Source organism: Melanotaenia boesemani, chromosome 24, assembly GCF_017639745.1.
Source record: "Melanotaenia boesemani isolate fMelBoe1 chromosome 24, fMelBoe1.pri, whole genome shotgun sequence".
NCBI lineage: Eukaryota > Metazoa > Chordata > Actinopteri > Atheriniformes > Melanotaeniidae > Melanotaenia > Melanotaenia boesemani.
In genome coordinates this window covers 17,101,094-17,389,451 of record NC_055705.1, presented here as the reverse complement: position 1 = coordinate 17,389,451, position 288,358 = coordinate 17,101,094, and the positions used below count along the sequence as shown (strand labels likewise).

At 39.0% G+C, this 288,358-nt stretch overlaps 6 protein-coding genes and 1 long non-coding RNA gene across 29 annotated transcripts in view; 4 read left to right on the top strand and 3 right to left on the bottom strand.

The window, feature by feature from the left end:
- LOC121635881 (interleukin-1 receptor accessory protein-like 1) overlaps positions 1–69,525 on the top strand; it is a 393,288-nt gene extending 323,763 nt beyond the window's left edge. For 6 of the 7 annotated variants that reach the window (XM_041979267.1, XM_041979263.1, XM_041979269.1 and 3 more), the window contains exons 7-12: positions 24,080–24,212; positions 45,920–46,065; positions 50,633–50,779; positions 59,560–59,730; positions 63,271–63,315; positions 66,134–69,525. In XM_041979267.1, the coding sequence (XP_041835201.1) occupies positions 24,080–24,212; positions 45,920–46,065; positions 50,633–50,779; positions 59,560–59,730; positions 63,271–63,315; positions 66,134–66,861 (1,370 nt within the window). In that variant the 3' untranslated portion in view covers positions 66,862–69,525. The remainder of the gene's footprint in view (positions 1–24,079; positions 24,213–45,919; positions 46,066–50,632; positions 50,780–59,559; positions 59,731–63,270; positions 63,316–66,133) is intronic. The other variant, XM_041979264.1, reaches the window with a different exon arrangement.
- Positions 69,526–80,171: 10,646 nt separating this feature from the next.
- Positions 80,172–130,867, bottom strand: LOC121635879 (peripheral plasma membrane protein CASK-like). 13 transcript variants are annotated; one of them, XM_041979252.1, is made up of 28 exons: positions 129,884–130,867; positions 117,904–118,016; positions 112,197–112,302; positions 110,183–110,260; positions 110,023–110,095; positions 106,124–106,226; positions 102,537–102,712; positions 102,211–102,333; positions 102,001–102,084; positions 99,480–99,579; positions 97,594–97,610; positions 94,853–94,978; positions 94,594–94,671; positions 93,873–93,953; positions 92,074–92,262; positions 91,701–91,779; positions 91,384–91,469; positions 91,205–91,272; positions 91,050–91,125; positions 90,785–90,820; positions 89,465–89,503; positions 88,830–89,026; positions 87,201–87,316; positions 86,116–86,181; positions 85,720–85,800; positions 85,253–85,455; positions 82,791–82,874; positions 80,172–81,904 (listed from the first exon to the last, which is right to left on the bottom strand). In XM_041979252.1, the coding sequence occupies exons 1-28, from the start codon at positions 129,946–129,948 to the stop codon at positions 81,728–81,730; spliced, it is 2,820 nt and encodes a 939-aa protein (XP_041835186.1). In that variant the 5' UTR covers positions 129,949–130,867; the 3' UTR covers positions 80,172–81,727. The 13 variants fall into 13 exon arrangements, with proteins under 13 accessions (XP_041835186.1, XP_041835185.1, XP_041835184.1 ...); XM_041979251.1 differs by having other exon boundaries at positions 86,116–86,196; positions 91,050–91,118; positions 91,204–91,272; ... (1 more) ...; positions 97,593–97,610; positions 129,884–130,866; XM_041979250.1 differs by having other exon boundaries at positions 86,116–86,196; positions 91,050–91,118; positions 91,204–91,272; positions 129,884–130,866.
- Positions 106,242–109,714, top strand: LOC121635882 (probable G-protein coupled receptor 34). Of its 2 annotated transcripts, XR_006009560.1 has the most exons (3): positions 106,242–107,239; positions 107,751–109,203; positions 109,247–109,714. XR_006009560.1 is itself a non-coding variant. In XM_041979271.1 (2 exons), exon 2 carries the CDS (start codon positions 107,774–107,776, stop codon positions 109,028–109,030), a length of 1,257 nt encoding a protein of 418 aa, XP_041835205.1. In that variant the 5' UTR covers positions 106,242–107,239; positions 107,751–107,773; the 3' UTR covers positions 109,031–109,213. The 2 variants fall into 2 exon arrangements, 1 of the variants encoding a protein (XP_041835205.1); XM_041979271.1 differs by lacking the exon at positions 109,247–109,714 and having other exon boundaries at positions 107,751–109,213.
- Positions 130,868–134,204: 3,337 nt separating the features above from the next.
- On the top strand, positions 134,205–137,460 carry cenpl (centromere protein L). Of its 2 annotated transcripts, none has more exons than XM_041978306.1 (5): positions 134,205–134,283; positions 135,230–135,404; positions 135,514–135,762; positions 136,458–137,030; positions 137,108–137,460. In XM_041978306.1, exons 1-5 carry the CDS (start codon positions 134,264–134,266, stop codon positions 137,180–137,182), a joined length of 1,092 nt encoding a protein of 363 aa, XP_041834240.1. In that variant the 5' UTR covers positions 134,205–134,263; the 3' UTR covers positions 137,183–137,460. The 2 variants fall into 2 exon arrangements, with proteins under 2 accessions (XP_041834240.1, XP_041834239.1); XM_041978305.1 differs by having other exon boundaries at positions 135,508–135,762.
- A 2,519-nt stretch (positions 137,461–139,979) lies between these two features.
- LOC121635230 (FUN14 domain-containing protein 1) lies at positions 139,980–144,825 on the bottom strand. Of its 2 annotated transcripts, none has more exons than XM_041978327.1 (5): positions 144,614–144,825; positions 144,085–144,253; positions 142,226–142,301; positions 141,447–141,581; positions 139,980–141,147 (listed from the first exon to the last, which is right to left on the bottom strand). In XM_041978327.1, the coding sequence occupies exons 1-5, from the start codon at positions 144,636–144,638 to the stop codon at positions 141,070–141,072; spliced, it is 483 nt and encodes a 160-aa protein (XP_041834261.1). In that variant the 5' UTR covers positions 144,639–144,825; the 3' UTR covers positions 139,980–141,069. The 2 variants fall into 2 exon arrangements, with proteins under 2 accessions (XP_041834261.1, XP_041834262.1); XM_041978328.1 differs by having other exon boundaries at positions 141,453–141,581; positions 144,614–144,812.
- A 338-nt stretch (positions 144,826–145,163) lies between these two features.
- LOC121635229 (histone demethylase UTY-like) lies at positions 145,164–180,126 on the top strand. 2 transcript variants are annotated; one of them, XM_041978325.1, is made up of 29 exons: positions 145,164–145,659; positions 145,799–145,862; positions 154,010–154,118; positions 154,260–154,309; positions 155,955–156,013; positions 157,147–157,267; positions 158,460–158,514; positions 159,220–159,254; positions 159,866–159,959; positions 160,049–160,175; positions 160,759–160,857; positions 162,292–162,511; positions 164,397–164,534; positions 166,585–166,716; positions 166,817–166,888; positions 166,988–167,083; positions 171,015–171,404; positions 171,499–172,385; positions 173,749–173,878; positions 173,970–174,075; positions 174,150–174,355; positions 174,467–174,528; positions 174,611–174,685; positions 174,783–175,046; positions 175,154–175,341; positions 175,423–175,564; positions 175,647–175,773; positions 178,479–178,649; positions 178,895–180,126. In XM_041978325.1, exons 1-29 carry the CDS (start codon positions 145,481–145,483, stop codon positions 178,922–178,924), a joined length of 4,428 nt encoding a protein of 1,475 aa, XP_041834259.1. In that variant the 5' UTR covers positions 145,164–145,480; the 3' UTR covers positions 178,925–180,126. The 2 variants fall into 2 exon arrangements, with proteins under 2 accessions (XP_041834259.1, XP_041834260.1); XM_041978326.1 differs by lacking the exon at positions 164,397–164,534.
- LOC121635231 lies at positions 180,059–190,222 on the bottom strand. Its single transcript, XR_006009370.1, has 2 exons — positions 189,960–190,222; positions 180,059–181,350 (listed from the first exon to the last, which is right to left on the bottom strand). It is a non-coding gene; the product is annotated as an uncharacterized LOC121635231 (long non-coding RNA).
- Between the last annotated feature and the right edge of the window lie 98,136 nt (positions 190,223–288,358).

The following is a 288,358-nucleotide window of genomic DNA, read 5'->3' as shown; positions in this document are numbered from 1 at the left end:
GCCAGAATATAATTTTCAAATTTTTTTGTTTGTCTGAAAACTTAAAAACATATATACAAAAATACAAAAACATTGGTCCACTTTAATTTGCAGAAGAAAATACACCTTCCCTAATCAATTTAAAAGAAAGCCTTTAACATGGTGGAAAACATCTCGACAAAAACAACCTCTTCTATCCAGTTATTAAAGCAATTTAAAGTTTTTTTTTAGTTTTTTTAATAATGATTTCTACCCAGTTATGCTTTGAAGATGGGTTTAGATGTTGCCTTTAATTGTGTTTACCCCACGCTGGGCTCTAAATTTGTTCCCCCTAATTTTGACATCTTGTGTGCTGAATGTTTTGTCAGAGTGCCGGATGTATCGGCATGCATATACTCGACACCCCATAGAGAAGCAGAGAGTCAGAAGACGAAAACACAGGCGAGATGCATATGGGCCTTTTCTGTACGGAGTTTGAATGTTCTTCTGGTGTATGCATGAGTTCTCTGGGTTCCTTACACAATCCAAAGACATGCATGTTAGGTTAAATGGTCACTCTAAATTCTCCCAAGGAGTGAGTCTTAGTGTGAGTGGTTGTTTGTTTCTCTGTGTTGGCCCTGCGATAGACTAGCGACCTGTCCAGGGTGTACCCTGCCTCTCAACTGTTAACTGTTGTAATTGTAATTGTTAGCACCTGCATGCAGCATGTGGACACAGCATTGACTCCTTGTTTGTTTCCTCTTTTATAATTTTATATCACAATGATGAAAGAATCAGGCAGACTGCGTGGAGAGTGATATAACTATGAGACATTCACAGATGTAAAGTGATTTCTTGTGCCTTTTGTACTGCCTAACCTAATGAAGCCCATCATTTATGCAGTTGTCATCCGTCAGGACATGAGATGTTTAATTCTGTGTTGCAGAACTTACAAAACAGTAAGCAGTTCAAAATATCTGTTTATTTTGACCAAATTCAGAGGCTAAAACTTGATTTTGGTTAAGATTTTGCTGATATCTAACATCTGTAAATGTAGAGGATGAATACATGATCCACCCAAAGCTGTCATGTGTGCCATATTTATTGTTGTCTTTATTCTCACACAGATTGCAGGTCAAGATCAGGTGCTGTTGATTGAAATGCAGCATTTCTATAAGCTCCTCTGCCTCCCACCTTTACTCCTACCTGAACTGGCACAGCTCCTGCACGTTGTTCTTCATGTTTTGTTGAGCTCGTTTCCAGGCGTTCCTTTCCTCTGTAACATGAAGCATTTTGCAGAATCATAGAGAGACCTTATACATTCACATCTTGCACACACATTTTTTTGTTTGCTCTTAATGAAGCTCGTTTCAATTTTAAAGCTCAGCAAGATACAATAGTTAGCAATTAATCTCCAGCATGCCTCTGGCTGTAGCCTTTCCCACCAAGTAATGTTGAAGCAAGTCAGCAGGTCCTGATTATTATTCCAGAAATGCTCACACCTGGTTACCCCACTGCCAAACTGCTGCTTTTTTAACCTCCGTTTGACCATGAACTCTTTACAATTAGCTGCAACAATTATGTAGTTAATGTTCTCCGCATCATATTCACTGCTGGTCACCACTATATCCTTTACATACTAAACAGCAGAGAGCCTGTGGGCCTGGACGGAGTGAGTGTGAGAGAGGAAGATAGACAGTTTGTGCTTAGGTGCATGCACAGGGTGTTGCTGGGGGTTGCTTTGATGTGCACATGCATCCTGAGGGGGATAATGGTTGGTACAGATATGGCTGTTCCTGCACACATGCATGCAGACACACTCTCACTAAAAGGCTATGTTGTGTGGCAAAACAAAGCAGGGAAGCCGTGTTTGACCGCACAGCAGAAGTTCAAGAATACTTGGAGGCTAAAGTGCCTTTGAGCTGGACACTTAATCCCAGTGTTCAACTTTGACTTCTCATCTGGGAGGGCAAGTAAATGGGAAGCACAGCTATGGGGAGCAGTACAGTGCCATTTATATAGCAAACACATGGTGACACATATTCTTTTCTGAGCTGAGCCTGTATCCTCAACCAGTTAATGTGTGTTTGGGGGAGAATTGAAAGCAGGAGCGAGACGTACAGTTTCCTGACATATTAAGCAGCAAATTGTACATCTAGGCTAATAAAAGCGGAAGGGAAATAGCTGCCAGCAGATTCCCTCCAAATCTTCCCAGTAATTCCCCATGAGCCCTGGCATTACTTCCTGACTACCCAACTTCAGACTGACCCTGAGCGCGCCCCCCCTTACAGCAATGTAGTTTCACCATGCTACTCTAACTTCCTGATTTCATTTCTCTTATTATTGTCCTTTTGATATCTTCAAAGGGGTTCCTAAATGCAATTTGTTAGCTAGTAGCTTTGCAAGACTACAGCGAAGAACAAGTGCTGTAACATCCATCGAGTTGAATTTGAAGGTATTGTTGAGCAAAGGATTAGCAGCATAAATGCTAAATGTTTAGATAGCTGTATTTTATCAGCAGAGACACTCCTTCTATTGTGCATAGGGCACCAGTTGTCATGGTGGGGGGAGCCAAAAAGAATGTGGCTAATCATCAATTATGATCATGGCATATTTAGTTAGACATATAGTACCATTATTAATGGTGTATTAATTAATTTATTTAATGTTCGGTAGAATTGATAATCCAAAAGTAGCTTTGTTATTTTTATCAATATTTTACTTTCTAATTTTACAACTACACAGTGTGATTGGCTGATTCTGTTATTGTTGTGTTGCTGATATTTGGCTTTATTTATTATCACCAAGAGAACATTAAACCTTGTCCATCATTATAGACATTTTTTGTTTATTTAGGCAAATTTGTATCTCAACCTGGCCATCATTTTGGCTGTTAGTTCATATGGCACAAGTCTTTGTAAAAAGAACTCCCTTCACAAACTTTTAATTTAACAGTATTTTGTGAAGAGGCTTGTAAGAGAGCTAACTAAACATGCATAAAAATGACAGATTTTACCATTTGTCTAGAAAATGACATCTTAATGTTCTAAATTACGTATATATATTGTAACAGCTAGATTAAAAATTCTGGGTTTAGTGACTTAATTGGACATTTTTCCTAAAAATAATAATAATCTATATTTATAGAGCACTTTTTACAGAGTGCTTTACAAATCATAACAAAAAAATCATCAACAAAAGCTAAATCAACAGCAATGTAGTTGGTAGTTTTTCAAGATATTTATGCTGAAAGAAAAAAATGGAAAAATTTAATTCTGTAAGGGTTTCTCAGGGTTTTTTTAATGTGGACATTTTTGTCTGCAATGACTTCAGAGGGTAGCAAATGGAACTAACACATAAGAGTCAACAGTGAGAATTTACTGTGGAAATAAATTCAACTGCAAATATGGAAATCTTTATTTAAGGGGCCCTGGAAGTGGTGTGTTGGGGACCTGAATGGCTAGCAGTGGCCCTGCTTATCAGTTTTCTATTCATTATATCTGAATTTTTCCAGATCTAATGCTAGGAATACAGCAAGAGCAAGTTGTGCTGCATACACTTAGATTCTTCCTGCGCTCTCCACTTCACTGCCCTGACCTGCAGGTCAATCGACCCTGCTGCGTTTCACCTCAGAAAGCGTTTTGACCTCAACCTGGCATACAGCGCCGCACAGGCTGTTCTGCATTCAGAGCAACAGTTTGTCTGTCCATGCCTAGCGTAATTCCTAAGCAATCTCCAAGCTTCCAGAGCAGAAACTAGCAGGGCTTTCCCACCTATCTGCAAGTCAGTTATTACATAGCAAGTGAAATCTTGTTTGACCATTAAACAAGCCTAATCTATCATTGTCAACATATAAACACAACCTTGTGTCTTTGTAATGGGATTAGCAGGTAAAAATATTAGTGTAAAGACTGAAATATAAACATCTTTCTATTTTTCTTATGTGGCTTCAGACTTGGCCTTGCTCAGTTTGCCCTTTCATTTCATCCTACTTAGCCTGCTCTCAAAGTTCTGATATTCATCATCTCCAGGTTAATTTGGGAAATTGATTTAAGTGAGTTGTGCCAGTGAATCTGACAGTAGGACCATAAAGTATCGCCCCTTTCTTTAACCTCAGCAGGGCAAAGGGGGCATACACTCGTGTCTAGGCCTCTTTCAACAATGTAAAACAGCTCAGGTTCAATTTAATACTTTTTGGAAAAGGACATTTTTAAATTAGAAAACTGGAATAAAACTGAAACAGACTTGAATAAATAATAATAGTTAATATAGTATAGTATAAAATAATAGTTTTTTTAAAGGTGTTTGATTTTTGGCTGCAAACTTATTATTTTAGATGAGCAACTTTTCATTTAATCTTAGCCCGGCTGTGTAGAAACTCAGATTACCATAAACTTGGTATGTGTAGCAGTGTGTGTTTAAGCTGTCTGAGGAACTTACAGGTGCATCTGATGGGCATCCGATCGGCAAGACGACGTGCCCGGGCCATCAGGAATACTTAGTGTCACTCTGTGGAATAGCTGCTTGTTTACCTGTGCAGAGAGAAGCAGGGTAAAAGCAGGCCAACAGGCAAGACTGAGTGAATGATGAGCGAAGAGAAAGACAGAGAGAGAGGTTGTGTAATTTGATCCAAGTATGCTGGGAGCTCATCAGTATGCTATGAGCGTATGCCTTCACCCTGCTGCGCTGCACATACAAAGATATACACAAGTACACAAGTATGGCAGTCTGTTTGGACAAATAACAGCCTGATGCAATCATGTAAACACTCCATCACACTCATTGTCCGACAGATTCAGCATGTTCGGCCCAGACTCACTCACACAAAGTCATATTAATGTTGTAGCACTTGAGAAACGTTGACCCCTGTAAGCCTGGTGTTGTCTTATCTACTTGTATTTTAAGCTTCTGTATTACTTCATACCTGAATATTTAACTTTCTTATAACTGCTCACTTGAAAGTACACTGTAAAAACAAAAAAGTTAATATTACATCAGCTGAGGCACCAGAAGAATAATCCTTTTATTTATGCTTTTCATGTGGAAAAAAAAACCTAAAAAAAAAAATTGTAAAATGACAGTAAAGTTCCATAATAAAGAAAAATGTTATACCTTTACTTTTACATTGGACCTTTTGTTTTACTTTGGTTTCTTAATGTGGAATAATGAAAAAAAAATTTATGATTTTTTTCATGAAAAATAATTCAGTTTATAAATTCAACTAAATGCATTTGATCATACTTCTTTACATTGTTTTTATTGATGTTTTTCATGAAAGTGCTAAACAACAGTAAATAATCTGTTCTCAAAGTGAGTTACTATCCAGTTACCAGCTTTGTTAGGGTATTTACATCGACCAACCACCACCACATTTAGTTTTTACTTCAGTATATTGATTTATTTGAATTTCTCTCCTCATTTAGCTGCACTTTGTTCAGGCAGAAGCCATTTACATGATATGTCATGGAATAGTGTTTATGGGAAATGTAGTGATTTCCCTCTTTCATCATAGTAATAGTAGGCCGGCTCTTTTCAAAGATTTTTCTTCCTTATACAGCTTCCAAATGTTTCTTCTTTTAGTACTACTCTAAGTCATTATTTAATTTAATTTAGTTATTGTAAATGATAGTGTGTTGGTGAGCAATTTTTTTCTTCAATGTTTTCATAAAAGCCTAATTTTTATGCATTTTTTGTTCAAGAAAATACAGATACCATACTAAACTATTGAAACATGGATAAACATCAAATTTGATAAACATCAAAATTTTTTCATTCGCTTCAAAGACATTACTAATTCATCACCTTTAGATAGATAGATAGATAGATAGATAGATAGATAGATAGATAGATAGATAGATAGATAGATAGATAGATAGATATTAGACATGTAAAATTACATTTTGTTAATATGTTGGTATTTTTTAATATTGAAAAAGTACATAAATATGTAAAAATGACAGAAAAATTGTAATATTGTGCTTGTTTGTTTTTTTACAGTGTAACACAACAGTGTGTAGTCTTATGTACCCCTTCAACCATTTTCCATGTGGCTGATGTAGCACTTGAGAGATAAAGTAGGCACTGATCACACTGTGGATTACATTAGATCTTTGTATCAGAAAAGCTACCAGTCTAAAACTAGATGAAGCGAATCAGCCAGAAACATGCACGCTGGTTTACAGATTACAGCAGATGTTTATATGGTGAAATGAGCTGACTGCAAACACTGATAAAGGGTTTTTCTGACAACTGTGTATCACATCTCTTTGGTTTTGGTTAAAACCTGCCAATGGAAATGCATTCTCGCTGGATTTTTGCACTGCGAGGGAGCATTCCCTGTCACACCGCATCACATCTTCATCATTACTCTGAATTCATTCTGCTCATTGAGGAACAGTTGACATGGGTGTTGTGTGACTCCTCTATTTTAGGCCACATGTTAATGTCCTATCCATCATACATGCACATATTTCTATTTCTTCAGCACTTATAGCATAAAATATACTATGAAATATAGATGTAAACTTATACTCAGCCCCCAGTGTTTCACTAAGGGAGCAGATGACTGACAGATCAGCACTCGCACTCTTTGAATTTATGCACACATCCTGAAACCCCAGCTTTAAAGTGTTTTCTGGCTTAAGGTCATAATTTACCTTGCTTTCAGTTACTTCCTCTTCTCCAGCTCCCCCAATCTTGATAGCATTGCTTGTAATTTATTGTATTGTTTTTAATTAAATGGATGGCAAGAGGGGGGTTTATGTGCCCAGCAGTAACAAGATGTGCCATTTCTTATATGAATTCGAAATTCTGGGCACACCTTTGGTAAAGTGGGACTATAAAGTTGAATAGGTCCCAAACTGCGCTGCCGTGTGTTAGAGGGATTAAACAGTTAGACAAATGTCACCTCTAGAGGAGCAGAGCTGGGATAATAAAGTAGCATCTGGATGGTGGTGACTGGAAACATCACAGCGTGTTGGCTTCATGGTTCCAGCATCCTTAGCTTCTTTATAATTGAGGCCCTTAAATAAAATTAAATTAAGCCACACTCCTGAAGCAATATCTTTCCACATAATGCCTCATGATACATGGCAAATAAACAAATAAATACTCTAGAAGTTACTGAAAAAATAGCATGTTTATGACCTTACTGTCCGCCTACTTGCAGCACAAACCCTGCAAGGATATCAAGTCAAGAGAATTCTTAATAAAGAAAACTGAGTCATGGGTGAGAACAAGCCACTCGGTGTGAGTTTCTGTAATGTGAGCCGAGATGTGGACTCTTGAGGGTTTACTCTGTATATGACTAGCATTAAAAGCGATTCCTATTTATCAGGTCATTGGAGAGTTTGCCTCAAAGGTTGTTTGCTCTTGGTAGTTGTTCACAAGAATGAAATATTATTCCTGCTGTGATGTGACATTCAACGATCACAGCCGGGTGACCCCAGTGACCTTAAAACATAAGAATCCTTTAATTTGCAAATGCACCATTCAACCAGACATGTTGGCGCCCCCGAGGAGAATTCTTGTTGCTATTTATGCCGCAGATATTTCCTATCATGCTGACATTTTCTGCTCCCCAGATGCTTGTGTCAATCTTATGGAAATTAACCCGGATGGATCCGTGGAGGGTTTTTTTAAACACATTTTCCAGACATGCCGTGTTTGTCAAATGTACATTATCAGTTTTATACTGTGCCAGGATTTGGAGCATGACGGTTGTGGCCAAATGGAGCAAACATGCCCTCGTTCAGACATATTATGTAGTCCCAAATGTTCATACAAATTTGAAGGACATGAGCATATGTAACGTATATCCCTCCGATTGTACCACCTGTGCACTCGTTAAGATACAGACAAAGGCCAAGATCTCACAGTTAGCCTTTCCATGAACATGACGGACAAGGAGGAAGCAGCAGGATGCTGAGTGGATGATGCCTGCTCTCACCAGAGCTTTAACCTTTCCCTCAGCATCCCTCCTGCAGAGGTTTCCTTCTAGCCCCTCTCACAGACGGATTGTTTGTCCCTGTTCTGGTTCGGCACTCATTATGGAAACCTGTTTATGCACTAAGCTCTGCAAAGGCATGAACCAAGGCATGAGAGAGGGTGAAGAAAAGTGAGGTGAAAGACAAAAGAAAGGAGGTATATAAAATAGTATATAACATAAAATAAGATAAGATACATATGCCTATACTGGTGTTACTGCTGCTATGTTTAGGTTAAACATGGAAAAGAGATTCTAGTAATGCTGCCATTTCCCAAGTAGTTGAGCAGTTTGACGGTTCAGTTAGGCAGTTAGAGTGAGCACCTGAACCTGTAAATACCACTTTACCTTTTAAACGGTGCTGAAACTGCCTGTTCATTAAATGGTTTGTAAACCAAAAGGACATAAAATCAACCGAAACATCCAACTTTTTAAGATCTTAGTTATTAGTTGCAGTACTAAAAAAAAAAGAACTTTACAATATTTTATTTTTATTTTTTTATATTTTTTTATAATGATGCAAAATTAAGAAATGAAAAGAAATGAGGCAGATAGATGTACTCTGTGTGTGGGAACTTGGGTTTAAATCCATTATAAGGGCAGGAAAAGAGAAAAGATAATCAAATGTGCCAGATTAACAAATAACCAAGGTTCTAACATTGTACTGATCATAATAACATGCTCTTAATGATAATTAGAAGTTCATTCATCCATCCATTTTCTACCGCTTATTTGAGGTCGGGTTGCGGGGGCAGCTGCCTAAGCAGGAAAGCCCAGACTTCCCTCTCCTCAGCCACATTCACCAGCTCATCTGGGGGGATCCTGAGGTGTTCCCCGACCAGCTGAGAAATTTCCCTCCAGCATGTCCTGGGTCTTCCCCAGGGTCTCTCCTCTATGCCTGGAACACCTCACCATGGAGGCGTCCAGGAAGCATCCTGACCAGATGCCCGAGCCACCTCATCTGGTTCCTCTCGATTCAGAGGAGCAGCAGCTCTACTCTGAGTCCCTCCCGGATCACAGAGTTTCTCACCCTATCTCTAAGGGAGAGCCCGGCCACCCTGCAGATGAAACTCATTTCGGCCGCTTGTATTCAGGATCTCATTCGTTCAGTCACTTCCCACAGCTCGTGACCATAAAGGAGATCAGGAATGTAGATCGACAGGTAAATCAAGAGCTTTGCCTTTTGGCTCAGCTCCTTCTTTACCACGACAGACCGATGCAGAGTCCGCATCACTGCAGACGCCGCACCGATCCACCTGTCGAAGACATCATGCTTCCTTTTGCTGTTTTACTCCCACTAGAAATCTGAACCTGATCTATCTTTATAGATGTGTGCATGGCTGTCTGATGACTATATGATTTTACAGTTGTATCATAATTAAACTTTATTAATACTGAAAAATAATATAAAAGGCAGAGGGGGAGAGGAGGACGTGCAGACACAGAGGACCAGCGAAGACTAGAGCGGCAACGTTTTTGCGAAACTGCTGGAAATTTTTTTAAAAAAATGCAAGAAAAGTTTGGGTGTTGAACCCTCTCACCCGCAAAGGTTTGGGTGTTAAAACACCCTCATTCCCCACGAGTGTGACGTTCTAACAGTATTGTTTAATACTCAAATTTATTCATATAGCCAGCCAGCTCAATCTTGTTCCATCTTACCTCTAGATGTCTGTCGTAACAGAGAAATGACGAATGCATGGGTTAAATGCTTTAAAATGCTATTGCAGTTAATTACATAAATTAGTTACTGCCGTTAACATGTTATTTTTGGATGGATGGATTGGTGTAGTTCAATTGCTTAGTGTCTTGTGAAAAACAGCAGCTACCTTTTATGTATATTTGAAGTTAATTTTGTCTGATAAAACAATGCAGGCTGCAAACAGAAGAAAAAAATCAATGATGCTGAATTGATTCAGTAAATTTTTATTTGATCTGGAAGGCTTGAAGGAAGTGTGGAACATGTGAAGTGGAGCATCAACATCTCATTTCCACTTGTATTTCTAACTGAACATCTCAGTATACATGCAACACTACAGCTCCACTGTGACCCGGTTTTCCTTTCCCACCCCTTACAAGAGAAATGTGATGCAATCATTTCCACACCCACTAACACTTGTTCCCTCCATCTCTCCTTCTGCTGCTTGATTTGAGATGACAAATTACAGCAGCTTTTTCAACTGATGTCTCAGACCTGTTTCACTCATTCACTTCACATCACTGCTCCAGTTAAACCTCCTTGTTCATTCAGCCCATGTACACTGCAGATATCCAACAATGTGCCTACTGTAAGCCTGGGAAAAAAATCACCTACAGCCCCAACCACTCTGCTGTGTCCTATTTTCATTACATGGACTCCCCACAAGAGGGTAGGGAATGCAGCAGTGCTCCCTTGCTCTCCATTCTTTACCCTTTCTGTCTGTCTCTCTCTAAGCTGTTTTGATCTTTGCTGGGGAGTTTGCTCCACTGGACCATTTACAAACTAGATTTTTTTCCTGATGATTTCAGAGATAAGGGCTTCTCTGCTGCAGTAAGGTACAACTAATCAATGCCTCGGTGAAGCCCTGAACATGTGAACATACAATGAAGGATTTTATCATTTTAAGCTTCCATATTTTTCTGCATTAATCCAACCACAGTGTGTCTTTGGGGGCCCAACACATAATAGAAATATCATTCAATCTGTTTTCCCTGTTTGTACAATCTTTGCTCATGAGCATCACAATTTGGACTTTGCTCTGGCCTGTGGGTATATCATCAAAGCTAATGATAATGGCAACCACATTAACTATGCAATGTGTTCATCCACTGAGTCTTCAGCTCTTTGGATGTCTTCCATTAACAGAGATTATTTCATTCATTCACTTTAAAATTCTTTACACATTGTTTATCGAGGACAGGTCCTGATTGCAGGCAGGCCAGTCCAGCACCTGTACTGTCTTCTTCCTCTGCCATGTCTGCCATATGTGCAGACTGTGTTGTCTCAATGAAAGATGTATGACCATCCCTGGAAATAAAAAGTCTCTCTTTAAAGGCAGCATTTGGGGTGCTAAAATCTCTGTGTACGTAGAAGTGTAAATGAGGTTTTCCAACTGCACTAAACAACCGTATACATACCATCACAGAGCCATATGGACTATTTGATAACAGTCTGGGTGGTCCTGTGTGTCACTGCAATAGATACACTGTCTATTTCTTCCAACAAAGATCTTGAATACTAATTGGTCTGAGAACAATGTAGATATCCACCATGTGATGTTCCATCCCAGATGCCTTTGAACCCAGGGAAGTCAATGCCACATCTGGACAAGATTAATATAAGGCTTCTTTTTTGTACTGTAATGTTTTAAGTGGCATTTGTGAGTCCAACTCCAGTGAACAGGTAGGCTTTGGCCATACATGCACCAAAATTCCTCCAGATTTGCTTAACAATACTTTAAACTTCAAAGAAAATGCCTTAAGTAGCATTATGTGTGAAGCTTTTCCAGTGAGTTTCTCACACAACCAGTTCTCTATCGGGTTTGATGGTTAATGAAAATGAGCTAAATGAATACACGCTTAAACTTATATATATATATATATATATATATATATATATATATATATATATATATATATATATATATATATATATATATATATAATATGCATAAATGCATGACTCTAATAAAGTCTCTTAAGGGCTGGTCTCCTTAGTCTTGTGATTTGTTAATGGAACTTTGCAAACCAGATCTATTCTGTTATTTGTAGAGCAAAGAGCCTTTCTTCTGCAACCCTTCCAAACAAGCCATACTTGTTCATTCTTTTATCAGAAACTTTAACATTTCATATGCTAACTGAGGCCTGTAACGGCTGAAATGTATTTCATGGGCTTTCTTTGCAGTTTCTCTGAGCATTGCATGGTCTAAATTTTGAGTTAACATGCTAGGATGTCCACTCCTGGGAAGCTTGCGAGCTATCTTGAATATTTTCCACTGATAATTGTTCTTGCTGTAAAAAGATTCACTCCAAATAGTTTGGAGAAGTCCCTACAACCCTTCCCAGATTGATGTGCTGCAACAATACAGTCTCTTAGATAATTGCTGATGTCTTTCCTCCTTGGCACCTGAATGCTTCAGTTTATGTTCAAAAAATAGTCGCACATTGTCATAAGCAATTTACTACTGTTGATCTGAAGTTATATTTCAACTGCTTTAAAGCTCCTATTTCCAAACACCAATATCTGACCTTGCATGCTCTCGTGGCTAGAAGAGAACAAATCCCCACAAAGCTTTATCTAGGGTTCATGGACAAGCCTTTCTGTGAGATTGGGCACTGTTATTTCAGCAGATTAATGTCCAGCTTATAGAAACAGGAGCTGACAGTTACATATATGTGTAATATGCATCTACTCCTGAGATTATTCACTTTAGTATTTTCCACTTAAAAAAAGTCTTTTTCCCAGAACACATAGTACTTTAACTGTAAGCTAAATCTTAGCTAAATTACTTTGGGATTTTTATACAAATGTGATCAATTCTTGCCATCAGTATTGGTAAATCCCATCATAAACCTTGTTCTATAACTTCTGTCTTTGTAGTATATAAACTGTTATTGACTTGTTTAAACATGTGTATGAGTGAGGAACATAATACTACTCTGCTGTAATTTGTCAGGAAAGAGTCACACAAAGGCCAGAAAAAGTATTTAATAGATTCAGCAGCACCTGAAACTCAGCCATGCAACTGCCATGAGTCATAACATTTCATCTTTAACAAGCAAATCTGAGTTTACATCAGCAAGGCTGCATGGGGGCTGAGACTTTTCAAGCCAAAACCCTTTATTTTACAACAGTAGAAGTGGTTTTCAGCCATGCAGCACACCAGGGGGAAAAGTACCAGTAGTCTTGTCGAGACTGATGGCAAAGATCACTTCAGATGCCCTGGATAATAGTTTAAAAAAGCATTGAAACTTTCTTTAAGTGGGCCCAAGCCAGGCATTTGACAATAGGGAGCTTCAGCTGGAAAATAGGACTGTTGGGAGTGTGGGCATACTTCAAAGATGACCCTGCGAGACCTGCAGGAACCCACTATTTAGTTCCATGAGTCTCTTTGCTCTGTCATTGCGCATCATCCTCTTTTACTTTCCCCTCTGCCATATTTTTCCATGTTCTGTGGCTCTCTAGAGTCTCTAGACAGATTTTATGTCCTGCACCGAGTCCAACAGGAGTCTTTCCTCTGCCTGCATAGACCCACAGCAAAGCCCAAAGACCGTTCAGGATATCCACTTCCTCCATTCTCACAGTGAACCCCCCCCCAACAAACACACACACACACTTTTCTTTTTTTTTTAATTCTTTGCTAACAGCTACATCAGCATTTCAGACAAAGAATCAGGATGGTAGAGAAGACAGGGATTTTGACAAAGTTTCTTTTTTTTTCTTTTTGCTATTCTTTTTAAACATCATCCTTTTGAAAACTAGAAATGTTTTGTATGTCCAAGTCGAGGATATTTATTTGAATCAACAACAATAAGGATGAGGGAACTTACTGGAAACTGTAGCAAACCAAAGATAACCTGAAATACCTCAATAATGCTCAGCAGAAATAGTTCACAGCGTCTCACGTAACCATCAGCAACATGTGCTTTAAAGTTGACATGGCAACTGCTGTCGTGCTTCTCTAATTGTGCTGCAACCTTGTTTCCTCCATTCAGCATGACATTTCTTCTAATGTTTGAAGTACCTTTTAAGTGTTTTGCTAATGTCTAATGAGCTTTTCATTAGGAGAAATCAGCTGTGTCTTCCCAGGACAAGATTATGAGCATAACAGTGTTATAAGGTTTAACATTGGTAATGGTTTATTGCTGGATTGGACAGCAATAATAGGTGTTTCTTTTGTGCTGAAGAACACTGCATTATGAGAGCATCAATGCAGAGTGTGGGTGTTGATCGTTGCAAATGTCATGCTTTGTTCCACAAGGCTTGAATTGGACTTGGTATTAATTCAACCCCCAGCTTGTTTGTTTGCCACTGCCCTGTAATATTCAACGGTATTACCTTATTTAATTTTCAGACATGGTTTGCTCCCGGCAAAACTTACACAAGGCAGAGAAAATTGTAATTTCATAACACATCACTGAGCATTTTCTATTATGATTGCCATATGTGAAGATGCTGAAGTTCAGAAAACAGCATTAACATTATATTGTTTTTTAATATCTGCTTTACCTGCATTAATTAAGGGGAACAGCGGTAGCAGTTTGCCCGCTTACCAATAATGAGGTGCAGTGCCAACTATGAATAGCAGGAGATTGACCATACGAGACAGGGACGTAGCTAAATGACTACCCAACGAAGCACTGTCAATCGCTGCCTTAAAATGCATGATTGGAGAGGCTGGGGCTGTAATAAGCAAAACAAAGTGGAAGCTGAACAGAGAGACAATTAAACTGCCACATCTGGCAATGCCGCTGAGTGGGTATCCAGCCGCCACAATTAGAGTGCTTTGTCACTACTGTAACCCTTCATTGCCTGAGCAATAATAACGCTTTTATTGAGTCTGTGAAAAATTCTTTGGGATAACAGGAAGGGAGGGAAACTCCTGTTTCAGTCATCATTTATGGGCTCTTCCAGAAGCCATAGAATAACCTTTAAGTGAGTTCATGCAGAGCTCAGAATTTTGCATTTAAAGAAGAATTAATTAGAGCGCAGAAAGAAGGGATTGTCTTCATGCAATTCTGATATTATGTGCGGATATTTTTGTTGTGCTTTTTAAGCATATGCCGTTTGTCTTTCCCAAAGCAAATATGCTGAGGCTTTTTATAGTTACAGGAATATCTTTTATGATCCACAGTGGTATAGTGTGGAGTGCATGCTAATGGGTAACAGGTAAATGGAGAAACCAACAGTAGAAGAATGAGCTTTCAGAACAGCTTTGATTCTGCATTCTCTCATCTCTGGATTAGCAACCCTAACCCACAGTAAAATATTTTAGATTTTATTAAACAATGCTATATAACCTCAAACTTTCTTATGTTATTTTTAGTTTCTTTGGCACATGTCTTCTAAACCAGCAAGTCTATATTTGGAGACTGAAGGGGAGACGGTGGAATACTTCAGGAAGCAAGTTCAGTTACTTTAACTTTGAAAAGAGTGTTTCGGTGTTTGAGTCCTTGAAGAGAATGTTGCATTTTTCTTTATTTTTCTTTATTTATATTAGTAATAAAAAAAACACTTACAGTTTTTAGGTACAAATAATCCAATATTTCCTGTCAATTGTCATTGGACATTTCTTTGTTCATTGTTGCAGCAGAGCTGAAGTAGCCTCTGAATGAACACACTTTACTGTTTGACCACTGTACTATGTTGGGATTGTGCAGGGCTAGTGCAGCAACATACCATGAATGATCAGCTCCAAAAGCTGCATATTAGTCCCCAGCACAGAGCCAGCCTTCTTTGCTAGTTTGTTTAGCTCAGATGATGCTGCCTAAATAGATGGCTGAAAAGCAAATTGCATTCTTCACCAGACTAAAACACTTTTTTAAGAGATGAAGCCTAATTACTTTTCCTTGTAGATGGCTTCAGTGTGTCATTTCCACTTTAGTTTGTTGTAGGTAGATACCCAGCTATCTGTAGTCCTACACCAGTTCTTACCAGTTCCATTTGCTCAGCCCCTTGTCCATTACTGATACACCCCACAACTGCAGAGTCATCTGAATGGCACGACAGGATTCAGTTGTACTGAAAGGCTGAGCATGAAGAGAGACATTGAGATTACAATCCTATGTGGTGCTTCTTGGCTGCTGTACACCTTTTCAGGGACACAAGCTTTTTTTTTTTTTGTCGTGATTTTTTTTTGGGGGGGGGTGCATCTGATTGGTAAGTTTTAGGCACTAAAGCAGTTTGTATAAGCTAAGGCTAATGTCATGGTGTTGCATACGTTAATGTTTCAAAACTACATGTTCCTAACAAAGTGTAAGGATACAAATTAATCTTTGGATATGAAGATTATGCATGTCCATGAATTCTAGACATGTAAAACGGTTCTGTTTCATAATAACTTGTTTAGTTGTAAATGACTACTTCAACACTTAATTATGAAAATTTCTAAAAGTGTATAGTGAATGGCAACTGTGAAGGCCACGAATTATGACGACATTGTCATTCTCAACAAATGATTCAACGAGCCTTCCTGCCCTGTATTGAAACACATATTATGTTCTTTTCAGATTTTTACATTAGTCATGACTCATATGCATGTCACCTTGACCAGGGAGGAGAAATTACAGCAGTAGCATGCTTTTATTTTCAGGGCTTATATGATTTGTGGATTAATTTTTAACTGTTTTAGTGCACGAATCATAAAAAAAACCTACATTCTGCTATAGACCATGTGTTTTGGAGTTTTTTTGTGTTTTACACTTGTAAGTCTCAGGCTGGGAAAATACTTTCTTTTTAGTCTTGTATTAATGTAGACTGGCTCCATTGTGAACATAATTGTTCACATATTTTCTTGTATACAATGCTTGTTACTAGCGGATTTCAATAGGGGACACATTTGAGAAGTCAGACTGGACAGAGTTGCTGAATTTGTAGCATATAAACAAAACAAAAAACATGGTATCACCAGAGGAGGAGGTTAGTATTTGTTTCATTTTGAGATCATGGCAGAAGGAAACGACAGCAGTGGTTTCAAAGATGGTATGTAAGGCCCCTAAAACAAGTATGGCATGTCTTCAAAAATTGCCGTTTTTACTGGTGTCGGTCATGTGACTTGCATTTGGTCAAATTAGTCACTGCACTGCCCCTAGTGGTTACTTAGCTTGCAAACGCGTAGTATTAATTTCTGAGGATGTCCACAAACAACGCTTCAAACAAACACATAATGTGCAAAGCAGCAATGATAAACATGATGCATTATTAAAAGCAAGTGTATATTTGGCCTTAGGCACTAAAGACGTCTGTATAGGATTTGTGAAGAGTTCCAATCGGGTTTAAAATTCTGCCAAAGCACTAAGACAACACTTTTAAGAGTTTTAAAAGATTTTCTTTTAATTATTGACTTTGGTTGCTGTGCTATTTTGGTTCTTTTAGATTTAAATACTGCATTTGACACAATTGATAGGGATTTGGGGATGTCATTGGTCTTAAAGACAAATTTGACATGGTTAAAATCTTAGTGCTCTAGGAGATCTTTTAATATAACCATTGTAGGCTATTACTTATCCTCAGCCCTCATTTGTTCTGGTGTACCTCAAGGGTCTATTTTGGGCCCAATGTTGTTGGAATGCATTTTCAAGAAATAGATTTTCTTTCAAAGTTACAGTGAAGACATACTTTTTTTTTCTTTTTAAACCCGATTTCTTTGTCCCATTGCAGCCTCTGTTTAACTGTCTGAAAGATATCAAATACTGGTTAATGTAGAATTTTCTCAGTTATGATTAAAAAAAAAATTATTTCAATAACCTACGTTCGATTTCCAGTTTAACCTTAATTTCCAAATTCCTTGAAAAATCTGTTGCTTCTCAACTTCATAACCATCTTATCACTAATAATATTTATGAGCAGTTTTATTCCAGTTTCGTCCCATTCACAGTACTGAAACAGCGCTCCTCAAAATCTCCACTGACCTTCTTATAGCTTCAGATTCTGTTTTACTATCCATTCTCATCCTTCTTGACCTCACAGCAACATTTGACTCTTTCCCTGTCTCTGCTGGTGTGCCCCAAGGCTCTGTCCTGGGGCCTCTCTTTTTCATTATCTACATTCTTTCACTCTGTTATATTTTTGCTGACACAATATTCATTTTCATTGCTATGCGGACAACACCCAACTCTACCTCTCTACCAAACCATCCTCTTCACTTCCACCAACCTCCCTTACCACCTGTCTACAAGAAATTAATTCTTGGTTTTCATCCAACTTCCTCAAACATAACAGTTCTAAAACAGAGGTAGGCACGTCCCACACACTCTCCAAATCTATCAGTTTTCCCATTTCCATGACCAACTCAACTGTCCTTTCCTCCCCTCAGGTAAAGAGTCTGGGTGTCATCCTCGACAGCACACTCTCTTTTCACTCCCACATTAATGATATCACCCGATCTGCATACTTTAATTTGAGAAAAATTTCCCATCTCCGCCCCTCTCTCACCCCCCACACCACTGCCATCCTTATCCACAGCCTTGTTACCTCCTGGATTGACTACTGCAACTCACTTCTCTTTGGTCTCCCCAACCACTCCCTCCAGGAACTGCAGCTCCTCCAAAACTCTCCAGCACGTATCATTACACGGACCCCTACCACTCACCACATCACCCCCATCTTGCAATAACTTCACTGGCTCCCCATAAAACAAGAATTAACTTCAAAATTCTCCTCATTGCATTCAAAGCACTTGACAATATGACTCCACCATATACATCTGATCTCCTGCACATTGCTACTCCTGTCCGTTCACTCCGCATCTCCTTCTCTCTCCAGCTTATTGTCCCCCCTGCCCACCTCGTCACTATGGGGGACCGAACATTCAGCCGCTTGGCTCCCCACCTCTGGAACTCTCTTCCCCTTGATATCCATACCATAGACTTTCTTCCACTCTTCAAATCCCAACTCAAAACACATTTGTTCAGACAGTCCTACATCATCTAGTCACACTCACCATCTTAATCTTTTCCTCTGTTCTGTGTTTTTTTTGTGCTTATTGTTTTTAGTGGTTTTAAGGTTCTTCTGTACAGTGTCCTTGGGTGTTTTGAAAGGCACTTTTTAAATAAAATATATTATTATTTATTAAAAACAACCCTGAAGTTATTGTATTTGGTAATTGTTTCCCTTTGGTTAAGTAAACTAATATACTTAGTCATCTTTCTTCTCAGTGTTCCCAAAACTTAGAAATCTTGGAGTGAAGCAAATGATTGCAATAGTCAAGTCTACTTTTTATCAGTTAAAGCACATTTCTAAAGTAAAATCTTATCTTGCACCAAAAGACCTTCAGCAACTTATTAATGCCTTCAGCACCTCTAGATTGGACTTGTAGAGTTATTTATACCTTGGCCGTGAATATGCCTCATCTCCTGCAGTTAGTCGATTGATCTGAAGTTAAAACAAAAAAAAATCCAGAAAAGCAACCATCTAATCGTAAGGTTGTCCTTTTTAACATTTGCTTTATCTGTTAAATTTTTCCATATAGCAATATTGCTTCCAAACTTCTTTATTTGATTACTGGTTATCTAAAAAGTACGCTATTCGTGGGTCTTCAATTGCCAGCTCTAAGATGGCCTCCCACCCCACCAAAAACCTTATCGTTCTGTGTCTTCACCCTTCTGTTCTTAAACATGCCCTTCACAAAGCAAAACTCCTGAAAAGAAAGAGTGAGAAAGAAAGATGAGAAAGGTCTTTCCTATGCACTACTAGATGGTTTAGATCAGAGTGGGGAATAGTGATAAATTTACTCAGCATGGATGGTGCACACGCTGCTTGCAGATGTAGTGATCTGTAATCTATGTAATCTTCAGTACACAAGGACGATACAATGCTCTGCTCTCTCAGAGCTGGAAGCCTTTCAATTTGGCATGAAGAATGGTTTGTTCTATCCCATGTGTGCGATTCCTCTGTGTAGCTTTCCCTATTTTCTCTCTCTCATCTGTACAAACAAGCCCATGTGCTTTTTTTTTCCCCCTTGTGGAATACCGGTGTCACATGCACTCAGATGTAGAAATGCATCCATGACTGCTCTCTCTGACTCTGACCCTCTTTTCCTGTTTTCCACTTCTCTGTGGTCGTTTGAGTTTCATAGCTTTTGGTCTGACTGCTTAGCCACGGGAATCTTTGCTGACGTCTTCATCCCACGGCCACAGTGACTGAGAGAGATGCTCTAGAGGCGCAGTGAGATAAGAGAGAGGAGACAATCGCATTAAGACTCACTTTACTCCTCTGACCAAGACCAGAGGTTGGGATTTAAATGTTAGGATCTGAATGCTTAAATCCCTGCCTGGCTGTTTATGTATTTTCCAGACTGAGCACATTCCCTCTGCCTCTGCAGTCTTAGCTGCTCAGAGTTAAGCCAGTGCAAATTAATACAACATAGTTAAGCGAATAACAAGCAGCCATATGCACGGGGAATCCTATGTAATAAGACAATACAGCTAGTGTCAGATCAGCAGTGGATCCATCAATGCTGCAACCCAACATGCTGTTTAGATCCATGGGTGAAGCCTTCTGACATCAGAGGCGGCACACAAAAGGATCTATGTTTCCTTTTACTGTTGTCTGCACCTGTCAAAATATTGTGCTCAGGTTTGTTGTTGCGGTTGGTTTTAAGAGCTTTTCCTGCATTCTGGCTCTCATGCTTTGTAGCACCACAGAGACCCCTGGTGGAATTAAGAGGCTGAGCAGCTCTGTGAGTGTGTGTATGTGTGGTCCAGGACACGTATCCCAGCTTTCCCAAAACTCATTTTCTCCATCTGTTTCACTTTTACACTCATACAACACACACAGCCCTTATCTTTCAACTGTAGACAATATTTGTGCTGAGCCGTGAGACAAAAATGCAAAACTCTTCTCCAGTTCAGGGCTTCTCTGTATCTCCATACCAGATTTTCCCTGTTAACACTATAGCTATCATCTGAGTGTGCTAGACTGCACTAGAGGGCCAAATTAGAGCAGGCCTTGGTAAAATAAAATCCCTATTATCTTTGAACTAGCAAGTACCCAATTATACGCTGCGGTTATCTCCCATCTCACAGACTTCTGAGCTGTCACCACAGGGCCAATGAGCATGAAGCGATGCTGAATCACCTTTTTTGCCTTCCTGGACACAAGACTGGTAAAGCTTTTCTTGTGGATCTGTGTCAATCCCCAGCTTGCTCTCACTTGTCTCAGCACAGACCACACATTCACGGATGCACCAGTGGTTTCAGCATATGTGTCATAAGCATGAAAAAAAAAGTAAGATGTCTCTAATCCAAAGCAGAGAGAAAATGAGTTTAAAAGGGGGATTATCTGACTCCAGTCACAGAGGATGTGCATTGAAAATGAGCCAAACAAAGAGGAAACTCCTTCTGATGTGAACTGTTTCTGTGCATTTTTTTAACATTTATTTAGTGAGTCAATTGAGAACATGTTCTGATTTACAGTGATGACCTGGTCAAGAGGCAGCAGAAAAAGGCAACATTTCTCATATACATAATTGTGGTATCTTTCCTGTTTGGACATGAAAATATGTAAATAGTTAGCTAGGTCGTCTGTGCAACATGCTGGTCAATGTATGTGGCTCCACTGAGATACCGTTGTTAAAACTTTAGGGCTCTTTTGTCTCTGCACCTTTTCACACCCTTTCATGACATGCAGCCATTTTCTCACAGTGTAGAACAGGTTCACGAGTGTGTCGTATCATAAAAAAGAGGGGACTCACATTGCGATTCATTGCATCTCAAGAGTGAGGTCTCTCCACCATAGCAGGAACATCTTTCTGGCAAGTCTTATTGCAGCGCCTGTTAGCTTCTTCTGCATGAGGTGTGATGCAGACTATCTGAGAAAATGTTGGAGACCTTATGTTATTCTTAACTTTCTCTGTGGAAGAATATTCCACAAAAAGGTATTGCCAAAATCACTGCAAAGATAAAGTGAATGTGGATGGAAATTTTGCCTGTTAGCGAAGCTTGATTTTATCAGACCAGTGAATCCTTCTTAAAATAAAAAAATTCTCACCAAAAATGGGCACATTCTCTATTCAGGCACGGTTTGAGACTCTTTTTTACTGTTTGACATACATAGACAGAAAAGAAAATGTGGTGGAAAGAAAGCAGCTTTCTAGGAAATTCACCTGTATGAAGACACAAAATGTGAACACAGGAAAGCAAACTAATATAAAGTTGGTGATAAACACTTTGAATTTAAGGGTTGTGCACACTGATCAATATCATTTATTCACAACTGCATTAAATGCTATGAAAGGGGTTACTTGTAATGTCAAAGAAAATAGGAATGTTCACCCAATTTACAGCTTTACTCAGCTTGAAGCAAGGTTTTAGCATGTTTTAGCATCTTGTAGAGCATTTTCATAATTTTACAGCTCACACTTTACTGTTTTGATCAAGTTTTACCAATTTAATCAAAGTTTTTCTCAGAATGCACATGTTTTCAGCAAAATAGCTATAAAAATCCAACATAGCAATTATCTTCCTAGAACAGCAGCCACACAAACTAGAAAGTGAAAAAATCTGAGTTAGAGCTAGTTATGTAGTTAGAGCTCATGTACATGCACTTATACATGCAGAGGTTATAAGGAACATGATTAACTGGTAAAACTGGCTCAACAACTGCATGTTATCCCCTGCTCTCAGACCCCTTTCTTGTCCAACCACAGTTAAATAAAGGCCACTAGAACCCTTAAAAAACTATTGAAACTAGTTTGGTTTAGCTAGTTTACAACTGTAGCTGTTGCTTCTCTTCTACAATCAACTGCCGCTTAAGGCACAACAGCAGGCACACAAACTAGTAAGTAAAAAGAATCAAAGCTAGAGAGTTCAAATACAGCTACAGAGCTCATAAACTAGCAAAACCAGCTAGCTGTGGTTAGCTAGTTGTTTGCTAGTGCGAAACTAGCTAGCTTTGGCATTTGTGGAACCATAGATACAATAAAGGCTAGCTCTCTCAACCTCGCTGTTGGCCAACGAAGTCAACTGTCCGTGCTGGCGGCCATCTTGCCACAGTCACTCGCTCACTCATAACATTGTTTTAATGGTGTATGCCACCCCAGAAATGTAGCTATGACAATGCATACTTACAAATAATACTTATGAATAATGATAATGAATAATTATAGCCAAAGATTCTAGAGCAGAGCTTTAACCATGTACTTTCACATGAAAATAAACAAATAGGTGCAATACATATACACACGCACAAGGTATTTATGTTAAATCAATATTTAGGCTAATAAAACTCAGAGTACAGAATGACAACATGATTATGTATTATTTATATATTTATAATACATTATTCTCATTATTCAATTCAATGTCTGTAACATCTTGGACATACAAGTGAGGTTTATTTGCAATGCAAAATAGGTACAAGGTTTAAAAATATACATCAAGGACTGCAGCTTGTTGAAATCCCCACTCTGTACAGAGAACTAGACTCGTGTGGAGAGTTACACATGGAGGACAGCGATAAAAAAGAGTTGTGTTACAACCTTTGACTGTTATGAAATACTTATAGAACTATTCTCTTCTACAATTACCTTTTGCTTTGCTGACATGTCTGTCAGTAATTTGTTTGCATTTAATTTTTCCTCACCACTTCTTAAAACTTACTTTCACTCAGTTCTTTCTTTTTGAATATAAATAGAATTATTATTAGTTGTACATGCTCAAGCCATTGCACTGGTGCATTGACCTTAGCTGGTAATAATTAACATAATTTCTTTTCTAATCCACATCAAAGGCTGTGATGGATGTAGCAAGGGGAATAAGGGTCAACTTCATCAACACTCCAGTTCTGTAAATCCACAAGGGCAAACACCTCATCACAAGAATACCCAAAAAACTGAGTAGATCATGTGCAATTTAAACTCATAATTAGGATGTTCAGAAAAAAGTGGCGAGTATTGTGAGTTTTACAATAGCTATAAGGATTTTTGAAAAGTAAAAATCACAGCTTTTTGTGCTTTTTGGGTTGAAATTTTTCCAATGAACTCTCAGCAAAATGGAGTGATTGATATTTAAAAGCAGAATATGACAAAAAAAAAAGACAATGTAAGAGTATAATCTTTTATAGAGGCACAGAATTGTTATGAAGTTTGAGTGAAAGAGTGTTTTAAAGTTTGAGAGGAATTCAGAGGGTTTAAAAAAGGGTCTGAAATGGTATAAGAACGCATCTCTGGAGATCTAGTAAATGTTTAGAAAATTGATGGATTTAGAGAGGCTGCTATGAGGCTTGTGAAGTGTAGTCTGACAAGAGAATTAGTTTAATAGCTTTAAGTCAAGATGTTTAGAAGCAGAGATCAATTTATAGCACAGATGATTTGCTCATTGTGTGTGTTTGTTTAAACAGATGCATCTGTGTTTGTTTTCAGCTGCTGGACTGAATGTTGCAGACATTATGCTTGTATAATCTGAAAAAAGCTCCCTTCATATCCTGTCTTATGTCTCTCACAGGAAGTCCTGTCAACCTGACATGTAGAGCATTCTTTGGATACAGCGGAGACGTCAGTCCGCTCATCTACTGGATGAAGGGGGATAAGTTTATTGAAGATCTGGATGAGGAGCGTGTCCAAGAAAGCGACATCAAGTAAGATCTTTTAACATTTGGTCTGTTCTCGTTAACACTTCTTGGAGGATATAAAGGATTTAAGACACAAAGCCTTGACATTACCACTCATATTTGAGTTTTGAACCAAAGAATTTTGCTTTGCCGGGAGGAGTTTTATGAATATAAAGGAAATAAAGATTTTTAGATATAAGGGGAAAAAAGATAAAGTAACAAAATTTGGTTGATTTTCTTAAAAGAGAATTTAAAATGAAAGAAAAACATTCATTTATTTAATTTGTTGATATTGTTATGATTAAATTATTAATATTATATGGAATCTTGAACAAAATATAACAAATTCATGAGGCAGCTGAGCTGGTAAACATCTATTTAATCCCAGTTACCACAACCACACATCAGTACTCTTAAAACAATAAAGGGAACCTTGCATTATCGTGTCAGTATAAATTATATTCATGAATGTTTTATTTGGCTGTTTAATAATGCAGACATTCTTTATCATATACTATATATGCACAGTTCAGCCATTTACACATGCTATAACTCCTATCCATTCGGGTAACCTCCCTCTTTCTGCCTCGACTCATCAATAAAATCTGATGTCTTTTCACACCACAACCACATCTGAACCATATAAAGATTAGATAAACAACTAATTTAATCTTCTATTTTTTTATCTAGTCATGTTGCACAGAGTTGGCTGAACAACTTTTCTTCTGGTTGTCTGTTTTGGCTTCTATAATGTGCATCAGGGGAAATGTTCAATCACTGAAACATCAAAATCATCTGTAAATTAATTGCATTGAGAATTTGAAAATAACTATTTACTCACAACAGGAGGTCACACTTCCTTTTGACAGCTGATTATGTCAGTAGGTGCTCAAACTCTTAAGGTCCATTCATGGTCTCTTAAGTACGTAATTAGGGACATATGTTTTTCATAAGTTCTCATATGTCGCTGCTCTGAACTCATGACACTGGTTGTTGGTGGTGATGCACCACTGTAAAGTTGTCTGCAACCACCAACACACTCGCATAGCCAGTAGTGTGCATAGACAATAGGTGGTGCTAGAGCATTTGTCCATTGACCTCTGGACAGAGAAAGTACCCTTTTCAAAGTTATAACTTTTTTATTGTTGTATGTGGCCCACGTTGACGTGATCATTGATTATCTTAGTTAAAGATAGTTTAATAAATTATGATTAAAAGAATATGTTAAATTTAGTTCTAGAAAATCCGTCGGAGTGAGGATCCAGGTGTGTGAAATCTCTGACGCCCCCTGCAGCTCAGGTTGTAGATGGCTGTAGAGTAGCTGGCCGATACTGCAGATTTTGTTATACCAAGTAAATCAAGGGCAAGTATCACCTATACCGATACTTTTTACTCGATATTTTACAATTGTTAAATGAATTTGCCTTTAATTATCAATTATTATTATTATCATAATCAAACATGACAACGCGTAGAGAAGCACTAAGTACGGCCCTACATCACAAAACAAAAAAAATCTGCAGTCATGAGCCATTTTTTTACCCACAATATCCCGTTTTTTAAAGAAATGAAAAAATTACTAATTTTCTCAACAGTGTAATTGTGATTTTCATCACAATTAAGGAAAACTGTGTTGTTTACAGCATCTGGCGGAGATGTATAGGGCTAAAGAAGGACGTAGCTTTACTGTGTGAGTGTGCAGAGCAAAAAGTAAATGAACCAGACGGCATGACCTAGGACCCGGACAACTGTGTACCTCATTTCATTAATATAGACAGATAGTCACAACAGTGTAGGTGTACATTAGTCTACATAATTAACACATTGGCAGTAATTTATTTGCCAAATGTCAAGCAGAAAAAGTAGCCGTCTACCTCGTTGTAATGTCACCAAGCAGTTTTATTCATACCGTTGGTTTCTTTTCATTTACCAATTGTAGCATGCCTAGAAAGGAACGATTGAGGAGAGAAAAAGAAAGAAAAGAAACTAGAGCAGGCAGACCAACTCTCTGCTCTCCTGAATAAAGCAACCATCAAGCAGCAAGGAGGATTTTTTTTATTTATGAAGGTCCATGTACAATTTAAACATAAATGTTGCCATTTGATGCATTGTACCAGAGTTAGCCTTAGGCTAATTTACATTTTTACTCCTCTGGCAGGGCACACTAAAACCTATAATTACCATATATGGTTACACCCCCGATTCCACCTAGATACAAATACACATTCAGCACCAATGATGATGAGGAGGCAGGTGATGAAGAAGAAAGATCTCATACTGCTATAATAAGGCAGCTGGCGGTTCTACAAGCTGCACAAGGTGCCCTTATTTTTCACTGAGCACCTGCTCCCGAAATTGTCTGTGCACGCCACTGTGCAGAGCCTTTCTTCAAAAGCTCCCAACATCTCTACAGTTGTTGTCCTCATCGTCTTCTTCTGCTTCTCATTTTTCCTGTTCCGCTTCTTCTCTGGTTTGTTCCTTTTGTTGGTTGCATGTCAGCTGTACTGCTCAATACTGACCCCGAGATTTCCGTTCATATTGCTCCGTTTTACTGTGTCAAGCGACGGATCCGCAAGGTTCCAAAAACCGACCAAATTAATGCGTAAATGAGGCAGATGGACGGACATCTTACCGTCGGAGTGTTTGTCTTCTGCGCTGAGCATAAATGAGCTTTTATTTGCTTTGATTGGCAAGATTCTTAGACGTGTTGCTAGAACACTGTAAATTACACTGTAGGACCCACCAGAGTCAACAGCTGCCCACACAGGGCCTGACCATTATACATTTTAAGCAGGCTGACAGATTTAAGTTGATTATTTCAACACTTGATTTTTTTTTTAACTGATTAACACAGACAAGTTGTGGATATCACAGTGATGGCAGAATAGTTTACCTTCAGTTTATAGAAGGCCAGTTTTTAAAAAAAGTCATAGTTTTGCTGTTTGGTGAACTCTTTTTTTCTTTTCCTTACCCCGAGAAGATGATCTGATCTGCAGCCAGTAAAGGTTAACCAGTGGATAATCAGTCGGCTTCATGATTATCTCTGAAACAGGATACGCTCCTGTTGGCATCATAAAACAGTTTAACTATCTCTGATTAAACACAAGCAAGTAGTGTTTATTTAATAAATGTCACCTTTGTCTGCATAAATTGATAATGATCAAATTATAAGATGAGGTCTGAGCACAGCTTTGCCAAGAGACTTTGTGTGAGGGATAAGAGTAATATAAATCATTAAAAAGATAAGATCTTTAGAATAAATGATTTCCCATGGATCCAAGTAGGAAAGTTGATGTTTAAAAATGAACATTGACCACAGAATGTAATGATTTGCACAGAGGCGAGCTCACCGTCTCTCAGATGGACTGAAAAATGCAAACCACAAAGTAACTTTTGTGCTTCGACTGAAAGAAGAAACTCCTGATGCTAAAGAATGTGTTTTCAATGCTCTGCTGTTATCACCAGGGCATTGAGAAGATAAGGCTGAAGTCATGAAAGTATATCAATTTTAAAAAGTAAGGAAACAAAGTCGCAAGGAGCTGAGCTTTGTTCAGTCATACCCAGTGACGGATAGGTTCAGGCAGCTTTTGAAATATGAGCTTTGGGTTTAGATTCAAACCTGGAGTGACAACTTTTTCTTATTAATGAGCGATTGTTGCACCACAGCTCTTAGGAAGAGAGTTTACATCGTGCTGATTAGGCTTACAGGTTTCTCTGTTTAGTCTGCAAAAGTTTGTAATGATTTTTACTTACACTTACTTTTTGATTTTTATTTACAATTACAGATGGTTGTGGGTATATATATCTGCAGAATGCAGAAGGGATTAGAAGCCTGCTTTATACATCTTATCACATGTATATATCTAGTGTTTTTCTAGTCATTTTGACCACTCAAAGTGCTTTTACACTACAAGTCACATCCTTTGGAGGCTATTTGGGGTTCAGTTTCTTACCCAAGGATGCTTCGACATGTAGTCTGGGGAAGCCAGGATCAAACCAACAACCTTCCAATTAACAGACGACCACTTTAATTTAACTTTGTTTTCATGTTTAATCATTATTTTGTATTGTTTTACTGTTTTATTTTACAGCACTTTGTGGGGTTGTAAATGTAAATAAAACGGACGCTGACATTGACATTTAAACTCTGCTTCAGCGCTTGCTGAAAACGTGTTCCTGACATACTGCGCTCATTTACTACGAAAAAATGTAAAGCTAAAGAAGTGTTACAGCATTTATTTATTTTAAAGTTTTAAGTTTTAAAAGTCATTAAAAACTGATTATCTTCATGAGTCTTTTCTTTCAATGCAGATTTTATGTGAAAATGTGCTAATTTAAATAACTTTTGTGAATGTTAAACATGTCACCACCTTGTTAGTGATATGTCACAGCGATGAAACACGGCTGGAAATTCATCAGATATTGGTTCAAGGTTCAAGGAATCTTGATTACCTCATGTTTTTAGACATGTGTATTTGATTTTATTACATCAATGTTCAAGTTGAGATTTACAATATTTTACCTGCTACTCAAGGAAACTGCTGTTAAAAAGCAGTTTGTGAGGGTTTGCAAACCAAAAGTTACTACACTTTTGTTTTTAAAATATGCAATACAATACTTTTAAATTAATTATTTAATCTTGTTCATAATTACAGAAAATTGTATAATTTTCTACAATGAATTCTTGACCAGCACTAATCGTTACACCCACTACTTTTAAATCTAGATATAATAATGTAAAGCCATCAAATTATCAATATTCTACTGTGGTGAAAATCTAAATTAAAGATGTGAGCTGAAATTAGACTTTTAACCGATATTTATTAAAAACTGTGCAAAGAGATCAGAAGTCTGTATGTGTCTGATGCAGGAGAGTAGGGTCAGTTAGTATGCAAGTCCTTCAGGTTAAGAGATAACAGATTTTATGACATGTAGCTGGTTTGGGGAAGGATTAACCCCATCCATTAGCATGGAGCTATAAACACAAGTTACAAACAAAGCTTCCTGTAAATGCAATTCAAGTTATCTCAGTTATCTTAGTTATCTTACATGCAAATAAAAGATTATAAAGGCATTTGAATAACAATGAATAAGTCATTTTCTGCTACACTACATTAAGATGTACATTAAGAGCGTTTTCAGGATAACTTTTTGGTCAGACTCCTTTATTGCTATGCTTACTGAAAAAAAAAACACATCACACACCCTTTCATTTTCTGCCCCGCTGTAACCCTTTGACAGCCCACACACATGACTAGAAAAGCCCTGTTGTCGACAAACGCCGTCTAATGAAAAGGTTAACTGTAAGCAGCATGACGAGGCTGGGGGGAGAGTTAGCGGTCCAGTCAGTGACCTGGCATTTCGAGATGTCTCTATTAGCCTGCTAGCACGCTCCGTCCAGCTCTTAGTGCTGCTCTCTGTTGTGAAGGACATTGGGCCAATTAGAGACTACAGGATTTAAGGGGGTGTTGGTGGTGGTGGCGAGGGAGGGGTGGCAGGTGGCAGAACTGGGTAGGTGGTGTAATAAAAAATGTGAAGGAAGAATGCAGAAGAGAGAACCACATGTGGTTAGAAGCCTGCTTTCATATGATAGTCAAACGAAGTAACAAGCGAGGAAATCAAAAGTGTGACCCTGAGCTGCTTTAAAAGTGTGTGTTAATGTGTGTGTGTGCAGGCGTAGAAGTGAGGTTGCTTGCATATAGTGGGTACCCACGTTCAAACGTTTGAAACATATTTTTGTTTTGTGCCACTGCATGTTGCTGTCTCCCTCTGAGTGTTGTTATTTATTTTATTTTTTACTCACATTTGAATGTGCACCACTTCAAACCCTTTTCCCTGACATCATTCCATGAGCTTTTAGCTTTGAAATGGAAATTAATCACACAGGAGTATTCCCTGAAGGGCTGCCTGTAATACATGAAATGGAGCTTTTGGCACAACATTTCACTGCTCAGATTCTGGGTTGATACAAAATTTTGTGGTTGCAGAACAAGAGTTCATACATCTCTGAGCTGAAGTCACAACACAGAATACAGACTTGAAGGCCGCGTTGCTGAAGTTTTAAAATGGGGAGAAGTTTCGGTCCCGGGTAGCCGGTCATTGAGTGCCCTTTAAAGCAACAATTCAAATGTTAAATTAAAATTATTTTTCTAGCTCTTAATTATTGCACCTGCAGATATATGTGAGGGTGATGCCCCCTCAGTCTTAATGCTTTTCAGTACAGGTTGAAATTTGTGGCACAATAAAAGGCTGATGATAATGTTGAGTTGTGCTAATTTAATGGAGAAATTGTTGGTAGGATTTGATCAATATAAAATCTGAAGGAGGAGATGAGAGAAACACGGAGCTTGGCTCCGTCTTGCACTTTCCCCTCCCTAATCAAGGCAAAGGGCTCATTTGTCTCATTGTTAAATATGCATGCGAACAGAGCCTTCAGCCCATCCTCTGCATTCATTTCAAATGTAATTTAGTCCATTGTCAGAGAGCTTGCAGATACAAAATCATATGTCCAATGCTGGGCAGTATAGCTTACATACAATCAGCAAAAGGAAAAAAAATAAGAAGACTTAGCCGTGATGGATTAAATGGCTGCACAGACCACCTATTTTAGTCGTTTCTGAGGATGTGCATCAAATCTCCTCCACTGTCACCATGTTTGCCATTAAAACTAAGGTCATAAATCAGAAGTAAACTCTTCGGTTGGGTTTTAAAGGGTTAAAGTTAGAGACTTATTTATGGTTGTTTAATAGCAGTATGCAGCATGTTGAGTTTTGAAAGGATTAAATCAGGGCATGAGGCCTCAGAGGTTGAGGGGATAAACAGCTCACAGAACTTTACGCTATACACAAGCTAAGTTTACAGGTAAACTGTTCAGTTCAATTCAATTCAGCTTTATTTATATAGCACCAAATCACAACAGAGTCACCTCTAGGCATCTTAGGGGTGGGATATACTTGCTGTTAGCAACATATCCGTGTGTGTGTCATGGCTGCCTCGTGTTTCTACCATTCATTTGGCACGTAAGCTGCTCATGTTAACTCGGGGTAACGTATCGCAAGTTGCAGTATTGACTTGAACGCAAACAAGAGCTTGAACACGACAGGTCATAGGTAAGCACAATGGCAGATAGTTTTGAAGAGCATTTCTCAGATCTTGTCCATAACTATCGGCATCTGTATGATTTTTTTTTCTCCCCGTTGCACCATAGCAAACACTCATACCTGAACAGTTGGCAACAGACTGGAAGTGTTTTGGGGGGTGATGCCCCGGAAATACAATGTGACTGTTAGAATTATCCATAGTCAAATACATAGACACCTCATAGACTGACGCTGCTTATTGGAGCTGACGATCAACGTTGCCGCCATCTTGGATGGGTCTCCCATGCGCCTCCAAAGCATTTATTTCTAAGGTGTATGCCCAACTACAATTATTGGAACTCCACAAATTTTTACCTGAGTTTCTCACGACTTGGGTTGTTACAAACTGCCGAGATGTAGTTATGACATAGGTCACTGTTACACATTAAAAATACCTGCTTTCATGCTGAAATCATTTTTATTGTGCTCTTTAACAAAGACATATGGTAAAATATTAATAAATGTATTAATGAATTAATTTCACACTTTAGTAAACAAGTTTGACCCTTTGAATTTATCTCTGTTACACGCACACACACACAGGGAGCTAAAACCCTTGAAAAAGAACTGTTTTGCACAGCTCCTTGCTTGTGCTGGCATTATGTAACTTCAGGGTAGTTTTGCAATTTGGTGCAGCCTTACTTTGAGAAATACAGAGACAACAAAAGACAAAAGCATGAAATGTTGGTTCTCAATTCCAAATTGGGTTTCAGCAATGTGCTGTGGTCACATATGACTGCAGAAATGTTTGTAAATGGGGAGGGGAGCTCTTCCTCTACTATTAAAGCAGAGTAAATGTCCGCAGCTGATAGGGACACAGTCTCATCTTGCCTGACCCACTTGGTGTGACACCACAACGGACCATCAGATGGCGAAAAATGCCCTGGAACTGCCTCCTAAAAATAATAATAATAATATTAATAATAATAATAATAAAACCTTAACACATTTTGAAAGCTGTTTGAGGGGACAGTAAGAGTCATAAAATATATATCTTTTGAGGGTAAGTAGGAAACTGTATACCAATTTGTCCCCACAGGTAGGCTATAAAAGGTAAGTATTGTATTAAATTGTGCCGGTTAATGCAACCGTAGGCTTTACAAAATATGGGCATAGTTGCTGGTCCTGTCTTGATTCCGGTTGGTTCCAAAGCCAGCCTGGAATGTGGATACCCATCCAATATGGCGACAACGCTGCATCACGCTCCATGTCTATGGAATTATCTTTTTACTATTTCAAAGTCCAACTGCTGTGTACCAACCCATAGCGGTGACCTCCAGTATTGAGCGTTTTGGCAATGTCATACTTCTGTCTTAGCAGCAAGTAAACACAAACGTAGACGTGTACGCTTGCATTCACGGCAAGTATAACCCAGCCCTTACAGACCTGGTCCAATTTACTACAATTCACTGTAGTCCAATCTATAATAATTTTCTTCCTATAAGACAGTTAATAGAAATTATTACCTAGCTGAGGAAAGCAATGGATTACATTAAATCCAATTTAATAGGAAGGGAAACATCTAGTAGAACCATGTTCAGGAAGGGCGACCATCTGCCTCTACTGGTTGGGGATGGAAAGTATGTGAAAGAATAATCTAGATTTGTGAATGAATGGCATGAACAGCTGCCTGCATTCAGTGGGAATATAACATAAATCATTCATCATTGTATGCTGTGACACAGTCAACCATGCAATGTCCAAATAAGCAACACAGGTATTAAACTTGTCCTGCACAACTGATGCATGATTTCAAATTTTTTCTATTTAATATTTCAATCTCATACATCTGATTGACAAAGCACATTAAACAAGGAAAATATAGAGTACAATTCTTGATATAAACCTAGATTTTTACGACTTGTTAATCTGCAACCAATTTTTTTTATTATGAAACAAAAAATATGGACAGAAGCATTTGCTCTAATCAATTTCCAGATGATTGCCAATTCTCTGTCAAATAAATAGATTAAGTGAGGTTCATGTTCAGCCCTCAGCCTAACAACAGTAAAATGGGCTAGCTCCCTCTTTTGCACATGAGTGGATTAAACAAAGTTGTTATAATAACATGTTAATTAGTGAGATTTAGAGGTGTTAGTGTTGTATCGATCCCCTCGACTCCCTGCAAAATGTCAAACCAATCTTCCATAACAAAAAAGAGTAAACATCTCTCATCTCACTTTCATGGCATGATATGAAAAAATGGTGTGAAATTTAATTTGCAGCTGTTACCGATATGAAGGACAGAGATACCTTAAATAAAGTCTCTGTCACTTTATCTCACTTCTGTTACCGCTTATCACTTTCTGACCTTTACCTTGTCGGACACAAGGGTTTCTCTGCTTGCTTGCTTCTTTCCATATCTCCATTTTATTACAGGTCAGAGTCACTAAGCAACAGGGTTAGCACAGCAGCCTGTATTCTTCCTCAATCACTTCTCCCCACTTTAAAAAGGGTGTGTTCATCCGTTTCTAGGCCAGCAGACAGATATTCTTTATTTCCAGCAGTTCTCTGTCTGACATACTAGCAAAGTCCATTTAGACTGCATACATCTTTACCAGATATATCTCCATCAGACACCTCAAGAGAAGGCTTGCACATCTAAGTATGCACATGCACAATGAGATGCAGTTTCTTCTGTCCACACTGAATTTAAGGGCAGCAGTGATAGTTTTTTACCCGGCATCCTCTCATGTTTAGATAGTTTGAAAAGTGGAGCACCCCTACCACTAACTGATGCAACGGCACATGCACACTAGCTCCATGCTGATGCCTACTGGGGAATCTGTCGTTGTTTAAAATTTCATATTTCGAGTTGGCTCTGATCTGATTCAAATCAACCTTTGGCGTGCAGTCAGCAGAAGTGCAGACAGCAGGGGAAAAAGAAATGATCAAGCCAGCAGGCAGCAAGGCATTTAGACAAAAAGAACAGCATGAAAACATGGTGCAGCCCAGAAGTTGAGCTGTCACAGGAAGAGACTGCGATCAAGCAGAGATGTGTCAGTGTTTGGATATGATTACAGAACCAATATGAGTCTGCTGTCGCATCATCAAAGTATCGAGGTATCAAAGAAGAACTTCTTGTCTAATCAAAGGTTTAAAGCTAATATGTGTTCGCTCATGTTTAAAACGTATAATGGTGTATTAATCCGATGTGTGTTTACAGAGTGCTTTCGTATGATGGCATTGCAGTGTGCGTCGCCATTTTGTGGGTCAAGTGGTCAAATAGAACGATAGCCTAGGAGAGTGATCACCTGTGGATAGCACACTGTTGTATTCAGTTTATGATTAATGTTGACAATGTTGACAATGATGGGATGCTGCTCTGTCCCATCTGGAGCAGAATGGGAGTTATGTCTGGATGCTCTTCGTGGATTATAGTTGGGGCGTTTAACACCATCCTCCCCTGCAGACTGGTGGACAAACTTTGGGACTTTGGGCTTCCGGACTCCACCTGTATGGTCGATAAACACCTTTCTCCAAGGTCAACATACATCTACGGCCCTCAGTCTCAGTACCGGCTCCCCACAGGGCTGTGTGCTGAGCCCCCTACTCTACAATCTCTATACCTCTGACTGCATCCCCTCTCATCACAATAACACCGTAGTGAAATTTGCGGATGACACCACAGTGGTGGGGCTCATCTCTGGAGGGGATGAGTCGATGTATGGGGATGAAGTGGAGCAGCTGTTAGTGTGGTCTAAGGAGAATAACCTGCTCTTAAACACCACAAAGACCAAGGAACTGGTTATCGACTTCAGGAGGCACAAAATGGACATCTTACCACTTCACATCTGGGGGGACTGTGTGGAGAGGGTGGAGGACTTCCGATTCCTGGGGGTCCACATTAAGGAGGACCTCACCTGGAGCACAAACACTTTTGAGCTGCGGAAGAAGGCTCAGCAGAGACTCTACTTCCTCAGGGTACTGAGGAAGAACAATGTCAACCAGAGACTGCTGTTGTCATTCTACCGGTGCACCACAGAAAGCATTTTAACATACTGTATAGGTGTTTGGTTCCCCAGCTACACTGTGGCTCAAAGGACAGCGCTCCAGAAGGTCATAAACACGACCCAGAAGATAATTGGATGCCCTCTCCCCACATTGGAAGAGCTACACAGTTCCCATTGCCTCAGGAAAGTACAACTCAGTCTAAAGGACGCATCACATCCCGGACACTCCCTGTTTGAGCTGTTACCATAAGGACGGAGGTACAGATCAATCAGAGCCAGAACAAACAGATTAAAAAACAGCTTTTATCCTGTGGCTGTAACCACCATAAACAACCTCAAATAATTTCTTTTGCAGTCTGTTACACAGTACAATAAATATTACAGCTGTTTACATGCAAGATGTACAAGATAAGTATAAGGTCGACTGCGTGGAAGATTAGTTAGTTTTTTAACTTAGTTGTTTCTTTTTAATTCAAATCTTTTATTCTTTTAAAATTTTATGGTTGAATGTTAAATGTATGTTACTGCACTTTGACTCTTGGGCACTCTTAATTTCATTGTATATGTTACATGTTACAATGACAAATAAACGTCTATTCTATTCTATTCTATGTTTCACAGTTGTGTTTTGAACAGATGTAGTAGTTGTTCCAATGACCACGTGCAGCAAAAATTCCTGTCCATTCCAGTTGTACGCTTGACTGAGGGGTAGCAGACAGAAGAACTAAGCAGACAAAGACAAATGTTATGACCACAAAGATTTCCAGCCTTCTAAATACTCCCAGGTGTGCTGAGATCATTGCATTACAGGTACAATAACACATACTTCATGTAGAATTATGCATGAAAAACAAGTTTGCAACCCGACTGAATGGGTAACTCTACATCTACTTAATATTAGGAAATAATGGTCACAACTCCAATTAATTGTAAGCTTGAAGGAATTTGTAAGCTTTCAGTTTATTTCCTCTAGCATACGAACTTTTGCAAGTTACCAAATAGTCAAAGATTATAGGGAAAGAACGCAACTTTAGGGAAACTGTCTCGGTCTCTCGACCACTCACTTGTTGCAAAGTCATTGTCCAAGTTTAGTCTTTTCTTTAGATGTGACACCCAAACTGTCCCTGTACTTTCTTTTCCCTTTACCCCTGCAAAACGAGATTGTGTTGACAGATTAAAAACTCCACTGTGATAACTTTTCAACTTTCCTAGCGCAGAGACCCATATGTCACAGAGGTTACTCATATGTAACTTTATATAGTTATAAAGCATCTCATAGCTGTGTGAAACTGCATTCCTTCTAAACACAGAGGGACCAATAACTGATGAATTTCCAGTCGAGTTTTCCTGCTGGAACAGATTAGAGTCTCAGCATCTCTAGATTATGAGAAAAAAATCAGGTTATTAGTCATTTTTTCACCACTAATAGAGAGAATTTGGGGGCTTTACGCTTTCCATAGAGACTCATTGAAACATAGACTCCGTAAAACCAGCACAGTATATCTGGACCCCCCAACATTCAATGCTTTTTTTTACCCTGTGCCCTTTAAGCATCTGATGCACCTCCAGCTCCATTCAGCAACATGGCAATAGCTGACCAGAGTCCTTAACCTTAAAACACATCGCCTGCTACACACTAGGATGTTTGTGCAGTCCTCTGTTGTCTTTTCCAGGAACCTACATATTCCTCCACTCAAGACTTCCACTAACCTGTTTGATCGATGTGAGTCTTGTTGCAAAGATTTTTCCCCGTTTTCTCCTAGATAGTTTCAGCTCACTCTATGTTGAGTCACACATGGGTGCCAAAAAGCCATCAGCATGAATCTATCTCAGACTTGTGAAGCCCGTCTCTTTGCTTGACTGGCCATACCAATGAAGAACAATGGGCCCACATAAATTAAGAGCAAGACCTATATTAGTTTGGATACAGTGTTTACCACCTCCAACTCCATCAAGTAACCCCAGCAAAAGCTGCGATAAAGCACTACTTTATTAGTTTTATAAAGCAGCAAATTGCATGTTCTGTAATAGCTCTTCTTTGTGTGCAGTCAATAAAAGAGATTTCACTGTAGAGTGATATTTTCTGTAGTATACCAGTTATTAGCAACACTTTGTAAAGTTAATGTATGGTATTGCTACAGCAGCAGCGGTTGTATTATAGTTAGTCTTTATATTCCCAGCACCTCACAATCTGCTTTGTTTAGTTTGCGCATTGATCAGCGAGAATTAGATGAGTTTTCATATTCAAAAGCCCTGCAGCAGGCAGCGGATGAAAGCCCAAGTGGCCCCCACACCTTTTTGCACTATTAGCCCCATGCATCATTAAACAGGAGCTTAAAATAGCTGCGATTTTTGCAGCCTTAAAAAGATTATATGCTCATATACTGTCCCTGTTTTTTTACAGGCCAGCAGGCAAGATAGTTTTTTATGTACTTTTTCCCCCTTTTCATTGCTTTTTGTCATTTTCTTTGTGTTTTTCAGTGTTTAGGTTGTTTTAAGCACTACGGTTAATTGGTGGCTTAAGAAAGAAAAAGAGCCGGTAAGGCTTTGGGGAAATATCATTGTTTAAGCCTCTTCATATTTCAACTAACAGACTGAAAAATGACAACCACCACTTTTCTCTCTCAATTAAAGGTTTGACAAAAGGTGTCATGGAGGCTCAGACAGGGTTTATATCCATTTCAAAGTTAACTTACTGGTATTGTTTACTGGGGAAGACTGAATTTGTGACCAGGTTATGGGTTATTTTCAGATCCGCTTTTTTTACATCATAAATTTACACTTCTATTACAGTGACTCATCTCAGGGACTGGAGTTAATGGATCAATCCACCCCTATATTCTACATGATCTGCCTCTTTTGAGGTCATGTAGCACTCAATAACCCTTGAAACACATTATTACTGTATGACAGTCTAAAGAGTCCGAGAGCTCACACTATCACACACCAAAGTGACTGAAAAATACATGACCGGCAGCTTCAACCCTTTAGGTGTCAGAGTTTTTAAGATTTTAAATCATACTAAGCTGTCATCTCCCACATGGATGTCATTATTGATGGACGCGCCATGATGAAGCATCACTTTCACTGTTGCTAGATGACCAGTCGTCATCCTCAGGAGGCAAATAACCCCATTTTGCCTTCAGAACAGCTTTAATTCTTCATGGCATTGATTCAAAAAGGTATTGGAAACATTCCACATAGAATTTGCTCCATATTGACATGACAGCATCACACAGTTGTTGCAGAGACTTTTCTCTGTAAACCCTACAGATGGTTATGTGTGAAAATCTCAGTAAATCAGCAGTTTCTGAAATACTCAGACCAAAAACCATGCCATGTTTAAAGTCACCTAAATCTTTCTTCCTCTTCTCATCCTTGGTTTGAACTTCAGCAAGTCATCTTGACCATGTCTACGTGCCTGCATGAAGTTGCTGCCATGTGATTGGCTGATGATATTTATAAGAACAAGCTATTGAATAGGTGTACCTGATCAAGTGACCATAGAGTGAAGATGCTGATGAGAATTTGGTAATAGTAATGGAAAAAATAAACGACCAAAAGAGTTCAGCTTCCAACTTTTGAAGTACAGTGAATGCAACATGATTTCAGCTTGAAACTGGTTAGAAATAAAGATGAAGAGGCTGGATAAATCTACTCTGAAGACGCTCTGGTTAGACGCTCAAACATATGCTCTGAAGTTTAGATTAAAATCCAAATTATATATATATATATGCTTGCATGTGATACAAGAGGTTACAGCCATATAATCTGATTTTTGAAAAGAAACACAGCTTTAACCACAGATGATTAAATAACAGCCAGGATCATTTACAGAGGAGCTTATTTGAGAAATGCCTTGTTTGTATGAAATTAAAACTACAGCATGACTTCCTGAGGATTTGTCAATTCCTTCTTATTGTTAGTTAATACTGTCGCTGCTTCTTACGGAAGCGTGGAGCTGCCACCCAAATAAAAAAAAAATCGGACCTTATCACGTTATAACGTGATATGTTTATTGTAAAAACGTAAAACGTATCACGTTATAACGTGATACTTTATTGTAATAACGTGAAACCTTTATTGTAATAACGTGAAACGTATCACGTTATAACGTGATAAGTTTATTGTAATTACGTGAAACGTATCACGTTATAACGTGATAAGTTTATTGTAATAACGTGAAACGTATCACGTTATAACGTGATACTTTATTGTAATAACGTGAAACCTATCACGTTATAACGTGATACGTTTATTGTAAAAACGTGAAACCTATCACGTTATAACGTGGTAAGTTTATTATAAGAACATAGCCTGTACTGTATGCAGATGTTGTTACGACCTATATTGGAGCAAAATACATTTCATGGAAAATATACTCATCAAGCAGAAACTTTTCAGTTCTTTTTGACAATGATTAATTGTTCTACTCTGGTTTATTGCTGTACAGAAATGTGGGACAGTTATGAGAAACACGTAGGTCACCTGCCTGCGCACGGTGAGACGGTGCGTGCCTGTGTGTCTGAATTGCCACAGAGCAGGCATCCCCAACCTGGGACCTCTTGAGCCAGTGTCCTGCAGGTTTTCAGTGTGGTTTATTATTTCCAGAGAAATTCCTAATTTACTACATGGGATTAAGTTTTACTTCATTGGAGATATTTGATGAAGCTTGGAGGAAACTTGTTGACGTTGCACTCTTTAAGTAGACAGGACCACGTCTTTATGTCGGCAACTTATTTCTCCCAGTCCCAGCGGCGCATAAAGCCTTTATAATTTTCATTTTTATTGTCAGGAGACAACATATTATTAACTGAAAGCAGCGCACACACTCTATTGCCACTCAGACACATGCACGCACCGTCTCACTGCGTGCAGGCAGGTGACGCACCGTGTTGCTTATAACGGTCTTGTGTGCAAGAATAAGGTCTGCACTAGCCTCTTAACGACCCATTATTTGAGTCAGGTGTGCTGCAGTATGGACATACTGAAAACCTGCAGGACACTGGCTCAAGAGGTCCCAAGTTGGGGATGCCTGCTCTGTGGCAATTCAGACACACAGGCACCGTCTCACCGTGCGCAGGCAGGTGACCTACGTGTTTCTCATAACTGTCCCACATTTCTGTACAACAAAAAACCAGAGTAGAACAATTAATCATTGTCAAAAAGAACTGAAAAGTTTCTGCTTGATGAGTATATTTTCCATAAAATGTATTTTGCTCCAATATAGGTCGTAACAACATCTGCATACAGTACAGGCTATGTTCTTATAATAAACTTACCACGTTATAACGTGATAGGTTTCACGTTATTACAATAAACTTATCACGTTATAACGTGATACGTTTCACGTTATTACAATAAAATATCACGTTATAACGTGATACGTTTCACGTTATTACAATAAAGTATCACGTTATAACGTGATACGTTTCACGTTATTACAATAAAGTATCACGTTATAACGTGATACGTTTCACGTTATTACAATAAACTTATCACGTTATAACGTGATACGTTTCACGTTATTACAATAAAGTATCACGTTATAACGTGATACGTTTTACGTTTTTACAATAAACATATCACGTTATAACGTGATAAGGTCCGATTTTTTTTTAATTTGGGTGGCAGCTCCACGCTTCCGTAGCTTCTCACTGAATCCACTGGACAAAAGTATAACATTGTTCGTTCTCCTCATTTAAATGAGGAAGACCCAGATTATGAAGATAAGGATTTTAAAATCCTTTTTTTTGTTTGTTTGCTAATGAACATAACATCCTGCTGAAGCATTTATGTGTCATAGTGCTCTGCTTGTACAACACTTTTTTATTATTATTGTAATATATTTAAAATATTTCTTTTTGACAATCCAAACTTCAGAAGTCTCTTTTCTTTCATTAATCCACTTGGCAAAATGTTGTGTGATAGGTCAGCTCCTTGGCGTATCGTGACAGTCCTGCTATTATTCTCATACCAACGTGTCAAAACCAATCAACATCAAGAACCTCAGCGAGTCAATAGAGCTGCGCTTTTGGTGGGAGATTCATGTCATGACTCATATGGTGGCGGCCTCCTGTCAATCACAGACAGTTTGCGCCCACTTTTGTGTAGTTTTGTTTTATTGATGGAGTAAAGTGTTACCTTTGGAAAGTAAACGATGGCACAAAGGTCAGCAAATTATAGAGCTGGAATTAAACTTAGCCTCCATGTGGTGTAGTTACTTGCATATTTATGATGGAAAAAGATGGATGAGAAGGTGTAATATGGAGGTTGGAAGTGCATAGTTTTTCTATGATAACGTCTCAGAGCCCAGATGGAGGCTTATAATCCTAAGGTCAGAATTTAAAGATTTTAAGATGCAGACAACTAAACAATCCTTGAGGCAAACTTGTTTTTGTCTGAAAATACTCAGTGAATGATTCAGTATTTTTTACTTAGGACTTTTTGAACAAACTTTGTTTTTTTTTTTTTTCTTTTTTTAAATATATGAAACAGAATATTTGGAATCTGTCTTCCGAGCAGACCAGCAAACACTTGCATTACAAAACTGAAAGCAGAACTTCTGTCTTTATTTCAAATCAGACAGCAATGACCCAGAACTACAATATCAGCTCAGTCCCAGCAGGCAGTCTGTCTGCATCTAATGAGAGACACACCAAGGGAGCAGACAGTTCGTCCAGTGTATAACGCTGTAGCATTTAATACAAATTGTAATACATTATCTCTTCAGATAAAATTAAATATCTGCTCTATACGAGCATATTTTTTAGTCTGTAAATGAGCATCTTTGAGTTTCTGACCTGTTTGTAAACCTGATTAGTTGTGAGATTTTAACATGTAGCATCACATCATTTTTCATTCACTTGATTTTAGTGTTAATGGTATAAAATTCAGTCAGAGTGAGAGTTACAGAGATGTAGAGGCAGAGAGAGACAGATGAAGAGGTAAAAATGAGAGAAATATGCAGAGTTAGAGTCTGAACTAGATTGGTGTAGAGAGATATAGAGGTAGAGAGAGAGAGATGTACAGCTAGAGGTAGAAAGAGAAAAAGAGACAGAGTGGTAGCAAGATGCAGTAGATGGGCAAAGAAAAACAGAAAGGTAGAGCTAGAGGTATGGAGAGAGATGTAGAAGAGAGAAGGAAGAGAGAGAGAGATTAAGAACTACAGTTAGAGAGAGAGAGGTAAAGGTAGAGAGATATGTAGATATAGAGAGAGGTAGACAGGTAGAAATGGGGGTAGTGAGAAGAAGAAAAAAGCAGAAGTAGAAATAGATGTATAGGTAAAAAGATATGTAGAGGTAGAGAGGAACAAGAGATTAAAGCTAGAGGGTAAGAGAGATAAAGAAGTGAGAGAGGTGTAGATGCAGAGAGGAAGAGAGATGTAAAGCAAAGATGAAGAGGTAGAGGTCAAGGTGTTATGGGGACATTGGAGGAAGGATGGAGGGACATAGACCTATGAAAGGTTTTAGGGAAAAGGGAAGGATACGTAGGGCTCAATAATAGAAACGTCTCAGTATTAAAGGAAAGTTGGAAATGTATAGATGAAATAGGGAGGTTCATCAGACCAATGGAGGAAAGGATCTGAACATTTTATGAATAAGTCAGAAGGATATTCGAGGAAGGACAGAAGGGAACATACATAGGAAGGGTTACAGGAAAGGAGGAACGATGAATAAGGATCAAAACAGGAAAGTATGAGGAATACTGAAGCAAAGGTGAGTGAGGGATTTGTATGATGTATACAGGTGAGTTGTAGGAAAATACAAGGGAAGATTCTTCTGTGAGGTATAAAGACGCATCTATCGTTTCCAAGAATGTTAGGATATTTGAGGAAGTGTGTAAAGGAAAAGTTGGAAGAAGTGTCAGAGGATGAGAAGAGATCTGCTTCAAGATGCTCTGAGGGACATCCATGACAAGGTTGTGTCAGAAGAGATGTGAGTGATGGAGGACAGATGGAGGAGGATGGGGTTGAAATAGCATTATCAGCCCAATCATAAGGGAGGATGGAGATGTGACATGGAGGAACATTCAACATGAGCTTTTTTTTCTTCCTTCCTTACTTATTTTTATCTTTATTTTCCTGATTTGCTCCCCCTTTTAATTCACTCCCCCTTCAAATGCTTCCTATGTCTCTACTTTTTATTTAGATTTTTTACTGTTTAGTTGTCCTTCTCTTTTATATTCACTGTTTTAAGTTTTAACCAGACTTTCATGTTTTCTCCCATTTTTTTTTTCTTTTTCATCTTCAATTACCTTATTTTTTTAGGTTCTATCTTTTCTATCCCTGCCTTCTCTAAATCAGCCTTCATTTATGTCTTTTGTGCTTCGGTCCTCTTAAAGTTAAACATTTTCCTCTTGTGCTCTTCCAGCTGTTTGGCGTTCCAAAATTTTTTTTCCATCTTCCAGTTTTTTAAGGTAATATCTGAGCTGGTTGGCCTCTGTTGCATTTTGTTTGTCTGAACATGCTTTTTTTATTAAGCGACCTGTTCTTTGTTAGTTAAATTCCAAAGCAAAGTCTCAAAGTATCATTATAGCCCTTCACGCAGCAAGATCATCTAGTTTTCCATGTAGATGCAACCTGGAAGATTGTGTTTGAAAAAAAAAAGAAAAAATACTACAGGGTAAAAAAGACTGTTTACTACTAAAGTTAGATGTTTGTAGATCCACATTATACAGCAGCCACATCTGTATAATGTCTCTATGAGCTTGGTACATCAGCATATTCAGGGCTCTGAGCTAGCATTTTTAACATTTCCCCCTTAAACCACTCTAATGTTTCTTTAACACTATGTTTAGGGTCATTGTCCTGCTGGAAGGTGAAGCACCATCTATCATTCTCTCAATTCCAACCATTTTCCCAGTCCCAGTTGATTAAAAACTATCCCCATAACATGATAATACCACCGCTATGCTTCTATGTGGGAATGGTGGTGAGAGGTGTTGGATTTGCACCCGGCTGTGACATTTTCCTTCCTGGCTGAAAAGTTAATTTTTTTTTTTTTTTTTAATGTGACCGGAGTAACTTCATCCATAAGTTTAGTTTTTAGTTTAGTTTTTTCTTCTTCTTCTTCTTCTTTCTGGTCACTGCTCCATAAAGCCCAGCTCTTTGAAGTGTAGATAATAGTCTCTGCTGGGATGCTTTCCAGCTCCTTCAGGGTTACCTTTGGTCCCTGTTGCCTAAGATAAATGCCTTCATTGCCTGGGCAGTGAGTTACGGTACATGGCCATCTCTAGGCAGGTTTGTTGTAGTGCCACTTTGGGTATATGCAGCAGATATACATTAACACCTTTTGTACCTGATAAAATGGCTAAGGTCAAAGTTAAGTTATTTCTATTTTCTTTTTTACTTTTATAATTTATTAGATTTCTGCCTCTTTTGATTGATTTGTGTGAATTCCTAACAATGTAGACTTGGTGCATTGGAAATTATGTGTTATTAAAAATAAAAATCTGTCTAAATCTGTCACTTAAAAGTCATGTAATATCCCTGAAGAAATGAAAAGCATTTATTAGTTAGAGGGCATGCAGAACTAGAGAACAGTTATTTAATTACACATGTTATATACTGTTACTGATTTGCCCTGCTGTTTCTAACCAAACCTACAATAATGCTAACTGACTGAAAAAGCCAATGTGAGTATTAAGTTGGTCCATGTTTAGATAAATAGATGGATAGATAGATAGATAGACAGATAGATGGATGGATGGATGTACAGTAAAAGTAAAATCAAAGGTTCTGAGACCATTGAGTGCTTTAAAAGTAATCAATAAAATCTTAAAAAGTACTGGTAGCCAGTGACGATGACGATAAAATGGGTGTAAAATGCTTATATTTCCTTGTTCTATTTAAAATCCTGGCAACAGAGTTGTGATTTGTCTGTAATTTGTCCTGTGAGCTTGGCACATCAGTTTGGATGCAGACAAGTAAGAAGGATGTTACAATAATTCAGCCATGATGAAATAAAACACGTAAAATCATTTTTATATCTCTTTATATGTGCTTAATATCAGTTATTTATTTATTTACAATCAAGTAAAAAATGGTCATTTTTGTAACATACCTGGCGTTTCTGCAGCTCCCCTTATTTTTTCTATGTGTGCCTTTTGTCCTTTTTATATTTGTAAACCAGAGCTCTGAACCAGCACTGGAACTAGTACTGGTTCAGAACCAGTGCCCTAGAACCAGTTCTTTCTCTGGCTCTGACCCAATCACCATTTGCAGATGACTTTTGCAGCTTTGTTTATTAACATTGCCAGGTGCTTTAATGGAGTCAGTTGGCATTTATAAATCTTTATTCACAGAGGACTTTTTAAAACAAATGTCAAAAAATCCCATTTGCATGGCCGTATGTAACTACAGCTTAGTGTTTGGAAACACTGGAAGACTTTGGAGCATTCACACGTAGCAACCGTTGTTTAACACGGCCTTTAAAAACAAGACTGGTGATTTAAAGACATGGATTTGCAGTGAAAACAATAAAAACACAGTAATCTGTTTTAATGGGGAAAACAGTCCCCTGCCCGCTGGTTCAGATATTGACATAATGACTTGGTTCTGTGTCTTAGACCAACTTAAACCTGAATCTTGCACCAGCTCTAAACCAGTTCTTATTTCTCTGCTCTTTGCCACCCCCTGCAGGACAATCCGGGAGCACCTGGGGGAGCAAGAGGTTTCCATCTCCCTGATCATCGACTCTCTGGAAGAGGGCGATCTGGGCAACTACTCCTGCTTTGTGGAGAACGGCAACGGGCGGCGGCAGGCCAACATTCAACTTATCAAGAAAGGTGAGCCGAGCATTTGTGAAATTGTCATTTATGGCATCTGTGGTCTTTTACTGTAAATCTAAAAGATTAATAGGCAAGCCTTGTATCTAATTGATGGCATGTTTCAGCTTTGGAGGTGAAAACAATGATTTAACACCACAGATCTTCACTATGACAATACAGTGAATCTCCTTTAGCAGTTTACTGATACAAAGAAGAGCTACTAGCATGATTCTGGGAAATGACCACTTATTTTCTGCCGCAAGGAGGAAATAATGGGTCTGTATGGTATATTGTGCAAAAAGCCTATTCATCCACCTCAGCCTGAGGAAGCACTATTTTGCAGAGAAAGAAAAATGGCTTTCAAAAAGCGATTAGCCTTCAGTGCTATGACGCTGAAGGCTGAACATGTTGTTTGACTTCCTAGCAGTGACTTCCCCCCAACACACAAATCCTCCATTGATCACTGAACTCTCACCCAAGCAGTTTCTTTTATTCCAGCAAACATTGTCTCTGTGTTCTCGCCTCACAAAGGATGAATGTTTGAAAGTTGATTCCATTATGATTTAAAATAGAAATGTGCATTTTTTTAGTGTGGTTATGTAAGTGAGATCTTTTTTACTTTTTTTTAAAAGCTAGGTTGGTGGGGGAGTCTCTGCAGCCTTTAAGTTCTCAGTGTTGAATACATTTACATAGTAAGATATCTCTCCTCTCTTTAAAGCTTGAAGCCTTGGATCCAGCTTTGATGCCGGCCCAGTTCCCCTCCATTTGCTCTATTAAAGGGGTTTATGCTGCACAGTCAATTCTCAGAATAAACTAGTGACGATAAGCATGGTTCTCGCAGGATTGCACTACAAGAAATAGTGTTTTTCCCATGTTTTTTTTAGGGGGAAGGGTTTTCCTTTTTTCCCCTTCATATGTACTGTTGCTGCAGTGTAAGACAAGTCAATGTTTACGCTGCCTTTCAACATGCATCAGCTTCTTTGACTCTTCTCTTGAAGCTCAAAGTAAATTTGGTCGTTTCTGTGTGAGCACATTTTTTTTTACCGTTTCCCTGCTTTGCCTCCCTTTCTGTCCCACGCACACACATGCAGACACTGAATCGTGCAGCATCAATCAGAATGTGTCTTCACTTGGAGGCAGCCTATGAAGCACGAAAATCTGTCCTCATTTTCACTTTTTGTACAACTTCCTGTTGTCAAAAAGTTGTGATTCTCTAATTCCTCTTGACCAACTTTTTTTTTCCCCCCATATGTGAGTTTTTTTTTTCTTTTGTCTCACAAAACAGCAGCAACAACATTGACAGAGAACATTCCCAATTTTATTTTATAAGGTGTAATGTGCTGGCATTTGTTCTATGTTTTCATCCCCCCACACCCCTCGACAGTGAGGGGAAGGAGTGATGAATAGCCCGATTTTATGCAGGTCCATCAAATCCAGCCTTCCTGTCGTCAGAAGCTAATTTGTCTTAATCTGTCCCACAGCAGCGCCGCTGCAATATGGATGCCAGGCACAGAAGAATCGGCCTCCTCCACTGTAATCTTTGCAGCCTGAGAAGCAGCTGGCTTGTTATACTGTCCAGATATTGGAGCAGAGAAGCAGCGTGGACAAAGGGAGGGCAGAGTGGAGGTGCAGAGGACAGCGAGGGAGAAAAGTAGAGTTTTTAGGAGTGCTTGTTAGCTGCTTCTCTCCCGGAGAAGTCAGGAAACTGAGGATGTTTCCAGGGCTGAGAAGAGACAAACTGAGATAAGATGGGGGGTTGGGGAGTTTGTTTGCTCCTTTGTTTGTATACTTCCATTGCTGAGTTTGGCTGAAGGTCGCCGCCAGACAGGCGTGGCGAAGCAGCACGGACCGTGCTCGTTAGCTCTCTAGAACATCATCCCTCATCATGGGAGCTGTCAGCCTGATGGCCGCTGCAGCGGGGTGGGCATCGCACACTCCGACGAGGTTAAACGCACGTCAGTGATTGATAGCGATGCACGCGAGTCCTCTCCATCCGTGTTTATGCGCGTGTGCAGCACCGGAGTCAGTCCAGGCTTTTACTGCTGTCCATTAGTCAGCCAATGAAGGCTGACCACCCAGATTTTGTGAGGCGTAGCCAGGAGGAAATGTTGAACTGCAAAAGATGGAGAGACATCCGACAGGAAACTGTATAGCAAGAAAAAACAAAAGCCTTGAAAGGCAAACAAGATTGTCTAAAGACTAAGTAAATGACTTGGTTTTCAAGGCAAGTCATCAGACCATAGAGCCTAATGGTTGGGTCTGTTGTCCTAAAGGTGTAAAATATCACCTCCTGAGTGACACTGCTTTTTTAAATAACTCCCTTTAAGCTAATCTGGAGTAACACCAAATGATCAACATATGAAATCCAGCAGTTCCTGGAATTTGGCTTCTCCTGATCCCGTTTCATGTTTCCACAAGCGCCTGTCAGGCCACAGAAATGATGAACGCTGGGATCTGTCAGGTGGTTCAGCCACCAGCCGAGAGCTTTACAGCTCTGTAGCTGTACACCAAACCGTGTGGCAGCGCGATCCATCACATGCTATTGTCGCACCGGTTGCTTTAGTGTGAGTTTTTTATTATCTGAATCGAGCCAGGAGGCATTAAACGACAGGTATGGAAAAGCGGTTGTACTTTCATTCTGTTTTGAGATATGTGTCATCCGGATCCAATCAGCCTGGAATGAGCAGTGGGAAAAGATGGAGAGGGAAAACAAGAAACACTGACACAAATGTAGACTGAATGAATACAGCCGAGGGAGTTGTATAAAAGCCTTTCACAAACAAATGTGGCTCTACAGCAGTCATTTCACAACATGGAGTGTTTTAACATCAGCTCCTGCAGTTTGTGTTATGACTGTATCATGCTTGACCTTTTGATTGATAACAGAAATGTGTTCATGTGGGGAGCAAACCTGTAAGAGCAGAGAGAAACGGTTAGTTGAAGGAAACTGTAGGATCTAAAAGAAATTCAACCAATTCTCTGTAGAAAGACAAAAATATATGTAAATGCTTGATTGGTGTAATGCTGCAAGGTGACATCTTGCTATTAGTTATCTAACTTAGTGGTTCCCAACCTTTTTTACTTGGGGACCCCCTTCGTGGACCCCGTGCCCCACCCCATGCTGAAACCATGTTTTCAAAAGTGAGATTCTCACCACAAATTATTCTGGTTGAGCCCTGTCCCTCAATAAAGTCTAAATTTATTTGTAGTCTAATTTTTATTCTTATAATAGGGACAATATGTAGACAGTAATCACAATGGCTCTGAAAGTTGAAAGCCTCAGGAAACCCCTCTGCTCTTTAGGGAACCCTCTTTGGGGGTCCCAGACCCCAGGGTGGAAACCCCTGATCTAACTAATCACTCACCATTTAATGTAAAAACCTACTTCAAATTCTAAAATAGCAGTGGTGTGTTTCCTCCGATGTGCATTGTGCTGATTTAGAAAAATCTATGACCTACTGGGGAAAAATTCCCATAAAAATGAATGAAAGGAGCATAGCTGACAATTCAATACAGGGGGAAGCAAAAAAGAAAAAAAAAAGTTTAATCTATGATAGCTTACACAATTTTCTTCATCACAAAATGTGTAATCTTTCTTACAATGTAATGCTCTGCGTTAATGCTGGGTGATAAAACTATCTCAAAAATAGATTGAGATTAAGGTCATATTCACACCTTATAGTCTGCTAAACTCCCATTTCTCATTGCATTTAAGCCTCAATGATCCTCTCTTAACATACATAAATAGGTACACACTGTTAACGTTGACAAACATTACTGCCCACATACTCCCATGTTACACACTAGCACACTACTATTCACTATTTGGTGGTAATACACCTCTAAGCTGGTTTGATAACCACCAAAAAAAAAAAAAAGACAGATGAGAACACAAACTGCTGGATCTCTGCTATGCTTGTCCTTTGTTTTTTTCTTGGCTATAATTAAAGCTTATACCCTACCTACCAGGTAAGGGTACAGTTTTAAAAACGTGACGGAGATCAAGGTTTACAGTACGTAACTACATCAAACCGAACCAGACCTCTTGATGGAAACAAGGCTGTATTGTGACTATGGCCTACAACACTCCTGCTGTCATCTGGCTGCAAGGAGCATGTGTGTTATCTCACACTGTTAAAAAGATAGAGAAAAAACAAGATTTTTTTTTTCAAGCTCATCGGTACATTGAAGATATATATCCCTTTGCAAGACTTTTAGAGATGATTATCACCTCTCATTTAGATTATTGTAAATCTTTATATGCAGGTTTTGATCAAATGTAATTTTATCACTTTCAGGCTGAATAAAATCCAGCAGCTCATCTTCTAACAGGAGGAGAAATGGCATCATCACATCACAGCTGTACTGGCCTGTTTATGATAACTTCAAGTCCATTATAGGATCAAATTTATAATTCTATTATTTTTTGAGCGTATCAAAAGCATAGCGCCTCCCGATTTAGATACACACAGGAATTTTAATACATTTCTAGGTCTTCCTTCACATCTATACCCCTGTTTTTTATTTATTTCTCAACACATCTTTTTAATCTCTTTCCCTTCTCTCTTTGTCTTTGGAATATTAGCAGAGCTGATGTACACGGTGGAGCTGGCCGGTGGTCTGGGAGCCATCCTGCTGCTGCTTATCTGCCTCGTGACACTGTACAAGTGCTACAGAATTGAGCTCATGCTCTTCTACAGGAACCATTTTGGCAGCGAGGATATCGATGGAGGTAGGATAAGTTAAAACAAAAATATATTTCCTATACGTCACAGCATAATAGTATGTGATACTGAAGTCTTTGCTGTGCAATGGATTATTTCTAAAGCAACTCACATTGCGGTAAAAGCATCCTTTCTTTACCCAGAAGGAATTTATCCAAATCCTGAACAGTATTGGTGCAGCTCTGCATACAAATTTCCTTCTTTTATTTTTTGTTTTTCTTTACTTGAAAAACACCTGGGCCTTTTTTTCCATTTCTTAAAGCTGCAGGTGGCACAATTTTTATGCAAATGTAAACATATTTTTTATCAGTTTGAATGACAGAAAAGCCAGCCGTAATTTCTAACTCAAAAAATCCAGCTCTCAACCCACTTCCACCAAAAAAAGAAGCAAAAACAACAACAACAAAATGCAATATTCAGTAAAATATCCTCAATACAGCAGCAGACAACTTGCCAGTCTTTGATTGGTTCTGGTTCTTGTTCTTTGTAGTAATGGTCTGATTTTCCAGCAGTTCCCTGAGCAGTTTTCAGAGCCTCAACAAGCAAAGTATCAGTTTTAGCTTTAAAAAGACTTTTCGGCCTCAATCACTGGAAAATTGATGCTTCTGGCCCACATATTATTTCAGTATGCATTTAGCTGTTGTGTATTATTCTTAATAAGCCAAACACATATTGTCATTGGAATAAATCCTGGTTAGTGGGACTTACAGTATGAAGCACCAGTATGCTGTATATGTTCATCAACCTGTTAACAGCTGCATATCCTCTTAAAACAAGTGGGTTTTTTTAACTGATGCACCTGCTGCTCTTTAAGAAGACTCACTTGCACATTATGATGTGCACTCATATCAGTGTAGAGACTTCTCTTGGGAGCTGTTTGATGTATTTTTGTTGATTTGGATATTTTCCGGAGCAATTTAAAAGCTGCAAATCTTCTGATTTTTCAAGCCGCACCCGCTGAATCAAGCTGCAGTGGCTTCAATCAGTCATGTTCAGTTTGTGTAGCCAGATAGGATTTGAGAACTTGACATCTCTGACAATTTCTCACTGAGAGAATTTTTTTCTCTTTTTGCTTCCCGATTATTATTCTGCATGTAGGGTTTTAGTAATGAAACTTTTGAGTTTTAGTTTTATGTGTAATATTTAACTTGTCCTTTTTCCCCCTGTTTGTTTAGACAGGTTTGATAATGTGTTTCCTGGCTGAGCTTAATTAAACGGAAACCAAGTAAGGAGGATGTTTCACATTATTAAGCAATCTTCTTCTCGATCTTTCTTCAGATAAAAAGCATTTAATAGAGTAAGGCCTTGTAAATTGATTTAACATTGTCAGACTAATGCATTGTATCAAGGGAACAGCATGTAAGAATTACTGACATCTACTGGTAAAGATGAAAACAATCATTTCAAATTCAAAGCATAGTTATGAATGGATGGTGGCCATCAGTGGCCAAAATTCTTCCAGACATAGACACATTTTCATCTGTGAGTGGATTCAGTGGCCTCAAATGCGGCAATGACTGGACAATGACTAGGTTCTATGTGCCTTTTAAAACATTATCAGAAATGGTGCCCTAGCTCCTATCAAACAAAACCATCGCTCCAGTTTAGAAGCTGGGAGGGTTCTCATTTTGTCCATTCAAAGAAGAACAAAGTAAAAATGGTGGAAAAAATATGGCAGCTGCCATGTATGTTGACCAATGTCTAATAGATATAAATGGCTCATTCTAACAGAACAGAAACGCAGTAAAGTCATTAGATACCAATACAAAACATAGGGACGATGAAACCAATACCTTATGAAACACTGAATCACTTCGACACGCCTGCCATGAAACGACTCACTGCTTTGAAGTATTTGATACAGTCAAAGAGCTATTTCTGAGTGTGTGTGATGCAGTTGAGGAGAAGCATTGATAGAACCCTTAATCAATCATTACATCATTACTTCACAGCTGTTATGGGTCTCCTTGTCTCATCTTTTACTCAGTGTTTACTAATAAATTAAATGTTCTTAATAAATACTGTTTTCTTCTGTCATTAACCCCTTAAAAATCTTCCATTTTGCCTAGTTTTTATTGATAAGACTTGTCGTGGACCAACTATTTTACTGGACTACTTTTACTGGTCCTTTGGTGGTATAACAGGACCGTTTTCCTACGGGATGTCTGGTACCAACATGGTAATTTACAGGATCAAAGGGGCCGTGAGGTTACTTTGATCAAGAAAAAAAGACTATGAATATGGTTGAACTTAAAGTAACTCATCTCTTATAACTCATCTTTTATAAATCGCAGTGAAGCTTAGCACCTGTCTGAGATACACATGACTTAATGTGACCTTGGTTTGTGTGGTCACGTGACTTTTGGCATGCTGAAGCAACATATCAACTCAGTGGTTGCAACACTTCTGATTCATAAGGTTGATACAAAGTGCAGGAGACAGACTGAAACGTAACATCATTAAATTTTGTTACTTTTAAAGGAGAGTACCTTGGGGTGTTTTACATTCATCAGCCGTGTCCAAAGTCTGTCCTCAAGGGCTGCTGTCCTGCAGATTTTAGATGTTTCTGGTTGGCTGTGGAAACATAGATCAGGGCGTACAGATCCAAACCACATTAAACAGTCTAGACCCAAGTCAGACTCCTTGGTGGAAATGGGGCTTTACTCACCATTTCCTGCCATGGGATAGAAGGAAGAACCATGCTTTCTGCAGTAAAGACAACAAGTCATCCAATGCTGCAAAAAGTACCATTGAATCTTTGACTGCTATGGGCATAAATGGAGAAGAACTCTTAGGCATCCCCTGACCGCAACCTTGTTGAGAACCCTTGTTCTGTTATCCGCAAACAAAAGCAAGACATAAAATATGCATGGATGAGAGAATTACCCTAATATCATTGTTGCTGATTAAAAATTAAAATATAATTAAAAATATAATTATTATTACTTTTAGGCATTGCTAGTTTTGGATGAGAGAAGACATTTCTGCAGCTCTGTTGCTCTTGTAGTCAGAGGAGTTTTGTGTTTGTGCAGTGCTTGTGTGGGTTGTTAGTGCTTTCTCATGCCTTCACATGAGTGAGTGCATGAGTGGAAGGGTAATACATTCTGCTGAACTCTCTCCATAAAGCAAATCAAAACACATCCCCTGTGCCAGACAAAAACATTAACTCTGAGGCCTCATCAGCAGCTGTAAAAGGAAAAAAAAATGCCTTTGATTGGGCCTGGTGAGTGAGTCTTAGCTTGAGAATGCATCAAACTGAGAGAGGGAGCAAGTTTTAATTTGATTCCCCTGTAATGAGTCTCAAATAGCAACACTGCAATGAATTCAAGGGGAATGAGATTAGTTCAGAGAGGCTGAGGGGCTGTACAAAGTGGGAAGAGAGGCAGCTTGAGAGTTATGTTTGCTAAAAGGTAAAAAGTATTCTGGACCCCTCTGACGACTCTGCCTAACTGGAATAGCTGCTACATCAGACATTTCAATAAAAGTCATTACTGCCGCCTGTGAAACTTCTCCTTAATGGATGACCCAGAGGCAGTTGTGTTGAAAAGGGGGATGTTGGGCCTTGAACTTAAAGCCAAACAGCAAGTGTCTCATTTAATTGTGCAGCCAGAGTGAGTGCTGGGAGAGAGAAAGAGATTTTCAATTTGTTCCCCAGTATAAGGGGATCAGGTCCAATAAGACACAGCACACCGCCCGTAGAGCTCTCAGGAGACCCCTGATACTTTGCTCCATGCCGCAGTCGATTAGATCGCTTCACCACCAGCTCTGGTGCATAAGCGTGCCCACACTCACACCCCGAATCCTGGCAACTCATCTGAGTTCTAGTGACAGTGTACCGCAGATGAATGGAGGAGGATTAAATAGGAAGGCTTCCAGCTGAGTAGAGACAAAACAGTCGCTAAGCAATGGCAGGAGGTGGTTAACCGAGATCCTATCTCTATGGTAACTGCTGCTCTGACAAGACGAAATAGCCACGTGGAAGATAAAGTAGCACAAAGACGTTTTTCATCAATAAAGCCCTAAAGCCAATGTCTCACATTCACAGATATGTTTTTGTTTTGAATGTTTTTATTCTTCAGCATAACTCTCTACATACTGCAAAGAAAGCATTTCATCCGGCCACTCGGAGAACTAATTGAACACCTTCCTCCCTCCTCTGCCAGATGTAAAATTGTAAGCTGTACTCAACAATAGCACAGACTGTCGGCTATTTGTCAGAGGCACAATTTAGTTAAAGAGTGCTCACTTGTCACATTGTGTGGGTGTCAGTGGAATCAATAATAGGCTTCATGATGACAACAGCCGAGCAGGCTTGACAAAGAGGTGGGAATTCATCAACACTCTGCCATAAATACGAATGTCAGCGTTGTCAACGCAGCGTGGAATTACGAAGCTCTGTCTGTTCAGTGTAGTTTGGAGATACTGATTAGTTTTCACATCTTGGACACATTACATCTGTAATGCATCCTGTTTCATTTGCATATTCTGTCTGTGATGCATCAAACAAAAAGGACACCTTATTTTAAAACAAGTATTTAAATATGATTGACAGGTCTTAAAGCAGTTTGGATTCGCTGTCTTCAGCTTTGCTGTTAAATAACGACAGTAATTTAATATGTTAAGCCCTTTTAAGGTCTAGATTTTTTATGTTCTGATACCCAAAATCAAACTAATCAGAAATTTAAGAAATACTCAACTTTTTTTTTTTTTTTTACTCAGATGGTTATATATATGAAAAAGATTTTTAAAAAATTAATTACCCTGTGATATTTCCAATCCAGATTCAAATGCTTTAATTTAATCTAATTTAATTTTATTTTATTTTATTTTATTTTATTTTTGTCCTTAAGTAAGTGTTTGGCCTAAGCTTATGAATTTAACACGCAGGTTTAATTGAACTAAAACAGTTTATGTCTAAAGAAATCTTCACATTTTCAGTCTACCCCTGCAAATGAGACAATATCACATGGTAAACTGAGTAACCATGGTCCGAACTGAGAATATAGTTCTGTATGCAAGCCGGCAGCAAGGAGTAAAGTGCATTTTTATTTAAATTTCAATCACTGTATCTCAGCAGTCTGCTTTCTACTGTCTGATGCAATCCCATATTCTTCTAGTGAAATTGAATTATGGAAAACAAAACATTATGTTACGGAAAAAAGTACCCAGCCACTCATTAGCAGTCAACGCTGTGCATTTCTGAAGCTACGTACTTAAGTATGTTTGTTGCATTCCAATCTACTATTCATTAAATGTTATGGAGCCCGGAGATATCACAGAGATTACGCCTCCAACTCTCTTGGCATTCTCCACTGCAAGTTCAAGAGTTCACCATCTAACTGTGGGCTCTGTGTGCACACATGCACTGAACACATGCACATTCTTCACATGGAGCGCACGTGCTGGGTGTGATAGAAGCCGCTTACTTTGCAGTCAGCACGTAGGACGGCAGATGTAGCTTTTGTAGGTAGATGCCTCAACTGTCTCCTATACGGTGTGACTTCTGGAGACGCTGGAGGGAAGGGAGGAATCAGAGGGGGTCATTCCGCCTTCGTGATTCACCCCCTGCATCTTCCTTTCTCTCCTCTCTCTTTCTCACTACAGACGAGTGAATCATCTCCACTAAAATAGGCCTTGATCTGCCTACACAGCGTTCGTTTAAAAGCTGGAGAAAGACAGAGAGGGAGATTTATGCCACTGTGAAGCAGAATTTAAGCCTCAGAGTTAGTTATACTAAGTGAGGTTGCATTTCAATTATTTTTACATGTCCCTGATGTTGTAAAAGGAATTGCACGTTATAAAAACAAGATAGATTAATTACAAGGCATCAAATAAGAGTGGTGTTCACTCGCCAAATATCAAGATTACCTTCCAGGAAGAAAGTGAATCTTGTTGGCAGTCTCAGCCTCGGAGAGAGGTTGGTGTGTAAAATAGAAAAGATATTGAAAGAAGCAAAATTGGGATGGTGTTCTGACAGTTGATCTCCGTCAGAGCCATCCACTCACCCCCTTGTTTTAACCTAGCTTTCTAAACATTCGCCTCCCATCATCTAAAGTGTCCTAATACATTGAAGTCATCACATGGCTCTGGCAAACTATAAAGCAGAGGGACCGGAGTCCAATTAAAGCAGAAATTCAAAGCTCCAAACTCTGCTCGTGTCCTTAAAAAGTTTAGCTCAAAGGCTGCGGACTGCAGCTTGGAGTGTCCCAGTTCTCATGTTTTCTTCCTTTTGTGGCACTGATAGCTTGATTTAATAAATAAACACATGGAATCTAATATTTTTGTTTCTCATGAATATGACCCAAAATATGACAATGACTGCAGTTGCACTTCAATTACAAAACATGTGTTAAACCACATGGGCTCTGGCATGCAGATTCCCCTAAAGGTCAGTTTCCAACCTTATTAAATTAGGTTGAATTGGATGGGAAATGGGTAGATGTTTGTCTTTTTTCCCTGGCTTCACTCCATCAGCCTAATTTCAACCAAATCCCTAAAGACCCATGAAAATCATGTTTTCCATGTTGTTTACATGTCCATGTGGCATTTATCTGATGCTAGAGGACATATCTTGTGAAAATTTTGATCAAAATGGCTTTTCTGAGTATTTCTACTTTTAAATCATTGTGAATCAATGGCGGGCAGAAAAAAGCGAGCTCAGACAGACCTTCATTTTCACATCATAACCCCACAGGGCGAGGCCACAAGCTCCTGCCACGCCCTCTCCGCCAGTTCTGACTCTGTGGACAAAAAGATGGCAGATGTGTTCAGTAGCAGGTTGCTAATCACATTAGCTTTCAGTATTTACCAAAAAAGTTTGCTGTGAGAGAGCAATGGTTGAGGTTTCTCAGTCATCACAATATAACAAACGACACGCTGGTTAGCAGTCAAAACATCAAAGAAGACATGGGTCAACATAGCTCCTATGTTACATGCCTTTTATTTATTTATTTATTTATTCATTTATTTATTTATTTTGCACCACATAGCGACAGGAAGGCGGGTAGTTGGCATCAGGCGGGGCACTCTGACTCCGCCCACAACTTAGAGTCGAATGCGCTACTGGTTCTCTGCAAAAGCAGAATCCTGGAAAAGGGCAGAGGTTTTGTGCAAAAAAACTTCATAATCACAATTTAAAGACCACTGAGAACATTTTAAATAGTTCCAAATAAGCATTGGAGTGGGTCTTTAAGCTCTTTTCTTTTCAAGATTCTTAGGGCAAGCCAAAATAATCCTTGCGGCATTGTTCCGGCTGATCAAGAAAAGGGCTTTTCAGAAACTCCACAAGACCAAACTGCGCTATACTCAGTATCCAGAGCAACTATTGACTTAAGCAAAATCCATCATAAAGTACTAACCAACTATACTTAACCTTAAATGTCACAGGTGTTTAGGTGATATACTGTATATCCCGGATAAGCCCCCAATAATTATTAAACCTCGGCTCAGCTCAGGAAATGGGGGTGGCAACATTAAGCTGTTAAAGGTCAAATCATTTATTGGTGAAACCTAATAAAAAGAAAACACAATCTGATATCTGGTTTGTTTGTTGTATTTCTGTGTTCAGTTAATTTAAGATTTTATTAAAATTTTACATAGTAACTGCAAAAATAAGGCTTTAATGAAAAAACTAAATAAAATTTTGCTTGTTATCATACAAATCATAAATTCGGCTAAAGTAGAAGCTCTGAGTTATATTAAATCAAAAGCCATTTGTGAGCTAAAGGAGCCGAGTCTTTAAAAAGAGCTGGACTTTACAAAGTCATCCGTTGGCAAGTTGCACCAAAGCTCCGTCTACCACTGCTGCCCTGAATGAACGCCAGTAGCACAGTAGGATGTGAAGGTGACACTAGGATCAGCTGGATAGCAGACAACCCACCAACTGCAGACAAGGAATCACACAGTCGTACCATCCACCCAATCATCTGTTTTCAACCACATACAAAGTCTGACTATCTAAAACAAATATGCCTCAAACTGGGCTGTAAAATTCAGAGCACTGAGCTTTCTAGTTCATTCTTCCACACCAAACTAACCCCCAGTTCAAGATATGTGCCGGTTACTTGTTTTAGTCAAATAGAAGAAGAAATAGTTGTAAATTTCTACTTACTTTACTAATTTGATTCCTAAGATAGTTACTTGAGCAGCAGAGAGAAATGGGCCTTTATATCAGGAAGGCTTTTGCTAGAGGTCAGCCTTTCTACCTTAAGCTGTTTGACGAGTTTAACTGGTCAAATTTAAGAAATCTTTAGTTGTTCTGCTCATGAGCCAAAAGCCATTATTTTCTTCACTCATTTTACTGAAAAAGAAAAAAACACATGAAGTCCTCCATGACTTCTTGCTTTCCATCTCTCAGCTCAGTCCTTTCAAATCTGCCATCAATCTTTGCTTTCACATGGGTGATGGAGCAGCACCATGTGCTGGCCCGAGCAGGCGGCGTCAGGCGTTTAGCTCAGGCTGGAGAATAATTTGTTTTGCCTGTAGTGGGCAGAGTAGCTATCAAGGCAACATAATTTGTCAGTGTGGACGGAGCTGTAATGAAAAGCACTCAGATGGACAGAGGTGCCCAGAGGTCAGTGTAATGGAGGCGTCCTGTCTCGATGAAGTCCCCCAGTGAATGAATAGCTCATTCTGCACTGGTATGAAAATAGATTGTGAGCGTCTGGGATGTAACAGTGCATAACTTTGGCCTGCTTTTAGTAATCTAAATTCAATAAAGGCTGTGTTAGCATAACTCACTGATTTGCTTTTAACACAAACTGGGTCTGTCTTTTTACTATGCCCATAGACAACAAGGACTATGATGCTTACCTGTCCTACACCAAAGTGGATCCAGACCAGTGGAGCCAGGAGACCAGAGAGGAGGAGCGCTTTGCCTTGGAGATCCTCCCCGACGTGCTGGAGAAGCATTATGGGTATAAACTCTTCATTCCAGACAGGGACTTGATCCCCACAGGAAGTAAGCTCTCTCTCTCACGGCGATGTCAAGTTGTGTCGAATGTTTTTGTCGCTTGGTGTTGCTCGTGTTGCTGTTGTCAGTGCAGTGGTGATGCCTTGTTTGGTGGTTTCTGTTATGCATTTGTGTCGTGGCATAACAAAGATCCTGTGCGATCATCATTTGTTTTCACTTGATCATTATCAGATGAGCTTTTTTTCTAACCGCCGGCTGAAATTAATGGATCAGTTTACTGCAGGAGTTCATTTAGGGGTTCTTCAGTGCAGATTTTGTGTTTTTAAAAAAAACAGAAAAGAGCTGAATTTTACAGTTTTTTATTATATATATATATATATTTTTTTATTTTAGTAGTTCACAACACAGAGCCACTGATAGGAGACATATGCATCATTGTCCAGCTCATAAAAGCGCCAAGTTGGTGACTGATGGATGCACCACCTTAGCATGAAAAATATTGTAAGCCTCATAACATAATTGCCTAAGTCATATTTTTAGGTTTTATAGGCAGTGATTCACAGTGAACCAGCTGTTTTAGGAAAATACAGTTCAACAGATATCACAATTAAAACAACATATGACTTATATGCTATAAGACTAACGATATGCTAATTTACCAGTCTGGGAAAAAAAAAACATTAAGCTTGAGCACATTTTTTTGCAAATGAGAGTGCACAAATAAAAGCAGAGACATTTGGGTAAAAATCCATCACTGGTTCGAACAGTTATCAGAGAATATACTGTAGATTAATAATTAAAGTTTTTAAAACTTCTCCACTTTAAAAAGAAAAAAAGGAGGAAGAAGCAGACGTACCTGATTGATCAAACAAACTTATAGCAAAAATATTGTAATAAAGATTTTTCTACAATTTATGGAGCATAAAAATTCTGCTTTAAATGAAAAACACCTTGTTTTGTCAAGAAATGGGATAACTCTATCTCAAATGACTAATGGGTAAATTTTACTGGAAAAAAAATTGTAAGGAACTTTTACTGATGACATAGAGTGAGCCTCACAGTGTACCATTTAACCTGATGTTGTTTGGCTTCAAGCCTGAGAATATACTTGCTTATAAATCTTACCTTATTACTGGAGGTTTCCACTAGGAGGCGCATCAGATAACTCATGTTGGATGGAGTTGCAGAATTTGTAGGATGTAAACAGAATAATAAATATGGCAACAGCAGACGAGTTAGGATTTGGTTCATGAGATCACTGCAGAAAAAATTGCAGCTTCAGTATCATACATGTAAGGCCCCCAAAACAAGCATGACATGTGTCATTACTCACATATTACAGCTTGAAAGTATGTAACGTTTATTTCTCAGGATGTGCACAAAAGATGCTTTAAACAATACAAAATGAGTTATATAAACTTCTGGTTGGATGTTGAGCTACACCTGTTAAGGTGTACCTGACAGAGGTCATATTGATTAAAGTGAGAATCACAAGCCCTTTTCACACAATGATTGTGTCAAATCAATCAATAGAGTCTCACTGCTGCTTCTTTTACATAACCCACACAGACCAAACAGGGTGCCGAATTAGTAAAGCAAAGCCCGATTAGCTGAGTGACAATAGCCTCGTTGGAAAGAGCAGTGTGCTACAGCTGCACCTTCCACTTAACAGATGCATGCTAATTCAGCTTTGTGACTATCTCTGCTGTAGGCTCAGGGGTACATTAGCAGTGGATCACCTTCAACCACTATACTTAATCATGATCAGTGCACTTCTGCCCCTTCTGTGAAAAGTGTTATAGATACAGAAAGATGGAGTTCAGATCTGGAAAGTGAGGCTAGTGTGGGGGCATCATACAATAATCGCTATGTTTTAACTTATGGATGAAGGGTTCTTTTGTTTGTTTGCTTTTATATTTTCTAGCGTCTGTACTTTTTCCTAGACACTTGGAGGATTAGGATGAGAAGGGGGGAATTTATCTGGTTGCAATTAGTAGTTTATGCCACTAGATGTCATTCCTTCTTCCACACAGGAGCTTTAAGTTTTGCCTGAACTTGGGCAGCAGAAACAGTGTGATCAACCCTTTATACCAAGCTGACTGACCCCTGCTTAAGAAGACCAGAAATTCAAAGAAAACCTATTTGAGGTGGTTTTTAAAGTGTTTACAATTTCCTCCTTTTGCTGTGCAATTACTAGTTCTTAAGGACCATGCATAAAAGCAGCTATGAAGTGTAATATACTGTCTCCTGCATCATGATTCAGGGTATACAGCACACTGAATGCAACACACAATCTGGGCATAATCATGATGTTAAAAGTTAACAAATGTGTCACGACAAGCAAAAATCTATGTATTTATGCCATTACATGTCAATAATTCACAATAAATGCTGAATATCTGCAGAGGAAAGAACTTAAATTTACCAAGATACTGTCAGTTTTAAGGTAGATGTCCTTTTTTGTACTTCATACTTCCCTGCTTTTACATTGCAGCATATGCAGCCACCTACACTCGAAGCAGCATTAGAATTAGCTGAAATATTTAAAGTACACAATACACTCTGTTTAAAGCCTGTGGGAGGCATAATAACCTCTATTATATATGCAATACTATTAGCAGAAGGAGCCAACCTTATGATTTGAGTCCATGTTCCTGATCCAGCTGCACAGAAACTGTGCCTCTGCATGCTGCTGTGTAATGGTGTCAGCTGCACAATCAAAAATCTCTTTATGCATGGATATTAATGCATGTTTTACCACAGTATACTCCTAATGGAGCCTCTTGCCATGCCCTGTGCTTATCTTTGATTAACTCATCACGCAGATGAGTTTGATAATATCATTATGCCATTAGCCTCCATTTAAATCCTTGCATCTGCTTGTCTTCCTGCACATACCACCATTACTAATTACGTTCCTTTTCAGTGGCATTGTGCCAAGGTTATAAACCGAATCCTTTGCTGTGATTATGTGCTCAATACGGGGGGGACGGTTGTAATATGGGAAAAATGGCATAAAAATGCAAGGATTAAGAGGAATCCAAAGCACGTCCGCCACAGTTCCAGCTTGGTGGCACGGCTTGCTGGGTTTGTGACTATTTATAAATATTTAGCTCCTACTGGGAATGTATTAACATCCCAACAGTTGATATAACATAATCCCCAGTTATATATAACATTTTGGCCATTTGGGAGTTCAGCATATGTCAACAATCTTTGTCTTGAGCTACTGTTTGGTAACATATTCCACTGTATGATGAATTATTTTTTAAAATGTTAATCATCTTACCGCTCTAAAACATTTCTAACATCTAGCACATAGCATACTTATAGTATTGTAAAACAAATGGCAGCAACATGAACCCTCTACCATTTAAATGAGAGGCTTTTCCTCTGCTTTTTTATGCTACATGTCCCATATTAAACTGGAATAAACTGGTCGGTGCGATTCTCCTTTCACAATCGCCGGCAGAACATCAAGTGGACGAACACAGTTTATGCCAGAGGAATGTCCCCACATTGTCAGATCTGTTTCTTTTTATCTGCTAATCTTTTGATCACACTTTGAATGTAAATATCTATGTTTAGGTTTCACCAATGATCATTTCCAGGATGACACAAGACTACTTAGAGGTACTTCTTCCCCAGATTTTTACCACTCGTGTCAGCATTCATCGACAGGCTTTCTGATTTCTGGCAGAACTTCATAAGTCATAAGAGTTGGTGGTTATGAATGGTTTGAGTAGTGGCTACGCTAATTATCAAGAATAACCAGTAAAATGTGTTTATGAAGCTTGACAGAAACTACTGACTTTCACCGTTGTCTGAAAAAGCAATAATTTGATCCTATTTAAATCTGTATCATAACTTAAGAAAAGACATTAAAATTCCGTTCAGTCAAATGAAAAAAATAAGTGCACCCCTTACATTAGTCACACACACCGCCGATAAAATTCTGATTTATCTAAACCTTTAAAAGCCATGACCTGGTGTTCTGTTTGCTGTTGAGCTGTGTGGCCCAAAGATGCCACAGATGTGTCTGGAACTCACTGACTTTACATTTTAAAGCTCAAAAGCAAGATGTTTGATAGGGAAAAAAGTCCCCCCCAAAAAAAAACCCAAATTGTATTAGTATTAGAATATAACAAGCTTTTAATGTTAAATTGATCACAAAGAAATTTGCCTGCAAGGTAGACACATGAAGAAAACTAAAACAAAACTACAGAGCATGCAGGCCTGTATCAGGTCCTTTTGAAGTATGTTCTGTGGAAACATAAATCTCATTAAGCACGAAGCAACAATTCCTTCAAAAACAGACATATTTGTTGCTTGTTTATACCTTTAAATACGACTCATGAGGAGGGAAGACTGGTGAAAGGATGCACAGTGAGGCATGACATGGAGACAATCATCTGCTCGCACTGTATTACAACACTTTTCTCATCTCCTAGTTAGGTTTGTACAAAAACGTTACTTCAACATTAGGATAACAGATTTAATTAATACAATTAATACATTAAATTCTAATGCATAATATTTCCTGTTTGTCACATGACATGGTTGGAGTTGGATATCAAACCACCACTGTTTTTCAGACAATAATCAACTGAGAAGCATGGTGGTGGAAATGTTATGGTATGGAGTTCCTTCGCTGCCTCTGTCCCTTCAGTTTGTTGTTGCTAATTCAACAAGGAATTCTGTTAAATACCAAAGAGAGCTTGAAGACAGTGGTAAGCAATTCATCTAAACGTTTGATTGAAACAAGAAAATTATCTCAAGGATAGAGCGGAGAGACTCAGAGGCCCCAGTCAAATACTGAATATCTGAAATATCTTTAGTCTGAATGAAAAACTTGAAGCAAGTTGATGTTGAGGCCAGTGGACAATAATGAAAAACCCCTACAAAAACCTATTTGAGCTGAAGGGAAAATGACATAAAGCAGAACAAGCTGATGAAAAAGAAAATGTCCCTTTTAAAGTTTTAAAGTTTCCATTAATCCACATTTACAAGCAGTCACTGTGTCAAAGTATGTTGACCTTTTTGTTGCTCAAATGTGATTTAAAAAATGGCCGACTATGGGGTGTGCTTTCTTTTTCCACATGACTGTACAAGCTCTGTATTTAACCAATTTACTGGTATTCAAACAATATAAAATAAAGGGGTTGCTCTTATATTCTAGCTATGTGTAGCTGTTGCTCAATAGCGAAAAACTGCAGGCAATTTAGTCCATTGTTGCAGATTTGTGCTGCCTAAGTAGAAATTTTGCAGTGTGTCCCATGCTAGTGAGTTATTGTTAAAAACTGGAGACAAAAACTGGAAGTAAGATGGGTGCATGCATTGTCATGAACTGACAAATATTACTCCAGCTGTGATTGAAAATATAAACTGTAGGAAAGCTGATGTACTTTTATATGGTAATAAATAATGCTGAATGCAAAGGTAATAATATAAAGTTAAATCTGGTTTTATGTCTTTGAAATGAGAAATTTACTGTGTTTCCACAGCATTATGACACAGCAGATTTAGTCAGTTTCATCAGCTGAAACCATCAAATCAAACTAAAACTCACTGGCTAATTATGAACCATGAATTTATCTATCATCTTGAAGAAAAACCCTAATCAGAACTAGTTCAAAGCTTTAAGGGGAATATTAATCCCAGGGTCCAGATGAACTTCAGCATGATAATAACCAGAGACTGATATGTCATTTTACCAAGTTTATTCCAATCCGGTTGCTCTTTTGTGAATCCTTGGCCAGAAAATGACAGGAATGAGCAAGACAGAGAGGGGATGTGGCATTGGGTAGCCTAAAGACCGTCGAGACATCAAAATGTCATTCAGTCACACGCTTGGGAGGTGAAGCCCGGTTAATCCCGTCAACCTGCTGTTGACTCTTCTCTTTGTCGTAGGCTAGAAATACTAAAAGCAGGCATTAGCTGCATATGTATATATATATATACTATATATATATACATCTCTGTTCGTGCACTTCTTCCTGACACCCAAATATATATAATCCCACTTATCACCCTGAAAGCTGAGTCATACATTAGAGTCTGCAGTTACTGAAACCTTTCACCTAATTCCCCTTCAGACTAAAGAAATAGGAATTTAAGAAAACATAGGGGTCTCATTTGGCTACATATCATTATGAAATGTTGCAGTTAGAATAAATAAACTCTTTTCTGTTTCATCCTCATGCCAGATGGATGTATCTGACCTTCATTAGACTTGTTTATTTGAAACACTGATTAAGGAAGTACTTTAATAAGAAGAGGTCAAGAGAATCTTGTAGCCTGTGAGAATTGTTAATCATATTTTCATCACCTATGAGCTCTTTAGTTAGCCATTTAATGCATACAAGCAAGAAGAAATAAGCTCAATCATGCCAAGATGAAAACATTCTTTGGATTAACTTGCAGTTTTGTCTCTGTATCCCTGTGAATCCAGCCTATATCGAGGACGTAGCGCGCTGCGTGGACCAGAGCAAGCGCCTCATCATTGTCTTGACGCCCAGCTATGTAGTGCGGAGGGGGTGGAGCATTTTTGAGCTGGAGACCCGGCTTCGCAACATGCTGGTGACCGGCGAGATCAAAGTCATCCTGATCGAGTGTGCTGAACTGCGTGGCATCATGAACTACCAGGAAGTGGAGGCCCTCAAACACACCATCAAGATGCTGACGGTCATTAAGTGGCGCGGGCCGTCCAGCAACAAGCTCAACTCCAAGTTCTGGAAGCAACTGCTCTACGAGATGCCCTTCAAACGCATGGAGCCCCTAAGCATCTCACACGAACAAGTGCTAGACGTCAGCGAGCAGGGCCCCTTCGGCGAGCTGCAAACCGTCTCGGCCATCTCCATGGCAGCAGCCACCTCCACCGCCATGGCGACGGCACACCCAGACTTGCGCTCGACCTTTCACAATTCTTGCCACACCCAGATGAGGCAGAAACACTATTACCGTAGCTACGACTACGACCTGCCACCCGGCGGCACACTCCCACCACTCTCCTCGCTAGGCAACCAGCACACCTACTGCAACATCCCCATGACACTCATCAACGGCCAGCGGCCACAGTCCAAGTCGCCACGACAACAGAGTCTGGACGAAGCCCACGGCAACAACGCCATGCTGCCGCTGCTTCCCAGGGAAACCAGTATATCCAGTGTCATCTGGTGACAGAGTCGGTGCCAGGCGGGGTAGACTGTGGATCTCTATGATGTCTGTCACAGGGAGGACTCGGCACTGGCACTTGGACCCTGAATGCACCAGAGCCAGATGACCCTGAATGGCACTAAGCTACTTGCTGCTGTTGAATTTGCACCAGGAAATAACAGGGACAAGGGGTGGGGGGAAGGGGGGAAGGGGTAACACTAGAAAAAACTGGAGCTGGAAGACCTGGCAATTTTCTTTTTTTTTTTTTTTTTTCTTTTTTTTTTTTTTGTTTGTTTGTTTTGTTTTGTTTTGGTCCAATAAGAGCTTTTATTGAAACTGAACAACAACAAAAAAAAAGGAAGAACATTTTTTTTATGCCTGTATAAACACTCACATAACACAAGCCAACACCGATGATAATTTACCCAGACAGTCGAAGAATACAGGGTCCTGTACATACGTTTTTCTAATTCTTTGTAGCAACAGTGTTTGGGACTTGTTTCTTCTTTATGTTTTATCATCAGCTGGGACTTGTTTTTTTATTTCTTTGGTTTCAGTTTGTATAAAAGTGAAGCAATGGTCTGTGAGACATGTCGGTTAAACCGTTGTTACCTTTATCCTAATTTGTTGGCTGGTGTAGTTTATAAAGTGGTTATTTTTGAGGGGCGATGTGGGGAGGTTTAACTTCACAGCCCTTGGGAGATGGGTAAGATTTGAGGGTTGATGGTCTGGGCTCAACCAGAGTATGCAAAATTTGGAGTCTGGACAGGAGTGAAACGTGAGGTTTCCCCAATCGGTCGTGCTCGAGCGCTTTAGGAAAATGATGATTATGGTGCTAGGCTTCACATCTCTGTTTCTCTCACGATAACATTTACTTTTGAAGAACAGCCTTGCTATTTACCTTAACAGATGATTATATCACTGAAAGTAATTATGTGTATAATTTTATGAAAAAAGAAAAGTATATTTTTGTAACTGAGGGATATTTGCTTAGAGATGTTATACCTATGAAATTTCTGAAAGAAGGAATTGGAAAACTTTAAAAAAAGGACATTGTTTTGTTATGTGGAACGGCATAGCTCACAAAAATCAATAGGTCACTCACTAAATGTCTTACCCTTATATTGCAAGATGAAGGGAAAAAAAAGTATTTGTGTTTTCATGAAGGGAGGGAATTTTGACATTTCCAGTACATCACTGATATCTGCTCAGCAGGCTTATATTCTGTTACATTTCAGTGTCACGATTCAGTCGGTCTAACAGGGACGGAGTTGTCGACGATGTCAGCGCGGATGGAGGAGAAAGCCATCGTCACCTGAAGCATTTACTCTCACCTGGTTTTCCTCTTAAGGACCAAACAAGGCTGTCCAGGGCTAAATTGTTGTCACAGTTATCCATTTCCTCTTAAATGACAGCTCTGTTATTTGTATGTCATTCCCACTTGCAGCGATTTAGCTGTCAAGTGATTCAGAATAAAACGGGGCTCTCCGGCACTCCTGTGGTGAAGATAACGCAAAGAGTTTTGTTTCTAAATGAGTCAGAAAACAACAGAACAAGTATGTCATCATGGGGTGTATTCCTTTTACAACCAACAACCTTATAGATGTAATTAATCATCAAGAATGTCTTTAAACATGCCAATAAAAACCTGATGTATATGTTAATTACAATAATAATGCAACTTTAGACCAAAGCAAGCTAAAGTGAACAATATCCATCAACAAAAAGGATCTTTTCTTTCTTTAAAAATCAGTGAAAGTTCATTCAATCCAGATATTCCCTCATATACGAGAGCGCAGCCTGTGTTTCTACTCCTTCTGCAGCTGTGCCATATCTTTTTCATTTTTTAATGTTTTTTGAGAAACTAACATCATACTAAAATACCTGCAACATCTCAGATGTTTCATTTAGTGCCATAAAATATGCAAAGTGATGAACTTGTAAAGAATAAATAAAAATCCCCTTTTATCTTCTTGAACGTATCACTTGTTACAACTTTTTGAGTTTTAATTTTCCTTTGTGGAATATTTAAGACCACCAAGTTTTGCCGTATGCTCCCACAATTACGATGAAAATATTTTAATCGGAGCCAGGCCTGTTTTTGTTTTGTTTTTTTTTATTGTTTGTTTGCTTGTTTTTCCCTCCTTGGAAAAGCAAAAGATAAATTACTATTACTTTTTTCCTTTTTATGGCACCATTTCTATTAAAAAACAAAGAGAAAAAATATGGGGTTCGCTGTGCTATTGAATATGGCATTGTGTAAATAAAATCAAAATAATATAATTAAGATGAAGACAATCGAGCCATATTCGTAAAAGCAATGGTCGCCACTTACATGGCCTCTCCACGCAGAAACACTAATCCTGACTGGATGTTAAACAAATCGGTTTTTGGTGTAATTGCTCCTACTTTTGGAAGCTGTACGGATATTCAAGTTTTTATTTTCTACAAAGACAGTAACACACTTTTCTTTCATGATTAAATTGAACATTTCTGGTGATGTGGCTTTGAAATAAGAAGGTGATGAGGATGAATAATAATAACGGTATATAGCACAGAATAATTCCAGGCACTTTCACGACTCTTGAGACGACGTCTCCCCTGTTTTCTGATTTATTTTCTATTATGTATCTGCAATGTTCATTAAAAGAGATACTGTTATTATTAATAAAACCACATTTATGGTAATGTTACTTCTCAGTCCTGTGTGTGTGTGTGTGTGTGTGGAGAGAGTGAGAGCTCTATATTTACTTGCTAAAAAAATGCTACCCAGCTGACTTTGTTTATGGTGCTTTTGGTTGGATTGCTGACGACGCCCGGATCTATTTTCTTGGCGGAGAGCCTCATGCACCATAACTCTCCCATCTCCTGTAAAACCTTGAAACAACAATCAATAATTCTTCTTATTCCACTCAGAGACTGAATCAGCCTGGCTTTGTTTTAGAATAAGGCTAAATTAGGGGAGTGGAGGCATTAAGAAATGTGTTGAGATCTGTCCTTAGAGGACACAGGCATCTCCATGGGTTTGTTGTTTATGCACGTTGCATCCATCATTTTATGAAATCATGCAGTCTTTTCAGACTTCTAGTTTAGACTCAGATTGCACCATTGCAGACACTGTTGTTTTTGTAATTTCAGAGAGAATTAGTCCATTGAAACCTATAGGCAAGTTTGTTCAGAACAACTGTCACATTTAATATCTTAAGAAAACAGAACCTATCTTCCTTCAACGTGCTCTGAGGCAAATAAACAGTGATTTTCTGTTTTTCCCTCTTTTGTACCTTGGAGCATTGCGCCTATAGTGTAGCCATTTACTTATTTTGCTGTGATCAAAGCAACAGCATTAAAGGGAAAAATAAAAGTAGAAGTACAAGAGGGAGAATCATGAAATGCTGCCAGACAGTGCTAGCCTCAGTAGCCTCATCTTGAGTGAGAAATAAGTTAGTTTTTTAATCATCAAACAGTTATATTGTGAGTAAACAGCTGACATGCATCAGCAGGGTGTAGTTGTTACAGCTCTGATCATGCAGCAGCCAGTTAGCTTAGCTTAGCACTGAAAATAAACCATAATGAGACTCAAAGTACCTCAGTATCCATGTTACTCTGCACTGTGTGAGCTAGAGCTACATGAGGTTAGCAAGGATGCTAGCTTATTTTAAAGTAAGCTATGACATGAAAACATGTAGAAATTTCTCCTGTAGTCAGCGTTTGTATACAACGATATGTGAATGAGGTGAACTGGAGAAAAAGGAGGACACAATTCAAGCGATGTTAGACCCCAGACCTAATGTCAGGAGCCCCAACGACTACCAACATGGAGCTGTTGGTGGTTTCTGGTTAGACAAAAAGTGGCTCAAAAAGTTTGAGAACCACTGGTTTACTGGGAGAAAAACTAATGGTGTGGCTGTGAAAATCATCCCCTGACCTCAACCCTATTGAGAACCGGTGAAGCATCCTTAAAAGGAAGATCTATGGGGATGCAGTAAACCTCCAAACAGTGACTTTGTGAGGCAATTCTGGTGTTGTCAATGGGATCCAGACAGAAACTATTCATGAACTTCCAAGTTTGATGGAGGAGAGAGATCCGGTGATATCAAACTATGGAACTGGATGTGTTTAGTTTTTTTCTTCAAGATGTCCTATGTAATGCAAAAATACATTTTTAGTCTTTCACTATCTTTTTAATGGTTTGAAACTGTAATGCTAAATAATTTGGAACGCTAGCTTTTGAGAGATTGGCAAAAATGGCTGTTTTCAGCATCTGTACTTCTGTTCCGTAAAACCCATATTATTATATAACCTAACATAATTCTTGACAATTAAAAACATTCACTGCCATTTGCATTGGGATAAATGATGAGAAATAAACAAAAACAGCATATGTAGAATACTTTGGAACACTGTATGAAGAAGGAGCAGCTAACTCTCACGCCACCATTTTTAGCTAATTAAAACTAATTAAGTGACAAAGTCTCAGCAGATTGGTCCCTTCAGGAGGTGAGTCTTAAAAAGAAGCATTTTATATGGGAGAAAAGATGCTGTAAGAATAATTTAATAGACCACCTTACAAGTAACAACTTAGCACATCCATAGTAAAACCACAGTTTGATCTTTCTACTTGTAGGTGGTTCTTTGCACTACTTCATGACACCTGAACGCTATCTTGGTGCAGCCCAGAGGAGACCAGCATCGCTGTCAAGTTCTTAATTATGTAACATGTGCCTGAATGTTTGTGCTAATTAGCACTTGTTTAATCAATGTTAATTAAAGAGGAGGCACCATGCTCTACATCAATACTTCTTACCTTCACAGTGTGGGAAGGGGGGCGTCCTCACTGGATTTTGTTTGGGTGAAAAATTGTTTATATGCAGAGATGTAACTGACATTCTGTTCAGTGTTTAGAGGGAATTTATAAATCTTGATCAGCACTGACTGACTGATCTATAATCAGCTAAACGTATGCATCTCAGAGCTTATATGTAAAGATTTCAAACACAATCTTGCCATAAGAATTTGGTAAAAGGTATTGAAAGTCACCACACTACATGACTTATATAACACACAGTGTTTCCCCTACGGTTGTCTTGTTTCTTATCATAACCTCAATGAGCACGGAAAACCACCAGATGTTGAAATCTGAGCCGACACGTCACCATATGGTGCGTAAATGTGTGAAAAGGAAGGATTCCTAAGCTCTGACACTCCTCCCACCTCATAATAATTGACAAAATCATTTTCAATTTATTACAGTGTCACAGCAAAATAGGTTACTTTAACAAAAAGCATGTGGAGACTTTCACTGCAGTGAGAGCACACCTATACATGCACAGATGTTTTGTATTCTTTTCCCCCTATACACATGCACACATGCTGGTGAGGAGTATTACTCACTCTGGCAGGTATACTGATCCTCCCTTATGTCCCACAGGGCCTTGTTATGCGCAGCACTATCCTCTTTGCCCTATGTGACATGTCTTCCACTCCAAGAACCAGGCCAATTGTCTGTGCACAGATTGGTGCTGGTGGAAATTGTGTGTGGGTAAGAGCGAGAAAGCTGAAAGCATTTGGAGAAGGAATGCAGGCAGCTGTTACCCCAATTTTGTAGGGATTCTGAACTCACCATGGTTTAACACTGCATAATTGGCTTTGAGTGTGTGTTGTGGCAAAGATCCAAGTCATGGATCACTGATCACTTACCAAGCCTTTCATTTTACCGTTACTGCAGGAAGAGCTCCATCTGGTATTATTTATTATTTAACAATAGTATTGATGTCCGTGCAGTGGGATGAATGTTGAATATTGATTTCATCGTGGATTAAGCTGGCTTAAAGGATGTTTTCATCTATTAAATTAACATATTAAAACAACTGTAGGTGAAGTCATATTAAATAATGTACTCTGGAAATTAAGCAGTTCCTGATCTCCAACTGAAAAAGAAAACTGGCCACAATGAAATTTAAAGGGAAATGCTGCCACCTGCTGGACATTTTTTTGCCCTGCACCGCTCCTGAGCAAGGCATGCTGGGAGCAAAGAACCCATTTTTGGCCATTATCGGAAAAGTGGAATGATGGGTAGATTGATCAGTCATGATAAAAATCACACACATCTTCTCTAAACGGTTCAAAATGAATTTTTTTTTTCCATTTGGAAGATATAATTGGGATGAATGAAAGTCTGAACAATTTCCTTTAAAGCAGTTCACTATTAGACAAACTGCTGCAGTTAAAAAAAAAAAAAGAAAATAAAAAAGTGACCCAATGAGCAATGACTTTCTTTTCTTTATTTAGATTTTCTGAATTACAGACCAAATGTGCAACTAATTTAATCCACAATGAAATATTTTTGCAACCACAAGGTCTATTAGAACACTTTAGGTTGTTAAGATGTAAGATTTGTTAAGATGAGTAGATATCAGCATAGGTGTTGGTCATGAACAGGAAAAAAAAGGCATATAGCACAATGGAAAAAGTTTCAGGATTGCTTATTAAAAAAGAAATTAACTTCCAGGATGAATATGAATATCTCTTTGGAATGATGCAGCTGTAGCTCCAAACCTCTATCAAATCATATATATGATTATCTCTGTAAAAGCCCACTCTGATAACTCTGATTTTAGTATTGACAGTTCAGACAAGATCTCCAAAATTGCCAAAATATGACCTCTTTATTTAAAATGCTAACTCAGTTGTGACTGAATGTCGTGTTTGTGTTACTAAAGATGTTGACACATATGATAATAAGCAGTTTGAATATTCCACAGGTTCAAGTTAACAATAGCACCTGAAGAAACTCTGACCAGATGTTTTTTTTTTTTTTTTGTTTTGTTTTTTTGTCGTGTTTGTTTGTTTTTTGTTTGTTTTGTTTTGTTTTGTTTTGTTTTGTTTTGTTTTGTTTTCCAAAAACAGGCAAAGGTTCCACAAGGTGCGTCCGCACGGCATTATGGGTAAACGTAGAGATGTTTTCTTTTAGGTGATTTCACGACTCATGATTTCGAAGTGATTATATACATTATCAGGTAGGTTCTGCACATTTTGTTTTAAAGGGAAAAAAAATACATTTGCTTTTTATTTTTGCTGTAAGTTGGGACATAAAATGAGCTGTTTGTAATGGAGGTTAACAGCCAACTTCATGGCTAAATAATCAACATAATGTTGATACACCTGTTGAAGAAAACAAACCCAAGCGGATTAGCTAACGTTAGCTTTAAGATATCTTAATAATAGTTTTAAGATAGAAGTATAAATTTGACAGAAAACGCTTAATGTCTGTTTAATTGCCGTTAGCGCCCATCGTGGCTTTAACTTGCTACCGATAAAGAAAGAAAAAAATATAAAAATTGTTTGTTTTTTAACCAGAGTTAGCCACGAAGCTAGCTAGCAACGAATCTGGATAAGAAATGCCAACAAGGCGGCGCTAAACATAAACTCTGAGAGAAACGTTCAACTTTCTGAACTTCAGATTATTCATGTCCCTGATGAATATTGAATTACCCTCTTGTAGCCATTACACCTTATCATAAAAGACAAGCTTAAACAAATGTATGGCAATTTAAGTTATTTAAATTTCCTTTAAATTTAAAAGAACACTAAATATACTATTAAAATGTATGTAGATAGCCAAATCTAACTTTTAACTTAATTACGTTAAAGTCTTCTGGTGCTTTTATGACAGATATTATCACCATGTAACAATGTGTAGATGGATGGTGAGATGATGCTGTATGAATTCTGCATTATGATCTAGAATAGGGGTGCCCAAGTTCGGTCCTCGAGATCTACCATCCTGCAACTTTTAGATGCAACCCTTCTCTAACACACCTGAATCAAATGACTGGCTCGTTACCAGGCCTCCACAGAGCTGAATGACATGCAGATGACATCTGATTCAAGTGTGTTGGAGAAAGGTTGCATCTAAAAGTTGTAGGATAGTAGATCTCGAGGACCGAACTTGGGCACCCCTGATCTAGAACATGGTAGAGATGATGCAGAACTACACATAGAAGTACATTACATGCTGCATTCACTGACCCTTGGACATCCGATGTTTACCCATGGGAAGGTCAGTTATCACTAATATTTGTATGCGTTGGCTTTTAGTACATACACGCAAATTTCAGGCATATGTGATAGTGTCAGGAATGGTGATTAATCATGATTAATTAATTTGTAAGCCGTGATTAATCTTATTAAAAATTTGAATCATTTGACAGTCCTAATTAAAATGTTATTTTATTATTTAGGTTATTTTAATTCTGCAATAGATCACAACAGAAGTAATCTAAGGTCCCCTTTCCTCTAGAACAGGTTTATATTTTGTCTTTATATTATAAAAACTAAACAGCCTGTATTTATTTATCTTATTCTCATGTTGTCCTGTCCTTTAAATAGGATTTAAACCACTCAAGCACTTGAGGACTGGATGGTCTACAGCAGGGGTGCCCAAGTCCGGTCCTCAAGATCTACCATCCTGCAACTTTTAGATGCAACCCTTCTCCAACACACCTGAATCAAATGACTGGCTCGTTACCAGGCCTCTGCAGCGCTGAATGACATGCAGATGACATCTGATTCAAGTGTGTTGGAGAAGGGTTGCATCTAAAAGTTGCAGGATGGTAGATCTCGAGGACCGAACTTGGGCACCCCTGGTCTACAGCATCAAAAGCTGCCCTAAGGTCCAATATCACCAGCAGAACAGTTTTTTTGGCATCAAGGGACAAGAGAATATCATTCTGTACTTTGAGCAGTACAGATTCAGTGCTGTGTTGAGATCTGAAACCACACTGGAAGTTTTCAAATATTTTATTTTCTAGAAAAGATTGTAACTGGATAAAAGAGAGTTAAAAGAGATAAAAGAGCATCTCAGAGAGTTGCCGAAGGCATCAGAGGCCACTGGAGCAGCACATAACTGAACAGTGCAGTATGTAGAGCCTGTGTTCTGTCTAATAAAGCCTGTTTTGTTAACAAAATAGTGAAGAAAAGCATTACAGGTAGACTGGGTTGCAGAGTAAAAGATGTTAAATAAGACCCTCAGCCAGTCACAACTGGTGGAAATGATATTGGAAAGATACTTGTACTTGGCCTGCTTAACAGCATTTTGATAGTCATGGAGATAGTCTCTCGGTATGCCCAGAGACACATGAAGCCTGTCCTATTCCCATCTGTGTTCTACCTGTCTGCAGCACTGTCTGATGGCCCAGGTGGTGCTGTTAAGTCAGGGGTCCGGCTTAACCATTTTAGGGGTGCGTCTAAGATCTCTGTGCAGGTGCATTGGAAAGAAGTAATAAATTCTTCAGGACAATGAAGAAAAAGTAGTCCTTGACTGAGATATAATTCAGTGCTTCTAAAGGCAGCAGCAAACTGCACTGCTGCGGGGGTGATGGAGCAGCAGGACGTGCTGGAAATGTAGGTTTTAGGTGGATGCAGGTATCTGTTTACAGCCAGGGGTGTAAAAATGTCAAATCATAGGTGTCTGAATCTTGCTGAGGTCTTTAAGAAGATATTTTATCAGAAACAAAAAGAAAGCACAGGCCTGCGATGAATGCGTTGTAAAAATTACAATGCCAGTGTTTCTCCTTGTGTGTATTACTTGTTTGGTTTTTGATGGACCGTACAAAAACAGAAAGATATGTTCACCTTGTTATCATAGATTACCGAAGCTGTAAGCACTTGTTGAACATTTTGATAAGTCAATTTATTTGTGAGCATTAAAGAAATTTCTCATTTTAATCAATCATGTGTCTTGGGACGGCATTTGTGATGAAACAGATGCACCAAAGAAAATAAAAGACGAACTCAGGTGCAGTCAAAATTCGTGGACAGAGCAGCAAAAATCTGCAAATGCAAATATTTGGGACACTGTGGGGCTAATATTCAAGGCAGGGCTTAAAACTTCTTTTAGGACTTGTTAAAGAAATATCTCATCAAATGCATATAATCATTTTTTAAGTGATTAACTGTATTTTCACAGATTTCCAGCTTTTTAGACGTTGGGCTGTTTTTCTGTTTTACATAATTTAGAAACGATTCCTAAATGGCCATTCTTTGGTAACTTTGAATTTAATTCCCAGAGCAGTCGATGATAGATGCTGTCCTACACACAAGCTATAAGGACACTTTTCAATCTGTCATAACCAGATTTTCTGCTGCACGATGTTCAATCAATAACTCATCAGGTTTTCAAGAAATCCCCACAGCAGCAGAAACAGTGTCAGTATAGTTAGACTGTCATCTTGTGTTGGTATTGTGACATGGAATACATCGTTACGCTAAGACAAAGATGGGAAATCAATGAGCATCTTGGGAGGTGAGTAATTAGGAGATGTTAATTCTACATTATGAGCACAGTGTTCATAATGCCTCAGGGGGGACTCGTGCAGCATCATGACACATACTTTAATTCAGGTTGGTATTTCCCATGTAACAGCGTCTTCTGAGCCACAGGAAGATAAGGAGCAGCTGAGATCCAGCTCCCTAAACTGTTAATGAAACAAGGCGTGGAGAAAATCCAAGCTGGGATCAATTTATTTGGAGCTGTCAGGTAGGAGAGATGCAGCTCAAACCACTGGAGCGTTAAAATGCAACTTGTTTAGCACCTGGTTTGATTTTGAGCAACATAACTTTATTTTTTTGTGATGAAAAATGTTTGTGTGTTGAAGGAAGTTAAGAGCTGTTGAGATTGTGTATATTTTATTTTTCCTGTGACCATTATTAATGCTAATATTTAATCTTTTTCAGAAAGTGATGGGCAACTCCCCATGTCTGACTGAGCATCACTGGTAAGAAGAGCTTCGTCATTTCCTTCTAAAGTAGTCCTCTGTTTTCAGATAGATGGCACAGCGTTCTTGCTACTCATTTTTATAAGTGTGGTAGCACCTGAAGCTCTGTATTGATTCAAGTCACATTTGTTGCTTTGGCTCTCGCTTTAAAAGCTTTAAAAGCAGCTTTTTTGGAAACAAATGCTCTGCAGGTGTAATAGCTGTATTTGAGTTATGGTTGTAAATAGTTTGAGCTCAACGTTTGTGGATCTATTGTGAGAAAGGTTGAGTTGAACATGCACAAGCTGTCGTTTTATGACTTTTACTTCCTCTACATTAAATTTAAACAGTTGGGACAGACAAATGTTATCACCCAAATAGCTGGCAAGATGATGCTACATTATGATGAAGAACCTGGTGGTGTTGATGTAGAATAACATATAGAAATACATTACATGATGCATTCACTTGCACTTTGACATATGAGGTTTACCCAGGTAAAGATCAGTTTAGACTGTCTATCTAGGAACCAAAAATTAGTGGTTCTTTACATGACGTCAACTCAATGTTTCAATAAACCAAAAAAAAGAAAAAGAAGCAAACAAACAACAAAAGGAGCAGCAGACCAAATAAGCCTAAAAAAAACGAAGACAGAATATCGTGACAATAAAAGGCTTTTGGGCAAAGTGGAGCTAGAGGTGGTGTTACATGTCCATCTTTTTAGCTACTTGACAGCCATTGTAGGCACCACTGAAGAAGACGACTATAAAGTACTGCCTCCCCTACCTGGTACCCCACAGACAAGGACAGTAGGTTGGTTACGTAAAAGCCGTAAGTAAAGTTCAGATAAGCAACCAAAGATCAAACACTGGAATTATTAATTGCGAATTATTTGTAAAACCCGAATACTGACACATCATGTTGCCTGGCAACCAATTTAAATTTCAACAGGCGATTCATGTGAGCTGATGTTGACATCCAAACATCTAATTAGACTGTTTGAATATATTATTTTTGTGAAAACGTAGGTTGTAATGAAGCCTGATGACTTAACCATCAACTTCCAAGACCAAATGTCCAGAGTAAATTCCTCCCACTTTAGTTCTGGTTAAACTGGTGTGACTGCAGACCAGTTCACTGGTTTGAGTCTGAATGTAAAACAGAACTCTAATAAAACACAACTAAATATATATATATATATATATATACACACACACACACACACACACAACTGCAGATGCCAACATAATACCCTCAGCGTGGTGCTACACCTTAATATTGCACATAATGAATTAAAGATTATGATTAGATTTGCATTTAATGCTTGGGGGTAAAAACTGTTAAAGTCTGCTTGTCCTTGCTATTTGAGAACGTCTCCCTTAAGGCAGCACTTCAAGGAGATGATGGGCTAGGCGAAATGTGTCTCAATGTTTTTTGCCTTCTTGAAGCAAAAATGCCTTTTAGAACAGGTGGTTGTGTGTTTATTATTCCCATGTGCAGCTTTGATCATTCTCTGCAGGGCAGCCTTGTCGTATGCAGAGCTGCTGCTGAACCAGGATACCATGGGTGAGGATGCGCTCCACAGAGCAGTGCTAGGACGACAGCAGCAGGTTTTCTGGTAGGTTGTTCTTGAGAGCTTGATTTATGATACAAGGTAGATAGGAGAGCAGCCTGTGTCCCCACACCAGTCTTCCCAGACATTTCACAGTGGTGAGAAGTAGAAGACCAAGACTTACTACTGTTAGGGTGTATCTGTGTACTTTTTTTTGTAATTGTTTGAACGTTTCATCCACATGGAACCAGCGTTTTGGGAGCTTGAAAACACTAATTTTTTAAACCAGTGTTTCTCAATCCTGGTCCTCTGGGACCACTGCCCTGCATGTTTTAGAGGTGTCTATCTTTAACACACCTGACTCAATTGAATGGCTCATTAGCAGGCGTGCAAAGAACTTGACAAGCAGTTCAATTGATCTGAATCAGGTGTACTGGACTTGGAAAGAACTAAAACATGCAGGGCAGTGGTCCCTGAGGACCAGGATTGAGAAACACTGTTCTAAACCATTTCCCAACTAAACAACACTGATGTATATTATTTATAATAGGTTTAGTGTATTTTAAAATTAACCACTGCAGGTGTAACATTAAATATATAAAGTACCTGTACACTGTTGCGTTTGTGGCAGTGTTGTTAAAAAGGATCATTGGGAAATTTAACATGAAAATCTGCATGGGTGTCGAACTCCGGTCCTTGACGGCCGCTGTCCTGCAGGTTTTAGTTGTTTCCCTGCTCCAACACACGATTAAAATCAAAAGCTTCCAACGCATTAATTTCAGTCAGGTGTGTTGAAGCACGGAGACACCTAAAACTTGCAGGACAGCGGTCCTCGAGGACTGGAGTTTGACACCCCTGGGCTACAGGAAAAGCTGTAATTCACCAAAATTGTGTTTGTGTTGTAGACTTAAAGAGGTCGTGGTGAAATGTGTACAACTGATTTAAAATCAAAACAAATAGCCATCCACATATGACCTCCACATATACTGCACATTCATACATTAAAAGGAACGGGAAGACCAGTCCAATTACTTTAAACACGTAAAAGGAAATATATTTTCTTTACAAATGAAATAACAAAAAAAAGAACAACATTTCATACAGAAGAGCTGCTTTTGTCATTGCAGAGGTAATTTACACAGGACTTGAAATTAAAAGACTTTTACTCAAAGTGGCAAAACAGCCACCACATCAGTTTAAAACTTTATTTCCCTTCAAGCCTTCAACCCAACTGTAGCTGGGAGTGTTGTTCCACTTCTGGTAAAGGATGAAAGGTTATGCCACATACTGAGCTTCTTTTAAGGGTTAATATACACTGGCTCTTTGTAAATTCACTCATGACGTACGCACCATTGAAACATTTACACACAAATTTGTTATTTTCTTTCCCCCAAAACAAGAATACTCTTTTTTTTTTTTTCTTAGATATTTTTTTAAAGACAACAGTTAACAGTTCGGGAACGGTGGCTCTACAGTTGGAGTTATCCCTCCTACATGAAGCCCTACCCTTCCACACTAACATGGCTCACTGTTGGCAAAGAAGAAAACATCGTCGTGGCGGTCTGCCTGGCAGAAACCAGGGGTGTGCATAGGTGTTATGGACTTCTTCCCCAGAGGCTCTGATAAGGCAGTTTTTCTCCTTTTTTCTTTGTGAACTTCAAGTCCAGGAGCCATGTTTAGTAGTTGATATCAGTGCTGTTTTTCATAGCTGATTGTGTCCCAGGAACAATGTTCATGTACCTGCTGATTAGCATTACGTATGTATTGGAGGGTAAAGACAACCAGAGAAAGTAAGCAAGACATAATGAGAAATGACAAAAATGGCGTACATTTTCTTCATTGTCCATTTTGTGCAAACTGAAATGTAAACAGAGACCGTTAGTGGTTAGCTGGGAGGTTAGGACTGAGGAGGGAGGGATGGGGGCTTAGAATAGTGGACAAACACAGGGATTCAATGTGCTCCTTCAACAAACTGAAAGGCACAGAGGACTGGAGAAATAAAGGGCTGGGGGAATTAACTCGTCACTGTAGCAGCTTCTGATGTGCTTTAAAATTCGGCCTGTTTTTCACAGGGGCCGACAGGACCCGAGGGCGCTGGAGAGGAGGACACAGAGTACCACAAGAAGTGCCTTTAAAAAGTTCAACACGCACACAGGCAACCCCGTAAGACTGTTTTATGGTCATGTTTGCTATTGCCTTTCCAATATTTTCATCCATCCATCAATTACAAAAGAAAATTACAAAATCTACTACACTGCCCCGCCACTCCCCACCCTTCAACTACATGAGGACAGACCTATATTCACTTAGTGTTTTGTTGTTTTTTTTATCATTTATATATACATGTGTATGTATATATGTACACAACAATAAGCCTTCGAGGCTGTTGAGAGAACATGGATGGGGGCAGGATGAAGTCTAGTGAGGCGTCAGTCATTTCTTCGTTTCCCTCTTTGTCAACAATAGTTTATCTACTGAAACATCATCTTAATGAGAGATTTGATGGTTTCACAAAGTTTAGATTCCATGTTGGATTGGTGATGGGATGTTCAGGGGTGATCAGCTAATTGCCGTTGACTGTATGTCAGTAGACCCAGGAGACGGGAACCCACTGAGGTGTGTTAGACACCAGGTCCACGGCCTCCTCCAGCAGGCGGATGGTGTCATCGATCTCATTGTTGATGATGGTCTGATCAAAATAGTGAGCGTAGGTGTGCTGTAGCATCTCTGATTCCTTCTGGAGTCGCTGGAGAGAGTCATCCTGATGGTAAGATGAGAAATTAAGTTTAATGACTGACTTTGTGTGACAGGAAGTAGCTTTATGATATGTTTTTTTTTTTTTTTTAACTAGTTCCATGTTCAGATTTTGGTTCATACATGTCTACTATTGGGGGATTTTACACAAGTATTTTCCAAACATATTTTTCTGATGCTAAAGGAAAATAATCAAATCATAGTTACTTTATTTGATATTCCAGTTGAGGTTATCTGAAATTAATACTGCTAAAACATTTCCCTACAATATCACGAGATTCAGGAAGGAAGTAAAATTGCTTTGTAAATGGCGTCACCACATTCATAGGATCCACACAGAGGGATTATTGAAAGAACATGTAATAGGACTGAACAAAGCTGGGTAGTTGCTACTGACACATGCACAGGGACCAGATGTGCATAACGCACCATTTAATCTATATACTTACAGGCAGTTTCCTGCACCACCTTGGGACCTTAGGTGCAAATGAAAATAGGCATGCCAAAAAAAATAAAAACATGCTTAAAGCAAACAGGACATGTGCAGTAAGAGACTCAATGAGTAAAAAAAAAAAAGATGACAAATAGAAATTAAGACTGTTTCCACACTGACTCTGCTTGAATTCAGTTTCCGTTTTCCAATAAAATGTGGTTATTTATGCCACTACTGTATTTCCACACAAATACAGCCCTTTTAATATATGTGAGAAAATGTTAAATCAAGATGGTTTTGGGATTTATCTACTTTAAATTGCTGAGGCATCATTGTTTGTCTTCTTAAATGCTTATATTTTGGGAAATGCCTGAACTCAAACTAACAAGCCAGTGTAGATGGAATCTGTTAGTATGTGCAGATAAAGTGAATTTGATCCGTTACAAATATGCGATTTTACCTCAGTTATGCCAGGGGTGATGGTGGGAGCTGCAATGAAGACAACATAGGGAGCAAACTCTGCAGTCCTGAGGATCTTTAGTGCCTGTTAGATGGGGGGAAAAGTACCTTTAATCTCTAGTTCTTTCAGCCAAAGCTGTTTAGACAACACAAAAAAAGAAAGATGTTGCTTTGACAAACCCTTCAGTTTATTCAGTGCCTGCACTTTTTGATATCTGGTACATTAAGCAGTATTAAGTTGCAAATATTTTTGGTTTTAAGTGTTGGGACTAAATTGTCATCTAGTTTTATTTGACTATCCAATACTGTAGGCTATAACATTATTTTTGAAGTCATTTCCACTTAGGTGAAATGAATGTATGAATCGATGACGGCGCATGTAGATGCAGCAGCCTTTCTCTGTCCCAACAGTATGGTGTTTTGCTTGTTAAAGTTTTTTAATCTGTCTGCAGTGTTTCTGGCAGTGAAACAACAGAGACGCTAAGAGAGCTCGGACTACTCTGTAAGTTTAAAGTCACACCGGAGTCGTCTGCTGTTCCTTCCCCAAGAAGGAGGCATTGGAAGCGGTGTGCGAGAAAGCAGAAGAGAGGCAAGTGTGGAGGTATCCGGGGTAGGCTAGCGGCTGGCCCAACTCGCCCAACTATACCATCTAACTTTCTGGCTAACGTACGATCGTTGGACAATAAAATGGACCACACACTGCTGAGGTCAGCGAATTGGACAGTAAGTAACTGCTGTGTGATTGTTTTCACTGAAACATGGCTGAACAACAATATCCCAACTGCTATACAACTGGATCAGCTAACATGCTCCCGAGCCGACAGGGCCCTCGTAAACAGAGTAAAGACTCGAGGTGGTGGGGTCTGTGTTTACATCCGTGATGTGTGGTGCCGAGACGCTATGGTAGTATGCAAACAATGTTAAACACTGGCAGAGTTTATGATCGTGAGGTGCCATTGTTTCTATCTGTACTGGAAAATTTACTGCGATTTTGTTAGTTGCAGTTTTTAATCATTCTGCTCTCAAGACAGTCCTTCCAACATTTCAAGGGGAGACAATATTTTGGACCTGGTCTAGTCTACACTTCACACAAAGGGGCATGCAAAGCCACCCCCTCCCCCACATCGGGCTCTCTGCTCACCTTACTGCTAATGCCAGCATACCTACAGAGAGTGAGGCTATGTCCACAAGGCACTGAAGCTGGTTCAGGTGTGAAAACAGTGGTGAAAACTATGAGAAAGGCTTCAACATCTCCCCAAAACCGCTGTAGTACATACTACAAGGCTGTGGGGTGGGGGGGGGGCTACAATTATTAGAGAGTAACACTCCAGAGCTAGAACAAGACGTAGCGCATGCGCAGATAATGACATGTCTGCTTGCTCCCACTGCTGATGGTACATTAGAGCAACTGTGTTGTAAAGCAGTGCATTTTGGTGTTAAAGTTGTACACAAGCCAGGACTGTCTGGAGCAGCACCACAACACAGTTGGTCACAGATGCCATTATTGTTGTTTTGTTTGGCGCCCGTATCCTCTAGCAGTGCGGTTATGCAATCCTCACAGTACCACAGACTGTAGAGGTCTCAAACCTATCCGCCTTGGTACCTGATTTCAGATATGCTCGGTTTCATGGAGGCTAATCCCTGGTTTTGTGGGGATAAAAGGGTGGAATGCTAAAATACTTTGGTGATTTTACTGCAATTCTGTGTTGTGGGGACAGCCCCTGAAAGTCACTAAACTAGTTCAGAAGCAGGTAAGAGTGTGGCCAGAGGAGGCCTCCTCTGCTCTTCAAGGCTGCTTTGACACAACAGACTGGGAAATGTTTAAGCAGGCAGCCGCTAACAACAACCACACAGGCATTGAGGGGTACTCAGATACTGTGACCTCCCACATCACCAAGTGCATCGATGATGTGACCCACACAAAGAGCATCATCATACGGGCTAACCAGAAGCCATGGCTGACAGAGGACATCCATAGGCTGCCGAGGGCCAGAGAGAACGCTTTCAGAACTGGGGATCAATCTGGCCTGAGAAGAGCGAGGGCCAACCTGTCCCGTGGGCATTAGGAAAGCAAAACAGGAGTACACACACAAGATAACTTCTCACTTCAAAGACAGCAATGATGCACAGAGCCTATGGCATGGCATTCAGGCATCACAAACTATAGGTCCACGCCACAGAGATGCGAGGGCAACACCTATCTGCTAAAAACCTGATTAGCTTCTTGGAACACTTTGAAGCACAAAACAAGAAATGCCCATAGAAAACCCCACCCCCTTCCACACGACCAGACTCTATGCCTGTCTGTCACTATTAACACCCGGAAGGCAGCAAGTCCAGACAACATCCCTGGCCGTGTGTTAAAGGACTGCGCAGAGAAGCTGAAGAAGGTCTTCACGGACATTTTAACATTTCTCTGAGGCATAATATTAACATTTTAAACTTGTTTGAACGTGTCATTACCTGTGGCTCAACGTCCAGGATGGAGATCATTCCCTGGGCATGAATCTGTCTGATGGTCTCCAACCTGGTTCCATACATGGCATCTTCATGGCTGCCATACTCCAGGTAATCATTGTTGCTGATGTCCTGCATCATCTGGTCATGAGAGACAAAGTAGTAGTTCTTTCCATTCTCCTCATCCTTCTTGGGAGGCCGAGTTGTATCTGAGAGGGAAGACAAAAGGTGAGGAAGAGGGATAAGATTTATAGAATGGACTACAAGACTTAGACTGTGTGCCTGTGTTGCTAAGTAACATCAACAGTTAAATAAAATGTTATTACGATCTTAAAGATATGGGAATGTTTTTAAAGCTCAGGCCTCTCAGATGACTCACTTTCTAATTTACTGTCTAGTCCAACAACAATTTCAGACATTTGAGAATCTGACAGTGTTTATGGTGTAATATGTATGTGTGTGTGTGTGCTTACGAGGAATGGGATAGGCGAAGCGGTCAGGATGTTTGGCAATGAGTGTGTTCTTGATGTGCCTCCTGCCAACTCCATGTGCACCTAAATGAAAAGAAAAAGTAGAGATGATTACACAGTCCACTAATAGAAGAAGTAGTTCTACAGAGTTTGTAAGAGATGCTTGGAGAAATGTATGAGGTCCATTAACGTCTAATATATTAAAAATGAAATTATTCCAACAACCTTTCAGCAACGACAGATGGTTTATTTGTAACTGGTGGTTGTATTTAGGGAGACTGTGCCTCTAATATTTTGTTAACTAACTATTTGGATCACTGTAAACATAAGTTATGAAAAGTTGCTAAAGAGCAAATGAGAGGTAACAGGTGCTACTTATAAAAATAAATGCTTACTTACCAAGTAAAACCAACGTTTTTCTCTTGAACGACGGTAGTTTGACCACTTCCTCATATGTCACCAGATCTAGTTGGTCAAACACTGCACAACAGAAAGGAAGCACTGGTTCAACTCAGAATTTGCAAATACATTAGAATAAACATTTTAAAAATAATCTGCAACCATTTGGGGAAGTTATGAAACAAGAAATATGGGGAAATGAACTTCAGAACTGTGTAAACACAGACAATATATGTGAAAACATAAATGCAAACCTAATACAAAATCAGAGAAACATTACTTCCAGAGTTGTGTCCCTGTAGCTTAAATCAAACCTGCAGTTCTCCGATGGGTTTTAATATTTACAGCTAAATTATTTAAATTATGCTATAATGTACACCAACTGCTGGTTCAGTCAAGTATCGAATAGACCTGATGGAGGCCAAATGCCTTGAGGCAGCATTAAAACCACCTTATTTACACTAACCTTGGTCAAACAGAATCAATACAAGTACACTATTCAATATGAATTACATTAAAAGTAACAAACCAGAGCAGCTCATAACAAGTAGTTAGAATTCAAAAGTCAAGGAGACATTAGGAAAACTAAGTATTAAAGAGAGGGAAGAAAACACAGAAGCTGGATGCCAGCTTTGAGTTACTTACATGCAGCCATGTCATTGGGTAAGAGACAGCATGAAATATGGACAAAGGGTGGGAGCGGAAGGGTTAATAAAAAGACCATAAAACAAGACAAGTTCAACTAAAAACGCTAACGAAACATGTTAACGCCAAAAAGCTGTTAGTCACTGAGAAGCGAGGCAAAAATTGTGACGTGGGCAGAAAAGGGCAATCAGAGGGAAAACACAATAAGCGTGCAACATTAACTATAACAGGGTCAGTTACGTTTACTACAGAACCACGAGGGATTCACAAAACAACTGGAGCTCATTCTGTAGCGACTAGAAAATGTCAAGCTGCTTGTCAGTTTAAGATAAAGTACAGTCTTTTTTTACACAAATTAATAAAAACTGTTTTTAATACTAAATTCCTGTGGATTAGCTTTGCTCCTTTCCATCATTAGGTTATCATGTTTGTTAGCTTACCAGCATTGTGCTTGGCTAGGTATTTGTCTTTGTACTGTTTCTTCTTCTTGCCAAACCAGGTACAACTGGCCTGCTGTTCCTGCTTGGTCTTCTCCATTGCTATACATGCCACGCGCCTGAAAAACACCATATATACGTCATGTTCGTATTGCTTTTAAGTGTCATAGTAACAACTTAGCAAGGGTGTTTTAGGTAATGGTTTAAGGTATTCAGGCAGCTACACATTAAAATGTTACAAATTGCAAACTCCCAGAATAATGACTGCTTCTTCCGGAACAGCCCAAAACAGTGCAAAGTATACCGGGCATTAGTTTTCAGTTTCTCAGAAAATCCTCATGTTTAAATTATTCAAATCAATGCCATTTGACTAATACTGCTTTTTATTTAAGGCAAGTTAGTTCCTAGGTCTACAACGGTTTACAGACTAGTTGCACGAGGGAATCACAATGAACTGGCGTAACATTACAGAGCCAGTAAAAGAAAAAACAAAACAACACTTCATTAGAAATGTGAGGTTTCACAGAGAATACGGAGTTGAGCCGTTTATCATTTGGGTGATGAGCTAATACCCTCAGCTAACACAGGGCCTGAAATTTCTTTTTTCAAAACAGGTGGAGTTCTACTCTTGCATACTTCACTTAGGAATTTAAAGACTTTGGCGAGATATTCCACTGGTTTTTACAGGGTCCTACTGTGGCTTAGATTAATATGCAGCATTCATTCTTCTCTTTCTTAGTTGTCATCTTTCTCGTCTTGACTCCATGCTCTTTCCCTGCTCACAAATCATCATTTTTTGCTAACTTGGTATCAAAAAAGTATATACATTGCAGTAACTTGTTGATTCTTTGAGCTGCTTCAGTGTATCAAGTCGTTTTAGTGACGCTCTTTTCCATGATTTATTCTGTCCTCTGTCTCCTCTATTAAATAATTTCCCATTTGATAAAAGTTCCATGAAAATCAAACTGCTCTTGTAGTGGGCCAAGCTCTGAAATTTCCACCAGACTGGTGAGGTTTGTGTGCTGCTCTTTATTCTGGTGTGTTTTTTGGAGCAGGCTCCCTTTAGATGATGCAAGGTTAGATTTATGTTTTAACCAGCAGGAAATTCTGCACGAAGCTTTGAAAGAGAAGGGGAAGTCTTTTTCTTCGCTTTAGTTTTATTGCTCCGATGCAAAGGTTTACTGCACATTATTGCACATTGCTGTAATTGTATGCAGGAATTTCCTGTATTATAAGAGTTGGGTTTGCAGGAATTGATATTATGCAAGATACCCACAGTCCTGCAGTGAATTTCAGGCCCTGTAATGTAAGCTTTAATAACAAACGTCCTATGTTGCTTGTTAACTTGGTGTTGGTGTTAAAGGCAAGTCAGAGTGTCCACCAAAGCGCTCCCAGTGGTTTTGCTGTGAGTCAGGCTTGTTAACATTACTGCTTTCAATGTAAATGAATAATGTCCAAAACACTTTGTTTGGGGCTTAGCGAAAAACACAGTCTCTCTAGAAAGTGTTGCAGCTGGCAAACAAATCATTGAACTCTCTCATACCTCTAATAAGACTTAATGCCAACTCATTAAGTAATGATTGTTTTTAGCTAGTTTTTCCTTAAGAAGCTGATGAATTTTGTTCTTCTCACCACTCTTGCAGCTCAGGTGAGGGTATGAGGCCCGCTGTGCCGTTCTTGGTATTTTCCAGCTTTCCCTGCCACCAGTTGTGGTCATCCTTGGAGATGATCTGGATTATGTCACCTACCCGGAAGTGGATGCCTGCCTCCTTGCAAGGAATGAGATCGTCTTTTGCTGGATCGTATTCAAACTGTGCACGTACATAAATCTGTTGGTGCAATACAGCGAGAAAACAACAAAAAGAAAGGCATTAGGTTCTGATAAGATGGCAAAGAGTAGTTCAAAGGCCCAAGTTTGAGGAGACTGGCTGTCCAAGTGTTTGGTAGATAGAAATGTGTTGCTCATTTGCCATTAGTGGTAAGTCAAGGTTATACAAGTTGAAGCAGGAAAATGCAGAGATGAAAAGCAGGAAACAATGATTGGACAAAGTACTTAACTTTTTTTTTTTCTCTCTCTACAGGTCTATTTTAATCAGTGTGCTTTTTTTTTTTTTTTTATGTCCACCAACAAGAGCATGAGGATTAATTTTCAAAGCCAACATGGGATCTAAACAACACTACGATGAGGTACCAAACTTTGCGCTGTGGAATGGCAGGAGTCGGGATCTACTTCTACAAAGTGGTCCACTTAGATACGTATATCTTACCTTGATGGACAATTTGTCCTTGATAGCTGGTCTGGAGATCTATGGGGTTGAGAGCATCACACACACACACATACACACATATCATGCAGTAGAAAATGTTGGGGTGTATAAACAAAAGAAGGGTGATGAGGGACCCATAAACGGTTGCTAATCTCATGTGAAATGTCTGCACTGCAGTTTATAATTGTGCATGTGTGATGTTGTGGCACAAGAAGACAAATATCAATGCTTTTAATCTGAAATACATGTGGGAATCCACCAGTGTTTAATGGTATATCACAGTTTTTTGTTTTAAAGTAGGAATGTGTACAGTATTGAGTAGTCAGTGTCTTAACTGCAGTAGACCACTTTCAGAGTGCTCTCCGTCGGCTCTTAAGTTTCCGGGGGGAAATACCACAACATTTCCGGGCCAGCTGAGGCACATAGCCCATCCAGCATGTCCTTAGTCTTCTCTGGGACTTCCCTCTGGTTGGAGGTGCCTTCAAACACCACACCAGGGATGCATCCTAACCAGATGTCTGAGCCACCTCATCTGGCTTCTCTCAATGTGGAGGAGTAGCTCCTTTAACACCATGACAGACTGATGCTGAGCCCACACCACTGTGGATGCCGCACTGATCTGCCCGTCGAGCTCCCGCTCCATTCATCCCACAGAAGCTGCCACCTTTTTGGGGTGGCGGGGTTTGTTCATCCCAATGGTCCTAGGAGCTCAGATCTTGGGGGGCTTTATGCCCCTGGTAGGATCTCCCAAGACAAATGAGTACTTGATGAAGGACCAAAGAGCAGTTTTAGAAAGATCTACGATGAACAAAAAACACTGGATCTCACTCTGTCACCCAGATGTGGGTCATCGAGGCAGCCAGGCCTGGAGGTGAGGCTCGATCATGAGGAAATTGGGTGTAGTGCAAGCTGGGTAGTAGTCAAAGGCAAAGACCCTGGCAGTCCAATCTTCAGCTATAGAAGCTGGCTCCAAGGATGTGAGATGTCAAAGTTTCTCTCAGTTTCTCAAAACTGAGAATGTGCTGATTGCCACTTACTGCCGCTAAGATACCAACTACTGAATATGTACTTTACACAACCCCACTTTAAAAGAAAGAAAACACAGGATATCCCTTTGAGGTGGGCAATAAGGCCTCACCATGGGAGCAACACTTGATGGAAACGAGAACGCATGGGAAAGGAAGAACAGGAGTGCTTTTACAGTACACACATGCATACTGGACTTGCTAAGATGCATATAGCAACTTGAAAGACAAAGGAGGGATCTGGCAAATAGAGTGCAGTTGTGTTATAAGAAGAAGAAAAAAAAAAGAAACTCACCTGTCGGCCTTTTGGCTGGATCGTTGATGGCAGGTCCTGAAGGGAAATGACAATTAGTTTGTGCAGGTTCTGTGAGAATTATTTTGATGAGGACTATTTGGAGGACTTTGTATTTTAAATGACTTTTGTGTGTCATGATTGTGTGTTAAAATATAATAAATAGAAATCGTATAAAATATGTCTTACAAATGTTCTGTTATTTCTGTGAAAGTGTGTGTGTGCATAAGTGTATGTGTGTGGCAGTGAGACAACAGCCCAAACACACCAGGATGGAGCTGGTGACACTAGCGTGTCCATTTGCAGGCGACTGTTGAGACAAATCCGGGGACTCTTTCTGCAACGAAGAACATAAAGCAAAGTTTATTTCTCCTACAAGTCCTGAGAAAAAGAAAAGCATCAATGCATTGATGATACACTACCTCACAAGACATCGACTGGGACCGGTAACTGGGTACAATCTTGAAAGTGATGCTACCCCTCATCTCCCTCTGTAGAGTTTGTTTCATTAATTAATTACAGTGTCATGGCAATCAATCAATAAATAAGAGCTGCTTTTCAGTTAAAAAAAAAAATAAGGGAGTCTGACTTGTAAGACTTACCAGCATCTTCTGGAGCTGTTCAACCGTCTGATTAGCAACACTGATGCCATTGATCTCTCGGATCTCATCTCCTACATGCAAAGTCCCTGAGGTAAAAAAGATTTATCACTGGAGACTGCAAATGAAGATATGAGGTGTTGAAACATCACTTCACAAAGCAGAGGCCAAGAAAAACTCCAGAGAGAGTCTAATTGATGTAATTAAGACTTAAAATGCCTTGAGTCACTGTACAGCATGTTGTTGTTGCTAATAATTACTCAGAAGCCCCACCGAGTTTATAAAGTTAATGCTTAACAGTTAGAACCGATGACCGATACCTTGTCGATGAATCATTCCACCGTGCATGATTCGGGCCACAATGCAGTGGTTGAGGTCATTCATTTTTAGAGTTATGCCCTACAGGAGAAAGTGTGACAGGGGGATGACTAAAAAATACAGTGTTAAATAACAATGCAGTAATGCAAGAAATTTAGTGTGTGTGTTGTCTTTTCCCCAGTTATTAGTTTTAATAGGTATCAATATGAAAATGACTAACAAGGGTGTTCTTCCCGAGGCTGAAAGAGTGGACACAGCTCTCTATTCCTTAAAAGCAACACCTTTAACAACTGTTCAGTCTTACATGGAGGCTCTGAAACTGACAGCAAAACCAGGATACTGGTTGATCTGTAAATCTGTCTTTCATCTACACACCATAGGTTCATCAGTGTTCTTCTGAAACTGGACCAGCCGAACCCTGGTCACGTTTTCCAGGTCCATGTCTCCGTTGGTGCTGTCAGGGGAGTCACCGTTCAGGTACGGTGAAGTAGGAGGCGGAGTCACCCTCAGTGCCTCGTCGCTGTAAACCTCGTGGGCCACTACATCATGGGTCTGCAGTAGAGCCTGGAAATTATACACTTGTCAGGAAAACAGGTGTGTGGCTTGCAAGGCAAGGCGAGCACATTTTATTTACAAAACTATCTGAGGTGTCTGCAGAAGAAGCATAACAAAATACAAACTTAAAAAGAATATTTGAAATTAAATAAGAGATAAAATGCAAGAAATAAAAGTTCCAGTGTGAGGATAAAATATAATAATAATAAATAAATAAATATTTATTTATTTTCATTAATGAACTTAGTTAATGTTAATGCTGATTCTATAAATGCAACATCGTACACTGAACACGTTATGCACCACACAGCTTCGGTTCAGCCACTGGTGAATCTGTGCTCAAACAGAAAATCAGACCTTTTTAACTGGAATCAGTGGTGACCCAGAAAATGTCATCAGTCAAAGCTCTGAGTATAATAAAAGATACATGTGGTTGCACACACACTGGCACTGTGTGTGCATGTGCTGATAATGCCAGTGTCAGAAAGAGAATGGCTTACACTAAACCTCTTTGGGCACTAATCATGTCACTGACACACTGTTTTTACTAAACATCCCACTGGCTGAGCTTGCCAAATGACCACAGCACACTGAGGCTGCAGTCAGACACTGAACAGCTGCGACTAAAGGCTTCTGACTAATGGCAAACATTAGAGCAGCTCAACTGTTCAGAGATGGTTATAATGTCTTTTTAAGAACCATCAACGATGACCTGGAAAGTGTCTTGACAGAAATCCTGTGTAGTATTACTAAATGTCTGCTTATGATGCTTTTAAACTGCTAGAATGGCTTGCTGCAGCTTTTTTTTTTGTGGAAAACATACACAATAGAAATGCAAATGCAAACATGTCTTCACATCTCTGCCTCATACTGTGAAATCTCACAGCACAACGGCAAGTAAGACATGTTTCTCTCCTAAATCCCTTCACACTCATCTTATTAGTTGTGCTGGTTTAAATGTCTGTGGCAGGTTTAAAAACCCAGACGGACAGGTCAGAGAGCAGAGCCGGCTAATTGGATTGAACCAAATCAGAGAAAAGACAAGTCCACTGTCACACACTGAATCAGCAAAGGGAGACACCTTGTGCCTCTAAGTTGGCTACAAAACATCCACATTGGTGTTTGTTTAGCTGCTGTGTGGAGTAACTAAAACATAAATCAAAGGAGTGTCTATAACAAGAAAAAAAGTTCTCGCATTGATTCATACCTTTTTAAGACACTGACTTCTTCTGTCTGAGTTTCTCGTTTCCAAGCATGTCCTTTTCTGTTAGTCTCAAGTCTGTGTCATCCTCTAGAATCCACTGATGAACACGGCGGTTCTGACAAAGTATAAAAACGTATCCAGACGTTCCACGTTGCAGCCCTACAGCATTTGCTGCTGCTCTAATGCTGCCGTCTCTGCTCGCTTTTCTCTGAATGTGTCTATCCCTGCCAGGGCGCTTGCCAAGCTCAGGTGCTAAGCAGCTTTGTTGCCGAGGGAATTGTGTGGATTGTCAAAAGAGCCCTACTTCTGACACAGTGGGCTGTAACTGCTCACACCAATAAGGCCACTCCATATGCCCTGAAAAGCAGCAATATCCCCCAAAATTTAGGGAGTGTGTATATCTGTAATATCCCACCATAAAGTGTGGCTGTGTGAGGATCCTCCTGAGCTCCTTGGCCTCCATGTTCTCTGGGTAACAGGAGATGGTTTCCAGCACCTAAAAAGGAAACAGAAGTCAGAGTGTAGTGTACCCTCTCATTATTAACCTCTTCTTGACGAGTCACAGCATAAAATATGTGCAGTACAGGAGATCTTTGCACACACTAGGAAGCACTGAGCCTAACATGTAACATATGAAAATCATGGGAAGAAACTCTACTAAAAGACTCTACTAAGCATTGCCACCCAACCGAACCACAACTGAAAACTCACGCAATTATATGGGAATGTAACAAAAACATAAGCTTGCCAATTTCTCCACTTAAAGCAAACCACACAAACAAAATGTGGTAGGAAAGTAAAAATTCTGCTGATTACAAAATGTTCGTCTCATTGCTGCTGGACAAACTCTGCTGTTGTGTGGTCAAAAGTTTTATTCTACCTAAAAGAAAAGCTAATGTGTTCTCCTATGATTCTTTGAAATTAATCATACAGATCCTGGTAGTTTCCATGAAGATATGATTCTGACACTGCTGTTGTAGTTTCAGCTTTCTTTTGAGACCAAGATTATACAGCCATTGTAGGTATAAAGACACACCTAATTTATTTTGCATGTGTCATTTCAGACAGGAGGCAAAAAAAGGCCTCGTCGTGACGAGGTTAAATATCAGTTTAATCACCAGCAGTTATTTCCTCACCTCTTTGGCTCTCTGCACTCCATCACTTGGAGGATTTCTAATCTGAGGGGATGACCGGGCGTTGATTTTATCATAAAGCTGAAATAACAAATAAACATGTGATCAGCTCAAAAGACAGTGATGCAAAACCCTAACAACGCAATGCAAGGTGTAAATAATAGATGGTAAATTTAAACATGTGGTTGATCTTTGAATGTTCTGACACCTACTGGATGATTTGGGTATTATAAAGGAAGAGCTCTTGATCTTGTTAACTCACATCTAACAGGGTGTGGAGATGCTGATCCTGGAAGACGCTGTGCAGGAAATCCATGTCTTTCTCACTGCAGTCTGTCAAGGCATGAATCTCCTCTAAACTGTCCAAAACCTGTGACACTGCCCCTGTGCAGACACAGTTACACATGCTTTACTCACAAATACAAGCTGATATACAGTCACACAGAAACAAAGTACACCAAGCAACCCTTCAACGCAAAATGCAAACACTGAACGTGACTTATCCACAAACAAGAAATCTGTGACACATCCATAAACAGGCAAAAAACAAAGAAAACACACACCAAAAAACAAAAACACATCACAACAGAAATGCACAAGACACAGAAAGACATACAGAACTATTTAACCCCAAGTACCTGCTGCATCGCCCACACATGCAGCAAAACCAGAGAAACAGCGGTACATGGCATCAATACAACATCAGAGGAAAGTCACTTTAGAAAGTCACAGGTTATAAGCAAGAACACCCAGGAAATACAAAAAAAGCAAAAAATGCAGTCAAACTAGTCAAAAAAGAACTAAAATCTGAAATATTAGGTTTCTGAGACCAAATGCGTTGGTAAAGCGTGCAAGCCTGCAAGACCTTAAAGATCCTAAATGATACAAGAGTGAAAAAAGCTGAAGTGCTGTGTGGTAAGACTTCCTTTCACTGATGAGATCGCAGTTATTTAGAGAAGTGATGCCAGCACATGTTTAAATGTACCAGCAAATATTTACTAAACTACTGATGGCAACAATTACAAATTTCCATTGCAGTTAATAGCAGAAAATCATGTGATAAATGTCAATTTATGGCATAAAAGTCTAATTTTCTTCAATAATGATTAAAAAGTAATGTATTGCAAACTTTTTTATAAAGAGCACCTTTATATAAACACAGGGTTTGGTTTAAAAACATTTTTGTGAAAACAAATAAGCTGCTTTTCACCAGCAGAGTTATCGTTACGCAGTAAAAACATTTCCTGTAAATCCCAACTTGAACATGGAGATAAAATATTTACGACAAAGAAAGATGAAAATTCCAGGATTTGTTTGTTAAAGGCTGTGTGAAGCTGCCTTCTTTCTAATAATAAAGAAAGGGAACAATATCAGAATAATTTCCAGCCATCAGGTGCTGGAAAGAGACAAAAAGCAGGATTAGGAATTCAGTATTTCTAGATTGTAAAGCAAGAAGTGATGTATAAAGACAAAACTAAAGTTATTGACCTTAAACTTGTGCAAACACTCAGTTAAATCTACATTTTTTATACTTCAGCTTCCTGTTATTACAAACGAGGAAGAGAAAATGTGACATAAGATCAGTAACAAGACGATTTAACTACTTAAAACCTCAAAATGAACAGAAATGTTTTTTCCTTTAAACTTTCCCAAGTAATTCTGCAAAACCACTGCATCCAGGAACGAGATTACATGAATGGCACACTTGTTGAGAAACAAACTGAAGAAAAGAAAAAAAACTTTGACTACACAATAACGTGTTAATACGTCCAGCCCTAACACGTCATCGTGGTAATGCATTAATTAATTAACACAGATAATTATTTTATTGTGTGTTAATGCAGTTTTTTCAAAGTCTCCTGTTCACTGGCTCTGAATGTAACAAACATGGGTTTCAGGGCAGAAGATGCCGGCTTGTTATAGCCGATATCGTACATCAGCTTTTGGGGTGTGCGGGCCGGCATTGTGTGTGTTCGTTTCCACCTCTGGCTCTGCCGAGCTTCCCTCCTGTCCACGCTCGCTGCACCCTAGCGCCCGGCGTACTGCGCTTGTTTTACTTTCTATGAAAAGTGTAAAAACCCTTTTTTTTTTAAATGTTACAGTGAAAAGTCATTAAAAACTGACTTTCCTTCATAATCTAGCCATGCTGTGATTCCAGCCTGCTCTTTGTCTGTGATAGCAGGGAAACACACCTAATGACTGGAAATTAATCACATATTATTCCCTCTTTGTTTGGAAGGATAGCAGCTACACACAGCTATGAAATTTATCCTGCTGACTTTATAATAAAATAAATTACAAATATTGGCCTTCTTTACATTAATAAGTAATTTCAGATTAAGAAGAAATACCTGGAGTGCTACTGTGTACGGGGAATACTGCTGTTAGAAAGCAGTTTGTTTTAACTGCACTTTTCTTCATATGGAAGTATCTTTAAAGCAATAGTACTTTAAACTTCAGAATTCTTTATTTAATTTTTAAGCAACGCAATTCATTTTAATCGTTCCCCAGCACAAGTTAAACATAAAATGTTAGTACTGTAGATAGATTGAGGGATTTGTGCAAGGTCCACACAGCCAAACCAAGTCAGGACCTCTGTCTCTTATAAATAAGGTAAGTAGAAAGGTTAAGGCTAAATTTGGAAAGCAAGGTTTTCTAGGTTTTTTTTTTTTCTTTCTAGAAATGGTACAGCTCTGCTTCAAACCACAGCTTTGCACAATTTACAATGAAACTTAAGACAGAAACCCTGGAAAAGCAAAGAGAAAGAGAAAATAATCCCATTTACAGAGGTGTGTAATGCTGGGCCAATGTGAGGCTTATTTGGAATAAAAGCAAATGAATCAAATCATGTTAGATTTCACAAAAAAGGAAAAAAACAGGAGAGAAGAAGAGGGAGATTAGACTTGCATCATTCAGTAACAAGTAAAAAAAAGCAGCTACAAAGCAAGGGATGTCATGATACCACATCAAATCAATCTATGGGTGGGGAGGGGGATACGTACTTTCAGCAGCTAGCAGTCCTAGAGGCAGCAGAGCAGCAGAAAAACACCACGAAAGAGAGAGAAGCTGATATTAAAGTAAGTTAGGAGCAAATATAGAGTTTAATACCTCAAAGTGAGACGGGGAGGGGGGGGGGGGAAGAGACAACAAAGAGTCAGAAATAGGGAGGAAAAGATGAGAGGAAGAAAAGAAAGGGCAATAAAAAAATAGAGAAGCAGCCACATTTGTGAATAATCTCTTAAGCTACCACAAGTTATCAACGACACGTCGGAGCTGCAAAAACAAAACAGAAAACATGAGCGCAACAGATCTCCAGCCTCAGCAGAACATTCATGATACTTTCATTCTATCTGGTTTAAGCATGAAAATCTGAACCACTTTCCACGGACACGTTTCACTTAAAAACACTGAAACACGGCTCATTTTCCTTCCTTTCAAACCAGGACAAAATATGGGTCGGTATTAGGACTGAACGATCATGACCAAAATAATAATCATGATTATTTTTATCAATATTGTAATCACGTTTATTAATCACGATCATTCACCGTGTTTGGAAAAACATGTATTTTTATTGTACCAATTATAAACAAACTATTTTTGGTGAAAAATTAAACTTTAAATTAGAATAGATCATAAATAATGCAAAAAAAAAAAAAAAACATTTACCATTAATGTTTGAGAAGTTAATGTAAATTATGCAGCTACAAAAGATGCTAAATCAAGAACCGTTTAGGAACCAAAAGAGTCGACTCTCTGAAAGAGCCGAACATCCCATCACTAGTATTTATAGTTGTAATGGAGGCTACCGTGGAGAGGGATGTCATGAGAAAGGCAAAAACTGATGAAAAGACAACCTAAAAATCACCTAAAAGTCAATATTTTCTTTGTTTTTTAAGTTAAATTTTATTAAGTGTAATTTGTTTTTTAATTAGGAGGTCTGCAACATGTCACAACACTTAACTTTTTAAATATTTATGTCCAGACTCTTCATTAATAGACATTAATATCTGACTGGATCATCCAGCAGCAGCTTTGTACGTTTCATCTTCACCCTGGTCATGAAACAGAGACTATCATCTGCTCTGAAGGCAGCTGCTGCTGCGTGAGGAAAAAGCCTCTTCCGAGTGCTTTTGGATGGGGGAGGGGTCGGCGCAGCACCCCCTCCTCATTGAAGAGTAAACTATACACTCTTTCACGTCAGTCTCCAAAAGTCACGAGAAAAAGTCGCTAGTTTGAGAAAAAGTTGCTAGTGGCGAGTGAAAACTCGCTAAATATAGCGACATAGTTGCTAAGTAGGTAACACAACTAGCTGCTGACTAAAAGGTGTGCGCCCTTGTTATTTAGGCAGCGTAATGAAGCCTTGCGTTGAGAATGGTGTGATCAGAGATGCAGGCAGCAGAGCCGCATTTTAAATGTAAATATCGTTGACGATCAGATTCATTTAATTGTGGCCGCCAAAATCGTGATCACGATCAAAATCCGATTAATTGTGCAGCCCTGTTTGGCAAGTGCGGCAGCCTTCTTATCACAGGAAGTGAAAGTTTGGGCTTAGACAGGGAAGTGAGGCTGTTGAGCAACATCTGTCTTTATTCAAACTGGGGAACTTCTCCACAGACAGCTGAGTCTTGCAATGATATACAACAATAGAAACCACGAGCTCAGAAACTGAGGATGGACACCATCGGGTTTACTGCTGGTGTGTTTCATCTCCGACCTTTTGTAACAGTGAATATATATGTTCAGGCAGAACTGAACTTTTAATGAAGCTATTGGTCCCATTATCAATTACATTAAAGTAATACTAGACTAATAAAGTGATGCTATTTTCATGGCTATAATTATTTCAGTGTGCATGTTTGCCTCTACTCTTCTGCTGTGTTATTTACCTGAGGAGGTTGGGTCATCTGAGAAATCATGGAGCTCCTCAGGAGGATCGCCATAGTAGGAATTAAACTTGTGGCTAGAAACCGCTGCCAGCACTGCACCCTGGGTAATGGAGTAGAAACAACACAGCTATGACACCGAGTCTCTGAAGAGGGGAAAGCTGTTGAAAGGTATATGTACAGTCTTGGCCTAAAGTTTTCGCATTTACTCAAATGAAATAAATCACGTTGGCATATTATCAGCACAGAGCAAGGTGAGTGCATACAAGTCGGTTCAAATCACATGACCACTTTTAATAATATTTAACACAAAGTTGTTGAATTCTGTTAGCAATGGTCGCTTCTAAAGAAACCTGGACAGCCATCACTGCTTTGCTTAAAATGTCTTTACTTATGAACATAAAGGACACAGGAGACGGACGAAAGTCCCGACATCCATATTTAGTGTAGATCATAAATGGGCTTTGAGGGCGCATTCACACCAGGATCATCCGGGATTTGACTGGGTGGGAAATGCAAAGAAGTGTTTACCTCCCTTTGGTTTAGTTTGCTTTCATGTTGAAGAGTACTCAAGCAGTCCAGACCGCCTGGACAACATCATGTAGTTAGTGATTACTAAGGGAGATAAATCACCAAGAAGGGGAAAAAAAGCAGGAGGAAGAAGAAAACCTGGTTCATCAACTGTCAGGAACAAAAACAGCTTTTTTACTGCAAGTAAAAAATGGAGTAACAAATGAGACGTTTAAACCTTGTGTGGTTTTCACAAGAAGCTGTATGAGCAGCAGGGGAGGCAGCGAACTATCCAGCATGTTGAGCTAGGATGCGTTCTACATCATTTCCTCTCTTGGGTTTACTGGAGGGTCCGTTTGCTTTGAAGTGAAGTGAACTGAGACGCCCAGTTTTCAAGCAGACAAGCGTTCACACTTCTCCAAATGAACCGTACTATCTGTGGAAGTGGACCAGGGTGAACCAAGTGAACCAAACACTACCAGTGTAAATGTGCCCTAATACATTTACACAATGGTTGAGTGTCAAAAAGGGTAACAAAGACGCCACTTTTCTACAGACAGGACTGGCATAAACTTCTACTCTCTGTCTTCTTCATGACATCCTGGAAAGGAAGGCCAGGTGAATGCTACTATGAGTTTTGTGTTGCACCAATAGTGAAGCCCCCTAAGATTTGACATATGTGGGGTTGCAGACTCACGGTTCTGCCCAGAAATCACTGCCAGAAACAAGGAATGGTATCAAAACTTCTTGCAATGATCCAGGATAAACAGCACCTCTGGCTTAGAGGTCATCACATTTAAACTATTGAATCTGTGGCCTGGATTCTCCCCAGAGCGTAATCCAATCAAGATCTTAAGGCCAATTCTCAAAAGGCTGGGAGACAAACAAAAATCCACAATCTGGGATCAATCTGAGGCAAGAATGGATTAAGGATGCCACGATTCTAGATTTTATTGGCACGATTATTGTCAGAGATATAATCACGATGTTACACTTATCACAACTGTTATGCGTTAATTTTTACACTATTCATTCGTATAACCTAACAGATGAGGTGGGGTGACCCAGATCACAGTCTGATCCAGGAGTTTTTTTTTAAAGGATTCTTTACTATTGGGAGATTGAGATAATTAAGCCATTACAGCTTTTAACTGCTGGTTAATTCCCAGAATTACTGGCAAAAATAAAAAGAAAAAAGAAAAAACTACAAGATGACATCATGGTAGATGCTATAATCTGACATTGTTTGACCTGGATCATGCTGATAGTCTGCATCTGGAGATCCAGATAGGTTAGAGTATAGTGGGCTGGCGTGACAGGGGTCTGCTTCTAGTTATGAATACTTTACAGGCTGATGAGTTGTCATCCACAATGACTCCTTGGTCATTTTTTCCCCCATAACTAAAGCCATCTGACATGGATGACTTAAATCGTCAGTTTGGAGGGAAAAACTCTTCTTCTGTCAAACGTCGCCACTCCAACACGCCTCTTTCGTAAGCAGCACAGAACGGAAACAAACTCACTGTGTGACTTTGTTTTTGGTTCATGTAAAAGTTGTGATATCTGCAGCTGCGGCTCAGACATTTATATATGGAAAGTGACAATAAAAAGGAATCTTCACAATGAATTAATTGTGCAGTTTAACACTGAATAATTGTGAAGTCAAGTAATTGTATCATCTCTAGAACTGATCAGCATGAGTCAGGATTTGGGTCAAAAGCTGATTGTTTATCTGGGGAAACTGCAGAAGTTCTGAAGAAGTGTCAAGTGTATATATTAAAAATATACCAACATTTTAGTTTTAGCTGAAGCAGCAGAATTAGTGAAACACAGTTTGACACCTCTAAAAGAGGATGTGCCTGATGATACCACTCACAAAACATTTTCAAGAAATGAATTTAGGTCACTATAAACAGCTGCACAGTGCAGAGAAGGTGACACTTCCTCTATGTGCTAATGACGCTGAAGCGAATGCTTTCTTTTAACTTTGCATCAGATAATTCCCCATACTTACCTTCAGCTTCCTCCTGGCGTTGAACTTCCTCAGCTGTTCAACTGTTTCAGGCAGATGGATCTTGTAGGCATACCGATCCCTCTCCTATAGTTGGTGAAATCAATGAGACCCACGAAATAATAATTACTTTAAAAAAATGAATGAGTTATTGTCAATTACATCCTGTAATCAAAACATTTTAACACTGAAAGTTTGTGTGAGTGCTCTTGCCTTCAGCCAGGGGTGGTTCAGGGCCTCGTACACTGTGATTCTCTCAGCGGGGTCCAGCATCAGCATACGTCTCACCAGGTCCTTGGCGCTCTCTGAGATGTGGGCCCATTGGCGTGGATTCATCTAGATAAAAGGACATTTTAATAAATACATGTAGCTGTGGCTATGGCAAACTAGCAATCAACAGGTAAGGTTAATAGAAAAAGAAATATTAGAAGGAGTGTGTTTATGTATTTAGCTTCAGCTAAAGAGCAAAGCTCTGATGTATTGATAAACATGTCGCTCATGTCCGGTGACAGACTGCGAGGATCTTCAGTCAGCTCTACCTTGTATTTCCCCTTGATGATGGCTTCAAACAAGCGCTCCTTTGTGCCATAAAAAGGCAGGCAGCCCGAAAGGAGAATGAAGAGGATGACTCCACATCCCCACACATCCACTGGTTTCCCGTAAGGCTCCCGCTTAACAACCTCTGGGGCCATGAAGTGAGGAGTGCCGACTCGACCTGAAGGCAGCAGGCAGGGAGATGAAATTATGAGTGAGCAGCTACTGGAAAATGGAAAAGGATGCAATGGGGAAAACCTGGTATGCACAGAGCATAAAAACAAGAGTCCAACATTTCAGTTTATTTATCAAGATCAACAAAGAAATAAAGCTTCAGTGATATTAGTGACAATAGTCATGTTTTCATTATGGTTTTTATTTTTATTTGACATGCTAGTTTAGAATCATTTCTGCTTTTTATCAAAAACAGCGGATGCACATCACAGCAGAAGGAAGCACATGTTTCTCACATGGCTGATCAGAGATTTTCTTGAAAAGTTTTTTTTTTGCATTTCCTGCATGTGGCACAGGCGACTAATTTTGCTTGTGTTCCGACTTCAAATGTGGTTTAGGGTTTTGCAAGCTCCAGCCTGTGCAACCATACACACAGTCATGCAGCCAGCATTAGTAGCTTCAAACTAAGTTACACGTTAAGCTTTTAAAATAAAGCAGCAGTTTGGTGTTTATGGCCTAAACATTTATCAATAATGCTCGGTCAATTATTTGATTGAATTTTTTATTTAAAAAAAAATTATAACAGAAAGATGTAGTTTTGGGCATGATTAGAGTCCTGGATGTGACTAAATTAACAATAAAATGGATTTGATTGTATTGGTATATTTAGTGTAGTGTCAGATACTCCCTCTGGACACGTTTGAGGTCAAAAATGTACATGCCCAGAAATGCTGTAAAAAAAATTTTATTTATTTTTTTTTGCTTGAATACTTTATTAACGTCATTGTCATTTTGTGAATATTAATCGTTCAAATTCCATTTTAATTTGTTAGTAATTCATTATTTATTTAAAACCCAAAAATAAATAAATACAAAAAGGATTCAATAAATGTGAATGCTGAATGCATTGGGTTAAAACTGGGTTAATACTTTACCTTACTCCACCAGATGTGTGTGTTGTGTTTACATTTCCAGCAGCATGTGACCTGGTGGTCTTTACAAATGTACCAGCTAACTCTTTTTAAACCTGTGTGCAACCAACGCACACTCTTCCTGCTGGTCTAGCTGGCTGCAGCAGCGGTAAGCTGCATGTTTGGCTGTGAAAGCAGACAGGTGCATAAACAGACCGAATAAAGTTGTTCATCTCTGACATATTCAACCACCAATATCCCATTTCCCAACTACTTATTACAAGGAATAAAATAAAATTTTTGTCTTATGTTTTTATATATATATATATATACATATATATATATATATATATATAAATACTACACAATTAAACTGGAATAAAAAAGTAATGTTTGGTGGTTCACAGCAACTCTTAAGTGGTTCCAAGTGTTTTATGATAATAAAAAGAAGCAGAAAATGTATTGATGTGTGATCATTTCGTAGACTCTTTCTTGTGCATTAATTTTTGCCACAAAGTTGTCCAAACTGTACAAAATGCATCAAAAGAGCATAATAATACATGTAAGAATAAATGGAATTTAAAAAAAAAAAGTTCTTATAAATAAAAAAAAAAAAAAAAAAAAAAAAAAAAAAAAACATGCCACAAGCTTTTTAACAGCTGAAATGATAAATTTAAAACGTGAGAAAATGTGACCAAAATGCCAGAGGAATGCTGTTTGTATCCGGAGGGAAGGGCTGTGTTGGGCTTTATGTGTTTTTCTTTTTTTATTTTCTCGTGATGTAGATAACCTCTCTGTCACAAAAAACATAACCTGGTTTTACCCTGCAGAGGCCATTATTATTTTTAAAATAAATTAAAAAAATACTAATTTTATCAACAGTATATATGGTTTTCATCACAATTAAGTAATTCTGTGTTGTTTACAGGTGCACGACCCCTTTAATGTTTCCAAAGTTTAAAGCTCTACCATTAAAAGTTATTCTATAATAGTATGAAAACTAAAGCTAAATAATGTCAAGTTACGGCCAAGTAAGAAGTCTCAGGTTTCACATAATAATAATAATAATAATAATAATAATAATAATAATAATAATAATAATAAAAAATATGTTTTATTTCATGGAGGTCACTGTACAGAAGACAAAATAAAAGAATACATAGAATCTAGTAAAAACGCTATAATATAGTAAAATACTAAGTGGGAATGAAATGATCATTTTAACCTCACATGAACAAAAACACATGACATATTGCACATTTTACTGAAACAAAGCCAAAATCCAGGAACAATAAGTGAAAAACTGCATGCCTCAGTAAACTGTAAAACCACTATTGGCAGTAATAACATGATGTAATTGTTTTTAGTGTTATGTAATAAAGAAACAACAGACTTTCAGTCCTATCTGTGTTTGTTTAAATAGGCTTTGGCAGCTCAGGGTCAAATTTAAACCACTGGACTTATTGATGCAGACTCAAACATGCTTCCTTCTGCAATGAACCACAGCTCTGGTTTCATATCCGTTACAGGCCTGCTTCAATCCTGCATTCATACGCATACCTACATATTTGTGAAATTGATTTCAGCAGCAGGGACGTAACGTATACCTTAAGTCTCCAGCGTGAAACGTTGGAACAGCTGGAAAAAAATGCAACACTGGTAGAAGCTGCAGGTCAGCAATGTCATGTTGAACTTACAGGAAAGAGAGACAGATGTAGCCGCAGGAGGAAGTGTCGCCTCAGCTGCATTATATGGCTGTTTCTAAACATCACAATTATTTTAATTGCAAACGGTTTTGCAAGATTATTGTTACACCCTTAAGGGTTCACAAATAGATGAGTAAAAGTTCTGTGTGCAAAATATTTAGCCATTATAAACAAAGTTATTCTAGGTGAAAAAAAATCCTTCTTACACATAAAACACATACAAGCTGTTAACCACAGTAGTGGAGGTGTATTGATCTGGGCTTCTCTTATTACCACCGGACCTGGACACCAACTCCTCTATATAAGCGGGATTCTACACAACTGGACAATGATCCCAAACACAGGAGAACTTTACAATGTGAACCTGCATCTGTTGCAATGACTCAAAGTCCAAACCTCAATCTGCCTAAAATGCTAGTGTGAGACCTTAAGAGAACGGTGCTTAAATGTCAGGAAACCCCAAAGAACTGACGTAATATTGTCAAGAAAAGGAGCCAAATTTCTCCACAATGATGTCATACAAAAAAAAAAAAAGAGGTCATTGCTGCTGAAAGTGGTTCTGCAAGCTGCTGCACTGAGGATTAATTTGAATCAAATCTAAAATAATGTTTTTATGCTTTTAAGAGGTTTTATTGATCTTATTTTAAGGCCTGGTCATAACCAGATAATTTTATATCATATCCTGATTTGCTCTTATTCATATAACCGTATTAATTAAGCAAAAAGTGTTCCTATTTGTTTAATTATTCAGTAAGAGAGTATGAATATCTATAGTGTGAGGGCATAAGTGAGAGTTCATACCTCCAGCAACTAAACCAGACTCTCCCAGCTGTATTGCCACTCCAAATCCACCCAGCTTTACTGGAGCAGAGTTTTCCTTTGAGGCTAAAAGCACACAGTGAGGCTACAGAAGAAGAACAGGGAAAAAAAAACAGACATGTGAAATTCAAGACAGGTCAAACTGTGGTTGGGTTGAAGAAAATCTCATCAGCTTTATCAGCTCAAAGAGGCACAAGATTCTTCTTACAGTTACTTTGCAGGCTGTGTGAAGCATTGCTTCTCCTATTCTGTGCAAAAGTGCATGGTCTTATATGTTCAATATCTGGTTAGTGAACCTCAGTTTCACAATGACAATAAATCTGCATGTAACCACAATGTTATGATGATGAGAAGACAGACAGGAAGCAATATGCACATTCTGGATAATGTGTTTTAAGTGAAATGCTTCTTTTTTTCCTTCTCTTTAAAAGGTCAAAATGTAGCTTCAAATTTGTATATTGTGAAGCACAAATTAAGTGACATATGACACAAAATGATTGATCTGTGCACATAAATAGGAATAAATTCAGTCTGACTGTGTAGTCGTGTTGAATGTGGAAGGGACTGTTCAGGACCACACTGAGGTGTAATTCATTAGAAGAGCTGAAGAACATGTTGAGTGGTGGTGATTTAACTTCCTCCCTTCGTATGTAAAGGAGGAACTGAGGGGCGTGGAGGACGATTATAGAGAATTTGCAAGATAAGCGATGCAGCAAGGGGGTGAGAGAAAACAAGAGGCAGGGACAAGAGGACAGTCAACAACCGTCACCTGTGGGAGTGCAGATTTAAAGACAAGGACTAACAGGGAAAGACAAGCAAGCTGAGAACAAAGAGCTGAGGGCAGGACACAACAAAACCAAAAGATGTGAAAAAGATGAGTCTGCTACATAAATGACTCATTCAAGCATTGCAGAGACAGCTGCAGACAGCAAACGAGTTCAAGAGCAAGCGGCTTCAACACAGACAAAACCAAAATCTGTCTTATTTGGGAGACAATTTTAATAGAAACTGCTTCCTTTGTCTAATGGGAGAAAATCTCACGCTGGACCGCTGTGCTCAAATATCTGTGAAAATTTGAACCGCAGCTTCTGTCTGATGGTGAGTGTTTTGCCTTTATTCAAACATCTGCTTCTAGCAGTCATTTTATGCGAGTGTCCATATGCGATTGACGTGCTTGTGCATCTAAAATATCGCCACTGTAATGTTATTAAATTTAAAGGTATGTGTTAAACTCTCAACTTGACATGATCTCAGCTCCCAGTATAGAAAAAGGGAAATAAAAATCAGAATTGACTTGGTCAGAATTTGTTTTTTTCTGCAGGATGATCTCATTTTCATGACGATCTAATATTTTTTAAATAATTAATCTGAAAATTTATACCTGAACTGTTACAGTACAGTCAAGATTATAGATCACAAGTCTGACCTTTTAAATAAAATCTACATATTACTCACCTGTCTGCATATTACTCATAAAATGCACCGCTGTGGTTGAAACCTATGATAAGTCTTTTCTCTTGCCCTTTAAATCTAAATCTTCATCATCTGCTTCTTCTTGTATTTATTCAGACAACATGCTGATGATTTTTTGTTTTATTCTTTTTTGCAGAGCCAAATCGTCAGTCAGACACAATGACCACGATCCACTCTACTTCTTCTTTCACACCAACTCCTTCAGCCTCTGCATCTTTTAACTCTTCTCTTTCTATTTCTACTTCATCATTCTTTTCATCTGCCTCTGTTTCTCCTTTCACTACCTCCATTTCATCAACTGTCTCTCCAAATCAGGAGTGCACATTTGATGACTCAGCACTCCATCTGCTGCTAGCAGTCGTCTACTCTCTGTTCTTTATTTTTGGCCTTGTGGGTAACCTGTTTGCTCTGTGGGTATTCCTCTTCCTGCACTCAAACCGCAACTCGGTGCGGGTGTTCCTCATTAACTGCGCCGTGGCTGATCTGATCCTCCTGGCGTGCCTGCCCTTCAGGGTGTTCTACCATGTCAACAGAGACAAGTGGGTTCTGGGATCTGTGGCCTGCAAGCTGGTGGGGAATATATTCTACATGAACATGTATATTAGCATTGCATTACTGGGCCTCATCAGCCTGGACAGATACTTGAGGCTGAGGGGGAAAGGCAGAGAGAGGAATGGGGTGAGACTAAGGCTGAGGCTGTGGGGGCGCAGCCGGCCATGTAGCTGGTTGGTGTGCGGAGCTCTGTGGGGTGTGTCGCTCACAGCAGCAGCAGTCATGATCGCCACAGCAGAGGACATGGAGAGCAACGACAAATGTTTCCAGTACAAGAAGCGCAAGAATAGCCAAGGGAAGGGGTACTTTAACGCAGTGCTGGTGTTCATGTTTTGGCTCGTCTTCATCATGATCGTGGTCTCCTACGCCAAGATTGCCTCTCAGTTGCTGCAAGTGTCCCGGGACAAACCAGACCTTCCAAACGCAAACAAATACAAAAGGACGGCAAAGAAGTCTTTTTTCGTTCTTTTTCTCTTCACTGTCTGCTTTGGACCCTATCACGCCTTTCGTCCCATCTATATCTACTCCCAACTCAATAACACAATATCATGTGACTACATTCAACTGGTGGATCATACCAATGAGGTCATGCTATTATTCTCTGCCTTTAATAGCTGCTTGGACCCTGTCATGTACTTTCTGTTATCTGGCTCTGTGCGCAAAACTGCCCTGCAAGTGATTGGAAACCGGCTTGGTGGCCGGTTCATCTTCCATGCTGAACCGACGTCTTTCAGCTCGACAGCAGAGTCTAGACGTCCCGACCATAACCTGAACACGCCTTCCCTAACCCCAAGAACCAGCATCTGTGTCTCCACCCTCCACCGCATAGGAGGGACTACACTTCGACCTACAGTACAACAGTGATTACATCTCTAACTTTGGGTGGACTGTTTGAATGTAAAACTTAGCTAAATACTTCTGTGTTTAAAAAAGAAATTAAAATTAAATTTATATACCAAGTTGATTTTGCCGCTTTATCTTTTGAATACTTGTGCTTGTTAAAAGTTGTGTAACCCTCAAAACCCTGTTGATCACAGGTGCCCCCGAGTGCCATCGCTTATATTTTCAATAATTTCTCAGGAACGATGGTGTGTAACTCTGTGGGTTGAATTGTGGTCAATCCTTTACCCTTTAGATAATCTACTTAAGTTTTCCAGGAACTTATATCCCGTCCAGGAGGTTTACAAAATATGCCGCAAAAAAAAAAAAAAAATGCAAACATAAAATACAGAACATCAAGTGTTTCCTGTTCTCATGCATGGCCGAGAGGCAGAAAGAGCTCCGTGTGCTTAGCTAGCAAATGTTCTAGACAAAATAAGAAGTACCAAGTTAAATCAAACACGTTGTATCTGACATTTTTATTTAACAAGCACTCGATTGTCTTTTCGTTGTCTGACTGTGGGAAAACCCATCAGTTATTATTTAGGAGTAAAAGAGCTCTAGTGTGGATGAAAGTGCCAGGTTCAGGGCTGCTCCATCTGGTTTGGTTGTGTCTATAACCTCGGCTGGAAGGCTCATCCTGTTGAAATCATTGGTGAATTCAAATCTGACAACAAATTCCAATGTATATGTGACATACAATTCATACTAGCATAAAGCTTGGTTTGCAAACAAGGCTCCTTTAAGGGTGTTAAAAGTAATATAATGTCCATTCTGTGATAACTTCACCACAATAAAAAAAAGAGTGAATATCATCAAAAGTTATCTGGTAAAGCACCAACAAAGATTCTGTGGATAAAGTGTAATTATTTTTATGTTAGATTTATTGTCTCTTGTCTCAGATCTTTTGGTTTCAGCTTAGCGACATGTTTCGTGGTTTTAGTAACCAAGTCTGTGACACAGTGGAAAAAACTCACCTTTACATCACGATGAATCACATTGTTATCATGGCAGTACCTTAGTGCCTCCAAAATCTGCCTCATATAGTGACTGAAGGGACAGAAAGCAGACAGAGCTCATGTGGGGCGTCAGTACATTAATTTCAGAATTTATTATTTCCTAGACTTGGTGCCCTACCTGGCCACAGCTTCACTGTAGACAAACCCAGCATCAGCTCTCTTGACAATTTCGAAACACAGGTCTGCTCCATCCATACTGAGAAAAAGAAGAAAAATAATTATCACAAATGGTACATTGAAAAGAGATTTCTATTCATTATAGAAAAAAAACAATGGATAAACTACCAACTTACAACACAGCAATTAAAACAGCACATAAAACTACATCCATCTGGAAGCAATAGTGACATTTAGTCACTGCAGTTTTATCATAGTACTTTTCATCTTGCATAATCTCTGGGTACATTTCTAACCGTATACATGTATACAAGATAAATGTTTTCAGAGAGGAAACAGCCTAACAAGGCAGCCTGATGCGGAAAACAGAATCTGAGGTTAAGATATTTTGTGAAGATGCAATGCGTTGTGAGTTTCACAGAGTTTATATGCCGCTTTGTCACTTGTTAAGCATATTAATAAGACTGAAAGTAATAAGATGAGGGGTGAGTAGTACAGTAAGCTTCAGTGTGTCAAGTTTCTTGCAACAGCAATCTGCCAATTGATAAAATTAGCATCTGACTTTGCAGTTGCATAAGCAGGTACAGAGACAGCATATAACAAATGTGTGTGTGTATAAATATATATATATTTATATGTTTTATATATATGTTTTTTGCACTGAGGGTTTAACTAAACAAAAAAAAGACATTTAAATGGTCTTTCAGTTAGAGCAGAAGTGTACACAGCGGGCCAAAAAGAAAAAGAACTGGAACAAGTTGAGGGCCGGACGGGTTCAATGTTTTTTTAAAAACCTTTATAAAACGACCTTATTGCACACATTTAACCTGGAACTAACAGAGCCTGTTAGTTCTTAAATATGCATTGTACAAGGTTATTGACATCTGTTCATTATGGCTTGCTTTGTACGGCTTGTACTTTGTGGTGATGCTTAATGTGATTGCAGAGACTTGTGGTGTTGCCTTGCGTGCTGCAACCAGGGCAAAACACACTTTATAGTGCAACTCACACTGTTTGTCATCATCTGGCTTAAATGCCTATTAATGAAGCGAGTGGACAAAAACACTCTTCATTACTATTTAAAGTACTGTAACATGTTCTAGAGATGTTAAAGTACTTAAAATGACACTTTAACTTTAGGTCTGTTCATTTTTTTGGGTAGCGATACTTTCTATTCCTTTGTCTAGTGTTTGGAATTGAAATGAAGTTAAATGTATTTTTCCAGACATTACTAGAGCTTGAATTTACAATATTATTAATATTACAATATTATTTTGTCTGTGTCTATTATTTGATTCAGTCGTCCACTAAAATAAAAAAAAGTACTTGGCTAAAAATTAAGCATATCTGCAAGAAAACAGTTGTTTCCAAGCTTTTGTGCAAAGCTGTTGGTTGTCATACTGACAATGTTGTTGCTGGAAGGCGGCTGTGGGGTTCAACAGCACAACAGCAGCTGTCAGGGTAAGGCAATAGCTAATTTACATATTGATACATACAAGCATGTCATTTCTTAACTGCAGTGGCTCGATTTCTGACAATACACATTTATTTGTTGTGCATAAATAAATCTCTGCAGCTCGCCACGTGGGGGTCTGTGGGAGATTGCTGCAAGCTCAAGGTGGCTGCAAGTTTGAGAGAGAGGTGCCATTTTTGAAGATACAAGTAAAGGTGTATATGGTGATTTATGGGGTAAAGCAAGTAATTGTGTGGGATATAAGAGGTGGTAAATATTTGTGGTTTTGTCACCACTTTTTTTCTGATTGTTTCATGCTTGTGGTTTTATGGTCTTTTATCTCTTTTATATCAGTTTTATTATTTATGCCCCTGAACTTTTAATTCTATTTTTTCTCTCCTAGTTGTACAGCACTTTGTTCAACATATGTTTTTAAACATGCTTATAAATAAAGTGGACTTAGTAGAAAATATTTGCTCTGTACTGATCAGCAGCTGTGATGATAGTTTATCAAAAAATCCAAAATCAAATACTTGTCACTTTGCGTGCAGTACTGGCTTACAATTCAAACACCATGTAAAGCATGCCATCAGAGCTGTAGGTCTCCAGCAGCTCCACGATGTGGGGGTGTTTCAGCATGTGGCAGATACTGGCCTCTCGCTTCAGATCTGGAAGAGGGAGAGACAAGGTTCACGTTTAATTGGTGTTTCACTCCAGCATAATTATGATTACAGGCTGTACATGAAACTATTTGATCTCAAAGTCATGTCTAGGAGTGGGCATGCTGGTGTTACTGGTTGTAGAGTTAAACCAAGGAGTGAAAAGTGGAAACTGAACACATGAAAAAGAAACTAACATACATATACACATTTAAATATATATATATTTTCACACCTCAACCCACCAACATCTCTAATTCACCACCAGAGGGGGTTAAAGAGCAATTTACTGAGTGGGATCCTCCTTAAAAAATAAATAAAAAAAAAAAGCACAGAGGGTTTTCAAATATCTTGACTAACAGATGAAAGACCATTAAAACGCTCATTTAACCTCACATCTGGCTCACTCTCATTAATTCATTTCTATGTTACTGTTATGTAAGCTGGGAAAGTGTCCCAGAGATGACTGGACAACCCTCTGTTTGAAGGAAAATCAAATACAATACTAAAGAGATGGATGAACAACTGGCAAGAAGTGGTTAAAACAGATGGAAGACTGCTGGAGCGAGCTGACACTGTGCTCTTGTTAAGTTCCTCACTTCATAAAAACCTCATTTACACACTCCACTCCCCATTTGCAAGTCTACTGATCTTTGTGTCGTGACAGACCAGTATCATTATGCAACATGGAGAAATGATGCTGTGTCCACACTACAGAGGCCCCATTCTCCTGCCCCTCTGCTTCCATTATTTCTCTCCTCTCCTCTTCACACTCATCCTCACCCTTCTCATTGAGTATCTGTTCTTGAATGTAACAATGCTTCCCAGTGTCCACACAGCAGCAAGGAAACCACTCCGACAGGCCTGGAGCTCTCTGAATGAGACCGGCCATTTACTGGGCCAATTCCTAATCGATTCTCGGCTAGTCTGTGATGTAATGACATAAATTATACTTGGAAATCTAACAATACAGCCATTTCTTTTGATAATTTGAAACCAGGATAAAACCAGTCAATAGAAATCATAATTGTAGCTTCTCAAGCTCTCAGAAATACATCTTGAATAGAGCTAGATGTTTGCTCCTCGGGATGCAGCTCAGTCCATCCTGCAGTTCAGCTCCTTTTCACCTATATTTATGCTGACGCAGCTTTTTTCTTAATAAGCAAAAGGTGTGTAGTCAGAGGAAAACTACTCTCCAAATATGGCTGTACTCCAGTTCTCTATCTAGTGACTGACAAGCTTATTATTTTCTGTGACTTTTAAAAATATCAGAAGTCAGGTGTCAAAAATGAAGGACTTTTTTCAGCCTCAATGAAAATTTCACAACACTGACGACATTTCATTTCAATGTAATCATACCGGCCACTATATTAGGTACTCTTGTTCACTTGCTTGTTAACACAAACAGCTAAATCAGCCAATCACATGGCAACTCAATGCACTTAGACATGTAGACATGGTCGAGACAACAAAAAATGCTTTGTTGATGTCAGAAGTTAGAAGAAAATGGGTAAACTCAAATGACATCTCTGAACACACAACACGTCCAACCATGAAGCAGAAGGGCTACAGCAGCAGAAGACCACACCGGGTGCAATGCCCATCAGCTAAGAACAGAAAACTGAGGCTACAATTCACACAGACTCACCAACACTGGACAACAGAAACCTGGATAAACATTGCCTGGTTAAGCCTGATGAGCCTCTATTTCAGCTTCCAATCAGATGGTAGGGTCAGAATTTAGCATGAAAAACATAAAAGGTGGTGGTGTAATGGTGCGGGCAGATACTTTCTTGGTACATTTTGGGCTGCTTTTAGTACAAATTAATGCCACAACCTACCCGAGTATTGTTGCTGATAGAGCTGAGACCAATCCGATCCAATATCGGTATCAGGCTCCGATACTGACGTGATTCACGGATCGGATATTGGGCAGAAGTGGTTATGTTTTTACTCTGAGTTACTAGTTTACACACAGTATTACCGAACTCCTGTCTTTGCTAATTTAGCATGTCACTAATTTAGATATATTATAGTCTGGAAACAAAACAAACAAAAAAAAAAAGGCGGCACCTTGAAATATGTGTACAGCCAAGGTTTCCAGCGTAAAACGTTAACGTAAACTAAAGTAATGCAGCAGACACGCTCTGAAAGGCAAACATCCAGCAGACAAGGTGAAAACTGAACGGATTAGCCCACACAAAAGCTGAAAATGCTGGTAGCTAAAAAAAAAAAAAAAAAAGCTGTAATCCTGCGTGACAATGCGACTCACAAGAAGAAGGTGAAGGAAGACGTGGGAATCTCCAGCTCAGGTTGTTTTGCTCACACACTGCAGCTTGTTGAGCATGACGGGCTCATTTCACAGCGCAGCATTAATGACGCTTTCACTAATGCACGTAACACTGTGGCACATTTAAAACGTTCACCACTAACACAGCCCCGTTTGTAAGATCTTCAAACTGAACTAAAGGTTGTTGCTAATCGGCTCCATGAAGACGTTCCAGCCAGATTAAACACACATTGTCTTTGATTTCCTTTAGAACGTTTTTTCTTATAAATTATTTTTGGAAACATTCAAACTGGTTTGATTTTGTTTATCAGATCCTCACTTATTAAGTGTTATGAAGGTATGTGTGGTTTACTGCAACCTAATGAAACCTCACAAAATAACAACAATAAACATGTAAACTGATTTGGTATCAGAAAATATCAGTACCAGTAGATATCCAATTTCAGACATCGGAATTGGAACCCCCAAAAAGCACATTGGTGCATCTCAAGTTGTTGACCATGTCCATCTCTTTATGACTTCAGTGTACCTATCTTCTGATGGCTACCTCCAGCAGGATAATTACATTACATGCATTTAGCAGACGTTAAGGATCTTGCCAAAGGACCCAACTGGAAGAAGTTAAAGGCTAAATAATTAGGATTTTTTCCTTAAAAATAATTTAAAAAAAATAATTTGCTGCAAGGGATAAAAGGAAGCTTCTCTATAAACAATCTGTCTCCTACATCAACAATGTCTTGAAGGTTTTCTCCTTCAAATATATGAGTTCGGTGCCGGAATAACTTCGGTGCTCTTTCCTACTTCCTGGCTTCTTATCCAATCATATGCGACTCCCCACGGTTGCCTAACAACAACAAGGCAGAGTTTGGTATTTTATGTCGGCAAAAGAGCAGCAGTGTGCAGGTATGGAAGCCAGTAAAAGAGTCCAACCAGAAATATTTTCAGAAAAACCTAAAAAGCCTCGGCATCCTGCTAAAAAAGCAAACGATCAAAATCGGAATAAAACGAGGATCAATATTGGAGAATCTTTTGAAAGTCTGAGCTGGCAAAGTTTCTCCTCGACAGGTGAGCACACGAAATTTTGCCTAAATTTACCAAAAAGTTTATCTTGATTTAAAAAGATTTTAATCTAATTTATTTCTCGGCACTCATTAAATGAATTTGTGTGACTGTATGGATGTATTAGTGGAGTAAACTGGTGGCCTGTTAGTTTACAACAACAAATGTAATGATGCTCTCCGTGTTTTTACTCTTTCGACTGCAGTTCTGATTTGAAACACTAGGTGTCAATGCTACTTATCTTGCCTTTAATATTTGTTCCCTGGGAGATTCGAATTCTGGTCTTCTGCGTGGGAGACAGATGCTCTGCCAACTGAGCTATCCAGTCAATGTCTGCATTATCACATATTGAAGGTTATGGGAAATTTGTAAAAGATTATGCTCTGTAAAGTGGTGAGAGGCCTGCGCGCTACGGTAAAAATAACTTGTATCATCACAGTATTACTACTTTGATTGTTTCAGTAATGATTACAATACAGAACGTCTCCATGCTAGCAACACAAACTTGCTAGTGGAGGAAAGTTGAGCAGTGCTTAATATATTTTTTTGTTTTTAACCAAAGTAAAAGAAAATGGATATGTCTGACACCTAGGGAACTAAAATTCCTAATGCAGTACTTGTTGAGGGTGAAACACAGTCTAAGTCTAATGAAGAGATGTTTGATTTATAAGTGTTATAGCGAATTCACTCACACAGAGCTAATCAGTGAGTCTGAATCTGAATTTCATGGAACAATTGTGGTTAAATTTGAGGTCACTATGGTAACGGGAACTCAAAGGCAGAAAGAGGGAGAACTAATAATGGATTTTATAGCTGGGCTACAGTAACAATGCTGGGTAATGACAGGTCCAGCAATGTGCATAATAAATGTCAGTGTACCATCAAAACAAGTCAAAAACATATTTTAAAGGTCCACAGCAACACAGTGCTACTTTAAATGTTTAAATCAAGATTATTCTAACAAATGTTTTAGTTAATTGTGCATATTGAGACCCAAGCCAACCATAAATGTCACTTCAACCATAAATGGCATCAGAAATTTGTTAACTATGTCACTATCCCCCCCGTATCTGAAGAAAATCCATGTCCCTCCACTTGTTTGCATGTAGTGGCTGGTCAATGCAGGCCAATGATCAGCTGCCACTTACAATTCCATCAACTTAATACCAAATACTGCCGCAAAAAGCCATAAAGAGCACAAACATCTGTTAAATCTTTGTAAAAGTTGGACCATGCTGGGTAGCACTTAGCTATCCAACAAGCCTGACGCAACTAATGGAACTCAGCTGAACATTTCAATTATTTGCTCCACTGTGGCCCCACTCTGAGTAGCTGTTAGCTAAGCTCTCCAACCAGAATTCCTGCTGGATTCTCCAAACCACAAGCCTGCAGTGAGTTTGACAAATGACTTATCCATCTGGCAGCAAGAACCAGCATGTTTAAGTACAAGTACCATTGTTAGCATTCCTGGAAACTAATTCCATGACATAATTACCTTGAGATCAATCGCAAACAGCAATCTATTTAAAGATTTATAAACACCTCTACACAATAATGCAGCAGCCTGCTGAATCAAGCACACTTTTATGTGACTCAAGCGTTAACACAAATATTTCTGTGGTAAGAAGAACCATCTGTTTTAGGCACTTTGTACTTTCAGGTGAATAAATTTAGCACTAAAATTAGTTTGGCTGTAGATTCCGGTTTGTGAAACGTTATTATTAAGTTTCCTCTTTTTTCCATTTTACTTCCTTTGGGTCACTTCCTTGCCTTGCTGTTATTGGCTGCCAGATTTATCTCTGACTGAGACATCACAGATGGCACCTTGTGCATGCCAACACTACCGCCAACAAACACCTATGATTTGCTGCCTCTTTGAGAAACACACACAGACCTCAGCAGGACAAAGCGCAACACCACATGGTGAGACAAGGCATGCAGTAATGCCACACACAAATGTAGCATTATAACCAAAACACAAAAACAGGCAGTTACAACATATTACTCATCCTAGTGTAGTGTGTGCACATTATGCCTCATCTATTTATGTGTGACAATATGGATTTTCTCTCTGTATGTGTTTGGTGTCAGAGCCAAACAGCATTTGCAGATTATTGCTTTTATTTTAAGTCTAAATATGTTTTTCGTGTGTGCATATGATTGAAAGCATCCTTGAAACTGTTAACCCTGCCCAGCTGGTGTTTTCAGTGCACAGTAAAACACATATCTGTGGTTCAAACCAGGTTTACTGTGTTCCTCACCTTCTGTGCTGAGGCCCGGGCTGGATGTGAAGCTGGCCACATCGACGATCTTTACAGCAAACTGCTGGCCCGTGTCCCTGTTGATGCAGCGCCTCACCACACTGAAGGGACCCCTGAAACACACACAAACGCTGACTTAGTCCCAGACATCTCCAAAAGCGCATGATCTGTGTGTGGCGAACATGCCCTCTCAGATTCAAATACAGGAATAGCTCTCAGTTCAGTTAGTACTTTTACCACATAATCATGGAAACGCAGCAGCCAGATGCAATGGGCAGACATCGTCTTGGTTCCGAGAGTATTCTGGATTTACAGTGGGTGGTTAGCTACGCTCCGTAGCCTCCGTGCTCATGCAAGTGGGAATTACAGAGCTGTGTGGTGCAGCGCAGCTGTAAAATCTAAAATAAAAGCTTTATTATAGAGACCTGTGCAAAGGAGACCTACCCTTCATTTTATTTCAAGGCAAAGAAGGTGGAAGATTTACAAAGTCGTGTTTTACACATAGCTTCACAGACGCTTGGTTCCTTACATGTGAAAGATAAATTAGTTTAGCTTCATGTGGTAAATCTGGGATTTCTTATGATGTTTTTGTGCTGCCTTTCAAGCAAGAAAGACAAGAAAGAAAGAAAGAAAGAAAGAAAGAAAGAAAGAAAGAAAGAAAGAAAGAAAGAAAGAAAGAAAGAAAGAAAGAAAGAAAGAAAGAAAGAAAGAAAGAAAGAAAGAAAGAAAGAAAGAAAGAAAGAAAGAAAGAAAGAAAGAAAGAAAGAAAGAAAGAAAGAAAGAAAGAAAGAAAGAAAGAAAGAAAGAAAGAAAGAAAGAAAGAAAGAAAGAAAGAAAGAAAGAAAGAAAGAAAGAAAGAAAGAGCAAACTATCAGAAAGAAGCACTGTTTCTAATAGAGATGATCCAACTCATGAGGATACTGAAAGACAATTTTCAAAAGTGGCAAATGAAAGACTATGGTTTCAAGGAACTTTGGCTTGCTAAGCAATGTTTTTCAAAGATTCGAGATCTTTATTGTCATTATGCAAGAATGACGAAATTTTAAGGAGTCTCGGCTTAAGGACACAAATAAGAAAATAGAAATAACAGGCACATAAGTAAAAAAAAAAAAAGATATAAAAGATATATGAACACCTCTATATTCACAAAAAATGCTGACATTAATATTAGTTTTAGTAAACTTTAGTTTATTAACTTAATTGAGAAAAAAAACAACCTAAAAATGTTCAGAACAGCAAATAAATTCTTCTGTAAATACTTTTTTTTTGTTCTTGTTTTATAGTGTAGTTTATATTTTAATTAGGAGTCTGCAACATGCCACAGCACTTAAATTTTTTCATGTTTTTGTTCACACTTTTCATTAATAAACATTACTATGGGACGGTAAGCCAAGGCGGGACCAGCCAGCAGCAGCTCTGAGCATTTCTTTTCAACCTGGTCATGGAGCAGCTGGGAGCTGGGCTGCTGTGGTGTGAGGACCAGGCACTCTTCTGAGTGCTTTTGAACGGGGGATGTACTTTTACATCAGTCTCCAAAAGTCTCCAATAATAACAGAAAAAGTTGCTAGATTTGATGAAATGAATATACAGATGAAGTCCCCCAAGAACCCACAGTCCCTCCTGCATAAATTTGTTGTATTACTATATTTTGAGGTAGGAACTGAAGTGTTAAAATAATGCATCTTCATCTTCCACTCAAACTCCCGCCACGAGGGGCTGTTAGTCAATGTCCAGACCAGAGTGTTTCATCCAGTCGCATCAGTTATGATTACATTTGCTTCCAATTCCCACTTTTCTTTAACATCCCTACTATTAACAATGGATTCATGTTGTAGTGCTTTATAGATTTTTTTATATCAGTCCTTTGTTTGATTCCCCTACTTCTAACTGATACAAGCATTTCTCCAGCTTTGGTTAATTCCTTGTAGATTTTAACACTTTAATTTGGGGTTCTTTCATAATGTCTCAGTTGTAAATATTTGTAAAAGTCATTGTTTAGCAGATTAAATTCCTGTTTAAGTTTTTTATTTTATTTCAAGAGTGGTCCTTTAAAAATTTGGTATATGCTTTTTAAAGTTTACTGTCCTATTCTTACAAACATTACGAAAATGATTTTATATCAAAACATAGTTCTTAGAAAGAAAATCTGAACGTAGATCTTTAGAAAAGCTAAATAATCAGTGCATCTCTAAATTTTAAACCCCATAGATACAATATTGCACCTCATTCATGAATTATTAGTAAATTAGCACAAGCCCACTTGAAATTATTTTTGGTAATTATCTGATCTTATGTTCTGCTGTCTGAAACAAGGGTTGTGGTGGGTGAAGTTAAAAATGTCACCAAAACCACATGATGGTGTACTTTTATTTAACTCTAGTTTTAAATCAGAATCTGCAGCCGTTTTCAAGATGACTTGCGTTTATAAATGCTGTTTTGACTTTCGACTTGTAGGAGTTACAAATAAGTGTAAATAAGAAAAGAACAGGGCATTTGTGTCACTTTTTTCACAATTCACGTTGGTATCATGAGTGAAAGAACATCAGTTGGACTGGAGTTTTTTTGTGATACGGATCCCCCTGGGCCTGAAATAAAGAACAAAGCACTTAACTTTTGACTTGAGTTCCAGCTACCTGAGTCCTTAACTAACCTAAATCAAGTCATTTAGATCTTTTTCTCTTCCCATCTTCAATAAAACCAGAAGGGACTCCAGTGTACCATGAAGTTCTGCCCTTTTCCTCTTTACTCATTCATTCCTGTTATTTCCTTAATTTGTCAAGTAAAGCTATTTAGCCAAAAATCCAAACAGCTTTAGTTCTATGCAAAGTGATTTTTTTTCCTTACTGCATCTTTATTAAGTCTTCCTACAAGACACTAAAAGTTCAGATGGTATCACAGTTTGTCTCCGAGCCAGCTGAAAGAGACATTTACAACCATGCCATATTATAGCTGCCTCTACCTCTTCCAGGTTTACAATCCTTCGAGATATAACCAACTACAGAAAACAGACAGAAACAGACACGCAACGTGGTGGCAATTAATAGGCATTACTGAACTGAATAACAATTAAACTAAGTGGACTGGATGGTAAAAGCTGTGCATGTAGTGAATGTGGAAGCTGCAGCTGATTTGCGCTCACATTTGTCTCTCACATCTGCTGCAATGATTACCCCTACAAACAAGCCTGCATGTGCACTCTCTGGGCTGAGGGAACTGTAAAACAACACGGCTCCCTTCAGATTCCACAGGAATCCCGCAGATGATCCGACAACCTCCGTGACCTTTGTCCTATTAGACTTACGTGCTGTAGCAGCTGTGTTTACCCAGCATTAGCTGAGAGGTGTGTGGAGCTTCTTCGACGCATGACTGAGACTCTCTCAGCCAGTTTCTCGCAGTCTTTATGGGAAGTTTTCAGCTACAAGCCGAAACAAATAAACTTGAAAAGTAAGGCCATTTTGGCACTAATTTCGTCAATGCCAGTGCACGTCCTCTCCACCAATAACTGGGTGAAATTGACAGATTCAACCCAATCTGAAACACTAGAGCTGCATCTAATATGGGCTAGTTGTTTAGTTGAGGGGCTACAGCAGTGATTCTCAGACTGGAGGTGACTTGACAGGGAGAGGGTGCATGGGATTGTAAAAATGTGAAAGAACTCTATTTTCCAACTGCTGTTCTTCAATTAAGATAACCCTGATACTCAATAGTTTGGAATACTGCAATTTAAATATCCAAAATACAACCCAGTTTTGATTAAATTGTATTTCTTTTGTTTTTTATGTTTTGTTTTTCCTTTTACATGTGAAGCAACTTTACTGCAGTATCAGCAGGTACCCGGCATGTTGTAGGACTCTGGCATCGCCTTAAATCGGTGAACACAAATTATGACTCCCCATGTCCACCTGACGTCATATAAAAGGATAAACGACTACTAGAGCCTGTCGCGATGAGCAATGAGTCAGTTAACTGCATGGTAAGAAAAGATGAGTGCAATAAGTCTGCCGGCCGTGATCATTTTCGTTTGTTTTTTTTCTTCTTCTATCTTACTTTACCATAGACTGTGTATGACAGTAGGTTTCACTATGGAGTATCTCGACTGAACGCTCTCGTTTCTTGTGAAGTGATTTCTCTGTCATATGTGACAGCAGCATGTTGCAGCAGGAGACCGTGGTGAAGCTCTTAACCTGTGCGAGCCGGTATGCTGTATTTGTTTACAGGGCTGCCAACTCTCACGCATCGGCCGTGAGACTCGTGCGTTCGAGTGGCTTCTCACGCGCTCTCATTTGAAGGGCAGTTTTGTTAACAGAACAGACATTTATTTTCTATCATATTTATTGTTTTTGGTTGTGTTTGGTTTTCATTCATTGTTAATGAGACTGAGAGTCCGTTCTATTTATTGTTTTTGTTTTATTTAAAATTTCTTCCAGTTCCAAATTAAAATGTTCTTTAGAAATGAAAGTTTATTGATCTTTGAAAAGGTGTACTTGCATTATTATGGCATTGTCATTATATTAGCTGAAAATGGTTTCAAAATGAACATTATTATTTTGCGCAATATTATCGCTTATCGCAATAATTTCTGAGAAAATTTATCGCGACAGGCCTACGACTACAATACTGAAACACACATCATAGATGTAAACTGTAAGTTTAATCTCACTATGACCAAGATTTATGAAACCAGAGGCAAAAGAAGGCTTAATTTATGCTTCACGTTTGTAGAACGTAAAATGTCTTACCTTTGCTGTCCTGCCTCAAAACTTATATCCACCTGGATAAAACTGCATTTGGTTTACATATACAAAAAAATTAAGTTTCTCTTTTGGGAGCAGTTTCCCAGTTAAATATCACAATTTTATGACCATTTGCATGGGGCAGCAGGACAAGACATGGAGGAAGAGGCATCGGACTGCAGGCCTCTGTGTTCAGAGCCAGTGAGGAAGAACTTTTGGGGGGGGGGGGGGGGGGGGGGGGGGGGGGGGAGAATAAAAGCATTAACGCGTGATTAAAAGTCAACGGCGTTAATGTGCCCAGCCTAATCAACATTCGCAACTATGCCTGAAATAGGCCTTTTTTATTGTATCAATACAGTAAAAACAAAGTCTCATCTGTGGTGATTAATGCCACAGAAGTCTTGATGTAAATAAGTGTCCTCAATTGTGTGAGGATGCGGAGTTGCCATGCCACAGTGACACGACTGCAGCTGTGCTGAGTGGGCTCCTACAAAACGCCCACACATGGCTCACATCCGACAGCAGCAGTCATCAAACACTAGCCAAATGTGGAAGCCTTTACAGACCATTGCTTGACTCGTCAGCACCTTTCTTATTCATAGTAATCAAATGCATTTTTAATATCCTTATTGGCCACAAGCCAAATTTCCAATCATGTGTCTTTTTTTTTTACCCCTTTCTCTGCCAGACAGGACACATTAATACAGATGCCACCTCACCAATAATGCTCTCTTGAAAGTGAAGTTTTTTGGCTTAGTAATAACCAGCAGCTAACATAATTCAAATTTTAACCTGTACCAAAAAACCTGGACAGAAAGGTGAAGTTATACTCTGTAATTCAGTAGAAAGAAAGCACCTACATTAGCAAAAATGTGTGCTGATGTCCCAAAGTTAAGCACTGTATTTCAGAAGAAATTTCATTTAGATTTTTGCTCTTCTGACCACTACTTTGCATGGGTCTGTGCAACAATAATCTAAAGTACTTCCTTATGTAAATTAGGGAAACAACCGTTTTAATATTAGCAGAAAAATTTGCATTTGGGTTGTAAACAGCAATTTAGAGCAGAGATACCCTCAAGAGGCTTTAAGGCTTTAAAGGAGAATCCCTTCTCAACATACTGTAAGTGAGAGGCGGATCCTGTTTAAACCTCCCCGTAGAGTCTAGCCTTGTAGTCAGAGAGAAAGCCTCATCTTTACACCATCCATTCACAATTATTGATCTGCTGTGTGCGGAGAGCTAAAAGGAGATCATGCTCTGCACAGAGAGGGGGGGGGGGTTACAGTTGGGCCAGAAGGTATGCTAGTAAAAAAAATACAACTATGATTAAAACTAAAAGACAATATAAAAAACAAAAACAAATAGGGTTTTTCAAAGTCTTTTATTATGCATTCAGACCCTTCTTGTGTTAATTTGAACTAAACCTGACCTAGAGACACATACTCAGGGTCTGAAATTAACACTCGCCAGGCGACTGTAGGCGGTAACACACCTGCAAGCGCCGACTGTAGGCAGTAACACACCTGCAAGCGCCGACTGTAGGCGGTAACACACCTGCAAGCGCCGACTGTAGGCGGTAACACACCTGCAAGCGCCGACTGTAGGCGGTAACACACCTGCAAGCGCCGACTGTAGGCGGTAACACACCTGCAAGCGCCGACTGTAGGCGGTAACACACCTGTACGTGCCGCGCTGTCAGCACAACAGCACTTTGTTGGACGTGATGTTAGCCTGTTAGCTTAGCTTAGCTGTTTACAACCTGAAGGGTGAAGATAGCTGCATAACAGGCGTGACGTGACTCCACGAGACTACGAACAGCTGTCAACCGATTAATTTATCAATACAATAATATTGATACTTATTATTATTGTTTTGATCAGTTAATTATTATTATTATAAATCAGCTTTTATGATTATTGATAAGCTATTTATATTTAATATTACTGATTTGTCATGAATCAGATCAATAAGCTTTGAATTTATTTATTATCAATTTTTGTTAAGTTTATTTTTTAAACAGTAAAATAAAAAGCAAAAATCAGGGAGTATGATCCCACCAAGACTGTAATGCTGTGGCACAAGGACTGTTAGGAGCAGGAGGTCAGACTTCACGGACTGTGTGAAAGCACGAAGAGTAGAGAGGGACGAGTCTGATCAGGTTTTGGTTAATGAATTCAGACATTAACACTTTATCAAATAAAACCATTTTTCTTGTTGCCTTTGTTTAATCTTGCTGTGACTTCCACTTTCAGTTTGGATACAACACAACATAACATTATAGAAGATAACATGTGCGTAGAGGTATGTGTGTGTGTAAAATAATTTAATAATTTGGCCAGTAAAAAAATATTTGTGGGTGGTGGATTTTTTCATCTACGGGCAAACTTGGCCGGTGAGTCAAAAAAGTTAATTTCGGGCACTGCACATACTGGGACTGACTCAACGCGAGCATAACTACCACCAGGACGACGGTAATGCTGTGTCAAACTCTGGGACGAACTCCTGCTCCTGTCTGATGTTCATTTCTATGTGGACAGTGAGTAATGCAATAATGAGCGCAACTTTAAAACTCTGGATCTGTCCTGTCAGTGCTGGATCAGGCAGATCCTGCCTTTTATTGAGTCTTGACCTGAACAAACTAATTTACAGCCATCTTGGTCCACATGCAGTGGAAGATGGCCATACACAGCTGTAAAAATGACACTGAAGCACCTACAGTCTATAGGTGTTGTTCATGCTTATGATAATTGCTAAATTTTAAAAATCACTATTAAAAATTATCTGTGGGAATATATTGAAATGGGTGGGAAAAAAAATAAATATAAATCACAACTGTTACCCATGAGGGAAGGTACAGTCAGCTGTGATCCCACATACATAGCACTCCACTCGTGATCGGATCATGCAAAATGATGACAGCACCATATGTGAAAAATCTCTTTATAACCTTACTCTACCTACACTACACTATGGATTTAGCACACGATGAAATTGCAATTGTTAGTGAAGCGTGTTTTCCAAAACAGAGAACTGTGTTTTTAAAACAAGTTTTATAGTATTGAATTTCACCATGTAGATCTGTACCAATTAAAATGGTGACTCAAAGCCAGATGGGATACTAATCAAATGTACAACATTTGACACAAGTAACAGAAATTAAACATTGACAAATTATCTATAAGTAGAGACTAAAGACTTTAATTACATAAAGTTAAATCTAAATGTTTCTATAGCTGAATAATTTGCCCTTCCTTCCCTCATTTGTCAAAGATTACTATGCTGAAGGCTGCATCTGTTTGGTGAATAACCGTCATTTCACTATTAAAAATCATAAAACAATCACCAAAAAAAGCAAATGTGGCCCAAGAAACTTAATTATCCAACTCAGAATGAGCCAGAGGACTGATCACTTCATTGGTTTAAAGTGAGTCACGCAGCACAATATTGGCTGTAATGAGCACCCCAGGGCAGAAATAAAGAGCAGTGAGACTCCAGTAGTGCTTCTCAACAACCCCAGTCCTATTCAAACAGAATCATTACAGACAGAACTGATTAAATTACTTCAGTGCTTTGCTAACACTCTTGCTGAGATCTCCAAAAAGGCATGTGGCTAATGCATCATGTCCATTTCTTATGTGGACTACAAACAACGAGCTAAAAGGTTTGCATCTGTTTGTAATCTTTTACCAGATAATATACTTTGAAGGTGAACTGTTATCTGCCCTGTTTCGTCTTTCTCAACTTAAATTAGTACAGCGTGACCACAGGGCAGTTGGAGTAATATTTACATGCATGAAAAAAAATAAATAAATAACCACAGCTTATATGCATCCCCACAAGTTTCTGAAATGTGTTCTGCTGAGTAAGTATTTACAAAAATGTTGCAACCACAATAGTTTGTCAGTAGAGACTCAAGATTAAACCATTAAATCACCACAAATCAGACTTTAAGGTCATTTTAGCTAACAGAGCTAAATGTGTGATAGTGTTTACTTTAATGGTGGAATCCCCGTACATTTATAGACAGATATTTTCTGTCAACATGGTGTTCATCCCTACAAAATTAAGCTGTATGAGGCTTTCCTACTGAACCACGGGAAGAATCTGGCTCTTGGCAACTTTAAAAAGCTTTATGTTGCATTTTTTTTTTTTTTTTACATTTGCTCTCAGTTCTGCCATAAAGGCAACAGGAGATTGTTCCTGCAAAACTAAAAAGGAGGCACTGACAGGACACTCCTGCTGGACAACATGCAACAGTTCTGTGTGCATTCATGCACCTAAAACACAATCCCAACTCAAAGACTGAAGTCATCATCAGAGCCCAGTTAGGTGTTGATAAAGCTAAACAAAAGAAAACTAGCTATATTTTATTTTTAAAAAAGCCATGGAACAATCAGAGTAAACAGTCCACAGCCAAGGAAAAATGCTCTCTATATAATCTTACTAACTTCCTGTTTGAAGAAATCACTTTGAACGTGGCTGTCTGTACAATCTGCTTCAAGGTGAGACGATTATTGGACAGTTATGTCGTCCACATTGTTTTAAATCTCTTCGGATCCAGCAGCTCTTCTCCGGCACGAGCCGATCAGCGACAATAATAGACAACTTGTCTGAACAATAATAGAAGTGTGAAGGAGGGTGCGAGCTGGGTGAAAGGTTTATGTAAAAGTTTGAGTAGAGGTGATATCACAGATCAGCAGGACACACGTGTACAACAGCAACAATATCCGATGATGAAAGACAAATCACCATGACAACTCTTAATGTTTATGAGCAGGAGGAAAGGAGAAAGTTGTTGGGAATTAGTTTGAGACACTTTTAATTACAGCATTTTGAGGTCTGGTCAGGCTGATTTTTTTTAAAAAGAAAAATATCCAGCTTTAAATATTTCATTGCTGCTGGAGTAAGTTATTAAACTGCTTACAGGCTAAAAGATAAATGTGACTAAATAGCCTGGATTCTGTTACAGAACTGAGTCCCCAACATGCTTTTCTGTGGTTTATATTTGACTATACTGTCCACTACAAGACAAGTTAAAAACAAAGCAGGGTGCTGCAGTCAGTGTCTCCCGGCATTATTTATATCTTTAGCCTCAGGGCCATCACATTCCCAACTCCACTTGTCTCCATTGATCTCCCTCAGCCTCCCTTCCCCTCCCACATCCCAGCTGAGGAAAAATGATCCCCAACGTCTTCCCGCAACACATCCCAAGATGCCAGGACTCAACACACTTAATCCATCAAATGCAGTTTTACAAAAGAAGCGGCTGGATGAGACAGATTTTTTGCTCTTTTCTCTGACAGTAATTTCACTTTTTGTAATTTGAGCTTAAAATACGCCCCAGAGAAAACTGGCCATTCCCTCCTCTTCTACTGACTTGTCTGGACTTTGTGTCCACACCTGCAAAATATAGTAATTTAGTGATGCCATTTGGCTGTACAGAAGGACTGCATTACCCTGCCTGAATATATTTACTTGTAAAAATATTGTATTTGTAGAAGAAGCCAACTTAGCAGTCCTGGACTAAACATCGGTTAGTAACCAGGGCAACAAGGACTCTCAGGATAAAGACCAGAGCCTGAGAGTTGGTAGAGAGCGTGTCTCTTTCCCTTCGACAAACTTAATGGACCTTCAGACCTTCAGCAAGGGAAGCTTGCATAGGGGGGGAAGGGATAGACTAGTAGCGCTTCCCGCCTCACTTCCAAAAGAATTTAAAGACTCACGTCTGACCACTCAAAAGTAACATGCATGCAACGGCAGTTATCACCGGCTTGCACATGCTGTTAAGTTTGCAGGATCCAGAGCAACAGAAGAACCACTAGATAAATGCAGCAGGTCCAGGTGAATAAATGCCAATCATTCCACACAACCGTGTGTCTGCTTGAAGGAAAACCACAGCCAGGTCAAATATCACTCATCAGGCTCAACAAATTGCCATGTCCACCCACAAAACAGATGCCTTCTAGCATCATAAACTGCTGCTAATGTAGTAGGAAAACACAAAAGGCTTTCACACTTAGTTCAACCCACTAAAAGTTATGTAAAAACATCAGACAATGCAGCTAGACGAGTATAATCACTTCATCTAATTTTAGCCAGATCATACTTCTACAAGAGTTCTGATCAGTCAGGGTAAGAATAAGGATCTGAGGATGTCCTGGGACAAAACCAAAAGATTTGCTGGGTCCTGTGGATTGTGTAATGAGCTGTATGTGGACTTGGCTTGTTTCCCACAAATGCCATCAACACTCATCAGATTTGTCAGATAAACACTTCAGACTTTTAGTAGTGTTCTTTGAGCCTTTTCTAAAAGGCTCAAACTATTTTTTTTTTATCTCAAGTAGCTGAAAAGTGTGAATGCCAGGATGCAAGATTTGCCTGCACTATCACTCACTTTTCTCATGTCAGTTACTATAATACAGCTGATTTTCATGGGTATCATTCACTTCTCTAATTTATTATGAATTTCTGTATAGTACCTCTGTATAGAGACAGTCTATGTTCCTTTTTAACCACATCATTTTTCTCATTATCCTTATTATTAAATTGCACTACAAACAGATTAAAAAACACCTGATTGTACTGCAAAACAAGGCATATAAACACCAGCTAGCAATGCTGAAATATCGAACCAAAGAATTAGACAATTACTCATTAGTGCAGCAACACTGCTGTGATTGCATGCCTTTGATTTTATTCAATCTCTAGATTAGATAGACTAGACATTACACTATTTTTTCAATTAAATTGGAACTCACTAAATTTGACATGCCATTATTTTTAATATCACCCCCATACCCCCAATATCAGCATTTCTTGGATTGATTGAGTACAAACAACGTGAAAAATAAACAAAACTTGGTTTAAAAGGGCTAAATATGGCTATGTGTTTTTATTCCCATTTGCAAATAACCTTGTTTTAAATAAACATGTGTAGAAATAGCAATTAAAGCTTTATTTTTTTTAAAACAAAGCTTGGATGGTATATTTTGATCAAAACTTAACTCTCTTTCATGCTTGGAGGCAATGAGGGTAATAAGGTCAAGTTACAGTCCTAGCCCCTTGGGCTCTATATGCTTGCTGTTAAAACCCAGTACAGTTAGATGGTACGACTATGTCAAGCCAAAAGCCACTTCACCCACCCATGAGGCTTTTCCTGCGAGCCAACACACAAATTAGGTTCTTTTAGATATACTGTATATGGTAAAATAATACTGTGCAACATCCAGTGGCATGTGACAATACTTACTTCCCAATCACCTCGCACAACTCGTAGACATCCTCGAACAACACGTCGTCGTCCGCCATGGTCATCCAGGTAAGCGAGGATGCTCTCCACAAGAAATCCTACCCACAAGGGCTTTGAAGTAATCACTGACAACGTATTTTCTTGCCGAATGAGGTCGCTTTTATGGAAGACAACAGACTCCTGGTAATTCAAACCTCCCAATGTCAGGGACAGGAAAATCAGTGGTCACCGAAGAGACCAAATTAGCCGGCTAGCCACATTAGCTGGCAACCAAGGCTGTCAGTCCGCGGCCCCACCTTCTCCCGTGCTACTCTCCTGGTAGGCTGGCTAGCCAGCGAGCTAGCTAAACAGTGACCACCGAGCAGACCCCAGGGCGTGGAGATTTCCTCGCTCGTTTGCAGAAAAACACCCCTCTTTGCATGCCCCGGGTTTGTATTTCGTTGGCGGATTTTGCCTCAGACGTAACTCCCTTGGCAGCATCCACAGACACTTCCTGCACTATCCAAGATGCTCTTTTCACCGCAGGCTAACGGGTCTCTCGAAAACGGTTAGCTAGCTGGGTTAATATGAGCTAGCTGTCGATGGAATCACCGGTTGGCTCGCGCCGTTCTTGCGCTGTGCACGCCCAGTGTATCACAGATGGCTTATCCCACTGAAAAACGGAATGTGTCCTGGCTGCAGTATGCTTCAGCTTCCCGAGCCCGAATGGAAGACCTTCTTGCTCATTTCCACCTCCGCTCTGCTGCTTACACCGTCTGTGCTCAAGAATATTGAAATTATATCGTATTGTACCACAGCCGACTCCTTGTCCACCGTTGCTCTAGTTCTTACGCTGGCTCAGATGCTGGCTGGCTTTGACTGGCTGTTCCTCCGACTTCCAGAAATGCCAGGCTCCTCCCTCTATCGTCCAGGCAACTGATCCGACCAGAGCCGAAATGGCCAGGGAGAAGGGGGTTCTAGATTTGTCTTTTAGCAATGCTCGAGCCAAAATGGCGTCCAGTAGGGGATTCGCTCCAGGCGTAGTTTCCTACTAATCTCCCCTAACGGTTGCATCCAGTGTCCCGCGCAGGCGTCGACCAGCCGAACCTCTTCACCTTACGTCAGCTTTCCCCCCTCTTATCTCCATCACTTAAACATGCGTTTTACTCTCCTTTAAATTATAGCTTCTTTCTGTAATAATTAATTTCCCAAATATTGTCTGACAGTCATGTCAATAAAGGAATGAATTTTGCACTTAGTATTAAGAGGTGCAATTTGAAGAGGTTCTGACATTCCCGTGGGACTTTTGGGAGGTTTCTGTTTACAATGACCGAGGTCTGACTTCCTGTACTGTTATTAATTGACGTTTACATATAGATAGATGGTATTGGCTTTCACCCAAAGTAGTTGCATAATTATTTCAAACCTCTTAGAAACAAGAAGCAATTTCATATAATGGTTCGAAAATATTAGCATTCAGTATAATCCACTCATCCAGCCTGTCTGCAGGCACAGGTGCAGAAATTTCCAGGTGAAGAAGGCCAAGGCCTTGAGAATGATTGGTATCGCCCCCTAGAGGTGATGATATGAATCATTTACATCCCGCAGCCCCATTATAAATAAATAAAATAAATAAATTTTGATAATCAGTTTGGTGGTTGAATTAATTAAATACAAACAAATAAATAAGTAAATATTGCTAAGCAATTTTACTTTGTTGGTAGTGAAATAAAATACATAAATAAATACACACACACATATAGATAGATAGATAGATAGATAGATAGATAGATAGATAGATAGATAGATAGATAGATAGATAGATAGATAGATAGATAGATAGATAGATAGATAGATAGATACCATAATTTTGTATAGCCTTTACCAAAATGGTCTCCATGTTTGTTTTCATTATCTGTTTTCCTATCATTGATAAACCAACATCATGAATAGTTTAAAAATGTTTTGCTTTGTTTGACTGAACAGTGTAAAAGTAAATAACTATATCAAAAGAAAACAATTGTAACTTCTACTCAAACGTTTATAAAAGGAAAGTAGGGAAATGTGTCACTAGAGGACGCTGTTCTCCCAGGGTACCTTCTGCAGTTTCCATGGTGCTGCATCCCCTCTCCTCATATCATCTGCAAGCTACTTCCATTGGTTGAAGCCCACCAGCTGCTACCGATCATCCGATTGGCTGTTGATGTGGTCATCACGCCGTCTGCTACTGAACAGCCCTCCATTCAATCTACAGTCACTTGCAAACCATACAAAGGTAGACACATGCACAAAGGATCTCACAAATGGCAAGTAAATGTGAGCCCTGAAACAATAAATGTATCTAAGATACATGATGATGATGGGGAATGAACAGAAAACTAAAAGAAAATAAAAATGAGAACACTACCATTCATGAGCAGAAAAAAAAGAAAAGAGCCCTGTTTCCATGGTAACGCGAAGAAGAACCTTTTTGGTGGTTGCATGTGAATCTGTCAGCTGGTGAAATATGCACACATGTCAATACACACATGCACACAGAAGCAATTTCATTGATTCAAATCAGTTTCCTCAGACTTTTTTTCACATGACTACAAAACCTAGGCATACAATTTACTGTTTATCTTATGGGAGTTTTTATCATTTTGGTCAGCTATTTTGCCTGTTCTTAAGATTTGTCAACAAATGTACACCAGACTTTTAATATTGCATTGCTAATCGCTTATTGTTCTTTAGCTGATATTTAGATTTAACCTAAAGAGATTTTCATGACATTTTGAGACGATGCAAAGTGGGACAGTCATTGTTCTCAGTTTTAGTCATGTAAAAAATGACTGGCAGCTACTAATCGCTACGATAAACGGGTATTCTTCACACACACACACGCACACACACACACAAACCTAATTTAGGGACACATAATGCACATAATGTGCCTTACATATTATGATCTTAATGACAACATAGATTATATTCATATTACAACTATTCAAAATTAGCATAAATTTAATCTTTAATGTAAACCCAAATAACTTTTTTAAAAGTTTCTTTTTTGTTGTTGTTTTACTTTACTTTAATTCAAAAAAGAGTACAACAGAGATGCACTGCAGAATGAAATTACGTTGCAAATGTCCCATAAAACCAATGAAAATAAAAGAATTGTGAAAGAAAAAGTTAAAAGAAAAACTAAAACAAAGCCTTTTTACTTTTTCTTATTTTAACATTTATTGTCAATCAGACCTGTCTCATTAATTTTTATGTTATAAAAGTGAGACATGTGTTTTCACACAGTCTACAAGATATTTAATATTTCATATACGCTTATTAATCATTGTGTGCTTTTTAAAAAATATTATTAGACCATTAAAAGAAAGAAAGAAAGAAAGAAAGAAAGAAAGAAAGAAAGAAAGAAAGAAAGAAAGAAAGAAAGAAAGAAAGAAAGAAAGTTAAAAAAAAAAAAAAGCTATTCCCATGGTTATAAGATCCATGATCAAACAGGCAAGGTTGTATTCAGAGAGTTCAGTAGAACTAAGACCAATTTGTATCAACAATAGACATTTGACTAGTTTGTATTTCAATAATAAATTCATTCGGAAGTGCTTAACTACCCACTACTATCCTTTTCAACTAAAAAGAAAACACTCTGAAAGATTTTGATGTAGAAACAGCAAAAAAAAATCAGTCTAGCAATTTCTTACACAAAAGATTTAAGCTGGTTAACAACCTATGTAAATTTTGTGAAAAAGAAGATGAAACAACTGAACACCTATTTTTTTTTTTTTTTTTTTTTTTTTTTTACTGTGAACATGTATATAAATTCTGGACGGAGCTTCAAGGGTGGCTTCACTCCAAAAATATCACAATAAATATTCTGAATGTTGGTATAATGAAAACTGGTATAATTGCTAAAGAAAAGAATATGGAGTTTCTCACAAATAACCTGATACTGTTGGCTAAACACTTTATACATAAATGCAAATATGGCAGAGCTAAACCTTGCATGATGGGATGGCTGAATGAGTTTAAAGCATTTGTAAAATCTCTTAGTTTGATAAAGACAAAAAATACCCAAAAATGATTTTCCTTAATAGAGGCTTTCATGTTACTTAAATGAGACCATATGTGAGTTTTTTTTTTTAATGTCGGTTTCTAAGTTCTACTATGTATATGTCTAAGAGCTACCTAAACACATGTAACTGTTCGTTATTACTGTTAAAGTGGTTATTCCCAATGTTTATATGACTATGTTGTCAATAAAGAAAAAAAAAAAAAAAGACTCCCACTTCCTGTTTGGGTAAATGTGATTGGCTGATTTGTACCGCGCAGAATCATGGGATAGCGCGATGTTCAAATTTGTTTCCGGATTCTTTGTTTTTTTTGTCTTTTCCTGTCGGTGTGCTAAACATGGATAAGTCTCACACAAGGTAGAATTATAATGTTCTATCGTACTAAAAACTCAAATTTTCTTATTATTTTTGTCTTTCTGAAACAGAAAACAGCACAGGGGAGTTTCTGTACCTCCCAGAGGTGCTCCGTTTTAGTCTCTGACAAGGCTGCTAGACCAAATTACATTCAGTAAATAGCGATTTTAATGTTTCCACGTTCTTCTTGAAATGTGCTAATGTAATGCAGTACAATTAAAAAAATTAAAAGTGTTGGCATCCTCTTTTTAATCGGGATAGTATCTTATAATCTACAAAGTATTAAATTATTTTAAATATTCACATATTGTACTCCGTTTCCTTCTCAGTCGCATAGCTAGTTCAGCAGAAACGATACGAACTGAAAGCTTCAAAGATGACTTACATCCAGTTTATTTGAAATGAGACCAAATTATTTTTATATGAAAATATTTGGTAAATATATAAGCATGAACTGATGGTTTCTTGCTCCAACACACCTGACTGGAATTATTTGATAATTAACAGGCTTGTGCAGAACTTGACAAGGCTTTGGGGAGTATATTTAATTTGAACCATGTGAAATGGAGCAGGGACACATTTAAAATGAATAAAAAAAAAATAATAAAATTTTTTTAAAAGGGGCATCCCTGCTCTATTTAATTACCAATTAACAATAACATGTACGTAAGGCGAATGTGGTTGAATTATACTTAAATTCAGTCAGATTGGCAACTTGTGAAATATGCACATGCACCTCCTCTCTACAACTGAAATTCCACAGGATTGACCGTTCCTGTCCAGTCAACTCATAGCTTCATATCCAGTCTGATTCCAAATAATAATGAGAATTCATGTCACACTCTTTATAATTAAATCTGTGGTGAAGCAGGTGAATGTTTGGGTGTACCTCAGATTAAAGCAGTAAATGTTACTGAAACTGATCTAATGATCTGTTAATGATTTTCAGTGTGGCACGGACTCCTGATGCTGGTGTTGTGGTGCAAAGACGGAGCAAAAGCAGGAGCTACCGGCAGTCGTACCGCAGCTGCTTAGGAGCTGCTTCAAAGCTCGGCCTAACTCCACGGTTGACGGCTCGGAGGCTCAACACTAGCAGAAAAGCCCTAAAGTCACAAAATATAAGGGTGATTTGAACTGGATCATTTCTGATACATGATCAATTACTACCTAATTATTTCAGTACTGAGAAACATGGTGAGCTAATGCTTTTCTCTATCTGTGTGAAAGGAAAAGGTGAGTCCAGAGCATCTGGCTTTGCTGATGAAAACTGAGTGGCAGCTGTCGTATGTTACTCCTCTCCACCGGTTCAGTCACACGCAGCTGAAGAACTACGCAAGCCAACTTTCTGCATTTATTGCGGCAGAGAAGCAGCAAGGTTTGGCAATGGAGGTGGGGGGACTGCAGAAAAGGTTCAAAGTTTCCTTCTCTGTGGTGCAGGGGTTGTCGGAGACAGACGATGATGCAGAGACCATCTTCATACAGGTATGACTGTGGATCCTTAGAAGGAAAGACTTTCTTTCAACAGTATCTTTGAGCCCATTTACATGCACATGATTTCTGCAGTTATCACATAATTCAAGTGGTCATGTAGACACTACAGCAAATTTTTCAAATAACTGCCATTATCGGATTATGAGAAGTCGGATTAAAAGATAGATTTCTACCCAATACCCCGATGTCTTCATGCATGTATATCAGTATTTTTACATGCTTCCCAAAATCAGCTTGTCTCACTGAGATAATGCCATATTCAGATTTTTAAAGAGGCATAAGTAATGAAATAAAGATGCATTTCTCTGCCAAACAATACTATTCGTGGCACATTTCTTTGTATGTTTCATTGTGTTTGGGTGGATTTAGTAGTGGGATGGGACAGTTTACATTACTGTGGATGAAAGGGGGGCATTGCAGAACAAGTTTGGGAACCACTGAAGTAAATCTGTGGCACCTGTTAACTATTTAGCAGCTTATTACCTTTCACATTAGCAGCTAACGCTAAGACAACGGGCGTGACTATGTTCAACAAAGACAGAGTGCTTTGAAAATAATGTCATCATGCACGTACATGTTCTGAAATATATAATTGACTAGTAAATGTAGATGCAGATCAAATTATTATTAGTAATCTGATTACTTGCAGATATTGTCACGTAAACAGGCTTCTCTTTCTGATGCAGATCCATTCAAAGCCTCTGTTTGCAAGGCAAGATGACCCACAGAAGTCAGTTTGGAGCGGTTTGCTGACCTGCATAAATGGCAACCCGGAATACTTGAAGTCACTTCCCAAAGACTTCACTTGTCTTCCGCTTTTTGGGAGCAGAGGAGCTGAAAGTTTCTCCTCTTTGGTGAAATCCTGGCTCCAGAGGACCTTCGACTGCTGCTTCGGCCCCCTGGAAATCAACCAAACCAGCCTGCAATGGCTCGCGGCACTATGGACCAACTGCCACACAGAATCCAACATCCAGAGCCTTAAAATGCTTTGGAGCGTTCCAGTGGAGCCACCACTACAGATAAACTACACCATTAACCCCTATGACGCGTGGGAGCTGTGGAGCAGCGTGAGGAAGGACTCATCAGAGGAAGATGGGGGGTCAGAGGAGGTGGGCTGCATTGAGATTGAGGAGGTGACGATGTTCATTCAAGGGCTGAAGAGCCACTTTTATAGACACTTCAGGCTGGACTTGTCGGCAGGGGCCCTGAACCAGGTCTCCACGGCGCTGGGGTCTGCTAAATCAAACGGAAGGATCAAGGTACTGAGCTGACGTCTAGAGATTTTTGAGGAAAATATAATGCAGTGGGGAGTAATATTTGTCTTCTTCTATTTCAGATCTCCAGCAGCAGGTATGTGATCACCACCCTGACACTCCTGACAGAATGCGCCCTCCTCAAAATGCCCATCTGAGTGGAAACTCCAACTAACAAACTGTTTGCTGTAACCTTTTTATGCCATGGGATACAAGACATTATGCTTTTATTTTTTATATATATGTTTTGTTTTTTCCAGCTTTGTTTTTTTTTTTTTTTAATAGCAAAGCAATTATTGGTCAAGACCAGGACTTTCTTTTTAGAAATAAAACCTGCCTTTAATTAGAACCAGAAGCATGTGAGGGGGGTTCTCACACTTTCTTGTAAATACCTAAATATATTAGCATTGTACGTATTTGTTTATCTTTTGTGATTTATAGTTGTAAATAAAAGCAGTTAAAGAATGAAGCTATCGACAGATGCAGGACATGACTTCAATTAAAGATAAATGTAGCTTAAAACAATTCTTAGATTTATTTGGGCAGTTATTTCTCCCCTTTAATAATACTAATTTCTGCATTATTGGAAAGCCTGAATAATTTACTTAAATGAGGTATAACTTGTAAGGATGATGCTTCTGTGGAACGTGTGGGTAGTGTCGCCCAAAAGTGTGTCAAAATCCCTTGCAATATTCTCCTGTTGGTATTCACTTGTGATATTTTTATTTATAGTTTTGATATTCTAGTGCTGCCAGGTGTGTGTCAGTCACAGATGTATGAAAGACATTTTAGAATGAAATTCTGGAGCTAGTAGTGATCCCTTATCTCCAGGAACTGGGAGCTAAATCCATCCTCCAGGATGACAACGCTCTCTCTAACAGAGCCAGGGTCATCATAGAGTACCTCCAGACTTTTGGAGTGGAGACTGCGGAGTCCAGACCTCAACCTGACTGAACATTTGTGGGATCAGCTTGGACAGAGTGACCAACAAAACCACACTGGTTGACCTTCAACGACTCCTGGTTGAGGACAGTTAAATGTGACCCATATGAGAAGACTGGATCTTTTACATCTTTCCCGGACAGTGTAATGTGTAAAAGTGTAAAACAACCATTATGTGTATCTTTTTTCTTCTTATTACTATGGGATAGTGTAATCATTCAATCCACTAAGAAACTCTTTTGGGAGGGCACTGCCCACACGTTCAGCTGTGTTGCTCATTCCACAGAAGCATCATCCTTAGAAGTTATACATCGTTTTAAAGCGGACTAATCAGGCTTTCCAATGGTGTATAATACCACCAAATGGTATTGTTAAAGGGGAGAAATAATCAACCAAATACAAACACTACTTTTAGTGCTAAGTTTAGTTTCATTATAAACTGAAATGGGTCACATTTCAACATATTCAACATACAGTTTTATATACCAGAAAAAGAAACCCAATCAGGTTAAAGCCTGAAATCACTTCCATACAATTTGTATTTGTAAGCTGTCTTGAATATACATGATGCTAGAGGAGCTCTAAATGACCGTGTAACAGGTCATCTTAAGGCCGCAGAAACGAAGCTGCGTTGGTTTATTCTGGCGTAAAAAGAAAAAGACGCTAAGCCTGGCGACATGAAAATCCTCCACATCTTCAGAAGACAACAGCACCTGATTGTTGGAGCCTTTCCATGTCAGCGAAAACTCAAAATAGTTTAAAAATAATTACATCTGAAGAAGCCATGATAGCTTTGGAGGAGATTATCTATCGGAATAATTAGAAGGATCAAATTATGATCCAGAACATCTGTTTCAGCGTTATTCTGTCTGCTCACAAAGAGCCAAATGCAACAAAGTTTGGATGCCACCTGACAGAGAATCACTCAGAATAGTCTTTGAAAGCAGCCCAGCAGTGTTTGAAGGTCCTGTAGAAGCATTTGATCTCAACCTGAATGCTTCACAAAGCATCAAGCAAGAGGAAAACCATCTCGAGGTGGTGTCTGTTATTGCCTGCAAAGGATTGTTAATAAAGTTGGAGAAGTTTATATTTTTCTAAAGGTTCATTTGTTTCTACAGCTCCAGAAAAAGAGACCACTGCAATTTATTCTTAAATAAATTCAATTTCTACACAAGCACATTTAATTCTGCTTTATACAGACAACAAAGCTGCAGTCTGAAAGAGGGGAAAAGGAGATGAGCACAAACTCATTACTTAAGAACCATAGGTTGGCATCAAGTGACATCAGGAACTGAAGCCATGTGCTCTGATTGGTCCAGTTTTCAGCTTTGCCCAACACCTAAGAAGCCTTCAAGCCAAAGTAGCACTGTCTAAAAACAGAGGAGGATCAGTGATGATCAGGCAGATGTTTATTTGTGCAGGAGGCATTAATTAGGTCGATTACATCCTAGAAAAAGATTTCCTTTCTAATGCTACAACTCTTCCTCAACTTAGAGGGTTTACTACACAACCAGAGGAATCAAGGCCTGGATGGAGGATTACCACATCAAGAGCTTCAATTTCCAGATTTGAACCCTACTGAAAAAAATAAGGAATAAAATCCAAAGAAAGATGGATGACCACAAAGCTTCAAAGCTGAGGCAGTAAGTGGTATAAAGTTACCCAACAAGTGTGGAAAACTGACAGAAAGCACAAGAAAACCTGATTATAAATCAGGATTATCCCACCAAATACTCATTTCTGAATGTTCTTTAGTCAGAACATTGTTCCAAATGTTTTCTTTGAATTTGTCATGCTTTGCAAACAACGCATCAGGCCCTGAAAAAAGGCTTGGTAGAAATGGTTTCAATTAGTCACCATTTTTTATTACTATTTTATTTATTCAGGTCACCCAAAAACAAAAAGTATTAAAACGAATGTCCAAAAACTTAATTAAAAAAATGGGCAAAATTGTCACTAAGATGCTTTACTGAAGATCTCAAAAATCTAAATCATCCAGACAAACAAAAAGTCTTTTAAAAAGTTTTATTCTCACTTAAATTAAATTCAGACAACTTTGTTCCAAAGGAAACACGAACCAAATGTTTACAGCTCAAACAGGGTTATCAAAAGCATGTTAAACAGAAACAAAGAACATAATAAAAAACACATCAGCAGCTGGAAACACAACTACAGTTCATTAATGAAAAACAAAACACAAGTAAAGCTTCTATTCTGAAAAATAATCAGCATATTGCACTGGTAGAAGAAGGCAAAAATAAAAAGAAGTGACCCATGAGAGGATCTGGACAATTACAGTAATGATGCAGCTTTGTTATGGCTACACTGACACTATCAGACAACAGCGCTGCTTCTGCTGCTCCATTATGCTCCTGAATGATCGGACTCTTGGTGTATAGCCTGTGATGATGCTAATTACGGTACGGCAGATGGTCGTCCTGTCATTAAAGAGCATTGTGGAGCTGTGGGAATAAAAGATTTTATTCAATACTAGATCATCTGAAGAACAGAGGATATTTAAAGTTAAAAGCAACCTGTTCATGCTCTCCTGCTCTGAGAGGTGAAAAGACTTCATTCCCGTCCCTCTGTCAGCGTGATGAACTCATGCTTTAAAAGGCATGCCAACCCTGCAAATCTCACAGCTACATCTAAAGTCCCTCTAGAAATTAGTTGGAAATTTGGCAACAACTTCCTGCTTTTCGTGTTTATACAGCATGTACTCTGGTGTGTACATAAACAGCTCAGGCTCCCTGACTTGCTTCTGAAAAGAAAAGCCCCTGGAGGAATTTAGACTGAAAAAGCAAAGAACGTGTCATAGCTTAACATTTCCAGCAGCCTGGAAAAAGATCCATGAGGGGTCCCGCAGGAAAAAATAAGTCACAGTACGGTTCAAGAACCCCAAATCTCTACTAAACCCACCCAAATGCAAGCAGCTGACTTGGACCAGTTACACAGTTAATAACACAGTCACAACAGATCATGCATGATCCCCACCCATCAGTTAATTAAGTGATGAATCAAACGAGACATGGGGCAAAGTGGTAAACAGTAGAGAGAAAAGTGACCCATGTAGTGATGAGATTCACAGTAGATGATTCCAGCTTTAGGAGGCTAATCCAAGAAAGAAACCGCCAACAAATCCACTGGAAAGAACGATGTTCCTCTTTATAAAGTCTGTAGCCTGTAGAGGAGGGGAGGAAATAAGCAAAGCAGATTAGAAAAATAAAAAGGACTTTCAATACTGTTTTCACTATTTTTAAGTTGTTACTGGGTGTAGTATTGCTGATATTACACTAGAGGGCGCTGTTGGGTTAAGGATGAACAAGTAACCCTCCACAAAGCAAAACACCAATTTTTTTAGGAAATAGTAAAATTAGAAGTGGAAATGGCAGATTAAGAGAGGGGGACTTAATTTTAGCAAGTTTCAAGTCAAGAAATAAGCCAAAGCGGGAAAGAAAGAGCGAGCTTTGTCACAGATACCTTTACCTCCTCAATGAATGTGTTTATTTCAGGGGCTGCTTTGTTTGCCTTCTTCTTCAGGTGCTTCTTCGCTTTGTTTACATCCTTCTCCACCTTCTTCCAGTCCACCTGCACGTAACCGCTGTGATTGGCGATCTGCAGGAATAAATCATACTCTGGGTTGATTCTGTAGGTTTATTTAGGATTTCACAGGGATTTATTTGTGGTGTCTTTGGTTTTGTTTGAGATGTATGCTGTGAAGCTCAAGCAAGCTTCCCTTTAAAAAAATATATATATTTATACACGTTTCTAGCATAACATGTAGTCCAACGGGCTAGATTAGGATTTTGTGGTTAATTCAAATCCCCCATTGAGAGTTAACCTTTGTTTTATTTAGATTTTACAGTTTTTCTGCAAAAACCAGACTAATTTATTAAAAATAATAATAATAATTTAATAAAACATTCTAAAAGGCTGTAGTCTTTTCTAAGTTACAAGCAATTTTAGTGTACTTGAGAACCAAGTCATCTGATTGTTTTTGTTTTTATCTACTAGATAAATACTACTAGCTTTAATCTAAATTAAATTCTTTTAGGAAACAGAATAATACGCCATTAAACTGCAACACCCTTAAAGATGTCCAGATGGCTCGTGTGTCCAACACAATGCTGGTCTTTCTGCTGTGGACTGGAGAGCAGCTGGCATATTCAGTTGCCACTGAAGCAAGCCAAACTCAAAGCTCACAAAAATGTATCTAATAAATGTCTAATTAAGACTATTTAAACACAATTTTTTTGTACCTGTAAAAGCAGGAACCCTCCACCAATAGCAGTAGCTGCGATCTTCCCCACTCTCTGGAAGACGTAGCCAGCACACCTAAACATTTCAAGAGACAGGAAGCTGAAATGTGCAGTTCAAAAGACAAGTAATGACTTACATAGAATATTAACACCTTCTAGTTGGGTCCTTAGGCAAGACCTCTAATGCTACTGCCTAACCACCTTCAGGTGTAAGTTGGTTTGGAGAGAAGACTGACACTGTAGAATAGAAGTATAATAGAATTGAATTCAACCTGCCGCTTTTAATTTCCTTTTTCTCGTCTCCAGACTTCAGCATTGAGACAGCTTTGGCTGCAAGGTGAGGGTAAAAGAAAAACTCAAGTTTCATATTTTCTCTGTTGCTTTACAACAAAAGTTGTTTCCTCTTCTGGAAACTAATTAAATAAAAATGTGCTAAAGCTGCTTCATTAAATGTGCTGTTACATTAAAAAATAAGAAAATAAAGGTTTAGTATTGGCTGTGAAGCTGTTTTTTGGGGTGGAAACCAACTTCTTTTGGTGCCTTGTCCAGAAAACGGGAGTTCAAACTACCTTTGAATAAGATAAGAAGCCGACATAAGACGCTTAAGTGTAAAGCCGAATTATGTTTTTTTAAAAATGATTTCTTACGTTCTTTTTTAAGGGCTTTTTTAAGATCTCATTGGAAAAGATCATGATGTTAAAGAAAGATGGAAACAAGAATCCAACTACACTTATATGAAGCTGTGACTTTGCAACGTTAAAAAAAAAAATATTCTGCAAAAACAAAGAATATTTTAGCTAAAGCTTTCTCAACATGCTGTGTTGTGGAGGCTGTATCATATATAACTTGATTTTACAATCAGAAATAAAATATTATTTCACTTTCAAAGCTGTTAATTTAAAAAGAATTTGAAAAAAGTCACAAGCGGCTCACACTCGTCCTTACATTATTTATCTGGTTCACAGTCAGTAATTTACATTTACCATTGCTAATATAGTGGTACCTGCCACAGATTTTGGTAGGGACTGCTCTTTGTTCACCAAGGACCATCCAGTGTTTTCTATGCAAGAGTAAATGCTAAAAGAAGCTCTGAAGCTCCTTTCTTTAGCATTTCTTTCCACCTATGGATGGGCGTATCAATACTCTGGAGTCCATACTTCAATATCTGTCAGTCAAAATAGTGGATTTGATACCTTTTAAAATATAACAACACCACTGTGCTAAAACCAAATATGCATTTTGTTAAATGCTGCTAGTATTAGTGGTTATGATGTGTTTAATGATGGGTTAATGCAGCTTCTTAGGCACTATGTTCCTTAAGTTTAAGAAAGTTAATTTTATATTAATAGAGTTAATATTTATATTTTATATGTTATATATTAGTATTTTTCTTTAATTCAATTGTTGATATACTTCTAATCAATTTATAAGCATTTTTAGAAGCACTTATTTAATTTAATTTTATTTATATAGCACTTGCAATAAAGATATTAATACAAACTGTACAGTCATGTTATTTCTTTTAAGAGGAAAGAAGTATCTGTATTGAAATAGTATCATAAATCAATGGTATTGTATCAAAAGGAAAAGTGTTGGTCAAACCCATCCCTACTAAGATCATCCATCATTACACCTATTTAGGAATCTTCCTACACATTTAGACTGTCTAAAACCTGCAGCAATGACAAGACTAGCAGTCATCTCATCAGACAACAATCAGAACTAGAAATCTGACAATATTCCCCCCTGATATTATAATTAAATAGAGAGCAGCGCAAAAATGCCCATTTAAAGTGTCGATTATACAGAAAAGTAAGAGGAAACATATCGCATGTGTGACATTTTCCCCCAGACCTTACCATCCAGTCACCCCTCCCATCATGAGCTGAGTAGCCACGGAATACTTCTCAGCAATCGGGCCGGAGTTGCTTCCAAACACCCTGCTCCACCACTGGTGCCTCCGGGCGTACTCTGTAAGATCCACAACCTCATATACCTCATCTTCGCTCTCCGGGTCGTCCTGACCTGCTATAAAATAAAAACATATTAAATTTTAATAATAACACCAAAACCAAGCACTCATTTAATGAGTGCATAATGAAATTACACAGTAACTCCTGTGTTTGAACCACTGAGTAACCATTCATGCTACTGTATCACAAGCTCTGAGGTACTTTATATTTTACTGTGTGAACTGGGAAGCTAATATTAGCTAGCTAACATCAAATGGCTCCCAGGCCAATGCCGATCACATAGCTGTCATTTTAGAGTTCAATATCTGGGGGAAAGCCATTATCTGAAATTTAATATCTCTGGTGGAGGGAAAATCAATTTTTTTGATGTTAACCGGAGAGGTAATAACAGTATCTAACAAACACAACAACCAACCTTCTCTCTGATCAACCGTCGCCATTTTGGAGACTCCACTTATGTCACCAGGATGTTGACAATACTAAGCCACGCCCACATGATGATGCTGTGCCACGTCAGTTAAAAAAATGCTCTAATTTTACTTGATTAGGTTTAGCAATTTAGCAACTTTATTAGCAAAATGCCCCAACATTTTCTTTGAGCAAGGAAAACATGTAAAATTGAATTCGAAAGCGAAATGTGTCGTAAAGGCTTGGGAAGAGTGATGTTTTGCAACCGCTGTCAAATAACTAACCTAATATATATATATATATATATATATATATATATATATATATGTATATACACACGTATATATATCTTATTACATCTTTTAATCCACATGATGTATGTTAACCCCATAAATTGTTTTAATATATATTAATTTTAGTCGTAATATAAATTATGAGTTATTTGCTGGGACAATATGAATATTGAAGATAAAAGAATGATTTGGCTAGGGTAGTCATATGCTGGGAAAGGGGTACTCCGATTGGTAAAAGAGGGGGGAGAGGGCGTGGCTAAAGCGGCGCGTGGGTTCGCTTGGGTTTCACAATTATAACAACTTTACCTTCGCGGCCGAAAGGCATTTTATTGTCAAATAACCACATCGTGGATGTTTTACCCAGTTATTTGCATTCAACCATTGGCATAGTTTTACTTTGGGATGAAAAATGTGACGTTCGAGGAGCTACCCGGAGAGCGCTTCTGTCCCCCCCGAAAGGATTTACTCTATCGAATCGCATCTTATCATCCTGGGAAAAAGTTTTTGATCATTCTGTTTTCTTCAGTTTCCTTCCTTTGATTTGGCGGAGCAAACCGTTTGTCACAGCGTCGCGATTTTCCATGCAATCGTGCGGTGTGTCTCTTGCCGTTGCTGCCTGCGCTGCTGCTCGGAGTCTCGGCTCGGCTTCTTCTAGTGGTGATGAGGGAAAGAAAATGGCGGCGGGAAAAGCGAGTGAAACAGAGGAGGACTTTCCGACACTGACAGCCCAGGAGAGGGACAGCTTGGCCGGGATCGACAGGTCGGGATTTTTGCTCCGTGCACTTACATAATCGCTCAATTTGAAAATGAATCGTTTTATCTTTTTTTGCATGTTGAAAATGTCACTGAATCTCCCTGCAAGTGATACTGAGCCGCCTATGTTGTCTTCTTGCTTGCAGCTCACTGTTTGGATTTCTGAAGCTTCATGAAGATGGCGCCAGAACGAAGGCCCTGTTAATGAAGGTAGTGAATTTATCTGGATGTATTTTACAACCAAGCAGTATTCAGATTCACAGGGCTCACTACAGCCTTTATGGTATCAAGCAGGGCAGCGACTTTGCCCACCAAGTAGCAAGCGAGGCTTGAATGTTTGTGTCCCACTGGCTACGGAGACCAAGGCCAGTTAGCCGCAGCCCCTCTTTTAGCCAGTTAGCTGCAATGAGCAGCGACCCTGCACCTGCGGCTAACTGTTCCACCGGGTCTTTGGCCTATGTTGCCATATAGCCCAGACTTTGATTTAACCACCCATGTTAACGTTACCATATGTTAGTAGAGGCAACCGCCCTTCCTAGTTTGATGTATTGCAGCTTGTCCTTGTGTACTTAGAATTATACATACAACACAACGTCGTCACGGTTTTCTACTCTACAAACCTTGCATTTTAATAAAGAAACTTTAAGCCGTCAAAGTGAAAAATTGCCCGCCCCCAAATCTCGTATCCACCCATAAATACAACAGTGTTTTTATCTGACTATGGCTGATGTTGAGAGTAACGTAAACGTAGTTGTGTCTGCAGGGTGCAGCTTACCCATTGACGTTATTTGGTCAGGTTAGCTAGTGCACACAGTACTCATTAGTATATAACCTTAGCCCCACTTTGGTGAATTGTTTGTTACGTTGTTTGTTTCATTTAACGCACCTCAAAGCGAGTCAAAGTTCTCATTAGTGTAAAATACACGGGGACATTTTGACAAATGTTAAAACTAACGTTAATGGTTGGCTAATTCAAGATGGCGGAGTGACACAGATAGCTATATATCCAATTTGATGTAGGTGTATTATTTGAGCGTTAATTTCACTCTCCGCTCTTGATGCTTTGTCAATGCATGCCCCCCTCGCTGACCTAAGTGGTGTCATAGTCCTTTGTTTACAATGGTGGCTGTTCATGTGCTCCCCGACAAACGCATTAAACATGGACAATATACCTGTACATAACGGAAATTTAAGCTAACAAAGAGGAAAGCCCCGCTCTTATGGTAGTATATTACACAAGGAATGCTGTAGAGAAGACGGTGCTGTTGACAACTCGTGGTTTGGGGCCTTTCATTGAACACGCTCGCTAGGTGGTGTGGGATACCTACTAGGAAGTGTAACTACTCTTCTGTGAGAAGCAGCAGACGGCACAAGTGTGCCATACCATTTTTGCCAAATCTCGCGAGAGAAACGAGGAACCAAGCCTATGGGTGCAAGCCCCAAATCAAGCAAAGAAGGCAACCTTTCTTACTACAGTGTGAAATGGAGAGGACTCTTAATTATTCTTTCTCAATACATTCATTTCTGTCTCCCAAACTGAACTTAAAAAAGCTAATGCAACAAATAGTCTAATCCTTTTATGAAGGTTATTATATTTAGCATGATTTTTACAGCTGTTGTTTCATTGAGCTGTATTTATTTTAGGGACTGTTGTATTAGACATAATTGGTTTACATCATAAACTGGAAGCCACACGTGTTTGCCTTTAGAATTCTATAGATTATAATTTAACTTTTTTCATTTAAAGATGTTAAACTTACAGCAAAAACTGATAGAAAGGAAAGGTAGTCAAACTGGCCTGACATTTACAGTATTGGCCTTTGACTGGCAGCTCATGAAATTTCAGTGTTGGCATATTAAACAGGATCCGCATGGCGTGCATGGATTTCACATACGCACACACGTATTCTGCACACTGATTGACACCCCCCCAATCCCCCCAACACGCGCGCACACACACACTTTGATTCAAATCCAGTATTTAATCCCTCTCTTGCTCTCTCTCTAAATTTGCTCCAGATTTAACCTGTGTAGTCTTTGGCTTTGTCATGAAAATAATTCATATTCCATAATTTGCCCCACTTTGTCATATTTTACTAATTTTCCTATTAATGAAATACACATTAAAAGCAAGACCCCAGTAACACAACCCATGACTACTAAATATTAATAATAAATTTTTACAAGAAAACAAACCAAACTTAATTTTAATAATTAGACTTTGTCACTGTGCTTTACACCTGATAGGTGTAACTAAATCAATTCAACCCACCAATGTGGATGTGAGATTTGACATTAGTTGGACTTGATTATCATATTTATGCCGATGAGCAATGTTTTGACCTTTAGCTTTACATAAGGACAAGTATGCTTAGGTCCTTTATCTATAGTGTCTCTGAGACCAGTGATGCTCAGAGTCCATGCGCATGGATCTCACTCACCATATCAGAAACATGGAAATTGTTTAAACATGCCATTTTGCCAAGCTAAAAGGAAAACAATAAATCGTCATTAATTTTTCATGTGAACATCTCACTGCTTTGATGTGTTTAATGACTCCACTCCCACTCATGTCGTATTGGTTTTTGTTAGCTCCGTCTGGCGTGTTGCAGTGGTCATGTCTGCACTTTTGCTCTGTCTACCTAAAGATAAGAGTGGGTTCAACATTGCACATGGAACTAGGTCACTGTATCACCACCAGCAGCTAGGCAGCAATGACGTAAACTTGGAAATAACTAAACAGACAAGAAGATTTTAAAGTTGAGCGACCTCTTGGTGGCTGTTAACATGCACATAGTTTAAAAAGTTACAATAAAACGCAATCAATTAATCAGTAATATTATGATTGAGCATGCACCGTTCTGTGTTGTCTGTATGGTTTCTGCAGATCAGTGGTTTCAGCTTAAGTAGATATGTGAGAAGTTAGCCCCAGAATTGGCATAAAGCATTCATAGACCCACCAATTTAACTGGCATAAATTATTGGGTGAAATCTGTCGGACAGTAAAAAAGAGAATTTTTCAGCTAATATTTTTTCCAGTCAAGGAATGCATCACATCAGTACTGAGAGTACAGAGAGCTTCAATCTGGTGCTGTAAACGTGATCATAGGTGGCTGTGAAACCCTTAAAAGATGTTTAATAGTTGGAGATTTACAACGATTATACTGCTGAATTTTTAGGTAAGAGTTGAGAAAAATAACTGAGCATTATCATTACCAGTTCTTTAAAAAAAAAAAAAAATTGGAATCGGGAGGTCAGGACTTCACAAAAATCATGCAGAGTGGAACCATTAGATTCGTGTATAATATCACTTGGCTGCTTCATTTTAGAAGCTTAAAGTATTTCAGCCTGTCAATAATAATAAGAATAATAATAATAAAGATCATATTCGTGATGCTGGTATTGATATTCTGTTTGATTATTTTCGTGAAATGGTAATGACTTGACATTTTCTGAAAGCTGGTGCAGAAACACGTCTGGTTGATTAAGACTAAAGGTGAATTCAGCTGTGTTGGAGTAAAAACGGTAACGGTAAAACTGTTTTTGAATGAATTTAATAAAATTAATTATTGGTACAGAACTAAAGTTGGTAAAGGACACAGCTTTCAGTTGCTAACTATACTTATTTTAGGTTCAGTCAGCTATCAGTCCACTGCAATCCCCACTTATCCAAGCCATGTCAGTATTCCTGATGTTGCTTAAATTACTGTGTTAATGTTCAATCTAAAGTTCTTACCTGAATCCAAGTAGACCTTTCCAGAAGCAATGGCTGCCAGCCAAACAACTTCTCATTTAAGTTCGTCTGGCCATCTCACAAGGCCTTTATTAATTTTTTATGCTAAAGTGGATTTCATTAACAGGATTTCTAAAGCATATTATACACCCTAGCTTCCCTTTTAAATTGATCAAACGAGTGTGTTGGGGTGGGGGGGCTTATTAGCTCCATGTGAGTGCCCTGCTCTTTGTTGTGGCTGGTTTGTCTGTCAGTGGGATCAGAATTTTCCACTTTCATGGCTTTTAAATAAAACATATAACTGTACATATTTAATTGCATGATAATTTGTGGCTACGCTAACAGCTAGGTTTTTTTTTATAAACAACCAGTGTGTTTAAAGGTGAACTCAATACAGCACACAGTTTTCATGTATAGTTCACCTTGGGTCCTTTCATTCATGTGGATGTTGCAAATGAAAATAAATGTAAGAACTTAAAGCGACTGGCATCTGATTTGGTTTATGAATTATATCTCTGGCAAAAGCTACATTTCCACATTTTTGCTTATTGTGTTGTTGAAGCGCATCTTTCTCTTGAAATATTTGCTGCTACATCAAATGCTTTGGTCTTTTTTTATTAGTTTGATACCTGTGTAAAAATAATTTTATTTGGTTGTGTAACTCACTTTTGAAAATGGCAGTTCAATCCACCAAAGGCAAAGCGTCTCCTTACTGTGTGCCTGAAGGTTATTTCTCTATTTAACCCTTTTGGTTTGGGTTGACTGTTTTCATTAAAGAGGAGTGAAACTTAACTTAAAAACTTATCTTTCCCCCAAATTCAACTTGCTTGTACAATGATTTCCCTTTGGCTTTGAATGGCTGAATGACACCCCACTTTCAATATGTCATCTTAAATTGGGCTCTGTTCAGCATGTACCCTCATTTTAGCATAGCATTAGCATAACTAGCAAAAAGACTTTTTTCTGAACTTATTTAGAAAATGTCATATTTTCAGTTGCAGCAGGTTACATTATTTTCAAGCAGCTTTGTTTTTTTATTACCACTTGTGAAATCAAGGCGTTGCATCACATTTAGTTGGTCATGCTGTTTTTATTAAGCTAACTGAAGTAAATTTAGCTGTATGCAAGCTAAAATGAACCCTACATTGCAGCATTAGCCCTAGTCAGACTTTTAGCCGAGTCATGCTAGCCCTCATGTTACATTAGCAAATGACTGTAAAATTATAGATGCACCAAACAATTTTTTTTGTCCATAACACTGTTTAGTCATATAAAATTTTCTGCAAACATAAACAATTAATTGATAAACATGCAAAAAATACATATTCCAAAATTCTGGCAGAATTTTTCCTTACTGCACATGCATGTTACCGTAGCAACATGTCAACATACATAATCCTTCACTTTATTTTATGGCTTGTATTGTTCTTTTTACTCCGTAAAATGTATTTGAATGTGTTCAGTTATGAAATGTATGGAACATTCTTGATGATGTTTACACCGCCACGTTGAGTGGCAAAAACCTAGCTTGGACCCCGCTATAGTGACGATTAATTGTTTCTCATCAGAGATGGTGCTTGTGGACTTAACACTTTCCAGTCTAATTCATCACTTATGTGGTCAGGCCAGGCAGCGATTTTTTTTGGGGGGGGGGGGGGGGGGGGGTGCACTTGTTGGTGCTCAAAATCCATATGATTTTCTAAATACTCCAAATCATCCAACTGATGGAGATATTGCTACCCAGTTTACCTTACCTTAACATTTCCAACTACCTAGTCGTACTTCTCTAAAGTCAGATTAGAGGCTTATAAATATGTCATGGAAGGGTGCATATCAGGCCTTCAGCTGTGAAAAGTGCCCAAAAAAGTATTTCCTCTTAATGTCAAAGCCGAGTAAGAAAACAGTAGACGCAGATAACATTAATGCGATGTAAAAATTGGAAGTCCCGATGATAAATTTAGGAGTTAATGTTAGAATTACTGCGAGAAAACATTTCTATTTAAGACTGTAATGTTTATTAATACCACGGGGGAAAATACATGTCCAACTTTTCATTAACACTAAAACCTGCGTCGCCATGGTGATCTGCAGTAGAGGTTGAATTTGTTGAATATCCAACCAGTTTCACTGTGGTTGCATTTACACTGTGAGAAACTTGAAATGTTTTGTTCATTTGCTTGCGTATAAAGTTATTAATTGACTGTCCTCCTGGCTACACATGAACGTTTTTGTATATCTTCTTGAATGAACAAGAATATCTGTTCAAGAACTAAACGAATGAACAAGACCGTTTTTAAAAACTTTAATGTATTTTGTACTCTCTTTTTTTGCTTGCTGTCATCTTTAAAACTTTTCCAGATTATCCTTTAGCCGTCTTTTCTCAGGGGTCCAGACAAACACAAAGATGGACAGGACATAGGCTGGGGTCAAGGGAAGACACAGTTAGCCTCAATCACATGTCCGCTAACAACAGACTAACGTGAAGTGTCTGGTTCCGGTGCGCAATGATGTTAAATCACTGCAGTTTGCTGCATTTTAGTAATGCATGGCTTTAATTTTTCATAAATATATTTAAAATTTGAGCAGCCCACCGTAACTAGACTTGGAAAGCGTAACAAAATTTTCAATAAACTTACCACCAACAAAATTCTTGCTACCAACTGAGAGCTTTCTGACAGCTTCCTGTTGTGTCGTTTGACGGCAGCGATGCATTTAGCCCGTCATTCAGGGTCAGCAGGAAGTCTGTAAGATAAAATCCCATTTTTTGGATGTCGATTGGAACATCCAAAGGCACAGCATGGATGTACCATAACTTTTTATTTATTTATTTATTTAATGCTAAAAAGCTAGCTGTAGCAGCTGAGTAGCAGTACGCCTGCTTTGTTTATCTTTTTGCCGCCCACGAACTGAATCAGTAATATTGGTGAGTTACAGTTGTTTTATTAATGGAAGGAAAGTATGTTTTATATGCTCAGATAAATAAGAGGGTATTAACAGCAGTTGAGAAATGGGTTCAGTGATCTGTACTGTTATACCCGTTAGTCATATCCTAGTTACAGTTCATTTAAGAGTGCAGTTGACCCATAACAACAGATCAGGAGTTGAGGCAAACTTTAAAAACTTGATCAGGACCCTTACGCTTGGGATTGATCAGGATGTCCCTTTTAATAGGACATTTGATCATTTTTTTGTGTATTTAAAGGGGGATTTATTGTTGTCCTGTACTGATTAACTCTTAAAACTCTGCTTGATTGCTGGCACCCCGAAGCTATGCCTTATATTGTCAATTTCTCAGGAACGGTAGTGTGTAACTGTGTGTTGAATTGTGATGGATAACTTACTCTTTAGGTGATTAACAAAGGTTTACATGCATTTATATCCCGTCAAGGAGGTTTACAACCCAGCCACAAAATAAAGTGTTTATTCAGAGTCTACATGGTAAATTCACAATCAGTGATCCAGTATAGCACAATTATTTATCACATTTTCATAATAATAAGAAAATAAAGATAGCTATCACTATTATGTTGGTAATACATACAGAAATTATGATGAAGCCACTTCCTGTCAAGCTTTATCATCAATTTAAGCTATGTAATTGGTATAATGTCCAATTTGTGGCCAAAGATCAACAATTGATAAGAAAATTATGTCTGTTTGAAAAGCCCAAAGATAATTGTCCCCTATGGCTGGAATTAATGTTTTTTTGATGCACAAAGGCACCACAGATGAGCTGTAAATGGTTTCTGTTGTTTGTTTCCATGTGGATATATTTCTTGATTCAAATTTAATGTCTCTGACAAGTTCTGCACAAGTCTGCTAATGAGCCATTCATTTGAATCAGGTGTGTTGCAGCAAGGAGACATCTAAGACCTGCAGGATAGTGGGCCTTGAAGACCAGGGTTGGGGACCTCTGATGTATTGGATTTTACTTGAATCACTTTTTTAATTAATAAAAAGTGGCGTCTGGGTCACAGTCATAATTATGAGGTAAACGTACATGATATCAGAGCTGCAGCTTTGTAGCAAACAGGCTAAGTTGCATTAATGTTCCTCAGTAAATCATGTGTTTAAGCAGCATCCCTCAGACTAGTCATGCCTGGCATATGTACATATTTGCACACTAAGCACAGCAAGTTGATCATTGGTTTAAAAGCTAGCTCAGCTGTGTTATGGATATGAACATGATGAGGTGCAAGGGAAGTAAGATTAAGTGGAGAAAGATTTGTATTTGGTTGCATGTGAGACATGAAAGTGCAGCACTTTACTCCTAAGCTCAGGCTGGTGAAGAGCAGGTATCTCATTTAGTGTCAGTCTAGCTTTGCTGATTTGACCCTAAAGCTGTATAAATATTAGTATTTATGCAGCTTAGAGGAGACAGCAGCTTTTATATTCATACCTTCATCAGCGCTGAATGATCTGGAACACAACTTTAAATAAAACCGTAAAGAATTTTGAAGTTTTGCTGTGATGTGGAGTTGCCTTGGCTGGAATTTTAGGAGCTGATTTTAACCTTGTTTCGGCTGTTAGTGATTCTATATGGTCATTTTTCCCCCCTGGTGCTGTGCATCTGTTGCATGTACAGAAAGTTTAACCCATGTTATTGTTTTTGTGTCTTCGCCAGGCTGTTCGCTGCTACGATTCGCTCATCCTTAAGGCCGAAGGCAAAGTAGAACCCGAGTTATTCTGCCAGCTCGGCCATTTCAACCTCCTCTTGGAGGATTATCCGAAAGGTGAGCCGTCCCTTCCTCACAGATTTGTCAATACGTGCATGTTCCATTATTTCCTACGAATTTCATGCTTGATTTGACAAACTTAAGTTTTTTATATCACAAAGAAATCCAACTTTCTGATAACATATCCTTTAATTACAGCATTATCAGCATACCAGAGGTACTACAGTTTACAGTCAGACTACTGGAAGGTAAACAAACCTCATCTCCATTCTCATTCTGTTATTCATCTAATGATATTCACACCTGCTACCATCAAACACATCCTTTGTTATGTTTTTTATTCCCACCAATACACTTATTCATACACAGGAAGCATGTATGGTCTGATGCTAGAAGATCAGTCATTCTGTCTCCTTACTTGTGAAACTGATGCTTTGTGGTGCGAGAGTGCAACTTTTGAGGTCATGGTGCTTTAAAAGCTGTATTTAACCAAGGTTTCGCAAGGTTGCATAATTCACACACCACGCTGTGGGGTGTGTGTGATCTGTTATTCCCACTAATTTAAGAGTTTTTCATGCTGATTAAGCCGAATGAACAAGAGAAGCTGGATGAGTGTTTAATGCATTTAGTTCCTGCAGCATCCCGTCTGTGGAGATAGAAAAGTGTCACAATGAAATTCAGAAATACAGCATTGAATATGTTAGATGTTATTGATTTTTTTTTCCCCCCAATTATTATTATTAAATTGTGAATAAATACATTTAATAAATATTTGAATATGTTAATTTGGTTAAAATACAATTTTGCATAAAAACATGTAGAATGTTTTCAGTGTGTTAATGAATTATTTTATGGTGCCTATGCAGTACATCATGAAATTATTTGAGTGTTTGGCTTTGATTGCTTTGATCTGAAGTTAAGGCGACTGCTGAAATGATGCTCTTCTTGATTTTTGTTTATTTTGTTTTAATCACGGTAACTGATCTAACAAGATGTGCCCAAGCCTCGTCCTCGAGAGCTACCATCCTTCAACTTTTTGATGCATCCCTTCTCCAAATGGCTGAATTCCCTGGTGATCATGTAAATCAGCTCTGCAGAGGCCTGGTAATGAGCCATTCATTTGATTCAGGTGTGTTAGAGAAGGGACGCATCTAAAAGTTGCTGGACAGTAGCTCTTGAGGACGAGGCTTGGGCACACCTTGTTAGATCAGTTACCGAGATTAAAACAAAATAAACAAATCAAGAAGAACATCATTCATCATGAATAATAAGATATGTATTCATTTCCAATATTAAAGACCCATTTAAGTCATTTTTAATAGATTTATTTATGTGTTAATTTCTAATTCTAACAAATGAATGACACCTTTTAATTATAATTAGACATATTTAATTATTCAAGGTTGTATTTATGGATTTAGGTGTGGCACTTTACTTCATCCATACTCTCTGTGTGGCATCACCTACACTAATGAGGTTTAAGTCTTCTCCAGAAGATCAACAATGGCAAAGAGAAATTAAGAAATCCAACACTAGGTGACTCTAGAAAATCACGTAATGAGAATGCACTGATTGAGAAAGAAGGAGAAGCGTTGCCAGGATACAGAGCATCCTCCATCAAACCCGATATAAAATGATCAAAGGAGCTGAAATATTTAGTTTGTGAAGGTAGCACCTCATTCTTGTTCACCTTAAGTTAAATAATCAAGTGGGTAATCATCAAAAGGAAATCCCTAAATTTGAGTAAAACTGGTGCTTTGATGGCTACTGGGGATATTGGGATGTGTTAGTGTAGTGACTACTAAACCAGGTGCACCAATGCAACCAATGCAGAAAGTTAGTCTGCCCTTTTTTATTTATATAATATATAATACGTCTCTTTATCCCATCCAGAATGCTGCCTTTCTGTATGGCCTCGGAATGGTTTACTTCCACTATAATGCCTTTCAGTGGTGAGTTCTGGCTTTGTTTTGCATTTCCACACTCTTGAGCATTCCTGTAGTTTTTTTTTTTGACATAATGGAATTAGATGAGACAATTGATCTTACATCTTTGCAGCTTAGCAAAGATTTAAAAGAAAATCCATTTACTGGCAACTCTGAAGTTCATTCATTTCAACAAAATGCATCCAAACAATTTTGTTACATCATGTTTTTGCTGGAAGCGGTTGCCAAGCAACCAGTGGAGAATCAACGTGTCCACTGTAAAACCAAACATGCGCTTACTACATTACCAAAGAAGAAGCTGAGCTGCAGGACAAACAATTAAGTAAACAGGCTGTGTTGCGTAAAGATAAAATATTTTAGCAACTAAACATTCCACATTTTTCCGCTTGGATTGGGACCAGCCTGCTGGATTTGCATGCTTTTAAACGAGGGAAGCGATGCACCGCAGCTCTTCCAAATAAGCTTAATCCTGTGAATGCAAGACCCTGGATTACACCAGTTCACTTCTACTCTGTTTACATTCACTTTTGTGTTCGTACCACCTGAAAATCTGCCTTTGAATTAAAGCTGCCCTGTGCTGTTTCCATAGTAACACCACGGCCAGAGAGGAGTCTGTTTTGGCTGATTTACAAATGAGAATCAGCCAGTTTAAACTAACTTACAGATGTCAAATGAGCAGCAGCTGTTGATCTCAGTGGTTTTAGTCAGAAAATGTTTAGAGCGTGTCCACGTTTATGAATGTTTTTGGATGTAAAGGGCACTTCCTGCTTCTAGCAAATTCTACAATGCCTTTTTATTGTAATGAAACCCAAATATAGTTACCTCTACCACGGATGAAAGACAATAAGAAAACCAGAAATGTGCAAAACTGAGGACATCTTGTTTACAAACTGAGGCCAGTTAATGGATGCAGATGTTCTTCAGCTTTCCAGCCAGACAACATGTAAAACCTGCTAGCGGTGAAGCCAATACAGCTGAGCATCTGATTTACTGTAGATGGAGCATCTTTAGTATTCAGCTCAAGTGAGGCACACATGCAGCGTGATTGTACTGAGCGCTAGCTGTCTGACCAGCAAGGCTTGGGATGTTTTTTGTTTTTTTTTGCATGCAAAGTTAATTATTTTTTCCCCCACCCACAGGGCGATCAAAGCATTCCAGGAAGTGCTGTACATTGACCCAGGGTTCTCCCGGGCCAAGGAGATCCACCTACGTCTGGGTCTGATGTTCAAAGTCAACACAGACTACGAGTCAAGCCTAAAGGTGGGTCCAACCTAAAACTCCATGCTGAGAAAATGGCACTCGAGCTGCGCGATGTATTGACAGGGCTCTTTGCAGCTTGAGTTGCTTCTTCTCTGACATCTGAGACAAACAAATGCAGTGATTAAGGCGTGCATTCAAAGATATAAAACAGAAATAAATATTACTATTACAGTTGGACTACTGACTAAAATGTAGATAAAAATGTGTAATCGCATTATTTTCTGCATTGGTGTGCACAAAATTCAGTAACACTTTGATCCCAGAACTAACACAGCCTGAGTCATTGCCTACAAAAACAACATTACATTTTTTAAATGAAAACTTTGGTTGTATTTTTTTCTTATGGCTTCATCTGCAGCTTTCCATTGTAGCATGTCCCACTTGACTAGAACCTTGAACTAACAGCTTGTTAGACCCTTTTTATCCAGAAACGACATTAAACACTAAGTTCATCGATGAAAACAATGAAAGAGCCTGATCATGTTCCATTTTAGCAAATTCAAACACTCATGATTTATCAACGTCAAAGGTGTTTAAAATCTGTTTGGTGTATTTGTTTCAGTGTTTACCATCTTTATACCTGTTCAAAACATACAAAAGAAAGCGTTGTAATGAAGTTACATCTTAGATCTTTTGAAAACATCATGTAATCTGATGGGTTTCTGTAGTTTAACCCCTGAAGATTTAGATTAGATTTAAACCTTTGACTCTTCTCGTGATTCCTGGTACATGATTTAGTGAGACTTTTTTTTTTTTTAGCTCCCCTGCATCATTTTCCTCCTGTATCACTGCTCAGCTTACACAGGTTTACATAGGTTTCTTTGATCGATGTGCTGGCGCAGTGCATTGTGGGACCTGTGGTACTAGTGGTGTGTGTGGGACCACTCAGCAATTCTTTCTTGATTGGCTGTTTGTTAGCTGTGGGTTTATGCAGCTCCTTGGTTGGAAATGTGACTTTTTCATGTTGGAGGCTGATGTGAAAACACGTCATTCTTACCCTTCTCAGCGAGCAGCAGTGCTGCTGTGGCCCCTCCCCTGTCCAAAAGCAGTCACAAGCAGGGGGTGTGTCAGTGCAATGAGTGTGTGTCTTTTTATTTTCTATGGCGGAGTTGCCATATTGTGGGCAGCTGCTGATAATTTTCCAGGATTCAGTCTGTTTTTTACTGATTTCTACCTTTTTGTCTCCTTGCAGCATTTTCAGCTGGCTTTAATTGACTCCAACCCCTGCACTTTGTCCAAAGCTGAAAGTAAGATTTTCATCTACTTATTCATTAACTACAGTAATCGAGAATGATAATCGTTTTTTAAATTGTATTTATCCATCATTGTTGTCTAATTATCTAACTGGTCTTGGAATGAAAAAGTTGCTTGAATTGCCTCTGCTTGTAAAAAGAAAAGAAAAAAAAGCAAAATGCCTTCCCATCTTGACGGTAGCAAGCTGCTCCAGCTAACTCAGGAGTACAGCTTGTCATTTAAAATGCGGCTGTCATCTCCCGCCTCAGTACCTGTTACCTTGGCGACGGCAGTATCCAGTTTGCCCGGCTTCTCTGTTGCTATTTGCCTTTCCCTCTCTGTGTCCCCCATCATTCCTCCTCCTCTCTCTCTTTCTCTCCCACTTTCTTACACAAGCATAAATATCAAGGGCAGCCCCCATCTTCCACCCTCCCCCTTCTCCCCTCTTTCTACTCTTCTTTCCCTCTCTCTCTCTCTTTTCGCTCCCTCCATCTGCTTATAGTCACTCGGGCAGCTTAGATCAGACACTGCAGCGCTCCAGACAAAGGAAGGTGCCGCCAGGAGCACAGTTACCTCTCTGGTCTGTTACACTCAGGGTTTCTGACACCTGTTTATTGAGAACGCTGCAGTACTTTCTTAAATCTGGAGGAGAAGATGAGGACAAAGGGGAGAAAACCTTTCTAAAAAAAATAATAGTAACCTTTTCTGCCCTTTTACAGTTCAGTTCCACATTGCTCATTTGTATGAGATTCAGGTAAGAGATGATCTTTTTCTTTTAAACTTGTGCTTGTTATTTTTGCTTCTTCAATATGTTTTCCATTTCTTAATGCCACACTTTGAGTCAATGAGAAATACCAAGGCAAAATGTCCTAACCCTGATTGGAGGGGGCGGGAAAAAAAAGAATGGCAGAGCATCTGATTGCCGGGGATAGCCCTGCTCTTTGTATTTTAAACTAGGTGCTGACGATATGAGGAGGCATCAGGCTGTGTGAGTGGGTGGCGAGCATGAGGGGATGCAAGATTATTCAATTGACGTGGTTGCCACGGAAACAGCAAAGTCTGTCTTCCCCTTTTTTGTATGCTAGTGGTCTCTCTCTTTATGTGGGTTTTAGTGGGGTGGTACAGTAGTTCTCGGCTGCTGGGTGAGCAGCAGCGCTTCTGCAACTAATGTGGTTTATTGCGCTGCAGTGTGAGTGTCTGGGTTCTTCTCTTGCAAATTTTAGATGCACTAGTGAATATAGAGAGGCATTATTAGTGATGTATTCGAAAGGCGGGGAAGGGGAGGAACAGGTGAAAGTTGTAGAGTGAATTTGCTTAATTTTGCAGTTTTGCGCAATAATTTATCGCCATCTTCCACATTTCCAGAAGAGATACCGGGCTTCCAAGGAGGCTTATGAGAGCCTTCTGCAGACGGAGGATCTCCCTGCACAGGTGAAGGCCACCACCCTGCAGCAGCTAGGTAAGATTTGCTCATCTTAATATTTTAGAGTAGTTTTTCTTTGAATGATAATGGAGAAAAACTGACAAAATGAATTTGGCTAATCCAAGGCTGGATGCATCACACGGTGGAGCAGCTCGGGGACAGATCCAGCAGGGACAGCTATGCCATCCAGTGTCTGCAGAAATCCTTGGAAGCTGACCCCAACTCTGGACAGTCCTGGTACTTCCTTGGCAGGTATGTGCTGCAAATTCTTGTGAGGTTGTTGGGCATTTTTGTACTAATTAGCACAAATTTGTAAAAGAAGCAAAAAGAATGTTGTGGTCCTAAAACCTATGTGCAAAGAGGGGTGAACTTATGGACCTCACCCCAGCTGGAAAAGGGTGGAGTGTCCTATTCGTGTTGAGAATGAGCTCTGGCGCCAAGTGGAGGAGTTCAAGTGTCTCGGGTGTCCAGGTTTTCCTTTACAGATAAAGTGAGAAGCTCAGAGTAGACCTACAGCTCCTCCACATCGAGAGGAGCCAGATGAGGTGGTTTGGGCATCTGGCTGGGATCCTTTGTTTTCCAGGCATGGGGGGCGGGAAAGACCCAGGACATGCTAGAGGGACTATGTCTCTCCGCTGGCCCAGAAATGCCTCAAGATCCTCCAGGGGAGATTGAAGATGTAGCTACGGAAAAGGGAATTCTGGGTCTTGCTGCTTAGAAAACTGACCCTGTGACCCAACCTTGGAAAAGGGACAGACAGACTTTTTGATTGCATATCGAAGCCAAACAGTTGCCGTTCTCTCGCTTGCTAAAACATTCCTCACATCTCTTGCAGGTGCTATTCAAGTATTGGGAAGGTCCAGGATGCCTTCATCTCCTATCGGCAATCAATAGACAAATCAGAGGCCAGTGCGGATACTTGGTGCTCTATAGGGTAAATGCTTATTTAAAAAAATAATTCTTTTTTTGTTTCATTTAGTTTTTGTCTTTTTTCTTTGGGTGCATAGTTCTTTTCTTTTTGTAATGCAATTTTCTTGTTGAAAATGCTGATTTAGTTTCTTTTGCTATGACTTTACAAGTGCTTTACGAGGGTATGTATGAGCTTTATTAACTGACTAGTTTTTAAAAATATTAAGGTTAATTTATTCATGTAGCATCAATAGGGCTGGGTATCATTCAAAAAGTTTCAATACCGATACCTTTACTTCAATACCGGTTCCTTAACAATACTTTTTTCAATATCAATTTTATAAAATCAGTTTTAACTAAAAGAAAATTAATAATTACACATTATTGAGCCGTTTTCTAACATAAATGTAAATAACATCATTTTCAGTGCAAAAGAATAATTGGAAACAAGTGACAACATAACAGTTAACAATAAATGAACTAACCACATTTAAACAAGCTAATATCAGTTACTGTCATTTATTTGTTAGCTTTTGTTTTAGCTAGCTATATAGCCATAAACTAAAGCTACACAACAGTACAGGGATCACGTTTTACGTCACCGCGGTTGACCGAGTTTTGCTGGACATAAACTTATCTGTTGAAATCCCAGACACGGTATGTTGGGATGAAACGGGTGCAGGTTTTGATGGAGGCCGCTCGGGCTCTGCAACATCCACAGCTGGGCTTGAATGCTGAGAGGACGACGGATGCGGGTCGCTCTTCTTGCACTCAAACACGGAGCAACATTCTGCTCTTAAATTGATTCCATGCACATTCAGATGCTTCATCAAATTGGTCGTGTTGCCGGACATAGTAACAATATTCTTTTTGCAAATACTGCACTGTGCACTATTGGCATCAAGCTTGCTAAAATGGAGCCACACTTTCGACCTAAGAGGCATTTTTTAGCTGCTTTGATGACACGTTGTGGCTCACAACACAGATACAGCCACGTTTGTGGGCGTAACCACATAATCATTTTTCCTGCAAGCCTCAACCACATGTAACGTTACAGCCAATCACCAGCAACATTATCAGCTCTTGATATTGCGAGATTAACTCTTAAGGCACCGCTGGGTAGTATAGAAGCATTTCGGTCGGTGCCATAAGAGAACTGAAGTTCGGTATCCAGCCCTAACCATCATTTTCATTTTCAAGTCTTTTTTTAAGTTACTAACATATTTATTCATTTATTTATACATTTTCAGAACAGACTTTTTCCTGTTGGGATGATTTGATATTTAAAAGAATTATATCTATAAACTTCTATATGGAAGTTAAGTCTCTTACATCCCTCCATCCAGCTTTTATTGTATTTGTATTTTAAGTTTTATCTACACAACCCTTATAAAAAACTATAATTTAATTTTAACCTATGTTTTCCTCATTCCTCCTTCCTCCCTCCTCTCCCTCTCAGGGTGTTGTACCAGCAGCAGAACCAGCCTATGGACGCCCTGCAGGCCTACATCTGTGCCGTGCAGCTGGACCACAGCCACGCCGCGGCCTGGATGGACCTGGGCACGCTGTACGAGTCCTGCAACCAGCCGCACGATGCCATCAAGTGCTACATCAACGCCACACGCAGCAAAGGCTGCACCAACACCGCTGCGCTAACCCACCGCATCAAATGTCTGCAGGTGGGTGGAAAGAGGAATTTTAAGGCTAGAGGCAGTGAAGATAGAAGCCACAGTTTGGCTGTTTGCATTGAAACAACTTCAGTTGGATGGTTTCAGAAACAAAACTAAAACTTTAGGCATTGCATATCAGATACAAAGCCATCAAAAATCCCTGGATCAGCTGGGAATGTCCCTGATTAAAATAATGCTGGGTGCTGTTTATTTGTCCAAGCTGCTCTGTGCTGTTCATGTGGGAAGAAAACAACACAGAATGCCACAAAGTCCAGACAAAGACAATGCATTTTTACTCAGATCAATAACTGAGCAGCCTTAATTGTTAGTCCAGTTAAGGTTTTGACCAGTGTCAGTGCAGCCTGATGGTCAGCTCCCTCAGCATTAGCAGCAGCCTTCATGCTTTATTTTTTGCCCAGCAGGGAAAACTGAGGGTTTTCTGTGAGTTGTTTCCATTGCTCTTTAATTTTCCTGTTACAATGACTTTATTGAATCCAAATATTTTTCCTCAGGGATGAGATTAGACTAGTCCAACACATCTGGGCATGAGAAGTGAATCTTCTCTTTGGCTTTACTTTATTCTGAGAGTGTAGAAGGACCTATTCCGTTTTATATATTGTATTTCCTCAAATAAATCATGAGTAAAAGGGTGGATCTTACTAGGTTAAGAGGATAAGCTGATCTAGTGGTTACCAAGTTTAACAACTGATCATCTTAAGTCTTTTTGTTTTCTAAAACAAAACAAAAAAAAACTCTGTTATCCATAAATTATGATGAAGCCATTTCCTATTTTTCCACCAATCAGAGAGCTTAAATTGATGGCAATGTCCAATCAGGCGCAGCAAAAGATCAACAAGTGAGCAGAAAGTTGCATGTGTGTCTGAATAGAAGAAAAATGATTGTCCTCTATGGCTGAAATAAAGATGTTTTTGATGTTGGCGTTCAATTTTACATCAAAGTAAAAACAACAGATAGACCAAAGTTTTCCAGGTTAATGTAACTGCTGCAGTTCACACGTGTGCCATGCTGAATAAGGTTTACACATGTTACTGACGGTGACTGGGTCAGATTATTGTCATGGAAGATATTCACCAAGCTGACAGTCTAATTTGTAGAATCACTGTCATGGCCAGCACTGAGAGAGCTCACTCTGATTGGCCATTCAGCGTAGCGAATGAAAGCATGAGAAGGTATGCAGCAGCAATGACAGGAAGCTAACAGCTAACTTAGCAGCTAACCTAACAGCCCAGCATCAGTGTCCGTGCACAAATCAAGCCAATGTGACAACAGCTGAAGTAAATATTTGAGAAATATGATAAAATGGATAAGAAAGAAGAAACATGCTAGCACCCTCTAGGATATAATGAATTGTAGCCAGTGATAGCAAAGCAGAGTTGCCCCTAACCCTCCACAGATGTGACAACTGGGGCCTCAGTCCACATAACTCATAATAATTTATTTTTTCCGGGCAGTGTAATTTGTCCTTTACATGTGCATGAAGGAATGTTGCATTTCCACCTGTTGTGTTAGCATAAATTCATGGCATTAAGACAAGCTGGCTTGTTTTAATGGATCTGTGGCTGTGTTTGAGATAACTGTTGCTAAAATGTCATTTGAAGTACCTCCTTGATGTTGGGTTCATTAGCCAAACGATGCAGCCAAGAGAATAATTTGAAGACACAAGCTTGCATATCACTGTCAGTTTCCAACGTAGCTTCACTTGTGTTATAACCTCTACCTATATTTACCATTGCTGATCATTTCCATGTTTTGAGGTCATCAGTTTTTTTGTTTTTTCATTTTAAAGAGCCTTGTGTTTTTATTTATTTATTTTTATATAGTTTCCTTTTTTTTTTTTTTTTTTTATTTTTCACGTCGTTTTTCATTCCCCTAGGCTCAGTTGAGTAACCATCAGCTCAGTAGCCTACAGGGTAAAAGTAAAATGCTCCCTCTTATTGAGGAGGCATGGAGTCTGCCAATCCCAGCCGAGCTAACCTCCAGGCAGGGAGGCCTGAGCAGTGCACCACAGCAGGTGAGAGACCAGATAGAGCAACTTACGCCTCCCCCTTCCTCCCCTTTTCTCCCTTCCCTCCCTCTGTCTGAGCACACCCTCAGACACAAGCTATAAACACACACATATACACTTCTCTATAAACTGTGGGTAACGCTTGAGCTCAACTCCACCTTCTACTTCTGAGTCAGCTCAGTTTATCCCTCCCCATTGATGACATTTTCTCCATCCATTGTTTGTGAATTAGAGTAATATAAATAATCGCTGCTTCATGGTATCAGTTTAAAATGAAGAAGGTTGCAGCCAAGCGTTACCCATTCTTCTACTCCCCCTCTTTTCCACAGTAGTCACTTGGCTTCACCCATCACGCTCAAATCAGGCAAATTCTTCATTTTTTTTAAACTGTTTTTGATCTAATATTGATAACAACACAATCCCTTAATCTCAGGAGACTAAAGTCAAGTTTCTCTATCACACTCTCTGATTTTTTTTTTTGGCCTGCTCCGGTGTGATCGGTGAGGTTGTGCTGCTGTAGAAAGGCCCTCCCATTGGCTCCGTCCATCCTCCACCCCCTTCAGTAGCTTACCTTAGAAGCCCCACAGCTGCTCCCAGAGCTCCAGCAGCGCCCCCTAGTGTTTCATCACCTCCTCATTCAGTCATGCCCATCATAGCGTAGATGCAGCAGCTCTGTTTATGTGTGATCGTTGTGGGATGCGTTAATCTAGCAGCTGTGACTGAATGATTTTTTTTTTTTAAATGTGGAGATTTCAGTGATCAGATGTGACTTCAACCTAATGCTCCTTGCTTTTTTTTTTGTTTGTTTTTTTGTTTTTCTTTTTTAAATAATTGGATTTTTTTTCTTTTTTATTAATCAGATCCCCTTAAGTGGTAGCTACTATTTGAAGTCTTTTTTTTTTAATGGGTTGCTTCAGTTTGTCACCCTTTCGGGTCTTTGGAGTGAAAACAGACTTCTCCCAAAAACTGCTATTAAAAACATTACAGATTAATATTTTTTTCTATTTTTTTTCCACTAAAATCTTTCTCAGCTTCAGTCCCAAAATGTAACTATTCAAAATACTTGAACCAGTTTGATCACATAAAACATTAGTTATTCTCCATATATTAGTATTCTGGTGGCTTAAAAGCCAATTTAATTATATAGTACTATTTATACAAAAGAAAGGGGGGGGGGGGGGGGGCTAAAGTATTTTCCATTAAATTCAAGTTTTAAATGTATTAAAATTGAGTAGAACATTGATTTTGATCTTTATTAAACTAAATTTCCATCCTCTTAACATGTGTGGAAAATAACTTTTTTCCATAAACAATAAAATCATCTGATGAGAAATATTAAAATTGGACTTTCAAAGTTCTCCTTGAAAAGCAATTTCTTACAAAAATAATTCCGTATGGGACAATACAACTGCAGTGGTGGCCAAAAATTGAAGGAAAAATGAATGTTCTACAAGGTTTAAGAAAATAAAACATAAAAGTAATTGGGGCTTTGGCTGCAGTCACATTCGGTTCACAGGCTTCTTAATTATGAGAATTATGCATTGTCACCTTTTGCTTTAAAGGGAAAGTCGCAGCAGTTTCTGCCTTGTGTCATCTGACAGTGCTTTAATATTTGCTGAGAATCAGGTCACAATGACATTTAGGCTGCAGGTGTGAAGAATCAGCAGGATAAAAAAAATGTGCATAATGCGATGATGTAATGCTTCCAGATCCAGTGTTTTGCTCTTTGTGCTTTAATCTTTAAACACATAATCACAGCATTTCTCTCCTTCTTTTTCCTCTTTTCTGTTTCCCATCCCATCTCTAATCCCACCTGTACTTCTTCTCTAACTTTCGCTGCTTTAATAACCTCTCCTGCTTCTCTCTTTCCATTTTTACCTTCTGTTTTTCTTTTTTCTTTTTTTTTTTTGTGTGTGTTTACATCTCACCGCAATTCCGACCGCTTCTGTTGCCTTTGCTTTGTGGTTTCACTTACATCTCTCCGTCTTTTGCCTCTTTACATTTTGTTTTGCTTCCCTTTTTGCCCGCACCCCTTCCCATCCCCTGCCCCTTCCAGGCTTGTAAGCCCAATCACAGCGCAGAGGGTGGGGGTTCGGGTCAGTCTCTGCCCCCTCATGTGGCCTCGCTGGGCCAAGCAGAGGATCCGTCCTGCCCAGCCAAGAGGAAGAGAGCCTCCAGCCCTGCCAAGGTAAACACAACATTAAGTGTCATACATAGTTAGTTTTATAGCTTCACCTTCAAGTTGTTTTTTTTTTTTTTTTTTTTTTAAATATGTGTGTTTTCCTCAGAGTGACTCATGGACCAGTAATCCAGCACAGCAGCCAGCACCCAACTGGTACCTGTCCCCACAGAAATTACAGGTTTGTATTATGGGTTTTTATTTCCTGTCTCTGTAAATGTGCAGCATGTCATTTGACGGCAAATCACTTCAGGGTTCCACGTTTGCCATCTTTGTTCAGGTGCTGGAACAGCTGCGGAGTAACCGAGCCAACCTGAAGCCCCCACAGCTTCAGATGTTGGAGCAGCTGGAGGCTCAGCTCGTCATGATGCAGCAGGTAGATAAAAAAAAAACTACAACTTGTTTAATTTCTTTATATAAATAGGCATGGGTCAAATGCACTGCGTCTGCAGCATTAATGTGTATCAACTTTTTGCCATGGAGGAAAGACATCAGCAATGACTTCAGGGTGCAACCACACTAGGGGTGTGCCATCTTAGGTACCTCACAGTTCGATCTGATTACGATTCAGGTTGCTTCGATTTGATTATTAAACGATTTTCAGGATTTTTTAATGCATCTTTTTCCCCCATTCAGGTTTTGTTTTTGTTTCGTTTTTACCTCACTCCATGGCTACTTCATACTTTTAAATTCAGTATCCATTAGTTCAAGTAAGAATACAAAATTATCTCAACTGCTTTTTTATTAATGTCAAACTATAAATAAATCCAACATGTATCCAACTTATTTTCATATTATTTTAATATTTTTCTATGGAACCTACAGGAAAAATGTTTTAGCAATAGTTAGGAGCAAGGTGCATATCTTGTATGACTTAACTTGAGGGGAAATGCACTTATAAACTTAGATGAATGGTATGAAGCTGTACTCATAACAGTTTTGTCTGTTAATCTTTATGCAAGTCAGGCTGTAATGTTGTTAATCACTTATTTTAGCGTCGATTTATTAGCACCCAATGCCTTCTTCAAGACTGTGTGAGATTAAACGTGATGATGAAAAGACTATTGCTAACTAAAATATTAAATGTCATTGTAGCCGGTTTATCAAAACAGCATACATAGCTATGCTCAAGGACAAGAAGATAAAACAGCAATGAATAAAATCAGCATAAAATAAATGGAGGACAGAGTAGATGGACTTAAAGTGAGTAGGTAAACTTAAACAGATGAGTCGTGAGTCTGGGTTTGAAGCTGGAGAGAGTCAATATTTTGGAAGTTGGGTGGTAAGGAATTCCTAAGTTTGGAAGCAGAGAGGCTGAAAGTTTTGTTCCCCAAGGTGCTTAGGCGGGCAGAGGGCACAGTGAGGTGGATGGAGGAAGAGGATCTGAGGGAATGGGTTGAAGTGGCGATCTGGACGAGGTCAGAGAGAAATGGAAGGGCGAGGTTGTGGATGGCCGTAAAGGTGAACAGGAGGACTTTGTAGTTAATTCTTTGGGTAACTGGGCTATTGCTATTGTAGGATAGGGGAGATGTGATGGGATGATGAGGTTCTAGTAATGACCTGGGCAGCAGAGTTATGGTCCAGCTGGAGCTTGTAGAGGGACTTCTGGGGGAGACCAAAGAGGAAGGAGTTGCATTAATTAAAGAGTGAGGTGAAAAGACTGAACAAGGATAGAGGCAGAATGGACAGTGAGGGAGCAGGTGGTTGATGATGCGAAGGTGTAAATAGGCAGACCGGATGATGTTATTCATATAGGGAATGGAATGACAGTGGGCTATCATGGATGACACCCAAACTCTCAACCTGAGGGGAAGGGGAAAATTGAGGAACCGTCGATGGTAGGGGAGAAGATTAAATTATTTTGTGCCATTGGGGAGGAGCTCAGTTTTTCCACTGTTAAGTTTCAAGACGTTTGAGGTGAGACGTGATGAATCTGGTTTGCTGGAAAGATAGTTTGGTGTCATCGGCAAAGCAATGGAAGTGGATATTGAATTTGCGAAAAATATTGCAGAGTGGGAGAAGATAGATAATGAAGAGAAGGGGCCCCAGGACAGAGCCCTGGGACACACCTACAGTGACTGGAGAGGGGCTGAATCTGAAAGATTTCAGTTGGATGAACTGAATGTGACCAGTGGAGGGGGTGTGGGTGATGCCAATGGATAAGAGTTGAAGAGGATGAAGTGTGAAATGGTGTCGAAGGCTGCACTGAGGTCAAGGAAGATGAGGATGGAGAGTAGGCCAGAGTAGGGCTGGGCAATATATCGAGATTTTCAAATATATCAAGACTTTATCAGATGGAATATAGGATATATAGGAGTAATCTCGTTTATATCGAGATAGCTTGTTTTGAGTTAAAAGCATCTTTTCTTTTGCATTTTGCACAGCTGTATTTTTGTTATGGTCATTGAAAAGTATTAATTTATTTTGTTTTAGGAGTATTTAATTTAATATAAAGGTACTTTAATTTCAGTCAGTTGTTTTAATGCACATGTGCTGCTGATCCTTAATAAAAGTATATTTAGCACTGAAGGCTGTAAATTAGAACTGAATCTTGACACTCGACAAAAAAAAAGAAAAATGATCGAGATATATATCGAATATCGTGATTCAGATAAAAAGATATTGCGATATAAGATTTGGTTCATATCGCCCAGCCCTAAGCCAGAGTCAGCTGTAATGAGAAGATTGTTTGATTTTCAGAAGGGCTGTTTCAGTGCTATGATTGGGATGGAAACCAGACTGGAAAGTATCATAGAGGGAATTCTAAGTTAAATGTATGTTAGAGATGGGGTGGAGATTACTTTAGTTATTGGGATCTGAACCTGTTTTTTCAGTACTGGAGTGAAAGCTGCAGTTTTGAAAACTAATTGAACAATTCCAGTGGTGAGTGAAGAGTAGATGATGGCAGAAATGAGGGGGAGCAAAAAAGAGAGAGGCAGGACTTGACCAGAAATCTGGGGAGAGGATCGAGCTGACATGTGGAAGGCTTAGGTTTCCTGATGAGGTCAGAGATTTCAGTAACATCAGGGCGTAAAAAGTTGGGAATAAAGGGGTGTAGGTGGTGTTGTTGTTGCCTTCCTTTTGAAATGTTAAGACCATAGTAATAATTGGATTTAGTTATTATGAAAAATAATCGATTTTGACAATTTATGATGCATAATTAATAATTGATTAAAATGGATTAAATAGTGAATTAACCCACCCCTAATTCACACCAGTATAATCCAGAGGGTTCGTTGTGATTGCGTGGGGATTGCTGAGAAATGCCTTAGCTTTATGTAGTTTAGTTTGCTTTCACATTGTACTTGAGCAGACCAAACCACCTGGACGTCATGCAGCTATAAACAACTGCTTGTTAGAGGTGATATTACCTTAAATGAAAGTAGGAGGAAGAAGAAAATCCTGCTCATCAACTGGCTAGGACCAGTAATGTAAATTCTTCAACATCAGCTGGCTCCTTCACTGCAAGTAAACAAAGGAGCAATACCAAAGTCATGCAGAACTAAGACTCAGCTTTTTTTTTTTTATCTGACCAGAGTTTGTTTCTTTGGTTACACCAGATTACGAATTAGCGTTTGCACTACTCCACATGAACTTTACTACCCATGGTCCAGAGTTCGTTAAAAGTAGACCAAACAGACCCATTGTGTTAGGCAAGGTAGTGCTGCTGCCCATTCATCTTGAAAGGGTTAAATGGTCATTTCCTAATTAATTTGAAGACCATCATTCTTTAGTAAGAAAGATTATCAAACAAGCAAATGTTCAAAACAATTTAAATTCTTCCCAGGAATGGATGTCTCAACAAGTTCAGACTAAAATCTAACTATTAAAGTGGAAAACTAAGGCCCTGTTTACACCACAACGCCGAGACAGTAAAACGCAAAAGATTTTTTTGCGTTCTGGCTTCTCATTTACACTGTTACAAAGGTTTGGATAAAACCACATAGATTTATCAATGGCCTCCAGAGTGAAATGTTCTTGCAATGCAAGGCATGTCCTGTCAGTGTAAACTGGAAGTAGAATCTTTTGGCTATGGTGTGATCTTTCACATCATTTTTTACTTGTTCCCTTTATTTGTTTGAGCAGTGTGTGATTTATAATCCCATAGTGTAATTCAGAGCCGACTTAGCCATCTCTAATCCCTTTTGTAGGTGTTAATCTGTTGTATTTCATAGCAAAACACAAGCGAGTGTAATTGACGCAGTGCCAACATGTGTTTTCTCAGACTCCTCTAACCAGGTGTAAATTAGATAAATGACAGAATCAAAGCATCCAACTCTGTTTTTTGCCGTTTTCTCTTTTAACAGATGAGGCAGAATGCATCAGGGGGGCGGGTGCGCCCCTCTCTTCCCAATGGCCCCGCCACCAACTTCCTCCCCTCCCCTAACCCCAGCCTACACCCTATTCGGCCACACCTGGGGCCCCACCGGCCCCTTTGCCCACCTCAGCCGCTGGCCAACGGGCCCGTGGCCCTCGGGGCACACGGACACTCGGACTCTGTGGGAAACAGTAGTAACGGTAGTACTAACAGTAGTTGTAATAATCAGCAAGGGCCCACAGCCACAGGACCCAACGGAGACGTGCCTTACCCGCAAGCTGCCGGCAGCGGCAACGCAGCACTGCTACCTCACACCTGCACAAGCACGCAAACACAGGACGCTGCGCCGCACCAGGCCCTGCACCTAAACTCCTCTCAGGTTAGCCACCTTGCTAATATCTTCTGTTGAATGAGCTGTCAAAATGTTGAGGAAAAAGTCACATGTTCGCTTTTTTTTTCTTCACGCTCTTTAGGGGCTTCAGAAGGGGTGTGTCCCACATGAGACAGGCTCAAGTAATGAGGGGACCCCCTCTCACCCCCAGACCCCCAACTCCACTACCCCCACTCACCCCAACAATCAGGTTGGACATTCCACTAATGCCCCATCGCCACGGCAGCAGCCTCATAACCACCTCCCCTCCCCTCCCTCCCTCCCCCACTCCTCTACCTCAGGTGGTGCAGGACTTGGCACGTCCGCTACCAAAGACGGCAACACCGCAGCCACTGTTGTCACCGCCGCATCCCTCGGAAATGGGGGCTCAGAGTGCAAGACGCCACTGCCGCCGCCATCTGCTGACGGCAAAGTGGCCGAGGCGGACAGCCTAGCCAATCACGTCCACTCGGCGGATGGCGGCAAGGTGGCAGAAGGTGGCGATAAGCCGAGCCTTAGCGCAGACAATCCCAGGCTATCTGCCCTGCTGGCGGGGGGGAAGGGCCCGGAGGAGAGCGAGCAGCCATCAGAAGGGAGCGAATCCACGGGGTTGGATACCCACAAGAAAATCAACAACATCCACCCAGCCGCTCTGCCCTCCACTCCCCACGCACAGGGTAGCTCAGCCGCCTCCTCCCCCATTTCTGCCATATCCACCGCCACACCGTCACCAAAATCCTCAGAACACATACAAACAGGCGCCCACAGTCCTGCCATGACCACGCCCACTGCACCCACGGTCAATGGAAATGGCAAAGGAGGCATCTCTGAGGACTCCCAAAGCCCAATGAAGGCTGATCCACCCACCACCACCATCACCACCTGTCTCAAAGCAACATCTCCACACGGACACGGCTCCTCCTCATCAACATCATCATCATCCTCAATATCCATCTACCCCAGCTCCACAGACGTGCTGAAGGCCTGCAGGTAAGGCTGAATGGTTTGGTTTTTCAATTCAGTTTATTTTAAAACAGCTTTATTTGTATAGCACCAATTTACAACAGTCATCTCAAAGTGCTTTACAGGCACAGTCCATTTCAATGCAGTTCAGTGTAGTCCAGTAGTACAGTGTAAAGTAATAGTAATATATATTGCTCATATGAGCCAATTCATTAATGTAGTTGCCCAGCTAAAGAAACCAACAGATTCCAATGCATCTTCTCTTCAATTCACACCCTATCCTGAGCATGCATGAGACGGCAGGCAGCAGTAGAGAGGAAAAACTTTCATTTTAACAAGAAGAAAAACATGCAGAACCTCAGAAAGGGCGGACATCTGCTTGGGTGGAGATGACAAGAAAGATAGATCAACAGCACCATAACGCTTTAACGCTGAATTTTAAAGGTAAAAAGAGTGTCCTCTTCCCAAACCCAAACTGGGAGCTCCACAAGAGAGTTAGCTGATAGCTGAAGGCGCTACATTTACCATTTTACTTTTAAGAACCCAAGCTGCCTCTGCTGGAGTAAGGTTCTGCTGGGAAAATATGGAACTGAAGCACTCAGGTCAGTCTTTTTTAGTTTAGCAGGAGAAAATTCAATGTCATCCAGGCCTTTATATCTTCAAGACATCGTTGTGATCTAACTCTGTAGCAATGAAAAGTTATGCCATGCTGTCTAATAATAAGCATGTACAATGTGAAACATATTGGACCAAGCACAGAACCCTGAGGAAAATCATGACTTACTTTGGTTTGTGAGGAAGACTCATTGTTGACATGAATGAACTTGAATCTATCAGATGAATATTACTTAAAGATGCCCGTTTTCTTTCATAACACATAAAAAGCTGCAGACCTCCTTCCTGTTGTAATGAGTGACCCACCTTGGCAAACGAAAACCTTATAATGCAGATTTAAGCACCGAGGATTGATTTTGTGATGGAAAGAAAGGATGAAATATCCTGTTTTCTGTTCTTCCTGTAGTTTCTGTATAAATGAGAGCGGTATCAGTGGAGGTTCGTGGTTGCTATTGAGCATGTCTCCTCCCAGTGGAATTACTGTGCAAGTACAGAACCACAAGCAAATAATTATGTAACCATCAGCACTAAAGACTCCTGGGTCGACTTGTTGCTGTGCAGTTAGATTCTTCCATTTAATTACACCTTTTCCTGTAGTGGCTGCTACTTTATCCTTATTTTATATTACTTAGATTAAATTATACCCTATGTGGATCTGATAAAACTGAAAATCATAAGGGGGGGGGCTCAGAAAAGACCATTTTTCTGGTAAGTGTTCACTCATTACAACCCTGGTTGCTTTTGATTAAAATTCCTTTCTGTTACTTTTGTGCAGAAACTTGGGGAAGAACGGGCTTTCCAATAGCAGTATCCTCCTTGATAAGTGCCCCCCACCCCGGCTCCCTCCGCCACCCTCACCCGTCCTGCCCAAAGACAAGCTCAACCCCCCCACACCCAGCATCTATGTGAGTATTTGAGTAAAATCTTTTTTTTTTCTTTCCTGCTAGTTACGTCTGTACAGTATTCTTCAACTTTCTGTTTCTTGTTTCCATCCAGCTGGAAAACAAGAGGGATGCTTTTTTCCCCCCACTGCACCAGTTCTGCACAAACCCCTCCAACCCTGTCACTGTCATCAGAGGCCTGGCTGGAGCTCTCAAACTGGGTAAGAGCATATATGAACATATTTTTTGCAGTGCAGAGGTCGGTATTTTAAACGGTTTCCATCTCTCTCTGCAGACCTGGGTCTGTTCTCCACAAAGACATTAGTAGAGGCCAACCCGGAGCACCTGGTGGAGGTCTGGACGCAGCTCTCGCAGCCTGCGGATGAGAACTGGGACCCGACCGGCACAAAGAAAATGTGGCGCTGCGAAAGCGCCCGTTCCCACACCACCATCGCCAAATACGCCCAATACCAAGCCGCTTCCTTCCAGGAGTCCTTGAGGGTTTGTTATCCTTTCTCTTGTGATCTGGAACAAAACCAATGAGGGATTTTTCTAAGGGGGTTGGGGGGGATTCAGCAGTGCTGTAATACTGGTTTAATCATTTGTTTTTAGGAAGAGAATGAAAAGAAGGCACTTAAGGAGCCCTCCGACACAGAGCCAGCGTCTGCTGAGAGGTACTAAACAAAACGGCCATATTTACCGTGAGCTTGTTATTCTACTTACTGACTGGTTAATTGTAAACGTTTGTGTCCGAAGAGCTGCAAGCAAAAGAAGGGGACCCTTGAAACACATCAAGTTTGGAACCAACATCGATGTATCAGATGAAAGGAAGTAAGTCCAGAGCTTATATCTGTCTGTTTTTTTTTTTTAAATGCTTGGTAACATTTCACATGAAAGCACTAATCTCTGATTCAACCTTGTTCTCCAGGTGGAAGCAGCAGCTGCAGGAGCTCAGCAAACTGCCAGCCTTCGCTCGCGTCGTATCGGCCGGCAACCTGCTCAGCCACGTCGGTCACACCATCCTGGGCATGAACACAGTCCAGCTGTACATGAAGGTTCCTGGGAGCAGGATACCGGGTCACCAGGAGCACAATAACTTCTGCGCCGTCAACATCAACATCGGACCTGGAGACTGTGAATGGTTTGCGGTGCCCGAGCCGTACTGGGGGGTGATGAGCAACTTCTGCGAAAAGTACGATGGACTTTTTTTTTTTTTTTTTTTTTTTTCCTTTTGTTGCTTTTACTGCTATTCATCTGCTTCATATGCTCATTGTGGATCTTTGTGTTCCTCATTTACAGGAATAACATCAATTTCCTGATGGGGTCATGGTGGCCCAACCTGGAAGATCTGTACGAGGCTGATGTTCCCGTTTATCGGTTCATCCAGCGTCCAGGTGACTTAGTGTGGCTGAACACGGGCACCATCCACTGGGTGCAGGCTATCGGCTGGTGCAACAACATCGCCTGGAATGTAGGACCTCTTACCGGTACGTCAGGGATGGCAGTGTTTAAAGCTCTCAGTATTTACTCCAAACTATGACAAAGTACTCATAATGTAATGTTTTCAGCCCACCAGTACAAGCTAGCTGTGGAGCGTTATGAGTGGAACAAACTTCAGAGCGTCAAGTCCATGGTTCCCATGGTGCACCTCTCCTGGAACATGGCACGCAACATCAAAGTGTCCGATCACAAGCTGTTTGAGATGATCAAGTGAGTAGAAGACCTTTTTTTTTAAAAAAAATCTCTTAACAGATTATTCATAAATCAGCACTGATTGGTGGTGTTGTTGCAGGTACTGCCTCCTGAGGACGTTAAAGCAGTGCCAGAGGGTGAAGGAAGCCTTGGTGTCGGCTGGCAAGGAGACCATCCTGAGGCCGAGGACAAGGGACGAACCGGCCCACTACTGCACCATCTGTGAGGTCAGTTAGCCCCTGAATAACCAGCTGTCTGGGACAGGACGCCTCCCAGCAGATGAAGCTTGGAAAGAATATGCCACACACATTTTCTGTTTTAGCGAATGTACCACAGGATCATAATTATCTTGTTTTGTCTCATACCAATTGTTGTTTGACTCATCCAAATTACATAAACGTTCCATGTATTTATTAGTTTTTTTCACTAATGCAGGACTTACAGTATTTCCGGCACCGTGGCGGATCTCCAGTTTTTGAGTTTTTGCGGCAAAAGAAAAAAAAAAAGATAATTTAAAAAACTGATGTGTGGGCTAATGTGAGAGGAAAACAACTTGGAGAGATTCAGCTGCATTAGACTGATTCTAGACTCTGATGTTAAACATGTGCTACGATACCTCAGTTTTGTTGGTTAGGTGAAGGGTAAATTTGTGGAGCCTGGAGAGGCCGTTCTACGTAAAGTGTAACTCAATCCCCTACTTTTTGCATAACTCCACCCACTGAAGAATTTGAAGAGTCCTTGAAACTGCAAGGGTTGGGGTGGGAGGTATGGGGTGATCAGGGAGCGGAGAGTGGGCAGGTTGGGACACACCAGCAGAAATGATTGACAGACAGCAGCTCAGCTCACTGGCAAGATGGAAAGCAAGATTCACAAAGTAGCTCCGCCACAGAGCGTCTTTGAGGTGGAAGACTTTCCCCTCCTGACTCTTCTCAGCTACACATGAACCAGGTGGTCCTGAAGCGTACCAGTCTTAGCCGTTATTGCTGTTAGCTGCCTGTCAGCAGCTCCAGCAGCTCTGGAAAGCTGTGGAGACTCGCGGCAGGTTGTGGCAGCTGCAGGAAGAGCTGCTGGAAGTTGCTGATGCTATGATTTGAGCTGCTGTCTGTCACCAGGTGAGGATCAGCAGGTAAAGAATAAAGTCCAGTGTTACTTTTACACCCCTCAAAAGCACAAATCTGTCCCATTGCAGGAATATTTCATCAGAAACTCTGAAAGAATAGAAGTCTGAAACTAGCAAATCTACACCATATAAGCTCACATCGCTTCATATGGGTTAGGGTTGGTGGACATGGTTTTTTATGCCTGCGAGGCGAGGACCCATCTATCTGCATCTGGAGGGAGGGGCTGTGAGGTTTTTAAATTTTTGTGACATAGATAACCTCTTCATGTCTTTATGATAACCTCTTAGGGTGTTATACAAATTTTATCAACAGCATATGTGATTTTCATCACATTCTCTGTTATTTACAGCTCAAAAAACACATTTTTTGGTGCACTACTCCTTTAATAAGGGCCCAAATGATAACATTTTATTATAGACATTGTCCCAATCACTTTGAAGGAATGTTTCTCAATCCTGGTCCTCAGGGACCACCTTCCTGCATCTTTTAGAGGTCTCCATACTTAATACATTTGACTCAAATAAATGGCTCATTAGAAAACTTGCAAAGAACTTGATGAGCAGTTCAGTTAATCTGAAGCAGATGTGCTGGAGTTGGAAACAACAAAAACATGCAGGGAAGTGTTCCCTGTGGACCAGGACTGAGAAAACACTGTTTTAGGGAAACTAAACCGTGAGGTTGGCAGTGGTTTACGCGGATATTTTTGTTTCCTTGTTGCCACCTATTTTCTGACACATGCTCTCTGTCTGCCTGACCCTGACCACGTTAGACCAGGTCCTGCTAAAACAAAAACTGCAAGACTCAAATCTGGAGTGAATTATTCTACAGAGGTTTTAAATTCTTTACCACATAGTTTCTGATTTGTGAAACCTATATTCTGTTTATAAAATGCAAATTAGTCTATTTATTAATGAGTTTGTTTGCATCTACATCGCATCAGGCAAAGTCTTTAAAGACCCACTCCAATGCTTGTTTGGAACTATTTAAAATGTTCTCAGTAGTCTTTAAATTGTGATTATGAAGTTTTTAGCAAAAATCACAAAACCTGTTCCCTTTTCCAGGACTCTGCTTCTGCAGAGGACCAGTAGCTCATTAGCAATTAGCCTCTGAGTTGCGGAGTCAGCGCAGCTCGGTGCCCTCCCCCGTTGGCGTTGAACCCCCCACCTCCACCACTACCACCCTCTTGTCGCTATGTGCTGGCTCTGCATGCTAGCGTACCGACCGATTCACAATAATTTAAATGGACATGTAAACAACATGAAAAACATGATTTTCACCAGAGTGGGTCCTTAAGATTATTGCGTTTTCACTAGCATTGCTAAATCATATTATGGCAGGTAATTTGTGATGAAACAAAATTATCTCCTACATTCCCCCGAAAATCCAAACCAAATAATTGTTTCGGATCACCTGCGATAATGGGGAGGTTTAGGATTTATTAGTGTGTAAGAAACTTAAACATCAACAAGATGTTTAGGTTTCTGTTATGTTCAAAATGAACTGCTATACACCCGTCTTGTAACTAAGCCTGAAGATATTAATATATTGCTTAGACATTAACTCTCGAAAGCATCCAGGCTAATTTAAGGTGAGCTCAGTTTTTGTTTTTAGCTAATTTGTGGGTATGCAAATGTTTTTTTTTTTTTTTTTATTCAAATGCAGAGCTTTATGCTGTTTTTGTTGGGGGGAAAAAAGTCGTTGAGCATGTACGTTATGCAGAGCAGCTTCAGGATCTTTAGCAGTAAATGCCATCTTTACTGCTAAAGAAAAGGAATTGCATGGAAACTTCCATGTTCATGTTTTGTGTACAGGTGGAAGTGTTCAACCTGCTGTTTGTGCGTCGTGAGCTCCTGTCCAAGAAGCAGTATGTGGTCCACTGCCAGGACTGTGCCAGGAAAGGCAGCGCCACGCTGGATGACTTTGTGGTGCTGGAACAGTACAGGATAGACGACCTCATGCAGGTCTATGACCAGTTCACATTAGTAAGTCATCAGTTGAAAGGAGATACAGAGTCAAAAAGCACTTGTTTCTCTGTTTTAAAATGTGTAAGCTGCTCTTAAATTTGATATTTTTGTCTAAAATGTCACATTTAAAATGTGGAACTTGTTCTTTATGTCTCATAATATTAATAAAACAGAAATCTGTGACTTTCACCTGCAGTTTATAAGCACATATTAAAGGATAACTTCAAAAGCATGGCTGATTGTGGTGTATTGTCTCTCCCCAGGCCCCTCCTCTTCATTCATCTTCATCTTGACATTAGGCGACTCCTCTGTCATCTGCTCTGGAGCCATGAAGCCCATTCACAGGAGCTTGTGTTAAGTTTTTGAAACAAAAAAATAAACAAGTAAACACGGACATACACGGACCATTTCTGATATTCAGGAAAGCCAAGGCCCTCTACCCTCCTCCCCACCCTCAACACCGCTCCCCCCTCACTCATGGCTGGTCTCCATAGCGATGGCCGGAGGCTGAGGAGGCTGAGTGCATCTGTCTATGCAACCCCGTTTTGAAGCGCTGGGGCCTTCCAGAAGGGGGCGCCACACCCGGCCTGATAACGGGACTAGTTTCTCTCTTCCCTCCCAGCCCTCCTTTCCCCCACCTCTACAGACAATTGTTCAGCCCTGTTTTTTAATGGAGGACTTAATCACTTACAGTTGGGTACAGGGAGGGATTGGGGGTTAGGACCGGGATTCTTTAAGCGTGATAAAAAATATTTTGTAGATACTTGTTAACTGTCACAACTGGCAACACCACCCCGTAAAAGACTACTGAGTTGACGACCCCTCCTTCTGTCTCCCCTCTTTTTGTTTTCTTCTTCTTCTTCTTTTCTATTCTGGTAACAGGATGAAATGTTGGTTTGTTTTATGGAACTCTCCCAGATTTATTGTTTTTTTCCTTCTAAGGAGCACTAGACTAACTGTTCCTTTTCTATAGTAGTCCTTTTAAAACTCTTTGGAAAACAAAATCTCCCAAAAAATCCACAAAAAAACATGTAATGTGAAGAGTTTAGGTGATTTTTTTTTTATGATTTTTATGTTCTCTTTGTGTTCTTTTCAAAACTGTTTTTGTTCTTTTTTAGGTAAAAAAAAAAAGGAAAAAATATGAAAAAAATTTAGTAGCCAAGTCACAAAGAAAATGGGTTGCACATAGACTTATGGAATTAAGTTTAATTTGTGATTTTTTTTTTCTTTTATGTTTCTAATCTTGATGTAAATTTACACTATTTATAAATACATATTTATTGCTTGAAAATATTTGTTGATGGAATGCTGTTATTTTTTCCAGAGTACCTGCCATTAAATTTGAAGGAGTTTTGTCATTTTAACACGACTCCTCCTACATTTTCTATATATAAATAAAATTGCTTAGCAAGCATTGTACAGAAACGGACATTTAAAATTGTTTTATTGTTTGAAGAATGTTTTATGAGTCAATAAACACAAAGTTGTCAAATTATCCTTTTTTTTTTTCCATTTTCTTAAACACTACAAAACACCTTTGCATGGATGGAAGTTAACAGAATTGGAGTATAGGTCTGAAACCCAGCAGACAATGTAGCTGTAGACTGACACACACAGAATCCTACACTGTATGCCAGGTTCAGAACTAATCCAGTTTTAGGCTTTTTTTTTACATCAGGTGAGCATTAAAGATGCAAACCTCATAGAAACGCTGCATCAGAAAGGACATGAACATTAGGAAACACTTGCATATCTGACTTGAAGGTGTCGACAGAGACCCAGTAGCCAGATGTAGCTGCTGCCAGCCCCACAGGATCTACACTGACTACTGAGCAACTGCTGGGCACCCGAAATAATGAGGAGAAAAAGGACTCCATGCCGAGTCCACCGCTGATAGAGTACAGGTAAGGATGTGAGAAACCTTGCAGATATGACAACTTTAAATACAGATTTCCTTTTTTCATATCACAAAAAAAACTAGCCTTTGTTGAAATGTATAGTGAAACAGGAAACAATGTCCAGACATCTATTTCCACTTGTAAACAGTCAATTTCCTTTGCAACATATGTGGAGAAAGTTGTTTGCTGGATACAATTTTATGTGTAAGACACCAGCTCTGCAGGACTTATTAGACCATTTTCACACTTCCTGTCACATCCCAGGTGAGACTATGGTTGATGGTGCTAACAGAAAACTCCACCATGTGTGCTCCTATGTGACAGAGCTACTATGAATAGATTTTGTATGTTTTTGGGGCCGAAACTTGACAGAGTGCTATGCTTTCAGTTTGGCACTGTGAGAACCAAAGGACCACAAAATAAATTGGGGGACATTTGTGGTCCTCAAAGTATTAATCCAACTTGAACTAGCTCTTTTATTTTACAATTTGTACGACGAAGGAGAAAATTATCTTAAAAACAGAACAATACCAACTGATAGCATTGCTTCCATTAGCATGCTAATATTAGCATTTAGCTTAATAAAATGGCTTTAGAAGTTTTGACCTTGTTGACACATTAAATATTAAAGTCATAGTTAATTTCCCTCCTTGTCTCCCTCTTTGCCTCCCAGGGCTAAAAAGTCTCTGTGCTTCAAAGCTGAAAACAAAATGACCAACAGCTTAGCCGGCGGCGTCCATTTTGACTGCTGCAAATGGACTCTGGAAGATGTTTCCTTCACTCCCCATGAAGAGTTGTCTTCGCTTTGTCTGATAGTTGTTCTGGAAGAAAAAAAAAGACATTTAGGTAAGAATAAAGACTGAATAAAATATAAAACATGGAAAGGAAGTTTGAATCTGAAGTCACAAGGTAGGTTGATCTTGTTTTGCTGTTTTTTTTTCCCAAGCATTTTGACACTCAGCTCAAATATTTTCAGACTGATGGAGGCAGACAGAAAAAAAGTGTGGGTTGAGAAATGGTGATTCTTGGAAACTAGATGGCAGTTTTTATGTGAACGTCAGTTAAAATAGACGAAGGCTTCCTGTTGGTTGTAACGACAAAGGCAGGAAACTTGAGTTTTGATATACTTTGACAACATGGTTGAAGGGAGGGGAGGAAGGGTGAAAGTGGCAGAATAGATGTGTAATTATTTCCATCCATTCATCACTTTTGGGTTTTTCCTTACCATACTGTGCTATTATGCATCACATAAGGTGTTTTATAGGGTCTGTGCTCGAAAATGTTGGAGTAGTTAGCTCTCCTCTTCCTATTTTTTCTACCTATGTGCTCTGTGAGGTCTGGCAGAACTCCAGCATAGCGGTATGTGAACTCCACTTGGCCCAGACCACCAACCAACCCCCCCCCCTGCCTGCCATCTTCAAATCCCAACCGCCTAACAATGTCGCTCTGTGTCGCAGTTGTGGGGGAAGAGCAAAAAAGGAGAAGTTAAACCATCAGAGTGATCAATGTCCTCCATCCTGAGCCCCTTTTTCCTTCCTCTCTGCTCTTTCCATTCCTCCTCTGCCTGCTCTGATGTTTCCGCCTTTGTGAGAAGCAGACAGGTGGCCCTGACTGCTAATTTTAACCAGGCCGATTGTCTGCCTGTGTTTCCCACAGCTATGTATAGACGCCTGCAACAGACCAAGTAGGTCAGAGTGCGAGACTCACGCACCTACAAACACATAAACACACCGTGGCCTGACCTCAAAAAATTGTCTGACATGTCCATTCATCCACTCCCAACTCTGTTGCCAATGACTCCCTCCTGACTGGCTGTTGCTCTCAGCCAATGGGAGAGCTCTGTGCTGCCCATTCATAAAAACCCAGGGTCATTGAAGATAATGTGGTATTAATGGTCAAGCAAGAAGGAGGGGTAAGCCCACTTTTTAGTTTGCACAATGCAATATAACCATATGCTGATAACACAAAACATGCACATGAAGGAAACACTATCAAATCATGCTTTTTTGGGTTTATTACTGACATTTCCTGCACATTTTAATTGAAACTGGCCAAGTGATATGGGTTAACTTTTTTGGTTTGCATATTTTTTTTAAATAACAAAAAGCTTTTAGCTTAATTTGAGCCACTTTCAGCTGATTTCAACTCTTTAAACTAGTGCTGTTGACACAGACATGACATTCCTGTTTGTTTAATAAATAATGAACCTAGAGACTTCCAGACTTTTTTGTTTTCTCAGCCTATCACTCTAAGCCAGGGGTGTCCAGCTCCGGTCCTCGAGGGCCACAATCCTGCAGGTTTTCGATGTGTCCCTGCTCCAAAACCACCTAACTCAAATGACTCATTTGAGTTAGGTGGTCACAATGAGTCATTGTGCAAAACTTAATAGGCTGTTGGATCTATTTAATTTGAGTCAGGTGTGTTGAAGCAGGAAACACTGAAAACCTGCAGGACAGCGGCCCTCGAGGACCGACTTTGGACACCCCTGCTCTAAGCCCCTCCATCCATCCCTCATGTTTGACACATAGGTGCTCCATTGTTGCTTCTTGCCCTGTAATTACCACTCGTTTCCAAGTTTCCACCCCTTCCCAGGGTGATATATATAGAAATGTGAACTGTGTCAAAGTTACTCATTTATATGTGGCATTCTGTTGACATCCAGAGAGCAGGGGCCCATTGGTAAGAGGAAGGGAGACAGGGGGCAAGCATTCATACACACTGAATAGATCCTTAATGAAATGGAATTTAATTTATACTTTCCGGATCAGTATAAATTATGGATAATAAATATATCTCAACTGACTGGATGGAAACTCAGAGCAAGAGTTTAATATTTGGGGGAAAAAGGTATTTATTGGAGGAAATCATTGCAACCCCTCGTTCAACTTATAGGGTGAAAGTTTGGGTAGAGTCCTGAAATTATTCCTTTGTCAAACACACAATACTGCATTCCATTTATTTTTTATTCACTCAAAGTTTGGAAAATGGTTTAAACTTCCTCCACCTTCTCTGTCTTGCTTTTGCCCTACATCCCAGACATCTCATCTTCAATTCTTCTCGATTTGGGGTCTTATCTTGGGCCTTACCTGGACTCAACCAGCCTCTGAGTAAACCACATTTCTGTTAGCGTGGTTAATCCTAATAAGGAATGTTAAAAAAACGAAGAAGCAGGACAGCACCCAAACCAATGCAGAAAAAATGTCTTAAATCAGTGCTTTAACTCTTAAAACTCTGCTAGATCGCTGGCACTCCTGAGCACTATCGTCAGCAATGGTAGTGTCTAACTCCGTGGGATGAACTGTGATCAATATCTTTACCTTTAGGTGACTTACGGAAGTTTTCAGGCATTTATATCCCATCTAGGAGGTTTACAATCTAGCCACAAAATGTTGTGTTTATTCAAACTCTGTATAGTAAATCCATAATGATTGATTCATGATAAAACAATTTCATAATTTTTAAGGAAAAGGGTAAATAATACATTTATATCTCTACTATGTTGTTAAGTGACCTTTATTTTGACCTGGAAATTATGATTAAATCACTTCCTGTCAAACTTTCCACCGATCAGATAGCTCAGTGGTAATGTCCAATCACGTGCAGCCAAATATCAACCAGTGATAATAACGTTCTATGTCTGTCTGAAAAGAACAAAAATAATGGTCCTCGAGTGCTGGAATAAAGTGAAATGATGCTTATAATGCAAGGTGGCACCAAAAACAATCTGAGTTGGATTTGGTTTTGTGAGGATAGTAGGAAAATAGCAGCATAACTGTGTGTAAATCGTAATAATAATATTAATAACAAAAACTGGAAGAAAATGTGTAAATATGTTTTATCTCCTGGGAGAGGAATATGAAACTATGGGAGTAAAAAACCCATAACCTGTTTTGAAAATATTAAAGTAATATAAATTGATCTGAGTCTCGTCAGAACTATGTAACAGTGTTTTGATCAAAATTAAGAATCATCATTGATGCCATAGTAACTGAATGAATCTGATCCCATCAAAAATAGCAAACGCTACTGTGGAAGTGTTTGTATGGTAAACACAGCTTCATGATATTTAAAAAAAAAGGAAAAAAGTTGGATTTTTTTTTTTTAATTACAAAAAGAAAAAAAGAAAAAAATCCCTTCACTCCCAAATGTAAACTGTACTCTCCATCACAGGAAGGCGGGGCATGTTTGCGATGGGCTATGCAAGGCAACAAAAAAAAGGAACGAGGTGCTACCCGTTGCCGTGGTAACGGAGAGTAATTAGCACAGAGCAAGAGGGAGAACGGTCTGGCATGAGCTGGATGTTGGTCTGCTTTCAAAAAGAGGGAGGGGATGAATTAACGGCGCAGGTTTGAGGTGTGGCTACACGCCATCACACCATCAACTTCAACACCGGCTCCATCTTTCCCCAGAGAGTTTGATTGAGAAAGCGCCACATTTAGCAGGAGGAAAGACAGACTTCCTCACAGACCCCCTCACCCCCTCACTGCATGTTCTTTTGGAGATTGCGTGGAGAAAGCTGGGTTCAGCTGTTGATCTGGATCGCGCTGCTACAGTCCCCTATGTACGACGGATGTGTCCGTCCATCTGTCGGTCATGTGATGTTACTTTCCCCTAATGTGATGTTTGTTTGTTCCAAAGCTGCTTTTGTAAGAAAGAAGACGAAGAAAAGAAAAAGAGAGACAAAGACTCTGAAGCAAAGTATCCAAATTTTGTGGTTATCTTATTTTGTTTGATAATATATAATACGTTTTTAAGGATGTAAACTTAATATTTTGATTTTAAATGATTCTGTTGCATTGATTGTCTGAAAAAGAGATTTTCTAAAGCATCCAAGGTAAACTAATCTAACACAAGTCAGAGAAATGAGGATTTTTTTAAAAGCTAATGTGATCTAGCCTTTATTGAAATCCAGGCCACCCCAAGACTTTATGGGGCCTTAAGAAGGAATAAATTTTGAGGCTCCACTTCAGCACTACCACTATTCAAGTATTACTTCACTTGATCATTTCATAAACTGTAAATGTTATACACATCCATTGATTTGCATTTTTTGTGGTTGCTTCATTAAACCAGTGTCATTCTGGCTGTAGTTTTTAACCATAGTTGGGTTGAAAATTTAGAAAAAAATGGGTCAAGTATTTATTTGCATGTTTCAGTTTTCTGAGTGATGTAAGAGTATGGCAAACTGAACTTGCTTTTACAAAGTAGTGTATGGCACGGGTAGCCGCTCCCAGCAGGCATTGATTAAACCAGAAATATTTGGGTGATAAAATGAAATTTTCATGGTTGGCGCACAGCCATGAAAGGAAGTATAAACATGATGTTTTTGTAAGTATTGTGAGTAAAACTTAAAGGTGCAGTGTGTAAGAATTTGTAACATCTACTCATAAAGATGGGCACAGAATTTACTTTAAAATGCAAGCATAAGGTGAATGGACGGTGGCTGTCAGTGGCCAAAATTCTAAATGAAAATTTTTCTGTCACTCACTTTTTAAATTTTGTTACATGCTGCACCTTTAATCTTATCTAAATTACTGTTTGACTTAGTCAAATACAAAAATGGTCCATTTAAAGTTTTTATTTGTTTGATTTTTGGGGAAAACATTTCTATTCCTCCTTCACTAATGCATTGTAGACCCAATGTAGCCTCCCTTTTATTTACCTACCACCAAAGGAGGCCTGCATCACACCTGGAAAACATCTGTCTCACATGCCTGATTAAAACCAAATACATTTTCCTCTCAGTGTTTCTGCTCATCTGCTATAATTGACAGTTTTAGGATTCATTAGACTGTAAACTTGACTTAGCAGGATGCTGTTCTCCACAATTATCCTGCTTTAGACCCACACACTTGATGCAGGTGTGTAACTTTGTTCATGAGCTCATGATTTGATATCTGACGCTGAGTCTTGCACCAGGGTTGACCCCCTCTCTGCTCATGAAGCTGTTATCAGTCAGTAACAAATTTAATCCAGAAAACAATCTCTGATAAGACAATCCCAGTGCATTTCCACCCACACATTTGGAGCACAATTTAGCCCCTGTTCTTTAAGCTTCAAACGTCTCAATCATTCTCTTCCCCTGCAACAGCTAATGGCAGCCGGGAGCCCATACGCTTTACATCCTAAGAACAATTATGCAGATGTGTTCTAAAACCACTTCGGTGGTATAATCCAACAATCAGTCCATTATAGTAATTGTCGTTAGCGAGTGGGTGATTATGGCTTCGATGGAGATGCTGAAGAACAGACAGAGCTCCGCTTTCTTTATGCAAATCTGACAAGCTCCATTTAATGTGTCACATGTATTTCTGAGGTCCTGGGGTCAGAGAAAGTGTGTGTGCACCTGTTTTTTTTTTTGTTTTTTTTTAAAGAAATGTGATAAATGCACAGATAAAATATCAAAAGAAAAAGAGTGAGCGTTGGCCAGTTTTTTGTTTTGGTCTGCCATTAGCTTTGTCCATTAAAGAGTTTGGTATTTGCAGAAAGCCCAGTCGTATGACCAGAATAAAACTTTTTAAAAAACAGTAGATGTTGAGCTGAGATTGAACACACTGGTCTAAAATTTCTGGATAGCCACATAATGCTGAGCTAAAGAGCAAGTATTTTGGAGTATTTATTTATATGTAGGCACCGTCAAATCACAACAAATTCCTTGGAATGGAAGTTACTTGGCAATAAATCTGATTCTGATTCTGATTCTGAGTAGGTATGGTCATTTTCCTTTTCTATATTAAGCAAAAGCTTGGTTAAAAAGTAAATATACCACAGAAACGTCGCGTTTGTCAATGTTTTTCCTTCTCATTTGGCATTACTGTCGTCTTTGTTTGGATTTGTTATTTCCCATTTTATCTGTGTTGAGATCATCTGTCCACTTTCTCCAATTCTAAGGCATCAGCTGGGAGCTTCGAGGTGTCGTGAGGGGGGCAACATGTCAGCGGGTCCAATAACGTGGAAAGAAGAATGCAATGAACGTATCCTAAACTCAACCCCAGTCCTCCTCCTCTTCTTCCTCCTCTCCAATCATGGGTTCGCCGCTGGGTAATCGCATACCAAAAACACAAGAATTTCCCCCTCTCTCCTCTCCAGGCACCCCTCCTCGCCTCCCCAACTCTCTCTCTCTTTCCCCTGCCTCCATGATGTTAAGCCAATCAGAGTTCATCAGGTTCAAATCGGAAGCTACACTTTCAAAATTAAAGCATCCATTCCGTTTCAGGATGCAAGCGGCTGGAAAATAAATAAATACACAAGTGAACTTTTGTTAATACCAGGTGAGAAAATGTTGAATATTTAAGAACTAAAAAGATATTACAAGTTAGTTTATACTTGTTTGGCTTAACTCCAATAATTTATAAACCATTTAGGATATTTTAATGGCAAAACTCCCTATTGTTTCCAAGGAAACTTTTTTTTATAGAATACATGAGCTGTAAAGCTACATTAAAGCTTAAAATATCATTTTAGAAACATTTTAATGAGTCTATTAGCAATTTAATCAGTCAAATAATCAATTTTATAAGGCTAATAATAAAAAAAACGCAGGAAGTTAAACAGTGCATTGGATCAAAAAACTACTGCAAGTTATTTTAGTATACTTTTTCTATATATCACAAGTTAGAAGCATTGTATGTCATAATTGTGATGGATATTTTTTATTTTTATTATGGAGGGGTGGGGGAAGCCACCGGAAGTACCAGTGTAATCACAGACACATTGACGCCGCTGGCAGGCGATCAGAGAGCGGCTTTCAGAGCGATTCCCAAACTGCTCCTAATGTGAAAAATACAGAGAAAAACGCCGGGCGCATTCCTGAGATGTCCATGCCCGACCAAGACAGAAACAACTTGTCTGTTTTGTGTGCGTGCGCGCACAGGCGTGCGTCTCTGCGGGGGTGGAGAGCTTGGAGACCACACACTTTGCGCATTGCTTTCCCCCCTCCACCTCCCCGCACAGGCATACATGGGACCAAGCACTGGACTTTGTCCTCAAAGTACCACAAACAGTCAAGTTGGGGGTAAAAAGAAAACAAAAATGAGCACTCATTAGTGCCAGGGATGTGGTTTAGGTTTTAAAAAGACGCATTTAGTGCGTTAAACCCCCCTCCCCCTCTTTATAAAAAGCACTTGAATATGCTCCCAAAAAAGCCCCACATGGCCAAAACCAAAGAAGAAACAAGATGATGAGGAGGACTCCAGCCAAGTAATGCCGCTAATGTTGACTTAAAACAACAATCCCGAGCTGTTGTCACGATTTTCCAGCCCGATCACACGCCGCGTTGCGCAATCTGCACGGAAAGTCTGCCGACGAGCGAGGAAAAGCTCTTTAACTTCCCTTTCTCCAACACGGACATCAACAACGACAAGACCGAGGTTGGAGAAAGTTGTTAACCCCCCTCCCCTTCCCCTCCTCCCTGGAGATAAAGTTCCGTATGAAAAACTGGCTCCACTTACCGTGGCTGCGTCTGCTGGCCGCATGTCCCCAAGAGAGCGTAATGCGTGTGTGCACAGGACGCATACCATGCCGACACTAGTGGTCGGAAGCGCAGCGCGACACGTCAACGCGTGTTGCCTCTATATCATGAGGGGGGATTCTTCAACTGCCGCTCGGCTCAGGGGTACACAAACTAGGGTCCGGGGACCTTCGAGGGGACCCCCAATTACAAAAAAGGTTTAGTGTTTTTTTTTTTTTAATGCAACAAGCCACAAGTGGCTGTGATGCAGAGAAGTGTCTGTTTAGTAAAATGAGACTTGGTGTTTCTTTTTGTCAGGAAACACTCCACCAATGAATATTTAGGATAAACTGGGTGAATTTATTAGAGATATGTGAATGAATACTTTAAAACCTTAAAAATCACATGAATTCATACATAAAATGCCCTCACCAGGCTGATATTTGGTTACTTTACTCCATTTCTATCAGATATGACCATCAGAATATTTGATTCTCAGATGTGCTTGTGGGCAGTGATTTGTAAAAGTGTATTTATTTTTAATGAGTCAAAACGGGGATTTTTAAGATTCTTTGTTTTTAAACCACCTGCACCAAATCCAATGTGGCATTATGTATATGTTCAGAATATGTAGATGATCACACAAAACAATTTGAACATGCAGGCAAGTCCGTGAGTGATATATTTTTTCTCTTTTTGTTTTTCACATGCACACAGAGAAGCCAGTCTGCTGCTGTTTTTAATTGAACAGATAACACTGACTGGTTTTGTCTGCAGTGGAAGGAAGCCTAGAAGATTAGTACTCCGCCTCCTGCTGCTGCTGCTGCACTATTCTCACATACGCCTGGCATCTCATTTCCTCTGCAGTGGCTCAACACTAAAGCATGGGCAGCACGAGACACAGACAGGCATACCAATGGGTGCCCATGCTGTACATGCACACTCATCACATGTAGAAACACCGAAACATCAAGAACTTACCGGCAAGCTGTATCCAGACTGTAAAAACCCAGGACAACCCCAGCTGCTGTGATCTGCCTCTTTAATTCTTGCCCTCATCTGTTTCCTCACTCAATTTGCATCTTTCTGTCTTTCTTTTCTCCCTCCTCTGCAGAACCCCAGCATCCTCCTCTTCTATCCATCCCCTTGTCTCTGCTCTCCACCAGTTTCTACACTGATCTTTAAAGTCTACCAACCTCTCCACTGATCAATGGACAGCAGGCGAAGCAAGCTCTGCTGCCTCCACCTCCCCCAGCTTTGTGTGTGTGTTTCACTGTGAGGAGAGGATGCTTCCAACCCACACACCACTCTCTAGAGCTCTCAGCCTCCACAGTACCTCATCAGTTGACCACTCCACACCCCCTACACATCAACTGTGTGCAAGCTTGCGCCCACACCTACACACAGAAGCTTCATTAGAAACAAAGTGCACATTTTGGTTACCTGAAGTTGTTTTTTTCCCTTCTTTTTTAGATGGAAGGGGCGGGAGGGTGGTAGTATTAAACACCTGTGACTCATGTCCATTCCCACAGCTCTAACTGGATGAAGTTGCATCCATGTAGCCAGGTGGTTACCGAGGAAAAGGCAAACTTTCCAGAGCTTGATTCCATACTTCTCCAGTTTGAATCAAGCTTATTTGAAATTAAATAAATGAGAGCAACCTGCACTGCAACAGGATTATAAATAGTGATCTAAATCCATCCTGTTGTGTGAGGCGGAGAAGCTGTCAGTGGAGAATAAATGCAAGCCATTCAGTGGAGGCATCACGAGAGAGTCTCCACGAGAGGTTAAATCTAATAACAGCAAAGAAATGACCGGTTTGAGGCCCCAGAGCATTAAACTCTGACCCAGTGTAAGCAAGCCAGCTGACAGAGCTATTCAGGTTTTTTTTCCAAGATAAAGATAATTTGATTTTTAGAAACCTTTAGATTAAAAAAATATAATAATAATAATAATAATAATAATAGCTTTAATGTTGCCCAAAGCAACAGCAGCAATGGCTGGCATCATGGCTGAATGGACAAAGAGCTGTCTGACATGTGACAGATGTCATTCAAAAACTTTATGACATAATGAGATAAAAGTAGTTCTTTTTCAACCCCCATCCCTCCATCATATTGGTCTGCATGGATGTCATCCCAGAAAGAAGCCTCTTCTGAAGCTACAAGAAATGGTTTGCTGAAGACCACCAGTCCATCAATCAATCAATCAATCAATCAATCAATCAATCAATCAATCAATCAATCAATCAATCAATCAATCTATCTATCTATCTATCTATCTATCTATCTATCTATCTATCTATCTATCTATCTATCTATCTATCTATCTATCTATCTATCTATCTATCTATCTATCTATCTATCTATCTAATTATTTATTTAAATATAAACATCTCGACTTTACAAACTTCTACAGTTACCTAGACACTCACACATATAAACACACATTAAACTTGCATTATACATTTAAGAAAAAAAAGAAGAATATATATATATATATATATATATATATATATATATATATATATATATATATATATATATATATATATATATATATATAAATTAAATACATAAAAATAACCATAAAGGTGCCCTGTTTCCAGTTTTTGTAATGCTCATATATGGTTCCCAAATATTTATGAAGTCTTTCTGTTTCCCTTTATGAATACATGTTAGTCTTTCCAGTCCAATACAGTCCGCAAGCTCCTTTATTCTGAGTATTCAGAAGAGGAGCATCCATACTCTTCCAACAAAGTGCAATACCTCTCCTGGCTTGAAGAAGTCCAAAGTCCAGCAATTTGGTCTGTTTCTGTGTTTGTGTGAATCAGCTTGGGTAAATTCAAAGTACACAAAGTTTAACGATCAGGGATTTTTACCTTAAACAGCTCTGATTAACGCTTTGTAACATTGTCCCAGAATTTCTGGATCTTTGGACATTTCCATTTCCAATTTCATTTAAACATTTAGTGCAGATATCTGGAATATCACTGGACATGTGATGGAGTTTGACAGGGATTATATAAGTTCTCATTAGGCTCATCTTATGCTGCAGTAGTTTAAGCCACATGTTCATGGATAGTTTCTGTGCCTTTAAACATGCCTGATTCCAATCTGTTTCATCTATGTCTTCTTGAATATCACTTCTGCCGCTACTTAATTTGTCCACTGCTGAGTTAAGGAGATATAATACACAGAAAGGAAACCCTTATGTTTTACATTTCTATGGCAGACCTCCTTTATTTTTGTTAATGGTGGAACATGAACTATTTGTTCAGATTTAGATTACAAGTAGTTACAAGTATTTGAAGACATGCTTTGGGGGTACCAGACATATTTTTACTTGTTTGGCTCACATGATGTCCAGCAAGTATGGTGGCACTCTGGTGAGGAGCAGCAAGATAATTGTGTCTTGTCTACAGTCAAGCTTGGTAGTGGTGGCATCATGGTCTGGGGCTACATGAGTGCTCCCAGCATTGGGGAATTGGGCTTTATTGAGAGAAGCATGAATTCCAAATTGTAATGTAATATTCTGAAAAAGAATCTGGTTCCCTCCTTTCAGAAACTGGTCACATGACAGTTTTCCAACATCGTAATGATCCTGAACACACCTCCAACATGACCATTTCTTTGCTGAGGAAGCTGAAGATGAAGCTAATGGAGTGGCCAAGTATGTCTCCAGACCTGACTCAGTTGAGTACCTGTAGGGCATCCTCAGGTAAAAGGTGGAGGAGCACAAGTTGTCTAACATCATAACTCTGTGATTTGATGGTGAAGGACTTGGAAGAAGATTCCAGTAACAATGTGCAGCTCTGGTGAACTACAGACCCAAGAGGATGAAGGCTGTGCTGGATGACAATGGTGTCCACACAAAATACCGACACACTGGGCAGAACATGGACAGTTCACTGACAGGTGTACTCACTTGTGTTGCCAGCTATCATTTATGTACAAAAGTGGCTGTGTGTTGAATAATTTTCAGGGTTAGTTGGTTAGTAAGAGCAATAATGTTTAAATTATGTTTAAATACTTAGCTTCCATCAATATAATAATAATAATAATAATACCATTATTATTCTTGATATCATTATAACTAAAATACTCACACATAACTGAAGATAACACCAAAATACATTAATAACAAAAACACCCAGGGTAAAACTGAGGGAATCATGTTGGTTTGGGTCAGAAACTCAAAAATTAACACAGGTCATCTCATGTCAGTCAGTATTTACCTTTATCTTTTCCTAGAATAGCAGCCATTTGTTTTGCAGTAAACAGATTATTTTGGTAAGTGGTGATGGTTATCACTAGTTAACACTGCTCATCTTTACATGTATTTCTCTTCATTTCACAGTACTGAAACGGATGATTCATATCAATATTTGAGATAACACTGCCATAATTCCGCCCTGTCAAGCTAATGCTAATATTCTACCACTTAAGTAGACTTGGTCAGCAGTGTGCATTTCATCACTGACTTGTTTCTGCACAGTAACAACAAATGGATGTAAAACCCCATTTTTAAAAGCACAAAGCCTGCAGGTAGTTGGTGATGTACGTGTAGCTTTTCAAGTTGTTGGAGAGGATGAATAAAAAATAAAAAAAAACTAGTAAAAACATGACTGATTATCGTCACAGTCACAGTATGACTTCAGGTGTTGCTCTGATGAGTGAGATGTGACCAAAAGCTAAAAGATATCAAACAATTTAAACATTTACTTTATAAAGAAATATACACAGTAAAAAACACAACACAGCTAAATGGGAAGCGACCAATAGACCTTGTGACGTCTTTTAAGAAGTGTTGGGTAAAATCCAACAGAATAAAAATGTGCAATTTCGCTAAAATGGCACTGAAATTGCAGTAAGCCTCACAATATCTAATTTTTGCTAAGATTACAGATGGGTTCTCATAGAGCCGATGTTGGTGCAGGTAGCATTTGGATCCTGCATTATAATGTCTCTGCTTTCCACATGGAATCTTGCTTTGTGAGTAAACTGTCTCATCTTTAAAGCTCAGTTTGTGCAGGTTTTTACTAAATCAGGGCATCCATGATTCAGTATGATCTTAAGGCAAGGCTAAAACACTAAGAAGCACTATTTGTTTCCTTTAATGTAAAAACTTTAAGGTATTCTGAAGAACTCCAGAATAAATCAATTCCAGTTTGAGGTAAAACACGTTATCTAAGATAAACATTTTAGCATATGAAGTGAGAAGCAGAGTCATAAACTCTGATATGATAATACACAACTCCCCCACTGGCATTCAATTAAGTCACTGCAACAGAAAGCTATGGGATTTGATATAAGATGCAATAAAGCAAATTAGAAAGAAGAAATTCAATCATACATAACGAAGCCTATTGCAGCTCCACATTTTAAAGGGCTATTCTAACAAGTTAGCACTGCTACTTCATGATATTATGGTTGTCATGCAGGGACAATTTAGGATCAGACCAGTTTACCCACTAATAATCAGTCTTATTAGTTAATATTTAATCTATATTATTTAATCTAAATAATCTACTTATTAAGCTTATACTTTTTTTTAAATTACTAATAATCACTGTATTTTCTTATAGATACTGAAGGTTTAGGCATCACAATTAATCACATATTGTGATGCCTAAACCTAACCAAGCAAGGAAGAAATAATGATAGAAGTGACTGAAAACAACCAAGGTAATAAATAAATAAATTGCTAGCTTTCCAAAGAGGTCAGGTTTCTGGGTGCTGTGACTTTTCTCCACCCCCCCCCCCCCATCCCCCCACCCCCCACCCCACCCCCCCCAATGACCGTATGAGGATGTCGTCAGCTGTTCAAAAGTAACCACTGTAGAAAGATGTATAATATCAAGCAACTGGTGAGCAGGCATACAAATGCCAAATGACACCTAGCGCCAATCCTACTGATGCACTGAGAACGAAAACACATAGCATCAAAACTGAAAACTTATCAACAAAACCAGAAGCAGAATTTCATAACAACAACAAACAAACGCAATTAACGTAAGTGCGGCATAACAAGCCTCATGCATTCTTCATTTCTCTGTTATGATGGCGGAACGTGGGAAAGATGAGCAGGTGGTTTTATGGATGGACTTGAGAATAAACAAAGCATTAATGGAGCAACCCATGGACTTCTCCTCCATGGAGAATGAGGATGTTTTAACACTCTCTTTTCCCAGTGAGAGGGTTCCTGTTGTCTCTGTGCAGCGACAGCTGTCGGTGATCAGCTGATCGGCTTTTCTCTCGTTGCATTTGTTTATCGTTCAGCTGAGAATGAGGAAATTAACTGTTCATGGTTCAAATATATACCCCAAAGGACCTTCTCTAACACAGTAGCTGACGAAAGGATGTAGCTTTATATTTCAGCTATGCAGGGGCGGGTCTAGAAAAGTTCTGATGGGTGCCAGGCAGGAGCACTGACCAAGAAAAATTGTAAAAGAGTGAAGAAAAATGTGTAAAACAAACAGCCAATGACCTGTTTTATCAGCTGTTGTTTACTTTGGGTGATGCTGCTGTAGGACTTTTATCACTGCTGCACAAACACTCACACTTCAATGATAAAAGAAAAAAACCTGTTTTTATCCAGATCATCAGTTTTTTCAGAGTTTCTTCATCAATGCTGGCTGTTTAACTTCAGTCGTCATATCTGCTGGTTTTATGACAAATTATCACCATAGAGACGGTGAGATGATGATACATGAATTCTGAATTATGATCTAGAACAGGGGTGGCCAACGTCGGTCCTCGAGAGCCACAATCCTGCAGGTTTTCCATGCATCCCTGCACTGACACACCTGACTGAAACTAATGAGTCATTGTGCAAATCCTTATAGGCTGTTGGATCCTTTTAATTTGAGTCAGGTGTGCTGCAGCAGGGATGCATGGAAAACCTGCAGGATTGTGGCTCTTGAGGACCGACGTTGGCCACCCCTCTCGATTTACCGGTTGATCTACGTTCCTACCCGCACCTATGGTCATGAGCTGTGGGTAGTGACCGAAAGAGCGAAATTGCGAATACAAGCGGCCGAAATGAGTTTTCTCCGCCGGCTGGCCGGGCTCTCTCTTAGAGATAGGGTGAGAAGCTCGGTGAATGTCAGATGAGGTGGCTCAGGCATCTGGTTAGGATGCCTCCTGGACGCCTCCCTGGTGAGGTGTTCCGGGCACGTCCCATTGGAAAGAGGCCCCGAGGAAGACCCAGGACACACTGGACGGACTACATCTCTCGGTTGGCTTGGGAACGCCTCGGAATCCCTTCGGATGAGCTGGTGAATGTGGCCGGGGAGAGGGAAGTCTGGGTTTCCCTGCTTAGGCGGCTGCTCCTGCGACCCGACTCCGGATAAGCGGCAGAAAAAATCCAACATTTTGGGAAACTTAAAAAAAACTTGATACATTTTTGTCTTTGTGCTGTTTTCCTAAATGCTGCAATGTTTTTGGTTTGCATATACATATAATCTATTTCCTCTGGGTTACTGGAATGAATATATGCAGCAGTTTCTCCTTTTTTAGATCTTCTGAACCCTTTGACAGATACAAAACATGAAGATGCACGAACGGATTTCCTTGAATGTATCCTCGGCAAGGATAGGAGCACGTAAAAGCTCTCATTTATTCATTGTGTGGGAGAGTTTGTTCTGTGAGCCAACAGTCTGAGCCCGAGTCATTTACATAGGTAATGGTAGGGGTAGTGCTTAAAAAATGTGCGGGGGTGGAAAATATACAGTCCTCCACCAGCATACAAAACCAGCCAGGAAAATAGAGTCGGAGAGAAGAAAGACACAGAAGCAGAAAGAGAGATGTAGGTGTCAGGCTCCTGAAGCACTCTGAAATGATGGGTAATTACATTTCAAATTACTGATGGGAACAAGAGCAAACTCACTGACTTTGGTGCACAGGGAAGTGTATCAAGAATTCTGAAATTGGTAAGCAATAGATAATTTCTAGAATTCCTGTGTTTAGGCAGTACTGATATGCATAGCCACATCGCTAAAAAACAAATCAGATTTATTTTACATCTAAATTTGGACACCTGTATTTTAGATACCCTAATTTGCCCCACTCCATGAAAGTCTGTCTTCCAGAGATCCAACCTTTACGTCTAGCTTGAAACACACCAGAGAAGATGTTTCGTGAAAACCTACTTGTCTTCGTTCTGGGTTCTAGAGTGTTTACATCAATGTTTTTGTGTAAAAGTACTCCTCTTCTTTGCAGGTGAAGAGCAGATACCTACTCAAGAATATCAATTAACATCAGTTGTTGAGATATTTTTGTCAGGACCAAACTGGAGCAGATAATGTAGACATCAGCATTCTCTTAAGGGACTTTCATCACTGATTTAAAGGGATCACATGATCAGATGTGTGGCATTGCTTATGATTACATATATTGCTATGATTTCTACCTAAGCCTGGAGTCGTCTAAGTTCCTACATACTATTGGGAAAACATTAAACAACCTGTTAGAATTTGAATATTTGTCTAGAAATACTTTAGATAATATGTAAACTGATGTAGTTTTTCAAAGTAGCTTGTCTGGTGCTCAAGTATGAGCTTGACCTAATGCATAACCTGGTGACCTCTTGGCAAAAGAAGCTAGTGTTCACTTTGCTATGTTGCTACTACTGTGGTGGCATGTGCAAATGCATTATTTTGCAAGATTCATTTCAGAATTCTTGCTGAGTTTCTATCTAGTGAAAACTCCAGAACATCTGCAGGTGAGATGATGCATGAATGTAGCAGCAAAAAGTGCAGAGCATTTGCTGTGATGGTTGCTGCTTTACTCTCATTTGTTTTGATCAGTATGCTTCTCCCTACTTGTTCCTCACTACTGTGTCAGTCATCAAGGAGCCTCAGCTGAAAACAGTTTGCATCAGGTTTTGTCGCCTCTGCGCTCATTTCCAGTGGTGACAGTGTTTTTTTCTAGCATAAATGTCCTGCAGTGAAGTGTTTGTGCAAACAACACAGAAGCTGTCTTCCTCTAAGGGCTGGGATATACTTACTGTAAAACTAAGCGCAAACTTCAAGGGTCTGCTATGTTTGTGTGGATACTTGCTATAATAGACGGATGTATGGCGCAGCCAAAATGTTCAATACTGGAGGTCACCAGTAGGGGCAGTACACAGCACTTGGACTTTGAAATAGGGCACATTGTATTTCCGGGGCATCAACCCCCCAAACACAAATCAAAAAGGCATGAGTGTTTATCACTGTACAACGGGGAGAAAACCCATACAGACAGGGTTTAAATTACTGGGGAGCTAAGGGGAGCTTGGCTCCCCTGAAAGACAGAGGAGCTCCCCTAAAGACATTCAGCTGATACTTTAGGGGGAGCCCTAAAAATCATCCAAACGGCGCGGATGATCCGTTCTTTTTCTCTCAGCACCGTGGACAGCAGCATTGTTTGTCTGTTGTGTGCTGTGAGCGTCCACACAACCACCTGATGTGTTTCTTTTTGTGGTTAAAGAACTCTCCGTCGCTGTTTCTGATTAAAAAACTGCATACAGTAGTTTTTTTAAAATAGTAACCATATTTTTGACCGCACTATGTGCATTAATATAAATGCCGGTGCACGTGCGAAAATAAGGCTCCCCCGAAAGCCCCAGTGTAATTCGAGCCTTGCATACATATGCCAGTAGTCGTGGACAAGGTCAGAGAGATGGTCTTCAAAACTATCCGCCATTGTGTTTACCTTGGTCCTGTCATGTTCATGCTCTTGTTTGCATGAGTGCCTCTATTGTTTAAGTCAATATTGCAACTCGCGCACATGACACATTATCTCGCATCAATGCAAGCTGCCTACATGCCACATGAATGCTAGCAACACGTGGCAGCCATGATACGTACGTAGATGTGTCGCTAATAGCAAGTATATCCCAGCCCTAGAGCAATGATAGCTCAATGGACTCTCCTGCCTATCTTGCTACCCAAACAATGAAGCAGAGGTACCATTTTAAAGCAACACAATATATTAATTTCTAAACGTTAAAACTCAATGTTTCTGACTCGTTTTGATGGCTTACTGGCATCCATTATGCACATTCCTGGAGTGATTTTTTTCTTGCTGCATCCTAAGGCCAAGAAACATTTTTGTCCAGCCTGGAGCATCATGTGATGACTACACTTTGCTTGAAGGCACAGAATCACACGTCAGTAACTGGATATCAGCACACTGGCTGCTTCGAATGCACACCATGGCTGATTAAATAAAACAAACAAACAAACAAACAAAAAAAAAACAAAGAGGACATCATTGTAGGAAGCAAGGAAAAGAAAGAGAAAAAGATGGAACAAGAGACAATACAAAAGTCCAATAGTGGACTGACTTTTACTGGCTGGAGAGAGCTCAGAGTAGAGACAGGATGCAACATGGACGAGGAATTAGCCTTTGTTTGGGGTTGCTAAAACGTCTGATAAAGTTAAAAAATGTGGCTTTATTCAAGTTGGGTGAATGTTTGGTATTCAGAATAGTCATCTGCAGCAGCTTAAAAGTGACCCTATGAACGACATTTACAATGAAAAATGTGCAGCTCATTGAGATTGTTTGGGGAAGGGGGTCTAAGGAAGTTACAGTAATTACTACAGCTAGCTAAAACTGAAGCAGCCATTGAAGCTTGCTTTTCAAACACTAGAGGGGAAAAAAAAATCAGATATCATAAAACATTTATAGGAAATAGCTTTACTATTAGTAAGAAGCTTACATAAGGGAAGAACCATCTTTAATTCTTTCAAGACACAGAATGAAAACAGAATAATTTATACATTTTTAAATATGATAGCAAAAGAAAGTTTTTTTAACCATAACGATTTGTTTCCCTTTGGAATTTCATATAACAAGTTTTTGGAAAATTTGGAACCCTAAGGGTTAAAAGACAATATATATATATATATATATTTTTTCAGTTTTCAATCCGCTGTGTTCACAACTGACAAAATACAGTAGTGGAATCACTACACAGGCTCAAATTCTTGTCGGAAATCAATGTTAATATTCTCAAGAGGGCACTGAAATATATATATATAGATATATATAATTGTAAATGTAAATAGTCTCCTTTATTTGCAGATTATTTAGTTTCGTTCTTATTTACATCTTGGAAAAAGCACCACTCTAAGGGTTTACTGAGAGTTTTCTGGTCTTTCATCTCTATTTCTTTTCATTTCTGCAGCTCCCTGGCTGACTGGTCAGATTGTTGCTATGGAATGTGGTGTGGGACAAAAGGAGCGGAGATCCAGAAACTCAGTGACCTCCTGGAGAGGCCTCACTCTTATTCTCGCTCTCCTCTCACCCTATTTGTATCTTACCCTCTCTCCTCCACTATTCAAAGCTTGTTTTCTCTCCCAGCTTTTCTTGCTTTTTCTGTTATTCACTCACTCTTTCACTCTGTCAGGCTGCTGTACTTTGATGTGATGCTGGCCCAGGTACTCTCACTAGGCCTCTTTCCTTACACACATAACACTGATATATTTTTCACCTAGAACAACACTGGCTGCTGCATGCACAAAATCAGACAAGCACAATCTTAAACTCACACACTAACAATCAGGAATGTGTGGGAATCTCCCCTCTGGCTACCTCTGTAACCTGCATCTAAAGCTGGTGAGGGGCCAAGAAGGCAACGGACCCAGGAGACTGAATGCAAATAGTGGAGAAGCTGGTAGGCTGCCTGGCTGAGATCAAAGCTCCCCTTCACATAGCTCAACTCTACTAGACATGCATGAACAACATTTGCTTCCACACTCGGTTTGCAAGTGTGTGTTTTTGTAGGTGTGGGAGTGTGCATGTAACCGAGTGTATGCACTCACACGTGCAAGCATGCCTGGTGTGTATGCGTGTGGGCAAACTGGATTGTGGGGGTGCAAGAGCAGCAACATTCATGTAAGCAGGAGTTCATACTTTCAAGGAATTTATGCTTTAGGCAAATGAGTCATACTGAATAAATGATCACTGACCTCTGAGGAAACACTTTCAAAAACAAATGTTCAGGTAAATAAATAAAATCAAACTCTGTGTTCTCTGATGTGAACTGGGACTGTAATTATACCTTAAAGCTGTAAAAACCTTTCATCTGTTTACAGCATTTCATCATCACCTGTGTTTATAGACTGAACTGTTGGAATCAATGACAGATCTCAGCTCTCAGTTGGTGATGTTTATTTTCAAGCAGGTGAAGTGGTTCTCTTGCTCATGCTGTTACTCAAAGGATGAAGCTGCAGTTTAGCGAGAGTACGTGTGCACACAAAAAGGCAAAGATCTAAACATGGTGGAAGCAGCAGCAGCTGCCAAGTGATATCCTGGCAATGTGTATAAAATGTGTGTCACCCCTGGCATACTTATAGTTTGCATGTCGTGACCAAACATGGTGTTCGTCTATATGCAATATATTCAGCAGCTTGTTTCCATTGTTCTGATCTGTTGCCACCAACTATGAATAAACAGACTACTCTCGAACTGACCAGCTTATAATACTGATGCTTACTGGCCACCAGTTTGGTTCCTCATTTTCCTACAGATCTGCCTTAATTCTTTGTGCCATAGATTCAGCAAGGTGTTGTAAACATTCCTCAGAGGTTTTGCTCTATATTGACATGACAGCGTCACACAGTTGCAAGATGCTACTCTGTCATAATGTGATGGGCATGGTCTGCAACAATAATCAGATAGACTGTGGTAGTTAAATGATGCTCAGCTGCTACTAAGGGACCTAATTTGGGTTATTAAAATATTCCCCACACCATTACACTACTAGCAGCCTGGACCATTGATACAAGGCAGGATGGATCCATACTTTTATGTTATTTCCATCAAATTCTGATCCTACCATCTGAATGTGGAGCTGAAGTGGAGACTCATTAAACCAGACAGCATTTTTCTATCTTCTATTGTCCAGTTTTGGTGAGTCTCTGTCAATTGTAGCCTCAGTTTCCTGTTCTTAGCTGACAGGAGGCACCTGATGTGGTCTTCTGCTGCTGTAGCCCATCTGCTTCAAGGTTGGACATGTTGTGATGGTGTTCTGCATACCTTGGTTGGAACCAGTGTTGAGTTCCTGTTGTCTTTCTATCATCTCCAACCAGTCTGCCCATTTTCATTTGACCTCTCCTCTGACATCAAAAATATATTATGGTCAGCAATTGTTGCTCACTGGATATTTCTTCTTTAAACCGTAGAGAGGGTTGTGTGTGAAAATCCCAGTCGATCAGCTGTTTCTGAAATACTCAGGCCAACAACCATGCTACATTCGAAGTCACTTAAATCCACTTTTCTCATCATTCTGATGCTTTAGTTTGAAAAAAAGTCTAAAAGAGAATAAATAAAAATAAAAGTCACCACCTGGATTTAACTAAACTAATAGGTACACACCTCTGTTTGGATAATCACTCCATAGACGATTATCTTTCAGCTGGCAACTAATTTCTTAACCTCAACTGATGCAATGAGCAGCTTCTCATTCCTTAAAGAACCGTGTTGAAAGACACATCCCGTGGTTGTGGAAAGCAACCTGTTTATGAAGGGTCAAATTGTTTGTATTATACAGAGAAAACATCTAAGGAAATTGTGGTACTGCAGCAAATTGCGATCACTTAAATGTTTAATGAAATCAAATCAAATAAAAACAACAGTAGAACTCAGGGCTTTGTTTAATAGTGTGTGAATGGCGAATGGAGGTCAAGGGATTGGGACTGAACAGCTGTGCCATAAGAAAACCACTAATCAGTGAGGCTTAAATTTGTTAGGAAGCATATAGATTAGACTCTGGAGCTATGGAAGAAGGTCACGTGGTCCGATGAGTCCGGATTTACCCTGTTCCAGCATAAAGGGAGCATTAGGGTAAGAAGACAGTGGGATGACGTAATGTAGCCATCATGCATGAACCTCACTAAGAATATTTGGGATGTGCTGGAGAAGGCATCATTAGTAAAAGGTCTTGAAGAAAAATTCGTGTAACACTGGTTGCAAATAAATCTTGTGACATTGCAGAAGCTTAACACAACAATGTGACAGCAAATTCTGCTGTAATCAAAGCTAAAGGCAGTCCAACAAAAAATTAGAGTGAGGGATCTTTTTCTTTTTTTGGTGTCACCTTTCTTTTTGGCCAGGCAGCGTATTTAAAAAAAAGGAAAAGTGCAATATAACTAAATACATATACTCAAACTGTGCCTAAATATTACTTAATGCAATACTACAAACATATTGATCTTATTGAATATTATGCTTAAACTTAAGCTAGCTAGCAATACATGAAATAAATAAATCCTAAATCCTCTACATCAATAAAATACAGTACACTTGATAATGTTGATAAAAATATTAAATGAAAGAGAGGAAACGTTTTTCTACAGAATAAAAATCAGTCAGCAGGACAATTTTCCTCAGAATTTTTGTAATCAGTAGAAACTAACACTTATCATTCATGCTTTGACAGGGAGCCTAAAAGTATAAAGAAAAAAAGAAAGGGGTGGTATGTAGCAAAGAGACGCAGCACTGCCACATATTGTAGATTTCGTTTCTTCCTATGGTCTTTAACTGGGAAGAAGATTTATTCAGCTATGAGTCTCAGGACATGATGGTCAAATGGAGATACAACAAATGGGTTGTTGTCGACTTACCGCACAGAAACTCTGTCTTTCAAATAGAGCAGCCTTCGCTGCATCGCAGTGATGCATTTGGCCTTTAAATGCAGCCGTCACGCTGCTTCTGATGAGGCTGCTGTTGTAAAACATGGAGGTGTACAACAGATTTGACTCCAAATCAATGCAGGTGCAACAATTACATATTCATTGTTATATTAACGCTTTATGCCTTATTAGACTTTTTAATAATTACAGACATAATGCCCTGCTATGAAAAAATATAAAAAACGTATTTATTTTCAACTGTTTGTTGATAGTTTAGACTCTTAATTTTCACAGAACAAGGCCAAAAATGTATTTTAGGTCAAACAGTGTTTGGAAAGGGTGATGTTGCTGAAGGTGATCAGTTCATATAAAAATAAACTAAAACTAGAGCAAACAAATAAGGATAGAAAGTGTTTCTCCACTGCTTTACTGCAATTTACTAAAACATAATACCCAATATAAACGTTTTGACACTGAGAATACATTCTCAGAGGTCCCTAGATGTCTCCAGACACCAAGAACATGCATATAAACCTCATTATTGTAGCACAATCCTTCATTTAAGTTGGTTAAGACTTTTTAGGTGTTTTCCTGAATGTGTGGCCAGGGCTTAAGTGGTTAAACAACTGAAATTGGCGCTGGACCATTTTAGCAGATCTTCAGCTTACAATCGTAGATTTTTGTTTGGTGTTTGCATAATCCATGCCAAAAGCCATGCCTTGTCTCTAAAGAACAAGATCAGAATAATCAGAATCTGAATAATTAGAAGCTAAAATCCAAAAGGAATTGGAAGTGGAAATGAGACTGGCTCGTCTGCTAAGCAAAATTCAAATCTTGCTTTATGTTTCTTTATTATAGTCTTTTTCTCATAGTCGACCACTGGTTAGTACAATCAGTAAACATAAAGATGGACTTTTCAAGATGTTGTGTTTTAATGCTACTGTCTCATAGAGCATAAAACAACAAAGAGCAGCAATGCAGAGATCAAAATAACCTGGACATTAGAAAAACAGGAGCTAAGAGACAGCTGCATTTAATAAACTAGAATTAAATTGATTAACCATTGCCATTTTCAAATGTGGCTTGTTAACCAGTTGTACTTGATTTTGAATATGTGCAAACATATTTGAATTTGTCATCCCCAAATCCATATAGCCAAAAATGCTTCAATCAATGAGCATGTGTGCCGAGATACAGGGAGGAAAATTCTGCCTTTAATTGGATTTACCGGCCTACAATGAAAATCGTGTTCAAGTGCGTAAATGTGAGTTAATTGAAAAGCAGGAAACAATTTAGATTTGCAGTGATGATAGCCTGTGAGGACAGAAGCACTTAACAAACAGTTCGCGCTGCTCTGAAAACACTCTCCACGAACACAAATAATTACTGATGAAAAACGGCTTTAATGCAGAGCGAGCGTTGAGTTTACCTCAAAATTGCTTTAATCTTTTTTTCTATCGTGACCTCACATTAATGCACTGAAGGTGTGATGGATCCTTTTAAACAGGGTCAGTATGCTCATTTGCAGCTTTATATTTTTAGCCAGTCCACCTCTGCAGCTTTTCACAATCCACAGCTATTAAAGAAAAATCCTTGTTTCTCTCATATTGGCTCTTACTGCAGCCTCACTTGTTCATCACATGTCTGAAAAACAATTTTACCTCCCCCAGCCCCGCAGGTGGAGTTTGTGGAAGCCTTGTAGAGATAATTAAATGAAACAGTAAACCCTATAAATGACATGGCTTCTTATTTTGTTACTTGGAAATTCATTAATGGCAACTTTCACATTGTTAGGTATTGTATAATATATTATCCTTTGTAACCCTGTGTAAAATTCAGGTCAGAGTCTATAATAAAACCCAGATTTCTGGCTTGTTCTATAGTTTTAGGCTTCATGGAGTCAAGTTGACCACTTACCTTTAACCTTGCAATTTTGGGACCAACAACAATACCTCTGACTTTTCATCACTGATATTTCATTTATTGGATACACTCACTCAGTGACCGTAAAGGACTATAAGCATGTGGTGACACTGTAATGTAGAGTTGTATGTCATCAGCATAAGTTTGGTAACAGATATTGTAATACTCGTGTAGATATTGAACAATAGTAGTTCAAGAATGAAACCTCACATGTAGTCTATTTTGCTCAGATTTATAGTCATGAAATAAAACAAAGTAGTCCTGATCTGTCAAGTAAGATTTAAAACAATTTAGCTCAGTACTACAAAATCAAAATCAGTTTTCCTGCCTGTCCAGCAATATGTTGTGATCAATTGAATCAAGTGTGGCACTGAAAGCTGAATTATTTTTGACAAAATATTTAGTTTAATATGAGCCAGTAATTACTTAATACTAAAGCATCTAGCGTGAGCTTTGATTTAAAGTAGTTTCATTCCTGCAGTTTTAAAAGCCTCGGGAAAATGTTCAGATTAAGAGATGTATTAACTGTCTCACTGTCCTAATGTGATTATTTGGACAGTCCTAATAAAAAGCCCAAATATTTGATATATATATATATATATATATATGCACAAAGATTAGGACCCCGATTTTGGGAAAGGCTGATCTGGATTCCTAAGGAGGCGCAGATATCATTATCATGTTGCCTGAGGTGGAGCCAGGCAGGAAACAGAGGGAAAGAAAACATAATAACTGCACCATTGTTGAGCCCTTTACGATAAATCTGCAATGTTTTGTCCTTTAGACCATATGAGACTTTACATACATTTAGGACTAGAACCGTTTGATTTTGTAAACATGTGATTGGAGCAAATGATGACAAAAACAAATACATAAAAATGGAATACTTAGTGTTTATTCACAGTGGTTATTTTCACATACTGTACCGTATATAATATAAACATAAAAACAAAACAACTAGTCAGTAAAGGAAGGGTCACGTCACTTTTGATCATGTTCAATTAAAGACTAACACACACTGTTAGTCTTATTCTTACCTCCCACTGTCAGGAACAATTCATCCAGAATATGAATTTCATGTATATTAAAGCATTAGTGTGTATCTTTTGTACAAGAGGAGCGAAGATGAACACATGGTCCGCGTGGGTGTCTTCTGGCAAAGAGCAGCCATTCCCTCCTTTACAACAAAAGCACGAAATGCAACATTTCATATTTCTGCCAGTTAAGATACTCAACATTAAGATGCAAAATATCCCTAAATCAGACTGATTTCTGATTAATTTGCTAGTAAAAAATATTTTAAAAGCTGCAGTTTGGTTTAAAACACTATAGAAATGAGCCGAAATGCAGACTGCATTTTCAAGATACTTTCTCTGTTGTTAGTTATGAATCGAGCTTTGCTGAAGAAAAGGAAGCAAAGATTTTCTAAGTTGAAATCCTTAACTAATACTTTTTTATTGAAGCTGATGTTTGCTTAAGAAGGACATTGGATTGAACTTTCATATGCTTGTGTCCCTTGACAGAGCGGACAAACAAAAACTCCAACTGTCTGCATTCTGGCACACACACTTTCACAATCAGCAACACACACAAATCCTGGCTATTCAGTGCAAAGTGAATCATCATTCCAGACAATATCTTTGTCAAACACTCTGGCCTTGACAGATAGACATCGGCAGATTTGCAGAGCCATGGCAACAGTCAAGTGTGAAACCGGCTGATGAGAGAAGAGTGTTTGTGCTGTACGGAAATTGGTTGGTTAATTCCTACTTGGAGCTTGCTGCAAAGTGAAAAGCTGTGAAAGCAATTTAGAAACTACAGTTAAACTGTAGTATAAAGCAATTCATTGTAAGAATTAATGAAACTGAAGCTTATGCAAACCACAACTAACCCAAAATTAAAAATAAAAAATTCTTTCATTTTCATAAGCGAGTGCAGCATGCCATGGTTTAATTTAAACTTTCATATCCTGACAACACCTCTGTTTTCTCAGACAGAGCGAGGAGATAAGCACCCTGCTCTAAATTTGTCTTTGCTACAAAATCACATATTTATAATATTTTTCAGTTATGAACACAATTTTTTTATTGCATTAAATTGGATAATTAACATTAGTCTGTTTATTTTCTGTAAACTGAATTATAATCCCCTCCTTTACCTGCCTGCCACTGAAAACTCTGAATCCTTTGAACACATTTATGGCAAAAAATTTAAAAAAAAACATGTAGAAAAAAAAAAAAAAAAAAAAAAGCGGGTGAAATGTCATTGTGAAATGGGACACAAACACACACTCAGATACACACTCACTTTGGACAAGAGTGCAAAAGCTGAGCGTGGGTGGAAGTGGTGAAGTGGAGGAAGAGGAGGCCGATTGATGAGGAAGAAAGGCTGCTCGACTGCTTTTATATCAGGTTTGACGCTGGGGCGTTCAGGCTGTGGCACATTACCTAACAATCGCCCGCGGTATCTGATGAATGAACGGCTGACTTTGTTATGCAAATGATGGAAGATGAATAGGTCAGAAAGTTGGCAAAGTATCTGAAATTCAAGTGAATTTACAGGAGCAACACTGATGATGAAGTGAGAAAGTCTGGCTCCGTTAGGTGCTAAACACTGTGCGTACTACGCAGACATTCATTACACATTACCTTGTGATATCTCTGTTCCTAATCATATGATTTTAGCATGGTTTATCCTTTTTACTTCATCTCATTTTGCACATTTTTTCTTTCCGCCTAGGCCTACATCAGCATCACATAAAAAATAAACCTATTTGAACAGCACTAGAAGACTGAGTGACACACAAGTCCTCCATCCATCACAAGCAAAGTTCAACAACTCAGATAAACTAAGTGCTACTGGTGGTTCATATCTTTACTGGTTGCTGGAATCCAGTTGTTCCCAAATGTAAGACATCCTTCTACTTACTTTATATTAATTAATTTCAGGCCACCCCAACCTTGTTTTCATAGGATCTTTGGACATATCTGGAGAATGGAGGCTTTGTGATGTATATAGTTATTTCTTCGCAGAAGATAATAAGATATATTCTCAAACATAAAAGTACTAAATAATGATCTAGGTGAGAAGGGATGGAGAAATGAGAACATGATTTAAAAAAGGAAGCTGCTGTCATGGAGCCAGGCCATTGTCAGGGCTTCACCTCATCCGCCAGACCGCTCATCATCTCCGGAGTACTAGGACAGGACTACACTACCCACAATGCACCGGACGCTGTCATTATGAGGATCACCTGCATTCCCTTATCAGCCTAACAGTCTACACCTGGACACAGCTCTATATATATCTTCTGTCTGCCTCCATTCAGTGTCTAGTCTTACCTTTGCTTGTGCATTCGATCCACTGACTGACTTCAGTAAACCTTCTTGAAACCTGCAACCTGCGCTTGTGTCCAGCCGTCCCTGTGTCAGCCGTTACAGCCATAACTTAGCAAAGGCTAGGATTATGTTACTGAAATCTTTGTGGTTTCTATTTGCAGTATTTATGTTGCATTAATTGTAGTTTTAATTAAATAGTACTGATCGGCTATGTTTGAGCAGGCTTTAGGGTTTTGAAGGTGGAAGTCTTGCCTCATACTGCTTAATGTGATGCACATCAAAGGGGATTTACTGCTGGGTGAACTCAGTGTGACTGAAAAATAAGTGGGTATTCTCTGTGTATCTGCACCCACTACCCAGCCATCCATTAGGTTCTACGGTTTATCTGAGGTCCGTTCGCAGGGGCACCAGCCTAAATTTTCACCTTCCCAGCCACTTCTTCCAGCTACAGGGTGGAATGCCAAAGCGTTCCCAGGCCAGCCGATAGACATAATCCCTGCAGCGTGTCTTGGGTCTTCCCCGGGTTCTCGTCGCAGTGGGATCTCCCCAAAATATCTCCCCAGGGATTCGCCCAGGAGTTATTCTAACCAGATGTTCGAGCCACCTCATCTGGCTCCTCCTGATGCAGAGGAGCACCCCTGACCAAGTTACTTACCCTTTCCTGTCCAGACACCCTGCAGAGGAAACTTTTTTCTTCGCTTGTATTTGCTTGTGTATTGTTCTTTTGGTTACTACCCACAACTCGTGTCCACGCACAGTTGCAGAGTTGTGTCAAAAAGACGGTCCCACAGCATCCAGAGCCTTGAGGAGCTCCAGGTGGATCTCATCCATCCGGCCATAGAGGAGCTTTTTAACCGACCTTTAGACAACCTCTGTACAGCTGTGACACATGTTGTAAAAATAAAAAATTATCTTAACATTTCTTATAGACTAACAATCTTTCTGCTCTTTTTTCCTTCAGTCCTTTGACATACTTCCTTAAGGACAGTTGCCAGTGAGAGGAAATCAAAGTAGTTGGATGATAAATGGCAATTAGCTTTTCTTTTTATTGTTATTTAATCATAATCAGCAAAGTCTCTAACTTGGTTGACAGTGGTATGAGAAATCGTAAATGGTCCACTCGTAGTGCTTTTTAAATCTTGTGTCGATCCTACAAAGTGGTTCACAATGTTTTTTTAAAGCAGCCATTCACACAAACAATCATGTGAGAGGTGACGATTTGCCCCCTTTTCACTGATTTTTCAAGTTGATGCACTATATCAAAACCAGCTGGTGTCAAACTGGAACTATGTCCAGTGTAGGGGTGTCGTGCTTATAGTTTCTCATGATTATTGAAAAAAAAAAAAAAAAAAACAACTCATGATTTTCACAGTTATTATGTGTTCATGAATTTCACAACACAATAAATATGTAAAACTTGTAGGTCTATAGTTTATGTTCAATTATTATCTATCTCTTGATGCAAAGATAATAAAATAATATAAAAACAAAGTAAAGTAACCAAGAAGTGTCATTCCAACTAAACTCTGTAAACAATAAATAAATCCTACTTTTGTTCAGTGGACACTGCTGAACGCGTCACGTTGCCATAAATCCAACCAGTTCAACCAGGAGAAACTGCAAATGACACAAATAACATTTAATTTCATTGTTATGCTGAAGAAACATTTAACCAAACTACTCAGAAACATGAAGAAACATTCATTTTCTACTTTCTCTGCAACTTTTTATGACATGCATGGTGAGCTGTCCTGAAAAATAGAATAGAATAAAATATTGATTATTGTCATTGCAAAATAGCAGCTCTGCTATATTCTCAACAATTACAAAAGTGCAATAATAAAAACAATAACACCTTGGTCTTTTTATTTCTGTAACCAAAGTGATCTGTTAGAAGGAATAACTCTTCCTCTGGCATACTGTCCCACTGAGACACGCCTCTTCTGTGATGTAAAGGCCCATTAATGTTCCCTTACATACATAAATAGGGACATGTGTTTCAAACGTTGTCGTACGTCCCCGTCCTCATACTTCCATGCATCTTTTAAGTTGCCATGGTTGTTAAGTCAGTTCCTCCACTAGTGGGCAGCGCTGAGTTCAGACTTCACTCCAGCGATCCAAAGTCAGTTTCAGACACCGGTGGCAGTAATGCATCGCTATAAAGTTGTTTTTAACTACCCAACACGCCCTAAACACTCATATAGCCTTTCTTCAAAAGCTAGCACAATTTTTATAGTTGTTATCCTCGTTTTCCGCCTGTCTGAAACTGATGTCAGATTGTGAAGTGAACTCCACACTGCCTACTAAAATTGACTCAACAACCATGGCAATGTAAAAGACACGGAAGTATGAGGGCGGTGACGTGTGACAATGTTTGATACGGACCACACTATTTATGTATGTATAAGGGAGCATAAATGGTCCTCAAGCTCCACAGGAGATGAACGCAGGAGATGAAGAAAACCGCCCATCTCAGTATCCCTTTTCTACGTCAAACATAAAGGGACCTTAACACTGTTTTTGTTTTGTTTGTTAAGAAGTTACGCTGATCTTCATTATGGTTCAGACCTAATCTTTTATGGAAAGTGACGATATTGAGGGATCTTTTTGAATAATTAATCGATGGGTTTATTACAGCAATTAATTGTGAAATTAAGTAATTGTTACATCCAAACAAATTTAAAATCAAATAATACTGAAGTATCAATAGGAGCCTGGTATCCCTAAAGCTCATCTTGGCAAAGCAAATTTGTCGGTGTACAAAATAATTGTGAAATCCTTTGTAGAGATCAATCAACTGTTTTTCATATTTGTTATTTTAGTTGGTTATTATTTGTAGTTACTGGCTTCTTCTGTTACTTTAGAATTGAATTCCTAGCCAGGGTTCGAATTACGGGGGAGCTAAGGGGAGCTCGGCTCCCCTAAAGACATTCAACTGAGGGGGAGCCCTAAAAATAGTTTGCTTTCAGGTTCCATTTAATTTTTCAGAAAGGTTCCTGATGTGTATTGAAAAGTAGAGCAATAATTTTTCAGATTTGTGTTTTATGTATTTATTTATTTAATTAAATCCTCCAAATGTGATCCGTTCTGTTTCCTTCAGCACAGTAAACAGCAGCGTTGTTTGTTTGTAGCGTGCTGTGAGCGTCCATACAAAAAACACTTTATATACTTTATGTGGTTGTTAAAAGAATTTTCCGTCCCTGATTCTGATTAAACAAGCTGCATACAGTAGCAGCAGTGGGATTTTTCTGTTTTAACCATATTTTTATTTTATATATATGCCGGTGCACATGATGTGCAAAGTCACACCTGAAAATGGCTCCCCCAAAAAGCTTCTGGATAATTCGAGCCCTGTTCTTAACCGTGTTATCTAGTTGTCATGGACCAACTACTGTCATGTTTTGTGCTGAATCAGCCCTCTCCTTTCTCATACATACAGTTATTTGTTCAGTTTTCCAGAAAAGTCATTGACATTCACATTTCTCATGAACTGTTTGGAAAATGGGTTCAATCTGACATTACCTGTACTTTATTGGGGTGCACTCACTACAAGTAACTGATATTTAAAAGACACTAAAATTTTTACTAATATTTGGTGTACTGAAAAATTAAGAAACAAACTGGTGGTGCCCCATTCTTATAGTCATTTTTGTATTTTCTTTTTCTTCTTTTCTAAAACATTTAGTGTCTTTTACTATTAAAAAAATAGAGAGAACATTAAGTCCTCTTCTCATTAGTTTCAACTCACATTTAAATGCATACATTTGGTCTTAGCTGTAAAAAATCACCAAGCTGTTGAGCTTCCAACACCTGTATTAATGTGTGAGAGTAAACAACACTTGGCATGTGAAAGATGAGAAAATGAGAAATATCCTGTCACTTCAACTTCACTGAGCAACAGAGGAAAATAAAATGAATTAATTAAGAAAAGGAGAGAAGGTGAGAAACAGATAGAAAATGGAAGAGTAAGAAGAAATGGCAGCAAAACCTGTACAAAGATATGCACGGCTATGAATAAACATGAGCAATTCAACCCACGCCAATCCGTCCTCTTTACCTCTATTTAATACACATACATGAATCACAGCATGCTGTCTTTTCTCTCACACGTTTACAGAAAGTGCAAGAAAAAGGGCAGCAATAATGTTTCCTAAACTTGGCAGATTCAGACATGCACTTTGCTTTCTTCATACACATAAAGAAAAACATCCAAATTGTCCAATTAAGCCGTTTTCTCAATATTATCTAAAAACCCGCACTCTGTTGAGGGAATTCATTCATTTTGTTTTCCATTTTTTTCTTACTTGGAGGTCATGACATGTGTTTCTTCCTCCTTTGTTAAGTCTCAAGGCCAGCAGTGATGAATTCGGCACATTCGTTTCTCTTTTATAAAATCGAGATCTGCTCTTATCAAGCGCTGCTGTTGCCACAGCAACGGTTGGAGAACAGTCATGGGTGGGCGGTGATGCCCAGCAGCGTTCAGTCTGGAGGGCTCTCATTGGCCTCTCCAGTTTCCCACAATCCTTTGCTTACCGTGTACCCCCCCCCCCCCTACTCCCTCCACCACTACCACCTCTCACCCTCCATCTTTAGCTGCGACCCAGCAAGGATTTTGGTGTTGAGGTCACAATACGGGGCGGAGCTGTGTGTAAACCCCAATGTAAAGTTTATGGGGGAAGCAAGAGGTGATAATAATGGAAAAAACTGTAAAAAATTAGATGTTTTAGGTTTTTAGGTTTTAGATAGACCACAATTAGGCATCCCTGGTTTACTTAAATCTGGGATCTTTAATCCTGGAGGTTTTAGTCTGATATAGTCTGAGACTTGCAAAGAGCTTGAAATCAGGTGTGTTGCAGCAGGGAAACTTCTAAAATTTGCAGCACACTGGCCCTTGAGGACCAGGATTGAGGATTGATATAGAATGAAATATTTTGACCTTCATGCTCAGAGGATGAATCCTATGAATGTTCGTGGAGCCGTAGCTTGTCCCCTGCTGCCAACAAGATATGGTGGTCCTTGTGAAATCCCACCTCTGTGAGTGGAACGGACCAAAAAAAAAAAAAAAAACTTTTAAAATTCATGTAAATGTTAAACTAAAATCACACCAAAATTGAAGCTCTCAAAGCTAAACTAACCAGCCCAGATGATGCAATGATGTGGTTGCTGATGTATGTACAGTGTAAGTTCTCTGTGCACATACCTGAAACGTCCACTAATGCATTAGTGCATATAAATATATCTGAATCTCAATAAAGCTGCCATGATTCACATATTATTTTTTTTCTTTTGTCACATAGCTAAACATTTCAGAAACTGTGATATGAAAGCAGCTACAAAGCTTGTTTCTTTATACGGTCCACATCACCACATACCTACAGTAACCACTGAGCTGCATGGAAGCAGCTCAGTGGTTGCTATAATAATTTTGGATGATTTCCAGCCTATCTTTAAACCTTTTTTTCTCTAACTAGTGTGCAGCTTTGAGGATTTCCACAGACTTGAGGCTACATTGCATTATCACATAACACTGCAGGAGTATAATATGGCGCCCATTTTTCATCATCTGTGGCTTTGTGTCCAACTAAAGTGCTTTTTCTCTGTTTTGTTTATTCAGTAGTGGGAGGGTGTCTGCTTTCCCAAAAGTAATTTTGTTCATTGTTTTGTCTGTAGATGGATGCTTTCCCTTTCTTAAATATAGGGAAAGAAAAACTGTGCCACAGGCAACATATATGGCGGAGAAGCACATGCTTTAGCTTATTGTGCTGCGATTTAGAGCCTGCTTATTGTGTTTCTCAAGTGAGGATGCCAGAAAGTAAATACCAAGTTAGACTTTATTCAATATTGCCAGTAGAGTGAATTCCAAGGTGAGCCCGGTGATATTTGCACTGTTAGTCGTTGTGATCTGAAGCACTCCACAAGTAAGGCTAGAAATCTATTTAAGACATTTTCTTGAATGTATTTTCACTCTGCTCGCTTTCCCATGGCTGGGTGGTCAACTGGTGTCCAGTTTCAGGTAGCTCCTCTGTTCCCAGAACGTGAGCGGGCAGGACCGCTGGGAGCCATACCGGGACACTTTAGGATCAGTTAAATTCCCGGCATTCCTCACATAGTCTCTTTGAGGGGAAAGCAAATAGAGAGGGGTTTATCGCAACCCCTCCCGCCATCAACCTTGTCACACCCCCCTCCCATGCCGTGGAGGGGAAATGGACAACTTGCATCAGGGCTTATCACAAGATAACAGCAGTACCATGCAGGGCTAGCATCAGTTCCCTCTAATTCACTTACAGTAGTTCAAGAGGAGTACTTTCTTTAAGAAGTTACACACATAAACAAAGTTTCTTATTATCATGTGCACTGCAGTTTGACTCTTAATCCACCGATCCTGAAACAGACATGTTTCACAAGAGTTAATATCTGTTATTCCCTCCGCTTTTCCATGTGGTACTAAAATATTTTGCAAAAAAAACAACAAAAAAAGAAAAATCATTTGTTTCCAGCCTTGAACAAAATGCACACCCTACTTTAATTAGTTATAACTGTGACCCTGCAAAGACACAGCAGGAGACTCAATGAAACTAACCAGGAGTCCATTCCTGTCCTGTTGAGCCGGGTGACCTGGGAAACTTAACTGCGTTGTGCAGCTGAGCTTGAGAAGGAAAGTCAGCCAAACCAGACACAGTTTCTGTCATGTTTTACCAGACTAACTTTCACACAAGAAATAAAACATTAAAATACAACTGAAACAGAAGTAAAAGGCAAAAGTTATGTTTGATTTTCATTTCCTGTAGTTTAGTTTACAAAAGTAACTTCTACTTGAAAGGATGAAAGAATAAACCAACAAAAATGTCTGTATCCATGTAACATTGTAGATTTATTTAAATCTCATCTCACATTTTTGGGTTTACTAGTTTTCCATCAGAGGAAGCTGAACCCCTAAAAAAAAAAACCTGTCCCAGAGACTTTCTGTGATCCCTTGCTGCAACACACCTGACTCAAATTAATGATTCAGCAGCAAACTTGTGCAGAACTGGTCAAAGATCCATTTAATTTGAATCAGGTGTGTTGCAGCAGGGAAACACCCGCACAATAGTTTGCCTAGAGGACCAGGGGTTGGGGATTGCTGCGCTAGATGACAGAAATGTGGGGAAATTATGAAGCAATTGCATGTGTGAATGCAGAAATCTCCAACATGCACTCCAGACTACTTGTAGAGATTTTCCACACAGCCATCCAGTAAAATCTCCAGACGATCAGCTGGTTAGACCATGCATGAACGTAGCAGCTAATCATTTGGAGTATGTACTGCTGCCGGTAAAGTGAGTGGGTGCACACTGTGCACTCACTTTAAGAGCAACTACTTTATTCTCTTTGACCTGTATTTTCCTTCCCACTCAATCCTTACTATAGAGGACACATTCAGATATAAGGAGTACTGATATCAACGCTTTGTTTGCTATTCTCAGCATGTCCACAATATAATTTCTGCTTCATGTCCTCTCTCCTGTGTGCTATATACAGATGTTTCCACTCCATTTTCATCTATGAGAGAGCATCTCCAGCAGAAAGTCTCTCGCTGTGACAGTAATTGTGGAAAAACTCCGGACCAAATTGTCTCCAAATTCTCCTGAGCATCTGCAGAGATGTGTGAAAACAGGTAAATCAGTTTGTCTTGGACAGTTGTTTGTGATCTATCAATGACCTAAAATTTTTAGATATGGCCCCATTTCATGTGTGACTGACAAATGCAACTTCTGGAAAAGTTAGCCTGAGTACTTATGGCATCTATGCTTTCCTCTGTGGAAAAAAATATTTTTTCTGTCCTGACTTGCTTCAGATAAGATAAGATAAGATAAGATAATCCTTTATTTGTCCCACAGTGGGGAAATTTCGGTGCTACAGCAGCAAAGATGATGCAAAACCAGTGCAAAAACAGCATAACAGAGGTAAGAGCAAAAACCATACACAACAAAAACTATATAAAACAAAAAAGACATATCTATCATTCATGCAAGTATTTTATGAAAGTGCTTGCTCTTTCCCAAACACTTAAAACCTTTCCAGAAGGCTCTGTCTAACAAACCGTCTGAGGCTCATCAGGCTAGCCAGTGTCGATGTCTAATCTACAACCATTTCCTACAATTCCACTGGAATAGAACTGGTACCATACTGGCTCCACCAAATGACTGAATTCACTAGCTGGGTTTTCATTCTCTAGCGAAACAAATCTGAAGCAATTGCTATAAAAAGCCTTGAAATGAATAAACGTGACGTGCACAGTGTCAGCCGAAGGGTAACGTTACTGCTAGGGGATGTAAGTCAGTAGAAGTTAATCTAAATGGAAACAGACATCTAAAGGAAAATAAAATAAATGCAATGGACACCCACAAGGGGAAAATAGAGAGTGCTTCCTCAAGAGTTTCTTTAATTCTGGGGAAATCTAAGAAAGTCAATCAGTCACTGAGGTCAGACTGGAAACGGTGAGTTCAGTTATTTTAATCTTTGAGAGATCAGACACAGTTTGCTAAGTTTTTTCCATTCCCTTTTACTCTGTATCATGTCTTTTCTGAAACAGGCCTCAAACAGAAACATTAAAGTTTTTAATAAGATACAGCAAACTGACAGGGTGTTGGAACTGTGATCACAGCATCGATAGGTTAGAAGATTACTGGAAGATCTACTAAACAGAGACTGTGGGAGAAAAGAAAGGACACTCATAAAGCAGACAAAACCTTCATACATGGAAAAGAGCAAAGCAAACACCAAGAAATGAGATGATCTCAGAGAGCCAGACAGAACAAACATGGAAAATAAACAAAAATGAGGAAGGTTTATCACCTTCTTAGATCAACTAGACGTTTAACTTAAAGAGCATAACGGAGACTACTGTGTACTCAGATGTCTGAACTGGAGAAGTAAGGAAGGGGATTTCTTATTTGATATTGTTTCCAGTTAGTTATTTATTAGATTCACAACCTCAATTCCAAAAAAAGTTGGGTGCTGTGTAAAATGTAAATAAAAACAGAATGCAATGATTTACACGTCTCATTAACCCATATTTTATTATTTAGATGTTGAAACTGAGACATTTTACAATTTAATGGACAATATTACCTTATTTTCAATTTGATCTCTAAACAACAAAAAAGCAAGAAAAATAAATGGTACAAATCAAAAGCAACTGGAAGAGCATTTACATCAACTGGCAACAGGTTAGTAACTTGACTGGTATAAAGGGAGCATTTCAGAGAGGCAGAATCTCTCAGATGTAAAGATGGGCAGAGGTTTACCTATCCGTGACAAAAGAAAAAAAAATAGTGGAACAATTTCAGAAAAATGTTACTCAATGTGAAACTGTGAAGACTTTGAAGATCTACAGTGTATAATGTCATCAAAAGATTTAGAATCAGGAGGAATCTCTGTGTGAACGGAACAAGGCCGAAGGTCAAACCTGGGTGCTAGTGATTTTTCTGAGCCCTCGGGTGGCACTACATTAAAAACAGACATGATTATCTAATTGAAATCCCATCTCAAAGTCATGTGGGGGTCATGATCCAGAAACACTGCTGTCTTCTCTGGACCAAAGTTCATTTAAAATGGTTTGAGGCAAAGTGGAAAATTAAGTTTTCAGCAGAATCAAGATTTGAAATTTTTTCTGGAAACAATGAACACCATGTCCAGTTTACCAGCAGACAGTTGAAAAGCCTGCATCTCTGATGGGTTGGGGCTGCATTAGTGCCTCTGGCGGTGGCAGCTTCTACATCTGTGAAGCTCCATCAATGCTGAAAAGTACGTGGAGGTTTTAGAGCAACATCTGTTTCCATCCAGACAACGTCTCTTTCAGGGAAGGCCTTGCAGATCTCAGCAACAATGTTAACCACATCCTGCATCCATCACAACCGCTTGCTTCACAGGAGCTGCCTGTCCAGACCTTTACCAAAAGAAAAGATTTGGAGCATCATGAAATGAAAATCCTGCATCAGTCCAGAATGGGACAACATTCCTCTTCTAAAACTCCAGCAACTGGTCTCCTCACGTTACAGACACTTGTTAAAAAAGAGGGGATGCTACACAATGCTAAACATCATCCTGTTTCTACTTTTCTAAATGTGTGGCCACTAACAAATTCAGAATGAACTGGGAACAAACTATGGGTTATTTATAAATCATTGCACTCTGTTTTTATTTAAATTCTACACAGCATACCAACAATTTTAGAATTGGGATGGTATATCTAATGAGAAGAAAAACTAAAACTACCTTGATGAAGGGCAGATTCATGCACTCGCTTCTGCACAAATTAGATTGTCACATGCATCAGGTGACAAGAAGACTTTAAGAATGTGTGAGTAAAAAACTTAGACACAAGCATGTGTGTGCATGTGCATACCAATTACGAATGAGAATGCACACAGATGCCGTTCAACACGTTAAATTGAGAGCACAGTGTAACTTAAACATCTGTTGCTCAGTCTGCTGTTTATGCAGTATGATAATTTTGTTTTTAATCTCCATGTTTTTGTACCAAGTTAATTGAAAAGCTACCATTTGGAGCATAATAAATCTTTTTTTCCTTTCTTTTTTTTAAATAGTAAGACAGGGAAAGATGTGGATTCTTATTTTTCTTGTAGTTTTCTTCTCCCCCCTTGTGGGAAACACTCAGAACTACAGCAGCTGGCTTTGTCCCTGCCAAGGTTGTTACTGTGCAGTTTATAGTCTGCAGCATAGCAATCACTAAAAGCAAACGCTGCACAAATAATTAAAAGTGTTTGCTTTACTGTGCTTGTGGCTCCAGCTGAGAGGAGTCAGACACAAAAGAAGAAAGATTTTAACATTTACGGCCTCAAATATGCAAAGAGAGCCTGAGTCATCCTGTCTGGAGCTTGTTGTGATCCAGGAAACATCCCCTTGCAGCTACTAGTAATATGAATACTTGGTAACTGTATTCAGAGCATATTTAATAGATTTTTATTTGAATAATACACATTTTCTTAAAGTAGAGTTATGAGCATGACTGTCATGTCAACCTGTAGAGTTTGCCTCCCTCTAGTGTTAATGGCACAGATGGAAAAAAATTGGAAAAACTAAGATTTGATTTATAGTCACAGTTTTTTCTAACCCTCAAAACTCCCTTTAATGGCAGCATACAGAGGTGCTTTATATTATGAGATTATTTGCAAATAGGAACTAGTCTGATGACAAACAAAGAATGTGTAAGATCTAAATATTTTTTCAGTGTATGTTTAGTTTAAGAGGGCATGCAGGCGATGTGATGGGATGTGAAATTGTGAGCATGTGTATCAAAATTGTGACTTTTATCTTTAGGATGCAGGAAAAGAGTCCAGTTTTTGTCTGATGGTGGTCCTGGGTTTGAGCGAAGTCAGCAAGCAACATGCTGTTGGACAGTTTTAGGTCATTTAACAGGTGTCTGATGCCACATTAACACAAAATATAAGCATGTGATGATTTGCAGAGGAAACTATAGCCGTGTTAAATGTGTGAGCATGTGTTAAAGTGTCATAGAATGTATTTAATTAATACATTTTGCATTAGTTATTCTCTGCAAATATAACCAAAGTCTGTGTTATGAGACAAATCACTACCCACTTCCACTGGAGGGCAGTGTGCATCTTTACATTACTACCCCCATCTGTGTCTGGATTTATTGTCTGTCCTAATATAATCGAGGATGCATGCCCTTCCTTGATTATATTAAGCTGATGCTCTTCACAAACAATAATGATCAGACTTCATAACACTGTCTAGAACAAAATTCCTGCAGATGCTGCACAAAATACACCAGCTATGAAACACATCAGCCCCCAATCACGTGGTCCTTCATTTAAATTCTGGACCAACCTAATGCAGAACAGTTGATAATGTTGTTTTGGTGTGTTTGTGGTCATCATATGTTACACATAGATCTTTGTTGCTGTGAATGTCGTCTTGATTTTTACCAGCAACCACATTGGTCCTTGTAATTCCCACCAGGCACAGACCAGAGCCAGGAGGATTTGCAAAAGCTTTGCTGCTGAGACAGTAATAGAAACTGATGGTACTGGGATGTTCAGTTCCTCTTCTCTGCTTTAATTGCTTTTCTCAGATGTAAGAATGGCATTCTATGAGCGATGACAATCAAAAGCAAAGCAACTGGCAAGTCAGCATGTTATTTTATCACTGCGAACATAGCAGACTGAGGAGGCCACATCTAATCCTGGTTCTGGTACAGCACATTTTATTTCACTTCTATTTGTTTTTGGGCCAGATAGGCCGCTCCAGATTGGAAGACTTTGTCAACTTGGGTTATGGCTGCATGCATCAAACTCAAAAGTATATTTATTTAGCTGTAGCTATGTATGTACTTTTATTTAACTTGGGTAGTTTACCTGAGAACATACTTGTATTTACAGAAACAGCATGGGTGAGAGGCTGGAGGGGAACGTTACAGAGGTAACTGAGGTTAGCTCCACAGACCCCCATTTTTTTAACTCCCACTCACAAGGATAAGGTAGTTACCTTCACATAGACACATGAGGAACTGTACTAGTTTAATCAGAAAGAAAAGACATTCAGTATCACATTTTGTCATTTAAAATGCTAAAGGAAAAACATTAAGTATAAACGGAATACTTTACTTTGAAGCCGTCTATTTACAAAGGATACCATAGTTTATTGGGGCTAGAATGTCAGACAGATGCACTAATGGGAAGTTTTCCTACAAATCCCAACCACAGAACCACAAAGTACATGGAAACGAACTACACACTATCTAATGATGAAACACTAGTGTGATAACTCCACTCCAGGGTGACAGGTCTGAGCTGCGAGCAAATCAGTTCAGCACCTAGACTTTAAAAACTCCATGCATCTGACTTGTTTTGATAGCACACTGACATTTTTTATGTACATTCCTGGAGCCGTTGTTGCCCTGCAGTGTCCCAAGGCTGAGAAACCACACTTCACAACAACTTGACAACATTAGAAATGGACATATCTATTTAAGTACATTACGTACAGGTTGCATAAATGAGGCTTGACTGTGGTTTTCAACACATATTGCACAGTGTGGCATCGATGTCCAAGTCTGTCCTCAAGGGCCGCTGTCTGAAATGGATCAATGCTTGGGCAGAACTTGACAACAAGCTGTTTTTTGTTTTGAATCAGGTGTTGAAAGGTGGAACCATCTGCCCAAGCTTACCCCTCCTTAGGTTTTACTTGCAGACAGTACTGTCTTGGTAGTATCAAAAATAGTATATGATAGTATGAGTAAGATATACCACATACAATGGAATACAAAGAAAGTACTATGTAAAGTAAAAGGTACTTTGACATTGTTTTGCTGAATTAAGCAACAACTTTTCCAACAAAAAAGAAAACTGTGCTATAATTACAAGTTGGATTGGCTTTTTCTCTTACTTGGAGATGACACAGCATCCATGATTGAAAATAAATGACCTTGTTGCCATCTTCCAAGCTACTGTGGGGCACATCCAACCATTTAAACCATAGTTCCAGCTTAGGTAAGCAGCAAGTTGAAGCTTGATGTTGTTAATATAAATATAAAAGGCTTAAAATTCCTTAATGCAGTGTGTCTCTTGCATAGCCTGTTCAAGATTTGAAAATGTTATTCTATTTATCTTAATTATCTTTAACCTGTCTTACATTGGGTGTGTCTGCATGTACCTTTACTGGTGTTCAAAGTGAATGCACTTTAGACTCACTGATTTCTTCTGTGTGTTGTTGGGTGGTACTGTAAAAGGAAAATATAACAAACACTGGAAAATTATGATAGTCACGGAAAAGAATGCAAGCCTCGATTAACAACAACTGTCTTAATCCTGCAAATCCCTCCCATCTACTCAGAGTAGATTAGACCAAACACAAAAAAATAAATAATTAGTGCAGTCCTTCTCCCTGACTGGGTGAAGGACAATCAACACAGACTAGTCATGGTGTCGGTTTGTGGCCAGTTGGTGGCCCTGAACTATCCACTAAGCCTCCTATAAAAGCTAACCATGAAAACAGGAGGCTGTAGAGAAAGCTGTAGCACTTTAGACCTCAAACCTCAGCTTGACGGCTAAAAAGGAAAACAGTGTAAACCCACAATCGTAAAAATCAGGCTTCTTGTGTAATATGACAGTTTTAAACAAAACAAAACGAAACATGTTTCCATTAGAGGAGCACTGGCTCCAAATCCTCGGCATTTTCTTATTAAAGGAAGAAGATGTGAATTAAAAAGCTGGAGTAATGCGGTCAGAGCAGTGTGAATTGGATTTGAAAATGGCCCTAAATTACTGACATCAGACAAATTCAGTGTCTGGCAAAGAAAGACAACATCATCAGAGAAATTGGAGCAAAATAAATTAGCTTTTTATGAAGCACTCTGAATTCTCTTCAGGACTGAATGTCAGAGGGGTTGTTTGTCTCTGTGTTGCCCTATGATGGACTAGTGACCTGTTCAAGCCCTGCCTCTCACCTGAAAGCACCTGGGATATGGTTGAGCTTCCTCCATAACCCTGGATACCTTGGAATAAGAGGGTATAGGTCAATGGATGGGTGGAAGTTTAAGAAGTTAAATGAGGATGGGGTAAAAATCAACAGATGGGATAATACCAAAACCTGATATCCACCACTGATCCATTCTTTCTTTATTATTTTAAGATTATTTTAAAATAAAACTCGAGAGCTCACCTGTTCAGGCAGCTACACATTGCAATTTTATTCATGGCTGAGACAACATGCATACGTTTGCAGGCTGCGCTGGCAGGACACCTGCTGAACTGTGACTAGAAAGAGCAACACAGATTCAAAGCATCGCATGAATGCAATGGTTTTTGTTTTACTTCATCAAGGGACTGCAGATGAAATACAGTTATTTGGCTAACTCCAGTGTATTTACAGTAATATGTATTAATGTCCCTGTAAAAATAAACCATTAAAGTAGGTTTTATAAGCTGATTCCTTTGTTTACTACAGTGTTCTTTGATATGGTCACTGGTTTGCCAGTTGTACTGCCATTGCTATTTGTTTTTCCATGATAAATTTTTATTTGTAGAAACATTAAGCTTAATTTCTGATGCAATAACATAGTGCAGGTTTACAAGTTTACTTACTAAATTATCTGTTAGATATTTATCATTTATGTGTATGTTTATGCACATCAATATACTGTCTGAGTATGTTGCTGTGCACTTGCACGCCTCTGTGTGCACCTTTCATGTGAGCTTCATTTCATTGTTTTGGGTTCACCTTCTCAAACAGCTGTAGATTATTAGAGTAAGCCTTGCATTAGCGGAGCTACAGTATGTGAGAAGAGTGCAGGAGTGGAGGGGTCATTAGAATACCGACAGTGGAATCTCATAAAACCAGTAACTTGGCCTACATTCAGTCAAACACTGATAAAAACATGCTTCTTTGCTGCACCTATATCCCAGTGACATTTAAGTCAGGTCATATGAATCTTCTAAGAAATACACCAAATCTCTTTTTACATGTTATGGCTTAGGCTAATTGCTGGGCTACAGGTTATCTCGGGCAGATAAACTGCCTGAGCATCATTTTTACTTTTTATGACTCTACAGGGGCAGTAGTTTGCTCACACAGGCTGGTGATGACCTTTAAACTTAGAGGCTTTTGTCAAAACAGAAATAGATCTGAGCGCTCCATATCTCTAGCTAGATTTGTTGAGTGTGTAAGTGAGGGAGTTTGTTTGTTGTGGTTAGATAATAACAGAGAAGCGTGCAAGTGCGGCTGCAGATGACTATGTGCACATTCCCAAGTAAGATCTTTTCTATCACGTTGAATTTTGCTACAGCCATCTGCTCCAACTAAGCCGCTTGAAACAAAGATAGAGATCATTTTGCTTTGCAGAGGGGTTTTTCTTTGAGGGAGGAGAAGACCAGCAAGTGTTTGCTTTGAATTCAGAAACAGTCAGGATGTGATGTTCTGTTCTCTAAAACAGCTAACTGGGTCAGATCAACTTGTTCTGTTCACTTTCTTCACCCCTTGAAGGAACGTTTCTTGATGTGGAAAGAGATAAACTTGAGCTATATAACGATGTCTTCAGTTACAGGCAGTTTAATTGGTGTGAACAGTACACCCAACTTTCCACTCTCCTTTTGGCCTGTGTTTTTATCACAATTTACACGGCTATCATTTTCACAGCTTCTGAGGCCCTTTGAGGAGAATATATACAGGTATTATTTAGTTTTACAAGAACTGAGACATCAAACGATTTATGACCAAAAGTTGTTGCTTGATATTTTCTTTGGCCTTTGTTGGACATTTTATTTCCTTTTAAGGTTTCTTTAGGAAATGTCATTTTTAATTTCAGCTATTTCTTTTATGGTCAACACTGCAGTATTTTCCTAAATTTAATGGCATGGCATCCACTTTTGTGACTATTATGGGTCAGCAGAGTAGCCGCTGGAGAAGCACCTAAGCACCTTTAAATACATCAACTCCTTTCATGAAATACATTTTTTCCCCTCCCAAGTCATAGTTTCACAGGCTTTTATATTTTCTGATCTGCTGTTCTTTTTAAAATAATTCCATAAATAACTAGATCTCATGCCTGACTAAGAGATGTGTTTAGGGGCCTCTTGGCTTGATTTTCACGACTGGAAGTCAGTGGCCAGGTTTCCATTCACAAGCAATGACAGTATGAAGTAATACTTTGAGTATACAAAAAAAACAACAACAACAACAACAAGGTTTTGAAATAGGTGTTTAAGGCTCATTCATGAGGCTTTGCTTGTGTGTGCACAGAGCACATACATCAGGGGTGCCCAAGTCCAGTCCTCGACAACTTAGAATTCTGCATCTGCTTTTTTGCAGATGATGTAGGCCTGTTTGCCTCATCAGGCAGCGATTTTCCTCGATGTGCTTATGTTTTAAATACATGGGCCAGACGTAGCCATCAAACAGGCCAGGTGGGTCAGGCACCGAGTAGTTCCTATTTCACCTCCTCTTTTTGCATTCTTCAAAGGGGATGGAAATGAAGATTGTTATAGTATTTTTCATTTAATTAATTACATAAATATATTTGGTGGTTTCCACTGCACACTATATTAATCGTTACACAATTAAATCTGTAATAAAACAAATTTTTGTCCATTTCATGCCTCCATTACCCATTTCATGTGGGAAATGTTAGTTAGATTTGCAGCTTTGTGCTGTGACTGGTTATAAAGAAATACTTTGCAACCTGAAAGACAGATTGAAGGAGCTATAGGTGCAATGACAATGCTTACAGCATCAGTTCAGAGCAGAAAGTTTGCTTCTTTTTCCAATATTTTTAATGATGATACTGTGGACTGTTCAAAGAAATTGGCTCAGCTGTAATTAACAGAATATATATATAATATAATATATATATATATATATATATATATATATATATATATATATATATATATATATATATATATATATATATATATATATATATATAATATATTTCAACCACTAAAATCACAACGGCACTGTCATTTATCTAGTTTGGGGTCTAGGTGGTTTGCGGTTTCTTGCAATGAGTCAGGATTTTCTCAAAAACGAGTCGTGTTGCTTTTAAGTTGAGATGGAATGAAAGATAGGGGAAGTGAGGCTGCTGAGAAACCAAACTGAAAGTTACTGATGCATGGTTAAAAGTCTAATAAATGATCGTGTATCACTTTCCAGCTCAAACAGACACACAAAACCAAACAAGGTGAAAATCCCCTCAAAGCCACATGAAAACAAACACAACCAACGTCACCAGAGAAGAGAGTTTTCTGGGATTTGGTCTCACTTTTGAGAATAGCTTGCATTGGTACTGTTAGTAACACAAACAGAAGCCACAAATTTCATGTGTTAACAGACATTTTGCCAGTTGCTGTTAATGTGACAATGATGCATTGCTGTTAAAAAAAAAAAAAAAAAGCTGTCCAATATTCATAACAAGGGCTGACTCATAGTGGCAGCAACACTTTCTGTACACCTTCCATGGAAAGTTCAAATTGGGAATTTCCAGTCAGGACAGTGTGGCTCAGCTAAGGATTGGCATATGGCTGCCTCGTGTTTTTTTTACTCCTTTCCATGCCCACATGACTGACCTACAAATGTGTGTGAAATTTACACATGCTGTTAATGTGACCTCCAGTAAGAAATGGAAATGTGTTCCTTCTCATGAATGATTCACTATTCTAGGTCACGGGTTTGACACAAGATTGTAGGTGTGAGTCAATCATCCAAAGCAGACAGTGTTGAAACAAAAGGGCTCCTTACAAACCTTTGTTTGTTTGTTTGTTTGTTTGTTTGTACAGTTCATGCTAAGTAAATCAAGACGATCCAATGCACATTACGACAATAATTTGAAAACTGCTCCAAATACGAAGCTAACTGGAAACAGACTGTGGTCTTCACTTGCCAGAGTCAAAACTCCAGTCACTAAAAATCCCCAAAATGTTCTTGTAAATGGAACAAAACTGGGATTTTTACTCTGGTGAATCACAGGATGAAATCCAAATGCCCTCACTGACATAAAAATGACTAGTAGTGTCTTCAGTAAAGGGTTGGTTTCAGAGAACTTTGGTCTAGCTTTCTGGCAATGAGGATCGTCTATTTCCGTTTAGCCTCTCTTTGGAGGGGAAGACAGCAGTGACTTTCCACCCTGAAGTGAACGCGAGCGAGGCGCTGTGTCCCCGCTGTGCGACAACGTCAGTCCGACCAAAGTCAACAAAGCCCACTGTGTGAGTGTAACTAAAGGAGGAACGGGAGGCCCAGCGGTGGACGAGTGCAACTCCTGTGTGATCACACATCGCCCAGAATAGATCATCATATGTATAGTAGCTTCATTCAGTCATTCATTCATTCTCATACACACCGCCACTACTTTTGTTTTGATTTTGTGGTATTCTTGCATTAAATTGGACAGAAAAGTTTCCAAAAATTACCTGCAAATACGTCCATGTGATTGTTGAAATGTCCCTGGGGCTCATTGTGTTCTTTGAGAAAAAGTTCACCCATCTGGCAGAGGGAAAACAAGCCCACACACACACATGCAAACACAGGTACTCCAGTATTTCCTGTGCAGCCAGATATTCAATGTAACAGGCAAGAAAACTCAGTCCTGTTACAAATCTCGTAGAAATGGATTTATCACAGCTTGGAAAGCTCAGACCTTGGAGTGCTTGCTTGCATGTGCATTTGGATGTTTGTATGGTTATGTCCAGTAATGATATATTGCTCTCCTTTCTTGAAGCATATGGTTAGCAACTGCAATTAGTCCAAAATCCTGCTCAAAACTCTTATGCATTTCCAACGGGAGACATTATGAGTCAGTCGTCAAACCGTCAAGAAGATGAGTTCACCTGAACGTGGCCACATTGATCACTTTCATGAGTATTTGCATTCCTGCAAAGCAAGCTTGCTTCTGGCTGTGAGAAGCAGCAGGATGGTTTTGCTGGGTGAGGATTTCCCATTCTTCTTGTTTTTGCTCTTTTGCTTCTCATTTCATATACTGATTTACTGCCCTGTTCTTCAGATGAGAGGCTGAGTGAGACAAGTCGATGCTTCAAGAACAAGTGTGTGTGTTCTGCTCATGTCTGCATCATCTGAGCATGAACATTCATAACATGAATGTAGTTAGTAGGAATTTTGTATGACAGCTGACTTGAAGTAATGAAGTAATTTGTCTACATTGTGGTTCATAATTCCAATGTTCTTGCTATTCTGCAATTTATAAACTAAAACCAACTGAATTATTTACATTTATGATCGGATGATTATTTCATAAACATAACACTGTTGCACTTATAAACTGTGTCTTTGTAGGCTAGCTGGTAAGCTAGCTGCTAATACAGGAGGTGTGTACTTGCTCTTATATTGTGATGAATGAGGTGAGGCCATATTATTCTTTACTTACTTACTTTTTGTCTTTATATTATTTATTTCTGTCGTGTGTTTTACTTGTTGTGCAGCACTTTGGTCAACCATGTGTTGTATTTTTAAATTGCTATATAAATAAATGTGGTATGGTACTCATATTTTGTTAACAATGCTATTACCTCTCAAATGGCAAAATTTTGTGACAATAAATTAAAAAAAAAAACCCATTTGATTAAGCAAAAACAAACAAGGTAATTATCCCTAACTACTAATACCGACTTACCCCAAAGATATTTCTTGTAGAGGTAAAATTTTGTGTGAAAATATCAATAAGATGCCGCTCAAATAAAGGACTATTCTCTAATTGGTAAAGGAAATAATTCCAAAGCAGCATCAACATATTTTAAATTTGGCTTGTTACATATGTTTGCAGTTACTGGTAATATGGTGCATTAAAATGGGGTCAAATCTGCAGGGGCCTGGCATGATGAGCTGTAGTCACAAACACCAGTCCCAAGTGGAAATTGATAAAAAGAAACACCTCTTAATCAAATTAACATTAACATTTGATTAAAAAAAAAAAGAAGAAAAAAGCAATGGCTAATTTACCCAAAGGGAAATCATGGTCAAACACTGTAGGGTCTATAGAATAGATAGACATAGAGACCACGATGATCTCAACTGGTGTGTGGCCATTTTTAAGTCTTAAGTTTACCTTTTACTGTCATAGAGCCATTGTAGTTAGGGCACTTACATGGCTAGCAGCAGCCCGGGTTGTGGTGTTGTGACTCAAATGATCATAAACTGGAATGAACCTGACACATTTAAACTACTTGAAACTTTTAAACTAGCTTCTTTAAAGACTTGAGTTGTTCTGCTGCAAATTTTGTAACTGTCTCAATACAATACAAAAAACAAAAAACAAAAAAACAAATAAACAAAAAAAAAAAAAAAAACATTTTTGAACATTAAAGTCATCGATATTACAGTGTCTAACCCAGGGTTCATCAACTCCGGACCACTTGGGCCAGTGTCCTGCAGGTTTTAGATGTTTCCCTGCTTCAACACACCTGATTTAAATTCACGGGTTATTAAGAGGCTTCAGCAGAAATTAACAATGGGCTGTTGGAGAACCATTTCATTTCAAAAAGATGTGTTGCAGCAGGGAAATATCTAAAACCTAAAGGACACTGGCCCAAGAGGTTCAGAGTTGGTGATCTCTGGTTAGACCCACAAATTTCTACTTGCAGCTATATTCATATATCTATCTAATGTTAAACCCTGCTGTATTGAATAAGACGTTAAATTAATAATTAAAAAAAAAAAAGCAGGGATCCCACCTCCAGACCTCTTGGTCAGTGTCCTGCAGGTTTTAGGCTGGGTTCATATTGCAGGCAAAGTGATCAAATTAAATTTTTTTCCACATATGTGACTCATATCTGATCTTTTTTATTACACTCTAAACAGCACAAACTTGAATTTTTTCTAATCCAGTCCAGGCCAATTTTGCATGTAGCACTAAATCGGTTACATATCCGATCTTTTTCAAAGCAACCTCAGTCTGAACAGTCATGTCACATTTAATGTGACTTTTACATCACTGAACTGAGACAGACATCACAGTTCTGCAACAGACCAGGCTCAACTTGATAAGATTGAGTGTAAATAATGGATAGAACAATGTTATTATAAGGTTTTCAGCTCTGATTGAACACCAACTTCAAAACTGATACACACACAAGTGTGACGAAGGTGGCACTTTGATGGTAATGTGAATAACAATGCAAAAAAACAACAAAAAAAAACAAAAACAAAACAACAAAAAAAAAGAAAATACAAAAAAAATCTGATTTCTGTGAGCAATAACAGGTTTGAGCATTGAGACTTGTAGTGTAAATTTATTATTAGATATTTCCCTGCTGCAACACACCTGACTCAGATTAATAAGAGGCTTGTGCATCCTTTCATTGGAATCAGGTGCGTTGCAGTAGGGAATGTCTAAAACCTGCAGGACACCGGCCCAGAAGGCCAGAAGCTGGTGATCCCTGCATTAGAATAGTTTTCTACACTGACGTCAATCACAAGTGTTTCCCCCTGTTGGCCATTACATAGAATACAGGTTTAAGACACTTCCTCACTAGCTTCTGTTTAGTCATTAAATGTTAGTTTTATTATTTTTACCTATATTATAACTCTGTTAATGCCTTAAAATCCTTCAGATTTAGCCTAAAACATGTTTTTATGAATAAAAATACTTGTTGTGGACCAACTATTTTTACTGGACTATTTTACTGGAGCCTTGCTTATCTAACAGGACTGTTTTTGGAGTACAGTATGGCTTCAAGGATAAATTACACAGGCAACTGGTCAGAAATAAGTGTTTACTGAATTCAAAGCTATGATTGTTGCCTAGAATGATATACATAATCCAAGCCTTGAGAATCTTAGCTTGCCAGTGGGTGTATAACATCGGTAGGTGCTTAGAAGGGAGACTCAGTAAAATACACCTAAATATAAATACATGTACCGGCCACGAGACTTCTGGTACCAACGGGTTAACAGTACCACTGAGATCATGCTAAAAAATCATGGATTGTGCTGAGCCATTTAACTGTTTCCATTTGTATTTTGTTGTATTCCTTTTCTTACCTTTCTTGCCCACTTTTAATTTTTTTTAATTGTATATTTGTTCGAATGTTTTACAGTTTATTGCAAATGCATAGGCTCTGAGTATTGCTTGGTAGTTACTCATGAAGGGCGACTGCTGGTTTGGAACAAATTTAAACATGTTCAGAATTAGCCAAAACAAAGAAACAAATAATAATTATTGCTGAACAATGCCACACTTTTGTTACACACTATACCTGACTGTGGTGTTTGAAACACATGTGGGGGTTAGGGGTACTGTGTTTATCCTGCTCTAACCACACTGTTGATCCCTGGCCAAGTGGGTCAGTTGCACCGGAGACAAATACTGAGTGATGGAGCTGTATAGAGAGAAGGAGGGGAGAGAGCAGGGGCTGTGTTTTTTCACCCTCTTTTCACTTGAAATCTGTTTACATTTTACAGAATTGAAAAAGGAGGTCACGGGCCACAACAAGGCCAGGGTAGAAAAACAATTGAACATTGCTGAGGTAGGCATTTTGGGGAAATGTCTCCTGTGTGTATGGATGTGTAAGGGGATTTACTGTGTGTCTGCGAGTGTGGGGGAGTCTACAAGTGTGCACGTGCTCCCATCTAACCACTAACAGACTCGTCCCAGATGTGAAGCAGTGTGAAGCAGCTGGGACTTCAGAGGTGGTCAAGTCCACGTTTGCACAAACACAACCATATTCCCAAGGGTCCCTACACACGTGAGTGGACGTAAGCTTCGTACACATACAGTATGTACACTCATGCATATTGTTTTGGTTTAAAATGTCAAGCCAGATTGACTTATAAACTAGCTACCCTCTTAAACTGCTCAAATTACACAATAATCTGGCAGCCAGTTAACTTTCAAGCTCAGAGAGCCAACAGATTTGGAGTAAAAAAAATGAGTGCGTCCTATTTTTCTTTTAGCTCCACTGAAAGAGAAAATATTAAGCAAAGTGAATAACGTAAGCATTGTTTAACTTCGTCTGGTCATGCAGTAAGCAATGTTCAAGATCTGATTAGGTGCTTGGTTGGATTGAACTGAAAGGGGCAACGACAGCATAAAGTTCATTAAGACTTAAAGATCTTGCTGAGCTAGCGCCATCTCAACCCATCTTTGATTACATCAGAAACGGTAAACCAAAAACTTGAAAATAACCAGAGCTATGACTTCATCATAATCTCATATGCCTTGTGCATAAAATGAATGCTGTAACAGTGGAACCTGTTTTTCCATCATGAATCATTGGTGGTTTAGTGTGGCTGAGAGAGTTATGGGTTTTGTGTGTTTCTGGGAAGATGTTAAGAAGACACCTACCTTGCAGTTTTTGCTGCTTGCCTCATCTCTTCACCTTTTAAAAAGAGAGGTCCCCTAATCGGGGGACTTTGAGAATAGATGTGACAGATGACTCAGGTAAATTTTCAGAGTTTACCTTTGCATAGATACTGTTTATATATCGTACTATGATTTGATGGAGTTTTATTGCTACATCTGCATCTTTCCAAAGATATTCATATTCATCCTGAAAGTCTGTTTTTGTCTTTTACGCTGACCTAAAAATTTTTCAATTTGTGTTATTTTCACCACTAACATATATACTGATAACTGTACATCTTACCAAAATCCTAGAGTCTAAGTCTAAAGTCAAAACTATAAGTCATAACTATAACTCCAGAGGTAATCAAATAGACCTTGTGGTTGCAGAAATGTACTCATTTCATTATGGGTATATAGTTTTTAAGCAGATGCATAAAATAATGGAGAAAATTGGGGCTGAAATGGTCAAACAAATATTCTGAAACCCTCTTTCTAAGTAGTTTATTCCCTACTCCCTCATTAAAAACAGACACAGATAGGTCTGTGTGTGCTTCACATAGAATTAAATCATGATTTCTCCAAATTTCTCCAAAAAGAAAATGACCAGGAAGATTACATCTCACTTCATAATGGCCATAAAGCGTGTCTGCATGCTTATAGCACATTTCTAGTTGGCTAACGTGTGAAGTTTATTTGCTAGCCCAGAATCTTTCCCCTCTTGTCCTGCATGAATGTTGCAAGCCAGCATGGGTGGCTGTAGCCCTGCAGGTACATGGGCTGTCATTGGTTGGATTAGTTAATGACAACAAAGAGCAGTGACCAAGCTAGAGGCTACTTAGGAGCAACTTTCAAACTGGAACTCCAGGCACCAACAAGAGGTTTGTGAAAACAAGAGGCTGCAAGACATGACAAACTGGACATCCTACCAACATATTTTCAATCTGACCTCATCACATACTGCTGCTTGTTTTAGAGATGTTTGCATTACTTTTGAACATGTGGGAAACTGTTTCACTGCTGCTTATCACCATTTACTCTTCTGACTTTCTTCTTTACATGGTTATTACACATTAAAAAGGAACTTGGTAAAGGTACGAGACAGAACACACAACAAAATACAACATGGAGGGTTTCATTAGTGCCCCTGGTGTGGGCAGCTTCCATATCTGTGAAGCTCCATCAATGCTGAAAGTACATAAAGGTTTTAGAGCAACATCTGCTCCCGTCCAGACAACGTCTCTTTCAGGGAAGGCCTTGCAGATTTCAGCAACAATGTAAACCACATCCTGCATCCATCACAACAGCATGGCTTCACAGGAGAAGAGTCTGGCTGCTGAACTGGCCTGCCTGCAGTCCAGACCTTTCACCAGAACTTTTGGAACTTCTTGAAACAAACAATCCAGCAACAATAGGCAAGAGTCCTGCATCAGACCACGATGGGACAACATTCTTCTCCTAAAACACCAGCAACTGGTCTCCTAACTTCCCAGATGTTTACAGACAGTTGTTAAAAGAAGAGGAGATGCTACACAATGCTGAACATCACCCTGTACCTACTTTTTTTTTTAGATATGTTACTGCCATCAAACTCAAAAAGTTGATCACCATTTTTCCTGCTGCTGCTTTAAGTGGCACACGAGCTGAGCTAAAAGGGAATGGAAACAAAAAAACACTAATCAATGGTGCTGGATTATGTTCTGGGTTTAGAACCAACACAGCAGTTTCCTGACCAAACAATCAGTATGTGACAAGTTAGGATAACAGGTTGCCTCTAGATGCTGGACCACCAGTAACACCAGATGCTCTTTAAAGATGTTTTCTTGGCAAAGCTAGGAACATGCTATCTTTTGGTCATATTCCAAGCCAGCCTATTTAGCCAATGCTAGCAGTTCTAAACCATTACACACTACAAGATTAAATCCAGTCCAGCCTCCCCCTTTATCACTGTAATTGTGTAAATATACAGACCCAACATCTGAAAACCGTCTTGTCCACCAGAGTTATTAACTTTGGACAGTTTGGATCAAGATGCTGCAAGGTGTTGCTGATGTAAGTTTGAAATGTGACCCTGACACGGTGCTTTATGGAGCTTGTAAGGCAGGAGTCAGTTTCTCATTTTTTTCTCGCTGGGTAAACAGTTAAAACAAGAACAGGACATCTTGACATATTCATTAGATGGGGAAGACAAGGTTATTAAACACATCTGTTGATGAAAAACACAACTGCAATGCTTGGGAAACAAAAGCTTTTGGCTGAAAAGGCCTGATGAAGCAATGCTGATAGGTGAAAAGCCCCCCACATTGACAATCCTGTTGATAAAGAAGAAAAAAGGCTGATTTGTGCTGTGGCTCTTTCGATGTGTGTGTAAACTCTTATATACTCCTTTGAACTGGACAACCTCTGAGATATTATGTGGACTTTTAAATCACTGTGGTTGGTTCATACTTTAAGCAGAGGTTATTTCACACTTAGTGGTTTGGTTCAGGGTTGAGGTTGGAGTGTGGCTTTGAGGATTGGGAGCAAATATTGTCAGGGGGAGGTACGTTTTATTCTAAATGTTGGGATGCAGTTGGGACACTATACCTCCAAGATGACAATCTCCATCTTGCCTTTATTGAAAAGCAGGGTAGGGAGTTACATAAAGGGATTATTTTCATGGACAAAATGTCAACATGTGGACTGCTGTTAAACAGAGACTGATTTGAGGAGGTTAATCAATGCATGGAGAAAAAAAAAACTTAAAGCAATAAATTAGAAAACAATTTAAAGGACTAAAGTAAATGCTTTGGCAGCCTACATGGTTAGTGCTTATTAACACCCCCTCTGACAAGTATCACAGCTTTGAAACTGTTTTTGAGGCAGCTAAGTCTTCCAGTTATTTTTTTTTTTTGGTTTCATCAATTTTCCTGCAGATTGATTAGAGTGCTTTTGTTGACATATTACCTAAAGGTTGATATGAAATAAATCAACAGGCTAGTTGTTTACTAAGTTGTTTAAAAGCCAAACACAGCAGCAACTCAAGAGAACTTCATGAAGGTCAAACTGAGCATCAGGATGAGGAAAAAAGGGGGATCTAAGTTGCTTTGAACATGGCATGGTTGTTGTGTTTCAGAAACTGTTGATTCACTGGGATTTTCCACACACAACCATCTGTAGGGTTTACAGAAATGGTCTGAAAAAGAAAAAAATATCCAGTGAGCTGCAGTTTTTTTTTTATGAAAATGACTTGTTGATATTGGAGGCCAGAAGAGACTGATTGGAAATAATAGAAAGGCAACTTAAATAACCACTGGTTATAACCAAGAATAACATCTCTGAACACACAACATGTCCAGCCTTGAAGCAGATGAGCTACAGTAGCAGAAGACCAGACCGGTTGCCTCCTGTCAGCTAAGAACAAGAAACTGAGGCTACAATCCACACAGAAAAACCAACACTGGACAATAGAAGATGGAAAAACATTGCCTGGTCTGATGAGTCTCCATTTCAGCTGCAAGTCTTAGAAAGTTGGGACAGGCATGAAAAACTGGAACCATTCTGTCTTGTATCAATGATTCAGCTGCTGCTGGTGGTCTGGAGGATATTTTCCTGGCACACTTTGGATCACTTGGTACCACAGCCTACCTGAGTATTGTTGCTGACCAACTGTGTAAGGCTACCATGTCAATATGGAGCAAAACCTGTGATGAATTTTGCTGAAACTTCTTGTCTATTGGCATGTAATCAACCTGCATTACCTTGTCTTTCCTCAAAACTAGCATCCATGTTCTTTTGCTCTTTATCTGGTATTATGTTTTATGTCAGTGCAATCAGTCCATATGGTTACAAATATTTGAGCTGCATGTGTTCAGTCACAAGGGGACCCAGTGGATCCTGGCCACTTGTTGAGGATGATAAAGTAATATTCTATACAGGCCTTTAAACTGAGGAAACTCTGGATTGCTTTGAAGCGTGCAAGCCAACATTTTTTTACAATAATCCCAGTCACCTAAAAAAAAGGAAAAAAATAATTTTATGTTGTTGCAGATCATGGATATGCAAAATCTAAATGTTTCCTAGACAAAAGAACAATTGCCTTTTCAATAATAAAATGGTTGAGGCTATCTGACCCTGAAAGCAAACACTCCAGTGACCTCACTGCATATGTAGTGACAAAACATTTACAGTTTCAGTAAGTAATGAGTTGGAGGTGACAGCAGACGACACTAAGATGCTCTGCATTTTACTCTGCCATCTTGGCTGTTGAATTTATGTCTATTACAAAGTCATTTTTCTGTCCCAGTTTCTGAGGCTGGGTCAGACATTAACTGATATAACAGATCAAGAGCTTATGTGCTGAACATTTTTTTAGGAATAGTTTGTTTTTTGTGACAGTTTCTCTTCCAGTTTTCTGATCCTGCTGTCCCTGTGCAAAGCGCTCAAACAATCCTCCATGCACTTAACGTCTTCCAGTTATTATTCTGAGGTTTTTTACACATTCTTCCTGCAGAAAGCTTGGAGTACTTCCAGATCCACATATTTTTAAATGATCTTTTGGTTCTAGATATTGTAAAAAACTAACTCTAGACCTGCAAGATACACCTCCCGCGGTGTGATATAACAAGTCTTTTGTAAGAGAGGAGCAGTACAATGTTTTGTTTATGCCTGTTTTCATGCATACTTTCATGTGTTTTATTTATGTTCACTTAACAGCTACTCATTGCCTTCCATCCTAAATTGCCTCTTGAGTAACCTAAAACTAAGCTTTGACAAAACATAATAAAACACAGTAAAATCATGACCTACTTTTACATGATCACAGGCCTAGACAAGAGGTTCTGAGAGCAGACAGGCTGTCTTTGAGGATTAACACATACATATACACACACACAAACACACTTTTTCTGTCTGCCCTGCTTTAGATTTCCACGTAAATCTAGCAGTCCTCATATTGTTGCATCTACACACACATACACTTATCGACCGGCTCAAGTTCCCTCCTCCTGCTCTCTAATGGCCCACATCCAGCATCGCCTCATGGGACTCCCACCTTGCAGCGGCCTCAGGTCACAGCTCATTATAAGAAACCATTTTTGGTTCCCATTCTCTTCTCCTGCAATGTTTTAATGGGCTGGGAGTCACTGGCATTGCACATGTGTTCTCCCACCCAACCATCACACTTAAACTGGCACATGATAGTATGACTACTTTAATGCAACAATGCTAAGACAAGCTGATAAATATGGTTTGGCACAGGTTTGACACCCACACAGGATTATTGTAAAATACTACAGTTTTTTTTTTCTTTTCTTATTTTACTCTGCCATGTTTGTGGGAGTCAGCTCTCGTACCCTTCCCAACTATAAAAGCATCTCTTGAGAGGTGATTCACTTTTACGTAGGAGGCTTGGAAATAAATTGCCTTAAAATCTGTCACGGGCTTGAAATATGCTAATCCATTTCTATCAGAACAAAAACGTAAAAATGACAAGTGAAAGACAAGCTTAACACAACATCACTCTCATCCCACTCTTATTGCATTAGCTTGAAACTTTCCAGATAGATTTTGTGTCTCATGGTAACTCATTTGTAGAGGTTCCTCACCTGTTTACCCACTTAAAAGCACAGACACACATTGAATCCTGTAAACACACTGCAGATGTTGCACATATCCGAGTTGTTTAGTCATCTCTCATTTTCCAAGGGCCAATCAATTGACTAAAGTGTAGCTTTCACTGCTAAATGAGCATTGAGGCTGTTAGCACTATGGGACACAGTGGGGAAAGGCCGTCTGCAAAGCCAATTAGCCTTAGCGCACCATAAAAACAGACCGAGCCTACTGCTCAGGGGAAAACTTTCCTGGCCCAGTGTCTACAATGAGGATTTTTTCCAAAACGACATTTTGAAATGATTGGTGGTTTAAATAGAAAAGCAAATAAAAAAAGAGAGTTAAAAAACAAAACCCAATTTCCAAAGTCCCAAAATGTTTACTCAGCTGAGATAAACAGTAGTGATCGGATTCTGTTTGATTCCAGTTTTTGATGACACACTTTCCTGAGGAGACTGTAGGGAATTCTGGAGCAGACACATGATCTGTCTGACAGGAAAATTATCCTGTGAAGTCTAAATGTTTACATGCTGTTTTCCAACTGGGGGAAATGGGGAAATGCATGGTGAAGAAAAACAAAACCCCCAAACACCTGTCAATATGGAAAGGTCAACAAAAAAATATATTTTCAAGAATAAGTTACGAGACAGTCTCCGTGCTAATGACACTCAAAGACAACCTGTTGATTTTTAAATGTTGTATTTTTAAAATGTGACCATGAGTACAAAGTCTGACAAACCTTTAGAAAAATGTGTATTTAGGGCAAAGAAGGATTTAAAAAAAAAAAAAAAAAAAAAAGAAAGAAAGGGAGGGGTGCAGTTACAGTAAGGCTCAAAATGATCAAATGTGTTCATATTTAAAATATAAAAATCCAATATGAAATCATGAGAACGTACCATTAACAGTGGTATCCAGGAGATTTTGTACGGGGTGGTATTTGTTTTATTTTTTTGTTTATTTTTTATTAAACCTTTATTTAACCAGGTTAAAAATCCCATTGAGATCAAGACCTCTTTTTCCAGGGAAACCTGGTCAAGAGGTTTGTAGCATATGTCTTAAAATACAGATTTAAAATACAAAGACCATATATTAGCAACCAATACATTAGTAAATTTATACAATTGCCAGATTGTGCAAAGTGCAATGAATGAAGTCAACAAATAGATTATTAAAATGAAGTCAGAAACAATTAAAAACACATAAGATTCTCGCTGCCATGCCAATCCTGTTATTTATACTAATCAAAGATAATCAACAATTAAATTTCTTTCTCTTTCTTTCAACAATAAAATATGTTTTGAATATAAGAAATATACAAAATATTATAATGTAAAACAGTGTGTACAACAAAAAGATTAAACATAAAATAAAAAACAAAATGCATGAAAAAAATATATTCTCTGTATCAGCTCATGTCAAAACAAGAATATTGTATGTAACATAAATAGATTAATTAATAAAAGAAATACAGAACATAAAATACATTGTATAAAATGACAATATACTGTATAAAACATAAAATACATTGAATAAAACAACATAAATTAAATAATAAACTACATAAGAAAAAAAAAATAAAACAGACATATGTACTGTGTAAAACATAATACACACAATATATAATAGCTTGCTGTGTAAAACATAAAATGTACACTGTCTATAAAGCTTCAAATAACACAGGGACTCAAAATAAAAAAAAAAAACAAGTGTTAGCATCTTTTAGCTGACTGCTTTTGTTTCGCAACCTGAAGATTAAGTTATTTGAGTGACTTTTTTTCCATTTATTTGCCATTTCTCAACTTCAGCAGAAATATTTTATCAACATTAAAAAACTTCTGCCAACCTTGTGAACAAACAGTAGAAACAAAGGTTAAAAGTTAGCCACGTTAGCTAAGCTAGCTATTAAACCTACAAGATTTAATAGCTGAAGAAAGGTGTTCCAAAAGACATTTTAAAGGAGGTCAAATATTAGAAATACAAGCAAAAACAATTCCAGATGAAAACCAAAATGAATTGCGTCTGCTGGAAACACAATAAAAATTTGCTTGCTAACATGTTAGCCAAAACGGCTTTGTAAGATGCATCAGATGTTGTTTTTATTGATGCTTTTAAGGCCCCAAAGGGGGGAAATAAAACTTTATGCGTTAAGTGTATACTTTTCTGCATTCATCCTGTTGTCATACATTATATTGGACACTCAGCAGAAACAACAACCAACACTCTGCAAACTCTCTAAGAGCTTATAAAGAGCAAGTAAGTTATACAGTACACCTGAAAAGAATTAAACAATTAGCTGAGCAGGGAGGAGTCTTTTAATAAGTTACTGTACAGTCTAAGAGAAAGAAGAAGGTAAAGAAACCACACACATCGAGATGCTTCACTGGAATTCAATACAGACATTATTTACCACAAGTTAGCTTTATTAGACTGACTTTTCATGGATCTGTGCATAAGAATAGAGACTCAATCTTTTCTGTGAAAATATACTGATCCCTACAGTTTGAGGGGGAGAAAAAACCCTCCATAACTGCTTTAAACATATGAAATGCTTTTTATTGAATAAGACAAAATGTAAAACATGTGTTTGGAAAATTGATTATATTATAGAAAAGACGGTATAAAACAGCTGCAAAAACAAGTCCTTTTGTAGTCAGCATGAGTTTAAGTCGTCAGTGAAGGATGGGTTTCATTACCAAGCCGGGCCACCCAGCCTCCTATAGCTGCAAGGAATTGCATAGTAATATCATGGACTATATGTACACATGCTTCCAAAGCATGACACTACAGCTTCATCTCTATATGCCCACCAAAAACTGATGGAGAAAAACGGTTGAGTTTACATTTCTGAACGACTGCATGCGATCAAAATGCTGATCAGAAAAGATAAGCCTCCCAATTTAAAAAGTGAATATGAAACGTTGAAAACCTTGGGAGTTTGTGTGGGAGAACGTCTGTGGTCCCAGATGCTAGAATAAAAAGTCAAGCATTGTGATCTGGATCACATGAGAGAAAAGGGAAGGGAATTTTAAAGTTTAAGTCTGATCCATGCTCTAAAAATCATGCTGGGATTGTTGTCAAAACATCACTGGTTTTTCATGTGTCTTGAACCTTTTAGTGAGAGTGAGACAGGGAAGGAGGTGGGGGTGGGAGTACATTAGGTGGCATATCTATGCCTGCATGTGGGTGGGCAAACATTTGCTAGACTATTTTTTCTTTTTTTTTTTCAATGTTTGTTTTCTCTCTGTCATCTCGGTATCAGTAAAGTGTGCTATTTGGCTGAAAGTCAGCTGCTAGGCTTCAAAAAGTGTTCTGGTTAGTGAATTTGATTGGTCAAAGTTGTATGGGCTGTGTTTATACCATGATCCACCACAGCCTTTCTGTAAAGCAACCACTAGGGACATGAATCATAACATACAGTTTCAGGTAAAGTTTAAGAAACCAGTTCTTTAACCAGCATTTGTTGCAAGTCAGCCAGTGTGGTTCAATTGGGGTTGAGGTCAGGACTGCAGGCAAGCTATTCCATCTTCTCTACTTGCAAATTCTGGAGGTAGTCTCTAATAAACCTCACTCTGTGGGGCAGAGTACTGACATCTTGGAGAATAGAGCTTGGTCCAGTTGTGACTATTCATGACAACAAAAAAATGACACCCGACAACAGTCAGAAGTAAAATAAGCTGTTTAGCATTGGTTGAATATATTTGGAAAGTTTTTCATGGGTGCAGGCCACATTCTCAACTCTGCTGCTCATCCCACGTGTACTACATTTTCCTTACAAATGTGGCTCGATTTAAGCCCAGAACATATGTCAAATTGTCCTGGAGTAAGACACTGAACCCTACATTGCTTCTGATGCATTCAGTGGCATGCAAATATGTGTATGATAGCGAAAAAGCATCTTTCCTTTGGTGTATGGTGGGAAACCAACCTTTTATACTTTTAAATTAGGGTATAAGATGGTACAATATAGGTACAAAGTACAAGGGGATGAATAAGTATCCATTTAAGGTACAACCCCATGGACAAAGCTTTAGGCCCTTTCCCACTACCCACTTAGCCCAGCCCAATGCCACCCATCCTCATTTGTAGGTGTTCCCATCAGGATTTTTCTAGAGCAAGTAGATGCATTTCAGCACCGACTCCACGAGGTTCTGAAGGTACGGTACCGAGCCAAAAATCATGGTGTGTCGAGATAGCAGACCATTATTGGCCAGAATTTGACGTCATGAGCTCAAAATCCCCCATTACAGTTCCATGAATGTTGCAAACAAATAACTTCATGATACTAGCTGCATTACTAAGACGACCCCGCCCACACTGAATGCGGCATCAATTGCCTTCTGTTGTGATAGAAACAAGCAAAACCATGGTGGTGTGGTGTCGGCTGAATTAAAGTAGGGCTAACTGAGTACTAGTGGGAAAGGGCCTTTTGTATCACTAAAGTTACAGTTAGAACAGAGGCTAGAAAAATGCAGAAAGATATACATTTATGTACCTTTTTTGGTGCATGCAACTTGCAACTGCAAATTTTATGTGAGAAGGAAAAAACCTAATACTTTAAAGAGGCAAACAAAAAAGCGGGTTTATTGTTTTCTTAACTAAATATGTGAACTGAATTTCATTCTTGAAGGATGGATTGAAATGATTCTGGGTGGAATTATGCACGGAACAGGCTGGCCTCACAGAAAAGCTTGAAATGCATGACCTTTTAATGCTGCGTTACGAAGCAGAGGCACATAATGTGCTGAAATCAAGCGCTTGCAAAAAAGAAAGCAGTGAGCTTTAACCACTCTCCAACCCTGCTCCACGTGGTAATGACGACACCAACCAATTTGTGAAAAAGCTGACATCGAACACCAAGTACTATTGGAGCTCTTGTGGTGTTGGTTTCACCACAGGTGCAAGAATTTAATGCTACCCATGACATGAGGAGGATTTAGTTTCTCCAGAAAGGTTTTTAACATTCTCAGGTCATTTTTTTTTTACCTCGAACAGTTTGTGCCAGAGCATTTTCTGTGCAACCAAGCCTATCTAACACTCACCTTAACAAGCCACTTAGGGGTTTTAAATCACCCCAAAACCAGCAAGCCCCCCTGGCCTATCCAGTCCACCCTAGAAGCCCTGCTGGAGATCTCTTTCCTTTTGCAGCCCATTTCAAAATCTCTGCAACAGATCCCTTCTTACAGCCAGATAAAAGTCTGCTACCAGTAAATAGGCCATAAAACTGCAGGAAGGAGAGGAAAAGAAGCAACAGGGCTTTAGTATCTAATGCCAAAATAGAGTTAATTACAATCACTCCCTCCATGCCTTTACTGTCCCCACACCTTGTGTATCCTCTCTTTGCAGCACCCCCACCCTGTACAGACAAATGGGTCAGGAAGCCATCTGATGGTGGCACAGTGGTGTGGTACAAAAAGGGTGATTGTCACTCCACCCAAGGAAAGTCAGGCCTTTAGGCTTAACTGAATAAAGATGCATGTGTGTGTCTGTGTGTCTAAGTGGGGGGGTGGATTTACAAAGCCAAAAAGGAAGCTCCCGACAGCTGTTCCTCTCATCACCTTTGACTGATGAGTGGAAGCAACCTCACTCTTTTCTCTCTCTCTCATCTTCCTCCTCCTCCGTATCATCATAGATCAAAACTGAGCTCTTTGACCTGTTGTCCATTCAATAAAAAGGATGTTCATGTGTGCATAGCATATTTTCAGGAAGTGTGTGCGCATGTGGGTCATCTGCATCCTATATCATCATCATCATCTCTTCCTGTGCTACTAGACTCCTGGGCTGCATCAAGGATAATTACAGCTGAGTTGATTGTCACGGTGGACTTATAACTGTATTTCCTGTCACAGTTTTAAGGTTTGAATTACACCACGCAGGAGACCCTCATCCTCAACCTTTCAAAACTTTAGAGTAAAGAAATTCCCCTGTTTTGCATTTTTGGTACTCAAGAAGACTCCTTCAGTAAATCTGAATTCGGTCTCTCTGCATAGACAGCTTCCTGCCCTAAGCTCCCTGGCAGCCAGCTTTGGGTTTGTCGAATATAAAGAGTTTTGCCAGGACACAAAATTTCTGTGGGATGTGAATTATAGCAAATGAAATGCTGAGGCAGCAGACTCAGCTCTGCAGTACCGCCACTTTTTACCTAATATGATTGGCCTCTTGGTACAGCTACAAGGAATAATCGCTTCAGACAGCTGAGTGACGTTGAGTAACAGGTGACTGTGTCAGTTTCCTGGTTATTATGGAGTTGTCGTTTTCCGGTGGTACCATTTTCTCTGACATCATTTACGGGACTGGGTGTGCAGTGAGGCTGCTGTAGGGGCTGCTTGGCTACTTCTGCCAAGTAGCACATTCTAGATAGGTGGAGGATTGTCAACACCTTGACTTTTTTGAGTTTGCTCAGTAGCTTGTGGCACAGTAGAGGTACAGTTAGAGAAACTAAATATTTACTGGTGAGATTATCTTTAGCTCCCACTTGAGGAATGATTAAGTGATTGTGGAAAACCATTTTAAGGCATTAGAATAGAGCTAGAGTAGGGACACAAGTTTAGTAACTTATATTTCCATTGTAACACTAAGTACAGGTTCAAGTCAGATCTTTAAGTACAAATTTCTCTTATAATTAACCAGTCAGGGACAGATCTGACCAAGGCCTGTGCGGCCATCATAGCTCCCTAAAGATAAGCCCGTTTGTGGATGAATAAAAAGTTTAAGAATCTTTAGCGGAATTAGCTAATAGTAGACATGTTTTAGCATATCCAGAAAAAATATTTGAGTATCCAAAACTGGCTTTTTAGTTTCTGACTTAAAGTTTAGTCGTATTTTCTGACTTGCAGAATTAATTCATAATTGTAAATTTTATTTATACCCATACTTGTTACAGTTTCAGATTTGGAATTTCAAGTTACATAACTTATGTCCTTATCCTAGCTCCATGCATCATGTCTTTATGTGCCAGATTGCCACGGTTGAGAGTTAGGTCATTGTCATTAGAGCAGGTACCTACTGTGTTGTTGTTGTTGTCAACAAAGATTTCAATCTTAGTGACTTTTCATGGCTTCGTTGTTTGTAGATAAGCAACACATGGGAGCTATTTCTGTTTATCAAGATTATGTTGTTTATTTTAAGAGCCACACAGGCATGTGGAACATTGTCAGAGAACCTTGTGTGTCATGTGCTGTAGGTACAAACAGCTATCATCATGATTGTGTTATTGTATAACTTCTTAAACGTCTCCATGCCCACAAATGTTTCAGTTCTTTGGAAGGAAAGAAAACCACCACATCCTCCTCTTGTTTAAGTCATGCAGAAAATCCCCACTATTTAAGGAATAAATGGGGAGATTTTGTTTTATGAAATGTCAGAGGGTCATCTGTTTTTTTTTTTTTTATAAGTGAAGCAATAGTTTGATAAATTTGAAAGCCTTGTAGCCAAAAGTCTTGGCTGTCTGAGACTCACGACTTAACTAGCACAGGACAGCCAGTAGCAAAAGTGTAATAAAAGTTGTGGCTCAAGTTGCTAACATTATACCAAAGGTGTTGATGGAACACTTGGCTCATTTTATGATTTAGGCTTGTTATTAATAATCGGCAATACAGACAAGCTTCCCATATTAGGCCATTTTTTTGGGAGTCCTTTATAACCCTTCCACTCCTGCTTTTGAAAGAAAGAAGCACAAAGCACTTTGGCTCTTTTTTTAGACTCTTAGGAGATCTGCCAAGCCTTTCATTTTTGATAAACCCTAAAGTTTTATGGTTTCAAAAGAAGGGGGAGCACTTTAGATGTTACATATTTCAGTCTTTAAGGAGTGGAGGCCTTTTGATCTGAAGACTTTTGCCATCTACTCCGGTCTGGGAGCACCTATCAGCTGGAGTGAGCTTTTATTCAAACAAAAGGCTGGTCTTCTCAGGGGGTTCAATTGAACTTTTCTGTCTTGACTGTCTATTGTCTTTTCATAATGTTTCTATTTTTACTCCATTCTTTATTTATCAGTATTTAGTTGTTGAAGGTCAGGAAGGAGAGTGCAGTTTGTCATACACTCAACATGTTACCTTCCTTCACTGCCTGAGGAAGTTATTCATCATGTTTTTCCTTAAAGCACACCCTGACTTCCTCTCATATCTCATATGTGGATGAGTAAGCCCTGCTTCTCCTGCTTCTGCATGTGATACAGGAAGCTGGTTGGTCTTTCAGGATAGCGTGAGCCATGAAAAGCTCGTGGGGCGTCAGGTGGAGCCTGAGTTGACCTCAAACCGGCGTGACCTTGGCCGATTGTGGAAATGCATGGGCGTGTGTCGAGAACCAGGAAATGAAACCTTACAGAGAAGCTATAAAATCTACTGGGAGGGCCATGGTGGGCGGAAGGCCATTACAATAGCTGAAGCTGGTTGCAGGAAATATGGGCACAATACTGTGACACAGCAAAATCTGCTACAGCAACTTAGAAACGCTCTAATTTAAAACAGTACAGGAATGTCATTCAGAATTCAGGTCTTTCAAGATTACAGTAAAGTTTATCTTTCATAAGGAAATTGCTGTCCAGTTGATAAGCTCAACTTCCTTATAAATGCCTTTTTAAGACATTGCTACTCAAATGACATCCACTTTTATTTTGTCGACTTCAAAGTGAATGTTGGATGTCTTCTGAGTTTCAGTAGCAGACTTCAGTGCTTCAGAGCTTACATGGAGTGAAAGATGATCCATTTGCTGTAGGAGATTTGGTTAGTCGAGGAAATTAACCTGCTGGGGAGTTCCCTTGATCTGCTGCCTCTACTTTAGCCTGTAATGAGCCTTGGCAACACAAGAGTCGGCGCTGGAGACAGGCCACTGAGATTGACTTGCATTAATTTCACATACATGTCCGGGATTGTAAGTGAGACCTGAAGAATTATACTACTAGGTGTATTTTGATGGGGGAGTTTCACTCCAGCACATAGACTCTGGAGTGAGGTATCCAGGTTGGAGATGGTGAGATATGGAGGATTATGTGAAAGGAAAAAGAAAGTAGGAACTCTTTAGGAGTTGTTGGTCCTTAAATGATCACTACGTCTGCCTTATTGGCTCTGGATGTCAGGATCATGACCCCATGCAGCTGTTAGTGTAGAAAACATTGAATATGATGAGATTTAGGGTCAGTGGGCCAAAATCTTGGCAAATGATGATGATCCCAAGGCCAAAAAGGCAGCTTGATATGGGATAAGTTGGAATAGAAAAAACCCTCCAATGCTGGAGACCTCAAAGTACGGTGGTCTGTTTTAGTCCAGTCATGCTAAATCAGTCTTCATCAGTATGGTATAAATGGCAAAAGACTTGTAACAGTGGAGAATCACAGATTTGGAGATGATGGTCTGCTCCAGCAGCTCGCTCTCTCTTAGATGAGTTGACAGTATGCTTTGAATGGCTCCAAGCAGTGGGCAATGAGTTCAAAAAGTCTGGATAAACACAACCAAGACAACAAACCCAACATCTGTTAAGTTCAATGACGGGAAAGCCATTAACTGGCTACAGCTACAAAAGAAGCCAGTCTTTTAGTTTAACACTAAATTATTGACAGACACACCCCTCTAAGCTCTTTTATAGTGAAATATGCTGTTGGATCATAGTTTGTTGGTTGCACAAGTGATGAGCACAATAGCTAAGCAGGTGAAAAGTGGGTCAGCTGGCAAATTCCCATGAAACTCAAGCTCAATCTCCATCATCTGGCTGATGGGATTGGGTTTACATAGCCATGGTTTACAGAAGACCCCCACAAAGGACTGGAAGGGAGAAAAGAGAGCTCCCCTTGAACCGTGAAGGAAATGCTGAATTGGACTTTTGCAGTGGGCTAATTTAAGAGAGCCCTGTTGTTTTAACACCACTCCAAGGCCCTGCACTGTTTTTTGGGGAGGAGAAAGGGGAAAAAAGCAAAGAAGACAGAGAGATTCTTAACCCACTGCCCTTGGGATACCAGTCTGCATTCCTGCTGTTGGCCTGACCACAGCAGGACCCCTATAGTGAACTGAGTACGAGCAGGCCCTCATTGCACTGCATATCTTCTACATTGTGTTTATTTAGGAGTTTAATAACATTAAAAGTAGTATTTTCACTCAGCTGGGCTTATGCTCTATTCAAACATGTGCAAAGTAGAAATTCCATAAATTTAGAAAAACAATTTTTAAAGTACTATTATTACAGGCCAAAACATGCATGACTGTAGGTCAACGTGTATAAAATAAGAGAGGAGGATGGAACATTTCATCACCACTGCACAACATGGTGTGGATGATAAGATAAATTTACTCATTACACAGAGAAGAAGCATGGATCTGTAAAACAAAATGTCTCATATAGATATGCAGACAGATGGTGCAGGTTTTTTTTTTATTTTTTAATTTTTTTGGTGATTTCAGTTTAATTTAGCTTTATTTTTATAGCACTGATTCACAACAAAGTCATCTCAAGAGTTTTAAAGATACAGTCCAATAGAACTACAATCTATTTAAATTCACTGTAATCCAATTAAATCACATTGATAGCAAACTTTCTGCCACAAGTAGGAAATTGTGTTTGGTTGATTATTTCTCCCTTTTAATTAAACCAGATTGTGTTGCATTATTCATCGCTGAAAAGCCTGATTAGTCACCTTTACAATAGGGTATAACTCGTAAGAATTGTTTTTGTGGAATGAGCAACACAACTAAATGTGTGAGTAGTGCCCCCCAAAATGTGTCGAAATCTCCTGTTGGTGTCCTCTCTTGTTCTGAGTTTCTTGGTGGTTTGGATGATTGCAATCTCCCACAGCAATAATGAAAACAACATGCTTTGACAATTTTAACATTTTTTTCATATTACACTGTCAAGGACCTCAGTAGTGTGCGGTAGGTCCATAAGCAACCACAACATCCTGGTGCCTACTCCTCATACTGGTCACATTGAGCTGTGGGAGGGCTTCCCATTTCTCAACCAGGAGTTTTTGAAGGTCAACCAGTGTGGTTGTGTTGGTCATTCTGGCCATGCTGGTTTGAGCTGGGTTGAGGTCTGGACCCAGCATGTCATTCCATCTTTCCTCCCAATATTCTGGAGGTATTTTATGATGATCCTGGCTTTGTAGGGAAGAGTGTTGACATCATAGAGGATGAAGGTAGGTCCCAGATCCTGAAGGTATGGGAGGACCACTAGCTCCAGAATCTAATTCTGATATGTCTATCATCCATCTGTGACTGGCACACACCTGGCAGCACAAAACCAGAGTACCTACAGGAGAACCTCGGAAGGGATTTTGACTCATTTTTTGCAGAAACTACCCCCACATTTAACTGTGTTATTCATTCCACAGAATCATCATCCTTACAAGATATACCTCATTGTAAAGATGACTTATCAGGCTTTCCAACAGTGTATAATACAACACCAATTGGTGTTACCGAAGAAAAAAAATTATCGACCAAACATTTCCTTACTTTTTGTGCTAAGTTTGTAATCCACATTGGTCCAACTCATGATAAAAGCCTTCATGTAAAGCCTAATTACGGACACCAACATATGGCATTGAATCTTCTCTTCAGCTCAATCCCCCATCCTGAGCATGCGTGGCGCGGTGGGTGACAGTGGAAAAGAAGAAAAACTCCCTTTTAAGAAGGCAGAATCAGACTCAAGAATGGCAGCCATCTGCTTTGACTTGTTGGGGGTGCAGAGGACTGGAAAAGGGGCTCAACAAGCACCATAACTCTAAGCCAGGGATACCTATTGAGAAAGAAAGTTACACCACCAGGGCACTTATAAAGTAAGGAAATAAAAATCCTAAAATTCCACATATAAGGGCTGTGAAAAATCTCTTATTATTTAATAGACTTCAATAGCAAACTCTCATGCCTGCTTGTGATGACTCACTTCAACAAAAGTAGGAGATAAAGACTTAAATTATCCAGTTAAATCCTATCTAGTTGTCCTAACTGTTGTGATCATCCCCTGCTTTTTGCTTCAGCACCACTTTGAACTTCTTTCTTACTTTTTGTAAAAGTGAAATGTCTTGATTACTAACAATTTTGTACTCTGATCTTTGCTGTAGAATTAAAAGGAGAGATCGAGCCCTAGAAAGCTGTGGATGTTTATTCCTGCTAATAGTTCAATTGACTCACAGATGGCTAAATAGCTACATGCTAACTGATATGTACAAATGCTGACAAAAAACTAGATGAATGGTGGCTTCGGAGGCTCCTGACGCCTGCTGAGCTCGTCAGTGTGTCAGTGGGATGGTGGGTTTTCCCAAAGGAAGGAAGTTTGACATGTTTTTGGGCTTCCTGGCCCTTTCGATCCTCTTCACTCTGCTACGAGCAACAGATCTACGGATATATATGCACACAAAACTTTTTATAAGTCAGTCTTTAATTCAGCATTGCCTTCTCAGCATTATTATATTTCATCGCTTCTTGTTGGGTGCTTCTCTGCATGTCAGCACACACATTTCCTTTAGTGAAACAAGGCTGAGTGGTTCGGTCATATTGTAAAGTCATCAGAAGGTGGGCGAAGCTGCAGGGCTCCTTCACTGGCTTCCATGTCTGACTCGTTTCCACCAGCTTGTTATGACTCTAACAGTCACATCCTACCCACTTACCCATTGAAGAGAGGTATACAAGAGAAAAGAGGAGAGGATAAAGGGAATGCGAGAGAGACAGGTAGTCTAAAGGTTAAGGGATAAAAGATGGATTTAAAAGAAATAAGAGCTAATTTTGTTGTAGAGCTCAAATGGGTTAATAACTGCAGCTTCATTTTAAATGATCCGTTTTATCTAAATAGTTTTCACCCTGTAAGCACTTACAGCCTCTGTGAGCAACACTTAATCCCAGTTTTCTCAGGAAGAAAACAGCTTTAACAATGTTTACAGTTAATTTGCGTCTGAAATCAAAGAAGCCTTAAGTGGCAACAAGTTACTTAAACAATAGTGTGCTCAGTCAGTTTGCATTACAATGCAACATGCTTTATTACCGACATGTTTCCAGCTAATGGCTTGCTGTAAAACATTTTATACATTCAAGTTTTATATTGCCTGTCGGCGTCAAGTGTTGAATGAAACAATTTAGACTTTTGCATGAAACCGAGTGTGTGCTGCTGCCATGTATAACCATTTATTGGGTGTATATAAAGCATGTTTTGAGCTGTTGTGGTGGTTAATAGTGGTTGTTGTGGTAGTGCTAACTGGTATTCACTGTTTCACTGCAGTTTGGTTGCTGCTTGATTAAAGGTGCAGTCTATGTGTGAAGTAAGAGCCCTGTGAGCTTTAAAACTGCAGTACTGGCTTTGTTTGATGAGTGACAGGGCACCGTTTGGGATTAGAAACACCTCTAAAGAACCATAGAGGCCATTGTCTTCAACTACTCAAGATAGTGCACTGCAAAAATTGGCTATCTAAACCAAATCTTATAACAAACCAAAAAGTCTTTCTGATCTTGTTTAGAGTGATATTTTAGAGTGATATACTAGGTTGGAGCAAAATGTAGAAAATTATGAATAATGTTTTGATAATTTATTTGATTTTGTATAAATGTTGTTTTAAGTTCTTTTTAAGATGTCCATCTGTCCAAAGATGCACATCTTTACCACTAAATGTCAGTAATTGTTATACATTGTACCTTCAAGGAAGCAGTGGTTGCAGGTTTTGTGTTTTTCTTGCTTATGTGAGCTCTAAATGGCTTTGCTTTGATTAGAACAGTGATGCACAAAGCTAAACTTACCTTGGTTTTTCTTGTTTAACATTTTAGTTTAACATGCATTCACTTATGAAATCTCTACATTTCCTGGTTCCAGTGTCCGGACTTGACTGGTCGCTGAGCTTCTACCCACATGTGGCTGGATGGCGTGATGTTAAGCAGGCAATAAGTCTGTTAATTAGCAAGTCTACGGATCATAAACCTCAGTCTGGCGGTTACTTTGTCTTAGCCTTTACAATGAAAACCGCCACATCCGTCACAATAACTATACAAGGACAGAAATATACTGTCTGCATTAACCCTCTGAAAGGGACTCTTACAGCTTAGGGCATGGATGGGAAAATATTTCAAGAAATGAAGCTGAATACATTATTATTGTTTTATCACTGAGTTGTTTTTTTTTTTTTTGTTTGTTTTTTTTTTATCTACTTTATCACATTACATTCAAAGTCTCAGTTAAACTGTGCCAGAGAAAATTTGCTGAGCCTCCTTACACAGCAAAGCTTGTAAAACAGGACTATGGTATTAGGGAGTCATCAAGATGTGCTGCTTGATGCTTTGATGGGTTTTCTCAGCTTGAAGGAGGAGGTTGTGAATGCCCATGAGTGTAAGAATCTTAAGTCAGCGGGACTGACAGAATTCATCTGCTTAATTCTCTGCTGCTGCTTGAGAAATTCCAAATGACTTCTCTAATCTTCACCCACTGTGCTTTCTTAAGGTCCTGAAGTTATCATCTGTATCTCAAGGGGGCAGTATAGTTTCATCCCTTCAGGTTGCAGCTCTGGCATTGCACACAGAGACTTTACTCTTGCAGCAGACGGTTCCTTCAGGAACAAGATCCTGCTGTTTATGCCAAAACGTCTAAATGAAGCAACTAACATCTAGATTACGGTGCACATATTTCAACATATTTATGTAGTTTAAACATCTATTATGAAGCCTAAGACTGATTTTAGAAAGTTACGTTTTGATTGATGGAGACAGCTTAAATATGATGCTTTTGTACATTCATATCAGAGCAGATTTTTCCCTAAAGGGACATAAAGCATGAAATTAATAGAAAGTGTTGCAACCACTCATTGAAACATTAGACTTTGTTTAAAAGTGGGAGTCAGACACGCTGTATGATAGTCTAAATTTGTGAACCCGTTAAACTATTGTTTATATTTATAAAAAAAACTGAAATAACTTTTACTCAATCTGAAAAGTGAGACAAAAATAATGTGTAGAATGTGTTTAAATCTTGTGTGACCTCCTTGTGCAGCAACAACTGCAATGAAAGGTTTCCACCAGCTGTTGTTTAGTCCTAAAATGTCAGGTCGGAGGAATTTAAAACAACACTACACAACTTTTCAACCTTGAACTTTTGTGCGTTTCAGTTGTTTTGATGATACACTAACATGTATTATGTACATTCCTGGTGTTGTCAAAGCCCTGAAGCATCCTGAGGCTGAGAAAGCACACTTCAAAATCTCATTTTCTTCCCTTGAGCACACTATCAACTGGATATCAACAAACTGGCAAGTTTGACTGTGCACCGTGGCTGATTCATCAAAGAAATATAAGAGGATATTATTGTAGGAAGCGAGGACAAGAAAGAGAGAAAGGGACAAAGCAAGAAATAATACAAGAATTACAATTTGACTGACTTTTACTGGCTTGAAAGAGCTCAGAGAAGAGACAGGATGCAAAACCGATGTGGAATTAGCCTTTGTTAGGGCTCTAGTTTCGGGTGTTGGTGGTTTTCGTGACATGAGCTGCTAAATTCAGATCATTTCACAACATTTCTGTTAGATTAAAGTCAGAACTTTAACTTTTCATCTTCAAAACACTGACCATATTCTTCTTTACAGACCCTTCAGTAGGACAACTTAGATGCTAAGGCTGGTTGTTTAGCTGTATGACCCACTTTCCCTTTAACTTGAGGTCATAGATAGATGATCATCTTCCTCTAGAATTTACTGCTATTTTCTTCAAGGTTTTCTGGTCTTATTTTTCCACAAAGTGGTTTTTTTTTCCAACCCTGGTAATTTTACAGAGAACTGGGGCTGCCATTCATACTTGCTGGGTGAAAACCTTGATGTCCAGATGGGAAGAAAAAGAGCTCCTGCTCTGATGTATCTGGGATTGAAAACTTCTGTGTTTTTTTCTTTAGTTTTTTTCTCTTTTTTACTCTGTGAATCCAAGCTTTGATCGGATGTATCTACACCTGTCAGATCAACCTACTGTGACAGGCGTGGAAGAGCAGAACAGGCACCAGTCTACTTCTAGAGCCCAGTTTCACAAGAAATTGAAAAATATAAACCTTTTTCCTTTTTCCTCCTGTACTAATATCAATTAGAAAACTATTTTGTTTTGTGTGAGTATCTGTGAGCAGTGAGTGTAAAGCTTCATAGTCCATGACTGTTTATTTTTATAACCCTATATAACCTTTATATTGCTCATATCATAGATTCACATACTAGCCAGGATGCAAACTTACAACTGCTGTAATCCATTTGAGTAAGACAAGCACAGGCTGTACTGTATGTTTATGAGTTGTAGATATGTTTATGGAAATTTATCTGAAATATGAGTCAAAAGCAAGTCCAGAGTCTTTTCTGAAACTCTGAGAAAGGCATTCTTGGAAATGTGGAAACTCGCATAGCTGGGGCAAAATTAATGTCAAAAAGACTTAAAATCCCTGCAGAGCTCCAAACAACATGGTATAAAAAAACAGGCTCAAAATTTCAAACATCAGATCTAACTAAAGCAATTATTAGCAGTGAAGATGGTTAAACAGCAGTTTAATGAGTTTAAAATGCACAGAGAGGAAGAGAAGAGGTCGGGTGGTGGTGGTGAATTAGAGGCCTACACTCTGTCTACAGTGGTGCCTCTTCCAAGAAATTCACAGAGAACATGAGGAGTGTGTGTCTGGGTATGTGTGTGTGTGTGCAGGTGTGTGAAGGAGGAGAGGCCAAGCTGAAACAGGGACGTCAGTGCAAAGAGCAGAACATCCTTAAAGGGTCTGAAGTCATTTCTGTTTATACACGTGAGGCTCATTTGAATCATTTTAATATTTTGATGGCGTTGCAATGCTGATGGACCATATTGTATGTCAAACTACATCCATTTAAATAGAATAAATCCTCAGTTTAACACACTTGTGTAACACCTGTATGAACCTAATAAATGCTGACTTCATTGAGAAATACTGACTGGTATTTGTTCATGCTGTACGTGCTACACTGTGGGGAACATTTAGTCTCCCTAAGGAGATTCATAACTTTACTGGCAGCAAGAAATTTCCTGTGTTGCACTCCATCTGCAGGAACTGCCACTCTGTGCAGGGAATTTTTACACCTCACGCACATGCAAACACCCATCCATTAAAGAGCATTGTGTGGGTGTGGATATGTCAGACGCAGATCAGGCTGGATTTTGTCAGTTATTCATATATATTTATATGTGTATGTGTGTATTTTTCAATGTCACTTGGCTCTATGTCCAGCTGATGTGAAAATAGCTGATTATGTCTCTGGCTCTGTGCAACACTTGACACCAGCAATAGCATCTGCAACAGTAATACACATCCACAGTGTTGGGATGTGGCAGAACTTTCTTACTTAAAAAAGTGAAGAGTTGCATGGAAAACCTATTGCTGCTTCCAGTTCTGATCCTAATTCTCTCTGCAGTTGGGCTTAAACCCCTTTCTTACCTCACTGACAGCACTCAGCTAGGGGTTGTCATTAGGATCAAAGCTCTAAGTCTCACCTGCTTGTCTGTTTGGAGAGAGAAGGCATAATTACAGAGAGGACATGATCCTCCCACACTTGCCTGCATGCTTAAGGAGACCGAACAGAGCAGAGATGACAGAGGTTGCTGTTGTTTGTTAGAGTGATTCTTCTTAGATAGAAAGCTACTTTTCAACAAGTGTTACCTGCACTGCTTATCTAACCTTTAAAGGCCAAGTTCCAGAGTTTATGTATCAGTGAGTTACAGCAACACTGGACTTGACGTTTCATCTTGGCCTCATCCGATGTAGTCTCGGCCTGTTTCTTGTTTGCAGTGAATCTCTAGCTGCCTGACACCGGGTTCCTCTGTTGACCTCTTGTCAATTTCTCAGCAGAAAGAGTCACAGAGGTCAAAGTTTGATGTGGAAAATGAGGCACTGAAAGAAAAAAGAAGAGAGAAAAAAAAATACAACACTGCTGGTATAACTTTGCAAAAAATCTTCAGCATATCCTGCAAATGCAACATTTGACCCTGCAAGAGACTTGAACACCTAATTAAAGTGTGCATTCAACTTGTATCATATCTTTATAAACTACATTTATAGTATGATACTCCTGTCTGCAGCAGAAAAAAAATTCATGATCTGCTGCAGTAAAAAAAAAAAAAAACATATTCTAGTTGATCATTTCCACAGTGATGGTTTGGGAGTAACAATAACACTGGCCTACATAAGTGAGCTGTTGCCCGGACACAAAATCTCCATCCCACTCGATGCATGTGGAGGGACGTCCTGAGTGCGAGAGTAATTTGGCAGTTGTGCAGCAGAGATTTGGCGTTCTTGCTCTGGTTGACGTGGGCAGACGCTGCTGAGAAGGGTCCCCATGGCCTCACGGGAAAACCCTTTTGACGTCAAAGTGTGTTCCAAACCCCACAGAGTGTTTTCATATGAGATGCCTGGGCTTGGGTTACAGTAAAAAAGGGGAAATTGCAACCACAGAGCTAAGAGGAGGAGAGCTTGAACTTCTGCCTGGAAGCCTCACACCATTTCTCTTCAGTAAATGTGATGGAGATCACTGTTCCTCCTCATATCCTTGGAGAAACACTCTTACCTTATTTGCTCATGATGTTTTTCCCTTGTGCTTCTTACTTTTCCTCCTCCTGATTTGCAGATGATGCTCAGATTTACGGTCAACCATTACTCTGGATCCTCTTGTATCCCTATTTTTTTGTTTTTTTTTTCATAAAAATGCCTACAAGCTTTCCCTCCCTCCCTCTCTAGTTTCCCTTGAGATTGCACCTCCCTGCAGGTCACTGTACTTTATCTTGAAGGTGGTGTTCTCAAGTGGTGACAACTCCAGCTGTTTTATGCTGACGTGTGGCGTTGAAACCTCGAGAGAGTATATGTCAGCAGAGGGTGTGAAGCTGTGGCCAGCTGTTTGGCTGTTGCCTCATCTCCTCCAAACTTCTTGCAAACAACACATGCATAAGTACAGATGTAGATGCGCAAACCACTAACATCCCCTTCTGTACACATACACTTGCTCACACGGCAGATTAAGACAAACTTGAATGAACATCCACATGTTTGTGTGCATTTATGACTTCCGCAGGGCAAATCTTTGATTACAGATTGTAAAGCACAGGCGACCACAAATAGATGGGTTTGTGTGGTAGTAAGTCAGAAAAATATGGTATTCGACAAGCAGTTGAATAAGCAGTCCTAGTAAGAAGAAAAGGTTCAACTACATTTAATAATAGTCGGAAGACGTTACATATCATCACTTTCTTCACTATACATCTAAAGTGTCCTGCTTTTAACATGATGCCTTTAAATGTTCTGGTCATAAGACAAGACAGCGGCTCAAACAACTCAAGTAGCGGTTTGTTGGTGTGATGCAGCTGCAGGATAAACATAAGAGAAAAGTGTGTGGCAGAACTCACATTGTAACCCAAAGATTTTCTATTTCCATTTAGTTTGAAGACATGTTGCAGAATTAAACTAGAGATGGCTTGCTTGTGATGGAAAATTGAGTAACTCTTGTACGTTAATGCAAGCATAAAAACAGGTCTCTCTTGTAAAAGAGATTGCATGCCTCAGTGGCACTACCTATATAAATAGATGTTTAAAAGAGAAGATTTTTGCTAGATATGATTCTTTGTCGATGATACAGCTGTGTTCACTACAGAAATTGTTAATGAATGATAATGTAGCACATCAGTTATTAGGCATAATAACTGCCATGTTGTACCAAACAAAGCTGCTTTACCAAGGTGGGTGGTGGTGGTACTCCTGGGTATTATTCTTTAGGTTTTAATTTGGTTATTGTTGAATCACATGTTAATCCTTGGCCTGACAAGGAACAAGGGAAAGTAAGGAAAGAAAGAATGAAGACAAGAAAAGAAGACAAAGATATAAAATATAGAAGGCAATGCAGCTATGTACTTTCAAATCCCGACAACCACCTGCTACACCTATGAAGAAACATAGCAGATCTTAGTACATCTTATGGCCTCTGTATAAAAAACGAAGCAAAGAATCATCAAGAGCACCTATAAAAAACATAACACCAGCCACAAGTATATGAAAAATTATCTATTAAAGATTAAACCTGGAGGACAACACAGCCACGAGCCCCCAAGCCTCCATCTGACCCCTGTAATACCTGTGTACTATCTTCTTTTAAGTGCCTTTTGATGCATTTCTTATTCCAAACGATGCTCCAGCACCTATCAAATAATGCCAATGCTGAAGCTATAAAACTCAGAGGTTTCTTACTTCATACACAGAGTTTTTGTCCATTTAGAAACATCGTCTGACATCGTAAAAATAGTGACACAAATAGGCATATGTGGACCAACGGCAAGTAGATATGAATATCTCATTCTAAAAGAATAAAAAGCAAAGTTAAATTAGGGGAAACAGAAAAAAAAGACTAAACAACAGCGACAATACAGTACCCTTGTAAGAACTGATGTGATATTCAGACCAGTATAAAAGAGAAAAGACCCCCGTGTTCTATAGAATACAAGATAATAACACCGATTTTAATGATAAATAAAATTTTTCTCCCATCACCTTTGATTTCCTGACACGCTGCACCATTAAGTATCAGTTATAATTTTTGCCACCTAAGGTAGCTTTCAAAGATGGTTACATTTCATTCCCCATTCTTAATATACAGGTGATTAAAAATTCCATCTATTATAATTTCAAGAGTCATCTTACTTGCATCTAACACACTTATTCTTGTCTCTGGTCCATCCAGCATCCAGCATTTATTATTCTATCTTTAGCACAGATCTTTCAATCTACTTCTTACATTTCACTTTTATTCTTTCTTTTACACTTCTTTTACACTGTGGTCCTTCACAATGAAACCGAGGCCTGCAAAGAGTGCGGCCATCTGTAACAATAAACAGCAGAGCCCTGCGTTCTACCAGTTGCCCATTTTCTGCCTGGCATGTGCTTATTTTCTCTTTTGCCCGCTGCCTCGCAGCTCGTCGAAATTTATTGGCCCATTGTTTATTTTTACAGCACTTTGTCAGAAATGTGCACGAGAAGAAAGGTATGCATCAAAAATTGCCATTAAAATTCAGCAAAATAGCATTCGGATTTTAAGGAGGAGGAGGAGGCAATGGGTTCTTTTTTTCTTATTTTGTTCGTTTTCACTGACAAAAGTAATTTGCAATAAGTTTTGAATTTCATCTGCAAAATCTCCAGTGTGTGCATGTGTGCAGTGGGGAGGGAAAAGAGGAGGTCATGTCAAATAGGTAAAGCATGGGCTAAAGCAAACACACCTTTTTACAATAGGCCCCCTTACTAGTGCTGGCTGGCAGGAGAAACTGCTAGTACAGCTGAGGGTCAGGAAGTGCTTCTTAAGTGTCATGGGGGTTAATTGTGTTTTTGTGTTATCCTAGAAACAAGAACCCCCCCATAAACCCCTTTTGAATTTCCCCCAAAAGCCTTGTAGAATGCTGCTACGCACCTGGACAAATACAACAATATACACTTATGACTTATTTAGACACATACCGCCTATAATTCAGCTCATGAATGCAGCATTGCAGGCCACACAGTATGCTCAGTTACGGTTAACTTTATTTCTAAATGTCTAAAACATCCATCTTATCCTGAGCTTCATTCCTTCTCTGCTTCCTCACATTGCAGTGCCAGTGTGGGAGTGTACTCCAGTCATAATGATGGCCTCTGTGTGTGGCGTGTTAAGACAGCCGGTGGAGAGGGAAATTGCTGCTCTTGCACCTTACATTCTTGGACAGGGTGTCGGAGAAGGGGGGGGGGTAGCACGGCGTTTGTGCTCTCGCCTGCAGGATCGTAAGCTCGCCCTCAACAATGACTGCTGCTGGCCGGGTTGCGTGTGGTGGAGAAATTTCAGATGTGCTATTCTGAGCAGAGAGGAGCTGAACACGTGAACAACCTGCTGTCATTGCGGAGGCGATGATAATTAGCAGACTAGTGCACTGTATCAAACAACCTATTAAACCTTCACGTTATGACATTCCATTGCTTACAGTGACTTAACTGTTCTTAAAAAATGTTAAGATGTACTTTTTCATTTTTGTAGTTTCTCAGAGCTACACTTGACTATTTTTGCAGGTTTTTTTTTTCCAACAAACCAACAGTCAGCTAACGGGATTTTGAGTGTCAGTAAATATCTGTGACCTTTTCTTTTTTGTAGCATTCCATGCTGTCAGCATCCATAGATTATGTTTTGTCTGTCCATTTTATTAGGTACAACATACTTGGATCAGGTTGGACCCCTCTTGCCTCTTGCCTTCAGAACCTTTGATGGATAGTGTCTACTATAGTGGGCACCTATTTAAAGGCTGTTATTGTATCTGAAAAAAATGTGGCACTGTTCATTTAATAAGTCATGCATCAGACAGTTAATTCTTGGTGTTAAGATTCAGGAAGGTGTTGAAAACATCAGAGATTTTGCCCCATATTGACATGATAGCATCACACCATGATGAGAATCTGGCTGTTTTCCACTGATAAAACCAAAGTTAAGGCAACTGTCAACATATAGCTTACTTTTTTTTTTCAAAATAAGGACAAATCATCTGCACTGTGGCATTTCTCAGACGTCTCATTAGTGAAATGCTGCAAAGTTAGAGTTTTTGGAAACCCAAAACACTGGTTCCATGTGAATGAAACACCCAAATGATATTAAAAAAAAAAGCAAATACACCTCAAGTCATCTCTGTGTGGACATGGCTGTAATTAAAATCACACTGGCTCTTAAGAGTATTTTTAACTTTACAAAATCGCTTCATTGGCTTCTTGTGTGTTTCAGTGTCCTCATGGTCTTGGGCCTTCTTATTTATCTGACCTGCTTTTAAATTATGAGTCCTCGCAGACCCTGAGGTCCTCTGGTACCAGCCTCTTAGTTGTTCCCTAAGTCAGGGCTAAAACCTTTAGCTAAAACCTTGAACACTGTGGTTATAAAGGGATGGACATGTTCAGCAACAATACTCAGGTAGACTATGGTGGCTAAATCATGCTAAGTCGATATAAATGAGACCAAAGAATGCCAAGAAACCCCACCCACCACCAACAGTTTACTTACAAATCAGCTTCAGTTTTTCATGGATATCAAGTGCAAATTTCCATGTAATCCAATAAAATGAGCAGTTGGGGAGACTTGTACAACACAGTTCACTCCATAATAGGCAAAAGCTCAGAAACTCTGAAATTCTGATTTGTGGTGCAAATCATTACATGCCAACAAACTGTCACTAATGACATAAAGTGACTCAGATATATTACAACCCCAATTCCAATTAAAGACGGGAATTAATTTTTAAATATAAATAAAAAACAAGAACGCAGTGATTTCCAAATATACCACATTTTTTCCCAACAGAACATTTTGTTTCTAAAAAAATAAAATAAAAAAATGTAAAAAGTAGTTCCAGGGTGATGTTTAGTGTCGTGTAGCAGCATCTCTTCTTTTAACAACTGTCTGTGAACATCTGGGAAGTGAGGAGACCAGATGATGGAGTTTTAGGAGAGGAATGTTGTCCCATTCTGGTCTGATGCAGGATTCTAGCTGCTCTACAGTCCTGGATCTTTGTTGCTGCATTTTTGATTTTGTGATGCTCCAGATGTTTTGTACAGGTGAAAGGTCTGGACTGCAGGCAGACCAGTTCAGGAGCTGGACTCTTCTCCCGTGAAGCCATGCTGTTGTGATGGATGCATGATGTGGTTCAGCATTGTCTTGCTGAAATCTGCAAGGCCTTCCCTGAAAGAGACGTCTGGATGGGAGCAGATGTTGCTCTAAAACCTCCATGTACTTTTCAGCATTGATGCAGCTTCACAGATGTGGAAGCTTCCCATACCATAGGCATAGATGTGTTGCTGCCATCAAATTTAAAACTTTCCTATGAAATGGTATAATGTCAACAGCTCATATGCAGTTTATGTTCTATTGGGAATAAAATATGTATTTATAAGGTTTGCAAATAATTTCTTTACATAGCGTACCAAAGTTTTTGGAAGTGGGGGTTGTACATGCATAATATATTACAGACTTTCACTTCATATGGAACTAATAAATTCAAAAAGTAAAAATGTAAATCTCTGACTGACAGAAAGAATCACATAATTGGAATGAACTGGACTGTTAGTTGGGAGTTGCCGTAGAATAATCAATATGAAACATAACAGTTTTATCAACAGCTGATTATTTATTTTTTGTTGACTAATTACTAAATTTTTTGACAAATAATATTCAATTTATTATTTAAAACATTTAATATTTAAATAATTAATAATTTAAAATATTTTTATATTCCATTTCTAATATTTTATATTTAAAATTAAATACTTCACAAATCTCATTTAATTTAAACTGACTTATTACCAACACTTCTTTTTCACTCCTTGTATTTCAAATTGCAAGAATATTTTTCCAACACAAACATTTTATTCAGCACATCCTTTTGCAGATTCAGTTTTACTTAAATATTCTCTCACCCCCTGATTTACTGATTGTTGAAAGCTGCAGAGCGATGACGATCGTCTGCAGAAGAAGAGAGTGGGATCTTTTCGCTCTCTTTCTTGGAAAGACCTCCCCTCGCCAAAACAAAATATATGTCTTGGACAGGATTCAGGTGATGAGTTTGTACAGCAACTTAACCCCAAATAAACTATCTGTTATCTCCCTCTAGAATGTACAGACAAGCAAGGTACACCACAAAGAGTACTGGAGCCGAGGAGGGAAATGAATCATAGAAAACTGAAACGTGGAAAATCCTTCCTCTGAGACGGTCACTCTGTCACTGACATCCACTGAGCTTGTACTTGTCTAGCAGACATAAGTCCTTGGCCTCCATCTGTCTCATTTACTTGTGTTTAATCTCGGTTTGTGGTTTGCAGGCCTTGTTGTCCTCTTTGGCCTGCACAGCTGCTCCATTTCTCATTCCTCAGTTTTCATTCCTCCTCTCCCCATCACACACACAGACATACAAAACGATAAAAAAAAAGAAAAAAGCAGCAAGGCACTGGGGTTTCTCACTCAGCGCTGACGTATACAGGCGTGAGATTCCCATCGTTACCGCAGACCATTTATCATCTGAAACGGTACAATTGCATAACTCTGTTTACACGGAGAGGAGCATCGCTCGTTCGTTGGCGGTCCAGCAGAGGACGATAGAGAAACTAAGAGAAAGCACGCTGATGTCACATTCACGCTCGCTTGCGTATGTCCACACACTTTCCCACACTGTAGTACTTAAGTGCTGCACCCAAAAAGGACGCACACACATAAATATCACACTTGCACTTGAATACACAAAGTTGCAGTGCTGACACTGTATGTGAACCAACAGAGTCACTTAACCTTCTGTCTTCAAGGTCCAACCCCATTAATAATACCATTAAAATGAGACATTTTAACGTTCCTGTTTGCTGTTTTGACAACGTGAGTGCAAGATGAGTGACTGTATCTCATGTCTGCATGTGTGTTTCTTGAGTCATCCATGTGCCTGCATAAGCAAGCTTATGTTTTTCTACTCTTGCATGTGTGCCACTATTAAAATCCACTAGACTTGTTTTCCACCAAAGGCCCTTGTCTTACCGCATTTACTTCAGTAATTGATTGGCACGATTTGCAAACTATTAAGCTAGCATTTACTGGCACTCACTGTGTGTTGATGTAGATGTGTGGGCCACTGATGGAGAAGAGGATTAGCGATGGCGCTCATGAGAAGATGAATATTACGGGAAGAGTTAGAATTGCCAAGCAAGTTATCCCTTTAAGTGATAACTTGTAAAGCTGCCATTTGTTGTGCTTCCTTTCTGATTTAGTGACATGTCCTTAATGTTTTTCATTCTACGAGAGTTAATACCCTTGCTCACTCTGGATTCACTGGGGACACGTTTTGGTTCCTTTTTTCCCAAATACCTCACATAATTTCAAGCATGGAAAGGAATGGGGGATTTCTGCCCAGCGCTATATCTTGCACTGCAAAACAAACCTATCATAACAAGTCAGTAAATTTGATTTTGTGTTATGCAACAATTACCTTTGGAGCGGCAGATATACCACATTACTAAAGGAGAATTCTGGCTTCTTTAGAAAGTCTGGATATTGAAAAGCTAAATGACAACTTGTTGGAAGGATGGGGCAGAAATTCATATAGCACTCAGTGCTCAGCAGACTACCAGGGGTCACTTCCATTGTCCCGGTATGTGTGAAAGTAGTAAATCTACTCTGACTGTAACTGTCAGTGGGAGCTGCAGGCCCCTGATTAACTGAGTCAGTGTTGCAACAAGGCCTCTACAGGTTTGAGTCATTTCAAGTGCTGAAAAGCTGAATAAACATCACTGCTTAGTGCAAAGATAAATCCATGCTTGTTGTATTAATTAAATAAAACATATCCTAAAGCAAAGTTGTGTCCTTAAATTTCAAGGAGTGCATAATTTGATTGAGAAGTGCTAATCGCATTCCTGTCACAGTATGCAATTCTCACTTGTCGTGCCAGTCACGCTTTAACAGCTAAATTTGTTGCAGCGATAAATAGCTATAGTGATAGTTATGTAATCACTGCTGAGGCTTGCAGAATTGGTCAACTGAGGAGCCATTGGAGAGAAGATAAATATAAAGCTTGCGGCAAGACCATCATGATCTCGGCAAATGGACGCGACAGCATCATGCATACAAAGATGAGCTGAAAAGCCACTTTGTGTTCAGTACACACTTCCTTAAAAGCAATATGTTACATAAAAAGCAACCGTGTCTGAATTTGAGAATTTGCTGTTGATGTTGGCAAATTGTCCATCACCAGAGATGCCAAGTCAAAGGACAAGCTGTCACCACTCCTCTCCACTTGACTGAACATTTGGCTCCATAAATCTTTAACGTCTATGTAACTCTAAATATTGTGATTCTCAAGTTATCTAACCTAGTTGGTTTTCAAAGAAACACATCAAAGTTTCAGGCATTTTCGCCAAGTTATTGGTCACAGTCACATCTTATTGAAACATAACATACTATCAGAAAGAATATTTAATAGATGCCTGCACACTGAGGCCAAGTGAAGTGAAATCATTATATAATACATAAATACATAACCACCCCTTTTCAGAATTGTACAAGTTCATGCTTCTTTTGACCTAGTTCAAAGTTCAGTTCATTTCAGTTGTTTTAAGTTTAAACTGAGAATGAAATATTGAAATTGAGAAATCCCCCTGCAGGCTGCAGGCAGTGTAATCTGGATCGTTTGGGGCTGTTGGCAGGGGGGTCTCACCCTTTCCTAAAGGCTTTTATCTTTTTTAATGACCAGGACATGCAGATATCCTCTCAAAATGTATGGATACTTCAACTCCACATGCCTCTTCAAATTAGAAGTTGATGTGGCTAATGTTGTAACTTACTTTTTAAATGCAGGCAGACATAACTTAAATAGAAATGTTAGATTTTTAATGTTGGAATCTTCTGCAGATTGTATGTAATATTACCGTAAGTTTTCATAAGCACACAAAAGCATGTGATGCGCACGCTGCGTCTGCAGGTTTCCTCCTTTCAACTCCACACCACAACACTGCCCCTATTACATAAATGCCCATACTGATCCATTCTGCAAAGCCCTACAACCTTTTGTGTATGACAATTGTAAGGTGTGGGTAAGCTGGGGATTTTTAATAATCAGTTAGGTTTAATCTTTTTAAAGTACTATATCAGAATTTAGTGTAATTTATATCCATTGAAAATTATTTTGGCCCTAGTTTTCATTACAAATCATTGCAATCATACCAAAAGTCAGATTTCTATATCCATTTTTATTTTCATTTTGAAGGTGTAACAAATGAAAGGTGAATGATGATGTGACAATAAAAAAGATGGTTTTACTCATTTCAAAGACTTGGCACATATTAGGGGAAATGGAAACAACTTTGCATATTGCATTAAACTTTGTAAAGGCTAAAATGTTGTGACTTGTGAATTGCCCATTTATGTACAGCACTGTTTCAGCTGTGGTTGTGTTAAAGGGCTATATAAATAAAGTTGAGTTGAGTTACCAGCTGTTTCCACTCTGACCAGGTAAAATTTAAAGTCACGTGACTGCCATCTACCTAAATGTGAAATAATATTCTAGACCAGGGCTACTCAATACAGTCCTACGAGGGCCGCAATCCAGCAGTTTTTCCATGGGTCCCTGCTTCAACGCACCTGCATTAAATTAAATGGATCTAACAGCCAATTAACTTCTGCACAATGACTAATTAATTTGAATCAGGTGTGTTGAAGCAGGAATAAATGGAAAACCTGCTGGATTGTGGCCCTCGTAGGACCAAATTAAGTAGCCCTGTTCTAGACATTAACAGACATTAAAATAATTCATTAATTAGAACCTTCCTAATTTTTTAAGTGGTTGTCCCCACCGTGGAAGAATTCTGTTTTACTGTTCTTCCATTTTTTCAACTTCTTTTTTCTGTATCAATTTGATGTATGCCATTTTGTCTCATGTCTGTTTTTCCTAATAAACTTTTTGTCACTACTTCCTCTACTAAATTACAGCCACTAGCATTGTGGCGTATACTGCCTCTGTCAACACTGTGCAGCCTAGTTGTTTTGCTTTTAACCAGTCAATGAAAACATGTTTGACTCTATTTCAAATGAACTGAAATCAGGATTTATGGCAGCTTTCTTTTCCAATTTATAAAGATGACAATAAAATCTAATGCCTCTCCTCTGCTAACCAACAACCTTAAAAGCAGACACCATCTGCTAATTCTAGCTTTGAAATTGGTGCAGAAAAATCACAGTCATATTATAATTATAAAAGCAGCTTTACTTTTATTTATTTTTAAAAAGTTTTATAGGAAATTCTTTCTCTGCATTTAACCCATAGTTGCTAGGAGCAGTGTGCTGCCAGATTCCAGTGTCCAGGGAGCAGTTGAGGGTTGACGGCCTTGCTTAGGAGCCCACAGTGGTTTGCCTTAGTTGCTAGTCCTCCAGACCCAATCCCGCCTCTGTAACCACTAGGCTACCATCATGAATCTTAACCCAAACCCCATTCATACCTAAGAATAGCTGAACACATCAGTAGGCATGCCAGATGGACACATTAGTTAGCTATGTTCAGTTTTGTGTGTCACGTCACTGCTTTAGCTCATCTTGTGGCTGACTGTGTGCACCAGACATGTTGATAACAACAAGTAGGATGTTTCCCTAAAGTGACTTTGTGGAAATTAGAACTATAGGAAAAGCTAAAGGAAAAAGCAAAGAGGCTTTTCAATACCTGATACACCAGATATTTACAGCAAAGCCAGCATGGTCAAAGCTAGCATCATAAGCCACATGAATCCAATTTGTGAAGTAGTTAAAATCTTCTTTAATGTTTCAGTTTCATTCACATCTTTTACCACCACATCCTACAATGTTGCATCCTCTTTAGTGACTTCAAACTGTGCCTTATATAAAATAATTCAAATTTAGCTTCCAGGATAATTTCCCCAATAAGATGAAATGAAAGCAAAGAAAGGAAGAAATTCAGCTTAACAACCCATCCACCAACTTCCCCAACACAATTATGTCAGACTTATGAATAGATACAAAACTCAGACATGACGCTCATGGTTTCCTGGAATATGCTGGTCTGATTTCTAATAAGAGGACTGGAAAATAAAGATGTAATGTTAACGCTTGCTCTTAAGTATCCTGCCTTTAGCTGATGCTTGCTAGCATTAGCTTACAAGTAGATTGCCAATTTCTACAAACAACCCACTCACAGCATAGCTTCAATATTCAATACAAACTCCAACACTGAGAAACAAATTAAAAGAATACCATTAAATTATTTTTAGTTCTTTAAATATCATGTCAGTATTTACCCAGAGACCGCCATTTAGAATGATTCATGTAGAAACCACATTTATTTGTAGTTGTTCAAGCTATTAGACTTGCACAGCCCTGCAGACCTACTGTAAAACAAAAGTGGAAAACTGGCAGAAACCTGCTCAGTCAAAATTGCTCTTTTTCTATTAAAAAAACAAACAAACAAACAAACAAAAAAAAAAAACAGGCCATGAGGTTGCATTTTGTTGTGAATTTACACTATAAATAAATACTGAGCAAAATTAAATGCTGAACATCCAAAGGTATGCTTGAAAGCCTGAAGACTGTATGTTTTATTTATTTATTTTTTTTAGGCATAAAAATAGTTTTTTGAGTTACAAACTCCAAATCTTAACATCAATATCCCAAATTTCCATATTATTCCATAAAGAACGAAAGGGACACCTAAGCCATGAACATACAAAAACCTTGACATGAATCATTAGGCACTTCAGGGTTTTTCCATGAAGTTTGAATGCAATGACGTAACCATGGTGACTAAACAAATCCCTTATTATGGGATCTTTTCTGCAGGTACTTCCCCTAATCATTTTAGTAAGACAAAAATGCAATTCCTCTTTCATAAATGTTTCACTGATATCACAGTCTTATTTTTTTTTTTACTTTTATTCCCACATATAATTAGAGAAAACCTGCCTCTGGGCACAGAACAATGTCAGTAGTTAACCAGGCATCCAACAGTGTCTGTAGTTAATCATTAATTAAATTACGTGGGTATTTCAAAACAGAAATGTCACATCTTTTTAAAAGACATTCTTCTTTTTGTGACTCAAGACCCTCTAATAAATGCATCCTGCTCTACCTACGTCATAAGTTGCGCTTTGTGATGCTAGCTGACCCGTTGTGCACTCTGGGGTGTCTAATGAAGAAAATAAAATAAATGCAAGCATTTGCAGTCTTCAGTTTGCCATGGCATATGAAGTCAGTTCCTCACACACGGTGTGCATTGTGTGCCCGATTCCTGCTGTGACTCCCAACTGTTTATAAGACCATTTCCCAGAGAAAGTCAGAATACTAATGGAGTCACTTAACCACTGTACCCTTTAGAGATAAAAGTAGCGAGAGACAGGGAGATAAAGAGAGTTTTATGGCGGATACTGGAGGATTCTTGAAGTAATTAAGAGCTGCAGACTCTACTGATGCCATATTTTGTACTTTATAGCTCTAAGCAGCAATACACATTCTATATATTAGAACTAATGCAGTTGTATAATTGTAAAGATATATAAAAATAAAAGATATTTAGCTCACACATTCTCATACCCTTTTGATTCAGGCTAAAGAGAAAAAAAAGAAATTATGAGAAACTGTTAAAATGAGTCTTCTAAAGACCTATTCACCAACTTCCCCATATAAAATCATGTCAGTCATCCCTGAACTTGGATAACAAATAAAACAGTGAACAACAATTAAAGGGAAATATCCCCAGTGCTCCTACTCACCACCCTGAAGTGCCATGACTACCAAACCACAACTTCCAGTCTGATATCACCAGTGACGTCAGTCTAGAACTCATCGCACCTGCAGGCCACCCCTCCTTTCCGTAGGAGATGCTGGGCAAAGGATGCAATGAGGAACAGTTTTTCTTTATCATGATGATGAAAGTTGTTATATGAGCCTTCAGTCATTGGGAAACAGAGGAAGTAATGAGGGCTGACTAATGTTGAGCGGGACAGTGTTTCAACTCCCTAGTTAATAAAAGAGGGCAGTATGACTCTTCCAGTCATTGTTCCACTCTTTCCGGTGGTGGATGTTGTAAGAAACTCCCTCTGTCTTACAGAGACCTAATACAATGCAAATTATGTCAAGCTGAGAAAATCAGTCTGCCAGGAACACATTCATTTACCCTGTGAAATGGCAAATATGAAGAAAGACTTAGCACATTCATGGAATATAATATCAAAATCGTTAACATCCTGCAGCATATCTCTCATACCATTACGGTGCGTGCTAGATGTTTATATTTTACTTTAATGAGAGCAGCTCAACGGGATATAACTTGGGGTGTGTTAAAATAAAAGCACAAATACTTTACTCTTCTGTTACGTAATAAATTAAACTTGAAATTCTTAATTATTTACTTGTTACAAAAAAGAAACACAAACATACAGTACTGGAAATAAAATAAGTATTTTACACAAAATGACTGTCACAGTTATACTGACTGCTATAAAAACCATAGTAAAGACCTAGTAGAGTCAAACTGTGTGCAAATAAAGCCGATACCAGGTCAGTTGGAGACTGTTCGAATCTAGCTTAGCTCATCATTGCATAGCTTGAAAAAAGACATTTAACAGTAATGGCTTGAAGTAATAGTTTTCTGTATTTAAGTCTTTCACATCACTTTGGAGGAATTTTGGTCCACTCTTCCTTTCATTGTTGCTTAAGTTTATTGAGGTTTGCAGCATTTTTTTTTTGGACAACTCTTCTTAGGTCAGCATTTCAATCAGGTTGAGTTCTGGACTAGGACTGGACTATTAAAACACCTAAATTCTTTTTTTCTTTTTTTTTCTTTCTTGCCATACTTATGCAGATCTGCTGGTGTACTTGGGATCATTCCCCTGCTGCTTGAACTTGATTGTGTCAAGCTTTAGTTGTTAGACAGGTGACCTCACATTTGACACCAGAATACTGTGGTATTCAGAGAAGTTTATGACCAACTCAATGACTGGAAGGTGTCACTAGCAGAACACAAGCAGTAGCATTCTGGTTTACAGTATTGCCCACTAAAAACAACTGATAAAGAAGTTTTTCTAAATCATGCTGACCCTTTTTTCTAGATATATTCTTTAGGTGGTAAAAGGTGATTTGATTATTACTTTAATAAACCTGTTAAAATTGAACTCAGAATGTCCAAAATGTTGCTGAGCTTTAAGGATTGATCTGTTGTGTTTAGCATTGCTGACTGAAACTGGGCATTAATCAGTGAATGCTCATCTTTGTTTCCTGACACAATAACTTCAGTTTTGTTTTTATTTACCTGAAGAAAATTCTGGCACATCCAAGTATTTGATAGTGGTGGGCGGACAGATCTAAATATCGATACGAATCGATAACCAAGACAAAACTGAAGTTATAATTATCGGTCCTGAGGAGAAGAGAGAGATCATTTTATGAAAACTACATCCTTTTAATCCCTCTTAGTGCGTGAGAAATCTGGGTGTTCTTTTCGAATCTGAGCTGGATTTTATTACACACATCAGAAATATAACAAAAACTGAATTTTATCATCCTAAAAACATCGCCAGAGTCCACCTATTTGATGGTTTTAAAAAGAGGCTTAAGACCTACCTTTTTAGCTTAGCTTTTCACTAAATTTTATTTGATCTTTATTTATTTTACATAATTTTATTTCAAGTTATTTCATTTTCATTTTATTCAACTATACTACTTCTTATGTATTTATTCATTCACTTATTTATTTATTCATTCTTAGCTGTTCTTATTGTTTCTTAAGGCTATTTAATTTTAATTATAGCTCCAGTGTTTTCCTTGTGGGGATCCTCCACGCCAGGGGCTTTGCCTGCTCGGCCTGGGGGCTGCTGTCGTGGTGATTGCACCTATCGGGGTGGCTGGGGCCCTGCACTGCAGCCTTTTGGCTGCAGTGTGGGCCCCTGACTGTCCTGCTTGGGGTGGTTGCCGCTGTTAGACATGAGTGGACTGGCCCCTGGAGTGGATGAATCCCCATGACACTGATATTGTTTCCTCACAGCAGCATCAGGCCGGATGTTTATCACTTTTAATATTTTATAAGAACATTCAGTTCGAGACAGAAATAAGAGAATCATGTTTGTATAGAATGGGGAGGGGGTGGGGGGGCTGCTTGGTATGTGTGTGTGTGCGTATGTGTGCGTGCGTGCGGCTTTGTGAAATATTTTGGTGAGTGTGTCTATTATTATGTATTTCCATTTAGTTTTGTTTTTAATGTGCATATATGTTGTTTATCATGTAAAGCACTTTGTGTTGCCTGTGGCATGAAAGGTGCTTTATAAATAAAGTTTGTAAGAAAGAAAAAAAAAAAAAAAAAAAAAAAAAATAAAGTTTGATTTGATTTGATTTGAAAGTTGATAAAAATATCGATCAGTACTAGCCTGATAACATCAATACTTTAACGTAGGCTTGAAAGCGGTCAGAATCTTCATAAATAAGGATGATAAAGTGGTTTTTTGTGTATATGGTTCACTGCTGTGACTGTTTACCCAAAATTAGCTTCTCTTGCTCAGATAATCCCAGATTTTTAAGATATGAGTAATAACTTTGTTGTTCATGTGTTAAAAAATGAATGTACTAATTCTACACATTAATCTCTTTGCAATAATGCAAACTTTTACCAGGCCAGGTAGCGGCATCAACAATACTAGCCTTTAATTTACTTGGTATTGGATCTATACCAAATCTTGCAGTATCACACACCCCTATTGTTTGACTAAAGCATGCACTTAAGCTTTATACGGAACAAGATTCCCCTGGTGAGACATACAGAACTGATTGTCATTGTGAGATATTTTGTTTGTTTCCATGATTTGAGTCAGTGAGAGCGTGTAGATGCTAAACAATAGGGGGCCCAAAATTGAGCCTTGGGAAACTCCACATGTCATTTTTGTTTGAGTAGATCTATAGTTATCAGTTGATATGAATATATCAATAATTCAACACTTAAGGAAAATGTCAAGCTACCTTTCTGAGTACTAAGTCTCAATGTAAATATATCACACTAAGCACATAATTTGCTCTGCAACAAAATGGAGAAAAAGTAAAGTTTTGGAGAAAAAGTAAAGCTTTGTTTTTGGTAAACCCCAAAACATTTCCGAAGCTTTTATGTGCTGAGGAATAAGCAACAATTGCTGCAATCTGAGATGGTCTAATCATAATTAAACATAGATATTCATGTGCAATTAATGCTGCACATTAGACGTTGAAAGCAAATAGTCACATATTTCTGCCACTCACAGATATGTTGTATTGAATTATTTTGCTAATGAAACAAACAAACAAAAAGTTAAACACAATGATCCACCCTTTTGTTGAATTAGGAGACCTTTTGCTTTTAAAATATAGTCTATGTAAAAACCTGAAAATGTTAAAGGTCAAATCTATGTAGAAATGTAGTAAGCAGTTTTGTACATGGCGGTCCACATGCCAAGAACCTGATCTACTTTACCTTGGCAGAAAATCTTGTTTCGCTGTGTATTTTCTTTAAGTGCTAGTTGAAATAAAACTCAACATGTTCAAGAATGTGAAACAAAAGTTCTCCTTTCATGAACCAAGAATCTGAGATAACTGGAGTCATATGGACTTGGGTGTTTATTTCCAGTAGAACTGGAACCAGGATACATTAGATGTCATTATCCACAAAGTCAAACACGAGATTCTAAAAAATAAGCCATGTTAACATAATGTTTTTGTAATCTCATTGTGGTTTTTTTATGTCTTTCATCTTATGCTGTGTCTGTACAATGAAAAGACCTTCAAGCTATCTTATGTAACATTTACCCGAACCTTTGTGTAACCTCTCCTACATTTCAAAACCATTGCCAAGACTGACTCTGACACATATTTGACATTTTGTCTGATGAGGCGCCACCTCTTGCTCATTATTTTGTATCAGCATATTATTGGACATGAAGCAGCAGTGGATCATGAGATCAGTTTAAAGCAGTTTATGCATTCAGGTAAACCACCAAGCAAGTCAAAGCGTCATGTCACATCTGCCTGCAGAAATAAACCTTACATTGTATATAATTATTACTCACTAATATTTAAAGGTAGATAGAAGGATAGATGTCAAACCTGTGTTTTTATGTCTGAAACAGTGGTAAAACTGATGCTAGTGGAAACATTACCATAGTAGAAATCCACCTGACGGGCCTGTTTATTCTTCTTTTGATTGACTTGTTAAAAAAAGCCCTTTTGAAAGCACATTTGCCGCATTTAAACATTGTTTTTTAAAAGTTTAAATGGTTGTCTTTGCTCCTTTATGAAGTTTCCTCTTCTTAGCTTAAGCTTTGCCAGCATGTAACGTAGATCTATTCCTTTGTCTTTCTTGGTACCATGTTAGCATTAGCAAACTTCTGATGGCACATGATGCACTTTCACTAATTTATTGTTAAACCCATCCATATGAGACCATAGATAATGTATGAACTGTAGTCTGTTGATGAGGATCTGCACCAGAAGTTAGATTTTCTTTTGCTCCTTACAAGAGACCAACCCATTTTCTTCTTATGGACTTAGTTTTCCTTTTAGCTGTCAATCAGAGCATATGAAGGAATTGGAAATTATGTACTGATAGATTAAATTAAAACTCATAATTCTTTGTGTAGTTGTATTTTGCAGTTATCATATGTGGTTAGCAAAACATCTCAAGCCACACTTCGGCTTGTGCCACGCCACACTATATGCCATGGCATAGGGTTTGGGAAACCATTTAACTAGAGCAAGCAAATCTCAATAATGACAGTGTATCTAATTCTTTGGAGACTTCAACCTAAAGTCTTTAGTTTCCTCTATGATCAAGTCAAGGGTTAGACAAAAATCAATAATCAGGCATTGTTTGTACTGGACACTTTCCAGGTCACAGACTGTGAGGTTACGATCCAAGGAAAATTTACATGAGGCATTTCAAATGACACTGACAATGTGAAACTTTATGAAACCACTGAAAAATTGCCACTTTGGCAGTAATTTACAATCCTAAATGAGGCCTCAGTTGAAACCTCAACAAGTTAGTGACACATATTTAGTAACATTAGAGCTTCCTGAAATCATCTAAAAACTCTAAAAATTTCCAAATAAATATGAGGATGTACAGAACAGCCTTGAATACTACATAAATGGACAAACATTAGCTTTGCAGTTATTTCTACCCTGACTGACAGACAAATTGACCCATGTCTTTGGCTGGGCACCTCAGTGTAAACCCAAGAGCCAACATCTTGACATTGGAAAGATGCCGGGAAAGTAAATAGCTTTCCAAACCGGAGAAAAATCAGTAGTAAAGAGTTACTTTTGCTCGTTTTTTTCTGAGTGGTGGAAACTGAAGGATTTGCAGAGATGGTGGAATGCAGACTTTCTGGACTCAGAGAGGAGCTTGGCAGAGAAATCCTGCCACTGCTTCAATGCACAATCCTGTAAAGTCACAATTCCAATACACAAACAGCAGGCACAAAGCACAATGGAAGAAGACAAGGACTGCAAAGACATGAGTAACATTATATAGTAGTTAGAATTAATCCCTTCAGTCACTTTATATGTTTTGCCAAGGTTTAGATGATCTTAATTGCTTAAGTAACAGTAGCCGCTGGGCTTGAAGTTAGTGTCAAAAACAATGAAGCTGCTTTGCTGTGACTGCATGCCTTCTATTACTTATAAGTCAGATTTGTTAAGATTATTCTTCGTTACGATTTCTCCAGAAATTTCCATTACAACTCAAAGAAGAAAAATGTGCAGGCTCAACATTAAAGGAGGCTAAACAGTGAAAGAGAGCTCTTGCACCTTCCCTAAAGGTCCATCTTTTTTGCTTTCGGCCTCTTTCCTCCTTGACAAAGCACACATTGCACAGCACATATGGGAGGCCTCTGACAGGAATATGAGTTTAAAGAGAAAAAAAAAGTGCTGATGCACAGACCTGAAGGAACAAGGGCTGCTCTGTGTAGCCCATTCATTCATGGCAGGTACTGCTGTCTCCAGCCAAGCAACAAATAAGGAGGCGCTCACTAGTTAGGCATCATCAAGCTTATCCCAGTTTACTATATTCCTCTCCCCTGTCCTAAACACTTCTTCACAAACTGTACACCCAAGCTTAATTTCTTTTTATGGGCTGGAAAATATTTACTAAGGTTGTTAATGACTCTCCTTGAATCTTTTTGTGAGGGAAAATAACACAAAGAGATTTCCTGGAGTATGCCTGGATGGAAAGAAATGGAGAAATGGACCAAGGTGGGGAGCTCCACCTGAAAACCCAGACCTGGGTTCGGATTTGAATATGTATGCTAGAGTTTGACAACAAACAAAAACCCTGTGGCCATTAAGAGGACTGAAAACAGACCAAGAGAGATGAAAGAGCAGAAACAGGCATGACAAACAGAGAGGACAGGGCAGCATATGGCCAAAGTTGAGGTGCAGAGGGCGGGGTTGAACCAGACGCCCTGGCTATGAGTCGAGTTACGAAGGGCAGGATGGATGCCTTTCTCAGCTTCTTGTAAATGGGACGAAGCAGAGATCATACAGCGAAGCTGCTCTAAGCTTTCTCAGGCTACTTTATATACTTTAGACAAAGGATAGGCCTGGTATATATTAAGAGAACTGGCAGAAATTGACTTGGCTTTGACAACAAAACAGCTGTTTGTGAGCAAAGGTCTAAAGGTTAAAGACAGGTGACTGCTCACTCAAAGCACGATCAAAGCAAGGCCCTCCAGAGTTCATGGACATTTTGGTGCTTCTTAGCAACAAGGACAAAATATTCTCTTCCCTTTGTCCTGTCTTTCAGTTTGTTCTGAATAAAGCCTCATTTGCACCCTGCCAGTGAAAGTTTGAATGAATAGAAGGACTTTGAAGTACCGAAAGAGGACAAACTTGTATACCCACATGTCCACAGACACCCCACATCCCAGCTGACAGACAATAAGTGCTGATCAATCAGAGGGGAGCAACAAAGAGCGACTGTGTTTACCCTCTGCCGTCAAACAGTGGACACAAGAGAGTTGTAACTGCTAATTAGCAGCGAGATGCACTCTGTGTGCTGGGCTTTAATTTCAACTTCTCTCCAGTAGCCCCGTGGAGACTTTCCGCTCTAAATAACCAAGAATTGCATCCACATGCACTGTGGAGGAGTTGCTGGTTTTGAGAGACTATTGCTCAAGGATGTTTGAGCTGCTTTGTGACTGATGACTGAAAACCATGATCCATGCCAAAAAGATGACAACAGCATCAAGAGCACCTGGATTCTATTTGAATTTCAAGTATGTTTAAGGCATGTTTTTCTGACATCTTTGAGTAATTTGCAAATATGAAGAAGATTCAAAAGGTCATGTCACAATATGCCTTAATGTAATATATTTATGTTGCATTCATGATAACCTGGATTTATCTGAACTCAGAGATACAACTGGCTCCAATGCACCAGTCCCTGTTTAGTCTTGGCGTTATGAGAAAAAATAAGTTGACTTCATGCAAGCTGTTGACTTTTTCTGAACTATTTGAACAAGGACATTAGTCAAGAAAAAGTGCACCAGGGGTTCCAGATTAGGTGCCAATGGCATCAACCTTCTTAGGGAGAGACAGACTAAAGCTGTTCTGTTTAAGCCTCTGACATCTAAGACCTGGTGCTGTTATTATACCAAGATCTAAAGAGCTTTAGGCCTTGAGAGAAAGGCTGTTGTTCCCTTTTAGTCTGGCATAGGATTATATGCTACTATAAAGATAAACTCAGAGCATTTAGAAATGCTGCAGATCTGTCCAGGAGTGGCCACATCAAATAGCAAACTTCTAAAATTTTATTACATGTCTCCTAGTGCACCCCAAAAGCAAGATCAACCACAACAATAAGTATGAAAGACCATGTCATTCATGCAATAAAACGTACATACGAGAAACAGGATGCCCTTTTAAGATTCACAAAAAAGAACATCAAAAGAAATGTGAAAGAGAAACTGAAAAAACACAAAGAACAGGCACTACAGGAAAACATGAAATCAGTAATAACGGACAACAGCCTTGGATCATGGAAATAGTGGAGATCTGAAAGCAAACTCACACATCCATGAACCAGGATGAGGGGGCTTTCCTGCTTTACCACACATCAGCTGATTTGTACACATCACACACCATCCAGTGATGCTTCTAATGAAGACAGAAGATTACTGTTGAAACATGTCAGGTAGGCTTATGATAAAACTAAGTGTCTGATAACATGTAAGAACCCAGTCAGCTATAGAAAATTATAGACAGCCTGAACTTTACTTTGGTTCATAAAGGCGTTCTTTAAGAAACTTGCAGAATCACATCCAGGTGACACTGGATTTAATCCTTAAGGATGAATGGGGCTCATGCGTGCAATCAGATTTAGGAACAAGACATTTTTGCTGTCTTCTTCTCCCCTTAGTAAACACAGAATAGGACAGGTTAGACTATGAGCACAGAGTGGCTGTTTCATTGAAGCCAGATGGTTACTAGTGTAAGCCTGTCAGTAACTAGGAATCTCTTCATCTAACCAACAAAGATAAGAAAACATAGCAGAGGGACTGGCGGATCAGAGGAAGTCAGTGGAATATGAGCCATAATTTAAAGCTTAAAGCCTTGTAATATTATTAATGGAACAATCATTCTGTCTGACAAAACATCTTATCAAAACAGTGGAGAATGTTGTGAAAATGTGGTTGCAGTTATCCAAAAATGTGTTAAGTTTTATTTAGTGTCACCCATTAAAAATTTGATATAATAGTATAAAAACTGCATATTGATGATCATAATAGTTCATTTCTTCATAGTTTTCATCGTAGTCTACATTGTTGTTGAGGAAGGCAACTTACCCCCTGATGATCAATTAAATACCAGTAAAACATTTTAGGTCTGTTAGATTAATTAGGTGCATAGCCATCAGGCGCTTCTAAGAAAAAAGAAAAACGGGGGGCCAGCAAAGTGAGTCATGGCTATTTGAGCCATTCCTCATTACACTATGGTTTTCCTCAAAGTGGGTGTCTGGCGTCTTCGTCCTAGTGAAAGTACTGCACGTTCAGGAAATGTGAATCCAAAGTGAAACAATTTCTCAACAACTGTTTACTGTTTGTGGTGTGGAAATGGACCCTCTGTTTTCTCACAACAAATAATGAATTTGGAGTGGAAATGTGCCTGGAAGCATACATTTTTTTAATTAAACCCCATTGTTGTGTCAATTTGTGACATCATCCACTTTATGTAGAGATTTTTTTTTACTTAGCAGAGTAAAGTGCTTAACATTTGCAGCATACTCAGTAATACTACAGCTTGAACTAATCTACTATAACAACATTATCATTTATAAAGAGGAAACTAAATGCCATCAAACCATTGCTTGGATTTCTCTGCGTGTAATTTTTTAATTTGCCTGGAAGAGTGAGAGACTACAAACTCTCACATCTAACAAACTAAAGCAGGAGGATTCATTTAACATTTAAGGAGGTCCAATATATTAAAGTGAAGGTCAGAAAAATGATAATGTCTAATAGTTCGCCAAACAAATCTGAGTGAAACTTCACTGGGTATTTTTTTTTTTTGGATATTTTATGTTTTGTCTCATAAAGGCATTTCACGTTGGTACTTTTAATAAGTTGCCCCAGTTTCTGAACATATACAACACACTGGTTTCGCATGTCAACGTGGAACTATAAACAGAAATTAAACCGCTTTGGATTAAAGCCTCAGTTTTTGCTGTCCCCCTTTTGTAATTTGTAATTAACTTGTAATTTTGTTGCACTTTTGTTGCAATGACAAAGTTCTATTCTATTCTAAACTTTTATTTGAAGAACACCATTTCTTCCTTATTATTCTCTCCCTTTCTCCATCTCCATTATCTACTTTTCTCCAATGTGGTTGTCTGTTTTTCTTTCTACCATCTTTTCATGTTTTACTTGCCTCTAATTCTCACATCTGTCTGCATTGTAGCCACTGTTAACCAGCTGGAAAGAACAGACTTGATTGGCTGAGTGGTCTCATGTGGGATGACTTAACTCGCATGCAATTGGTCTGTGTGTTTCTTCATCCCCTAATCTACAAAAGTGGTGCCTGTTAAAATAGAAAAGCTTCCCCAGATTGTAAATGATCACTTTGTTCTTGGCTGTAGGTTGAGGTTCTTATGTTACAACTTCTGGGTCTGGCCCTGGAACACAGGCTGTGTCCGAATGTCCACCCTACTCCCTAACCCCTCGTTCACTGCATAGAGCTACACTATATAGCACACTACATAGTGACTCATTCTGTTGGCGATTTGGGCACGAAGCTGCCTATTTTTTCCTTGTTGCAAACCACGTGACTACCAGCCGTCACCATGGCAACCACAGCGTGTCAAGATGTCATTCCAAATCCAATCCAAAGTTGTGCGTAAATATTTATTATTATTATTTATTTACTCAGTCAAGCATGGGGCGCTTGTTGTGTATCTTCAGTTGTCCTGGGATGAAAAAAGGCCAGAAAGGTGAGGAATACAAACATACCCAACAACACTGGGTTCACAGAAAGGTCAAGTGGCGATCGGACTGCAAAAAAGAAGAAGTTTACAGACAGGCATTCATAAGGAATATACTGGTAAAATACATAACTTAGAACAATTTTGTGGCAAACTTTTTTATGTTTTTTAACACTGGACTCTTCTGTGGAAAAGTAATACAGTTGATCATGGAATAGATAGATAATGTGATGTCATTAGACAGACAGACAGACAGACAGACAGACAGACAGATAGATAGATAGATAGATAGATAGATAGATATTGAAAGTAGAAAAATAGAATAGATACACCTAAGGGCACTTGTGAGATGATAATATAATAATAGTAAAAGGAACAGTGTAATAATAATAGTATATAATGGTAGCAGCTACAGTATATGCAAATAATAATAATAATAATAATAATATAATAGCAATAGTAATGACAATAATAGTAATGATAATACTACTACTACTAATAATAATAATAATAATACAATATACATTTTTCCTATACATACATAAATTTAGCATGTGCAATGTATGAAAAGATACATAACTGCAATGTGATGGGTGTGTCCAAAAGGTGACCGATAGCGTTAGACAAGGTGTGTAATTGTGGCTCTGACAGAGGTAGAGGATTTGTAAAGTCTGATTAATGGGCATAAAGATGGGCATCAATTAATTATTATTTTGCTTTATCATTACAGGTTTGATTAATTAAAATTTGATTTTAAGCTACAGTATATTAATCAAGTCTAGGATTTTTTTTTTTTACCTTACCTGATATAATTGAGATTCTGTTGAGCTTTTCAAGTTTATTACTGCAAATTCCTCATTTTATTTATTTATTTATTTTTCACAGCTAACTAAAGAGTAGTTCAGATGTATGGGCCAGCAGGTTTACTGATAGGATTCTTCAGAGGTCCAAGAAAAATTTAACCTACCTGTTATTATGTTTAAATCCTCATTTAAAAAAAAACAAAAACAAAAAAAACTACTGCTGATATCTGTCTTTGAGTCCATTGTTTGATGACTCTGCAATACTTGCAGGTGTTTATTCTCTCTTAGTCTGATGGTGCATGCAATCATTTTTGGTGAGGATGCTGAATCCACGGCTGCAATAGTGGGCACAGGTTTTTTTTTTCTTTTCTTTTCTTTTCTGTTTTTTTTTTTACCTGTACACAATAACTATGGACTTTTTGTGCTTATCAGAAGCTAATAACAGTGGCTCACCATTGTTTGCAAGATATAGTGTAGTACTGCTATACTTATATAGTACCAACCAAAAGATTTGGACATACTTTCCCATTAAATCTGGTGAAGTCCAAACATTTGATTGGTACTGTATTTTATTTTAAAAAAGCTATTACTTTGTTTACTTCATCACATGTTGACACTGGGACTTTCAAGCTGTTGTTTATGCTCTAAGTAGCACTAAGAAGGTAAGATTTAAACACTTTTTTAAAATTTTATGTGGTGTCAGGGGTATATATATATATATATATATATATATATATATATATATATATAAAGATATATATATATATATATATCTTATAACTAACTTGGATCATCACACTTGGCCTCATGAATTTAAGAAACACCATTACTGATGCTCTGTGCTTCAATAAAGCCTGTTGCAAATAACTTTTTTGTATCTAAACAACAATAAAAAAGAGCCCCATGGCTACAAATCAAGGAGCAGGGATACAAACCGCTGTGCTGGTGAGTTAGCAAGCATAAAACTTAGAGGAAAGCTGAGGGCTGTGCACGTGTGCGTCTCCCAGTCCAAATAATCAATCCAGTCTGCATCTCAGCTGTAAGTGCTTGGAGGGGAGGGGGGGCTGGAAAGAAGTGCAGCAGACCCATATCAAAACAGAGGACTGAGGGAACAGAGGGCCCTATGGAGCGTCGAGGACCACGGGAAGCATTCAATCCTATTGTGACATGCTCACCTCTATACATAAACAAAACCTTCCCAGATTCCCCCTGACCTGCTTTTGGCTTGACATATGGACACACACAGGAGCCTGCCGGACGATGTAAGGTGAGTTAAGGAGGAGAGAAAAAAGCCAGAAGGAAAGAAAACAACAGGGGATTGAGGTAAGTGGAAGAAAAGAAGAAGTGAGAAGGATCAGGTACAGATGAGGTGATAGTTTAACTGCTGGGATGATGCAGCAATGCTGGTATTCTCCAACTCTGTACCTTCTTCCTCACGTGTTGCACAAGATACACGGTTCTCATCAAAAGGTGGAAAACTGGCCTTTTGCCATCACCTAGCTAGCTATTTACTATATGACTTCATACCCAAAGTCTGGCTTCTCCCCATCCACAACTGTCCCACACATGTGGTTCAAACGTGTACATACAAAGCGCACAGACAAAGATATAATACTCATTCTCTCATTTATTTGTTAGGAAAATTAGGGCACTGGGACGACTGCAAGAAGCTGCACAAAGATTCAATACAATTTCAATGTGGCACATTTTAGTACATCTGCTCCTAAATAAACACCACTGCAAAGATACAGATTATAGCTTTAGTGAAGTGCGGACTGAAAAGCAACTATGCGAAACATCGCTCACTTTTTCCACCCTCATGAAGTTGATTTATTTTTATGGGTGTTTTTGGTGTTTGCTCTCATTTTCTTATTTAAAAGGTGGCAGAATGGTATATGCTCATTTTTCTCCTTTATTGAGACTGGAGGCATATTGGCTTAGAAAGGGCACTTCTAAAAAGCTTTCACACCTGGCATGATTTTATACTGGCATGATAATGATATTAATGAGTTCTCCAATGGGCAGACTTGAAAATAGAGCAGATCCTTTGAGAAAACGATCTGAATAAGACCTTGATTTTTACATTTTTTAAATGAAATAGCCTGAAAAGTAATTTTAGTACATTAAAATGCCTCTGTCCAAATTTAATTCAACAATTATTTCACCATTTTAGAGTAGTACATGAAACTTAGGGAAGAAAAATAAGGCCAGAAGATAAGTGATGTGCAGTAGCAGCATCCTTTTCTGCATCATAGAGTAGGTAAAGCTGAAGCAAAACCTCGGTCTGCTGTAGGCCCTGGAAGCAACTTCAAAGTGAAAGAAAGTCTTAAAACCTTGAACAGGGAAGAGGAGACTTAATTGAGAGCATATCATTTCCAGATGGCCCACAAAAATCGGCGAGAGATGATTAAACTGCTAAGAAGCAATGGAAATCCCTGGCAATTAAGCCAGATAGCTGCCATATGCACCAGGCTAAATTAAACCTCTCCAGGGCTCCGATCGCCCCCCTCATCAGCTCGTAGCTGCGACTTTTATTCTATTTCATCCCTGTTTCATTAAGGTAGATTCATTTGCAGGTCCAGAATCAGACACATAACTACAAGAATGTGTTTTAATTAGGCCAGTTTGCATTTAAAGATCAAGCGTACATGAAGGTGAAAGACTGAGTGGAGCAAAAAAGTGAAACAGACAGGATGAGAAGTAATATATTTTTCCGTTGTGGACTCACCTGATGATTTGAATCAGGATGTAGCACTGCCTGCCATTCCTGAAACCCATCCAGATTAATTCGAATGCCAAAACTGAAATTATTTGACCCCAGACGTTTTCCAAGAACATATTATGACAGGCAGCCACACGCCGCACCTTTCATGGTTACAGATCACATAAGTATCACATATAATTTACATGGATTTTTCTAACACAGCACTCAGTGAAATTCACCTACTGGAGCAAATGTTATGGAAAAAAATGTCTCTTCAGAAAATTTCATGCAATCATTGTGGCTTTACTGTAATTAGTTAATCTAAATAAAAGAGAAGATTATTTGTATTTGTCTGATTAGATTAAGTGGAAGAATTTTGAAGATTTTTCCGTCCAGGCTTTTCCATTCCTAGACTGTAAACAGAGAAACAGTCTGTTATAAACATCTAAATGGATTCAGAAAAGGCATCATGTTATTTTTATTGAATATTGATTCATTTATTTTTTTATTTTTGCCCATCTCTCTTTCAACCCCTCCTTTCCAGACAGCATAGCTGCCACATTTCACAGTCTGTGGGCTTTGCGGTTGCCAGAAAGAGCTCAAACAAGAAACAAATAAAACTGAGTGCTGCAGACCACAGAAATGACAAACCATTTTTTGAAGGGTAAGCTGTCCATGTTACTCTTCCCTCCTTTAACCGAGATTACTTTAATGAGGAGAAAAACACCCACAGAAAGTCTCTCACAGCTCTCGACACATTCCACCAGTTACTGTAGGATGAGGTGGTGGAACTGTTTTAGTGAGCCCACTTTTCGTCAATGTAGACCTTGTACGTATCCAAGAATTACAGACTCTGAGCACTGAATTAATATGATTAGCATTTAAAATTATAATAGAAATAATGGGTTGTGGTAAAATTCTGTTTGCATCCTTCAGCCAACCAGGAAATGGTCCACTTAATAGCACAGCAAAGGATGTAATGGACCCACTGGTACCACTTTTTGTATTAGTTTGATGTAAAAAGCACTTTGATGATTGTATAGAAGCTACAGCTCCTCTTTGCAGCTGTCCCAGGTTTGAGTCCTGACCTGGGGTCCTTTGATGCATGTCATACCCTATTCTCTGACCCCTTTTACTGTCCAATTACTGCCAAATAAGGGCCACTAGAGCCAAAAAAAAAAAAATCCTTAAATAAATAAATTTAAAAAGTACTTTGATTGTACAATTCATTTGCTGAACTTTCACCCAGGAGACTGTGGATCAAGATGCCAATGACAACTTTCATTTTTTCCTTTATGTTAATTCTTGAATAAAGGTCATTCTCAAATAACAATTTTGCTTAGGTATGTCAACAAAAATACTTATTTATGACCTTGTGCGTCAGCTGGATTTTTTCAAGATTCACAAGGTAACAATAGTTAGAGCAGTGGTTCCCAAACTGGGGGGCCCAGAGTTTTGACAGGTGGGGGTGCAGTTAGGCTGAATACAACATATAGTTTTTGCACTACCAGAAAAACATAGACAAAATTAGTGAAAGTACTAATGGGTAATAAACAAACATTTCAACAACCAAATAAGAAAAGACAAGAAAATCTGACAAGACATATTTTTCCCTGGTTTTGACCAGGTAATGTTCAAGTAATGGTAATGGTCTACGGTGGGTAATGAAGAGAGACCACAGTGTATCATTCTGACAGTATGTCTTCTCACATTAAAAACAAAGAAAATTCTGTTGATTACCTCAGAAATAAATTACTCAGCTGTTGTAAATGGAGTTCTACTAAAGCAACATCTCTCTAGACAAATGCTGAACTTACATCTTATAGTGTACAGAGTTTCCCAGTCTAAAAAGTCTAACACTATAGCACAGTCTATATTAGTCCAGGCCCTCAGGACCAGCTGCCCTGCATGTTTTTGAAGTGGCAGCTCTACTTTTACACACCTGAATTAGATAAATGGCTTGTTAACAGTCTTGCAAAAAACCTGATGAGGAAGTTCATTAATCTGAATCAGGTGTGTTGGAGTAGGAACACGTCCAAAACATGCAGGGCAGTGGGTCATGAGGACCTTGATTGAGAAACACTGATATAGCAAAGGAATTGATTGCTTTTCCCCACTGATATGGTTTTAACTATAACTCTTATTACTTCCACCAAGATGAAGGTTATGTTTTCAGCTGAGTTGGATAGTCTGTTTGTCTGTTAGTAACATAACTCAAAAAGTTATGGATGGATTTTGATTCAATTTTCAAGAAATCTCAGAAAAGGAATAAAGTGATCACATTTTGGTGGCAATCCGGATCATTGCCTAGGTTGAGGAATTTTTTTAAAGGATTCTTTGTTATTGGGAGATGGAGATAATTTTGCCATTACAGCCTCTAACGCAACAGATAATGCCCAGAATCACTAAAAAAAATTACAAGATGACATCATGGTAGATGTTAAATGCGGCCTTTAGAGAAAATGCAAATTCTTTCAATAACTTCAAGGCTATTATAGCCGTTTGCTTCATCTTGGTGTCTAAGGGAATGCTTCCAGGGTCAAGGATTCTAAATAGGAGGTGACACCAAGACTAATGATGGAAATAGATGGTGTTATTAGCTTGAAGTATACATAGGCTACATAGACTACTTCTCTGCCAAACAATAATATTTTCTTGCACATTTCATACGTACATGGTTGGGGTGGTGGGATTGGAGATCTTGATGTTATCGTTGTCAATAAAGAGCCCTGTAGAAAAAGTCTGGTAAGTAAATAAGTAAAGTTCAACCTAATTTATATAACATCTTTCAAGATATAAAATCACAAAGTGCATCAAAACAAGAACTACCGGGTTAGAGGCCAACCAATCATGATTCAGTCAAATCAATATAATCCAGATAGCAAACATGCTTGGACCGAATCTGGGCTTCTCTTGGCACTAATGGCTCAGTTACAGTACTGGCAAGTGTTATATGGGCCAGAAGTGAACCAGATGTCCGTTGGCTTAGATTAAGGCAAGTCTTCTGTGGTTCACATGTGGTCCAGATGTCAGTTTTTGGCCTGGGCATTGAATACAACAAGTATTTTGTGGAACAGAAGTTGTCCTGATATGGGAAGCCTGCCTTGTGGGCCACATGTGGCGATCATGTGGCTGAGCTTTGGCAGAGAACACTGTTAAGTCAACAGCAAATAAAAAAGGGCATTTGGGCCATAACAGTCTGATCAAAATGTGTATCAGCACAAATTTTAACCTTTTTAACTATGACCCAATTGGGGGACTTTGAGAACAGATGGTGTGAAACTGTGACAAAAATAGTAATTTTGGTGAAATTGATTCTGAATTAAAAAATTTTCTGCTTCACTTGATCAGAGTTGGCTTATTCAGAGATAATGTTCATATATTGTATTATGATTTCAAAGAGATTTAAATCCTTTTCATTTGTGCTGTGTGCACTCTTGATTTATACTTTACCAGTAACACATGCTGGTATTTGGACATCATTCCCTTTACTGAGAGTGCAGAAGTATTCAAATAGACCTTGTAGTTGCAGAGAGAGACTCATACAATTTTGGGGACCAATATTTTTAAGCAGAGACCTAAAAGATAGACAGGGCTCAAAGAGTTAGGTCAAAGGATATGGAGAAGTCAAAGTACAATGATGGACACGGCCGATGATTAGGAACTGAGATGTACTAGAAAATGCTGACAATGTAGACTGATGTAATTATCAGGAGAGAGCGAGAAGAAGAAAATAAAAAGGAGTTAGTGATGTTGTCAATCAGATTAGAATTTCCAGCAGATTCTGAAGGAACCCACGTGTACAGGCGAGTTGCTGGCAGGGATTTAACAAGATAATGACTGCTGTTTGTGTGGGGGTAATGTTTAAAACGTCCACAGGGGGAGAATCAGAACAGAGGCCAAAATCCAAAACAAGATCCAGATCCTTAATCCATAAAAACAGCCAGAGCAGACAAACAGTTTGATCCACAGGCAAATAAGGGAGTACTTGTAGAATGAGAACAGCTCAGGGTCCGAGCCAGGTCACACACAGATGACTTTATTGATAAGCAGCAGTGAAGTTACGCTTGAGCTGACGGCTTAACTTTGCATCAATCTTTCAAAGCGGAAGTGTCATTGCAGACGTCTCAGGGCATCGATTCGACATGTGACAAGTCATGGGATTTATGTGCGCCAGTTCTGAATTCAGCGAGGGGTTATAAATACAGTGTTTCCACAGAGCAGGCAGAGATTTATGGTGCTCCCATGGCGCTGATGAGGAAATCAAGTGTCGTGGTGGTTGGTGGAGTCGATCATTGGGGTTTACAGTATGTAAAGTGTGCAGCAGGAGGCGTTGAAACACTTTCTGAGCTGCAGTCTTAAATATACACCTGTATGATAACCCGTTATTCTTCAGAGTCACCTGCTGAGACTATTTTAAAGCTACAAAAAGCATTTGAAATTATTCAGCTCAATCTTAATTCTTTAAAGTAAGTTCTTTAAGAGAAGAGAGAACTAATCTGTTTCCACTTCACCAACCATCTCTATAGAGATATCTGTCATAAAACCACCAGACGTGACGACTGAAGTTAAACAGTCAATATTGATGAAGAAACTCTTATAAAATTGATTATCTGGAAAAAAAAATTAAAAAAATAAAAACAAAATTT

Coding starts and splice junctions, on each gene's coding strand:
- LOC121635882 (XM_041979271.1), top strand. CDS start 107,774: ATGACCACGATCCACTCTACTTCTTCTTTCACACCAACTCCTTCAGCC.
- LOC121635879 (XM_041979249.1), bottom strand. CDS start 129,948: ATGACCATGGCGGACGACGACGTGTTGTTCGAGGATGTCTACGAGTTG. Junction 112,303..117,903: donor CCCGGGCCTCAGCACAGAAG/GTGAGGAACACA, acceptor TCCCTCTTCCAG/ATCTGAAGCGAGAGGCCAGT. Junction 102,085..102,210: donor TGAACCACCCCTGGCTGAAG/GCAAGAGCACTC, acceptor CACCAACTATAG/GAGAGGGATCGGTATGCCTA.
- cenpl (XM_041978305.1), top strand. CDS start 134,264: ATGGATAAGTCTCACACAAG. Junction 135,763..136,457: donor CAGAGACCATCTTCATACAG/GTATGACTGTGG, acceptor TTTCTGATGCAG/ATCCATTCAAAGCCTCTGTT. Junction 137,031..137,107: donor AATCAAACGGAAGGATCAAG/GTACTGAGCTGA, acceptor CTTCTATTTCAG/ATCTCCAGCAGCAGGTATGT.
- LOC121635230 (XM_041978327.1), bottom strand. CDS start 144,638: ATGGCGACGGTTGATCAGAGAGAAG. Junction 142,302..144,084: donor ATGGGAGGGGTGACTGGATG/GTAAGGTCTGGG, acceptor TGAAATGTTTAG/GTGTGCTGGCTACGTCTTCC. Junction 141,582..142,225: donor GAGGGTTCCTGCTTTTACAG/GTACAAAAAAAT, acceptor TTATTCCTGCAG/ATCGCCAATCACAGCGGTTA.
- LOC121635229 (XM_041978325.1), top strand. CDS start 145,481: ATGCAATCGTGCGGTGTGTCTCTTGCCGTTGCTGCCTGCGCTGCTGCT. Junction 158,515..159,219: donor CACTTTGTCCAAAGCTGAAA/GTAAGATTTTCA, acceptor GCCCTTTTACAG/TTCAGTTCCACATTGCTCAT. Junction 159,960..160,048: donor CACCACCCTGCAGCAGCTAG/GTAAGATTTGCT, acceptor GGCTAATCCAAG/GCTGGATGCATCACACGGTG.